The sequence below is a fragment of the Rhinolophus sinicus genome, chromosome 11, assembly GCF_057876585.1.
Source record: "Rhinolophus sinicus isolate RSI-liver-muscle chromosome 11, RSI-T2T, whole genome shotgun sequence".
NCBI classification, from domain to species: domain Eukaryota; kingdom Metazoa; phylum Chordata; class Mammalia; order Chiroptera; family Rhinolophidae; genus Rhinolophus; species Rhinolophus sinicus.
In genome coordinates, this window is record NC_142511.1 from 697,851 (window position 1) to 979,510 (window position 281,660).

Consider the following 281,660-nt stretch of genomic DNA (forward strand, 5'->3'; position numbering starts at 1 on the left):
CGTTACTTGTATTGTCTGGTTTAATCCTCACAACAGCCTTAAGGGTATTTTTTATTGTTTGTACTTTAGAGATGAGAAAATTGATGCAGAGTTAAGTAACTTGCCAAAGACCACAGGCAATGACGAAGCTGGACTCCCGTCTTCAGACCCCGGGCTTCTGGTCACTACCCTGTGGGTCAGTGGACAGTCCTGGGATCACGAGACGGGAGGGTCTTGAACGGAAACCTGCCAGCGTGACCTCCCCGGTGGGGGTGTATCTGCTGACCTGCCGGGGCTGGCGATTCCGCAGTCGCTAAAGCAAATGGGAAGGACAGTCGCACCCAGGAGGGAGAAGGGCTCCTACGTGCCTGAAATGCCCGGTTATGTTAGATCGAATGGCACTTCAGCCATCGCTGGGCTTCGCGCAGACCCGCCACGCGCAACACGACCTCCCACGTCCACGCGGCTTCCCCGGGCCGGGCCGCAGCGCGCGTGCGCACCTGCACACAGGCGACGCGACAGGTGCCGCGGGGCCTCCCGCAGTTCTGGTCGCGGGCCCCGCAGCGGCCCGGGTGCCCTGTCCTGCGCCGCTTCGTGCCGAGGCCGGAGGCCGGGGAGGCGGGGTCCACAGTGGCAGAGCCGAGCGCGGGCTCACTGTCGCCGGCTCAGGTTACAGGATCCCTGTGCTTGCACGTCCTGCACCGCTTCGTGCCTGGTTGTGCAGAAGTCAACGTGCCTGGCCTCCCGCTCTTGGGACCTGAAACACCACGAACCGGACAGTCGGGGCGCTGCTGGGCACCCGGCCGACCGGAGGCGAAGGAGCAGCCGGAGGCCAGCGGGCGCCAGGCTCGCCCGCAGGAATCTGCTCAGAAACGCGCCTCTTCGGCAACCACCGCGCCGGCGGTCCGACATCCGGCCGCGGGGCCGCGACTCACTTCCGGCGAGAGCGCGAGCCCGCGGGCAGCCACCCGGCCCGAGCCCCGCGGAGCCGCGTTGGCGTCGGCGCGGGGGGCGGGGCCTCGGCGCGGGGGCGGGGCCTGCGCGGACGGCCGCCATTGGCCGGAGGAGGCGTGACGCGCAGGCCCCGCCCCTCAGGCCCGGCCGCCCGCGCTCGCGGCGCTGACGTGTCGCCGGGCGCTTCCTCCTCGGCGCCGCGGGCTGTAGCGGCGGCTGAGGGGCGGGCTGGCGGGCGGCGCTCCTCGGCCCGGCCCCCGGCCCAGCCCCCGGCTCCGCCGCCCGGCCCCCGCACCGCGGTATATATGCGGGACGCCGAGCCGGAGCCGGGTGGACGCCGTCGCGCCGAGGTTGGTGAGAGGCCCCCGCGGCCGCCGTCCCGGGGGGTCGGGGCTGAGCCGGGGGAGCGCGCGAGCGGACGCGGGCCCCGTGGCCGGTGGGGGACGTGGGCCGGGCCGGGGCCGCGCTGGGGCGGGTGAGGGCCCGCGGGGAGGAGCGGGCTGAGGCGTGTGCGGGGCGAGGGGTGTGTCACACGGCTGCAGAGGCGCCACGCGTGGATGGGGACGGGCCTGGCGACAGCGACGCCAGCTTGGGGGACCCGCGGGGGCAGGTGGCGCCGGGCTGCTGCGGGACGAGTCGGGGTGACCAGAGGAGGGAGATGCTGTGGGGACGTGGCAGCGGGACAAACCCCACGTGGCCTTGTCCGTGTGGCTCGTAGGGGGAACGGGGAGGGTTGGCGTGTGTGGCTCCCCGCGTGGGCCGAGCGGGACGGTCGCAGCCGGGCACACAGGCGCCGACACACGCTGTCCCGAGAGGGGTGTGCGGACCCCGCTGTGTCTGTGCGCGGGGCTTGGGCGGCCGGCAGGTGACACGCGCGTCCTCGCGTCGCGCTTGTGCTGAAGGACTTTCGGGTGGGATTCGCTGGGTGTGCGCGCAGGGTCCGCAGGAACCGACGGCGGCCCCACGGCCGCGCTGCCCTCGGTGCTGGCGCTCGCGGCGTGGCCCAGCCCCGGGGCTCAGAGCAACTAAGAGGCGCTGCGAACTTGGGGCGCAGAGATGGAGCCAGGAGACCAAAGGGGGGTAGAACCGGCTGCCGTGCAAGTTCTCCCAACGGCGGTGGTTAACGGTGCCCTGCGACCACGTTTGCCGGTGTTTCTGACGCTCGTGTGTCAGGCTGCGGGCGCGACCGCGTTCTGGCGTCATTTCTACAGCAGATCGTCAACCTTCCCAGACTTTGGGGTCAGAACAACAATCGTGGCCTGTTTGCCGTCTCCAGCCCGGCTCACGGGGACACACGTGCCCCTCGTGTCGGAATCAGTGGGGAAACGGCAGTTTCCGCGGCACGGAGGTGGTTACATCTGCCTTAGAAAACCATAGGAATATTACCCACGTCGGACACTCAACTGTGCCTGTCACCCGAGGAAGTTGACACGTTGTGTAATGACCACAGCTGCCCTTGCCAACCGTTGCCGACCACCAGTGGTCTAGGCTCAGGATTAGAGTTTATTTAACCTGCGAGTTGTCTTATTTGCATGGATTTATTTCCTCAAGCATCTGAAGGTACATAAGTGTCTGATGACCTTTTAGGGAAAGTTTGATTTACCGTGTTTCCCAGAAAATAAGACCTAGCCGACCATCAGCTCTGATGCATCTTTTGGAGCAGAAATTAATATAAAACCCGGTCTTTTTAAATATAAGACCAGGTATAATATATAATATATATATTATTAATATATATATTAATACGGGTCTTAATATTAATTTTTGCTCCAAAAGACGCATTAGAGCTGATGGTCCAGGTAGGTCTTATTTTCAGGGAAATGTGGTACATCTTAGAATAATAGTATGTTTTCATATGTGTTTGAGTAGGCAGAGCTATTTGCACTGCCCGCTCTTGTGTGAGGGTGTGTCAGAAAGGTCAGTTGTGTTATCTTCATGAGAAAATGTGCACACAGGGAGCTGAAATTATTTGCACAGGGTCCAACAGTGGGAGGGACCAAGGACTCAGCCTTCCTGCTGTCCAGTTACCTGGCTCCCTGCTGAGCGTCCCACTGTGCTATGCTCCCTTAAACCTGGGCAACACAGTGGTGTAGGTGATACCTTGCGAAAGACCCCGTTCCTTGGAAAACAGATTAATATAAACCTATCTCTCTCAGCTGCCCTTTTTTATATGACGTATTTTTTAAATTAAAAAATAATGGCCTCATAGGTCTTGAGACCTGCATCTACCAGTGGAAATGCCTTGGAACACCCGCGTGAGCCCAGGCTCAGTGTGCCGGCTTCTCTGCTTCTGTGTGTGTCTGTATCCCCCAGATGGTTGCACTGAGTCCATAACTTACATCTGCTGATGGCCTCTGAGCTCTAGACTGCATTTTGCTGTCTCATCAGCATTTCTGTTTGCATGTCTAACACACATGTGAGACTTAACGGGACCAAGAGTGGAGGTTGATTTCCTGCACTCTGCACACACATCCCTAGGTCTGTGCCTGTCCCGCATGTCCCCACCTCAGGACCTGGGACCACCTCTGGGAGTCATCTTTACTGGGCTCCACACTCCATGACCTAACCCTCTAGGTCCACTCTGGGAGCCCAGCTTCTCCGCGCTCTGAGCCACCATGGTCTTCTCTCCTCTGGACTATTTGGCGGCTCCCTAATGGCCTGCTGGCTTCCGCTTTGGCCTTCAGCACACAGCGGCGGAGGGACCCTTGGAAACCTAGATCAGACTGTGACTCTTCCCAGCTCCAAACCCCCCAACCCCAGAGTCCTTACCTTGGTCGGAAGGCCCTACTCATGTGGCCTCTGCTCACTTCTCCAGCCTCATTTCCAGTCACTCTTTGCTTTGGTCACTGGCTCCAGCTGCTCCAACCTTCATGCTGTCCCTCAAGCTCTCCCGGGGACGGCCACGCACCTGCCTGTGCTGGGGTTCCTGCACCGGCAGCCCCTCCCCCGGTGTTAGCGTCACGCAGGTGTGTCTGCAAGTGTCCCACAGGCCGGGCCAGGCCTCCCCCACTGCAGAGCCCGCCGGCCCCCTTTGCTTTTCAGCCCCTCAGCCCACTTTGCTCTTCACAGTGCTTGTCTTGTCACACTGCCCGGCTTTTTCTCTAACCGGCTGTCTCCCCCTCTGCAGTGTCGGCCTGCGTGTTGCTTTGCTCACTGCTGTGTCTCTGTCTCCTAGATAAGCCCCTGGCAGACAGGAGGTGCTCAGTAAATGTTTGTGGCATGAATGCATGGCACATGACAGTTAAACAGTTTTCCATCTTAAATTGTCTCTTCGTGTATCTTTGCCTAGTAAAAGGAGACTTAGCAGTGACCTGCTCACAGTGAGAAGGTGCTGCCATCATCTCTCATTACGCAGAACTGACAACAGCCTCACCCAGCGCCACTTGCCGCCAGCGCTGAATACTGTCCTGCCCCTTAAGCATGTATCACTTGAACCGTTTTTCATGCTGTCCCACTGGCTGCAGCTGAGGAGGGAGGTGCTGTTGGCTTTGATCTGCCATGACCTCGTGCTAGGAGGAGACGCGGCTGCGTCCTTGGCACCGACCTTTCCTGCCCTTCACGTCAGAGCTAAGCAGTTGCAGTGCCCTCCCTGCTGATTCTTCACAGGGACCTCCCTGCATGTATCCTCTACAGCTGATGTGGTGCCGTCCTCATCCTCGGGTTTAGTGCACCTGCAGTTGTCTTTAACGTGTTTTCCTGCTTCTCCTTGCCCCGCCTACAGTCTGTTTAGGCCACTGCTCCTTTCTTTCATCTCTCTGAAGCATGGTGACCGTGGCACTACCTGTTTAGAAACCTCTGTTGGCTTCCTGTTACTGTGCTGGTCTAGATGCCTCTGCCTAGCTCTCAGGTGGTTTAGCCCCACCTGAATCACCTCCGTGTTTCCCATCGTTCTGCACAAAACTTGCACTTCCTCACTGCTCTGAGTCCCACACCTGCCTGCAGGTGGCCACCAGCTGTGCCTGCCTCCTAATCTCATCTGTGTGACCTGCTCAGCCCCGGAGGCATAGCTGTGTGTGCTGCTCTGTGCATTTCACTTCTCTGTACGTGGCAAATAGGTTAAGTATTTCCTCATTCCCTTAGTTTCTGGTACTGTGCACGCTAACATTTGCTGTATTATCACAAATGCTCTTAAAAACACTTTCTCACCCATTGGCTGTGTCTATTGCTTATCCCTTTAGAGCCTAATTCTTAGTAAAGACACTGGACACGTTTTTATCACTTCTCTGCAGAAGTTGCTATTGAAACAAAGTGTATCTTTCATGATTATAGGTGGTCCTATCTTCTCGAGTTCTGTCATAGCCCGAATACAGCAGAGTCACTTCCATCATTAGAGACAAAAGGAGAACAGTTGGAATATTGAGCTGTGAGCTGTTCCCAGTGGGAGCTCAGTGGGCAGGGGATGGCACAGAGGTGACTAAATGTGGCAGCGTATGACTGGACTCAGCCTGCCTGGGCTCAGTCCCAGCACTGCCGACTTGCAGGAATGGCGGTAATCATCCTTATGTCGTCTGGTGGTTGACACTGAATGAGACCGTGTAGGCAAGGCCCCCAGTGCCATTCGTGTTGTCTTCCAGATGCTGCCACGCAAAGGCACAAGTGCCCAGCTTAACACCAAGTTTTTTAATGTACTCAACTTGGAGCAGGAAAATCCACCAGGTTTCCAGGGTGGACTCTGACCTGTTGTTGATTCCTTTTCTCGTGTAGGTTTGTGGCTGCCACCCTGTTTCCTTGAGGCGTGGCTGGCAGGGCACGATGAACGTCGCTGAGCTGCGCAGCAGGCTGTCCCAAGCCGGGCAGGCGCACGTGCTGCAGTTCTGGCCGGAGCTGCAGGAGGCCCAGCAGGTGGAGCTGTACGCAGAGCTGGAGGCCATGGACTTCGAGGAGCTGCACACCTTCTTCCAGAAGGCCACTGCGGAGTCCGGCCGGGCGCAGCGAGCCGGCGTGGACGCGCGCATGGAGCCTGTCCCTCGGGATGTGCTGGGCAGTGCCACCCGGGACCAGGACCAGCTCCAGGCCTGGGAAAGTGAAGGTACTGAGCCTGCGAATGTTTGTCCTCAAGTGTGTGAGGACACGCTGAGTGTGAGTCACTCATCTGGCACGAGTCCCATGCTGCCTTCTACCAGGGGGCCAATCAGAAAGTGACAGTTTAGCCGAGACCTCTGCAGTGTCTCCCACTGCTGGTCCCTCCATTCTCTTTCATCGCTGCCATCTCTGCTGCCTGATTCAAACGTCTTCTCACGCCTGCCTTAAATTGCGTCTAATCTCTTTCCTTTGTCAATTTTCATGCTCCTACTAGATATCTCTTCCTGAAGCACCAGTCCACTGTCTCCACTTATGCTGGAAAGGCTTAGACGGAAGCCTTCCCCCCCCTGGCCCCTGTCTCCATTTCCTACCCCCTGGGTTTCCACTCTCACTGTCCTGCACATGTTAGCCAGGCTGAGGAAGTCCCTTCGCCCTGAGCATTTCACTGTGGCCTTCCTGCCTCTGCTCACGCGTGTCCTAGGCCTGCTTGGGCCTTTGCTCCTCTCTCCCAGGTCACGGGGCCACCTGGTGAGGCCATGACCTGGGGCTGTGCCAGGCAGGTCCCTGCCCTGGGGGCGCTTGCACCCACTCTTTAAGCTGCACCAGCCACACCTGCCATTTGATCCATTACCTTGTCCTCAGTGTCCCAAGTTGGGGTCCTTCATCCGTGCTTTTCTTTCATCCCAACTTATAATAAGAGTTGTTGTGTTTGTCTGCAACGTGGCATCGTAAACTCGTCCAGGGCAGTCTGTGACCTGCTGGCTGCGTGTGTCACATGGCATTTAGAATAGGACTTTGGGTTATAAGTTGGTCGATAAATGTTTGTTGAATTGCCCCAACCCTTCTACTTCTAAAACATGTCATAAAATCTGTCCCCGTCACAAGTACTAGTGAAAGCTTTTGAGAATGGCAGGTAGGTCACCTGTAGCTTCTCTGGGGGAGTGAGGCGCTGTGGCCGTTCTCGTCCACTCCCCTCTGTGAGAAAAGGATGACCGAGTCCCGCGGGCCAGGCCCCTGGCTGCGTCTGTGTGCTCCTCGCAGACCGGGACCTGGGTCCTCGACCGTAGAATGAGAAGCTCTCCTTCCTTTTTAAACGTTACGTTATTGCACAAATAATACCGAACAACAGGACTAGAGAACCTGCCGTGACCTCATCAAATCGTCCTCGTTTGTTCTCGTTGCCACCGAGTACTTGATTAGATACATGTGTGCGTTCATCGTTCATCAATGTGCAGTGATACTGGAGATAGACTCTTAGCGCCTGTATTTGTGCCACACTATGGCTGTGTTCCGTTTGTTTTCCATTCTTTGGCACTCCCTGTTCCCCTCACCCCCCAACAAAGAAAGGTAACCACCATTATCAACTTTCTGTGTACCTCTCCGTCTCTTTCTCTGAGCTTACAGATTTACTGGGCTTCAGACGGTGTTGCAAAGAGCCGTAGGGGTTCCTCTCCCACAGCAACTGTCATGTAGGGAGGGGGAGCAGATTTCAGACAGGTAGGCGTCCAACCCTTCCATCTCCCCACTACAGGAGCAGATCTGCTTGCCTTGGTTTATGTATCTGATCTTTGCATGAGGTTTTATTTAAAAGGGGCTGGGGATTAAAACACATTGAAAATAACCGGGCAATCTTCCAGGAGGCCCCTTCAGCTCTGAAATGCTTGGCAGTGGTGACCCAGCTTCTTCCGTAGAGCAGGGCTCCGCACGACGCTGGAGAGGGTGGCCTCAGGTGGAGCCTTCTGGGTGAGCAGCTCTGGTGGTCCGGTGGCCCCTGCTGACGTTGGATTCATTAATCCTTCCTCCTTCACTGGGTTTCAGAAAGGCTGCTGCTCTAACCCAGACCTGTTCTTATTTTCGAGCATCCCTGCTGCCAGTATTTCTCCTTGCGACTTTATGAGGATGAAATCTTAGCATGAACTCTTACGGAAAGTCAGAGCGTTGACCTTGTGTAGCAGTGGGGACCATGAGCAACCATTAAAGGTTCCTGTAATCCAAGTTTTCCTCATGACCTTTATTAGTTGGTATCTGTGAAACTAGTCTACTTTTATGACTTTCTGTTTAAACTAAAGACTGCAACTACTACCAGCAATAGCACAGGAAGGTACAAAGCAAACATCCTTTTGGCTTACTGTCAAGGGAACAATGTTTGTGGCTTAAACAGCAGGGGTGGAGAGAGAGACTTTGTAACCAACGTTATATCCTTTTCACTCAGCCAGAAACTTCCATGTGTGTGCAAACTCATAACACAGTGAGGTCTTTGCAGTAAGTTATCAAAGGAAGGAGATGCCATTGGGAAGGTTAGGATGCTAGATTTCGGATAGTGGGAAGGTCCTGGTAATTGTATGAAAGTGTAATTATATATAATAACATGGACTAGTTTTAGGAGTTTTTTTAATTTATACACCTACGTGACTACCACTCTAATCAAAATATACAGCATTTCCATCATGTCACAGTTTCCTCGTGTCATTTTGCAGGCAGACCCCCAGCTCATTCGTGGGGTCTCAGAGCCAGGTGTCCTGACTTCCAAGCCTGTGCTGCACAGCTCCCCAGCCGAGGGGTTTTTCTTGACACTTACTGCGTGGTGGCTTGCCTAGACTGTTTGCATGCTTGCTGATTAATTTATTCTTGATTAATTTGTAGGCTGGCGGTAATTTAATAGCATTATCCTGAAGGCCAGATATCTTCTTTTGTCCTTTCTTTCTCCTGAGTCGCCACATCTGATAAGCAGTCAAGTACTTGTAACACATTTGTACCATCTCTTGGTCTTTGCCTGCCAGTATTATCAGAAAGAAAAGTACTTGTTCATTAAAGCGTATTATTCATTGTTTGGTGTTTGGTTGCATTATATAAACTTAATTTTTTGATAATAAAAATGTTTTTATTAACAAGCTAGTCCTCCGTGACTGCATGGGTTCTTTGTTCCTTATGCAGGTAGGGTGACTCTGCCGCTCTGTGTGTGTGTGTGTGTGATCCTAACGTGTAGAATTGTAGAGGTTTTGTGATACATGTGTTTCCTTTTCTAGGATTTTTCCAGATTTCTCAGAACAAAGTGGCAGTTCTTCTCCTAGCTGGTGGGCAGGGGACAAGACTCGGTGTTGCCTATCCCAAGGGCATGTATGATGTTGGTTTGCCATCCCATAAGACACTTTTTCAGATTCAAGCAGAGCGCATCCTGAAGCTGCAGCAGTTGGCTGAAAAATATCACGGCAACAAGTGTGTCATTCCATGGTAAGATATGTCTGTCTCCTTGTGGGGAGTGTCTGCACATATACTGGTTAAGACACCCCGAATGCTGTGTGCTTTATCCATAAGCAGGTGTGTTTCCTGGTGCTGACTTTCTTGGGAGCTGTAATCTACTGTGCATGTGAAAAGTACTAGTGTTACAGCTAGTAGGTGATCGCGCTAGCCTCATGAGCAGTATAGACTCACCTCCTTTTACGTCCCTCCTTGAGGACCTCTGGGAGCTTGTGCGTCTCAGTCTAGGAACTCATGTCCTGAAGTACCAGCTTATCTAGCACCCCCCCGCCCTCCCTCAGCTGAAAGCTCCGCTGGCTTCTGTGCTGTGGGCCAGACCTGGTTGTCAGCCAGCCAGCCTGCCGTGTTCTCAGGGCCGCCTCAGCCGCTCTTCTCTCCGAAGCACAAACAGTTATGGGAAACGCGACTCTGCGTTTTAGTTTTTGATTTCGCTCTTCAATCTCTCCCAGAGCAGCTTTGACCGTTAGCATGTTTGAGGGTGTGAGATCCCCCACGTCCTTGATCTTGTCACGTTAGCCCCAGATGACCAGCAAAGGCTCTACTGGCCTCTGTGTCCTGCCTGGTCCGAGCCCAGACTCCCTATCACTCGCCTGGACCTGGGTCACAAATGTCCCCGGGACGAGGCAGCTGTATATCCTCGGCTCCCCTCTGAAAGGGTCTCACTGTCTCGGATTTTAGTTATAATCCATGTTGCTCTGTAGCTCTGACACTTCTAAAGTGGGCTTTTTGCAATTTCCCAGCTTTCCTAGTGCTTCCCCACACAAGTATTGGCCTACTTGTGAACTACGTTTTTCCATCTTGATTCCTTTGGCGACTTTTGAGGGACATCTGTGTTCTAAGTGGCCAACATTCAACTTGCAGCCCTGGCCTCCCGCTGTCATCTTGGATTTCCTTCTCTCTCCTCACAACTCAGAATTTCTGTTATTTCTTAGGCAGAGAAGTTTAGCCACCTCTTTTGTCATCTTCTAAGTCACGCCAAGCCTTTTGTATCCAAAGTTCAAAATACCCAGGACAGTTTGTTAAGCAGACAGATACCTACTGTGGTGGGAAATTACACCAACTTTCTTCATTTATTCATCCAGCAGCTGCTAATTGTCAGCTTCTAGGTGCTGCCAAATAGATAAAATCCCCTCTTACGTGTAGTTCACAGCCTACGAAGGGCAAAGCTACTGCAGTTACTCATTGTGGTTTCAGATGGAACTCTTTTCTCCTTTGCCACATCGGCACAGAGCATAGTTGTGCTTCGATGATTTGAAGTGAAAGGTGAGCGGAGCCCAGATTCCATTTCAAAATTTTAGTAAAAGCCGTAAGAGACCATTAGAATGTATTGCAGTTACCCTTTTCTCCTTGTTCACTTAGAATGGGAATTTTTCACTTAAAATCTACTTTTTGTGGAGTTCTCAGATGATTACTGAGCTGCCTGTAGGCGCCCTTCAGGAGGCGTGTTCACTATTGCTCTGGAACATACGCAGTGCGTCAGGATGGGTGGAGGTAGTAGAAGGAACCCTCGGGGAGCAGCTACTGCCTGTGGCAGGAAAGGATGAGGGAAGTCAGTTGCTCACGGAGACATCGCCCGCTCGGGAAAAAGGCACGGCTTTTCTTGCCCTAATTCACACAGCGCAGTTGCTTAGGAGATGCACTTTTCTCTTGCCAGGTACATAATGACCAGTGGCAGAACGATGGAATCTACAGAGGAATTCTTCGCCAAGCACAAGTACTTTGGTTTAAGAAAAGAGAATGTAATCTTTTTTCAGCAGGGAATGCTGCCAGCCATGACTTTTGATGGGAAGATTATTCTGGAAGAGAAGCACAAGGTTTCTATGGCTCCAGGTTGGTGACTTGCTCATTGGTGGGGACCAGATATGGTAGTAACGTCAATCATTCAATTTTGATTTTCTTTTTTATGTGGTAATTTGGATATTAAAAAATTGATATTGAATTTTTTTTTTTTGCAATTTAGCGGTGATTTTAAAAAATGGAAACATTCATGGGTGACATGGATTTGCATTTATTGTCTTGTGGATGTGTGGCCTGGAGATAGATTGGAGCGGCATTCATAGTACCTCTTGTCTCTGCCTGGTGTTTTATGTACAGCAGTGTTCGTGGCTGCGTTGTTTATTGCAGTGAGAAAGGGGAAATTGGAGTTCATTTATAGTATTGCTTCTTAACTAGTATTAGAATCGTTGTTTGGAGACATTGGATGGCAGAGAAATCACTTTGGTAGGTTAAGTGAGAGCGCGAGAAGCACAAAGCTGCATGCGCGGTGCCATCAGGACCAGCGATCGGCACAAACCAGCCGTGCGTGTGTGTGTGCATTTGTGCACACGGCCGTGCCTTAGTGGCATCCCTAGAATCGGGCAGCGGACGCCTGTGTGGCCACATATGGTGACCCTGCGTGTGGTCCCAATTCTGAAGATGAGCGTGTTGACAGATTGAGATGTGTCTGAATCACTATTTGGAGGAAAGGCCAAAAGGAAGTGACCCTCAGCACTGACAGTGGTGCTCTCCACGTGCAGGCGTTTAGTTCTTCTTCACTCTTTTTCCTTCTGCTTCTTTCTGTTGAATCAATGGAAGAATTCACTATTCTTAGCTCTGTTTTGTGAAGCTGTCTGATTTTTTTCATTGTTTAAGCTATGGCTGAGGTTATTGATGGAAGTAGCACATTAGGCAGTACTAGAAATAGATGGGGAAAGAAGCAGCTTTTTCTTACGGTTAGTTTAAATCACCATAGGCTTTCATATTAATCTGTTTTTTTTAATAAATTATTGGTACAAATTGCTCATGTATCTTTATAGTTGAGATGGGAGAAACTGTCAGCATTAGGACTGTAATGCAAAGCCAGCTTGAGTCATACAGGTGTTAATAAAACTTGGACTGTCATGAAATAACCACTGCCTGATAAATAATTGTATTATATATTCCATAATATGCTACTGGCTGAATCGTGACAAGGGCTGAGTTCAGAAGGAAAGTCCGGGCTTTGGGGTGGCTTGTCCTGCAGTCCTCAGGGCGTTGTCTGGATTCTTAGGTGCAGTTTCCTCCCGAGTCACACAGTCCGATGTTCTGACACCGGAATCTCCTTCGGGCTGTTCTGTGCCTGTGGCCTGTGCTGACCGGCCTGTGGGTTCGCGCCATGTGGGTCCTGGCGCGCTGCTAAGGGGCTGTTTGATTTGCAGATGGGAACGGTGGTCTGTACCGGGCCCTGGCCGCCCAGAACATTGTGCAGGACATGGAGCGAAGGGGCGTGGGGTGCGTCCACGTCTACTGTGTGGACAACATCCTGGTGCGGGTGGCCGACCCCCGCTTCATCGGCTTCTGCGTTCAGAAAGGAGCGGACTGTGGGGCTAAGGTAAGGCCTTTCCCAGCGGCAGTGCAGCCCCACGTGGGCTTCCTCTGTCAGGACGCGCTCCAGCACACTGGCTGCACTGGGCGACCTGAGTGTTTCAGAACCACTCATCCCTCTAAGGTACTCAACTAACTAGCCCACACCCACTCTTTGCCTTAAATTGCACATTTGATTCTGGAAGGAATGTGTGCTTGTCCATCACAAGTCAGAGTCTAAAATGTGTGAGGGTGACGTGTGAGCCCTTGGGAAAGGTTTGTCCAGCACTAGGCCTGGGTGGGCCTATTCACCTGAGTTGCATTTGACCCGAGTCACCCACTTTCTTCCTCTGACGGAGTCACTGGAGTAGTAAGTACGGGAAATGGGGCGGAAATAGCACATTCAGATGTCAGCAAGGCATTGGGCAGGGTACCCGGGATAGTCTCGGGAGTGAGGTGGAAATAGGCGGACTGGGGATAAGGGTGGGTGAGGAGATTGGTAGTTGCTGGAAGGACCACAGACATACTGCTGTTAATGAAGAAGGAGGGAGGTTTGTGATGCCGTGTGTCCTTGGCATTGTTCTTCCTTTCAGCCGCTTTTTGGTTGTGCAGGTGATGCTAGAGGAGACATGCCTTTTTGGTCGTGAATGACACATCTGGTATATCTAGGACTCTAATAGCAAACATGAAAGACCCTAAACACACGTTGGAAGCCTTTAAAATATTAATGCAAGCATTACTTTCGTGAAAATCTATAAAGGCATCAATTCTGACCAAATCAAAGTATAACACAATCCTGATCAAAGTCCCAAATGAGATTATTTTGGGACATTTGGAGACAACATGATTGTAAAGTTTAGAGTAAACGTGTGACAATGGCCAGGAAAATGTCAAATAAGGAGGGAAGAGGGTTGGCGACAATCTGTCAGATATGAAAATGGAGTGTAAATGAAAAGTAACTAGGCGTGTAGTGCTGAAACCAGAGTGGAGTGATAGACTAATGGGACAGCATAGATTCCTGAGAAACACGTCCGTGTATGTCTAAGACTGTACTGTGTAAAACCACGGTGTTGCAAGTCAGTGGGGGAAGCGAATGAGACAACGAGCTAAAGGTAAAGTAAGATGTCTCTTTGAAATCTCACGCCCAAATCAGTTTCAAATAGATTACAAAGTTAAATATAAAAAAGCCACAGGATGTTAGCAGAAAGTATAGAATAATTTTGTAATATTGACGTGAAGGGAAGACCTTTCTGCCAAAAGCGAAAACCATGTAGGCGTCTGACAAAATGGAAATCCGACTACATATAAATTTGAAATATCTGGATTTAAAAAGAAGACCTGCCCTAAGAGACATCCCATAGCCTTGGTTGGAGATTTTCTATTACAAAAATGTCATTTCCCTCAAAATCTATATATGAATCTACTACAAAGTCATAGACGGAAACTGAAGTCTGAAATTTACCAGTACAAGATTTGAGAGATTCAGCTGTAGACCTACTAAGACTCCCCCTCAGTTGAAAATAGAAGAGTTGGTTTAGTTCGTCTCTTTAAGACCTCTGTGTGTCCCAGTCTCTCAGTTTCTGTCCTGTAAACAGATGCAGTAGAGACATGGATTGGACTGTAAGTAGCTACTAAGCTCTAAAAAACAAACAAAACAGTGTCTTTCTGACTTTGTTCCACTTGGTGTCATACTTTTTTCTAAAACAGAAACTGAAATGTCACTGTTCTGACTTCAGTACCGTTTTAAATTCTGCCTGACCAGAGAATGTTGACCCTGAAGGACCTCGGAAACCATCTGGCCCGCGCCTTTGGTCTCAGAACTGAGCCCCCGCCCCACCCCTCCCCCCTTGTCCTAAATCAGTTTAGGCTTGAGGCCCTTCGTCCCATTAGCCAGCCAGGATTAGAATTCATGTTTCATACTTGTCGTTTTAGTGGCACCACATTATAAAACCAGGCTCTGTGCAGTAACGATGTTTTTGCTGCTAGCTCAGAAACTTTGAATTGGTGTGCCAACTTCTCTGAGTGTACTGGTCGTGCAGAGATGCACGTGTAATCAGGCCCCCTTCTCCACGACCCGCGGGGCCCCCAGGACAAGTCGGCCTGTCTTCCTGCTTGGTTCTGTGTCTGGAATGTAACGCAGTGGTCATTAGTGGGTGAATAAATCACTACTCAGATGGAACCGACATGTGACCAGACTGGTGTGTTAGAACTTCTAGAAGTGTTAGGAACCATCTATATAACCTGTCCTCCCACCCTTTTTATTTTAAGAAATCAAGATATTAAAAAATATTTTTAAATGCTCCTATGTTCGGGAGTGATTCACAGTGTGGTAGTAGAATTCTTTCAGTGCTTTTTAAAATAAGCTCCTGTCTTGGTGAATTAAGTTTTCTAATGGAGTGAGAGCCTTGAGAAAAGACTGATGAGTGCAGTGGTTTGCAAAGGACAAAGCTGAACCGAGCGGGGGCCATGGTGAGTTAAAGATCATTCTGTAAGCCGTTGCAGTCACTTGGGGGGTTTGTGAGCGCAGCTTTCAGGAGCTAGCTTGCGGAACCTAGAGCAGCCCTCTTCCTTTATCCTGTCTTTTCTGAGTCGTATAAACGGACCTCCAAGTCTACGCAGTTTACAGGTGCTTTCTTTTGTCACCTAGACTTTTATAATATGTGGAAGTTAATAGTTGTCACAGAAGTAAACCCTCCCCAGCAGATTGACACTTGGCAGATGTACAATGTGAATACGCTTATTTTTATTTTCCATGACTGACCGGGAGCAGGGCATGTAGAGGTGACTTGAAAGTAAACCTTGTGTATGTTTTTGCTTTTTTGAAAACTTGGGGACGAGAGGAATTGATTGCGAATTCCCTGGTCGTAGACCCACACGGCAGAGTCCGGAGAGAGAGGGGCTGCTGGGCTGCTAGACTAGAACTGCAGAGAGGCCCACAGCTGGTTTAAAGCGTGTGGCTGTGGACTGTTTCCCTCCAGTTTCATCCCTGTCCTTGGGAGAAAGTTTCTTTTCCTTGAGTACTGGGCTCCTGTCTGGGGGCGCACAGTGACACTACACAGCAGCCTTACAGAGGAGCGCTGGCCTGCGGCCTCCTGGGCTGGCCTGTGGCCGTGTCCACGAGGCTCGAGCCGCTGCCACAGCCTGGAAGCCGCTGCTGGCTGTGTTCATTTTAAGCGATCAGTTGCTGAAGAAAGTTTTAACTTGATGGAGACGATTTCACGTAGATTTAAGTAGGCTTTTCACACTGGGCACAGATTTTTCAAAATCTCGGAAGCAGAGCAAACAAAACAATATCTTCAAACACTTACTGTTTGATTCTTCTGTTGGACATGGTCTCATGTGATTCTTGGCCTTCTGTTACTGCACTGCATACGCTCTTTCACTGTTTTCTTCTAAACAGTTGAAGCAAGTTGTGTGAGATTGGGGTGCTGGGGTAGCAGAAGCACCTGTGAGGTCTTTAAAAACTTGAATGCTCTTACGTTTTCCCTCTGCCTTTTTGATTTACACCTTTCTCTCAGCCCCCCGTTAGCCCAGACCCGTTGATAGATGATCAAATCACTGTTTTCCAAACGTTTTTAAAGCACAGGCTCGCTTCCTTCAAACAAAACCTAGCGTGCAAACCAGATAACACGGGTGGGCTTTTCTGTCTGATGGTGGAGTGGGAGCCCGGGGACCCGCCTGCTCTGCTCCCTGGCCACACCGAGTCCCTGCAGAGCCAGAGGTCGCTGTATTCGTGAAGAAAGGGGAGAAACATCCTCTTCAGATGAAATGGTGGTTTGGACAATAGAAAGTGAGAGGCAAATGCCTGATATTTTTGTCTTGTGAATCCCAGAGAAATTTCATTTCCTTTATTCTGAAAGTAGTTGAAGTGTGGTGAAGGATCCATGAAATTATAAAATAGGAGGCGTTGGGGGGATATAGACTCCTCATCTATTAATAATTGCTCCCCGTCCAGGCCATGCCTCTGGGCTCTGTGTCTCATGGACTTTCTACCCCACGGTTCAGTCAGGTGATAAACAGGAAGGAGGCGATTTACCTGATTTCCAGCTGGGAAGTAGTATTTCACAGAGTGTAAAGATGGATGGGTGGTGGCCTAACATTAAAGACTGCTCTTGACTTGAGGCCTTAGAGACGGGCAGGCAGGGCTGTGACTGGCCTTGGCAGTGGCCGATGGCCAGCACAGCGCTCATTGTTCTCACTGTCCTGTGTGTCTGGCGGCAGGTGGTGGAGAAGACGAACCCCACGGAGCCTGTGGGCGTGGTGTGCCGCGTGGACGGCGTGTACCAGGTGGTGGAGTACAGCGAGATCGCCCTGGCCACGGCGCAGAGGCGCGGCCCCGACGGCCGGCTGCAGTTCAGCGCCGGCAACATCGCCAACCACTTCTTCACCGTGCCGTTCCTGAGAGACGTGGTCAAGTACGCGGGGCTGAGGGCGGTTCCTTAGCGTCAGGCAGAGTCAGTCACGCAGCAGGGTTCCCCTTCTGTCCTGGGGGCCACCTTCACCCATGGCAGTGTGTCAGGGGCGGTGTCACCAGGCAGATTCGTGGGGCCCGTCCCCAGTGTGCGGGTTGTGTGGTGTGCCCCCTTTCCCAGCCTCCCCTCCCTGCAGCTGTGCTGGGCCTGCTGAGGCAACGTTCAGCCAGTGAGACACCCTGTTTGCTGCAGCTGGAAACAGGCACAGATGTCTCCACTGCCACACTGAGCCTGAGTTTCTGGGGGTTGATATAAGCCACCGGCAGTTTTAAGGAGCTGCTCCCATGATTTAAAGCAGTGGTTCCCAGACGCATCTCCAGGAAGCAGTGCGTTAGCGTGAAGAGAAGGACCCTGAGGGAGACCTGGATGGAAACCAGCAGGGTAGTGCCCCCGAGGGAAAACGAGCCGTTGTATCCCTCAGATTGTAACCTGGAGGACGTCCTCACGTCCGCTTCTCCACCTGATCGCTGCTAGGCATTCGAGGTGACTGTTTCCAAAGTCACTCAGCTTCACTGTAGAGTAGCAACTCCAGTTCCCAAGTATTTCCTGTCCACGCCGCTGTTTGTAGCTGTGTCCATTCATCCATAGCAGCTAGTAACCCTCATCTTTCCTTCTCAGACGTCATGGGTCTCAGTTGGGAAAGTTGGGCAAAGAGTAAAACGTTCTATAAAAGACATGGGAGTTCTGGGAGAGACACTGGTGTGAGCAGCGTGTGTGGACGTCTTCACTCGATTGTTTAATGAAAGGAACAGGAAAATCTGTCCGTCTGCTGTTAGATTCGAACTGAAACTCGCCGAGTGCTCTTTGCTTTCAGGACGGAGCCCTGAGTCTTGGTGGTGCAGCGTCGGCTCCTGGGGTTTCCGTTTGGAAACTGACTCTCTCGCTCTTGCTCTCGCTCTCGCTCAGGGTGCATGAGCCCCAGTTACTGCACCACGTGGCTCAGAAGAAGATCCCATGTGTGGGTCCCCAGGGGCAGCGGGTCAAGCCAGACAAGCCGAACGGGATAAAGATGGAGAAGTTCGTCTTTGACATCTTCCAGTTTGCCAAGTACGTTTCACCCCATGCAGAGCCTCTGAGGACACTTCCCCGCAGGCCCGTAGCTCACTGGCTCTCCTTAAACTGCTGTCACGTAACTGGGCCGAGAGACTAGAAAGGTTAGGCTGGGCTGGCCCATGCGTGTGCGGTGCCTTACAGACCTGGGAGGATGTGTGTTTGCATCACACCGCTCTCTGTGAGGAGCACACTTGGTGTGGAGACGTGTGTCTCAGAATTTGACCAGCATGGAAACGCAGAAGATAAACCAGCTGTTGAAGATTAATCTTCCCATGTGCATTTCTAAATCATCTTTTTTTTTTTTCAGAACAGATGCTAATGTGGTCTTTTGCATTAAAATTTCTGGTCTTTCTGACTTCAAGTGTGTTAGAGTTGGGGGTGGAAGTGCTCTCTCACCTGCATGGGGGAAGAGCTCGGACCTTCTTTAGCGCAGGCCAAGCATTCCCTCTTTCACGTCCATTTGCAGGGGGGCTGAGGGAGCGAGCCTGCCATTGCAGAGCCAGGCTTAGCTGCGGAGCCAGGACTCATGTGTGGGTGCAGTCTGTTTTGTAACCAGTGTCTGCGGTTCCGCTCTAGGAAGTTTGTGGTGTATGAAGTGTTGCGGGAAGATGAGTTCTCCCCGCTGAAGAACGCGGACAGCCAGAACGGCAAGGACAACCCCACGACCGCCAGGCACGCGCTCATGTCCCTGCATCACTGCTGGGTGCTCAACGCGGGCGGCCACTTCATCGACGAAAACGGCTCGCGTCTGCCAGCCATTCCCCGGTAAGCCCGCAGCTCCCAGTGTGGCCGCTTCCTGGGCTTCTCTTGCTGGCTCCCTCCTCCGCGCTCTGCTGTGCTCCTGGGTGGTTTTCACAGAGGCGGGGCACTGACATGGGCAGCTCCTGACGCGAGCTTGTCACAGCCATGGCCAGGAGAGTGCTGGCTTCACCACCTCGTAAGCAGGAGTCTCTTCGATGCCTCTTGGTTTTCGGCTCCATCTCCTCTGAGTCAGTGAAACGGCTGGTCCTAAGTGATGGTCCAAGGGCCTTCTTTTGGGGTGCCTTGTGGTTTGAGCCCGCCAGCGGCACACTGTGCCACGGGCAGGAGCCGGGGTCACTGCCCATGTGTGTGGCCTCACCGTTAGTGCCGTCTGTGACACCTCAAGTCCCGCTACCCGCACGCTGTCTACCAGACACAGCGTCACTGAGGGAGGTGCCAGGAAGGGACGGGAGTGTCACGTATATCCCCTGATACTCAAGCTTTAGAAATGTTCTGGGATTTTACAGGTTAAAAGAGGGTGGTTATAGCACTTTTAGCCAAACTTTGGATTTTATGATAAAGCCTAGAACTCCCCCATCTAAATCATTTGATGTTTCTGTACATGAGTGAAACCACTCTGCTGAGGGAGAAGACGGCTGACTGGAGAAAATGCACGAAAGCACCAGACTGCCCTGGTGTTGGAGCCAGGCTCTGGGGCTGACTGCTCTGTACTGTTTTTGCAGCAGGAGCGGTGGTGAGCTGACTCACTGTCCAGGGCCACTTTCAGGCTCTGCCGTGTCAGCAAGCTTGCTTGTGGCATGTCACACTGTCCTCATGCTTCATCTTTCGCCACTGAGTTTGTTTGTTTGTTTTGACCGCTTGGATTGCCTTTGCCAGTTTATAATTTACCATAAATACATGCCTTTCCGTCAGATGTATTTTGCAATTCCACATCACTGTTACTGTTTGGTTTGTTTCCATTCCCATTAATGCTTATTTATTCCCACATAGCAGTGCTGCCAATGGACAGTCAGAGAGCATCACAGCGGGTGTCAATTACAAGTAAATATCCCAGCCGCCTGCGGTGCATGGTGACGGCTGTGCTTCTCTGGTACTAACTGGCCCGGTAGCTTAGTGCTCTGCCTGTTGGTGGTGTGGGGGTGGACAGATGAAGCTTTGGTGGGGGTGTACCGCTTACTTGGTGGCAGGTCTCTGTCTGGATGACACTAACTCAGAATCTCAGTGAATGCTGGAGACGGGAGCATGCTTACTAAGAATCTGACCACAGGGCTCTGAGCCTGCAGCGACACTTTGCAAGTGAGACCTAGAGCAGGTCACAGCCAGGAAGCGACTTTGGATCCCAAGTCACCTGTCAGCATAGCTTAATAGGCCAAGGTAGTGTTCTGTAGGTGTGTCTTACTGAGCTGGGTGTGTGCTCTCAGTGGGAAGGCTCGTAATGCGGCGGAAACTGTTCTTTTGATTATTCTCGTGCTCGTGGCTCCCCTGTTGGTCTCTGGGTATTAGTCTAGTCAGCTCTCCTGCTCCTGAAGAAAGTCTCTGTCTGAACGGCAAATCGTTTTTAGTGGGAGCAGCATGTGCCCTCTCCTTTGGGTGTGGACAGAGCCTGCAGAAGCTGCCGACTTGGTGGCGAAGGAGACAGCTCCTGTTCTTGTTCCAGATTAAACATGGTTGGGTGTCGTGTGCGTCCTAAGTGAGATAACGGGACGCGTACGGGGCAAAGGGGCTGGAGGCGGGAGGTGCCACAGGAAGGCCATTTCATCTGTGTGTGTTTTCGTCTCTGCCTGTAGAGACAGGTCCCATGCTGTCACTGGTTCTGGGCTGTGGCCCTGGACGACAGGAAGGGGACTCACATCTGGCTGGCTTCTTCCAGGAGCCACAGACGACTGTCGCCCCTCATGCCATGGGCCCTGGGATGCAGACACATCCTTTGCCATTTTCTGTCCTGTTCATCGTTTTGAATGTGTGGAAGCAAGCTGCTTTTATGATCTAAGAAATAAAATTTGACCCTAAATTTCCTTCTCATTGAACCATCGCTTCTAACGTGAAAAGTGAAAGTTTCTTAATTTACACCCCGAAACAGCCTCCAGCTATGTCAGTTAAAATACAAAACATTTAAACAGTTCTTGCTGAAGTTCTTTTAGTACTTTTCTCCCACTTACTTCATTTTAGCCATTTGCAGAATAATTAAACTGAAATCAAAGTTTGTCCCCAAATGGGGTCATGGACATAGAAACGGTTCCTGCTGAAATCAGGGCGCCCTCAGAGAGTGGAGAAACTACCTAGACGTGAGAAGTGGAAAGGGGGGAGGAGATCGCCTGGGGATATCCTGAAAGAATGGAAACAAGATGCTGAGTTTTGACAAAACGACGTTGTTTTTGTTTTTCACCCACTGAACAGTGTCAGCTGCAGAAGTAAGCAGGCTAACAAACCAGGCCGTGGTGGTGTCAGGCCAGTTTGTCTGTCTTCTGACACTGAACGTCTGGCGATGGGAGCGCCTGTCTTTCCTTCTCCAGGGATCTGGCGTTGTTCCTTAAAGCCGACTTTCCTCATTTCCTGGGGGGTCTTTGTGGTATAGAAGGAAGGATACTCAGGCCAGCTGTGTGTTCCTGGGGTTTAAAACCACATCCTGGTCCTGGCCCCCCAAATCGCTCAGGGCTCCTGGTGGGGCGGGCTCTGTACCATCTTAGCAGTGGGGTGGACTTCATTTTCCCGCTTGGTCTAATAGGACTCTGAGCTTCCCTAGGGGGTCTGACCAGATCTCTTGAGCTCTGCTGATAAAACCTGACACATCTGGGAAGATGTGCACCCCATCTTTTAAGGCACCTTTTTCTCCGCATCGGTCTGTCATACGTTAACTTTCACAGGCCTGCAGGTGCTGCTAGCAGCTTACACAAGATAAAGAAGTCATTTCTTACAGCCTGTTGGGGGGTTCACAGTGCACGTACATGAAAGTCACGTGACCTCATCAGGCAGTGTGTGTGTGTGTGTGTTAAATGTGTGGAATAAGTGATGATGACCCAGGAGGCAGTGGCTTAGCAGGTGTCTGCCACATGTATGATTTTTGTATCGTAAATGAATGAGGGCAGTCAGGATGAACTAGTGGTCACGGGAAGGCTGGGGCTTGGCTAACCCTTAGAGGATGGGTATGATTTGGACAGCCAGAGGGGCCGTAGTGGGGAAGGAGTTGGGATGAACCAGAGAGAGTGTGACTGCCCTGGTGTGAGTGGGAAGCAGCAGGACAAGTCCGTTGGAGCGGGACATGCATAGAGCACCGTGAAGACCGCTAGATGGTTCTGTTTAGAGGAAGGCTGGACATGGCTGAGCTCAGGAACCCCTGGTTTACTGACTCTGCTGTCACTTCCGGCACGGCGAAGGGGAGCTCTGGTTTGAGACTGCAAGAGCCTGGAGGTTAGTGTGCCTGTGTCCTGTTGGTAAACTTGTTGAAATGTGAGAGGCTCAGTGGCCTAAGGACTTCAGATGTGTTTTGAAGACCATTTGTTGGCTTGTGTGTTAGGTCCTTTAGGACCAGATGGCAGGTGGCTGAAACGTTGACCATGAACTGGCGGAAGCCTGGGCATGGGTGCATCTGCCTGAGCTCTTCTTGGGGGAGAGGATAGGAGCCCTTGGGAACACTGAGTAGATCTGCTAATCTAGGAGATTTGAGGTACAGAAAAACATGTCTGGGAAGTAACTGACCTTGAGAACAGCACTGAACTGCCCGGGAGAGCTGTCTGCAGTGAAGGGATGCTTATGTGTGCTGTCCAGTTGGGTGGTCATTAGCTATTTGTGGCTACAGAACACTGGAGATGAGGTTATTCTGACTAAGGAACTGAATTTTAAAATTATAACTCATGTTAAAATGGGAATGAAGTCTAATGCCACACGTGGCCAGTGGCTCCTGTGTTGGGGCTGCAGCAGCACCTCGCTGTCAGGACCAGCCAAGTGTGGAGGGTTCAGGGCACCTCGCCACACGCCTGAGCGTAGTGTATCTTCAGCAGGTGGTCCGTCCTCTATCACGTGGACACTTGGAAAGGACCGCACTGCGATGGCTGTTGGGGTAACTGTGTCAGTGTGGGCGAGGTGCTAACCCCTGGCACCTGCCCCGGACAGTGTCCTTCTGACCATGTCAAGTTCACGGGCACTTAATCCTCAGGGAGTCAGTGATCCAGGGCCGGGGTGTCGGAGCAGGAGCATTCTGTGGTCAGCAAGCTTCTCAGAGGGGAGCGCGCTCTGTGCTGTCGCTCTGGCAAGTGACATGGGAAGCAGAGTCCTTACCACGTTTGGTTTTTCCCTCAGCTTGAAGGACGCCAATGATGTGCCGATCCAGTGTGAGATCTCCCCCCTCGTCTCCTACGCCGGAGAGGTGAGTGCACTTTGTGTTCCCTGCTTTCTAATGGCGGGCTTCTGGTGGTGGTAGTGCTGCGCTTAGAGAAGACGGAGGGCTTCCGGTGGCCCTTCCCCGAGGAGCCCCTCAGGGGGACGAGCCCCTCTGAGGGATGAGCACGGCTGGGGGACGAGCCCCTCTGGGGGATGAGCCCAAAGGGTGCATCCGCCCTGAATCCTTTTCCCTGAGAATTGCTGTTACGGCTTTGCATCTGTCCCAGAAGTGGGTTACGTAGCACAAACAGAATCTTTACTGTTCAGTGCTTTTCACCTATACGTGCAATGCAATGGGCTTTTAAAATAACATGAAACAGCCTTGTTTTTTAGATAAATCATCTGACTCTTTTTAGCGCAATATGATTTTTCCTCTCAGAGAGTCTATTTTGTTCATAGACTTAGTGCTCGTTACACCTTTAAGGCCCGGGAGTGAGGGTCCCCACTCTTCTCATAGGGGATCTATTCTCTGGAGACCGCGCTCAGCGTGCTCAGTTCTGGCAGCAGAGGCCGCGCCCGCGCAGTTAGTTGTGCTGCTGCTGCTGCTGCTGCTGCTGCTGCTGCTGCTGCTGCTGCTGCTGCTGCTGGTTGTAGGGGGAATGAGGGTCATCTGCTGACTTCAGAGTTACAGCATCATCAGAAGAGTTTTACTGCTTTTTAGTGTTTGTTTTGTGCTGTCATAAGTAGGTCATTCAGCCCAGGTTAGAATAAATAGGTTTCTATCGACTTAAATTCTGCGTCTCAGCGCGACTTCTGGCACCCATGCTTTAAATCATTGTTACCGCCACTGAGTCCAGCCGTGCGTGGCTCGTGCTCGCCAGTTTCCTAACGGTGTTTCATTTCACCCCTTCTCGTAGGGAATAGAAAGTTACGTGGCAGGTAAAGAATTCCACGCACCTTTAATCATCGACGAGAATGGAGTCCATGAGCTGGTGAAGAACGGCCTATGAGCCCGGCCCCCAGCTGCGCACCGTCAGGATGGGGTCTGGTTTTCATAGACCCCCTGCGACCCCCAGGCCGCCTCCTGGAGCATCAGGCAGAGCACCCACAGGCTCCGTGTGCTCGTTGACCTTCGTAATGACCGTGGCCCCCAACATCCAAGTGACTGGACTTCAGGAAGCATTTTTACAGTTCTCAGCTCATCGAAGGTCTTATTTATATTTTTCAATTGTATAATTCTTTCCCAAACCAACGAACATTTCCCACAGCGTGGGTAGTCGGGTGTGCGCCACCCCTTTCCTCGGAGCTGCAAGCAGTCGTTCTCAGAGCTGGACATACGCGGTAATCACATGCCGTTGTGCGTGTGGGAAGGTTTCTATGGTACTAGAAGTTTGTTTTATTTTATCAAAAAGTAAACTTTTTCAAGAAAATAATTGGATAGTAAAATAAACTTTTCTTCTTGTCTCTGGAGTGTCATTTGTACCTTGAGGAATTTATTCCATTGGGAAAATATGAAACTTGGGAGAAACTTTGAAATAATGAAAAAAAACCAAATCGACACTTCTGGGAAATTGCAGAGTCGAAGAGATTTGTAATGAATCTTTAACTTTGGACTTTGTTCTCCTATCACTGTATGACAGTGGCTTCTCCACCAGAGATGGATTTGGCCCCCTCTGCACGGCCATGTCTGGAGACTTGCTTGTCACAGCTGAGGGTGTGGTGTGCATGTGGCATCTCGGGACTGGAGAGTAGGGCTGTGGCCCACACCCGCCAGCAGACCGGAAGCCGCCTCAGCAGAGGACTGGCTCTCAGTACGGGCCGGCGGCCTGAGAGACCCCGCTCCATAGCACTGGGGTGTCCTCTTCTGCCCAAATATTTGTGGCACTTAGGGATGCAAAAGAATAGAGTTCCTGCATTTCCCCAGGCAAGTTTATCACTACCATTTTCCAGGTTTGTTTGTTTGTTTTCAGCTAGAAGATTAAAAAAAGAGACTAAGGGGGTTCTTGAAATACGGTCATTAGGTAAGGTTCTCTAGGTCTAAAATATAGTTTACACGAAAATTTGAGCTTTAGACATACATTGTATATAGCATTTAAGTGTTGACCCAAAGCATATAAAATTAGCATCTGGACAAATGAAAATTCTAAAAATTATGGCCAGAGAAGAGATGAATACATTTTATTTTCCACCGACAAGTTGTCGTAAGATGTCATGGGCGGGGCTTTTGTTCTGTAGAAGTAAAGTGTTTAAGGATCCGTGTTTCTTTTAAAGATCGGATGATATTGATGTCTGAATTTATTTTTGTGCTAAAGCCTAAACAATGTATTTAGCGTATTTTCTGTTTTATGTCAGTAACAGCCCAATTTTGCTATTGTTATCCATCCCGTTGCTCAGAAGGACTTGTGAGGTTTGCGTTCTCCGTCTGAAGCAGCTCGCCCGTGTGAGGACAGAGCGCAGCAGTTCACAGCTGAGGGTATGCTTCCTTCCCTGTTTCCTGAGTGTTCGTCTCCTGTCTCCTCCCCGTCACTTTGACGACTCCAGTAATGGCAGGGAAGGGGCGGTGGCAGCTCAGATGGGAGAGGGGCCGAGGTGGGACCCGGTGCCGTCGGCCGTGGAGTGTGGGTGACGACGTTGTGCTCCTCGTGAGCCTTGTGTGAAGTAACTGCTCTGTTCAGAAAACACAGAGTTGGGTAAATGTCTATAAAAATAGGAGTCCGAACGCCCCGGACATGGAGCGGTCATGTGTGTGTGACAGTCAGCAGTCACCTGAGTTTGTCCCCCACCTGTGCTAGTAACTGCTGAGAATCACGGATGCGCTTGCGCTGTCTGAATATTTGACTTCTGGTTCTTCCCGCCTGCTTCTCAAAACGGATCCAGTTTTGACGTCTAAAGAGGAATTATTAGTGACACATACCGGAAGGTGAACCAAGAGCATTGCATTTTTAATTTCTAGCCCTTCTGTTCCTGAAGTTTGGGCGGTGATGGTAACGGGCTTGTCTTTCCGACCCCAGCTACTGTCCCCAGCCTGTACTTGTGATTCTTCATGATACATCCGATCTTAGTTGTCCAGGTAAAAAGAGGCAGGAATCATGCCCAATCCAGGACAGTGACTAAAACACGAATCACTCAGCTGGCCTGGAAATCTGGTTTTCTACTGGCAGAGATGGAAGCTTTTGCAATTCACCACCCTTCTCAGGGCCCCAGTTATGAAAAGCATGCTGGGAAGTGATGAGGGGATGAGTCAGCCAGTACGGGCCGGGTACTTGTCACAGGAACAGCATGACCGGGGAGAGAAACACAACAGTCCTCTCCTTACACAGCTGGCATTCTGGTGAAAGAGAGAATGAACCCACTTAACACAGTGGAAAGAGAACTTAGTACTTGGTGTAAGGAATTCAGTTCAGTGACAGTTACCGGTCGTGAGCTGGCGTTTGGTGTGCCAGGCTCCTCCACAGAGAGCCCCACCGTTTCGAGAGCAGAGCTATTCCCCTCTCAGATTGGGGCTAGGGGCTTATATTCCCACAAGAAAATATGCCTTAGTGCTTCTAACATGTATTAGGAAAAACCAGTGAGGCTTCTGTAATCAGAACCAGGCTTTACCCATAGTAAGCACTCAAATAATTTAACTCTGATTTCTTAGATTTAATTGCCTTAATTCCAAACTTGTATTGTGCTTCAGCAATCAATTATTAGAGGGAGATTCTTCCTCTGGGAGAGGAAGGTGGGGGTCACTTAATTGGGTCAGGTTGCCAGGTGAGGCCAAGTTACAGGGTTAATTAGGAAGGAAGCCTGTGGTTTTCTTCTGTGGTCTCTGACCTGGAAACATGTTAGAAATGCGAATTCTCAGACTTACTGCATTACACGTTTGGGGGTGGGCTCAGAAGTCTGTTGTGGCAAGCCCCCCAGGTCACATGCTCGCTGGAGTTAGAGAGGCACTGCCGCTGGAGAGTGTGGGGGCCGATGGATGGTTTCAGAATGGCACCAAATAGAACAGAAACTCGGGAGAAACAGGCCGTGTTCCTAGAGCAGGACGAGCTTAGCCAGAAAGCAAGTAGATGCATTGTATGTGACCGTTAGTCTTCAAAACACCATGGGAAGGGTACCCATGGTGGTAAAAGAGTGGACACGGAGCTAGTGAGACCTGACTAGGACGAGAAGCTGTGAGAACACGGTTGGTTTCCAGACGCGTCTGAGTCTCTGAGCCACTTGGAGACGTTTAGAAAGTTCTAGGGGTTGTTCCTGTGGTCAGGTGCTCAACAATGCCAGGGCAGTGAGAACTGCGGACGGAGGTGTAGACTTAGTCAGCAACCAGGGCATGGGAAGGAATTCGAATGTGCTCTGGCTTTGAAAATTAGGCAAGAGCCGCAAAGCGTGAAGAGCGTTTCACGTGAGGAGAGCAGCACAGACAGGAGGGAAACAAGCATCCGGACTGACCCCGTCGTACAAACATCTCCGAGAACCACCCTGAATGCAACTCTTTCCAAATTCTGTCCCTCTCTGACTCACCATTTCCTAACACGAGGGTGGGGGTGGTAGGAGAGAAGGAAAAGTTAATGAATAATTTGGTTTAAAAATGTGATGAGTTTCAGGCTGAATGAGAAGTAAAAAGTAAAATGGTGTGTGGATGGCATTACGTGTGGGGTTTTCTATTTCATAAATTTTTGGATGATGCATTTTTAGTAATTTTATGATGAAAAGTTTTACCTTTTATAAAGGCTGAAAGGAAGAATAAAGCAAGGATGTTCACGTGGATAGATCAGATCAGGTAAAGGTGGGAGAGAGCTGGCAGTGGTGAGGTGGCGATGTGAGCGCACCTTCAGTGATGGAATGCACACTGCGCCATCGTGGTGAAGGGCACGGCAGGGGGCACGGCGAGGGGCCACACTGACCTCTGACCTGAGCCTACCTTGGAGCTCCTTCCGTTGTGAAACATGATAGCGCCTCTGCTCGGAGGGCTGTGTGAGCCCTGTGTGCTGGAGGAATTCAAGGTGATTGGCTCTGAGACTGAGCCTTTCTGCGAGACGCCCAAGGAGTCCTCGGAGGGAAGGTGGGGTTCAGGGTTGTGTTACCAGGCTAGTAAACACGAGGCCTCAGAGGCCTGCCAAAGCTCTGCGTCAGCAGTGACACCAAATATACAGACAGTGTTTTCAGGGTTCTGAACACATAACAACAAGTGTGTCATCATCGCTCTGTGAGCCTCTATTACTTAGCTTTGTTGGCTAATCCTGTTTTATTTAATCCCCACCCCTCACTACCCCACTGAATTACTTTAAAATCAATTCTACATGTAATACTTCAGTATATATCTAAGAAACAGAATTCTAGTTTTATTTAGAATTCCAGTTTTCTATTCTATATATAACCACGCCTGAACAAGCTTAATAATAATAATTCCTTGATATCATCTATAGACTGAATGTTTGTGTCCTCCAATATTCGTATGTGAGAATCCTAACCCCCACGTGGAGGTGTCAGAGGCGGGGCCTGTGGAGGCGATGAAGTCGTGAGGGCGGAGCCTCGTGAATGGGATCAGTGTCCTTATAAAGGGACCCCAAGAGGGCTCCCTCCTCCCTTCCACTCCGTGAGGACACAGTGAGGAGAGCTGTCCATGACACAGGAAGCAGGTCTCACCAGACACGGAATCTGCCTTGACCTTGGACAGCCGGCCTCCAGGATGGTGAGAAGTCATGTCTGTAGTTCCTAAGCCACCCGTCTGTGAGGTTTGTGTCATCGCCGCCCACACGGACTAAGATATCAGCTTATCCAGCCAGTGTTCAAAGTTCCCCAAGTGTCTCAGGCATATCTTTTTATATTGGTTTATTTGAATCAGGTTCTAAAGTACTTTTATTGCCTTTGACTGTTATGTGTCTTAAATGATTTTTAATCTTGGGTGGGTCCTCCTCCCTCTTTTTCTTTTCCCCCCAATATTTGTTTGTTGGAAAAAACTGGTTATTTTCCCAGTATAAATTGGTCCATTTTGGATTTTGTTTCCCTGGTGTCTTTTAACATGTTCTTCTATCCCCCATATTTCCTGAAAACTGTGGTTGTATATGAGGTTTGATCAGATTCAGCCCCATTTTACTTGGATAAAATACAGTTCATAGATAGTGCTGCATCCTTCCTACTGAGTCTCATCAGAAAGCACGTAATTCTCTCTTTTTGTGACGTTGAGCGTGATCAGTGTTTTCAGTTGGGTATTATCAGCCTGCTCCCGCCATTATAGAGTTCCTGTCAACCTTTCATTTAATGTCTTAGCAGTTACTGATGATTGTTTTCTAGATCCATTATTTCATTAGGGGCTGGAAAATTGAGTTTTTCTATCATTTCTTTGTACTTCTTAACAAGATGTTTTACAAAGAAAAACTGTCATTGATTGTTTGATTACCTAGTGCAGTAGAAGCGGGATAAATGCTTCCGGAATGAGGACTTAGTCCCTAGCACTCCCCAAAGGTGATGTGGGAAGTGCTCCCTGGTCCTGACAATCACAGTGAGCACCTGAGCCCTAAGGACATGTGTGATGTGTCCCCATCATCATCATCATCACTGGTTCCGGCCAGCGAGCACTGTGAGCTGGCTCTGTGTTCTGACAAGACTCCAGCACTCTTTTGTTGCTTCTTTGCTTTCTGCTATGGTCAGATGTCTCAGAACCAACTGAAACATTTCTAGCCCTACCCTAGACAGGTTTGTTTCTTTTTCTTTTTAAGAATACAGGCTTAGATTTTTTTATATAAAAATGTATTTATGAACTAATTTATTGTGACACATTTACTTTCCGGCTTTATTTAGGAGAAATCCTTGCTATGACTATTTAGGTTTGTAAATCTAAATTTACTTGTGGAATCAAGTCTGCACTCTTGGACCAAAGGAGAGACTCCATTCTAGAAAGATCCAGTCCTCTGTGGGAGGAGAGTGTAGACAGTAACTGTAGTCAGGGGGTGTGCCAGGGGTCAGTTTCCAGGAACCGTGGCACCGCACTGCTATCTGTATGCTCCCAGAATGCAAGTCAAGTCTGGATAATCCTACATGCTTCACTGAGGTCACCTTCAAATGAGCCTTCAAGCCCTTTGAAGAGAGAGGTCCCCAGTGGCGCCCAGCACTGGGAAAGGAGTCCAGCCTGCCAGAGGGAGCCGTTGCTCTGAACAGCCCTGGCTCCTTGTACGGTGGGTAGATGCTGTAATCTGAGCACTAGGAATGGTTATTGCTAGAGGTTCTAGAGCCTTTTAGACGATTGAGCTAGAAAGTGCATTTGGTTTGTTTTGCAAAAGAAATAGGTGACAGGAGTTTATACTGGAAATTCCAATCTAACAAAATCAGGTACTTCTTTGATTTTATGTTTGTGGCCTTTTCTCTTGTGAAAAATCTTGGTTCCTAACTATCAGTGTAATTATTTAATTTCTTTATATTACTGCGACGGTTAATTTTTATGGGTGAACTTGGCCAGGCCATGGTGCCCAGATATTGGATCCAACGTTCAGGATGTTTCTGTGAGGGTGTTTTTAGGTAAGATGAACATTTAGATGGTTAGACTTTGAGTAGAGCAGATTGCCCTTCATCACGGGGTGGGCCTCATTCATCAGTGGAAGGCCTCATGAAACAAAGACTGACTTCTCCCAGCGAGCAGTTCTGCCCAGGGCGCACATGTGCCCTGTGGTGTTGGTCGTCCCGGGCTCTGCAGCCCTCCTGCCTCCCCTGCAGCTTGTGGCCTTGCAGCCCCCACACCTGAATGGGTCAGTTCCTTAGAGTGAATCTCTCCACACATATGCTGTTGGTTTTGATTCTTTGGAGCTTAAGACAGATGTATTGGAACTTCCACTTCTAATGAACAGAGATTGGATTTACCCTCCCACCCGAAACAACTGAAAAAACAGATAAAATAAATGAAACACTGGAACACAAGACATTGCACATCAGGCCACCAAGGCGGGTGGTCTCTGGGAGACAGGACACACATGAAGTGAGCCCCACGAATGTCCCAGTTTGCTGCCTGGAGGATGGGGGACCAGGAGGATGCTGGCCGCCTGCATGAGGTGGGAGGTGTAGCTGAGATTCTGGGGAAGCCCAGGTGGCTGGAGAGCAAGGGAGGAGTCCTGGGGAAGAGCGCTGCGCAGAGGAAACGCTGGAGGTCTGCGAAGGCACCCGAGTGCCCACGGTGTAAAGTGCTCGCGGCCGAGGAGAGGAGGCGGACAGGACGCGGAGGCGCGGCCCCGCGGGGAACCTCGGAGTTCCCAGCGTAGTGCGTGGACAACTAAGAAGGCTCTGGCCAGACTAAATGCAGGTCTTGTCCAGACTGACAAAGCAACACCTGAAAGGATCAGACTGCTTCCACGTAACTTAATGGTGTCCCTAATCATTGTTTATTGCTGCATGACGGCACATGTTTACTTTCTTACAGTTCCTGAGGGTCAGGAACCCAGGTTGTGGCTTAGCCGGTCGCTGTGGCGCAGGCTCTGTCACGGGGCTGCAGTCGGCCTGGCAGCCAAGGTGGCAGTCACCTGAAGGCTTGACTGGGGCTGCAGAACGCGGTGCCAAGCTGTCCCGTGCAGCCCTGGGCAAGAGTTCCCTTTCCTTTGCCACATGGGCTCTCCAGAGGCCAGCTCCCCGCAAGGCCGCCGGCTTTCCTCCGCTGGACTGATCCGGCAGGGGAGAGGGCAGGCGACTCGGCTGCCACAGCGCCGCCTGGAGGCTGAGCTCAGGTGCCAGGCGGCCGCACCTCCACGGTGTTGTGTGGTCTTGCACCACGTGGGAAGAGGGGACTCCAGGTCATGATGCCAGGAGCAGGGCCCCAGGAGCCATCTCAGTGGCTGCCACCCACACAGGTGTAGACGTCCTCTTACGTTTTTACAGCAGACATCTTTTTTCAATTTAAAAAAGTTTTATTTTTCAATTACAGTTGACATACAATATTATGTTAGTTTCAGGTATAAACATAGTGATCAGACATTTACAAAGTGATCCCCCCCATAAGTCTAGTCCCCACCTGACACCATAGATAGTCATACAGTGTTACTGACTATATACCTTACGCTGTAGTTTACACCCTGTGACTGTTTTTGCAACTGCCAATTTGCATTTCTTGATCTCTTCACCTTTTCCATCCATCTCCCTACCCCTCTCCCATCTTGCGACCATCAGTTTGTTCTCTGTATCTATGAGTTTGTTTCTGTTTTGTTTGTTTGTTTATTTTGTTTTTTTTAGATTCCACATTCAAGTGAGATCATATGGTATTTGCCTTTCTCTGTCTGACTTTTGATGGACCTAGAGGGTGTTATACTAGTTGTAGAATTCTTAACAAAATTTTAGCAATTGAATCCAATGATATATAAAATAGATAACAGAACAAAGTGGGGTTTATCCTAAGAATGCACGGTTAGCTTAACATTTGAAATTAATCAACATAATTTACCATTTTAACAGGCTAAAAATTATAGACAAATTATAGGTTCAGAAAACGCATTTCACCCTCTAGATTCATCCATGTTGTCGCAAATGGCAAGATTTGATTCTTTTTTATGGCTGAGTAACACTCCACTGTATATATGTGTCACGTCTTCTTTATTCATTCCTCTTTCACTGGACACTTAGGTGGCTTCCACATCTTAGCTATTGTGAATAACGCTGCAGTGAACATGGGGGTGCAGTCATCTCTTTGAGTTAGTGTTTTTGTTTTCTTTGGGGAAATATCCAGAAGTGGAATTGCTGGGTTCTATGACAAATACACCTATTATGGGGGATCACTTTGTAATGCATATAAATATCGAGTCAGTTTGAGGTACGCCAGAAACTAACAGGAGATTGTATGCCAATAATGTCTTAAAAAATGCATTTCACAAGATTAAGCCCTCTTTCCTGATGAAAAGTCTCACTGCACTGGGATAGAAGGGATAAGTAAACAGATGTCATCATGTAAGTAGATCCTACAGTTTAATATTAACACTTAATGGTGAAAGGCTATGCTGTCGCCCTAAAATCAGGAACAAGGCCGTGTATTTGCCATCGCCACTTCTATTCAGTGTCATGTGGAAGTTCTAGTCATTGCAATAGGGCAGGGAAAAGATACAGAGGCATCCAGCTTGGAAAGGAAGAAGTAAACTAGTCTTTTTGCAGACGTCATGAACATCTACCTAGAAAATCCTATGGGATCTGCATAAATGAAATTAGAACTAATAACTTAGTTTAGCAAGGTTGTAGGATATGAAATCAATATACGAAAATTGTATTTCTATAGCCTAGCAACAATTAGACATCAAAATTTTAAAAATCTATCATTTATAATAATGTTAAAATACATAAAATGATTATGGGTAAATTTGACCAATATATGAAAGATCTGTACACTGAAAATGACAAAACACTGAGTGAAATTACAAAAACAAATAAGATTTAGTGCTGTTAAGATGTCAATTCCCCCCAAATTAATCTGTAGATTCAACTTAATCCCAATCCAGCAGCCATTTTTGTAGAAATTAACAAGAAGATTTTAAAGCCACAGCAACATTGAAAAGGAAGAACACAGTTGGAGAACTTGTAATGCCTGATGTCAAGACTCACTGTAAAGCTTCAGTAATCAGGATAGTGCAGTAGTGACGACAAGGTAACAGGACAGAACAGACTCTAGAAATAGACCCTCACATGTATGGTCAATTGATTTTCAACAAAAGTAGGCGTTTCTCTGCACTTTTGGAGAGAGAATAGTCTTTTAAGTAAATGGTCCTGGAACAATTAGATATCCAAAAGCACAATCCAAAAAAAAAAAAAAAATCAAAACAATAAATCAAACTTTATCAAAATTATGAACTTCTGTTCTTTGACAGACACTTTTAGGAGAATGAAGACAAGCTATAAGTTGTGAGAGAATATTTACAAATCACATATCTGACGAAGGACTTGTATACAGAATACATAAAGAACTCTAAAAATTCAATAAGAAAATCTAATTTTTAAAATGGACAAAAGATTTTAACAGATACTTCAGTGAGGAAGACACTGATGACTGATAAGCACGTGAAAGATGCTGACCATCGTTAGTCATTTGGACATGGAAGGAAAACCATAATGACGAGGTACCATGACTTATTAATTTGAATCGAAAAGACTGACCATGCAAAAAGTCGACAAGGCTGTGGACCTCTCCTATGTTGGTGGTGCTAATATAAAATGGGGCAGCCATGTTGGCAAACAGTGTGGCAGTTTCTTAAAAAGTTAAACAAATTTAGCGTATGGCCTCGCGATGATGTTGGGAGGAAGAAGCCAGACACGAGTACACACTGTACTGGGCCGTTTATATGATGGTCAAGAATTAGCAAAGCTAATCTGTGACGACAAAGGTCAGCATAGTAGTGTCTATGGAAGACGTACCTGTTGAGTTAGGAGGAGAAGGGGCCCTGCTGAGAGCTGGAAATAGGCTGTATTTTGACCAGCTGTGATTACACGTGTGTGTTTTTAAAAATTCATCAAACTGGACACTTAAGATTTGTTAATTTTATTCTTTGACTCTATACCTCAGTTAAAAAGAAAGAAGATATATTACTCTGCATTTCGAAGTTTAAAAATACATTTTAAAATAATTCACTCATCAAAGAGCGTTTAAATAACTTACCTAAATTCCACAACTAGTAGATGGCACAGCAGGGATTAAAATCCAAGTCTATCTGACTCTAAAGCCCATTTAATTATTGTGCTGTGCTGCTGCTTGCCATGCCTTCTAACCCCAACATTCTGAAGAATGGTATATGCACCAGCTAAGCTTTGGGAAGAGTAAAGGAGTGGACTAGTTGTGTGGCCATTCTGAAGCTATCAAGGTCAAGGAGGAATGGGGAAAAAACGAATAACGAAGGAGAACAGTTGTGTTCAGTGAGCCTCAAATCAGCAGTTCAAGTGAAAGGCAACTTGGTAAGAGATCGGTTCCGCCTGCAGTCTCAAAGGAGGAAGTGTCAGAAGTGTCATAGGCACAGCGAGAGAGACCAGATGACGATCAGATGGCTGTCACCAGAGCTACACCCAGGTTTGTGTGAAGTAAGGGGATGGACAAGGTTATGCAACCCCAGCCCCAAGCCAATCACTGTTTGAGCCTACACTCCATTTCTTTTTAATTTATAGGGGAGAGGGAGAGAGCGGAAGGAGGGAGACGGACAGAGAGGGGGGCTGTTTGCAGGGAATAGAGGTGCAGTTCTGGGAATAACTAATCAACGTTTGATAGTAGAACTGGGCTATATTTAGATAATGTAGTTGTTTCAGTGGAAAAGTTTTTCTCATATTCTTTTCCCTCCCTTTAGTATATTCTCAGCACACATCTGTCCACAGCTCATAAGCGGCGCACTGAGGGGCAGTGCATTTGGCAGGCTGAATTTGGCACTGGTCTGACTGCCTCAGCATGGAAAAGGCCCGAAGACACTAAATTCTATTCAGTTTCATTGGTTGAGCTTTTGCGAAATGAGGCAGGAATCTTGATAACTTGCTTCTGGGCAGTGAGAAGAAAATCCACAACCTGCAGTTTGTGCCTTGGGTTGCAGGTGGAAGTCAAAAACTAACGCCCCCCCTTTCCATCCCACTCCCCGCCCCGCCCCATGACGAAGTTGTAAGACTAACTGCTTTGCTTACCTCTTCTCAGTCAGAGATGAGACTATCCAAGTAATGGCCAAACTGAAGGCCCCTAGTATTTTTTCAATTAGCATCTATAAGGAAAGAGCTGTTTTTGCCTCACGCTGGTATCCTGTGTCCCTGTTTCATTGCCCTTCCAGCAGTGACACGTGGATGTTTGTTTCTGCAGCTGTCTGCGCTCCTCTGGAATGTGGCCCCTTGCTCATCCTGCCCTCATCTGGCCTGCTGTCGGGCTGGCATGAGCTGACCTAGAGGGCGAGGATGGGTTCATTTTGCTTTCTCACTCATTTCCTGAGTGTATATGGGCTAGTTCCTCTGCGCCCGCTGCGCCCCGGGGTCTTGTCCTGGCTGCCTCCATTCTCGCGGCCTTGGCTGCCTTCCTGGTAGGTGTTTTCTGGGCACTAGAGGGCAGCAGTTTCAAAAGCTCAGGCATTAGGAGAAAGTGAACCAGAGGTTCTAGAATTGTTGGGCTCCGTGTGTTATCCCAGAATTCCAACACGAATGCTCCACCAGCCCTCTTCTTCCCTCTCCAGATCAGTGTTCCCCAAGGGTCCTACCACAGCTCGGCCCAGGAAAACGTCTCTGTTGTTACCACTCCCATCTGCAGAAGGACTAAGAAATCACTTAGTCTGAGTATTTTGTAGATGAGATACCCGAGGACCAAAGGGGAAGTCACCCCCTCAAAGTTACATGGCTAGTTGGTGACAAAATTCAGACTGGATTCCAGGGCAGCTGGAGTTAGAATATAGGGGCCATCGGTTAACTGAGAGTAATGAAAGGTCTAGGTGTGGATAAAATGGTGGAAACTCTACAGCAGGATCGGGAAGGGTTGGATGGGACCCAGAACTGAGTCTCAGAAATAGTACCAACAGTATGGATTGTAGAAATTAGTGAAATTTTCTTATTTTTATATGCTCTCTTTAGATTTCACTCCAACAAAAGCCCTTTTGAGAAAAGGGTCTGATAAATTCATTTACACTAAAATGTTACTTGAAAATTTTAATTTAATTTGTACTTCTCTTGATGTGTTTAGAAAATTAAATGATAGCAAAAGGGTTGTTTTAAAAATACCAGTTCTCTGCCCCACTCCTACTCAGCCCCCCCAGTCCTGTTTCCTAGAAGTAACCACTTTAAGTTCTTGTAGCATTTTCTTCTCGTATTCACTTCTATATTTCTATGTACATGTATTTATGCATATAGTATGATTTATAAATTTATCAGTTGTAGATGTTAGCATTAGCTTTCTGTTACGGTAGATGAGAGCCTAGCTTTCTAAATACCTTGTTTATCGTCTCCCATTCCTCCTCCCAATATCCTCCCAATATGGTTATCGCACAACATTAGGTCAAATCAACATTAGCATTGACAGTATTATGGTTATAGAAATACCCCCACACTTTCTCCAGGTAGTGTACTATCATTATGCTTTCTTTTATACACAACTTTTTGTTTAATCTAGAGTTAATAATTTCCTTGTTCTTCCATTTGCTTAGCTATTTACCCACTGCTATTTTGTCCAAATGTTTTAAAAGATCTCTCAAATGCAAAGCAATATATCTAAATTTCAGTTTCAAAGCACTGAAACATCAGACATGTCTCTCTCCTCTCCCCTCCCACCTGGACTAGTTATTCTGCAATTCATGGCGTCTGTGCAGGTACTTCCTCTCACTCCTTCTCTATGTTGGACCCGCTGTTTCCACATCTTTTTCACTGGCTTACTCCCTTGCAAGGATGGAGAGCATACTCCAGTACCTTCCCAAGAAATGGTGCATGAAAGGTAAGGTTTTGAGTCTTTGCATGCTTTAAAATATTTTTATTGGGCTGGCCCGGTGGCTCAGGCGGTTAGAGCTCTGTGCTCCTAACTCCGAAGGTTGCCGGTTCGATTCCCACATGGGCCAGTGGGCTCTCAACCACAAGGTTGCCAGTTCAATCCCTCGAGTCCCGCAAGGGATGGTGGGCAGTGCCCCCTGCAACTAAGATTGAACACAGCACCTTGAGCTGAGCTGCCGCTGAGCTCCCGGATGGCTGAGTTGGTTGGAGCGCGTCCTCTCAACCACAAGGTTGCCGGTTCGACTCCCGCAAGGGATGGTGGGCTGTGCCCCCTGCAACTAGCAATGGCAACTGGACCTGGAGCTGAGCTGCACCCTCCACAACTAAGATTGAAAGGACAACAACTTGACTTGGAAAAAAATCCTGGAAGCACACACACAGAATAAAAGTTCTGTTCCCCTTCCCCAATAAAATCTTTTAAAAAAAATATTTTTATTTACTGCCACACTTGATAGACATTTTGGCTGGGCCCAATGTTCTAGGTTGGAGAGATTTTCCTTCAGGTTCAGGAGGCACTGAGTCATTGTCATCGAGCTTCCAGTATTGCTGTTGTGAAATTGGATGCAATACTGATTCCCAGTATGGAGCACTGTTGTGTTGTGTGGTCTCTCTAAGCCTTGGGCATCTTTCTTTTCTATTTTTCTGATTTCATGATAAAATTCCTTGGTGTGAAACATTTTTCATTAACTTTGCTGGCTTCTTGAGGATGCTTTCAACTTGAGATTTATGTCTTTCAGTTCTGGGAAATCTTTTGTATTACATGCCTAGATGGCTTCATTGGTGAATTCTACCAAACATTTCAAGAAGAATTTACATCAATTTTTCTGAAGTTATTTCAAAATATAGGAGAAAAGGAACCATTTTCTAACTCATTTGATGGGGCCAGTATTACCCTGATACTAAAACTAGACAAAGACATCATGGGAAGAAAACTACAGAACACTATCACTTATAAACATCGACACAAAAATCCTCAATAAAATACTAGTAAAACGAATAAGGCAGTATATTGAAAGGATTTTACACATCAACAAATGGCATTTTTACCAAGAGTGAAATAGAAATTCAACATGTAAAAATTATTCCATTTAATACACCACGTTAATAGAATGAAAGGAAAAAACACATGATCATCTAAATTGATGAAGACAAAGCATTTGACAAAATCCAACACTTTTTTATGATGAAAACATTCAACAATCTAGGAAGAGAAGGAAACTGCCTTAATCTGGGTAAGGGCATTTATGAAAATTTACAAATAACATCATATTCAACAATGAAACACTAAAAGCTTTCCTCTTAAGATCAGAAACAAGACAAGGATGTCCACTTTAATTCATAATCACACTGGAGGTCCAGAGCAATTAGACAAGAAAGAGAAAGAAAAAGAATTTAGCTTGGTGTGAAAGGAGAAAAGTATTTCCATACTACATGATCTTGTATATAGAAAATATTATAAAGAAAATACACACATAAATATATTTTAATCCATTCTTCAAATCTCAGCCTTTTGATTGGAAGTTTAACCCACTTACATTTAATGTAATTACTAATGTAGGATTTACACCTGCCATTTTGTCACTGTTTTCTATTCGCCTTATGTCTTTTCTCCCCTCTATTCCTACATTAATACCTCTTTTTTGTGTTAAATAGATATTTTTCTAGTGTGCCACTGCAATTCCCTTGCTTTTTCTTTATATATATGATATATATATGACACATATATATGTCATATATAATATAAATTGTGAATATATACATATATATATATATATATATATATATATATATATATATATAATATGTAATACATGTTATTTTTTAGTGCTTTCCCTGGGATTACAATTAACATGTTAACTTAATCTATTTAAATTAATATCAATTTAATTTTAATAGTATACCAAAGTTAGTATCCAGTATAGCTCCTTGCCCACTCCTTTTTGGTATTATTATTTATATAAATTATATCTTTTTACATTTTAAGACCATCAATACATTTTTATAATTCTTGCTCTATTCAGTTGTCTTCTAAATCAGTTAGGAGGAGAAAAGTGTCAAAAACAAAAATACATTTATACTGTTTTACATATACCTGTGTACTTATTTTTACCAGTGTTTTTATTTCTTCATATGGATTCAAGTTTCCATCTAGAGAACTTTCATTTGAGTCTGAAGGACTCCCTTTAGGATTTCTTGCAGGGAATGTCTATTAGTAATGAATTCTTTCAGTTTTTAAAAAACATGATAATATCTTAATTTCTCCTTCATTTTTGAAGAATAGTTTTACAGGACATGAAATTCTTGGTTGGCATTGTTTTTATTCCAACACTTACAGTAAATATGTTATCCCACTGCCTTCTGACTTCCATGGTATCCAGTGGGTCAGCATTTAATCTTAATTTGGATCTCTTGTTATGATGACTCATTTTTCTCTTGATGCTTTCAAGATTCTCTTTCAGTCTTGGGCATTCAGTAGTTTGACTATAATGGGTCTAGGTATAGACCTTTGACATTTATTCTCCTTGGAGTTTATTGATCTTGGGAGTGTGGATATTTTGTCATCAAATTTAGTGTGTTCTTGGGCGTTATTTGTTCATGTGTTGTTCTTGCCCTTTCTCCTTCCTTTTCTTCCAGAACTCCCGTTATGCATATGTTGGTATGCTTGTCAGTGTCGCACAGGTCCCTGAGAGTTGGTTCCCTTTTATTTGCATTTCTCAGACTGTAATCACTATTGATCTATCTTCAAGGTCACTGATTCTTACTTCTGCCAGCTCAGATCTTCTGTTGAGCCCCTTTAGTGAATATTTGATTTCAGTTATTGTACTTTTCAATTCCAAAATTTCTGCTTAGTTCTTTTTTATAACTTCTGTCTCTATTTATATTATCTATTTGATGAGTCATTGTTCTTATACTGTTAATTCTTTGAGTATGGTTTTCTTTAGTTCTTAGAAAATATTTATAATAGCTGGTTTAAGGGCTTTCACTAGTAAGTTCAGCATCTAGTCTCCCTTGGAAATAGGTTTTATTTATTGTTTTTTCCTCCGTGGGTGAACCATACTTTTCTGATTGTGTGCATGTCATTTTTTTTTTTAATGGACAATTCAAATAATGTAATGTGGCAACCCAGAAATCAGGTTCTCCTCGCTCGTTTGTTTTTGTTTTTTACTGTTGCTCTTTGTTTAGTGACTTTTCTTAACTAATTCCTTAGTCTGTATTCTTTGCATGTGTGGCCACTGGAATCTTTGCTAGATTAACTTAAAGGTCAGTTACTGATTGAACAGAGATTTTCTTAAAAGCTTTGAACCCACAAGTCTCCTTCTCTTTGCTGAGGGGCTCTTCTTGGGACACACAGATGCACAGACCAGCAGCTAGCACTTCTTTCTTAGTTTTCACTTCCTGTTTGCACAGAGCCTCAAGGTTGGCCAGAAGTCAGAATTTAGGCTTTTCTCAGATCTTTCCTGGGCATGCTTACAGACTTATACATGTGTATGCTCTCCTAGGAGTATGTTCAGGCTTTTCAGAGTTCCCTGTGGACGTAGCACACCCAGAGTTTCCTTTCAGGTTTTGTAGCCAGCCTCTTGTTTGCCCTAACTTGTGTTGCCACCTTACATAACTGCAGTGTTAAACCTTTGCCACAATTGGTCTAATTGATTTAATTAATTGATTTAATGGCCATAGTTACTTGTTTTGGACAAATGTCCTAGGGATAGGGATTGAGTCATATCGAGCCTTATAAATGGAGCTTTTCCACAGCTACCAGACAGGTACGATAATGACAGTTTTCTGGAGATGTTGCTTTTTGGGGAGCTACACACTCCTCTGTCCCCACTAGTGGCTACTAGGCTGCTGGTTTTCGCGTCTCTCATGGTTTCGAGGCTCCTGGTTTTAAAGGCTAGTACAGAGCTGGGCAGAAGGGGATGAGAATAGAGCAAGTTAAAACTCCACAAAGCTCAACGATTCTTACCTAATTTTAGCCATTTTTCTTCAATAATGCTCCTCAGATTGTTGCAAGCCTTTGGTTAATTTCCAGAGTTTTGAAATCGTTGATTTTGACATTTTTCCCAGTGTTTTTGTTACTTTTACGGAGGAGGAGATTTTGGGAAGTGCTTACTCCACCGTTCTGGAAATGCTTCTCCTTTTGCTAACATTTGGATGCAAACTGATGTGGAAGGAGGTACAAATGCATGTGAACATGTCATCTCGAAGGGGCTAAATTGATGTTTTAAAAATTGAATCTCCAGGTTACTCCTCCTTATGGGAGACACTGGCCACAACACTTCTCACACAGGCAAATTGTTTCATACTTATGTCCCGAGGTTTGTGAACATGACCCCAAACCTAAAGCTTTAACTTAAAAGAGACCGCATCTTGTGAATGACCCAGTGACTTTGATTTTTGGAAGGAGTACAAATGCATATGATGACGCCTCCATGTGGGTTCTTTTTAAAGGACACCATTTAGAAGATGCAAGCGTTTTTCTCCGTTGACAGTTCCTTTAAACACATACTGGCATTGTCCTTACAGGGTGTTATTTTTATTGGTGGACAAACTGAAGCATTAAATTTCATGATTCAGACCAGAATAATTTATAACTGATGCTTCGCTAAGGGACAGGAGCCTTTGTTTATCTTGACTGATTTAGGTGAATGAACCAAAAGGAGACAGTGAGTGATAGAGCCGGACCCAGAACATTGTTACGCCTTTGTAGGAATGTAAGACAGGAGACCCAGGGACCCCGGTCTCCGCTGTCATAAAAAAACTCCCAAATATGTCTTTTCGTGCTTTTCTATTCTACAGAAGATTTTATATAGGAAAAAGCTGTTGAAATCATGAAACAAAACTGTACCTAGTATTTGCAGATCAACCCTTGACTGAAAACATAATGAAAATATCAATTTTCAGTTGGTAGGCCAAATACAAGTTCTATTTTAGACATTTTTTTTCCCTATTTTTTTCAAGTGTGCAACTGAAATGATGATGGTAGTTTCACATTTCTATGATCTACTTTTTCACATTGGACCTGTTTAGAGCCCCAAACCCAGCACCAATTTTATTTTCACTCGATTCTTCTTTTCTAGGGAAACTGCAAATTAAGTTTCTTTATATTATTCCCCAAACTGCCTTCCTTTCTTTTCTCCATCGCTGGGCTCTCAAATGATTGCTTCTCTGTGAAGAACCGAACAATAACAAACCACTGGTGCTGGTTTAAGTCCTATATTTAACCAGCACATTGTTTAATCAGAAACCTAATTTGACCTATTGGGTATCAGATTTGTTTAATGCATCTGAAAATAACATATCTCCATCCTGACTGAGACACTCATCCAGCTTTCCATAGACAACAGAGACTTCTTAGTACAAAACCGGATACAGAAATCACATCATTTGACAGAGTTTGAAAGTGAAAGATTAGAAGTTCAACCAATATTTTATTTTTATTTTTATCATTCCACAGAAGGTTTTCTGTGTGGTTGCCTGTTCTACTTTTAAATTTTTCTCAGACATTATTCTCAAAAGGCACATTTTGGTATATGATTATTATTATATAATATTGTGTTTCAAATTAGATATTTTGTAGGTTGTTTCTAGTGACACCATCTTTTAAACTAATTTCAAAATAGACATAAACATGCTGGAGAGTTGAGTCTGCAAGATGAGGCCAGTTTGGTACAGATGGCCCTCAGTGGCCTTCGTCCCTTTCCCTGGGGTCTCTCTTATTCTTTGGGTAAATCACTCAGGTTCTGATCAGCCACCGTGTCACCTTTGCCTCGTTTCCAGTGAGATGGTTGCTCTATACTGGATCGGAAATTGGGAGACCTGGTCCTCGCCCTGCCTGTTGTTCACCACGGGCCGAGTTACTCACTCTTTCTGAGCCTCGGGTCCCCGTCTGTAGCGTGCAACCGTGTGTGTATGAGCAGGAGGTGGGCTCGATGGGCTGCAGGCTCGTTTTTCTATGACTCAGAGATAGTCCTGGGTATGCAATGCAAGCCCTGGTCATCTCGTCCTTTTGACGCTTCCTAATTTCCTTGACAGTCATTCTCTTTCTGTACCTTTCCGCATGTATCTTGTTCTGTCTTCTGTATGCTGGCCAGTTAAAATTTACTGAGTGGTCACTCAGAGGCAGCTACTGCTGGAACCGCTCTGTGTTTATTAGCTCACTTATTCTTTACAACGACCGTCTAGGCCACGTACCAGGGAACTGGGGCACAGAGAGGTTAGGTCATCCAGTCAAGGTCATTCTGTTAGCAAGTAGCTGAACCAAGGCTTAAATTCGGGTCTCCAGGGCCCAGAGTCATGTTCTGAGCCTCGCAGCACTCTGCCTCTTTGCAGGAGAACCTGTGTTCCACCTTAAAACAGCGTTGCCGCGCTCTCTTCACTCTTGGCCTGTCAAGGTTAGACCCCAGACTTGCCTGAGAAGATGTGGTACTTTTCTTAGGGTTCCTCCTACGTCTGACACAGCTCGGGTGCAGTCGGGGTGTCTTTGTCCCTTGTTTCTGTCTTCACTCAGCAGTTCTCCCCAGAAGTCTCCTTGGTCTTCACCCCAACAGACTCCTGACAGGGCGGCCCAGTCTCCTCACACAGACCCCACGTCTCTGGCTCAGGCTGAAGTCCTTGTGACACATCATGGACAGATGGCCTCCTGTGGAGGAGAAGCACCTAAAAACCGGTGTCGTTGTGCTGGACACGCTATGCTGGACACGCTATGCTGGACACCTTCTAATTATCGGACTCCGTCCTTTATCAGCTCTGGGCTTGATGAAATGATCACTGTTTTCCGCATTTGACCCGTGGTCGCACCAAATCTGTGAAATGATAGGTCATGCTGTCTTTAATGCGGAGAGGTAACAACTACAGGCCTAGGTGTTTGGGGAGAATTCAAGGACTATTTCTTGCTTTTAAAACTTTTTCTCGAATAATTGTGTGGGGGCAAAGCCCCAGAAAGTAGTTTACAGGCTCTCGGCCTCACGTGGAAGGGTGCTGGCTCGGGTATTAGATGGCCGTCAGCTGTGACTGATTGGCCGTCAGCTGTAACCATTGAGCCATTGGACACTAATATAACTGCTGCGGCTACGGAGGAGAGCGGGGGAGAGCGGAGGAGAGCGGAGGAGAGTCGTCGGTCGGTTGCAGAGAAAATGGATGGCAGGTCCCACGTCCAGTGAACCCAGCCTCCAGTGAGACTATAGTGGTATGACTCCCCTACTTATGGCCCCGTGGGTGTTCCTTTTTGGCCTCACCATATCCTGCGTTCTCTTGTGGGGAGTGGGAGCAGAGACCCCACCGGACGCCCTGCATGACACATGGCGCAGCGAGCAGGGTCTCCCGCACGACAAATTGACATCTGTTGGTGTGTAGGTGTAAGTGTACAGCATGAGGGTTTGATTTACGGACACTGGGAGAGGATGACTGCAGTAAGTTCAGCTCACATCCATTGTCTCATTCGGATACAATGAAAAGAAAAGAAAGAATCAGAATAAAGGAAAAGAATTATCTCCTTGTGATGGGAACTCGTAGGATCGACTCTCTTAACTTTCTCACATATCAGACAGCGGTGGTAGCTGATGTCACCATGGCTCGTCACCGAGGTGTGAGTTACTCCCTCCACCTCATACTCATCTCACAGCTGAAACTTTGTACCTTTGACCCCTCCCTGTAATTCCCCCACAGCCCTCTCCCCTCCGCCCCTGCAACCTCAAGTAGTCGGACCTCCTTTTCTATGAGTTGGGCTTTTTCATGTTTCTTGTTTTTTAAGATTACACATATAAATGAGATCATATAGTATTTCTTTCTCTGTCTGACTTATGTCACTCAGTATAATGCCGTCAAGATCCATCTATGTTGTCACAAGTGGCAGGATTTCCTGTTTTTTTTATGGCTGAGTAATGTTCCGCCGTGTGTATATACATCTTCTTTACCCATTCGCCCACCATCCGCCATCCATGTGACAGAGGACCGTTTCCATAACCAGGTGTCTGCAGGGTCTCAGGCAAGTGCCCAGCTCAGGGCCGATTAATGCGCACTGTGTATGTACTGAGTTGAACTGAACGTCCTGGCCTGTCACCCCTGGACCTGGCTTCAAATTCTGAGTTATTAGAAGTGTCGTCTTAGTCGGTTTATCTCTGCCTGTCTCCTCTCTTGGTAAAATCACCCTAGTTTAGTTTTTTCTCCTTGGTCCTCTTTTCTCCTTCAGCCATCTCAGCGGCTGACCTCTGAGCAGCCTCGTGACCTGCAGGTCCTCTAGCGATGAGGCTCGGGCTTCCTGCTGACAGCTGGGCTCGGGATAATCCCACTGGCAGCTTCCTTGCCCCCCTCTCCTCTTAAGAAGTATCTCCTGCTCCAAACTAGGGAACTGTCCATCCGGTCCCTTCCCACCCTTCCTTTCCTGGCACCCCATCTCCTTTCTCATCGTGGGGGCTGTGCAGCCCAGACAGCCTGTCAGAGTGAGCAGAGACGAGATGGCCATGGCTCAGGAGCCCCAAGGAAGGAAGTGCCCTGACGAGGAGGCCGTGTCTCCAAGGTGGGCTAGGTCTCCTTCACCTCCCTTTGCCACCCGCCTTCCCCCACCATCTCCTCCAGGGCAGCCTGGAGCTCGGGCAGGAATGATCCGGGCTCCGAAGGGTTAAGGCCATGTGCCCAGAAGGATGGAGACGGCGATCAGTTATCATTTAGGGAGCCGAGGAGTCTTCCTCCCGGGGCCTGCTCTCCCCTTTCACATGATCTCTGGCCCTGGCCACGGATAGGAAAAAAAATAAAAAGAGGAAAAAGGAAAGAAAAGACTTTCAAAATAACTTGGGAAGTCCTTGTAAACGCTCGTGTTTCCATTTAGCAGCATGAATCCAGCACAGCAGCAGACCCTTGGAGGCAGCAACCACCTGGGAACTGAGGGGAAATGGGTCTCAGACTCTGCAAGTGTCCAGTGTTCTTGGTGGGGGGCTGTGGGGTCGGACTGACTCAGATCCTCTCAGGGGCGGGCTCAGCTCTGAGCTTTCATGAGTAAAAAACCGAAGACCAACGCCATGTGCGTGACCCAACTGTCCTGGAAGCTTCCATTGGAAGAGGACCCAAACCTTAAGCTGTGCTTGTAGCTTCAGCCCAAGTAAGAAAAATGAGGTGGGGTCGCCGGGTGGGGAAGTGGCGGAAGACGGCTGTGTCTTTAAGACTGTCCTCTGGTTATACGTATTTTTTCTTCTATGAATGGGTTTTGCTGTAAATTATAGCTTTGCCCGTGGTCCCTTGGGTCAAAAGAAATAGTCTCTAAACAGAAAACAGCTCTGATTGGTGACTCTCGTCTTCCCTCCCAACCCCCTTCCTAATTGAAACCAAATGTGCAACATGCTGGATGCCGGGCTCCCTGGCGCGTTCCCAGGAATCCTCAGAATGCAAGGTTTCTCTCAAAGGCGTCTTGCATCAGCCTGTGGGTGAATGCCGCCGCCGGGCTCCTCCACCGGCTCAGGGGAAAAAGAAGTGCCTCACAACAAGCGCTGCTTTGGGGCCGGGGAGCGCAGTGGATTCTCGCTCTTTCTTCTTTCCACAGCTGTGCTCTCCTGGATGAGCGTAAGTTACATGCGTGTGTTTTCTTTTTCCTTCATGATTTTTCTTTTCCGAAAACGAAAGCTCTGACTATACTTCTGGCGCCTCCGGAAAAGTTTACAAAGGAGGCAGAAGGGGGTTTGAAGTGAGGCCACGAAGGGAAGGGGCCGGAGGCCCCCTGGCTTGAGGAGTCCCCGGTCTCGTGTGTCTGGGAGGCCGGATTTGCGTTATGAGGGAAGAGTAAAGAGCTCTAACGACCAAGGAAAATGGGAACCGAACCAAGGCGTCCATCGCAGCCGCATGTCACAGCGGCATCGCTGGAGAAGCCGTTGGCAGACAAGACAGGCCGAGCTCCGAGCGAGCGGGGATGGGCTGGGGTTCCGGGCCGGCCGTGCTGGCGTTCAGGGGCCCTGAGGTTTGGAGGGGCAGCTTTTGTGCTTGTGCTTCTTGAGGGGAGTGGAGATTCGCTGTGAGGAGGGCAGCGTGGGCTGCGGGGCGGCCGGGCCTGGGTGGACGGGAGGGGAACGGGCTGCCCAGGTCGTCCGCCTGCCTCCCTGGCCTGGGCTGCCTTTCCCTTTGTTATCGAAGACGTGGGGCTGTTTGCAGTTGGGGCTACGGAGTCCTGGCTGCAGCTCAGGAGTCCCATCCAAGGGGAAGGAGAGTTTTCCAAGTGGCCGACTCTGTCAGGCCAGCCGCTGGAGGCGGGAGTCCGCCCTGTTGAGCCAGTGGGGCCTCAGCACCATTTTGCCGACGATGGCCTGCACCTCCTCCCCCTGGAGGAGCACAGGGTCCTTAGAGGGGCTTCGCGAGGTCACCTGGCCTCACGGCGCACATGCTGGGGGGCACAGGGGCTGACGTGCGTGTAGTGGGGCCGAGAACCAGCTGAGGGGCTCCTGACTGCGATCCCGGGCTCGTCCCGCTCCGCGTTCATTTCACGGCCGAGCTCAGTTAGCGTCACCACGAGGGCGCCAGCTCGCCACAGAGCTTTGGTGGCGGTTCCATGTTGTGGAGAGAAGGGCCGCCGAGGCCGCGCTCACCCTGCCCCAGGCTGCTGGCCCACGGCGTGCTTCCTGGGGTCGCGTCCCCAGGTCCCCCTGAAAGGCGCTGCTCTGACTTGAAGGATGTTAAGGCTTAGAGAAGCGGAGTGAGTTGCCCAAAGAGAGAGAGGCAGCTAACAAGTTAGAAACTCAGGGGGGTCTGACTCCAAAACTGCGTTCTTTTAATTGTTTGCATTTTATCCTTTTATTATTTTTAGTCGAGGTGTAATTGACCTATCATTATATCCATTTCAGGTGTACAATATAGTGATTCGATATTTGTGTACATTGTGGAATGATCACCAAAAAAGTCCAGTTAACACCCATTCCCTTACTTAGTTGTAAACGTTTTCTTGGGAAGAGAAGTGAAACCTGGGCTGTGAATGGCTGGGTGGCAGCCCTGCCCTTACCCTGTTCAGGCCGGGGGTGTCAGGCCGGGGGTGTCAGGCTGGGGGTGGCATGGGAGGTTCTCTCAGAGGCGCGTCTGTGTGGCGATGGTTTGTCTGGATCTGTGAAGCGGCTGTGATGGGCGTCTGTCGGGCCAGTGTCTGGGTGGGCGCTCGCCTTTGTCAGGAACGAGCCAGGCTTCAGGTTCACGTTCTGGCTCCACCCCCGACTGCTTGGCAGCATCTCTCGCCCTCTGCACCACGGCCTCCGTGTGTGTCATGGCAGCCAAAGTGGTACCTTTTGGGGTTACTGTTTTAAGAGACATTGGACATGGTGTGTTCTGAAGCTGCGAGGGGCTGAGCACGTGGGTGCCACGGGGTGACCACGCAACACCAGGCAGAGATGTGAACGGCCTCTACCACGCGGCCGTGTGCCCACCTCCTTGGAGGGAAGCCACCCTTCCTCCTGTGCAATGATCCTGGGTTGTCTGTGAGCACCTGGGGGCCCCGCTCGGCCATCGTTCCCCACCCAGAGAAAGTAGTGGGGCTGCAGGACAAGATGTCGTCCCCACGTCCCCTGTGGGGTCTTGGCTGCCCTGAGCGAGGACTTAGTCAGGACCAGTCCCCCGGTTTCTCCCCCCTGAGCTTTCATGGACAAAACTCTTACGATGTCGCTTTACACAGGGGTGTTTAAGGCTCTAGCAGGGCCACTTCCAGCTTCTTTTGGAAACTGTTGATATTTGATGTTTGAAAAAAAAAAAGCATGGAAACAGTCCTAATGAAAAGAATGGGAACTTGGTGGCATGTGCTTCTGCGTAATGCCACATGTGAGCAGAGTGCCTGGGGGAGGTGCTGTGACACCGTCAGGCCTGGGAGCCCCCACTTGTTCCTGACTTACTCAGTGCCAGCTCCTCAGGGCTGCTGGGGGAAGTGCTGTGATGCCGGTCCAAACCCCGCCACCACCTGTGACGGGCGAGGGGGCTGCCGAGTTACGCTGCAGATTCAACAACCGGCACTGGGGATGGCCGCCCTGCTGGTCACTTTCTTTTAGTGAGTGAGGGTTCGATGACAGTGTGACCAAGCATGTGGTTTCCCGTCATCAGAACTCAGTGACTCCCACCCCCCACAGCCCCACTTCTTAAGGCCAGTCCCCTCCCCAGTGACAGCCTGCTCACGGGCCATGGGGCCGCCTGCCTCGGTGGCACCAGTCACAGTTTCGGAAGGAGCAGACTCTGCTGCTTACCCCTGGTGACGAGGCAGGACACGCTTTTTCAAGGGAGACAGCACTCAGCTCTCTGAGGAGCCTGGTGTTACAGACCCGAACCAGGCCCAGGCCCATTTCACAGGGAAAATGCCTTCAGCCCCTTAGGATGGCCTATTATTTGGACGTTATTAAAATGTGTGCAAACGTGAACTGCCTTCCTGGACCCACTCCCCACCCCCACCATCCCTCTGGTGTCGAGTGTCTCTGGCTGCGGGAGGCACCTCGTCCACAGCTGTCTCCTTCTGGGCCTTTCCATCGGGGTGTTGGCACACATCTGTCACCTGGAGAGCCCTGTCAGAATGCGACCCAGGCACCCCCGGGCGGGGAAAGAGGAAGTCATCCGTTCCGTGTCCGGGCACCTGTCCCTGTGGCAGCCCCTTGGCAGGTCTGTTGTGAGGGTCCCTCGGGGTGTGTGGCAGGGAGCAGGTGGCTTTTCGTCCAGCCTCGTATCTGGAGGACTTGTTCACTGGTGTCGAGTAACTCAGAGAACGAAGGGAGGGACACCTGTCTGCAGAGAAGGTGGCCTTGGGAGGACATGCCACTGTCAGACCCTTGAAGGTGGAGCTACAGGTTAGAACACCCCTTAAGAGACTCAGCGTGGCCGCTCCTGGAGGTCATTCATGGACAGTGAGGGGCCACAGGAAGGCGTCAGCAAGGAAAGGAATGGAAACCACGGCCCCCAGGACTGGCAGAATCCACCTTCTTTCCTTTTCTAAAACCAAGACTGACTGAGCTGGAGAAGTAGGGTGCCTTCAGGCTCAGAAAGGGGTCACTTTCCCTGGTGTTCAGTCAACATGACGTTTTCTGTTTAAACTCAGTTCTGAGGCCAGGATGGATTTGTTCCTCGGTCAGCACGAGTTTTTGTGTGTAGCACGAAGCTCTTTGAACCGACGAAGGTGTGGTCTGTCCCCTCCCGAGTTATTATCAGAACACCAGTGCACAGGGGATGCCGCTCCATGCATGTCAGGGCTGAGGGCACAGAGAGGTCTGCACCTCAGGGGACAGCTGGAGCGGATGTGGAGTAAGGACGGATAGAGCCGGATGGCGGGAAAGCAGAGCGTGGGCGGTCGGGCTGCTCCTGATGGCTGGCTGGCCGGTGCACTTGGCGGTGAGGACTCGGGCCTGGGTGGTGGGGAATCTGCCCCGGCCTGGAGCACAGCCCTGCTGGACGCGGTCAGTGATGCTGGAGAGGCCGCGTGCTGTGGGGCTGTGGGTATTGCCCCACCTTACAGCAGGCCCAGCGCGGTCATAAGAAGCCTCGATGGTGCAGCACGGAGAGCAGGTTGCAGGGCGGCGGCAGTGGGGGGAGGCGACTCACGAGAAGGCTGCTGTCATCAGCCGTCCAGATGTGGTGTGATGGGGTTTAGACCAGGGCGCAGGAGCGAGCTGCGCCAGTGACCGAAGGACGCTGTGACCCGGCGTCGCGACTCAGGAGGGCCCAGAGCAGACAGAAGCCACATGCCAGCTGCAGGGTGGACCCACTTCCCACAAGAGCCCTTAGGGCCTGGTCCCCTGCACCTGTGAAATCCAGGGACCCGGACGACATGGGAGGAGGGCCGCCTTTCCTTGTCCTGGGTCTTCTGACCCGGAGACGTTCTTGGCCTCCTTGCGACTGGCCCGGGCTCGGGCTCCAGTTCCCTTCCCACCTTCTTCCCAGCGCCTCTCTGCCCCACGCATGCGTCTCTAGCACCGAACTCTCTCTTGACCCAAACTTGTACTTCTCTGCTCCACGCGTGCACCTGTGTCTGTTGTCGGGAGCCACGTTCTTCATGCTCAGAACCGGACTCACGATCTTGCCGTACCCACCAGTTCCTCTTCCGGATTTCCCAGGCTCTGCTGGTAGTGCCGTGCTCCTGGGCACGTGAAGCCGGACACCGTCTTGCCCGTGGCAGCCAGTCCCTGGCCAGTCCTCAGCCCTCTCCGCATTGTTCCCCCTCCCTTCCCGACGTCCTTATTCCTGTCACGCTGCCCTGTCTGTCCTCTAGGGCCCCCCACACGCCAGGTGACCTGACAGAGCCTTGCGGAGCCAGCCACCCCTCCGGGTCACCACACTCAGCCCTTGCCGGCGTCTCTGGCTCAGCCATGTCCCAGCTTTCTCTCCAGTTACCTATGCATCCTCATCCTGCAGCCACCTGTCGTGCACATTCTCAGCCCATAACGTGCCTATTCAAACTGTCCCCTGTCCTGGGACAAATGACAACATTCTCATGATATTTCCAGAGTCAGCTCCAATGATGCCTCCCGGGCCCTTCAGCCCTGTCCTAAGAGGCGATGGGCTGGGCTTCTCCTCTCGCAGCCTCAGTCTCTCCTCTCATCATCCCAACAACTCCAGGACGTGCGTTTACACGCGTTCCATCTCCTCAGAGGCCGGGGGCCATGTTTTCTTTCTTGGTAGCACCTATGGTGCACCTGGTATGTACTAGCGGATAGAAACCTTTGGGTAAATTAATACTAAATTATTAACTTATTATTCAAAACAATGTGCAATGAAACAACCCAGTGATCGTAATAATTAATAGAATCAAGAATTAATGAGATAAACTAATCTACAGATCTAAACCTGATAAAATCTTGGTGTTGGTGTTCTGCTGTCCTTCCTTTGTGTCTGGTCGAGGGGTGACTTCCTGAAGAATTCCGATTTTGGTCATAGTACGGGGCCAGGGGGTCGTTCACTGCAGGCCAGGGCAGTTTGCTTTGCTGTGAGCTGCCGCTGTGTCCTTTCCAGATGGGGCGCCGTGTCATGCGGTTCAGAGGTGGGCTTGGGGCTGGCAGAGCTGGTTGGGATTCTGACCCGTTAGCTGCCAGCCCCGGAGTCTTAAGCACGGGGCCTGTAGTTGTTGTGGGTGCTGCTTCCACTCCTGGGAACTGTTCACAAGGCAGCCTCTTTCCTCATCCTCCCCCGTGCAGTGTTCCAGTTTCTGTGAGCAAATGCAAACCACGCTGGCCTGTGTGGTTTCAGAGGGAGGCTGGGAGGCCGAGATGGGACCAGGGAATGCCGTGCCATCTTCCTGGCCTGGTGAGCGGGAAAGCAGACAGGCGACAAGCATCTCAGGAAATGCTACTTTGCTGGGGGTGCGTCCTCCCCCGTCTTCCCATGTCCCAGGCCCCTCATCTCCAGACTCCCAGGGAGACTAGGCCTCGGTTCCCTGACAAGCCAGCTCAGCCCAGGACACAGGGTCAGTCCCACTACCTGCGTGTAGGACAGTAAAGGGAGGGTGAGGCTTCCTGAGCCTGAGCGCCTACTGTACGTGGGCACGTGGGCACGTGGATGCTTCTTCATGGCTTCAGACACGGGCACGTTATCTCAGGTGAGCCGAAGCTGAGTAGCTCCCAAAGCACATAGCTGGTCAGTCTCGGTGAGGAAGTGAACCCACACGCTCTGCACCAACTTGTGTATTGAAGTCTGCAGTGCGGCCGGGCCGTCTTAGCTGTGTGAGCGGAGGTGTCCTTTAGCCTCTGAGTCGGGGAAACTGTGCACTAACAGTCACTTTGCCACCGCGGTGCACAGGGAGACAGCAGTTTGGGGACCCTTGAGTCAGGACCCTGCTTTCTTCCCCCACCATGATGTGACACTGAGGACAGTGAGTGTTTCAGGAACAAAGAGAGGTTGACGTTTGTAAACATTCCTGTAAAAACAGACACAGAAAGCGTTGGTGCGAGTTTTTCTAGAATAGTCAGGTGTAAAGGGGCAGCAGCATAGCCAAAGTTGGGTGTTTTCTCGGATTTTGAAGACTTCAGCTGCATGTCTCGGTAGGGAACTAGAAGCCGGAGGAAAGCTGTGTACATAAGTGACATCTGTTCTTGCTGTGTGGCCACTTGTCCCCTGCAGTAACGAAACTGGCACCTTCGAGCAGCCTCCCAGCGGCCGAATGGATGCTGAGGGACCAGGGCGGGGAGGGGTCACTGTGGGGGTCCTCTCAGTGGATACGACCAAGCAAGGAAGGGAGTGAGCGAGCTGCTGACACCACACGCAGCTGCCGCGGTACGTGGAGTGGGAGCGCTGAGGTGACATGCACAGCGCGCTGAATACGCGTAGGGTTGTTCTAGACGCCTGCAGGTCACTGGTAACGGCCGCACCTGAAGAAGGGGCTGGGCGTCAGCTGGGAGGGGCACTGGCTTGGTCTGTACGGGGCGGGCGGTGGTCCCGTGTCGGCAGGGGTCCCTGGGCGTCCTGGAGACGCTTTCAGGGGATCCGCAAGGTCAAAACTGTTTTCATAATAACACTAGGGTGTTTTTGCCTTTTTCACTCTTTCTCTCACGAGTGTACGGTGGGGTTTTCCAGAGGTTAAATGACATTTGGTATTGCAGCAAATTGAATCCAGAAGCAGATATGAGAGTCTGTGTTCGATTTAGCCAGATATCAAAGAGATTTTTAAAATGTAAAGCAATGTCACTCTTTTCATTGAGTATTTTTTTAAAAGACTTATTTTTTATAAGAAAATTATTATTTATGTTAACATGCAGTTGTATTGTACTGAATTAATAAATAATGAAGTAACAATCCTCGGTTTTAACTTCTAAATGTGTAAATATCAGGGGTGTAGCTCTGTGAACCCAGTGTCATGAGGCCACGTCACATTCCTTCCATCCCTGGGGCGCTTGGGGGTGTCTGTTTGGCCGTGGTGAGGGGGACTGTCAAGAGGGAAAAGGGCGCATGAAGCAGAAACGTGTACTAAAGTATTGCTTTCCCTTCTTTCCCTCCATAAAGGAAGATCTACAACTGGTGTGGGGTTCAATGTTCTAGAAAGTTCTGGGGCCTGTGGCTTGAAGCAGAGAAACTGTAATCATTGAAGAGAAACGGCCGCTGCTCTGAGAGAATGCCCTGCACCTGGTGATGTGAGTAGGACCCGTCCCTGATGCTCTGTCGCCACATGAGGTTGGGGGTGACGGCAGGAGAACCACCTCGAGCCCTGGCTGTGTCACAGGGGGAGCTGCGCGCTCGGGTTCTGGGCCTGGAGCTGGTGTGAGGTGAGGAGACCTGTGTTTGCCTGAGGAAACCTGGTGTTAATGTCACGTCTTGGTCACACCTCGCTGAACCAGAGTCCCCCCCCCAGACCGCAGGCACTCCTGGGGGTCCTGGCTCTGGGCCCCCGAGAGCTGGGCCTTCCCTGCTGCTACAGGACCCACCGATCCTCTGGGCTCCTGGGTCAGCCTGGGTCCCTGCCAGGGTTACAGTGCTGTTTATTTTTTTTAAATTGCCTTTGTCCAGCAGTCATGTGAGGTGCCTTACAGAAAAGGACGCTTCCAGGACTCCGACCAGCCGGGTCATAGAACCAGAGTCCTGTAGTCGGGTCTGGGGACTGCAGCCCAGGCAACGCCGACCTAGCTCGGGGAATCGGGCGAAAAGACAAGCATGACGCACAGCGGAGCTTCCGCGAGGGTCCAGGACGCACTGGCACGTGTCGCGGGCTCTGCTGCAGGAGTTGGTTTGAGTGGGACTTGGCAGTGTGTGTCGGTTGGCAGGGTCCCCAGGAGTCTGTGACCTCCTCAGCCTGGAGCTCCCGGAGCAGGCAGGAGCCGTGTTCCCTTCCCGTCCGCAGCTCCAGCACTGAGCACAGGGCTGCAAGGCACGTGTGCAGGGAGAGCCCCCAGGTGACAGACTCACCGTGTCCCTGGATGACTGAGTAAATGACGTGGGCTGTGAGCTCTTGTTAGGGCAGGGTGTGGGCAGGCGGGGACAGTAGCATTTTCGCACTGTCCCACTGTTAGATCTCATTGCATTATGTGCCCCTTTGTGTTTGTTGTCTGGGGAACCCCCACCCCCCTGCTCCTTAGGCTCCTTGTCCCCTCTCCCCACCGAGTGCGGTGACATGAATGATTCCTTTCCCGACTGGTGATACCTGAGAGCTGAGAGGCCTTCACTCGAGCCTTCAGGGCATGCATTTCAGGATGAATAATTCACAGTGGTCAGGCTGCACCTAACCACTAAGCAGCAGTTACTGCAGGGCTCCCTCCAACATTATCTATCTGAGTCGTCTGCTTTACTTTGCAGAAACTGTCATGGTGCTCTTCTGTTCCCCTGCCCCCCGATCTTAAGTGACTCTTTCCAGACACGACTGTCTCACTGTCTGCGGCGTGTGCCATGTGCAGCGGTGGCGTGTGCTGCGCATGCCCTGCCCTGGCCGCGGCCTCACCTGGCACCGTCTCAGGCACCCGGCTGCACACCAGGCCCGCGTCCTCTTCTGAGCACCACAAGGCTCAGCCCTCCCGTCTCTTCGGAGACACAATGAGTTGCAGGTCCCCATGTGTCTTCCTGATAAGAGACCAAGGAACTGAGCGCCTGAACTGGACCAAGGACGCACGGCCACCTTCCCATCAGGTGTCACATCCTCAGTGAGCACTGACAGCCTTCGGGAAAAAGTCCCCAGTTCTGTCCAGTTGTCCGTTTGGGGCATAAACTTCACAGGCTGAGTGTTTATAAGCCAGTGGCGCCGTCCCCTCGTGTGTGTTGGAGCTCCCAGGGGACACCGTCAAGATGGCCACCGAGCTGGAGGCTGGCCTTTGGGGCCCAGGGTGCAGACGTCCCCTCTGCCCGCCCCCCGCTCCCTTCTGCTTTGCAGCCTCCACCTGTTCTCGTTTCTCTCTCCGTTTCTTTCTTGTGTCCCTCTCTTTCTGTCTTGCCTTCTCTCCATCTGTCACTCACACTGTCTTCTCTCTCTCTCCCAAAATGGCTCTTTCTCGTGAGGGCAGCTCCCTGGTAGCAGCGCTGCCAGCATTAATTTCTCCTTTAAAGGAAACGCTTCTATTTCCAACTGTGACTGGGTTTTCTTTCAGGAGTGAGAATCTGTCTTTCCCCGGTTGTCTGTTTCTCATGAGTCTGGTGGGAGGTCTGTCTCGTGTGTCCTGGAGGTCATGTTTTCTAGGGTGTTGGCGGCGGGGGTGCTGTGGGGAGGGGTGGGGGGGCTGTGCCAGCCACAAACCTGGGGGTGTCTGCTCGTTGCAGAACGGGGGACGGTCCAGATAAACGCGACAGGTGCTACACAAACCTCGACGTCTGAGATTTCGGAATTGGGCTGTGCCAGGCTGGTTTCAGAGCCACTCTCCTGGGTGTGCCCGCAGAGGAAAGGGCCCTGTAGGGGTGCTGTGACCCGAGGTTGGCTCAGACCGCTGGGGAAACAGGGCTCTGCCACAGACCGACCGCACAAGCTGCGAGCAGACTGGTCACGTGAGGAAGGGCTATTGGGCGAGAGAACAGTGTGCTTGCGCTTGCTCGTGCGGCCCCAACACGTGGGGTGACGTTTTCACTCCCTAAAACAACCACAGTGTGCCTTGTGCGCCTGTGATGTGTGGGGACTCTGCAAGGGACCTGAAGGGGCACAGACATAGACGGGAGGCAGCCCCAGCCGGAGCCGCTCACACCAGTAGGACGAGAAAGGAACAAGGAGAAGTCCGCTCAGGGACGTGAGGCTGGGCCCGGATGCTGGGCTATGGCTGAAGGAGGCAGAGGGCACTTGCGCTGGGTGCCCAGCGGATGACGCCTGGGCTGTGCAGACCTCGGAGGCTCAGCCGGACGGAGTTTCTGTAAAGAGAAAGGTGTGGGTCCATCTCCATGGGTGCGGCGTCCTGCGCAACAGGGATGGCGCTGGCCGTGTGGGAGGTGGGGAAGGAGGACAGAGGGCCTCCGGGGAGAGAGGCTTCGGGTACAGGGCTGGAAGGTCAAGCGGGAAGGTGGGGTGGCTGCCAGGCCAGGACGCCTGGCCGCCGTCTCTGGGCTCCAGCGTGTGCGTCGTGCTCACTCTGGGAGGGGTGGCTGCGCTCTTGCAAATGCTCACTTCTGACACCCCTGCTGAATGAGGGTGCAGCTCTGAACCAGGCCTCAGGTGTCGTGCGGCGAACCCCCAGGGGAGAGACTCAGGCCTCACATGTGCATGAGGTGCTTTGAGTGGCGTTTTCTAAGGCTGCAGCCTCCTGTTTGCCGTGGTGTTTGTTCTCAGCTTGTAGGAGTAGCCACAGACGGCACTGCCCTCCGAGCAGAGGGAGGGCTGCTGGCCAGAACCTCGTTCCACCGTTTCAGTGTTCACTGCCTTGTAGTCCTGTTTGCATTCGCTGTTGTACCTGGGGTGGTGGGCGCAGGAGTGACGCTGAGGGATCCTGGGCCAGCGGTCAGCACTCTGCCCCTGAGCCTGAACCCTCCAGCAGCCCCTGCTCCCAGGCACAGAGCCCTGGCCCTGCCTTCAGATGGAGGAGGGGGTGGGCTGTCCCTTGTAGGCCTGCAGCATGTGTCACCGCTGTCTCACTGTCTTATAAGAGACATTCGTTCAAACTCTATATTGATGAATTTTTTTGTGTGTCTGAGGTTTGTCCCCTTGACAGGTTGTGAGGTCCTGTCTGTGCAGGTCTGAGTCTCCGTCAGGTGATTTTGCTTTTGTGTGACATGTAGCCTATTGTTACACTCACATTGTTCTGTTTGGGGCAGAAGCCCCAGGTGGGTGGTCTGGGCTCCCGGAACCCGCCTGCTGCCATGTCCCACCCCAGTACTGAGTCTCGAAGAGGACGGTCCAAACGGGCCTTTGCAGCTGAAGGACTCTCACCGGCAGCATCACGACCCCCGAGCTTGCCGGCCAGGCAGACTCTTGGCGTCAGACCTCAGAATCTGTCATGGGATCGCCGCTGGGCCACGTTGGTCTCTGACATGCTGTCCCGTCACCTGGGATTACGCTCAGTGTACACACTGACACTGTCCCCGGTTACCTAGGTAACAGCGAGACTGCAGAGCCAGCGGCAGCTTCCTTCCTAAGGGTCTCGCTGGGCCTCATTCCTCCTCAGGCCGACACTCCTGCCCAGAGCAGCAGGCCTGCGGCAGAGGTCGGGCCCGCGGCCTGACCGCTTTGTCAGAACATGGCTCTGCCCACTTCCTCCATGTGGCCTGTGGCATCCTTGGTGCCGTGGTGGTCAGGTGAGTGCTCCCTGCGGACCTGAGAGCAGCAAGCAGACCATCAGGGCCTGTGTGGGGGGGTGGGTGTGGGTGGGAAGCTCTCACCCTGCTGTGAGATACACAGAAGGAAATAGCTGTGACCTTTGGTCCTTGTGGCAAAATTTGCACCTTAATCCATTGTGGAGACGCTGCATCAGAAACCTACTTCCCAGGTGGGCAGTGGAGAGTCCTGAGCCCCAGGGCCATCCAGGTGTCGAGGCCCCGCCCCCCAAACACGTGGTTGTGATTGTGTTGAGTGACTCTTTCCTCCCCAAATTGACTCCTCTAACTGTTCAAAATGAGTTGGACTTTCCTCAGGAATTAGAAAGAGCCAAGAGGAAGTTTTGAGTAGAAATTCTGTGTGGAAATGTTCAGGACCGTGGACACAAGCAGCCTGTGTGTGGGGGACCCGCGTTTACCCCTGAAGCCCCAGCCCCGCCCCAGGCCCTGGGCTCCAGGCCCCGTCCTCTCGCTGGGAGAATCCCACCGCCCATACCTCACCTGCGGTGTTGATGGTGAAACGATGGACCTCGCGGGCCCCAGGCTGGCGGCTTGTGCCCAGGATGTCCAGGGGCCACTGGCAGGGCGTCTGCTCCCAGACGGGCAGCGGGACGTGTGGTGGGCCAGCGGCCAGGCCATCCTGGAAGAAGCTGGTGCAGAGCCAAATTCCAGAGGTGGCGGGTGCAGGAGACTCAGGGTCCTTGTTCCTCACCCAGAGTCCCCTGGGGGCTCGTGGGTCTTCCACACACTGTCTGCTGCTGTTCTAGTTTTACTCGCTTTCTTTCCCTGTCTGCAAAGCCCAGGACACTGAAAGGGTTTCTGAGGCAGTGGGGTGAACAACAGTGGGCGTCTTTGCCTCCATTCTAGACTCTGTCTTACCTCCCACGAATTCTGAGAGACTGTGGGAGCGAGTTTGGGCCCCACGTGTGGTGAACCCGCTGCCCTGTTGCCCGGGGAACCGATAGTAGATCCGATGAGCAAGGCCAAGTGCCCCCATCCTCCCGCCTGTATCTGTCTAGTCCTGAGAGCCTGGGCTGTGGAACCATTACATAGAGAACGTAGACGGGAGGCAGGAGGGTAAGGTCCGGCTGCCACACGCTGTGCGTGATCTGGCATCAGACGAGAAGGACGGCAGAACGGGAAGGAGCAGAGGCTCGGACCCTTGGTGTCCCCACGTGTGCTCTGAGGACAGACTGTGCGACACGGCAGCAGAGCAGAGAGAGGGCACCACAAGGCCGAACTCCCAGATTTGGGGGAACTAGGGGGTTAAGGAGTGGGCACGAGACCCAGGGCTTGGCTAGTAGCGCCCACCTGCCTAGTGCTCGGTCACTCAGAAGTGGGGGGCACAGTGGCCAGTGCCTTGCACATGGTTGGACCTCGTTCCGGGGGTAGCAGACCTGTGGCTCGGGTGTGAGACAGCGGTCAGGGCGTTGGCTTCGCTCCAGCAGGCCCTGGTCTCACTGGTGTGTCAGGTGGGACAGGCCAGCAGGCGCGTGGGGGCCGTGACGGGCGGGTGGGCGTGACGGGTGTGGAGCAGAGCTGGCGGGGCATCAGCCCTGGAGAAGTCCCCTCACCCTGGCAGGAGCCATGGCCAGCCTCCTGTGGCTTTGGATTGAAAGCCAGCGAGTGCATCCAAGGGGAGGTCATGAGAACACGCCGGCTGGCCGTGAGGACCAGGAAAGTGCCGTTAGTCTTCTTGTTGTAAAACTTTGCTTTGCAAAGCGTCGGGCCAGGGCACAGAAGCCTCTGCGTGTGGATGTAGGCCCTTCACTGGAAGCCCAGGATGGAATGTCCCGTGATAAACCGCTGGGAATCTGAGAGGCTGGGAGAGGCAGGCGGGGGTGGTGGCGGCAGCGGGACAGGCTGGGTGTACAGGGTCCGGGGACAGAAGCCATCTGGGGGAGCAGGTGTTAAAGTTCATTAGGCTGTTTTCTCCCTCCAGTCTATTTTATTTTCTCCTGTTAGGAAATATTTGTGTCACTAAAGAAATGCTATTAAAATGGAGAAACTACTTTCATTCAGTAAAAACCTTAGTAATTCTGTCTATATAATGAAACCCCCAGAATTCGTATGAACAACCTTAAAAATGTTCGTACTGTTTGCTGCAGGAATGTCACTTTGTGAATCTGTTCTGAAAGGGACAAAAGTCATGCACAAAGTGGTGCATCAGGTACAGAAGAGAAGCACTCTAAACGGCTAGCACTGACGGTTGGTTACGTACATGGATGGTGAGCCTTAAAAATGATGGTTGTGAGAATTTTAGATAACACAGATAACGTATTTGTGGTTTTCTAGTAACAGAAATCAGGAGTCATATAAAGGTAGTAAGTCAATTGTGTAAAAATGCACAGAAAAAAAACCCTGAAATGAAAATATGGCAAAATATTAACAGTATTCGAGTTTCGGTGCGGAGATTATAGGGACAGTTTTGGTTCTGCATACAGTTGAATGTTCACAAACAAGCGTGCGTGCCTTTTGCATCAGAAAAAAGAAATGTAAAAAGCTGTGTAGTGTTTAAAAGGGGGGACACTATTATAAAGCTCTCTTTGTTGTTCTCAGGGAGAGCTTGTGGAAAGCCTCATGGCCTCCTTCCTTCCCGGGGATTCTGGGGTCATTTCGCTCTCAGGGTCTGTCCTGCTAAATGATCTCTACATGTCAGTCTGCTCCGGGGACAGACAGAGCAAGTTTGCTGTTTGAGCTTTGCTCCGACACGTGCAGTCGTTCTCTGTCACCTACGTGGAAAAGCAGATGCGAACCGCTGTCTGGTGACAGCGTCTTTCCCAGTCACCTCCCTCCTCTTCCCAGCTCACGTCCCATCCGTTCCCTGCATGCGTTTTCCTCTCAATCATCCTCCCTCTCAGACTTGCTATGTCTCGCACGTGTCCCCAGCTTCCCGTTTCTGAACCTCTCCTTGTTCCTGGACAGAGGACCAGGGGCCTCTTTCCACACGACAGGTGGCGAGTGCTGTGTGGCCACCTCTCTGGATCTTGGGTGGCACGCCGGGGCCCTGAGGGAGGGTGACAGGTGGTTGCCAAGGCTCCTTGCAGCTCTGAAGCCTGACGAGCTTGTCCCCTCACTGCCTCAGGTGTGCTGGTTCACCTGTCTGCGCCTGGCCTCAGGTTGGGACCGCTGCCCAAAGCGCCTGCCCCCTCCTCTCCACCTGTCCAGTGGTGCACTCCCTAGGTCATGTTCCTTTTCTGTCATGATGTGTCCCCAGCGGTTCCAATTACCATTTCCCCCCAAATCAGGCCTAGCCGGACAATCAGCTCTAATGCATCTTTTAGAGCAAAAATTAATGTAAGACCCGGTCTGATATATATATTATATTATATTATATTATATTATATTATATTATATTATATTATATTATATTATATTATATTATTATATTACATTACATTACATTATTATATTAAAGACCCGGTCTTATTTTACTATATTAATTTTTATATTAATTTTTGCTCCAAAAGATGCATTAGAGCTGATTGTCCGGCTAGGTCTTATTTTCGGGGAAACACACTAGCGGTGAGTGGGTATCAGCGCCCTGGCACATCCAAGAATAACTAATATTTGGGTAAAACTTCAGCTCCAGGGGGAGAGACCAGAATAAGTGAGCCTCTGAGATGCAGACACACAGCTCTCTAAGCCTTCCATGGTCAGGAGCGCCAGCCTGTGACCCCACGTAAGGGGACAGGGGCCTCTAGGCTGAAAACCCCAGAAAAATCTCACAGAGGCCACGGCGAGCCTGTGTTTCTTTACTTTGAGTCAGAGGAATGTTTTCTTTTCACCCGCATGTAAACGTGAACTTCACAGGAACCGCCAGAGGGTGGTCCCCCTCTACCGGCCGTTGGCTTGACCTTCAGCTCGTGGGTAATTTCTGCCATGACCAGAGCCCTTCTTCTCTCCCTTCAAGTTCCTGCCAACACACTCCTCCCTGCTTTCTTGCCACGACCTCTGTGTCCCCGCTGGACAAAAGTAAGAGGCTGCTTGAGAACATGGAGGACGGGGCCTTGCCAGGTCCCAGCACACAGGGCAGAGGGAGGCGTCTGTGTGTCAGCCTGACAGCGGCGAGGCAGACAGCAGCTCCCAGCTACCTGTGGCTCTGCCCGTGGAGTCTTCTTTTTCCTTCTGTTTTCTTACTAACAGCGCCAGACACGAAACAGCTTAAGGGCAGAAATCCTGCTTGTTCATCTTTGCGGCTCCATCTGGAACCAAGGATGGTGCTAAACATGGTGGGCGTGCAATGAATGAGCAAACAGGACAGACACACTTCAGCGCCAATGGAGGGAGGGTCCAGGGCCCTGCGCAGAGCCCTGCTGGCTCATTGCTCTGCGTGTCGTCAGGGTGGGGGCACACAGTTCTGCCCGCTGCCTGTTAAACGGGGAGGGGAGCCCAGAGGCAGCACACACATCACGTGCTTGCAGGACTTGGGCAGCAGAGCCAGGCCCCGTGCTGCCTAAGCACCTGCAGACTAGTGAAGGGAGTGGGTTGTGTTTCTTGGGGGTTCATGTCTTACAACCTCTGCTGGTGACCTGGGGACAGACAGGCACAGGATCTTCAAAGGTAGCCCTGATTGCAAACGTTCATGGGATAGTGACGGGAAAATAGTTTTGCTACATTTTCTCTTTCTCTCGTGGACCTTTTAATTTTCTCAGCAAAAGCAACTGACTGATTTGTTACTAATATGTCTGAACGTGACACCTGTTAGAGACTTTTCACGTGAATTCACAGACCAGGGGGAAATGTCCTTTGTCAGCCCTGCAGCCTGACTTGCAGTTCGTGCAATGTTCTCTTTCCGCCGTGGAGTCTGCTAGTCAGTGGCAAAGCAGTGAGGGTGTCACCATGTGCGTGTAACTAGGGCAAGATGTCCAGCGACCAAGTCTGTCTGCTCCCGCTTCTCAGACCCCACAGCCCAGCCCCACAGCGTGACGGCCGTGGTCTCTGAGTGACTGTCGTGCACACGTTCCCTGAAAGTGTCGGTGAGACGAGTCGGGTCAGCAGTAACAACATGACTTGTTCTGATTGTTGCATCACTAGAGCCAGTGGATGTATCATTGTTAAGGTAATAGTCGCTAAGTTTGAGCACGTGTGACATGCCAAGCACAGGGGTCGCCGCCTTGTGTGTGTGATTTCATTCACTCGTGCAGCAGTGCTTTCTTTGTTTGCCTGCATTTGGAATGTCTGGCATACCTTTCCTGCTCTCCGCTGGGTTCGCCAGCCCTGAGGTAGCTGCGTCCGTGTGCACAGGGGCCGTTTTGTGTCTGCGTGTGCCATCTCCCATAGGGCGCGAGCCTGGTCACAGGGCTGCCAGCACTGCGTGACCCTCCTTCCAGCACGGAGACCTGCACGGAGCAGCGAACAGGTGCCTGGAAGCTCCTTGTCCTGGGCCGGTGGCGCAGAGGTGACGTGGGGGCTGGTGGGGTGACTGACCCACTTCCCCTCCTGACTTCAGGGCTTAGAGACCCCTGTCCTTGCAGAGGTCTCCTTCATCCTCGGAAAGAGATCTGACCTTTGTTTGAAGACTTCATTTCTGCAGGAGGAATCCTAGTTCCTTATTCCCCAGAGTCTGCACCTGTCAGACACGTCACAGGGTTCAGGCCTGGGAGGCGGGCGTGGGCTCTCCCTGCTGCAATGCTTCTGTGCCGCAGCGTCTCGGCCGCCTGGAGCAGCACTGTTCACTGTCACCGACTGGAGGCACGTGATTCGGCCGCCCTGGGCTGAGCAGCCTGGACACTCAGGGGCCAAGCAGAGAGTCAGGAGCAGAGGACACACATACCCAGAGGCGTATTGCAAGGACTTGGCTTGGGTGCCTTTTGGTGGCCGGGCCTGCAGGAAGGGCCAGCGGAAGCTGCTCTTCACGTAGACGCCCCCCTCAGGGAGGCTCAGCTGTGCCCTCAGGCCTGTCCCCCGAGTGAATCAGGCCAACACGTGGTCCAGGCCCGTGTCCCTCACTTAGGGTCGAGCGGTTGCGGATTTTCGTCGCATCTCCAAAGCACCTTCACAGTGGCAGCTGGGTAGGACTCACAGGGCTGAAGCCTCGTCAGACTGATAGAGCAGGAAGCTGTAACAGTGGTGACAGACGCGGGGCCACCCAGTGTCCTGTGGGCATCAGCAGTGTGGCTGAGGTCGCGCGGGCTGCACCCAGCTTTCTGTGCCTCGGTTGCTTTAACCAACTGCCAGCCCTGAATGGCTCTGTCATCGGTGGACACTCAGAGGTCTGTGCAGTTTGGAGGGAAAGTGGCTTCTGTCTGATTTGCCACAAGCCAGTGGTTCTGGAGCAGTGACTTCAGTCACTTGACTCGGGGATGAGCTGGACGGTGCCAGGGCCTGGAGCCCTTTGGCCAGTTTAAGCCTTGCAGCAGTCCTGAGAAGACACCTTTATCATCATTCCCATTGTATAGATTGGGAAGCTGAGGCAGAGAGAGGCTAACGGGCTTGCCCAAGGTCATAGGGCTCTGAAGTGGCAGAGCCGGGACACGTGCCAGGTGCTCCACTCTGCACCACCGGTGCCAGGAAAGTGACAGCTGAAGGGGAGGGACTGTGTCCTGATCATCGGATGTACAGGGATGACACTGACAGGCGCTCTCCTGTGACCCTGATCTCCGGTGGGGAGGAGGGAAAGCCTGGGACACTGACCTAGAAGCGGTGTCACCTGGTCAGGTAGGGGACAGAACAGGCTCAGCCGTAGGACCTCACCCCCTCAGTGCTGGCTCTGATGCAGTTGCATACCTGACTAGTTAGGGCACAAATACCACTAACGGGGCCCGCAGTGGGTCATCCTGTTGGTGCCCTGGTATATGCTGGTGCAGTCAGAGGACCGAGACGCGATTGTGGTGACATTCGCTGCTGGCACTCGCGGCTTTCTGCAACTGCAGTCCAATCAACTAAACGTTTCCCACTGCCTGTGCAGTGTGAGGGTGACTGGTTGGAAAATGTGAATGACATTGCTTCGGAGACTTCCCTGTATGCAGGGGAAGTGACGGGCCATCGAAAGAACCCGCGTTTCGGCCCATTCTGAGTGACTTTTCCCGGCGGGACGACGGGCTGCTGCCAAGAGCGCACCGAGTGAGACGGCCCCCGTGGACACAGCTCTGTCTGTGCAGGGCGAGACCGCCTCCCGCCTCCCGTCAGCACGTGCACTGGTGTGTGTGTGCGTGCGCCAATCAGAGCCTGCTGTTTCCTGTCGGACACTTCCTGAGTGTTCCCACGGCAACACACTTCCTCTCACGCGGCCGCAGTGGGCGGTAGAGGTCATTGTGACATCTACTGAGAAGGCAACTGAGGCCCTTCCCTGCCAGGCGATGCCACCCGTCCTGTCCTGAGGGATCAGAGGGTGGACAACCTGCGATGTCCCCTCAAAGGCTGTCTCATTGTTTCACTTATTTACGCGTGTGATAGTCTTGGGCTGTAATTTCAGTAGACGGACTTCTGGAAAACATGTGAAGTGTCATTTCAGGGCTTACCAAGGACACAGGAGACAGGCCACTGAGTCCCGTCTTGTCGTTGGTGCTGTGACAGTAACGCCCGCTGTGTGCTGAGCACGCCCTGTGAACACGCTCCTTCCCCATGCGTCCCACTCACGGCTGCTCTGTGAGGGACGCCCATCACCCCCGCTGCACGGCAGGCACAGCAGTCGGGATGTTACGTAACCCGCCAGTCACAGCCCTGAGTGGTGGCGCTGGCATCCGGCTCCGAGTCCCTGCTGTTAATTAGCCAGCAGCCCAGCATGGAAAGGTCACTGTGGTGGGGGTGCACGCGTGCCAGCTCTGCCACAATGTCAGCCTGTGTCGCGCTGGCTGAGGCTCGTCTTTTCTCTGCTTCTCATCCATTCACCAAACGCCTCTTCATAGCTGACCTACTATGTGCCAGGCCTTGTCCGGCCGGGCACAAGCCAGGGAGTGAGAGACCTGGGCCACGCTCCTGCCGAGTTCACAGTGGAAGTTTCTCTTTCCTCATCTGTAGGAGACGGGAATGAACGTATTAAAAACGTTCCCGTCCTTTTGAACACCCGCCCCTTTTCATAAACGTAAACATCCCGCCTTCCGTAATGTTCTTCGAATTTCCAGGATGTGAATACTGAAGCAGTTACAACCCCGCCTGATGTTTGTGGCGGTCACAGAGGCCCTCGTGGCCGCCTGGGAGGTTCTGATCCACTGCCCCCTGCCCTGCCGTCTGGGTCCGAGACCCCGGGACGTGCTGTCCCTGTGATGGCAGAGGGCCACAGGCAGCCTTCAGGCGTAGGGAGCGCTGGCTTGTGGCTGTGCTTGTTCCTCCACCCGCTGTGGCGCTTGGGTTTGGGTGGCAGCGACATTTCCTGAGAAGCCCCCTGCCCCCCGGCAGTGATGTGAATCACAAGCTCTGTCACCCTATGTCCCCTTCCAGTTCATGGAGGGAGCAAAAAGGGACATGCCACTGTGTCTGATGCGGCAGTGGCCCTGTGAGTTAGAGGGGTCCACGCTCTCGGAAGTGTCTCAGCTGTTTGTCCTCTGACAGCTGCGTGGGAAACATGCTCCTCGGACCGGGAACACCCCAGGACGGGGCTCTGGGAGGGCGGGCTCACTGTGACCGGCGGGGAGGGGCCACCGCGACACACTTGCTGGCTGTACTGAAGGAGTTGAGAGCAGGAATCTCTACAAACTTCTTATTTTGGCAGGAGCACGCATGTGAGATCAGTGCCCCCACAGGTGTTAGTGTAGAAAGCGCTGCTGGCGACGGTGGTGACACTGGTGACGGGGTCTCTAGAGCTCGTCTGACTTCACGCGAACGTTACAGCTGCTGATCAGTACCTCCCTGCACCTGGTAACCAGCACGCCAGCCCTTGATGACTGAATGTGACGATTTCAGCTTCCTCACATCGGTGGATCACGTAGTATTTGTCCTTCGGGGTCTGGCCTCTTGCACCCGCACGCTCTCCAGTTGTACTGGGAGAACGATCTCCTGGGGTCTAAAAGGGGTGATAAGTGTTGTGAAAAAAGTGCAGTTTAACTCAGCAGACGTGGGTGCCGGCGCTGTGTTGGTGACAGGAATGTAAGGGAGAGAGAGACTGTGTCTGGTGAGGAGCTGGCAGCATGGCTGGCTCGTGGCGTCGCCCACGTCCCTGGTCTAAAAACTTTCACCGCCGTGGACTGCAGGCTACCCGCACGCTGTCAGTCGGCGTGCAGAGTTCCCAGACGCTGAGCCGTCAGCGCCGTGAGCCCGTGCGAGCCGGTCCTGCACTGCCAGTGGCGCCTCCAGCATTGTCACTGCAGACGGAGCACAGGACACTGCCGCTCTGTGCACTGTGTGTGTCCAGGGAAGAAGACCCACAGGGGACGGTGTCTCTGTGACAGGCACACCCACGGGGGTTCTTCCAAGTCACAGGAAGCACGAGCCACAAGGAAACGAGTGAGGAGGTGAAGTCCCTCCAGGGAAGGATGGCCCTTCTTCGGAAGTCACCTGCGAAAGTGGACGGTACACCAGTCAGAGAGAGCATGTGCCGCCCTCACGGCCGACGGGGGCGTGGGCTCAGGACTCATGAAGACCCTTCACAAGTCAGCAAGAGGGTGACGGGAACAGGGAAAGATACGGGACCAAGAACCCCACAGAGTGGCCGTGGGAAGAGGCGCTCACCCCAGCAGTCAGTCCCTGGGGGGCCGAGGCCACGACATGTCCACCAAAGTGACCACAAGGAAATGGACGTGCACTGCCGAGGGTCGTCGGGGACTCGGAGCAGTGGAAGGTGACGGCTGACAGTGGAAATCGATACAGTCATTTTGGAAACTTTCGGCACTTTATTAAAATGGAACATATGTGTGCTCTGACTCAGCAGCTCCTGTCCTGGGTGTGTCACCCCCCAACAGACACGCGTGTCCACCTGCAAGTACGAACTGGAATGTCCACAGTGGCACCAGCGCCGACAGCTGCCAAGGGGAATCACTGGTGCCACCGAGCTGCTCGTCAGCGGCCGGCAGTGAGGCAGGGGCCATCCCTGCCGGGCCTGACCAGCTATGACAGCGCCTCCCAGGTCCAGGTTTAGGACTCCGCTGGGGCCCCTTCGGGCTCAGAGTACGTGCCCTAGGGGACGACTGCCTTCTTCTCTGGACTCCTTTCCGGCGACTTGGCCGAGCGCTCCGTGCTCCAGTCACACACGGTCTGCTTTCCTCAGGTCCCCTCTGAGCGGCTCCAACCTCTGGGCCCTGCTGTCCCAGGAGCTCCGCCCGCGGCCGCTTCCCACCCCTCCCCTCCCCGCACACTTCAGGCCTGGCTCAGCCCCCAGTGCTCTCGGTGTAGACGGTGGTTATTCTGGGAAGTTTCCCACCCCACGCCTTGGCCAGGTGTCCTCACATCGTGCTTTTACACTGTCCTGTGATCCCGTTATTCTTATGAACCTCCCTCCAAACTCTCAGACGCAGGGGGAGGTACTGGCTCCTGCTTGTCCCATTGCTTGTCACAGCTCCTGACGCTTAGAAATGTCACTGTAAGTACTAAACGAAGGAGGGCCTGATCAGCTCTGTTGTGACAAGAGTCCAGACGCATTTCTATTAGCAACTGATGGGCTATTTTATGATCAAAACAAAATGCTTCCTCTCACAGAGCCAGATCAGCTTTGTGCGTGAGCTCTTGTTCCTGGTAATTTTATGTTCCATAATTTCTCAAACACATAAATGTTATCCTCCAAATTTTAGTATTACCTTATTTCACTCAATTGTATATAAAATTTCAGTGCAGAGAGCTTTCTGTGGAGAAGTGCAGAGATCGAATGTCTCACTCTGGCTGCAGCAGCGTCATTATTGGGGCTGATTTGTACAGTTGAAACTTAATTTCTAGAAAATAACTCTGAGTTAAACTTTATTAGTTTTGTGGCATTTTGGGGATGCTGGGTGGACGCTCTGTCCAATTCGTTACGACCCTTCATATGGAAATGAAACTTTTACTGGGATGAGACAGTGGGAGAGAAAGAGAAAAGAAAAAGCAGAAAAAGGGAGAGTAGCTGTTCTGCTGACAGTTTGTACCTCGGTGACAAGTGACACTACTGATACCTGCCAGGCGTGAGGACTATGAGGGAGCCCGGCGCCTTGAAATGGGCACAGGCTACTGCGCCCACGTCTCTCACCTCGATTCTTCATAATTGTTTGAACACGATTATTTGGAGAAGGATGTGTTTGGGCGTCGGACACTCACAGCTGCTGCCGGGCACTGTAAGTGCTTAGACGACAGCCTCATTTGATTCTGCCAACAGTAGTTGGAGATCCCGACCATCGTGTCCCACTTGACAGAAGAGCCATGAGGCTCCACGCATGTGAGGAATGTGCCCCAGGCTGCACAGGACGGGTCTGAGCTGGACGCCTGCGCCCCCTGGGCTCCCCTACTCAGCAGGCCCTGTTGCCTCCCATGTCAAGAATTAAATCAAGCAGCTTATTCTGGAGGCGAGAGTGTTTCTGTAGGTTGTGTGTTCCTGGGGGCTGTCCACGGCACCGTCCAGCCACTGCCCAGCTCTGGTGACAGAGGACAGCAGTGAGAGCGAGCCCCACACAAACGGGGGTGTCACCCCGAAACCCGTCTTCATCAAGTGAAAGCAGCTCCAACAAGCAGGGTTCCGGGAGCTCTCAGGAGCGTGGTGGGGGGGGTGGCATACGCTGGGCGGAGGGAGCCTCCCTGCTAGGGAAGCTGCGATCCCGGAGACGGGCAGCGGCGGCCCTGTTTCTTGGCAGGGCCCGCGGCCCCCGCTGGCTCTGGGCTGGCGCTCTGGCTAGGGCGTGTTTGTCTGGCTGGGACTCTTCCCTCAGTCCCCTCGCTGGGTGTCCTGTTTCATGAGCTCCAGGCTCTCCCCTGTTTGGGCCGGAGCCTCTGGCGGTTATCCCGGCCTCCTTGGCCAAAGCAGGGCGGGGGCTTGAAAACTGACACTGCCTGGGTGCACATCTGGTGGGCCGCTGGCCGGACAAGCCCCTCACCACGGCCCGCCCCTCCTCCGCCCCCCAGAGCCACTGACAGCTACGCTGTGCCTCCTGGTTGGGGCCCAAACCACAGCCCTGGGAAGGGGCCCCTCTCTCGCTGCCCACCCACACCCTGCCGCCTGCCCAGCCCTCTGCCAAAACCATGTGCCCCAGCGCCTGCTTCCCCAGAAAAGCCCCCACTTGTCTCGCTGGGCGAAGCCTCCCGGGTTTCTGGACCTGGGGTCCCTGTACTCAGTGGGGGCTGCCTCTTCCTGCATTGGCTGAGCCCCCACCCCACTGTGGGTGGGATGGTTTGTGGGGTGCATGCTTGTGGAGTCTGATCATTACTTTAGGGGGAGAGCCCAGTAGAGGAGCGATACCACATTTACGAGCAATGCTTTCTCTGCTACCTGTTTGTTAACTTTCGTAGTGACCGTCACAGAACTCATGGATTGGGGGAGGGGTCAGACCACGGCCCTTGCAGGCATGGAGCTGGAGAAGCAGGGCTGCCCCCCAGGGGCACACAGAGCAGCTGAACCGCTGAGCCAAAGTGGCCCCTGGGTGGGCCCTGCAGGCCAGACCTGAGCACCTGGCAGGGAGAAGGGACACTGTGAGCTTCTCACAGCCGTGTGCTGAAAGCTGCGCGCCCGGTAATGAGTCGGTGGTGAAGTGTGGCCTGAGACCCTGGGGACAGCATTCCAGAAGGGACGGAGCCGACACCTGTGCCGGCCGGGCTGCTTCCTGAGCAGCTGAGGGGGACGGCTGCCCCTCTTGGTGTGTTTGTTTGTGCTGCCAAAGTGCTGAGGTGCCCTGGTTATTTCACGTGGGTGAACCTTACGTGGCATGTGTGAGGGGTGGTCAAAATCCAGTGACCGCGAAACAAGACGAGCCCAGTGGTCACGATAAGAGCCAGGCGCTCTGCTAAGTGTTAACTCACTTACTCCTTAGGCGGGTCCTTCTGGGCTGTCCTGCTGTGAATGCCGCATGTTTCAGACGAGGAAACTGAGGCACGAGTGCTGCGTGATGCACACAACCACACAGCTAGTAAAGGTGTGCGCTGAGTGGACAGCGGCAGCTGGTTCAGAGCCCGCGGCTGACCTCTGCGCTGCCCGCTGGCGGGGCTGTCGGAGAGTTGGCGCAGTAGACGGCCTCGGGTCGTCTCTTTCCAACCCCGAGAATCCAGTCGTATCGGTGATGCAGGTAGCAGCTGCCGGTCAAATCCGTCTTCTCTGAGACCCAACAGAATCTACTAACTAGTTGGAGACCGATATTGGCGGTTTATCGTCTTATCTATGTGCCGTCTTCTTGGAACACTTTGCTGAGTGAAACTGAGCACCAGCATGGCTGACCGAGAGCGAGGGATAGTTGAGAGGGAGGAGAGCAGACGGCGGCAGGGCTGTGAGGTGTCCAGTCCAGCTGGCAGGGGCTCCGCCCCCAGGACCCGGCGGGCTCGCACCTCGCCATGTGCACACTCGAGGTGTCCCAGCTGCTTCCAGGAACCTGCTCCTGTGCCCTTGGGGCCTGGCCAGGTCGGAGAATGCACTTCTTTCATCCACGTCCTCCTTTATCGTCACTGGAGGTGCCATGGTGATTGTTTCCCGGGGGAGGGGGGACTGGTCCCATCTCGAGCGGGCGGAGATCCAGCCCTGTGATTGGGGTCTGGCCCTCCTGCCTCCTACTGTGGGGCCGTGGCTCCTTCGGAGGGAGAAGGACAAGGTTACGAGTGTCCCTCCAGCAGAAGCGGCCGCGGGGAGGCTTGTAGGCGCCTTGCAACACACAGCTCTCCTTCTGAGGGGCTGGTTGGAGGCTCCCTCCCTGACTGCTGCCCTTGCAGCTTTGGAGGGCTTCTCCCTCGAGCTATGGCCTCTTCAGGTGCTCGCTTCCTAAGGCCCGGCCTGGGTTTTCAGAGGACGAGGAGGAGAGAGGCCAGCAGGCTTTCCCAAGCCTGGACTTGCTCCATGTGACCCACAGGGAAGGAGCTTTGCATCCGTAGTCCCCTGGGGGTGTTCTGTGCTGTGAGGGTGTCTGTGGGCCCCCCAGGTCCTTATTGAACCGGAAGTATCTGGGACAGGTGCTCGCGGCAGGATGCGCCTGAGGAGGCGGACAGCACGCTGCCTGGGAGCGCGAGGACGGGGCGGGCGGTTTCCAGAGCCCACGGCGGCGTCTGGGTGTTTCAGAGCCTTGTCGGGACTGTGGGCTGGATCGAGTGGGGACTGCTTTTGTTGGCATATCTGCAAACACTGGCCTCACGGGCCCTGTGATTGGATGGCTGCCTCCCTGGTCCATGTTGCCCCCCCCACATTTGTCTGCACCCCACCATCCCGTCTGCGTTAATCCTGGGCACGTCTCCTGCTTCCCACTATCGCTCGTCCAGGAGATGGCGCTGGCCTTGTCCTGCACCGAAAACCCAGATTTCTGTGGAAAGCGGATGTCGTCGTGGCTCAAACATGGGGCCGCCCACTTCACGAACACCGGGTGTGACGCGTGTGGCCTGTTGCTGGGGACCATGGAATGCTGAGTGTGGTGACGTGATCGGCTCCTGCAAACTGTCCCCTGGGGGTGGGACTCTGTCACGCCGTTCTCAGTTTCTTCTTTGGTTCATTCAAAGCACGAGGAAACAAAGCGTGTGATGTGTCTGCACCTGCAGCTCCTCTCAGGGGCATCTTGTCCCTTTTCTGTGAGAAGCACTGTTTCTGTAGATGCCATCGGTTTCTTCCGCACAACAAGCTAGTTTTAGTTTCATAGCACGATGGCTACAAGGATGAGAGCCAAAGTTCTGCAGTAAAACCCTTAGACACAAATGCCGAGATTTGGGGATTTGCACATGAACGTTAGGTAACACTCAGGAAACTCTGTCCTGAGGAGCGTCTGCTCTCTCCTCCTATCCCGTCAGCTGGTATGTGGCTGAATTGGGTAGAACGTGATGGCCACACAGGCCCCAAACATAATCAAAAGTGTTTTCAAATAAACATCGTCACCCACGAGAGGGAGGGCGCCTTCAGCTACCTGGCCCCAGAGGTGGGTCCAGCGTCTTTGCAGTGGCCGTGACTTTGTTCTGAGCCTCTGTCACCATGCTCCTCGTGTCCAACATTCTAACCTGAGGGTTTGCTCCCGTTTGCAGCCTCAGTTCACCCCACTGTGGGCAAATGTGTGCCCTCTTGTCAGCCTGGGGCCCTGGGACTCCAGGGCTGCGTGGAGAGCGCTGAGCTCTCGGGATTTTATCACATCGTTCCCGCCTTGGGCCCCTGCTATGCTGCGGAGCTGTCCACAGAGGACGCGTTTGCACAGGAGGGTGAGATGCTGGGCTCGGCCACGCTTTTACTGAGTGTATTGCATTAAATATGTACCCTGCGCCTGTTAAAATTCTCTCCAAAATTTTAGATCAGTGGGGCTCCGGGACTTGAATCTGGGGTGGGGGGCCATGGCAAGCCACAGGGTCAGATGTTCTTGGCAGAGATAGCTGTGGGGGCCGGGGGGGGGCAGGTCATTCGCACCTGCAGGGCCTGTGGGGGGAGGGCAGCGTCCACGCTGCCAGCTGCCGCCAGCTGCCATGTCTGTCTCCTACGCGTGTGGGAGTGAAATGAAACAGGAGGAGCCGTGGGCGGTGAGGTTTGTGTGTCAGTGGTGTTCAGGACCCTGATAAATAATTTAGGATTCGGGGAGATCAGGACGTCAGAGGAGGGGCAGAAGACGAGGTGACTCAGTGTGTGGGTACCTAGGACTTGCGACCGACCACGGCAGGTATTCTTTACTGCTGTGAAGTGGCAGTAAAGGGGCTGACCACGCTGTCTTGGCAAAGGGACAGTTTGTCCTCGCTTCTGACAGGAGCTCACCGTTGCGTTCATCACGAGTAAGGGAACACCGATGTGACATGCCACTTCTGCCACCGAGTCTGGGCCAGCAGGCATGTGCATGAAACGGAAGGTGATGTGACCAGCTCTGCGTCAGCACATGACAGTGTCTGTGTGTCTCCAAACCACACTGCTCTTGGGCCAGAGGCTGTCATTATGTGAGGCTTCAAATCTTATGGCATCCAAACTCTCGGGTCCCGGGCACCCCTCTGACCTCTGCGCCAGGCTGGCGTCCGCTCACCCTGTTTCTGTGCTCTGACGTTCGAACAGACACACACGTGGCTGAAACAGGAAGCGAGCAGCCGTGCTGTGGGCAGAGGACGGCCCTTCCCAGGCTCCTGGATCCGAGGTGTTTCAGCCTCTACTTGAACACTTGCGGGAATGGGGAGCTCGCACCCAAACCGGGTGGGTGACTCCAAGGTGGAGGGCGCTGTCCTTTACTCCTGGTTGGAACCGGCCTGCCTGCAGCAAGCGTCCGTAGCCACAATTTTGGAGCTCTGCTCTGCAGGCAGAGTCCCTGGACTTGGGGACAGTGCGTTGCCTATGGGAAGTCCCTGAGCTCCTAGCGGAAACGCCTTTTTCCCAGACGGAACTTTCCAGGCCCTCCAGTGAGTCCTCCTGTAGTTTCTGTGGAAGCACGTCCTCCCTTCTCCCATGGGGGTGGGGGAGGCTCCTGGGAGCTGTGGGGCCTGGAGGTTCTTTGTCCTTGTCACAAAGTCCAGGACGCCCTGTCTGAGGGAAGCCCCTGGTTCTCTGTGGTCACAGCTGCGGTTTCCAGTCCTTCTGTTTCTCCTCAGTGCAGGCTCATCGTGCACAGAGCACCCACTCGGTTCCTTACCTTTGCTTCTTCGCAGCCACCGTCTCTTCCTTGCTTGCTGCTCAGAGTATTCCTTCCATTCTCTTTGTTTAACTTCTCCGGTCAGTGGCACGAAGGCACACAGCCTTCAGGTCCTTTTCTCTGTCCTCCAGCTGTGAAGCCAATTGCAGTCACAGCCCACGGAGCCACTGAGTTCACAGAGCGAGGACAAGCTAAGGCCTCAGCCTCATGCTGTGTGTGTGGATGCCATGTGCGCAGCCGGCGTCACACACGTGGCACCACGTCCCCCTCAGCCGTCACGTGTCTGTCACTCTGGAGTCTCTGAAGCTGCTCTGCATTCAGATGGTCTGCCTCCCGGCTATTCAACCTCGCGAGTTCAGTTCTCCGCTCAGTAGCTGCAGCCCTTCCAGTCGTGGGTATTGATTTTGTTCAGTGAGCACTGCCGCTGCTGTGGTCCAGGGCGGAGGGGACCCCTTCCAGGGGAGGAGGACCTCGGGGTGTCAGGGATCTGGTCGGATGCCGTTTCCGCTGGACCACTCAGCTGGCAGAGAAAGACTCAAAGTGTGTGTGTGCGTGTGTGTTTGGGGGCCCATCTCCTGCCCAAACCAGGCTTGTTTCTGCACACTTGTTTGCTGAGTGCAAGTCCGCCGAAGATTGCACTTCCAGTTGTGGACTCTGACATGAACGTGAGTCAGCAGGAAGGGCCTCTCGCCGTGAGCGCCCTGAGTGAGCACAGCGCCCTGAGGCAGGCAGGGCCTCCTGTGCCCACTGCAGCCCGGCCAGCACACAGGCACCGGCAGCCACACCACACCGCCTGTCGCTGCTCTGCCGGACCCGTCCCTTCTCCTCATCCTCCCACAGCTTCCTGCAGGGCAGGCCTGGCCCTGCTCCCGTGCAGGGGCTGAGACCATCGCTGACTTTCAGGGGGGCAGGCGCTTCCTCTCTGTCCCATCACAGGCTCAGCGTGACCATCCCTGTGGGAAACCTGTGACTTTTCGTCTCTACCTCACACTGTCTCTTGCTTTTGGGTCTGGGAAGATGGACTGTCTGGGGAGATGACCACCTGCCCAGTCAGATGTGTCCTGCTTTGTACACCAGCTTATTCCCGAAAAGCTGAGAATAAACTGGGTTTAGGTACTTGGAGCCAGGCTTTGAATGCACTGGAAGGCTTTGCTACTCCAAGGAACCAGCCCTGGGCCCTTTCGTAAAATGATAACTTGTTCTGTGATAATAAACTTATTCTGTGATAATATTCTGTAATAACTTATTCTGTAATAACTTGTTCTGTAAGTTATTCTGCTTTCCATGTAATCAGAGCGGGGGTGCTGGCGCTGCTTCTCCCCGACATTGCAGGACTTGGCGAGCAGATAGCACACCTTTGCATAGGGAGTGTCACCCTAAGTGTGCTTGTGGAGACTGGCCACTCGCGGCCCAGCACGGCAGGCGTGTGCAGAGCTCCGTAACGTGGACAAACTTTTCAGTTGCGAGTTTGGCAAGTTCAGGCATTTCCTCTAGTTCTGCTTCAGAAAAAAGACGGTTTTTGCTAATATTCAGACTTGCGGGAAAAGAGTCTCCTGTCTATAAGTTCTGGTCACTCCAGAGGGGCTTGGGAGGGGTGGAGGTGCTGGAACTTTCCATTTTGTTAGGGCAGATGCCCCGAGGACGGCCGGGTCCACCTGCTTTCCACGCGATCACAGAGTGGGGGCTGCTGTTTCTCGGCATTGATGCAGCTGCCACAGCTCCACTCAGTAGGGGTTTCTCTTTGTACCCAGATCTCTCTCTTCTCAATATCTATCTATCTGTCTGTCTGTCTGTCTATCTATCTATCTATCTATCTATCTATCTATCTATCTATCTATCTATCTATCTATCTATCTATCTATCATCTCTATCTATCTATCTATCTAACCTGCTCCGGCTCAGTTCCCATACCGATAAAAACCAGCCTCGTTGAGCTCCTGTGAATATTCCCTGAGGCCGTCCTTGGCACGTGTGAGACATTCCCGGTGCAGTCAGAGGGCTCTGGGTCTGTGAGCCGCTGCCCACCCTCATTTTAAGCAGATGAAGCAGAGGTCACCACTGGTTTTGGAGGTTCACAGCTGAAACCAGTACCAGTTTGCGAAAGGAAATCCAGGCAGCAGTTGCTGAGACCTAGTGAGTTGTGCTTAGTCAGGGAAAAGCCGTTTCTGAGCGTCTTCTTTGTAGCAGATGTAAAGTTCTCCCTGGGAGCTCAGAACGAGCCGTTCCGGAGTGAGTGAGGACGCGGATGACTTCACAGCCGTGTACGGAGAGTCTCATGCAGGCAGATGCAGGGTGTGTCTGGGGGAAGGGGACGCGGCGTAGACTTTCCTTGTAGAGGGACCTGCTGGGAAGGCTGTGGGGACGAGAAAGTTCGGGCCAGGAGCCCGAGGAGGGGCCATGAGAGGGGCCTGCGGGGCCCCCGGGAGAGGGTGTGAGCCGAGGCGGCTGCCCGAAGGCTGAGCGGGAGCTGGGCCCTGTGTGGACGGCGTCCTGGACGGCGGTCATGGGCTGGACCACAGCCCAGGCCAGTCTCCGTGGGCCTGCGTGCTCCTCTCCCGGTGTGTGGTCTGCGGGCTCATTCACGGGCACAGGGTGCCTGCCGCCGCCGTGACTGCGCCCAGTGAGGCACACGTTCTGCCGCCTCCCGACCAGCACTGCGAAGCCACGCCACTCACCCTCGTGTGGTCTGTGCAGCGCCTGCCCGGCCCCCCCGCCGTCTTTTGCGTTTGCTAGGGTTGTCTCACCCTTTTCAGGCAGAAACATCTGATTTGATTGTATATGATTTTATACGAATTTTATGAATATATGATTTTATTTTTACCACTTTGAGTGGGTCAGAGTTCTGCTACCTAGAAAACATCACCGAAAGCTTCCGTTTCCTCTAAGAGGTGTCTTAGCGATGCCACCCTCTTACTGCCTCCATCCCCCTGCTGCCGCTGGAACCTTCCCCGTCCTGGACGCACCTGGCCACGTACTGGTTTCTCCATGAAGCCTTCTCTGATCACCCCGGCCCAAAGGGGTTTCGTCTCCGCTTAGAATTTTGTGCTGCGTATTATTTGTAACTGCAGAGCCAATGTTTGGTTGATTATTTGTGTTTCTTAGAAGAAACTTCTTTTTTTTTGAGTAAACTTTTCATTCTAAAACACTTTGCTATTTAGAGAGTCATTGCAAAGACTAGAACATAGGATTCCTGTTTACGCCACGCTCAGGGCCCCCTCACTGCCGTCCCGCATTTATTAGTCTGTACGCTTGTCACAAAGGCCCAGTACTGACAGTTGTTAGTAACCAGCGCCCATACTTGATTCTGGTTTCCCCAGTCTTCACCGACTGTCTTCCTTCTGTCCCAGGACCCACCCAGAGTGGCACGTAGTGGTCACATCTCCTCAGGCTGCCTTCGCTGTGACACTTTCCCAGACTTTCTTGTCTTTGGCGACCGTGGCAGTTCCCAGATGACTCATCAGGCATTTTGTAGACGGTCCCTCAGTTGGGATATGTGATGTTTTTCTCCTGATGAGACTGGGGCATGGGCTCTGGGGACGGAGACCACAGGCGCTAAGTGCCATTGTCATCACAGCCACACTGTCTTGGACTTAGGCAAAGCTCATGTCGACCTTGGCACCTGGCTGCGGTGGCGTGTGTCGGTTCCTGCACCGAAAGTTATTTCCTCCATTTGCGGGCTGTGCGCTTTGGAAGACAGGGTCTGTGTGGCCTTCATACTTCAGGGGTGGGGACTGTCCCAGCTCTTGGGGAGCAGAGTGTCCACACAAATTATTAGACTTGTTCTGCACAGGGAACTTGTCACTTCTCCCCATTTGTTTGTTCAGTCACTATTTATATTAACATGGACTTGTAGATATTTGTTTTACACGTTGGGCTATAACCCAATACTACCTTGTTTTTTTGTTTGTTTGTTTTGTTTTTTCTCAAATTGTTCCACTTTGGCCACTGGGACTCTGTCAGTTGGCTCCCATGTCCCTTTGACGCACCCCCATCATTTTTTTGTGCATATACTTCCCCAATTTCTGGCATGAAAATATTCTGCAGGCTCATCCTGTGTGTTTCCTGACCGGGTCCCAGAAGCAGCCGTTTCTCCAAGGAGCCCAGTTCCTTGGATCGGAGATGGTGATAGAGACCAAGGGCTGGGTACCAGGTGTGCTCGCTGCTGCGAGGTGTCGCTGCTTCTGGCCCCAGGTGATGCAGCGAGGAGACATGTGTGCAGGTCTACCCGTGGGTGTCCACATATCTGTAAACATTCCTAGTGCAGCCACTTGTGTCTCCAGGAAGCTAACGTGAGTTCATACTGACGTCTCAGGTCTGATCCATCACCGCGTGGGTCTCTGTGGGAAACTCAGAGACACAGAGTCCCGGGTACCACTCCTGGCTCGTACCTCAGGGTAAATGCACTGCCCACCTTCTGAGAGGCCAACACATTCACGTCATTGAGTGTTTTTCTTGGTTTCATGTTGCAATCAATATCAAAACTATGAAAACACTGAAATGAGAGTTTTTCTGTGTCACTATTCACAGTTAGGGTAAGTATGAATCTCAGTAAAACTTTGTCACCTGCCTATACTTATACTTTTGCTAATGAGAAATCCATGCATGTGTGCTCTCAGTTTGAACTTTCTCATGTCACGTTGAGTGTCCCGTCAGCCCTCAAAGTCTGTGACTCAAGTCCTAAGTGTGGGCTCAAGCACTGTGACAATGGACGGCAGCGGTGCCTCGTGCCACAAGTGTCGGCCTCACTCACCTGCTTTCCTTCTCTTGTTTCTCGCCCTTGCGGTGGCTGCAGGCTCCAGGTCTGACGCACCTGCTGAGATGCTCCTGCTCCCCGGAGTGGCCCTGCTGCTGCGACTGCTGCTGCCTGCCTTCAGTCCGGCACACGCTCAGGTTAACCCAGGTAACATGGCGCCGCTCAGCCACACACACAGGCCAGCTGAGGTCAAGGCCATTAGAGGTCAAGGCCATTGGAGGTCAAGGCCAGCTGAGGTCAAGGCCGTTGGAGGTCAAGGCCAGCTGAGGTCAAGGCCAGCCAAGGTCAAGGCCATTGGAGGTCAAGGCCATCAGAGGTCAACACTAGCCGAGGTCAAGGTCATCAGGGCTCCTGGGAAACACCCTGCCAGGGGGCACAGTGATCATCTTTTCCTTCCCTTTCACCTCCCTGGGGAAACATGCTGTAGCAGGAACAGAAACAAGTATTCTCCCATACAACATACTGATTCTTGGCAAGTGTCATCTGATCCCAAGTAGGTGGAGGGTGAGTACACTTTTTAAAAACGGGGGTGGGCGAAGCAGCCATTCACTTCCGCCCCTTCTGAAACAGGAGGAGAGAGGTTTCAGACGCCTTGGAGAATGCCTGCACACGGCTTTCCAGTGTTTCTGGCTGGCTCGGGCCTGTATGTTACCTTGTGTCATGTTGGGCTTTGGGGATCCCGGTCTTGTGGGGTCTCAGGCCAACGCTCTTTCCTACAGGGTGCAGCCACGCTCCAAAAGAAATGTGTTAGGAGGAGTGTTTTTTAGTCTCCCCATATTTTTTATGACAGATATTTTTTAGCTTCACAGTGACGTATACAGTTCTACCACTTGATCTATTTCCATAATAAGGCCGCTTGACAACCTGTGCAGAGACGGACACGGTCTGGGCCGTCTCCCCTCGGCTCACCCACACGGCAGCCGGTACCGGCTCAGCAGGGTTGGCCTTGGTTCCGAGGGCGGGCAGCATGGGTGTGCGTTAGTCGGAATTGACAGGTGCGAGGGCACGTGCAGAAACGCGTGTGTGACAAGCCAGTGCTTGAGTCATGTTCGCTGAGGTCTATCACAGGGCCAAGCCCAGAGGCGGAGTGGGAGGGCACAAAGAATTACATGGGGAAAGGTGAAGGATTGAGGTCACGGCATCCATTTTGCCGCCAGTATGAGTACAGGGAAACACAAGAGCGTACATGCTCCGTTGGAGAACCTTACAAACCGAGCGCGTCCATCTGAGCAGTATCCAGCCTGAGAAACAAGTCGCCCAGCTGGCAGAGCCACCCCACACTCACCCCACGGTAGCCGTGCCCGGCTCTCTAACAACACAGAGAGCTCTGGCTGGTTTTCTACACCATGTAAATGGAATCATATGAGTAAGCCCTCCTTTACGTCTGGCTTCTTTCGTTCAAGGTTTAGTTTATGAGGCCACCACCGGGCTGCATGCAGCTGGCGGTGTTCTCCCTGTGGTACCATCTTGCTTTGAGGTTTAATAAACCCAGCGCCCTTACTGTCTTGTGACAGCTCCCATCTGAGCGTGGCGCAGTGTCTGAGTTGCCCTCTGCTCTCCTCTTACTCAGTGAAGTCTGCTTGTGTCCTACTACACTGAGTGTTGTCCCGCTCTGGTCTCAAGGGACAGTCCCTGTGAGTGCGTTTGGGATGGGAGGGGCTGGGTGCTTGGCGCACTCCTGCAGACCGGTGTGACATGAGGACATTTATGTGACTGCACCGAAACAGCTGGCCTCTGTGTTAGAGAGCACTCGCGGCTGGAGCCCCGGAGCCCGAGACGAGCTGTTCGAAGAGAGCGAGCAATTTTCTCCCCCCGCCCCATTCACAGCGGTAACTGTTTCTAATGGCTCATTCTGCCAGCGAAAAAGAAACACAGACCTTGACCTGCACTGATATTTGTAGGAACACTGGACAGTTGAAGTTTGTTGAAGGAATATTGCTTCTCTTTGCCATTTCTTACATTTTACCAAGTTAAGCTAACGACAAGCAGTGGGGCGTTGCCGTCAGTGAGTCCAGTCACAGATCTGGGGGCTCGTGCAGTCTTAGGGCTCGTACTCTGCTGAACACACAGTAGGCATGTGATAGTGCTGGGGATTACAGGCGTGTAATCAGTGTGCGTTTCTACAGCAGGCGTGTAATCAGTGTGCGTTTCTACAGCAGGCGTGTAATCAGTGTGCGTTTCTACAGCAGGTGTGTAATCAGTGTGCGTTTCTACAGCAGGCGTGTAATAAGTGCATGTTGATTTAAGGGTGACTTTTCAGGAGTTTGTATTGGTGTCTACTGTAAGATTTGAAGGTAACAGAATAAATTCTGGGCCAGTTAGTTTTCCTCACAGTTTGGCCACATGGTACAAACAGATGGGATATTGGACTGAAGTCAGAAGAACTGGGTTAAAAACAAATATAGAGCCAGTTGTTCAAAATTTGGGAGGCCAGGAGCCTTGTGGGTTTCTGGATAGAAGGACGTGTAGAGGTCGCCTGATGAGCCCGGTCACCTCGCCCAGGGCTCTGAGCACGCGCCCACCGCGAGATGAGTGACATGTGTGACCAGCGCGGGTAGCTGGCGCCTCCCTGCTGACCTGGCCTGTGGCGACTGCTTGTGCTGGGAAAGGGGGGACACTCGTACCCCCGCAGCCGCCCAGCCGTTTAGGGCCCACAGCACAGAGCCGGCAGGGCTGGGTTACCCGTTTCCATTCTCACCCTCCCACTCCCCCCAGAAGCAGGCAGCTTGTTAGCAGTTCAGAGCCCTGGGGTGGGGGAGGTCCTTCAGTGTCTAGAATGCTGCCCTATGAAAGGAGGGACAGGGACGTTAGGGTGTGGGATTCGGAGCGGAGTTGTTCTCCGACAGCCTGCAGGCGTGTTTCAGGCTCATCAGTGTGGATCATTCGTTCCGGCATCGATCCTCCGTCCCCGTGAGCTCTCAGGGTCTGGGCACCCAGCCCATTCGTGTACAGGGGCCTCAGCGATGGCTAAGGAAGGCCTCGCCCCCATTTTACACATAAAGAAACCGGGTGTCACAGGGGGACTGCTTTTTCTGTGACCACATGTCTAGCTGAGGGGAAAGCAGGGACCCACGCGGCCTGTCATCCCACCTCAGGGAGCAGTTTGAGGAAGCAGCAACCTCTCTGCCAATCACGTAGAGCCTCACGGTTTCCTTTCTGTGACTTCCAGTGTCCGTGTCTGGGCAGGGACAGCTCACTGGGGTTTGAGGGGCAGCCTGGCGCTGAGGAGCAGTGACAATCGGATGGCGGGTCATTTACAGCCAGGCGTGGCCCCTGAGCACTCGGCACTCAGGCTGTGGCCAGAGCCCTCAGGACCCCGTCACCCTCGCACAGAAGCTGCAGCCCTGGAGACGCTCCAGTCCCCTCCCCACCCCATGTCCCACCAAAGCTGGCACATGTCACCACACCTATACACACCTCCAAACTGCAAAACCAATTTTCTTTCCCTGGGTTTTCACCATTCCTGTTCCCAGAGATGTGATGAGAGGGTTTATGTGGCTCAGCTGTTAATGAATGTGTATCAGGGCGTGTGTGTGAGTGTGTGTGCACGTGTGTGCGTGAGTGTGCACGTGTGTGTGAGTGTGCATGTGTGTGTGTGAGTGTGCACATGTGTGCTGTGTATGAGTCTGTGTGTAAGTATGTGTGTATGTGTGTGTGAGTGTGTGTGTGCCATTGGTATGGCCTGTGCAGGGAGGTAAAAGGCTGGGAGAGACCTCCTGGTTGAATTTCTCTTACGTGAGCAATGCTAGACGCTGCCCAGGTTGGCTCTTTCTTGCTTATGTGTTTGTTTGTCGAGTCTGTTCAGAGGGTGGCCTCTGGTGTCCTTCCTGCCAGTAAAAGGATCTCTCTCTGGGGACAACAGAAACTCCTGTGACCCCTGAGCTCCTTGGTTGTGCCAAATAGGGAAGAGGAGACCACACAGTTCAAGGAACAGCACCAGCTAACACTCACGGAGCCCTTCACGCGTTCCTGGGCCATTTGGAGAGGTGTCAGCACATTTAATCTTCAGACTGATCTTACGGCGTCTTATTCCAGCTTCACAGAGGAGATACTGAGGCCCCAAAACATCAGGTGACTCCATGCAGGTCACAGACGCAGCTAAGGGACAGAGCAGGTGTGAGCACCTCTGTGCACTTGGCTGCCTCCTAGGGTCACGAGGTCAAGTCCCAGTGTCGTGCTTGTGGCGATGCTGAAGGCAGGACGGAGCTGGGGATGGAGGGTCAGGGGAGCGGGGGGAAGGAGAACGCTGAGCTTACGAAAAGTCACAGAGGCGCAAATAGGAAAACAAAAGTACAGGGTGCTTGTCAGTGAGGTCACAGACAAAGGGGACCTTAGGATGGCACCAAAACCAGGAACCACACAATTTAGGGTCCTCAGTACGTGACTAGTTCTCTGTGGTCAAAGCTTTGTTTTCACCCTGTGACAGCAAAACGCTAGGCACGTCCTGCCCCCCAGATGCAGGTTCCGGGGTTTTTTTTGGTGTTTTTTTTTTTAGATTCTTTATTTTATTTTGAAATTTTTAATAAATTTATACCCCCTTCAGCCATTTCTCCCATCCCACAACTCCCACCTCCAGCACCCATCAGTCTGTTCTCTGTATCTACAAGTTTGTTTTTCTTTTTTTTCCAGATTCCAATATGAGTGACAGCATATGGTATTTGTCTTTCTCTGACTTTTCACACTCAGCATAATGTCCTGTAGGATCGTCCATGTTGTTGCAAATGGGAAGATTTAAGTCTTTTTTATGGCCAAGTAATACTCCATTGTACAAATGTACCACATCTTCTTTATTCATTCGTCCGTCAGCGGACACTTAGGTTGCTTCCATGTCGTGGCTGTTGTGAATAACACTGCAGTGAACATGGGGGTGCAGATATCTTTTTAAATTAGTGTTTTCATTTTCTTTGGGTAAATACCCAGCAGTGGAATTGCTGGGTCATAAGGTAGTTCTGTATTTAATGTTTTGAGGAACCTCCGTAGTGTTTTCCACAGAGGCTGCACCAATTTACGTCCCCACCAGCAGTGCACAAGGGTTCCCTTTCTCCACACCCTCACCAGCACTTGTCATCTCTTGTCTTTTTGATAATAGCCACTCTGACAGGTGTGAGGCGACATCTCACTGTGGGTTTGCTTTCTGCTTCCCTGATGGCTAGTGACGGTGAGGACCTTTCCTAGTACCTGCTGGCCAGCTGTGTGTCCTCTTCGGAGAAATGTCTGTTCAGATTCCTGGCCCATTTTTAAATCACTTGTTGGTTGTTTTGCTGTTGAGCTGTATGGGTTCTTCAGATATTTGGATATTAGCCCCTTATCAGATAGATGGTTTGCAAACACCTCCCTGTCTGCAGGCTGCCTTTCCATTTTTTGATGGTTTCCTTTGCTGGGCAGAGATTTGTTTGATGTGGCCCCACTTGTTGATTTTTGATTTTGTTGCTTTTGCTTTTGGTGTCAGATCCAGAAAATCATCACCAAGGTTGATGCCAAGGCCCTTACTGCCTGTTTTCTTCCAGTTTTAGCTCTAATCTTCAAGTCTTTCATCCTTTCTGAGTTCTTTTTTGTGGTTGCTGTAAGATAAGAGTCGAGATCCGTCCTCTCGCATTAGCCTGTCCAGTTTTACCAGCACCATTTATTGAAGTGACTGCCCTCTCCTCATTGTAAATTCTTTCTCCTTTATGGTGAGTTAATTGGCTGTGTGTGTGTGTGTATTTCTGGGCTCTCAATTCTGCTCCACTGGTTTGTGTCTATTTTATGCCAATGCCACACTGTTTAGATGCCTACAGATTTGTAATGTGATTTGAAACCAGGGAGCACGGTGCCTCCAGCTTTGTTCTTCTTTCTCAAGATTGCTGTGGCTATTTGGGGTGTTTTTTGTTTTGTTTTTTTGCGGTTCCAAACAAATTTTAGGATTTTTTGCTCTATTTCTTGAAAAATGCCATTGGAGTTCTGTCCGGGATTGTACTGATTCTGTAAATGGCTTTGGGTAGCTGCACATTTAAACAATATTGATTCTCCTAGTCCATGGACACCCAATGTCATCCCATTTATTTGTGTCTTTAATTTCTCTCATCAATGTCTTGTAGTTTTCAATATACAGGTCTTTTACCTCCTTGGTTAAATTTATTTCTGGATAGTTTAATTCTTTTTTGCAATTGTAAACGGGATTGTTTTCTTTATTTCTCTCTCTGATAGTTCATTGTCAGTGTAGAGAAATCAACAGTTCTTGTGTATTGATTTTGTACCGTATAGCCAGGATGCAGGTGCCTTTTGCTGTCATATTTCAACAAATCTGGGGCCAGAACATTCTAAGCAGTAGACAGGCAATAAAGCTCCCTAGGCCTCTGTTCAGATTATTCCCCAACCGGGTTCTTCCCGACCCCGAGGCCTGACTACACGCAGTGTGGAGAGCGTGTGCTGCCAGCAGAGCGTGACGACAGGTGGTACAGTGACCACACGTCAGCATGGACAGAGATCCAGTTCCCGCTCCGTCGCAATGGGCTTTGTGACTTGAGGTAAATCTCTGCACCTCACTTTACTCACTTATAAAATGGGGAGAATAAATCTCCACTTCACGGGGTTCCTGTAGGGGGACCAGCTGAGACAATGAAAGTCAGTGGGCTTTGGAAAGTTATATGCAAATATCGAGGGTTTGGATTTCTTATTTTTGGAGGAGAAGAAAGTTAAAATAACCCAAACACCGTAAAACAATGGTTTCTGTCAAGCAGAGGATGGAGGAGGAAAGAGAAAAAGAGTTCATTCGTGACCATTGTGGTCCCTTGTGGTCTCCGAGAGAGACTCGAATTACCTTTGGGGACTGAGGGCTTCTAACAACCTTGGACTCTGGCCATCCTGACTGCAAGGGGACAGGCCGAGCAGATCTACAGCCGAGTCTTTTTCTGGGGAGAATCGTATGATTGTTGACTTAGCTTTTGGTCTCAGCCAGCAGACCTCTGAGAAGCATGGATGTGGCAAGATAGGCCTCCCAGAAGTTTCTGTGGTTTGGACGCCTACACAGTCAGGTCAAAGTTATGACATTTAAAATAGTGAGGTTTTCAGGGCTTAGTAGGAGGTGGTGGGCTGTTAAAAGTACACGACCTTTGTGTCCTGCTATGACCTCGTCCGTGGCCTCCTATGCTGTGTGGTGACCTCTTGGGCACTCATGGCAACACCTGTTGCTGTGCTCGGCTCACTAGGCAATCGGCAAGTGTGGGAGGAATAAGCAGAAGGCGGGTGCAAGGGTTCAGGAGCTCCTGTTCCCCTGTATTTTCTGTGAAAAAGGGTCAGAATTAGGCCATGGGGGACACGATCTCACCAAGATGGTAGGAAGCTGAGAAGGAACCCCTAAGAATGGCATCCCTTTACATATTGGGGATCCAGGTGCAGAGTGAGAGAACCAGAAGGAGGATGAAGGCAGGTGGGGGGCACCAGCATGCACCCCCTGGCCTCCGACAGCGGCCGCGCAGCGGACTGTGTCCCTTCCTACATTGGGGTCCCCAGGCAGCAGCATGGTAATAAATATGGAAAATGGGCTTATTTCCCCAATTCGCGTAAACCTCTGACTTGGCATTTCAGGGGAGTTCAGATCAGCGTGTGGGTGCTGACCTGCGGCCAAGGCGTGAGGTCTGCCGGCAGGTGTATCGCTAGGCGCAAGCATTGTTGCCCGAGAAATGCTCAGCCTGCAGGGGCGCCGGCCTGTGGGAAGCACCCACCTGGGAGCTGTCGTGCTAAAGGGTCTGCTGGCTGCCGGTGGTTAGACCAGACTTAGGGCTTTTAGAGCTTTTACTACCTGGGAGCTTGTTCGGTGATGGAGACCTCCAGGCCGCTGCTGCCGCAGTGACAGTGACAGCGGCCTACTCGTGACAGCTGGAGCCCCATGTGGGTCTGGTTTCTAGCTGTGTTTCACCCCTGATTTCTCTGATGGGAATGAATCTGCATTGTCCCTTTGAAATGCTAAGAGTAAGAATTTACGCACATTTGGATAAATTTAGGCACATTTCCCCTTATTTAAGCCACTAAAATGCCTGTCTGTAGATGGAACTGCTTGGCTCACTTACCTGGGAAGCTAGTTGGTCTTTTTTAAAAAAGATGTGTTTGGATTTTCGACTTTCCAAAGTGGCTGTGACCCCAAATCCAGACTGGCCGACAGCTACAGCAGTCGCACCTGCCTTTACCTGGCCGAGGAGAATGTCTTCACTCTGGGTTCTTGGTAGGGGGTGAGCTTGGGTTTTTGGTCGTTCGGTGCTTTTTGGAAACCCTGTGTGCTCTGGGGCCTCCCTCCCCAGTGGGCCCTGACTCTCTGTCTCGTCTGGCTCAAACACTCAGCTCAGTTTTCACTGGGCGTCTCCTCAGGTGTTTCTGTTGCCCATCTACACAACCGACGGCTAACAAACGTGCTGTGCTGAGACAGGAGTGCTGTCTCTAGAGGGGAGGTCCGCGTCTCCTGGCCTGGGGACTCTGTCCTGTAGGGACCCTCTGCAAAGCCGGAGTCAGCCTATTGCCTCTGCCCCAAACTGACGAATGGCTGGACGCGGCTCAGAAGTTCTGCCAGCTCTTCCATCCCGCCTGCAAACAGAAGTAAAAGTTGCCTGGTCTTTGTGGCCATGGTAACTCACGCTAAGTGATCATACTTTACTTTTCACTTGGCGGGCGGGACTCAGAGCCCAACCTGAGGCCCATCGCTAGCAGAGCAAATAGAATCAAAGGCAGAATACTTTCAATTTTAACCTTAGCTCCAGCTTGTCTTATTGTCCCCACTTTCTTTCCCCTTAACCCGCTTTCCTTCCTCCCTCCCTTCCCTCCCTCCGTCCCTCCCTCCCTCCCTTCCTTTCTTTTTTTCTTTCTTTCATATACAACTTTGGAAGCCAACTCCGATCTTCTTTGTAGAATGGGTCAGAGTAAGAATAACTACAAAGGAAATAAGACGTCACTTTATTAATGTTGCTGTTACTCTTAAGTATTACAGTTGACATATGTGAACTCGGATTGCCTTAGAGCAGCCCTGTAAACAAGCTGTCACCACTGCACCGAGAGGCTGAAAGCTTGGATAATCTTTCCAAAGCCACGGAGCCTCAGGACTGCTTAGGAGTGAGCGAGTGACACCCCCTTTCCTGGATGTCAGTGACTCAGCCCCATCACACCATGTTAAATCTCTACAACAACCTGCTTACTGAAGATGAGGAAGGTGGGGTTCAGAGAGCTCTGGTGACCTGTCCTGGAGTCCCACCATTTGGGAGTGCTTCAGCACAGAGCTGTGTGGTTCCAGACGTGTCCCTGTCATCTCAGCTCCCAACCTTCACGGCTGCTCAGCCGTCTCCAGCTTCCATCCATGTTGGAAGACAGAACGTAAGGTTTTTAAGGTTTTAGGGGGAGCCTGCCTGGACTTTGTGGGCATGTTGTCGGCCCTCCGCCCCCTCGGGGCCCTGACACCCCTTTTCTGCAGCTCTGCAGTTATTGTCTCTGAGGAGTATTTGGGGCTTGTAGGAAAACTGGAATTCTACAGGGCAGTTCCCAAGGGGATTTCAACTTGGGCAAAAGAGGCTTTGGCCACACAGCCTCTTTGTACCTGGGGGAACCCCCATAACCCTCCTTGGGCCAGCAGGTCCCGTTATGCAGAGATCTCCCTGAGCAGGGAACCAGGGTGACAGCCTGCAAGGGGGGCCTTGTGGGGGTACGGCTCCCAGTTTCAGCTTCTTTCATTGGACCCCCTTGTCCTTTCTGGATTGGGAAGAGCTGGATTCTGGTAGCTGGCATTGGAGAAGGGAGCCAAGACCTGAGTTCCGATACATGAGTCGGCTGTATGTCCTTGGGTAACTCACTCCCCTTTCTCCGCCGCATGGGTTCTGACGTTTAACATGGGCCGCTGCAGGGCTGTGTCTCCTCGTGGCCCTGAGGTCTTAGGAGCGGGTGTTCCCAGACCAGGGACTGTCATGGGTCCCCTCTCACTCAGCCTTGTCTTCCCTGTGCCCAGAGAGCTCAGGTGTCACCCTGCCTCGGGCCTCACATGTTCTCCTGGAAGCTGCCTGTGGGACCCTCGCTGACAGTGTGGCCTGGAGCTGGCAGCCAGGCAGTGAGCTGCATGGGACAAGCAGCGCTTGCAGGCTCTCTACCTTGGCTGCGTCCTGTGAACGCGGCTCTCGGGAAGCTGAGCTGGTGGCAGCTGCTGGTCCCAGGCGCCTGCCAGGCAGAGGCAGCCGGCCCGGTACTTTTCCACTCTGGGAATCTGGAAGCGGGAGTTGGCTGTCTGTCCAGGGGGTTGGTGGGGAGTGGGGGCGTCAGGAAACCACCCAGTTCCCGCAGCGTGTCCTGTGTCCCCAGCTAATCCTGACTTGTCGTGCTTCCTGGTATTTCATGCAGTGGTGTCTGCAGTCAGGCTGATGGCGCTGAGGACAGGTGACGGGGGCTGGGGGGCGAGGTGGCTGGCACACAGGACTTGGCACTGCGCCTTGGCTGTTGGCTGGGATCCCTTCCACAGAAGGAGTTTACCCCAAATAGGCGTGTTCAGGAGGAAAACCACCCTGGCACTGCTCAGAAGTGCCACACTGGGCACCCGGTGCCAAGGCTTGTCCTGGTGCCAAAGACCCACCAGGAGGAAAGGCCATCCAAGATCAGCTCGGCCGCTTCCTGGTGCTCTGCCCCAGGCCCCTGGGGGCTGCTCTGCTGGGTGTCGTTCTCCCTGCCTTATTGCTCCAGCTGGACGTCCCACTATAGTGGTATTTTTCACTGAGGTATAGTTGACATGTATATTAGTTTCATGTGTGCAACATGATGATTCTGTGTCTGTTGTGAAATGGTCATCACAATAAGTCTAACTAACGTCCATCACCATATGTAGTTAGAAAAACATTTTCTTGTGGTGAGAACTTTTAAGATCTATTCTCTTAGCGACTTTCAAATATGCAGGATGGTATTAAGTCTCCGTGCTGCTCATTCCATCCCCAGGACTCGTTCATTTTATAACTAGAAGTTGGGGCCTTCTCACTTCCCGCCCCCGCCCCTTACTCCCATCCCCCAACCCCTGCCTCCGGCAACCACCAACCTGTTCTCTGTATCTATGAGCTTCTTTATTTATTTTTAGATAACCCACATATGTGAGATGATACGGTGTTTGTGTTTCTCAGTCTGACTTACTTCACTTGGCGTAATTCCCTCTAGGTCCATCTATGTTGGTGCAGATGGTAAGACTTCATTCTTTTCTATGGCGAGTAATACTCCACTGTATACATGACCCACATCTTCTTTATCCAGTTGTCTGTTGATGGGCACTTAGGTTGCTTCCATATCTTGGCTATGGCGAATAACGCTGCAGTGAACACGGGGGTGCATATCTTTTTGTTTTCTTTGAATAAATACCCAGAAGTGGAATTGCTGGGTCATAAGGTAGTTCTATTTTTAATGTTTTGAGGCACCTCCATCCTGTTTCTCATAGTGGCTGCACCATTTTACATTCCCACCGACGGGGCATAAGGTTCCCTTTCTCCACGTCCTCGCTAATATTTGTTATTTCTTGTCTTTGTTTTATAACAGCCATTCTAACAGGTGCAAGGTGATGTCCCATTGTGGTTTTGATTTGCATTTCCCGGATGACTCGTGACGTTTAACATTTTTTCATCTGTATGTTTTCTTTGGAAAGAAGTTAGTTGATGTATAGTTGAAATCGCCAACTATAATTGTAGATTTGTCCATTGTCCCTTATAATCATTTGATTTTTTGCTTCGTTGGTTGTGAAGCTCTGTTATTAGGGCATAAATATTTAGGACTGTCATGTGTTCTTAACTAACTTCTTTATCGTTATGAGACACCATTTGTATTCCTTGTCTTGAAATGTTTTGTGTCTGGTATTAATATAACCACTCCATCTTTCTTTTGATTAAGTTTTCATGGATATCCTTTTCTACCCTTTCAGTTGTAACTTATCTGTGTTTTTATATTTAAAGTGTATTTCTTGTAGGTAATATATAGTTTAACTTTTTAAACTATATAGTTTTTAAAATCCAATATGACAATCTCTACTTTGTATTAGGTTGGTGCAAAAGTAATTGCGGTTTAAAAGGTTAAAAAATGCAATTACTTTTGCACCAACCTAATAATTAGGGATTTAGACCATTTATTTATTAATGGGAGTATTTATATGGTTAATTTTAAATCTGTATTCTTGGTATTCATTTTCTGTTTATCCTATGTTCTCTGTTTCCTTTCTTATGCCTTCTTTTCAATTAATTGATTTTCTTTTTATGAATTTGTTTGATCTCTTCTTGACTCATTAGTTATGTCTTTTTAAAAACATTGTTTTACTGCTTGCTTGGGGTTTGTATCATACATCTTTAACTAAACAAAGCCTATGTTGGCGGGTTCTTACATCCCTCCACAGAGGAGAAGAAGCTTTCAGCAGGATAACTTCCGCTTTTCTCCTTTAAGCCTCTGTGCTACTGTTGTCATGCGTTTTACTTTTGTAAGTGTTGTAAACCCCACAATATGTCAGTTTTCTTTAAATAGTCAATTACGACTTAAAGAGATATAAGTAACATGAAAAACCACCTTATCTATTCCCTATGTAATCACCGGTGTGAAGGGGAAGTTAGCTGTCACCTCTATCTCGGCCCTCTCTTCATAATGTGTCCCTTTTCTCTGGCTGGTTTTAAATTTTTCTCTTTGTCACCTATTTTAAGCAATTGAATTATGATATGCTGTAGGATAGTTTTCTTCGTGTTTCTTGTGCTTTAGGTCGTAGAGCTTCTTGGATTTAAAATTTTCATGAAATTTGAAAACATTTCCATCATATTTTATTCAAATAATTTTCTGTCTTCCTTCCACCTCTTCTTCGAGGAATCCGTTTACATATATACCAGGAGGTTTGAAATGATTCCACATCTTACTGATGTTCTATTTTTTGTGTGTTGATTGATTGATTTTCTGTCTTGTTTCATGTATCATACCTCTTTAATAGTTTCTGTTCCTGTCTTTAAGTTCACAAATCTTTCCTTCAGTGTGTAATCTGCCTTTAATCCCATCCAGTGTGTTTTATTTTATCTCTCACATTCTAGTTTCATTTCTGGAAATTTGATTTACATATTTCCTATGTTGTCTATGGCTCTCCTATTTTTGAACACGTGCGATACAGTTATCACTGTTTGAATGTTCTTCTTCTCCAATTCTAGCTTCTATGTTAGCTCTGAATCAGTTTCAACTGACTGATTTTTTTTCTCATTATAGGTTCTATTTCTCTGCTTCCTTACATGCCTGTTTTTTTTTTTAATTGCATGGGACATTATTATGCTAAAAAATATTTATTGTTTATCTGAAATTTAAGTTTAGCTGGGAATCCTGTATTTTATCTGGCAACTCTGTGTCCTGAGAGATCTCATCCCCTTGCCTTTTCCATACTCTCCTCTTTGTCTCCTCAACTCAGGGAATGTTCCCACCTCTGCCTGAGTCCCCACTCATCCTGCTGCAGCCTGGACACCCCAGCAGGACGCTGGTACAGGTGTCGGCCTCATCTGTTTTGTTTCCCTTCTCTGAAGGCCCGTTGTTCTTTGTTGTCTGATATTCATTATATTGAAACCCAATCTTTCATATGCTTTGTTCATTTTTTTTTTTTTGGTTGTTTCACCCAGGAGGGTAAATTTGGTCCTGACTACTCTGCCTTGGGTGGGAGTGGAGGTGCCTTTCCGGAGGTGACTGTTTATAGCCAGGGGCAGAAACGTGGTGCAGATGGGGCCAAAGCTGTATGTTCAACACCTTCGTAGCAGAGCCTGTTGGTTTTGCTCCATAATTTCATGAAATCAGAATGTTCTGGATCACAAGGAGTATCTGGTGATAATCACTGCTGTTGGGAAACTGGTTAGAACAGCACACCTGCCAGTGAGTGAATGGGGACGGCCCATGGGGTTATCACCAAACGGAAGGAAAAATCAACTCCATACGTTATGTCACGGTGCTTGGCAGAGTTTGGACCAAAAGGTAGGTTTGGCTAAGGGTCAGCACTGGGACGGTTGAGTGGTAATAAGTTTGGAGGCGGGGCCAGGAAGAAGAGGCTGAGCGAGGCATGGTGACCAAGCTGGGGCCAGAGAGGGACTTAGGAAGATTTGAGTCGTCTTTTCCATGTCCAGTAATAAATTGCGTTCTTCCTGTGGTTCTCTGGAAATAAAAATAAAGGATTTCCTCTCTTTGGCTTCTCTTGGTCCAGACATATGCCGCTACCCTCTGGGCATGTCAGGAGGCCACATTCCAGATGAGGACATCACAGCTTCCAGTCAGTGGTCAGAATCCACAGCTGCCAAATATGGAAGGTGAGGATGGATGCCCAAGACAGCCTGAGTTCTGCCTGGGACAGATTTCCTGGACACAGACCCTGACTCGGTGCTTGGCGGGGGCTTGGTGGGGGCTGGCACACGAGGGCCTGTCCTGCTCTGTCTGTTCTCAGGGAGCAGGCTCAGGCCTTGGCATCGTGCGCTGCTCAGGCCACCCCTCCTGCCCACAGGCCCCAGAGCCACAGCACAGCCGTGGGTTCTCGGACATGCAGGGGGCCTGCTTTCCCTTCACAGGAGCTGCTGCAGGAAGCTGGGGGGTGGGTGGGGTGGTGAACGTTAGCTAGGACACTGGCAGTTAGAGCCCCATTCCCCTTCTCATGGGGGTCTGTGAGACGTCACCACTCAGGGTGCAAGCTCAGGACCTCAGACACAGCGAGGCCACCAGCAGGCTCTTCCCTCTGTCACGGCACTCACAGAGGGGCCAGCTCTCCACAGCCCGGGGGGTGGGCTTCTTCAGTGCGGTGTGACATCAGGGTCCTGGAAAGCGATAAGCTCCTTTGTCAGAAAGGACTCTGCTCTTAGGGCTAATCCTCCTCCTGGAAGCGAATCCTTTTGGTGCAAAGTACTGCTTTCTGTGAAAATGGAGTCACCCATAAGAAAACCTGTGAAACCTTCTCCATAAATTCTGTCTCAGTGTGTGAAGGATGACAGCGGTGGTTGGGGGGATGGGAGTGAGTAGGTGACATCTGTGAGCAAAGGCTCACTCACTGCAGGACAAGGAACGTGGTGAGACGTTCCCCAAACAAACCTTATACTGAGTTCACAACTCTGCTCACTGGTTGCTCAGCCTGGAGGGAATAATATGAAACCAGATTATTTACTGTTTCTCTGACACACTCTGCTTACCGCTCACTCCCAGCGTGGGTTTCCACAGCTTGCTGCTGGCCGCCATGCCCATCCTTCTGGTTCACATTCCTCTGTGTTACGTAACCCACATGCGAGGCTCACGATCCCTCCCTCCCCCTCCTATTACTTGATATCCACGCGGGAGTGCCCACCTCCTGTGCTGAGACCGACGGAGGGGTGGCAAAGTGATGGCAAAGCGATGCGGTGGGGCGTGGCGGGGGAACAGTCTCAGAGCGCGGGACCTCCCTGAGACCTCTCCACCAGGATGGGCACTCGGGCTCCATGGGCACGGAGGCCTCAGGCTCCCTGGCAGGGGTTGTCTTTCTGGGACTCGTGGCTCCACAGGGAGAGGGGCCTGACCCCAGTGGGTACTGTGGTGGCAGCCAGATGGGGGGTGGACTCCCGAAATCCCTGTGGACTGGATCCCAGCCCACTCCCTCCCCAGGAGAGGGCTGTGGTTTCATGGTTCCTCCCTCTCCCCCAACCCTCCTGTCCCAAGGCTGGACTCGGAGGAAGGGGATGGAGCCTGGTGTCCCAAGATCCCCGTGGAGCCAGGTGACCTGAAGGAGTTCCTGCAGATCGACTTGCACACGCTCCACTTCATCACCCTGGTGGGGACCCAGGGCCGCCACGCGGGAGGCCATGGCATTGAGTTCGCGCCCATGTACAAGATCACGTACAGTCGGGACGGCACGCGCTGGATCTCCTGGCGGAACCGGCACGGGAGACAGGTAGGAGGGCGAGAGGTCTGTGAAGAGGAAACGCACAGGTTGTAGGCCGCTGTGCCCACAGACCTGGCCGCCCGTCAGTGTGTGGCCCAGGCCGGGGAGGGCGGACAGAGAGGAGTGCCAAGGCCGCCGAGAAAGCTGAGTGCTACGTTCAGATACGCTCTGCCCCTTGAGTGGAAAGAGAGGTCCCATCATGCGGGATGACTTGGGGGTGAAGGGGAGTCAGCATAACTTCGTAGCATCGCCCACTCTTTCCCTTCTCTCTCCTCAGGTGCTGGATGGGAACAGTAACCCCTATGACATTTTCCTCAAGGACCTGGAGCCGCCCATCGTGGCCAGATTTGTCCGCTTCATCCCGGTCACCGACCACTCCATGAATGTGTGCATGAGGGTGGAGCTTTACGGCTGCGTCTGGCTGGGTAGGTCTCTAGGGGGAGCTGTGGCCACGGGAAATGAAGGCGGTAAACCAGAGAGGGTGGGGTCGAAGCTTAAGAAAGGACAAGGCTTCCTCCCCGTGGGGCGTGGTGGCCCATGCCTGGGGGTGTGTGCCAGGGCCTCGCTGACTGTCCCTGCGGCCCTCTCCCAGCCGTGCTCCCGTGTGCCCTGACTGAGTCCTGGCGGACACTCTGGGAGCCTGGGCCGGCTTCCTGGGTGGGTGGCCTGAGCAGCAGGTGTGCCTGAGCAAGGCGCTGACCAGCCTGTTTCCTCGGGCAGATGGCCTGGTGTCGTATAGTGCTCCCGCCGGACAGCAGTTTGTGCTCCCCGGGGGCTCCGTCATTTACCTGAACGATTCTGTCTACGATGGAGCTGTTGGGTACAGGTAAGTTCTGCGGAGCGTTGGCCATCAGAATGGGCCAGTGGCCACTAGAAGAGAACCATGTCTTATGAGGGCTTGGGGGCACTGTCGTCAACCAGCCAGCCAGTGTTGTCTGAGACCTGAGCATCGAGAGAGAATTGAGAGGAATAAAACACACAGTCTGTTTGCCAGGAGCGCAGAGCCTGGTTTGGGACGATGGAGCTGTCCCAGGAGAAACAGAGCACGGGCTGAATTTCATGGTGGGACTCTTTAGACGCTTAAAACAGGACATAGGGTCTGACACAAATGGCAGCCAGCTTATGGGGTCACAAAGGGCCACAGGAGTTGAAGTTACGAGTGTAATAAATGTCACAGATCAAGACATTCAGGACGAGTGAGCCCCATGAATGTAAATGCTTTAGAAATTGTGACGAGAAGGAGACTCTTGGGGGACAAGGCGGTTTCCAGGTTGAGCTGGTATTTGGAGCACAGACGCAGGTTCCGAGGACAGTAGAGGGGACAGCAGGGCCAGTGGAGGCGACGGCGCAGCAGTCAGGTCCAGGGGGGTTGGTGGGGGGGAGAGCTGTCCCCGCCTGTCTCACTTTGCTCCAAGCCTTGCCACTCTCCCTCTGCCCGCCATGGACACTCTTCTCTCTCTTAGCTCTGTCTTTGTCTGCAAAGATTGAGCTTGGCAGAGAGGTCAGACCATGGCAAGGCCTGAGAGAGAGGGGAGAGAGAGAGAGAGAGAGAGAGAGAGAGAGAGAGAGAGAGAGAGAGAGAGAGGTTGGTGAGCCTCAGGAAGAGGAGTGTGGCGTTACAGTCCGTCCCCTGGCTCAGGCGTGAAGAACTGCTGCCCCACACGTCACACCTGGCTCAATTCCTGGCAATTCCTTTCTGCTACTTGGTCACTGCTCCTCCCCCAGTCACTTCCGCTGTCTTGGTATCGTTTCACTCAGCCCCATCCGGCACATGCTCAAGGCCCAGAGGAAATCACAGAGTGGTCGAATCCAGTTTAGTTTAATAAATCTTTGCTAGTCAACTGGTATCCTGTGCAAGGGTCGTGGCCAAGCTCACAGTTAGGGATGCGGCTCAAATGGGGTGTGAGTACCACGCATAGGGCATGGTAAGCACACTCTGCTTCAGAGGACAGAGAAAGCGGCAGGAGGCACGCAGAGCGCTGGGAGTCTGGTCACTTGCATTCGCTGTGGGGCTTACATGTTGGGGATGGGAAAGAAAAGCATTTGTGAAGAGCTGTGTACGTGTGAGTTGTTACCTGATTGGAGGACAGAAAAGACGTGATGGAATGGATGTCATCAGAGTGGGCCCCAAAGGCCCACAGATCTCACAGACACAGAATCCTGAAATGGCACTTTAGGCAAACACCATGGCTGGGCGGTCTCAGGGAAAAACCAGCAGCTCAGCTCAGCACGGGCATGTTGCCGTGGCAAAGCCGTAGTGAGAAGCGCCAGGCAGCTGTGTCGTGTTTTGGAGACACTTGAACGTCAGGCCAGGAGGAGGGTTAAGGACTGTGCCCTAATGGGGACCATAGGACAGGGATAGGGATGGACATGCATGTAGGTGGCATTTCCACCTGATGAAACTGTCACCTGATGACAGTCTAGGTGACTGAAACAGTGGGGATGCCATTTATTCACTCAACAGATAAATACTTAATGGTTACTGTGCACCAGGTGCTCTCGGGGACGGTGGAAGCACAGTGGAGTTGACAGGAGTGCAGCCAGGTGCACGAGTGAGGTTAGGAAGCGATGAGGATGGATTTAGCTAGGGATGAGTTTCGGGGACCGACAGCCATTCCGATGGAGAGACGAAGCCCCAGGGGGAAGGCCAAACGTCACCAGAAGTCTAGACCCAATCAGCATCCACTTAATAACGGACGTGAGGAGATGTCTCGCTGGGGTGTGGCTGAGTGGTGGGAGGCGCGTTACCGATTCAGAACCTCAGGAACTAGTCCGAAGAGCAGAAGTGCCTTTTTCTAATTAAACATTTTCTAAAAGTAGAATATGGTTGTTGTGGGAATCCTCAGAGTTCTCAAGTAAACGAAGTGAGCAGGGAAAGTGTCTCTCTTTCTCCCGTCCCCACCTGATTTATCATTGTTTAAGGAGAAACTGGATACGTATTCCTTTGAATCTGTGTTGCTTTCACATGACTTTTAAGAGGTTTTACTTTTCTGGGGACAATGGGAAATACATTTATTGCAAGTAAACTTATGTTCTCCTAGCCTTCTGATCTGTAGAGAGAAGAAACAGATGGCAAAACCTTGGAAGGGGGATCCAGACTCTGGTCACTGTGGAAAAGGCCAGTCAAATTTTATAATTTGCCAAACGTTTATCAATGAACCAGTATATTTAAAAATGTGTCTTTAAGGCTGGCGTAGTCACACTTAACCGTTTCTGTAGCTCACAAACTTGACATCCTGTTGGTGGGGCCCTGACCTCACACATACAGCTGGTGGGTGGACATGCCATCGTCTTCATTTGGGAAACTCCTGACCGATCTCTGGAGCTCGAGTCGGGGAAGCGGCGCCTGATGGTTCTTGCGGGCGCCTCACAAACAGAAGGAAGGTGTCCTCACGCTCCTCCAATAGTCCCGTGAACATAAGTGCACGCACGGCCCATCCTGCAGTCGGCTCCTGGCCCACGCAGCCATTCCCGACGGGCGTCCGCGCAGAAGGGGGAAGGTGCGGGGCGAGAACACGGCCAAAGCCAGTGCCTGGGCCTGTGTGGTCCGCGCGCCTCCCTCCACGAGTCTACAAATTTGACTCAAGTGCCAGGTAATTGGCATAAATTTGGCAGAGGCCATTTTTTCTTTCCCTTCAGTTTGATATCAAATGGGGGTGTTGGCGATGCGGGGCACAGGTGCACGCCGCAGCTCTGGGCCCGCTCACTGCAGGATGGATGACAGCAGGCGCTCAAAGGACTCGAGCGCTTTGCAGGCCCCTCGGGGACCAGGCGGGGCGAGTGCCCTGGCGGGTGCGTTCGTGCATGCGCACGTGCGGGGACTCGTTAACCAAATACGTCTGGGGTTGTTGAGTCATTTTGCAAAGGCGCATGTCAGCGTGTAAGAGCAGGACGCGTGCAATGCGTGACAGACACCTTTCCATCGAAAACGATGGGCTGCTGTTGAGAAGCTTTGCTAGTGAAGGGGTTCGCATCAAATACCCCGTGAACTGCATCTCAGTGAGAGGCTTGCTTCGTGGGGGCAGCACAGATGAGTCAGCACTAAAGTGTGTCGGGTTTTTCATAATCCTTCGGCCTCCAAGATAATCAGCGTTTACGCAGCCCGGGCGGAGAGGCAGCTGAAAGCCCCCCGCGGGTGGATCCTTAACCGCAGGCTCCCTCTCCCTTTCCTTCTGCTGCCCTGGCCCGAGCAGCATGACCGAAGGGCTGGGCCAGCTGACAGATGGGGTGTTCGGCCTGGACGACTTCACCCAGACCCACGAGTACCACGTGTGGCCCGGCTACGACTACGTGGGCTGGAGGAACGAGAGCGCCACCAACGGCTACATCGAGATTCTGTTTGAATTCGACCGAGTCAGGAATTTCACCACCATGAAGGTTAGTGGGGCTCAGGGCGGTGGGACGTCTCCAGGAAGCCAAAATCATGGCGTAGAGAGAAGGTTCTGGAAAGAGCCGGGGTGGGGCCGTCAGGACGGGGTCACGCGCATCCCCTGCTACTCAGTCGCCCGCAGTCCTTCCCCAGTCGCTCCGTCTCGCCGGCTCGCGTGTCCGCGGTAAAGGCGGGGGTTGGGCGCGGCCACTGCCCTCCGTGTTTCTGTCGACATGTCCGTTAGGCACAGCGGGCAGTCTCTAGGGCCCATGAGAAGGTTTTACCTCCTTCAACTGTCAGAAGAAACAAAGTTAACTTTACGGTCAAAAGTTATTCTCATCTTTTTAACGACACAGTTGTAAAATATAATTTTAATATACTTTTACGGAGGGAGGGGCCCACCAAGGCCGCAGTGCCAGGCCCACGGGAGCCACTTGTGGCCCTGCCCACTCCCCAGGGACTGGCACTCCTGCCGGTGAGGGAGGCTCAGGGCAAGTCTGACCCTCAATGGAGAGCGCGGGGCTGTGTGTTCTGAGCCCCCCTGGAGTGCTTCCTCCCCCCACAGCACTGAGAAATCCTGGTAGAAGATTCCACAGCCTTCCGTTCCCAGAGCCCTTATCTGTGTAACAGCCCGTCTGTCGTCATTTATGTGCCGGTGTCTCCCTGGACCTCAAGGTCCTCCAAGGTAGTGACTGACCTGTGTTCCTGGCACGTACGGTGTGCCGGCTCAGTAACTGTGGTTGGATCACAGACTCCTCGCTGCCCACTGTCACCGCTGGCAGTCATAAGCGGCTCTGTGACCTTGGCTACGAGGATGAGGGAGGAGGCCCCTGGTGAGCAGTGTCTGAACTCTACATGGAGCTGACGGAGAGCCGGGGCCGCAGCAGGATTCCAGGCGTCTGGCCAGGCTCAGCCCTTCACTGTGGGGTCTCGGGCAGCTACCGGAGGCTGAGAGCCCAGCTGGCGGCGGGGTGGGGGAGTTTTACCCCGAGTGCCACCACCCTAAGACATGGATTCTTCTGTCGTGTACTCGTGTGCGGCCGCGTACCAGCCGCTGAACGCTGGCCCTTCACTCCCGCGCCCTCCCAGGTTCACTGCAACAACATGTTCGCCAAAGGGGTGAAGATTTTTAAGGGGGTGCAGTGCTACTTCCGCTCTGAGGCCAACGAGTGGGAGCCTAACTCCGTGTCCTTCCCGCTGGTGCTGGACGACGCCAACCCCAGTGCCCGCTTCGTCACCGTGCCCCTCCACCACCGCATGGCCAGTGCCATCAAGTGCCAGTACCACTTCGCTGACTCCTGGATGATGTTCAGTGAGATCACCTTCCAATCAGGTCGGGAGCCCGGGGCCCTGGGCGTGGCAGGCGTGTGGGAGGACGGTTACGGGTGTCCTCTGAGTGCGGACACAGGGTCTTCTGTGTGACTGCTGTGCCGGGGCGGGCAGGGTGCACGGGGTGGGTGGGGGGACAGAGTGTCGCCTGGCTCCACATACTGTGTAGGGACTTGTAAGACGAAGGGTTACAATGAGAGTGCCACGTGTCAAGCGTGATGTGCCTGAAGCCAGTTAAGGGGGAGCCCACCTCGCACGATGAAAGTATTTAAATGAAGATTTCTGAAATACACAAAGCAAGGAGAACAGCGAGCCCCACTGCCATCAGCCTTGCTGAGCTTGGGGATTGAGCCGTGTTTGCTGCTTCTCTTTCCCCCTTTTGCTGTCGTATTTTAAAGCAAATCTGAGACGTTATTTGATTTCATTAGTAACAATTTTAGATGCATCTAAAGACATTAACATCTTTCTAAGCATCGTGCCATCATGCCATCTGACATTTACTCACAGCTACAGTAATTCCTTCGTATCAACTATGTCATAGCCTGTCCCCGCAGGGCCTGATTGTCTGGTGTTGTCTTCCTGCCATGGGCTTGGTCGCGTTAGGACCCCAATGAGGCCCTCTTGGGGTGTCTCCTTTACTCTGTTCCTAAGTGTTTCTTTTAGTCTCACACAGGCCCGTTTCTAAACTCTCTTCTGCTTTGGCTGATGACTTTCCCAGCGCCTCTAACGCTGCCGTTCCTGCACACGGGTGGTAGCCTCAGGCCGGCTTGATCCAAGCTCAGTGTCCACTTTTGTCCCGGGTTTTCACAGCCTGTGCTGTGTGCTACGTCCAGCCTCCTCGTGGGCTGCAGTGTTCCGTTCCCTCACTGTTGGTGATGCTAAGAGCAGCCCCACGGTCGTTCACTCTCGCTTTGCCCTCCCTGGGTGGCCACTGCTCGAATCGTGTCCCCCTAGTCCTTGCTCAGTGGTGGTTTTCTAACCCTTTTCTCCCTCCGCATTTGTTGTCTGCTGCCTTCCTTCCGACTGGACGAACTGCCCCTCCTGCCCTGTTCACGTCAGAGGGCAAGGCACAGGGTCCGTTTTTCCTCTTCACCAACCTTCACAGTGAGGAGCTGGTACCCTCACAACCATCAGCAATGCCAGTGCGTTTGTCTTAGTGTCATCACGCACTCATTGCTTTTTATGAGCTCGATTACAGTGATTCTTCTTGCTGATGCTCAGATTGTCCTACGTTTGACCCGAGCACACACCTTTAACTGCTCTGTGTTCTTTGGATCCGACCCCATAGCCTTTGAGAACCGTCCCGTTTTTAGAAGGAACAAGATGCCCCAAGCTCATTTCGAACATTTATTGCTCCAGCGCTTGAACCACGATTTCCTCGAGCAAATGTGGTTCCTTCCAGTGGGGGGTGGTGTTAGGAGACCACAGACTGGGCAACAGGGACCGTGGCAGGTCTGGGAAAGTTCAAAGGCACTCGGGACATTGCACTGTCACAATTCAGATGGGAGTACAAGCCTGTACAGTGATTTTCAAAAGACGCTCACGTGGTACCAATGACACGTGGTCAGAGGAGAGAAGAGGCCACTAGAGTGGCTGGGAATGGACAGTGGCAAAGGAGGGAGAGCTGCACTGGCCTGGGAGAAACTTCTGCGCAAAAAGTACCTGAGAGCAGGAGACTTTGAATTATCACCTGGGTCATGATTCAAAGATAAACCAGAAGACCCACTTCCTGATTTGACTTTTAAAGGCAGAGAATTTCAAGCTGGTTTGCTCCTTCGGACATACTGACAAGGAGAGAGAGCTGTTTGGAGCAGCAGGTCTGGTGCCTCAGGCCTCCTGTTACAGATTTAATCTAAGAGTAAATGGATGGAATACTTTGTGGGAAGTGTTTATGAAGAGCAGAAATTTGGATGTTCGAAAGCAGTGTCACTTACATTGTGTTAATTGGGCGACAACCGATTGCTGTCCATGGCCAGGGGCTGCGTCTGCAGAGTAATTAATTGGTACCTGATCATATCCCAGCTGGTTACAGCATTGGGCTGCTCTCAGTGCCAGGGATGTCTTGAGCTTTTAATGCAGTTTCGTGATAATATTAGTTTTCACTGGAGCCTGAGGACCCAATTCAGAGACATAATGTAGACGCCAGACATCTCCCTATATAACAATGTGAAGAAGGAAAATTAGGATTTGGGTGGGAATTGTCTCCTAGAAGGGAAATGTGTATTCTAACGCTTCACCTCTTTGGTCAGACAGATCAGAGGAGAACATTAGTTGCCAGCATCAGTCTTGCAGGTACACTTTGGGGTCTGACCTTAGAAGCTGCGACATCGCAGGAAGGACACCCTAATATCCATAAGTATCTATAAGGATAAAGGCTAATTGACAAATTAAGGGGCAGCGACACACAGTGAAACAACAGAGTTTATAAAGCACTTGAGTTTCCTGGAAGGAGGAGCTTCTTGGCAGCTGTCTGCCGCCTGCCCACCTGCCCACTGTGTCTGCTCCATTTGGCTGAATCGCGTCTCCCATCCTGTGCCTCCCTGTGACACCTGCGTCATGGCCCCACATCATTGCTTCTTAAACGTCTTTGCACTACGGCACCCAGGATGCCGTAATTTAAACAAAACTTTTACAAAAGAAGAGTTGCCCTTACTAAACAGATGAAGGGAGATATTTTTTTATTTAATATAATATGTGCTTTGGTGTTAAGAAAGGCTGGTGGCAACCCAGGAAGTTGACGTCACGGCGTGCTGGGGCACAGCCGCCTTCCAAAACCCGCTACTGACGGTCCGCTCTGGCCCCCGTGTTTGCTCACAGATGCTGCCATGTACAACAACTCTGGAGCCCTGCCCCCGCCGCCCGTGGCACCCACCACCTACGGTACGTGTGAGTCCCGTGGGAGGGAGCACGCGCAGGAGCCAAGGGTGGGGTCTGCAAAGGCCCGGCTGTCTGTGTGCGGGGCTCCACAACCGGCCGTGCAGCTCCAAAGCCAACACCCAGACTCCCCCTGTCCACTGTCGGGCGGGTCACATGACCCCCACGGAGGCGGAGCTGAGTCCCACTCGCTCCATGAGAGCATGCGAAGCTAGCAGGAACAGGGGAGGGGACGTTTCTAGGTGAGACCCACAGTGGGGGTCGCAGAGACTGGGGGGGAGTCTGTGAAACACAGTGCCAGTCTCTCTACTTGTAGATAAATATGACAGGTTGCTTCAGGCCCCCACTGGCCACACAAGCCAGCCAGTGTGGGGTCGAGTGTCTCCAAAGAGGCCCTTGGCCCCCATGCTCGTCTCAAGAATGCAGAGTGGGACGTGGTGCACGGGTGTTTCATGAGGTGTGACCGGGGCCAGCAGACCAGGCCGTGGTAATAAAGGAACAAACTTGGGGAAGATGGAAGACCTCTCCTCTACCCGCCATGCTCCCTAGGAGACGTGCAGGGTACAGGAGCAGTGCAGCATGGCCGGGAAGGAGCAGGAGGGCTGTGGGGGCACCTGGGGGGACTGTCCCGGACGGACAGCGTTGCCTCCCTGTCCCTGGTCCAGCCCCTGAGGGGATGCCCTGTCGCCTTTCTCTTCCTGGTCGTAGATCCAATGCTGAAAGTCGACGACAGCAACACTCGGATCCTGATTGGCTGCTTGGTGGCCATCATCTTCATCCTCCTGGCCATCATTGTCATCATCCTGTGGCGGCAGTTCTGGCAGAAGATGCTGGAGAAGGTGAGCGTCCTGTCCCACGCTGCTGTGACCCAGCAGTGGAAGGCAAATTCTGAGCATGTAAATGTGTAAGCGGTGAGCCCACTGGGGTCCGAGGAGCCCAGGGTGGGGGAAGGACAAGCCGAGCCCATGCTCTGGCTTTAGGATGCAGTTTGGAGCCTCCCCAGAAAACTCCCACCATGTGGAATCTCAGTGCAGGTTGCCCTTGCAGTTCTGAGTCACTGGGTGTGTGGCGGGGGGAGGGGTGCAGGCATCCGTGTTTCTCAAAAAAATTAACGCGTGGTTCCGATCCCTAATTGATACCTCCCTAAAATCTCGGACAACAACGTTCCTTCTCTTCTTTTACTGTTTGCTTGTTTGGTGTGTGTGTGTGTGTGTGAAAACATCCAGCCTCATTAACGTCCAGCCAAGTTCATAGTGACTCTAGTCCTGCTGCTTTGTGCCTGGAGGTCGTGACTCCCTGTCTCCGAGTCCCTCCTCAGTCTTTCTGTCCAGGTCAGGTCATCTGAATGTTTCCATTACATGTCTCTTCCACTTTCCATCTACAGACTTTCTCACGTGTGTTATTTTACGTGACCCTCACTGCGCAATGGTGAGTTGGGCACAGTCCTTACATTTAACCGTCTTTGTGATGGGGAGACGTGATGTGCTCAAGGGCACACACCCCATATCCTGTCGTCCATGTGCTTTCCAATTGTCAGGCTTGACGTATGTTGCCTTCTTTTCTTCCAAAACATACATTTCACCAAAGATGGAGTAACTACGACTTTGGTTTCTTAGGACAGATAACAACTTTCTGGACACTGCTGCTAAGTTCTTGGGGTCTTCTGATGATTAAGTGTTTCTCTCTTTGGCCGTGGACGTCTTCCCTGGTCTGTGAGCTCGTGTGGACGTGGACTATGAGAAACCTTGGGCTGGAGGCAGGGGCACGGCCTGACTGGGGCCGTGCTGGGGATGGGCTCGCACAGGGGCCAGTGCCCAGGCGGAGTGGGGACCAGAGAGGGGACAGGCCACTGCGAGGTTGGACTGGAACCTGTGAGCTCCGGATGCAGGACATGAGGGAAGGGCTGAAATCAGAGCAGTTGGGAGGAGGACCAGACGAGCAGCCTGTGATTCCTTCTGGTCTGTCCCACACTCAGTTCTGAGAGGAGTGAGCCTACTTTCAGGGTTTTAGGCAGCGAGGTTTCGCAGAAGAGATGCTCTCCTTGCTTCCCATAAGCACCTGTAAACACTTAGGTACATGAAAGCTTTTGATCCATAAATAGTGACTGGAGACTGAAAGGAAGCATCCAGAGAACTTGCCCACTGGCTCGATGAGGCTGTAGCAGAGCCTTCACCTTTTAGTGCTGGAGCGCACTGGGCACCTGGCTTCCAGGTGAGGGGAGCACAGGTGCTGGGGACGGAAGCTGCAGTGTGTCCTTACGCAACCGTCTATCCTGGCTGAATCTTAGCTGAGGCGGAAGGGCCTGTGTTCTCTATTCCCTGAGCAATTTCTCTTTATTTGAGCCAGAATTTACCCCACTTCTTGGGGCTTTCTTCTGAAACCCAGTGGGATGTATTCATGGGCTGTGAGAGGAATGCTGGATTAGAGACTCCAGGTGAAGGGCAGCAAAACTCTTGCCCTCGAATACTTAACTTTGTTCTTCAAAAAATTCTTTCTGCCCTGTACGTCCTGAGTGAGGAAACTCAAGAGGCTCTCGAGTGACACAGGATTTCTTCCTGGGGACAGAATTCTTTGTGGAAAACATTTCAGCATATACCCGTAGTCCAAGAAACCTTCCTCAATGCAGCGGCAGACTGTGGCATATTTGGGGGTGTCCTCAGCGTTCTTCCTTTGAGAGATTCAGCCATATTTATTGAGTGCCTACTATGTGCTTCGAGTCTAGGGCATGAAGCGGGCATCTGAGTTTCTCCCCTGAGCACCCACAGCGCGTTTGTCGGAGTGGAGCTGGACTGGAGTCACATTGTCATATGTTCCGATTCCAGCGTACTTTTGAAGGAGCAGGCAGGTCACGTCAGCTGGGCTGACCCGAGAATTCGTTGTTTTATTCCTGTATCAGGTGTAATTCACCCAGGTATCCCCAGACACTCAGGGCTTTCCTTTTCCATTTCCTAGCCATTTTATTTTTGCTTAGTAGAAATGTGGGGTCCAGCGGTGTTACCCTGAACTACAGGGCCAGAAAGGCCAGGTGGACGCCTGATTCGTCATCGTGTAGAGGCACATTTGTTGAGTAATGAGCGTGTAAATGTTTGCTTACACACATCGAAATCGGTGGCAGGCCGAGTCAGCAAAGGCCGGTGTTTCCTAGAACACTGAACACACGAGACTGCCACGCTCTCCCGCTGGCGACCAGCAGGTCCTCTCAGGCCGATGACGCTGGAAGCGCATCAGAGAGCGTTGGCGGCCCAGAAATTAGCTCAAATTCCGCCTCCAAGAAGTGGGGTGCTCGTGCGGGGTTCCAGGCAGCGTCCCTCCGGCGGGGCGTCTGCAGCTCGTGTGAGCCGAGCAGGTGTCGGGGACAGACGTCGGGGCGCTGGGGACAGACGTCGGGGCGCCGGGGACAGACGTCGGGGCGCCGGGGACAGACGTCGGGGCATCAGGGACAGACGTCGGGGCGCTGGGGACAGACGTCGGGGCGCTGGGGACAGACGTCGGGGCGCCGGGGACAGACGTCGGGGCATCAGGGACAGACGTCGGGGCGCTGGGGACAGACGTCGGGGCGCTGGGGACAGACGTCGGGGCGCCGGGGACAGACGTCGGGGCATCAGGGACAGACGTCGGGGCGCTGGGGACAGACGTCGGGGCGCTGGGGACAGACGTCGGGGCGCTGGGGACAGACGTCGGGGCATCAGGGACAGACGTCGGGGCGCCGGGGACAGACGGGTGCCAGCTGCCCTTGTCCCTCCCTCCAGGCTTCCCGGAGGATGCTGGATGACGAAATGACAGTCAGTCTGTCCCTGCCCAGCGAGTCCAGCATGTTCAACAACAACCGCTCGTCCTCGCCCAGCGAGCAGGAGTCCAACTCCACCTACGACCGCATCTTCCCGCTCCGGCCGGACTATCAGGAGCCCTCGCGGCTCATCCGCAAACTGCCGGAGTTCGCACCGGGGGAGGAGGAGCCAGGTGGGCGTGGCGGGGGCGTGGCGGGGGCGGGGCCTGGGCCCAGGACGAGCGTGTGCTCAGCCCAACCGGGTGTTAGTCTGGAGACGCCCCGCCCTCTTACTAAGGTGTTTCCACCGGAGGAACCTAAACCGTCCACCGAATCCAACATCCGCATTTTAAAAGGGAGGAAGCGCCGATAAGGCACTTACCCAACGCCACATGTCGTTGGGGTCAATTCAGACTAGAATTTCACCTGGAGAAAAAGAAAGAAATGACGCTTACTCCATCCTGGGCTTCCCACCTGTTTAGCCATCTAGTTCACTGCATCTCGTTTTAGTTGATTTCTCCTTGGTGAAGATTTATTAGAATCACACAAGCTTTTATCATGAGAATAAATATTTCTTGTCTTTTCTCGATAAAAGCCTTGCTTGGTAAAACAGTGCCACTTGGCTCACTTCCCAGAGAATCGCTGCAGATGACACGGGAAGGGGTGCTGGGTGGTCACTGAGGCTCAGAGCAGCTTTTCTGTAAACTCAGCAAATGAAAAGCGACCCAGTCAGTGGACAGGGACGTGTGGTGGCTGAGAGGCAGGGACCCCCTGGGACAGCTCCGGCTTTCCAGGCCTCTTTCTGAAGGAAGAAGGGAAACTGGCACAAACTTGTCACTCAGTGGACAGCAAGCATTGAGGGGGCATTTTACAGGCAGCAAGAAAAAGGATCGAAGCTGAACTGTTTCCTGGGCTGGACTGCAGTCATTTATTTTCTGAAGTCTACCTCCTTTTAATGTTTTTTGTTTAACTTAGGAAGTTTCTTAAACTACATCATATAAGTTTAATCAGATAGTGTCTATATACCTCAACTAGGTTGTGAACAGAGATAAGGAATGTGCTATTAAATGTGGCCCGTCCTGTGGTGGCTTCAGCACACGGCCATCTGAGGAGTCATGGTGGCCCTGTAGTTTGAGGACAAGCGCAGGACGCACACGGGAGGCTGTGTCCTGAAGGCCACAGAAAGAGTGTCTAGAAAACCAGGGACATCAGGAGTAGGCTGGCTGCCCGGGTCGTGCTCCAGAGCAGCCTCTTCAGGCCTCCTTCCCTGAAGAGTCTCTGGAGACGCCCCTGGGATGAGCCCCCGCCCCTGTCCCCGCAGGCTGCAGTGGCGTCGTGAAGCCGGTCCAGCCCAGTGGGCCCGAGGGCGTGCCACACTACGCAGAGGCTGACATCGTGAACCTCCAGGGGGTGACAGGTGGCAACACCTACTCAGTGCCAGCCGTCACCATGGACCTGCTCTCCGGGAAGGACGTGGCCGTGGAAGAGTTCCCCCGGAAACTCTTAACTTTCAAGGAGAAACTGGGAGAAGGCCAGTTTGGGGAGGTGAGTTGAGTCTTTGAGTGGGGCCTCCAGTCTTTGGTTGCTCACAGGTTGTGGCCAAATAAAAATGGCCAGCAGAGCAACATGTCCCCCCAGAGGGGAGTCACACACAGCTGTCTCCTGCCCTTGTCTGTCCTCGCATTGTCCTCAAGAAGACTCAGACACTTTCACCTTGGTCAAACACGGGTGCAGTTCCTGGCTGCTCTGACTCTATGCAGGAGTTTTTGAAGCAGGCAAGTCACCAGACTCTAGATATTGGGAAAAACTCAATATTTCCAAAACTTTTACAATAGGTTTCAGAGGGTGGGGCCCCACAGATGCGGTCATCTCATCTAAACTGTCCAAGGACACCCTGCTACTCGTGAGCCGCCTTGTTTTTCCCTTTTAATGGGAGTTCTGTGTAAAAGGGTCACAAACAGCCTGGCCCTGCCGCTGGCCCCAGGATCGGCCGGGAGGACGGGAATCACCAGTTGCGATGAGGAGGTGCGCACCTCTCGGGGGGCCCTGAGTCCTGCATGGGGATGTGGCTTGTCACTCCTCTGTCGGCCACATGAACCTTCGAGAACTCAAAGCAGTGGTTTCAGTTGCAATGGGGGCTCGGGAGCATGGCGGCCCCCACTCCAAGTGTCGTTCTTGGCTTAACAAGCACGCGCTCCTGGTTTCGGGGTGGTTTGGAGCTGGGGGAGGTGGAAGGGTCCACAGCATCTGTTTCTGGTGTGATGTGTACTCATTGTCCCCTGGGCTCAAAACGCAGGTTCATTATGCCATGGTAACACGTGGGTGGTGCTAATGCTGACGCCATACTGACGGGTCACCGCACAGAGGGACTCGCCTTATGTTGTCTATGATCCAGTGACTCAATGTCGAATCCCAGTTCAAGCATTTATACCGAGTGGCGTTTTATCATAAGCTACGTGGTCACAAAATACTGTTACAGATTCATCCACTCACATATCTAATGTTCCGATCAGTGTGTATTTCCTTTTCAGCACAGTAACATGTTGTTTTTATCAATTATTTTGGATCAAAGATAGTGACACTTACCTTCTCGTTGGTCTTTGATTGTTTTGTTTGAGTTGTACGCGTTAGTTTATCCCCAGGAAGTGCCAGCAAGCACTGAGACGCCCTCGGGAGACCTGACGAGGCTGAGACTAGGTGACTTTTCTCTAGGTTCATCTCTGTGAAGTGGAGGGAATGGAAAAATTCAAAGACAAAGATTTCGCCCCAGACGTCAGTGCCAAGCAGCCTGTGCTCGTGGCCGTGAAGATGCTCCGAGCGGACGCCAACAAGAACGCCAGGTCTGTGGTCTGCATTTTGAATGTTCCGTTGCGTGTTTCCTCTTTAGGCCCAGGCACACTCCTGGAGACATCTCAGCAGCCTTCCCTGTGACCTGGGAGGTCTGGAGCGGCCTCGCGTTTCCGTGGTTGCACCTTCCTTTTCTTGTGGTCCCCAATCCTCCTCTCTGTTCTCCATTTCCCTCAAACACAAACGCACACGTTCCGCTGTATTTGCTCCGTGTTTACCTCCCACCTCTGCACAGAGCTGTGCTACCGACATGGCCGGCAGTCTGCCTGTGCTGCTGCCGGCCCTCCCTCCGCTCGGCAAGCTTCTCAGCACACACACCTCCCTTCCTAAACCTCCCCGTTCTCCTTCCTCCCACATCTCCATTTACTTTCTCTCCCTTTTTTTTCTCTTTCATGCTCCTTTTCTTCTATGTCCAGCAACCCCCCAAAATGAGAAGCTACCTCTACTTGGAAAAGTACCCATGGACCTCAAAGCAAAAGGACCCACAGTCCTTTAGCAGTTTTCCTGCATAAATTGCAGTTTCCAGCCACACTGCGCTGTCCGACAGCCTTTCCGTGACAGTGATGGTGAGTTAAACCTCACCCAGGGAGGCACGCTGCCTGGAAGCTGCTGGGCTGTGTCCCAGGAAGCTCACATCCGAGACATGAGCGCCTTCCCCTTGGCGCTGGCCATTTGTCTCGCTGTTCTCAGAGCAAGAGACAGTTCATTATCCCCAGTCTCCAAGTGACCGTAAATTCCAAAAATGGCAATAGGGTCTCATGAAAAGTCTTGCAGTTGACAGAATATGGAATGAAGAAGAAAGAAGGCGAGGGAGTTGAGCTGTGGAGGTTTGGGAATTTCTGTCTTAGGGACATCAGTCTGAATGACAGGTGACATCATCTGGGTCCCATGGAGAGATGGAGTAGCCCCGTATCCATCTGAGCACAGGCCTGAGAGTGGGAGACGTGCAGCCTCAGGACCTGACCCACTGTTCTGTTGGCCCGTTTGGCGTCCCTCCGCCTGTGTCCACCCTCTCAGCAGTGGTGGACGGCCTGACTCTCGGCCCTGTTTGGGGCTGACGCGGTGCCTGGGGTTCTGGATTCACACTGATGGAGTCCGCCTCCCGGTGCAGGATCCTAGAGAACTTACAGGAGGCACAACCGATCTGCTCCCGCAGGTGTGGGGATGTGGGCTGGTGGCCTCGCTGCCACACACTGCCCTTGGAAAGGCCACAGCCCACTTGGTGACTCCAGGGTGGCTGTCACCAAACAGTGTTAGTCTTGGCCAAGTGAGCACTGTTTTTGAAATGCCCCGACACCACCATAAACTTGAAGCAGCTCTGTTTGGAACGTTGCGACCCTTTGAGGAAAAGCCAGTGTGAGAAGGAAAGAACCGGCAGCTAAAGCAGAGGGGACGGTCACTTTACACAGAGCTTCTTTGCTGTATTAGTAGAGTGACTCTGGCTCTCTAAAAGGACAGATTCTCCCCTTGTCAGGGTGGCTTGGGGACCCCGGTGTTTGGCTCAGCGGACATGGGTCACTCGGTGTGGCAGGCGGTTTGCTGGGTACCGCCGATGCACGCGTGAGTAGGTCACGCTTCCTGCTCTCAGAAAGATGCCAGTGCAGCGAGGCGCGTGGCATCCCAGGGCCAGGGAGTGAGACTGTCCCAGGTGCCCACTCTGTGCGCTCAAAGGTCGCGGGCGGGGAGCGAGGTGGGGAGCGCGGGGCTTCGCCTCCCGCCCCCCCAGCGCTGACGGCGCCCGGCGCCCCGTGTCCCCCGAAGGAACGACTTCCTGAAGGAGATAAAGATCATGGCGCGCCTCAAGGACGCCAACATCATCCGGCTGCTGGCCGTGTGCATCGCCGACGACCCCCTGTGCATGATCACCGAGTACATGGAGAACGGAGACCTCAACCAGTTCCTGTCGCGCCACGAGCCGCCCGGCCCTGCGGGCAGCGCGCCCACCGTCAGGTAGGCGGCCGGGGGGCGGGGCGGGGGTCGAGGCCGCGGGGGGGCGGGGGGGCGGGGGGGGGGGGCTGCGCCTGTCGCGCCCCCGCCCCACGGCCTCTTCTCTCGTGTTCCCTCAGCTACGCCAACCTGAAGTTTATGGCCACGCAGATCGCCTCTGGCATGAAGTACCTTTCTTCTCTCAACTTCGTGCACCGAGACCTGGCCACGCGCAACTGCTTGGTGGGCAAGAACTACACCATCAAGATCGCTGACTTCGGCATGAGCCGCAACCTGTACAGCGGCGACTACTACCGCATCCAGGGCCGGGCGGTGCTGCCCATTCGCTGGATGTCCTGGGAGAGCATCCTGCTGGTGAGTGGGCGGGGCCCGGGGCGGGGCAAGGCCGAGGAGGCGGGGCCCCGGGGCGGGGGCGGGGCAAGGCCGAGAAGGCGGGGCCCCGGGCGGGGGCGGGGCAAGGCCGAGGAGGCGGGGCCCCGGGGCGGGGGCGGGGCAAGGCCGAGGAGGCGGGGCCCCGGGGGGCGGGGCAAGGCCGAGAAGGCGGGGCCCCGGGGCGCGGGGCAGACCAGCCGCCCTAGACCGTGGTGCAGATGCATGGCTGGGGCTGGGGGGGAGTGGGGGGAGTGGGGGGAGCAGCGTGAGACTGCCTGGCAGGCTCAGGCTTTGGTATCTTTTTTGACTGAGATGCACCCGTAATGATACACCCTCTTTTCCACCTACTGAGTGGTCTTAGTTAAGTAAGGGTACTAAAAAGCTCATCATTTAAAGAAATCTTGTGCACACAAGGTATTTTTCCTCTGAATTAATTTCATATTTTTAATTATTTAGACTGATTTCTGTGTTTATTTTGATGATTATCACCATTTACTTCTTAAATTCATCATTCTTTGCTTTGTAATTTTTACTCAACTCCTGCTATTCTGGACCATGCGTGAATAATTTGTTTGCAGATGTCTCTCTTACAGCCATTTCTTCTGACCACACATATATCTGAGATATTTTATTTTTGATCTTATATCACTTGGCTGATTTATATAATTATTAGTATAAACTTTTATTTCCTACAATGTTATATGCTGTAATTTTGTCTTTTGTCATTTACTATTGCAGAAAAAAGTCTGAGCGAAATCTAGTTTTGTTCATTTATAGTTAACATGTTTATTTGGTGTTCATATTCTTAGGACTCATGAATTACTTTTGAAATGAAAAAAATGTAGAGTTATTTCCTCCCTCTCACCCAGACAGCCATTATTATTAATATTTTGGCATATTTCCTTTCAGAATTTTTTCTATACCTGTAGTTCTGTGTGTGAAATCATATATGAAATCATATTACATAATTGGGATGACACTAGCACATACAATTCTCTATTATTGGCATTTCCTATGTCACTAAATATTCTTCAAAAACATGGTTTTAATGACTGCATAACATTCCATTGTGTGGATATATCCTATAACAATAAGTCTCACTTACTTGGTATTGAGGTCCTTTCCAGTTTCCTGCTGCTATGAGGTTGTGATATACACCACTTTACATAAATCCTTATGAAGAGCTTTATTATCTACGAGTGTGAATTGCGTCTTTTACCCATTTCTAATGTGATTGTTAAGCATTGCTCTCTTTAAGTGTCGTATGGTCCCGTAAAAGCCTGTTAGGCTGAGAGTCAGAGGCTCTTGGTCTTATTAACCAGGGGATGGAGGAAGAGCCTTGACTCACTCTTCTGATCTGAAAAATGGGATTCATACTGTCATGTGTGTCACGGTGTCCTAGTTGAGCAGGAAACGTGCATGTATGTGACGCCTGCTAGTTCCATCGAGTGTCACTGCTGTCCCTTGAGTCTGTTCTTCGGGACTGTGACTGTCACTGAACTGGGAGGTAGCGTCCTGGGTTCACCCAGGACTGCCCCTGGCGCTTAAACTGCATTCCTCCGTCTCTAACGTGAGAATGGTTGATTCCCGCTCTGGTTCTGCCTTTACCGCTACCACCCCAGAGCCGGGGTCAGTGGGAGTCAGAGGCGTGGCTCCATCCCTTTCTGCCTCCCACCTGCCGTCATCCCCAAGAGAAGCAGCCCTCACTGAGAGTGTGAGGATGGTGTCAGCAGCTTCACGCTGCCCTTTCTAAACCTCTGCGCGTGTCTGGGCAGTTTCAGCATTCTGTGCCCTCAGTATGGAAACCCAACTTGCTCTTGTGTGGGTTCTTCTGATTTTCTCTGCTTTTCCTTATTTGCACAGGGCAAGTTCACTACCGCGAGTGATGTGTGGGCCTTTGGGGTGACCCTGTGGGAGACTTTCACCTTCTGCCAAGAGCAACCCTATTCCCAGCTGTCAGATGAGCAGGTCATCGAGAATACCGGAGAGTTCTTCCGAGACCAAGGGAGGCAGGTGAGAGCTGGCGGGGGTGCGGGGGTGGGGGGGGGCAGACATGCACTTGGGACTCTTGAAGGAAAGTCAGGCCTGGGATGGAAGAGGCAGTCGTTGGCCACTGAGCATCCAGACATGTGAAAGCGCGAGGTCCTCCCCAGGCATCCATCCATACACTCTGCTTTATCCATGTGTCACCCAGGGTCCCTGGAGGGCATGAGGGCGTCACGTCAGGCACTTCTCCAACTCAGATACCAGGAAATAAAATCCCATCGCTCATGTTTGATCTACTTCTTGATCTAGACTGTGAGGTTTGTCTTCCTGGTGGAAAAGTATAAGCTTGAAAATGACTAAGTGATTTATTTGCATTCATTGAAAATGTGGTTGAACTGTCCAGCCATGTCTCTGGACGTACATGGGCAGAGACAGTCATGCGGCTGGACACGCGGCTCTGGGCAGGTGCCTCTGCGTCCAGCTGCTGGGACCTCTCAGGACTCAGGAAACGCGGGGTTTCCAAGCTCACACGGGTCCCCGTTCCTGCCCAACATACTCTCAGATTTCTTTGGCTGGCTCAGTTTTTAAATTCCCTCTGTGGTGGCTAGAGCTCTGAGTGTCCCCAAAGTGACCTGGCTGCAGCACACCTGTGGGGTGTGGCATCTCCAGCCAGAAAGTGATAACAGGTGGGCGAGGGAGAAGGCAACGGCAGAAAAAGGGAAGTGGGTCCTGTGTGGTTTCAGCAGAGCCGAGCAAGCAGAAGATCAGGGGATGACGGGACAATGCAACAGCAGAACATGCAACAGCAGAACCTGGTCCCGGTCCCTAGAGGTTGGGTTTCAGGGTCTGCGTTACCCATGTTGGTTACCAGGCAGTTGCTTTCCTCCCTCTGCAAAGGGCAGATTTCCCTGGGGGCACGAGGGAAGTGAGTGAACCCAGGGAAAATGTTTTTTCTCCTGGCCTAAGACATCCCGACCAGGAGGCTGACCTCTTGGAAGTCCCGTGGCCAATCATCTTATTTATCAAGTGAGAAAATTCATCTTATTTATCATAACACATTATAATTTGAGCATGTCCTGGAGTGACAGGCAAAGGGACGAATATTGTAAAGCTTGCGGGCTCCCTTTGGTCACCATTAGGACTGAAATCCCGTAGGCAAAACTGGACCAGCGGATACTGAGAGAGGAGGGCACGCTTGTCCCTGTGTGTACTGCCTGCTTTGCATGTGGACCACTCTTGATCCTGGACAGCTTTTGACTTAGCACTAAAAAGGCACACATGAATCTTTCAAATGCTACGCTACTCAGTTTCACAAGAAAATACTGTTTTATCATTTAACGAAGTTTTCATGTCTAATAATCTCTGGGATTTCACTTTTCTTATTTTTATTTTTATTTTATTTATTTTTAAATATTCAGTTTAAAAACGTCCACCATTTTCACCTTAAATACTAGTGGCGAACCAAATATATTCTGAGCAAGTACTAAACGACTGAGTAGTGAAGCCAAATATTTGGCTACAGCCCAGGCCGAGGCAGGAAAGTCTCAGGATGTGCTGAGCGACCTTCTGGCCTCTAAGCTTCCATTGAAATTTTCGCTAAAAATGTACTGAATTTAATGTGTGAGCTAACTCAACATGACTTCCTAACTTTACATTTTATTACCATTGACATATTAGTGCATTCTACATTATGTTATATAAATTTATTATAATTTGCCTTTTATTAATTACTTTAACTGTTATTAAATTTTCAGTGTTCAGATTTTGAAACGTTGACATTGGCGTGTAGGGCAGTAGTTTGTCAACGCTGTCAGCTGCCGGGTGGCTCTGTGGTCACCAGACTGCACGTGTGTCGTCTAATTCTGTTTTAAATGGCCCAGTTCATGTCACCAACTTACTGAACGTAGCAGATAAAATGCAGAAGAAAACGTTCCAGTAACATGAGTTCTAGGAGGAATTGTGTACCTCGGGTTCATAGCTTAGGCTGAAATCCTCTGTGTTCAGCTGAAAGCGCTCGGAAGTCTACAACAAGGACATCAGTAATTAAAAGATGTACTTGACACTTTTGTTTTCAATTTATCTTTACAAATTGTGATGAATCCCAAGGTAGTACTTTTCCTGAAAGCTCAAGGTCTAAATGGAATGAAATACAGTTTTAAAAGTTTATTTTGTTTACTGTTATGAAAAGCAATACAATTATACAAACATAATAAGAATTATCATGAAATATAACTTCCATTATTTGTCAAGTTTATATAATTTTGAAAAAGGGAAACCCTGATAATTTAAACTATTATTTCAATTTTATTGGCATCTGTTGGCTCAAAACATATAATAATATTTTTTCTGAAGTTACCTAGTGAACACCAACTGGTAGGAAAGGAGAGTGCCTGTCACCCATATCCTCACCTGTTAGTAATATTTCCTTCTAAATGAAATATTATTAAATGAAAACTATTTCCTCGCCATAGTCATTTGTGACACACTGATTTGAGACTTGTCAGAGCTCATCTGCTATCCCAGCAGAAGTCAGTTACTTGCCTTTTTTCTTGTTAATGGAGAGTTGAAGATGGAAAGCTCCCTGACATTGGCCTGTGTGCTGATTTTCTGGTTTTGACACCAAATGCAGACAACAAAAGCAAAAATCAACAAGTGAGACTGCATCAAACTAAACATCTTTGCACAGCAAAGGAAACCATCAACAAAATGAAAAGACAACCTACCAAATGACAGAAGGTGGTTGTAAATCATCTCTCTGATAAGGGGCTAATATCCAAAATATATAAAGAACTCATATAATTCAGTAGAAAAAAATAATCCAATTAAAAATGGGCAGTGGATCTGAACAGACATTTCTCCAAAGAGGACACACAGCTGGCCAGCAGGTACAGGAAAGGTCCTCACCGTCACTGGTCATCAGGGAAACAGAAAGCAAACCCACAGTGAGATGTCGCCTCACTCCTGTCAGAGTGGCTATTATCAAAAAGACAAGAGATGACAAGTGCTGGTGAGGGTGTGGAGAAAGGAAACCCTTGTGCACTGCTGGTGGGGACGTAAACAGTATGGCGGTTCCTTAGAACATTACAGACAGAACTGCCCAGTGATCCCGCGCTGATGCTCTCCCCTGCCTGCGGCGGGGGTGTAGAGGCAAGGCAGGGGGTGGGGCTAATGCTGAGCCGGGGGCGGGGCTAACGCTGAGCCGGGGCGGGGCTAATGCTGAGCCAGGGGCGGGGCTAATGCTGAGCCAGGGGTGGGGTTAATGCTGAGCCAGCTGCCGGTTCAGGGAGCTTGAGGCACCTAGGTCCATGCAGGAATATGTCAATTCAAACACATGGAGGGGAGATGACAGCAGCAGACTGCAGGCAAGCAGGTGACCTGGGCGGAGCAGAGTGAGCCTTGCGGGTGGTAATTAGGTCAGTGCCCGGTGCACGGAGTAATGTCGAGAAGGAACCCAGTCTCCGTCTGAGACGTCTTTTTGCTCCTGTCGCATCTTTTGCATGATGGTAGGGACCCCATGCGCATCAGGAAACCCTGCTCCGGAACCATGGAAAAGACAAGTGGGGTGGCAGGGGTGCCTGGCACTAGAACTCGTGATGGGAAGCAGGGACACCACCCCCATTTCAGTTTCAAGTTCAAGGAAGTGGGAAGTGGGCAAATGAAGCGATGAGGAAACAACTGTGCTTTCCCTCTCTTCTTAACATTCTTTGTTTGTTTGTTGTGTTCCCAAAGACTTACCTGCCCCAGCCGGCGATTTGCCCCGACTCTGTGTATAAGCTGATGCTGAGCTGCTGGAGGAGAGACACCAAGCACCGGCCCTCTTTCCAGGAAATCCACCTTCTGCTCCTGCAACAGGGGGACGAGTGACGCGGTCCACGCCGGAGGCCCCGCCCTCCTCTCCAGGCCGCCGCTCACTCACGCCTAAGCCACTCTCTGGACGTTGAATGAGCTGAGGGACACAGGCTCGTTTGCTTCTCTCTGTCTGTCCCTCGTTTCCCTTCACTCCACTCCCCACTCTCTACCCCCGACCCATATATACATTTTTTTACATTAAAGAACTAAAAAAGAAAAAAAAGAAAAGCCTAGGGCAGATATGATCTAGTAAAGATGTCTTACTTGACACCCCAAAGTGCTGGCTAGCAGAGGCTAGATGATTTAGATAATTTATAAAGGTTAAATACGCTTGTGTTTATACATGTGCAGATGCTACAATATTTTTTCCATGTCACCGTTAAAAAAGTAGTTTCAGAAAGAAAAACTTGAAGAATACTAACGTCTTAGGAAACATGCAATTAGGCTTGGGGAAAACAACACTTGGCAAGTGTGGAGACGGAGGAGATGGTTTCCTAACTGATCACAGATGCTCTCGTTTCCTGACGTGGCCTCTGGACTCGTCCCATAGTCTGCATTTGCCTTCCCTCTCAAAGGAGATGACACAGCTCCTCGGAGTGGGTGTTTTCTTCGTTCGCAGCAGGGTTGGGCTTGAGGTCTGTGTGCCTAGGATATACAGAGATGTGCGGAGGGAAAGATGTCTGCTGCAAAGTTGTAGGAAGGAAGTGGTCATTTGCAAAACAAAACAACAAAACAAAACAGAACAGAAATGTACCGGGCGCAGGGAAGGCTTCTTAGATGGAGTGTGGCCACAGGCAGTGGCCTGTGGGCGGGTAACGGGTGCTTCTCATTTCTGCAGAGGCCCCGCTCTGTAGAGCCTGAGTTTGAAGCAGTGCTGGCGGGTGTTCCATAGCCTGATCCTAGGCCCTCTGGTTCTTCGAATCTTTGGCTCTTTTAGTGGATAAGTCCCCTTGGGGACCTGTGGACTGGGGCTGAATCTCTCAGGCAAGCACAACAGCGACTGATCTGAGTGTTCCCACAGGGTTGACGGGACCAGTACAGGAGGGGGAGTCACAGGGAGATGGATTTCCTCTCCTTGTTAGAGAAGATTGTACAAGACGAGGGCTGTGTCTGGAGGTGGGGTCCCTTGTCACTGAAGAGGCTCAGATTCAGGCAGAAGAATTGGGGAAGGGAGACGTAGGCTCTGAGATGCAGAAGTGGTGGTGTGAGATGGGCCGGACGTCCTTCTGCACAGGTCCAGGCCGACAGAGAAGTCGCCCAGACAACACACTCGTCCTCGGAGGGGCTCTGATCAGCGGAGAAGAAAGCGGAGGCTGTGGCACTGACGCACTGCCAGCTCAGAGTCCCCTCAGAACAGGCTCTGAGCCTTTTCACTCCACGAATCCTGACTCAGTGGGAAGCAGGAAAGGGAGTCCTTGGTTCCCGCTGGGGAGGAACAAGGCAAGATTGCGGAGTGAGCCCCCAAGTCAGAGGAAGAGTCTTGACCCCTCATGGCCCGTCACAGCCTCTCGGGAACTTGTGTGTTCCTTGTTCAGCTCCAGCGTGCTCCCGGCCACAGCAGGAGCCCAAACCCCACAGCCCAAGGTCACTTTTCAGGTCAGCGTCCTCCCCTATGAGTGCCCAGCCCATCGTATCCTGTGACTCTGGACTAACCTTGGTGACATCACTGGTGGCAATCAGGACAGCATTGCTTTGGGACCTTGATCCCAGTTTGGTTTCAAGCCAAGTGTGTCCCCTTGGACAAGTCACCGTGCCTTCCGGATGTCACTGTGTTCGTCGGTAACGTGAGAAGGACATGGCGGTAGATGGCCGGGAAGTCTCCTCCGGTTCTGGTACGTTCTGTGCTCGCTGGGTAATGGATCTACAGCTGACGCGGACTCAGTGACCTGCTTGTCTCCAGCTCTGAGAATTGTGGTTGGTGAAGAGGTTGGCAGGAAGTCACCACGACAGTGACGGTGACCAGCCATGTGTGCAGTGCTTCCAATCCCTCGCCCCATTGGATGTGTGTAGGGCCAGACATGTGCTCTTACACCTGGGACCTGCCACACCCCGCTTTCAAGGTCAGTGTTAACTTCAGGTGTCAGCGCTCTCCAGAGAACAGAGCCGATAGGTGGACACAAGGAGTTGGCGCACATCCTCAGTGACGGCTGAGCAGCAGACACGGGGCTGCTGCTGGTGTTGCGTGAGAGCCGGGGGTCAGCGGGGATGTCAGCACCCCTGTCTGCCAGAATGAACCCCCTTCCTCCTGTTCTTCCATCTGGACTGGATGCTGCCCGCCCACACTGGGCAGGGCCTTCTGCCTCCCTCAGCCTACCGGTCCCAAAACTCATCTCGTCTGCAGACACCTCCAGACACTCCAGGAATGATGTTTAATCTGGGCATCACGTGTCCCAGTCAAGTGGACACATGAAGTTAACCATCACATCTCACTAGAATTAAAGGGGCCCCGCCTTTAATTCTCCTGTATCCACATGCCTCTGGCAGGGCCACGTCCAGACCACGCCATCACTGCTTATGTGGCAGGAGAAAATACTCTGATTGCCCCTTGATTGCTCTAGCACCTCCTCTCACTTCTTCTGACAGTTCTGCCTCAATACACTGCACATCTCGATCCCACAGACAATAATCCTCTTTAACGTGAACTGAGTGTATCTGGAGTTTCCTGGCCTCGACTCAGAGGTAATCTGTTTCAGGTGGCCAGCAAAAATGTACTGTCACGCACAGTTACCGTTTTCTGGCAGGAGGGAGGCTCCATCTTCTGGCTCGCAGACGTTGTGTTACAGACGTGGGTTGACCTCCAGCCTGGTCATGCTCACTGAGTCTACGGCACAAACCTAAGAGCCCCAGCAGGGGGCATGGTCTAAAGTGTAGAACTTAAAAGTGGCTCGAATCCAAATGAGAAGAATGAAGCTAAGAATCTATTTAGAAAAGTAGGTAGGAAAGGGATGAGAAACTAGGGGCCTTGTTCCCTTTGTGGTAAGCTGTGCTCTCCATGATGGACGTGAAGTACCTCCTGTTCAGATTGTGGTTTGGGATAGTCAGGTTTAAGTTCCGACGCCTGCTGGCTAAGGTGCTGAGAGCCAGGCCTGAAACTTGACGTGCCGTCCAGACGTGTGTGCTCAGAAAAGGTCTGAGTGGAAAGAGGCCCGAAGGGAAGGTGCTTTGGGTGTTGTGGCGAGATCACGTGTGAGGGCGTGAGGCCGTGACGGCACTGCATGGGAGTAGAGTAACAGATGAGAGAGGAACGGCTGTGGGGCGCACACAGGAAGGCCTGGGGCGTCGGGGAGGCAAGACAGAAGGGGTGCTGTGCAGAGTCCATTCTGAAGGCTGACCTGCGACAGGGCAGGGAAAAGTAAGTGTCTTGAAGGTAAAAGATGAATCTGTGTGGAGAAAAAAGAAATCCTGGATGATGGAAATTAAAAAGTATTTGTTCAAATGAGAAGCCTGGGGCAGGGTCGGAAAGAGGGGAGCTTTGCAGAGTTTCAGAAAGGGGGAGCTCATCGTGAATGTCAAGTGCACGAGCACCCACGGGGAGGGAGGAAGTGGGAGACCGGGGAGTCTGAACGCCTGTGTCCTGGACCACTGGGCTCTGAGGAGGAATCGAGTCTGCCCGCACGGGGCTTGGAAACGAAGCCCTGGATACAGGGACCCACGGTGGTTCACGAAACACATGTCCCGCTCTCTCGCTTCTGTGAATGAATCAGTGCTGTGCCCAGGAGGCCACAGGGCACGGGAAGCTGTGGGCTTGGCCAGGCTGACCACACCTTGTCTGAGGCCCACAGGGGTATGATCCTGCTGGGACCAGCCAGGCTTCCCACAGGAAGCCGGGAGTGGGGCTCAGCCACATGCTCTGAGTGAAGGAGAAAGAGCAGGGGAGTGTCAGGAGGGGAGACTGCGGAAGACGTTCCAAGGATATTGTCTAAAACAGAATGGCACCTGGCTTGCCCCAAACTCTAAAAAAAATGAAGAAAATGACAGTTAAGGCTTAGGTCACTCCCAAAACGTGGCTGTTAAGTCTTTGATCCTAGGTTGAATTGACAGGCCTCTTCTTCGCCTTCTCAGGAGGACCACTGACCTCTGGCCTGCATGCGGCAGGTCCTTGGATGTTTCTGGAAGTTGCGGATCCTGGTCCGCACTGGGAAATTCGTCTGCATTGAAACTTAACATTTTATAGAAACAGAGGAATGTCTTTTCCACTTAGTAAATGTCTTGGAGTGCTGAACTGACATGGGGAGAGGCCGGGATGGGTAGCGGGGACTGGATTTGTGGCATTTTGGGTTTTCTGCCCCAGCGCTTCCTGGCAGACACAGCGGGGAATCGTTGCATTGTGAGTTGTGCATCCGTTTGTAAACTTGTTACTTTGAAATACTTTGAGATTCACAAGGAGGTAGCCTTCTCCTAACACTAGGCCTACAGGGAGGATTTGCAGAGACCAGAGAGAAGGTGGGATAAGGTAACTGCTTTGGGTGAAGGCTCTTTTCTAAAAAGAGGCTTGGAACTAGCGCCCCTGGGGAGGACGCCTGCAGACACACTGAGAGTTTGTCATCTGGCTGCTGACTGTATGCCCGTTGCTGTGCGTGGAACCTGCTCTTCTCCCGCTGACTTTGTGCGAACATCATGGAGCTGGCTCCTGGGCTCTGCTCTGCAGGCTTCCACCAGGATGTGTCTTGTCAGGGGGTAAAGAGCAAACTGATTTCATTCCTGCTTAAAACTATCACAGTCATTCCAAAATAGAATACGTAAAATTTCTCTGTATTAGGAAAAGAAACGAGATACCAATTGTATATTTTCTTCTCTTTATTTATTCTCTGTAAGTCTGTCAGATGATAAATTGTAAATAACAACGATTAAAGAAATATGCTACTGATGGGTCCTCCTTTCTGGGCAAATGGCACCAGCTCTGGGCTTTGTAACCCTTACTCCTTGCACGCTGCATCCTTTTTGGAGAAGTGAGGGGGCATGGGGTGGAGCTGAGGGTGTGGGACGCCTGTTGGGGGTGCTGGGGGTGGGGTGGGTGTGCAGCAGGGCTGTTCACACAGGCCTCTCACGGTAGCTGCCTGTTTACCGGAAGAAATGCGTTTGGGGCGCTGGCATATCCAAACGGACCAGACTGGTCCTTTATGGTGTCACATCAGTCCAGTTCTGGGGACTCCAGTCCAGAATTAATTGGGGATCCTTTATGGTTGTCACAAAGCTGATTTCGATACACAGGAATCTCTCCTAAGTGCAAACATGGTCGCTTACGCCCGCCCGGTGCACGGAAGGCACCGAAAGCTGCGAACGACAGAACAGACGCAGACGCCCCAAGAGCCGGAGGGTGGAGCCGCCCAGAGCACCGCGCTTCTCCCCCGGCCCCGAGCACTGTGTTCACACTTTTAGTTTTCTGAGCAATGCGAACGTGTTTGTTCAGCGATGGCCAGGACAGAAGGGAACGGAGGTCATCGGAGGCGGCCACGGTGCAGACCCAGGCGGGGCTGGGAAGTTCTGGGATCCTGGGCTTGCGCGCCGTCCAGTCCGCGTTTTGGAAACCGGTGACTCTCGCACGATTCTGCATAAAACTCCTCATAAAGTCACTGTCCCAAAGGTGACTGTTTAGAGGAGGCGGTCTGGGCGCAGCAGCGGCTGCAAAGGGGCACAGTGCTGGGTCCGCTCGTGTAGAGGGGACACCTCGAGGGAGGACGGTCCCCAAGCTTCAGCTCCGCGTCCCGAAACTCGCCTGTGCTGCAAACGCCCCGAGGCCTTCGTGCACCGACTGTCAATCTGAGCGGCCGGAGCACAGAGCCCGCGCGTGCCCACGACCCCGGACCCGAGCGCGGCCGGGGAGCTCGCCCAGCTGGGCGGCCGGAGTCCCGGGCGGGCACCTGTGCAGCGGCGGCGGCGGAGCCGGGATTGGCTCGCGGCTCCGGGCCCCGCGGCTCCGCCCCTCGGCCTATCTCACCCCACCAGGAAGCGCTGCGTTCCGGGCCCCGATTGGAGGGACGGGAGGGGGCGTGGCCGTACTCCTCCTGGACCCTGATTGGAGTGCGTGGCGGGGCCGTGCGAAAGCTCCCAGCTCTGATTGGATGGCAGAGCGGGGAGGCGGGGCCGGGTGATCTGGTTTTCGTCTCCGAGAGCCGCGCGGGTCTTTCGCCGCGGAGAGTCGGTGCAGCGCGATGGGGAAGGTGGTGCTGGTCACCGGTGCGAGCAGGTGAGGCCTCCTGGGCGGTGGCGGCGGCGGGTCGGGGTCCGAGGAGGTGCCTGGGCGCCCCCTGCACCTCTGTCCGCCCCCTGCACCTCTGTCCGCCTGCGCTCGGGGCGGGGGGAACGTGCCGTCGGGCACCGGCTCGGGTAACGCAGGTCCGTGTCTGACCCCGCCAGTGGCGTCGGCCGAGCGCTGTGCCAGCGGCTGCTGCAGGAGGACGACGGGCTGCACCTGTGCTTGGCCTGCAGGCACCCGGGCCGGGCGGAGGCAGCCCGCGCCGCGCTGCTGGCCGCCCGCCCCTGCGCCCAGGTCACCGTGGTGCAGGTGGACGTCGGCGACCTGCGCTCCGTGCTGCGGGCCGCCCGGGAGCTGCGGCACAGGTGGGTCCCCGCCGGCGGGCTTTCCCCGCGACTGGGCCACACGGCGCGGAGCAAACCAGGAAGGGCCGGAGGCCCGGGCAGGGGCGGCGCGGAGTGCGGTGCTCACGCTCCGGGGGTCTCTCTCCCTCCCGGCGTGACCTTGGTGGTTTCGTGGACACTAACGCGGGAGTGAGCGCCGCTCCTGTGCGGCAGGTCGATGCCTCACGTTGCTGTGACTCCTTTGCCACCTGAGTGCGTTTTGCATCTTTCCCATCAGGCAGTAGGCGGGGCGGGTGCTGATATTCAAAACCGAAGTGACTCCGACCTGGGTTCCAGCACCTCTGGAAACCAGGTCTCCTCGCTGTGTCTTCAGGGAACACATTTAGTTATGACACATTAGTTATTTGGTATTTAATAATATTTAGTGACTTAGCAAGGCTGTGGGGTAGAAGGAAGCACCGAGGAAATCAGCGAATGGTCCCAGCTGAGGTCAGTGTTACTGCAGCGCTGAGTTATTTATTTTACCCTCTGACCAGCTCGCTTTGAGATGGGTGGTGGTATCCAGATTTAGGAAATGATGGTTGTGGTGACACTCACAGATTCAGGAATACGGGACAGTGTCCGGACACATCTCTTGCTCGTGTCAAATGTGCCCTGCACGTGATGGCCCAAATGGGCATCTTGGGTTACAGACTGGAAGTGGTCAGAGCCCAGGAGAGCGTGAGAGAGCCGGGGTCCCCTTAGCTGACGCTGCACAGTTGCTGACACCCCGACTCCCCTGTGGACTCTGGTCAGTGAGTTCTGGGCAGATGGAAACTGAGAAGCACGGTGGTGCTTCTGGCTCATGCAGGACAGGGCCGTGACGTCAGTCATTTAGTCGAGAGGTAAGGGCGCCATTCTCCTGAAGCCAGACTTTCATTTGCTGTCCTGGTGCAGTGTCCACTCTGCGCTGAGCGTTTCCTCTCCATTCCCCGCAAAAAAATTTTTTTTAAAATTAAAGTTTATTGAGGTGACAATTGTTAGTGAAGTTACATAGGTTTCAGGTGCACAATTCTGTATTACATCATCTATAAATCCCATTTGTGTGGTCACCACCCAGAGTCAGTTCTCCTTTCATCACCATATATTTGTTCCCTAGCAAAATTTGTTAACACACTCAGATGAAATTTGCAAATTACATTGTGGGACAGCTGACAATAGATGGTGCTGCCTTTTGACCTGATGGTGTCACTATTTTAAGCATTTTAACACTCAGTTTAATAATTAGAGTCACTGGGCTACCCATTACTTAGAAGATGAAGAAACGTTTGTGGGTGATCTGTATCGTAGCTCCTATGTGTCAAGGTCCCAGCTTTAGTCACTGTGGCCCCGTCCTGTCCTGGGCTGGACAGAGGACAGGGGACAGTGTGCTGCACAGAATTCCAGGAGAGACTCTGACTAGCCATAGTGTCAGCACAGGCTCTACTTGTCTTGAATCTAGTTCAAAAGAAATACACTGAGATTCAGGCGTATGTGGGTTTAATAGTGAACAAGCTTTCTCAGTCAGCATTTCACAGTTCCCCCCACGGCGAGTGTGCTGGAGGGAGCCTGCTGGCAGCACATTACGCTTCCAGCATCTGTGGTCCTCTTGCATTCCTGGGAGCCTCGTCATTTCTGAGGCTGCAGAGCACCTGGCAGGAAAGGTGTCCTCACGGTTCTCGGCGCTAGTAGGTGTCTCGGCGTTCAGGTTCCAGCGTGGGTGGGTCAGATTAGGTGAGTGTGTATGTCAGTATTATACAAATTTTACTTTTCGGCTGTGGAAGATGTGAATCTTAAAAACAAACAAACAAAAAACCCCAGAAAACTTCCTTAGACCAGAAGAAGGGGGCATTGATAGACGGAGGGCTGCCGCGGCCCAACTGGGGGTTGAGGCTGGAAGCAGGAGGCCTGGCCTCAGCGCCCAGTGCAGCGCCGTCCTGTTTGCAGCCACCATCAACATCGAACCCTCACAGACTGACATGACTCTCTTGTCTCGGTGTCTTTCTTGCAGGTTTCAGAGGCTAGACTGTGTGTATCTGAACGCTGGGATCATGCCTAACCCACACCTAAATCTCAGAGCACTTTTCTGTGGCATCTTCTCAAGGTAATTTCCACTCTCCAGATAATCTGGTTGGCAGGAAGGTGATGACTCTTCTGCCCGGTTTTGCCCAGCTGGGTCTGTCTCTTCAGTATCTTCAGTCGAGGAGGCTTTTACGAGTCATGCAATTGTCTTCTGCTGTTTCAGAAAAGTGATTCATATGTTCTCCACAGCTGAGGGGCTGCTGACTCAGGAGGACAGGGTCACGGCTGATGGGCTCCAGGAGGTGTTTGCGACCAATGTCTTTGGCCACTTTATCCTGGTAAAGTGTCACCAAGCCAACACTTGGCACTGGGGTCCTGGGGACTTGCGCAGGCCCTCCACCCTGCTGCTCGGGGACGCGCATTAGTGTGTGGCTGCGCTTTCAACCGGACGTTCCCTCTCTCCTCTGAAAACATTGCTGATATACATGTACATATGGAGAGTATTTGACACGACTCTGGAGACTGAGAGACAGTGACGAGACACACACGTGCCTTTGGAAACAGTACACAGCTGAGAGCAGGTGCCCCTGCCCGGCTCTGGGCTGGGCTTGGCCTCCGAGAGGAGGGTGTAATAGTAACTCCTGGCCCACCTTCTACTGTGATGTCTGATTTCTTGAGCCTCCGTCCTTGCGTGCTACAATTCCAGGTGCACACATGACATGAAGCGGCAGATGTAGGGCTTGTCCAGCGTGTGCCGTGTTCCAGCCCCAGGTCTGTCGCGTCTCCTAGGACGACATAACTGTCCAGGTCGAGTCAGCCAGCTGCTGTCATTGGAGGAACTGCTCCTGACCTGGGCTCTGACACTTTTATCCTCTCGGTCACATTTCTTCTTCCCCTGGAGCCTGTTTTCCCTCAAAATTAGTCCTTGTGTGGACTAGCTTATGTTTGTTATAAGTTAAGACATCCTCAAACATCAGGAGATCATGAAACCATTAAATGAGATAAATTTTGCACCAGTGTGGGACAGCCTCCGGTGTTTTAAGGAGAAACGGCAGGGTGCAGGGTTTTTTGTTTTTATTTAACCTTTACGGATTAACACACGTCTATAATGTCCCAGACAAATGGGGACATTGGCTGTCTTTGATGACCAGGCGCTGGGGTGCCGGCATGAATGGGACAGGCACGTTCCATTCTGTCTCCTTCAGCACTTTTTTTTTTTTAGCACTATTTTTTTTAATGATATCATTTGTTCCATCAAAAGATAATTAAAATATAAAGTCAGGATGGGATTGAATTCTTATCCAGCCTTTTGAAAAATTAGAAATTATTATCTAATATTTCCTTTATCTTTTTATAGATATTATTTGATATTTTCCTTTATCTTTTTATCCTAGCTTCTTTCTTTGTCCTGTTTTGAATTATTAAGCTAATTGGTAATGATAAAGGATAATTAATGTATTACTATTAATATGCGTAGCCTGTTAACTTTACTTCTCATTCAGATTCAGGAGTTGGAACCTCTCCTCACTCACAGTGACACCCCGTCTCGGCTCATCTGGACGTCCTCTCGCAACGCGAGGAGGTCTAATTTCAGCCTGGAGGACTTTCAGCACAGCAGGGGCCAGGAGCCCTACAGCTCTTCCAAATACGCCCTTGACCTTCTGAGTGTGGCTTTGAACCAGCACTTCAGCCAGCGGGTGAGGCCTGTGAGGGTGCTGTGACACGTGGAGCAGCGCTGTCTGACCACTCATTTCCTAGTCACGTGGCTTTCTGGTGACCATCGTGGCTCAGAAGATGCACTGCTGTCCGCGAGCAGGGTTGCCGTGAAGACGTGGTTAGACGGTGACATTGATAGTGGGTGTTCACGAAGCGTTCGGGGCAGAGGTGGCCAGCCCCTGAGCTCTCAGGTACGGGCTCCATGCCCCGGCCTGTTGCTCTTCCAGAGCTGTAGTCTCAGACCAGTAGCTGCTGTGAAGTGTCTCAGGTGCTGTGCTCTTTACCTGTGTGTGTCATTTAACCCCTTCCCTGTGTCACAATGACACAGGGCTGAGTATTCCCACCTTCATAGGAGAGACTAAGGCATCTCCCCAGAGGCCACACGGCTAGTAAATGATGGAGCCCAGGGTAGCGCCTGGCGCTGTCTGACCCTGGAGACTGGGCTTCTGCACTAACCCATCTGCCCCCAGGTGCCCCCATGTTTAGGGCCCTGGGCCAGGCTTGGGGTCGAGATGGAGACGTCCCTTGCAGCTTGTGTGACTGGACCCCTGCGGGGGCTCCTCCACCTGTTAGCGACCCTTCCAGTCACCTTCCTCTTGTTATGGGGGCTCTGTCTTCAGGACGGGTCTTTGTAAAGGGGCGAGTCCCAGGCTGAGGCCCTGGTTGGAGACCTTTGGTGGGAGAAGGTCTTCGGGAGACCCCTCCATCCTCTGTGACGCTAGGAGCTCCCACCTTCACCTGGAGGTCAGGGCAGGGGTGTGCGTTTTCTGCACCTGCGAGGACACGCACAGGAGGTTTGCGGTCTGCACCCACTAGAGCAGAAGCTCGGGGGCCGAGACTGCAGTGTGTTTCCTTATGGTACGTGCTTGCTGTGGCTGGTGACGTGGACCCCCAGGGGAGCAGCCCACGTGTCTTCTCCGGCCTCAGCCTGGCCCCTCTGTGTCCTGTAAGCTCCTCGCATGGCACTGCGTGTCACTGATGTGGCATCCCGAGCATCTCACACAGCTCTCAGTCCCCGATTCTTGGCTGACATGGTTGGCCCTGCGTCCCGCCCTGGCTGCTGGCTCGCTTGTCGCGTCGCTGGTGGGTGAGCATAGCGCTGGCCCGAGTCACACACCGACCTCTGTCCCCAGGGCCTGTACTCCAGTGTGGCGTGCCCAGGGACCATGCTGACCAACTTGACCTACGGGATTCTGCCGCCCTTTCTCTGGACCCTGATGATGCCCGTCATATGGCTGGTAAGCGTTGAACGTGTCTGACTTCACTTCAGCTGCTCCACTTGGGACCGAAAAGATGTGTCTGAGGTTGGGAAGCGATCTGAGAAGCTGAGCTCAGAGGTGGCTGGGTCCCGTGCCCCTGGAGGTTTTGAAGTCACTTAGAACGTGGCCTCTGCTTCCTGCTGCCGCTGCCCCATGTGCCACGGCTGAGCGCCCACTTCTCATGTGGGCGTTTCCGTGACTGCATGTGGGGCACCTGTGCTAAGCGGTGCTAACCAGACTGAGCTTCAGTGCGGCCTGTGCATTAGAAGTTCCCAGGGACGCGGCCTGTGTGCTTGCTTCTCTGTTCTGTGTTTTCAGTGTCTGGCAGGGCGCTGTTCCTCCGGCACACACAGAAAACAACCCCTAGGAACCGCCCTTCGCTTGCAGAGCTCAGGAAACTGTCCCCGCAGGGCAGGCATCGGAGGGAGACGAGAGGGAATAGGCCTTCGTGTTAAAAGGCTTCGCTGGGAGCGGTGGACATCCAGTGCTGTCCCTAGTTTAGATTCCTTCAGGCTTCTGATGCTTAAAAAATGTTCAGTAATAAGAAATGCAGGTTATGTTTTTAAGTTTGTGAACGAGTGAGGCTTTTGTAGCTCTAGTCCAAGCTCCCCAAAGTGACCACTGTCTTCTTTTTCTCAGATCCGCTTTTTCGCAAATGCCTTCACTCTGACGCCGTACAATGGGGCCGAAGCGCTGGTATGTGCTCGTGGGGGTCACTTCTGCGGCCGCTTCGCGCATGTGCACGTGAGTTGCCCGGCAGAACGAGACACACATGGACACCCCTTCCTTTCCAGGTGTGGCTCTTCCACCAAAATCCTGAGTCTCTGAACCCTCTGAGCAAGTACCTGAGCGCCACCACGGGCTTTGGAAGCAATTATGTAACGACCCAGAAGGTAAAGGTGTTTGCACCATTACATGGAGAGGTTTACACAAGGCCGCTGGACGGCTGCCCAGAGAACCTTCCCTGGGATTCGCTGTCCCCTGGCATCACATGGGCTGCCTCCATTTCCATCTGCTCTCTCCTGCCTCTGGGCCTTTGCATATCTTGTCTCCACCCAAACTGCTTTCACCCTCCTTCTTTCCACTGATTGGTTTCTGCTATTTATCCTTAAAATCTCAGCTTGTGCCCCACCCCAGCCCCCGGGACCCTTCAGCCGGTCCGGTGCCTCCAGTACAGGCTGTCCCGACAGCTCCTTCCTGTGCCGTGCTCGTTCAGCATGGGCTCCCCTGTGTGAATGTGAGCCCTGCGACGAGGCTGAGACCCCTTCCCAGCAGCTGGCAGGCGCTCAGTAAGCGCACCGCGAGTTGGACGGAATAGAAAATCTCTGTCTGCATGGAGTTGACTTCCCCTCAGGTGTTCAGTTCTGCTTTTGACGATTATTAGCTTTAGTACATCGATGCTGTGAGGAGGCAACAGATGGAGGATGGAACAAACCAGTGCTGTGTGTTTTGGACCCTGTCTCATCTTCTAAAAAGAAATCACACACAGAGTTACCTGTTAGGAAATGAGAAAGTATATTTTGAACCTACAAAAACTGTTTTTGTTGTGTTTTTGTCATGAGTGAGGTTTTTTTCCTCCTTCCCCCCATTTTTCACTGCCCAGCTTATGGGGGCATTGGCGTAAAGACAACAACAAGGAGGCGAATCCGTCGTGAGCTCAGTCACGGGGTTGGGGCGTTCGTGTCTGATGTGAGTAGCGTGAGTTCCGGGGGCCGTGCTGCCCACAGTGCCCGTCTCTGAAAAGGAACCTGTGAAGCTCCAGCGTTTTCCCAAATCAGCTCTGTGGGGCCCTGGCTCCTTGACAAGAGTTGCAAAAAAAAAAAAACCGCATTGGGCGAGTAAGGCTGAGAAATGCTTCCTGTCGGTCCCTTGCAGGGACCTGCTCGCCCAGTGACGGCTGTGAGAGGTGACGCGGGTGTGTGACAGGTTTAAAACGGGGTTTTCCAAATGTCGTTGACGTGTGACTTTCCTTCCTCAGATGTTACACGACACTTACTGACACCCCCAGAGCATTCCTGGGAGCTCGGTTGCAAAGGGATAAGCTGGAGGCCCTCAGAGCTGGTTTGGGCCGCCTCCCTGTTAACCCGGAGGGCGGGCAGTTCACGAGGGGAGAACACGGTGCTTCTGTCAGCCTCTGGAAAGGCCTAGGAGAGCGTTTCACCTCGATCAGCGCGGGGAGGTCGCCTTCTCTGTTGGAAGGTGGGGTTGAGCTGGCGAGATCCTCAGACCCCTTGCAGTGTGGAGAAGCTAACGTTGAATGAATGGATGAAAGTGCTATTTTCAGAATGTTACAAAGGTTTGTTTTTTAAAATTTCAGGCGCTGTGAAGAAAGGCTTAGTTTCTGAGGTTTAGGGTCTGTGTTGACTTGGACCAGTCACTGCTTTATTTTCTAGTGGCTGAAAGGTTGCTTTTACACCGTGGGTATCGGTGAGAATCAGATTTTTCTTCATGAAACGCCAGTGGGTTAAGCAGGATGGAAGCTGAGATTTTGCGCGTGGACGAGCACGTGGAGAAGGTGGCCTTCAGCTGGCATGGCCGCTCCCCAGACGGCAGGCGCCAAGGACGCCTGGGGGGCACCGCACAGCCGTCCACTCTCGTATCATCGGCCAGAGCTTGGGCACACGCTGCCCACCAGCTGGGCAGGGGCTGGAGTGGCGTCCTTGGGGGCAGAGAGCTGCCCGCACCAGGGCTCTTTGACTGAAGAAGGTGGATGGTAGGAGGTGGTTGGAGTTAAAAAGCAAATGTCTCGACTGTTTCATTGGGCCTTTGGCCCACGTTGGTTGCTGTGTTCTGTGACTGGGACACAGGACTCTGGGGACAGCGGGCTGGACCCTGCAGTCCTGCTGTTCAGGGAGAGTCAGTGGTTTGCTGTGTGTCAGGGCTGGATGGAGAGTTGGTGCCTTCGGGATCTCGGGGTTCAGATGCCGCGGCCCCGCGTCCTTCCCCAGTTCTCTTACGAACGTAGGAGGCCTTCCTGTTGCACAAACGGCGTTCATGGCGTTTCCTTCCCGTCATCCTGATCTTTGATTCTTTTCCAGATGGACATAGATGGAGACACTGCTGAAAAATTTTACCAAAAGTTGCTGGAACTGGAGAAGCACGTTAAAGGCACGATTCAGGACACAGACACGCAGAGCTGACGGGGACATGGAGCGCCCTGTGTGTCCTGGGGTGTGGGGTGCTGTCATCTGTGGGTGGTGAGCTGTGACAGGCCCTCGCCTGCCTTTAGTGTCACCTCTGGGACTCCGTGTGCTCGTGAGAGACGTTCATAGAGTAAAACATCCGTTAGAGCCTCCATAACAGGGTCACAGCCCGAGTCCTAAACGCCTGGATCTCCCGACAGCACCTGCTCACCTCATCCTGCCCCTGGGAGCCCGAGCCACCCCGTGGGACAAGCACGCACCTCACAGGGGCCGTGCCCACTTGGGTGCAGGCTCAGCCGTTGCCCTTTCAGCGTCTGACCTTATTTCTTCCCCACATGCTGCTGCTAACAGTCCCGAGGTTTTTGGTCCTGACCGTCCGAGTACAGGCGCCGTGTGGCCAGTCACAGGACGTGAGGTGTGTGTGCTGCTTCAGCTGCTTGTCACCTAAGAGCGTCTTTAAGCCGAACCGCGGAGCTGCATTTGTGTCGGGCCTGGTTTCTCTCACTGTCGACAACTCTGTACTTTACTGACCAGTGCGTTTTTGTGATCGTGTTCGAATGGATGTGAACTTGCGACCGAACAGTGATCTGCTCACAGTGTCCCAGTAAAATCTTCCAGCTGCATCGTTGCTGGGGGCAGCTGCTGGCTTCCCGGGGGTGGAATTGGCCAGGACTGGTTCCCATGTGTGAAGACAAAACACTAAAATGCAGGATGGTTTTATGCTAAGTAACCAACAGGAATGCAGTGAAGGGAGTGACAAATGAGTTAGTGAAAGTGAAAAGTATGTATAAATGTGATTTCCATACACTTTGAAGTGTGAACTTTCGTTACAATGTCTCTAATTGTGTTGCTCACGGAGTTGGTAATAAAGTTACACGTTGTGCCCAGAACCCGAGGTCGTCGCTATCCAGTGTGAGCCCAGCACTCGCCCCTCCCGCCCTCACGTGTGTTTGGGGAAGCAGCTTGTGACTGACCAGTCCCTCGCGTGTGACGTGGGCACTTGTCTGCCCGCTTCCTCCGTCCGTGGCCATAGGGTGGACATTGAATTCAGGAACACATGTCAGGGAATGAAGCATGTTGTTGAGAATGATGGCAGAGTTCCCGTAAGAGACCAGGGAGTCGGAATGTCACTGCTCGAAGCCACAGTGGCGTGACTGCATGGCTCTGGCACTGCACGAATGTCACCGGGAACAGAGTGTGAAATACTGCAGATCAGGGGCTGCCAGATGCAGGCACGGGTGTGCAGAGCGTTTATTTCTCAAGGTCACAGACAGGTGTACCTGGAGAAGGTTAATCCAGTGGGACAGGCCTGGGCTGTGGCCACGGTGATGGCCCTGTCCTCCGGGTGTGGCTCCCAGAGCAAGACCTGCTTGGTCTTTCTTCACAACTCACATGAGTCAGATGGGAGTGGGCAGAGGAGGAGGGCGGGCCGGGCTGTGGCGTGTGCTGCGGGCTGGCCCAGCCTCACGGTGCCAGTACCTCAGTGGCCATGAATCCCCTTTGTGGCCCTGGCCTGCCTCCCCGTGGCTGTGGTCCTTGGAAGGAGAGGTGAGAGAGCACAGGTTGGAAGTGTTCGTTGTTAGGGTGCAAAAGGTTTGATGTGAGCAGGCTGGGCGTGGGAATGAGAAGATGGAAGTGCAGCGGCCTGGAAGTGGCGACGGCAGCTCAGGCCCTGGCAGGACGGTGGGTTCATTCCTGGACCGCGTTTTCCATGAGTTCCTGCTGTGACCACCGGATGTGAACTGAAACGGGAGCTGTGCGTGTGGCTAGCAGGTGACTCACCGCAGAAACGGGGAGCAGGAACTTGAAATTTTTCCTTCCGGGAAAAGTCAGCTGTCAGTGTCGACTCATATCCTGGTGACATTAGCAACACGAGTGCATCACTTAAAACGTCTCCCCTCATTTCCGTGGGCAGCATTGCTCATTCAGTGAAAGGTTATGTTCCGTCAAAAGGAAAAACGGTTTAAAATGAAATGTGCGTGTGTGTGGCCGACCGCTCACGGCAGCCACCCGAGCGGTGAATGTCACTGAGGCCACACCAGGTGCGGAGACAGGAGGTGGCTTGGGCGGCCGCCCTGCTCCCCTCCCTCCCTGCTCTGGGGCACAGGCCCCCTGGTCCCGAATATCTCCCCAATGCTGAGCAGCCTCTCAGACTTGGGGGGCTCCCTGTGCCGCAGGTAGTGGGCCTGCCCGGCCTTTGCAAACAGCTCCAGGTGGGTGGCCGCTGAGGACGCACCCTTGAGGGTTTCTGCACATCCTGGGGGATTTGGGGACATTTGTTCCCCTGCGCTGTGGTCTGGCTGCAGGCTGGCATCTCCTGATCTGGCCTCGTCACTGTGTGCCACTCCACTGTCACCCACTTGGCTGGCCCCGGGGCCTGGGTCTGCGGTGCCAGCTGGGATGTCTTGACCCTGGCAGAGCAGAGATGACCCCGCTGGCGTGACTCCCTTCGCTGGCCTTGTAGACGCTTTCTCTCGGGCTGGTGGCTTGTCTTCTCTGCAACGGGAAGTTCTGTGATTTTGAGATAGCGACTGTTCTTTGCTTATTGTGGCGTCCCTGGGGCCAGTGTGACGGGAAGGCCTCTGGGACTTGGTCCTGTGTGTTTCTTGGACCATATTGGTGGCTGGTGCTCTAGGAAAGGAGAAGAAGGATCTCTGAAAACCCATGAAGAAGCTGATATTTTGAATTTTCAGTTGTCAGCGTACGGCCCCTTTGTGTGGTATCGGCTGGGGTGACGATGGTTGACGGGGGTGAAGGGTGAGACCGATGTGGGAAGCGTCTGAGCTTAAGGAGGGGCCGTGTTTGCTCAGGGAGGGGACGTGCAGAGACCTGGGAAGAGGCCTGAGTTAGGGCCCGAGTCTCACCTGACTTGACCAGCCCGCCGAGCTCCGTGCATCCACTCTCCCCGTGGTGGGGACACAGGGATGCCTTCCAGTCTCCTCTGAATTCCATTCCCGAAATAAGAGGAGCGCTTTTTCCTGACGATATCTGCTTTGAGTTAATTAAAAAGTTGAGTTACCGGTTGAATTGCGTCTCCCTGAAATGTCGCATGTGGAAGTCTGAACCCCAGGACCTCAGCATGTGACCCTTGTTTGGAGAGAGAGCATTTATAGACGGAATCATGTCCAGATGGGCCATTAGGTGGGCGCTCATCCAGCATGACTGGTGTCCTGTGACAAAGGGAAATGAGAACACACACACACAGGGAAGACGAGAGGGCACAGGAGAAGACGGCTTCTGCAGCCGAGGACGCAGGCTGGGACACATCCTCCCTCAGCCCCAGGGCCAGCCCTGCCCACACCTTGGTCTTGGACTCCGGTCCTCCAGACTGAGACCGGAAGTCCTGTCGCTTAAGCCCCACTTTGTGGCACTTTGTTATGGCCGCCCTGAAAAATCTCCTACTGTGAGAGAAGAAGGAAATGGGCGGAGAAGCAGGGTGGGACTTGTCCTGGATGACACTGCCCCGTGGGCTGCCCTGGCTGATGGAAGCAAGCTGAAACACTGCGCAGGTCCCCAGGGGCTTTCCAGAACATGCTGGCAAGGACTAGAAGACACACCCAGACCGACGTTTGAGCTGGCCGGCCCGGGGTGGCTGTGCGAGTGTTTATCTGGCAAACACGGTGTTTTCAAAACAAGATAAATGACTGGTGTGCACGGTACCCACGGACGGTGCCATTTCATTCACCTCAGTCATGGGGCCTCGGCCGTGGTCCTTTGTCCTCCACTCTGCAGCTCGTGGCCGCTGCATAGGGCCCCACTGGTTCCCAGACGCCACCAGGTGGTCACTTGGGGCAACCGTCTTGCATGAGAGCTGCTCTAAGGCACTGAGTTCCCTACGGCCATGGCCGCTCGTAGGCACCATGGGTGACATGACTGGACCGGCCCAGAATTCACTCAGACTCCTAAAACCCTTCCATCTGATTGCGTCTTTGGTAGGTAGGCAAGAGGAGAGGGTCGTGTGTGTGTGTGTGTGTGTGTGTGTGTGTGTGTGTGTGTGTGTGCTCTGTGGGAGACCTACACCTGTCCCCTGCACACTGAGACTTGGAATGTCACCTCCCAGCCAGGTCACGTCTGCATTTAGACCTGCAGGGCCAGCAGGCTCAGAAAGGGACATGGCTTGTGTCTGACACTTGACCTTTCTCCAGTGGCCCATCAGGGGAGGCATGGCACCTGCCTGTATCGAGTTACCCGATTTAACATGTTTCCACGCCCGCTTTGTGCCGGGCATTTTCTGCATATCTCAGGATGTTCACTTCCGCTGGCCAGAGCACTGCCTTAGGCCTTCAAACCCCGGCCGGAAGTCTGGCCGGAACGCTGGGGTCTGCCCTTGGGCCTGCCTTAACTATGGCAGCCAGTGACCCTTCGAACAAAGAGCACGTGAACTCTCCCCCCGCACCCCCCAAACCCTGGAGAGTGGAATCTAAGCTCTTGCAAAAGCTACGAGCTGCTGGCACTTGGGGACACGCCCGCCCTGCTGACTGACGCCACCTGCTGCTCCTGGCCTGTAGACCCCGCAGGACGAGCTCTGTGTGACCACGTCAGGCTGGGCTGCGTCTGGGCTGGCCCTGCGGCCAGGTGGCCTCATGCCTTGTGCTTGTGCCTCTGCCCACTCGTCCCTGCCCACTCCACCTACGCCGATGTGCCCCGCCTGCCTTGGTGGTCTGACCTGAGGCCTTTGGGACAAGAAACCTGCAAAGCACTGAGACTCCGCACATACTGTTTTCTTCCTTTTCCCTAAATTTACTGTCAAAGCGTCAAGGCTCCCAGAGGGTTAGACTTTCCAGAACCCACACACACAAATGTTTTCTGCTTGTTCCACACCACCTGCTGCTGAGGTCAGGTCCATGCAGCGAGGGCAGCACCGTGGGCCCTGCCGTGGCACAACCCCTGGAAGTGGGAATGCTGGAGGCGCAGACAAAAGGTGAAACCAAAGGAACCCAGATGCAGCGAGGGAAAGCAGGATGAGAAACAAAGCAGGTAGAGAGCGGAGGGTTCAGGCGCGAGAAGCTGACAGCAAGACTGAGGAGACTGAGAAGAGTTCACGCAGGAGTATGCGGGCGTGGCCACGTGACGGGACGTGTGACGGGACCGGGGACCAGGGTGGGAGCAGGCGCTGCCTGGGCGCCCGGGGTGTGCGTGGAGGGTCCCTGCTGTGCCCTGGGCTCACCGTCCCGCAGCCGCTGCAGCTGTGTCTGGAGCTGCCTCTGCTCGCGGGCCAGCAGTGCCAGATGGCGCAGGCGGGTCTCCTCCAGCCTCTGCAGACACTGGCTGAGCCGGGCCTCAGCCTGTTTGGCCGCCTTCTGCTCCGCGTCCCAGCGCTTGTACAGCTGGGCCCTGACGGTGCGGCTGCTCATCCTCGTGGCCAGACAGTCACACAAGCTTCTCCCAGGCACCCCGACGGCCGGAACCTGAGCCCTGAGTTGGTCTGACGTCAGTGTTTGAATCGTGTGTATTGAATCCATGGCTGCCTGTCACCTGACTCACACGATGGGAAGTCGGCCTTAAAGAAAACGGGCCCCGAGAGACACAGGATTGGGGGTGAAGCTGGTCCCTGAGCCACAGTCTCTTTGCTGTGAAATAGTTACAGATGACAGGCTCCCTGGATGGCTCCCCACCCCAGAGCTGTAACGATCAAGTGCAAAGTATACCAACAACTCTGAGAAAACAGGAAGCCGTTACATATATGAGGCATTTCCACCCGATCAGAGAAGTCCCTTCTGGTCTCCCTGAAAGCTGCTCAGAGGTCTGGAGAGGGTTTGAGGACCCCGGGCCCCCTCAGTTCAGCTGCCACTTGCGGGTCCGTGTGGCTTGTCACCCGGGCAGGTGCCAGGCCCTCTGCTGACAGCGGCCGGTCACGGCTCCTGCTTTCAGGTTTGTGACTCTGGAGCCAAATCTGAGCAGTGTGGAGTGGAACCTACTGGCCACAAAATAGCACAGGCAGCCCATCTGGGCAGCCCTGGGCCTGGAGCTGGACTGGCCCCTTGGCCCTGAGGACCAAGCCCATGCCAGCGTCCCCCCCTCCGCCCTCGCCACACTCAGCTAGGAGCACGAAAGGACTTGGGTGACAGCAATCGGGCACAGGCCTGGTGTTGGGAGGGAGGCTCAGGCCAGGACACAGGACAGAGGCGGTAACAGCTCGTTTGGAGTTGGGGGTGGAGGCAAAGCTTGTGTGAGGGCTGGGGGTGGCGCTTACCTACACGCCCAGCTTCTCGCCGCCAGTGCTGCTGGTTTCCTGCGTGTCTCTGAGCCTGCGCTAGTGAGCTTGTTTCTGTTCAGCAAACTCTGAGTGTGGGGTTGGGGCTGTGGGAGGGGAGGGGCCGTCGAGAACACTGAGTGTGCTTGAAAGCCTCTTGTTGTCCGACACCTCCCTGGTCTGGAATGCTGGCTCTCCGGGCACCGGTCCCAGTGCGGGCGCCCCCTCCCGCCCGCGTCCCACTTCCCCAGAGACCCCCCTCCTGGGCTGTGTCCTTGGGAACCAAGCACAGAGGGGACGCCTGTGCCTCGTGCCCCCACCTGTGCCATTGTCCCTCCCCCGTCTCCACTTCTTGGAAACCAGGTCAGGCCCCAAAAGCAAGCCCCCTGTTTTGTTCTTGGCCCTGCACATGTTGTGCAGCGGAGGAGTTAATCGCGTGTAATCGGTGCATAATCGGTGTACTTGGCGTTGCCGCACGCCGTCTGGCCTCTCCCAGGCCTGCACGTGGTTCCTGTGCTTCGGTGCCTATTAAGATTTGTCAAGTTGTAGCCACAGAACACGGCAAAGTGAAGTGTCATCAGCTTTTGTGATCGTATCTGGCACAGCTGTCGCAGGCAGCCTGTGAGGTGCTGGTTACAGAACAAGGACAAAGGGGGGTTTCCTGTCGCCTTGGAGAGGCTCTGTGTCCCGCTGGGGCTTGCGACCCCAGAACTCACTGAGAGGCAGCTAAACAGTTACCTCAGCCGCCCCCTAGCACCATAAACAAGGTTACAAAAGGGCGGGCGGGCTCATTCTCTCCCCGGGAGGTGACTCCTTTCTCTCCCTTCCACAAGGTAGTTCTCTCTCCTCCAGAACTTAAGGAGTGGGGTGCGGTCCACTTGCAGGAGCGTCTGAGACAACGGGCACCTCGTCCCCAGTGGGGGACATGGGGTGACAGGACCACACCGCAGCCCCCACTGCCACCTTCTGTTGCTACCAGAGCTGGTGACAGTGAGGGGCTTCTCAGAAGAGCTTGTTTGTCTCACGTCCTCTTGAGAGTGAGCTGAAAGGGGTGAGGGGGAGTTTGCAGAAATGACCCCAGTGTGAAGGGTGGGCCTGGGCGGGAAGGGGGCCACACCCATCCCTCTTCCCCTGGCCCCTGAGTCTGAGAGGGGTTTCCCGGCTCCTGTGAAGGGGCACGGGTCTCACGGGGAAGCAGCAAGCGTGCCATTGCCCTTGGAGCAGTCTAGTCACATAGGGTCCCACTCACCCAGGGCGGCCTGAGCCACGGACACGACCGCAGGCATCTGATGGCACGAGAGCTTCCTCATGGGGACGACAGGCGTCCGAGCAGAGGACAGCAGCCACGTGGGGCGCGCAGGGCAAGACCTGGACGGCCTCAGTGCCAGCAGCGCAGCCGTCACCAGGAAGGGCCTGCCTCTACCCGTCCCTTGTCCCCAACCTCAGAGGGGCTGAGCGCTGAGAAGACGAGGAAGGGGAGGACGCAAATGCTGGTTCCCCACTCAGCCCCGAGGGCTGACCACCGCCGTCCCCTCTGCGTCCCTTGCATTCCCGTGAGGAAGCATTTGAATGTACACGAGCTCGGAACGTCAAAGTGGAGGGGCCTGTCTTATAACCAAAGTGGCCAGAAATGTGTCAAAAAGGTGTGTCAGCTACAAAATCCTCAGCAGAAATAAGATAAATAGTGTCGTGCACAACCGTCTGCGTATGTGGGCATAGATGGCACAAAATGTTAATTACTGAAGCTGGCTTATGGGCACAGACCGGGTTATTAGATGATCCTTTCTAATTTTGAAAATGTTTTAAATTTTCCATAATAAGTAGTTAAACTTTTTTTTTTCTGAGGCAGCCAGAACGAGGGGGAACTTATTATATTCACAGGAGTGACAATTACACTTCCAGCCGAATTTTAGACAGAAATAATGGAAACCAGAGAACAGTGGATTATCTTCTCCAATATCCTGAAAGAAAATAGGTGTCAACCTAAAATTTGACACACGGTAAAATGAGGACGTCCTCAGACATATAATCAGAAAATAGAGTTTGTTCTGCAGGATGTACTTAGGGCAGAAAGAAATGTTCCCAGACGTAGGACTGAGATGCGAGGCGGAACAGAGGGTAAGAATTGAAATAAAAAAGCAATGACTCTGAAAAGGCAGAGAGAAAGATGGGGAAACGGAAAGTGCAGAATGGAACGAAGTCTAAGCCCAATTACATCTGTAATTACCGTGTTTCTCTGAAAATAAGACCGGGTCTTATAGTAATTTTTGCTCCAAAAGACGCATTAGGGCTTATGTTCAGGGGATGTCCTCCTGAAAAATCATTCTAGGGCTTATTTTCCGGTTAGCTTATTTTTGGGGACACTTGGTATGTATTACAGACGACTGAATGGTTTACTAAATATCAAGAATTGTCAGGCTGATGTTAAAGGAATGCTCCCCAACGCCAAACTGGTTATCAGCACAAATGCAAATGGAAACAATGAAATCGGGGACATTGCTCAGTTAAATGATGGTTAAATCTTTGGAGATGATGCAAACATTTCGATATTGCCCCCAAAACACGGACTTGAAACAAACAAGGAGAAATGACTATAGCAAACAACCGACACCCACAATCACAGGATCATTCACGAGGATCAGCAATTAAGAAGTTCCCTGAAGAGCCAGTCAGCACGTGGGATATTCGGACAACTCGATGGCAAGTGGACAGTCACCTTGCTTGGAAGGAAGGTTCCGGAAGCTGCGGCAAGATGCTTCTGCTGGCAATGCACTGACTTGGACTTCTCCAGAGACCACAGCCAGCCCCACGGGACAGCTGGGGCCTGTGTGCCCGTCAGCCGCGGGGGCTCCATTACTTTGGGAGAAGGACGGGCCTAGTAGGGGAGACGCGGCACAGAGACAGGGCTGGGTATGTTGGCAGGAGCGCAGTCTCGTCATGTGGCCGCACCCACAGAGGGGGCTCATGGAGCTGGTCGGGATCTGCTGGCAGGAATGTTCTCAGGTTCTGCCTGCGAGGAGGCACCACCCACGCGGTCACATACTCGGAGAATCACAGTGCTGCTCTGTGTCGGACCAGTGTGAGCACAGCCCAGAGTGCAGCTCACACAGATGTCAGCATCGGGCCCTGCGTCGTCTTGGAGGTTATGCTCCTGTCCCCTGTGCCTCCTGAGTGGCTCCGGAGATGGCCTGGAGGGCCAGAGACCTGACAGAGACGGACTCACGCTGTGCTCTCCCGGCCTGTTGCCTGAAGGACCAGGTCTGAGCCGAGGGCCGGGCGGGCAGCTCCCCCAGAGGCAGAGGCAGGCGTTTCCTCTGCTGCCTTAGTACGTGACGCACAGTGGGCTTTTCACGGCTCACGTCCTTGTTAGCTTTCCTCCAGCAGCAGCCGTCATCACAGGCGGCTTTCGGGAGCCTCGGTTCTTACTCTTCAGCTGTTCCACTGCTTCTGCCAATGACGTGCAAACTGCTCGGGGAAGGCCTGACACCTTCAGCCTGTCACCTCACCTGCTCATGTTAAGTGCCTAATAAATGTTTGCTGAATGCAGGACTGGTTAGAAAAAAGCAAGTTCAATACTCGCTCCAGAGAACACAGCAACTCAAACTTTCAATTTTCCTGTTAAATGAGTAACCAACGGCACTTAGCGCTTCTCTGATCAGACCGAGAAGGTGCGAGTGTTTTTAATTCTGTGCCAATGCTCTGCTCCTGTCGTGGGGGGCCCATGGCTTGCAATTGGGCTCATGTGCCGTGGGTGACTCACTGCCCTCTGCTCCCCGCCGGCCCATCCCTGATTCCGAGATCAGTTTCTTGTCCTTTGTGTTTCTGTTTTATGCGGGAATAAACATTCAGTGAGCTGTCAGGTCTCTGGAAACCAGCTGAGGTGCCCAGGACGAGCTTCTCCAGGAGACGCCTGGATGGGAAGGCAGCTCAGCCTTCAGGGCACAGCCATCAGTGACTCCGGAAAGGTACGCTCAGCCACGGAGCCCACATGCTCCTGACCTCCCAGGGGGCTACTGCGCCGTGGCACGGGATGCGGCCTCCAGAGGGACCCGGTCGGTCCTCTGTCCTCCCACCTGTGAAGCTGGACGCCTGCCTGTCCCCCGCCCCGAGCGCTGCGTCACTGTGCCGGGTGGCGTGACCCAGACCACAGGCCTGTGCTTTAAACACCTCAGGCTCATTTGCTCAGAGGTTGGGATGCAGACGCCAGAGGCCGGGGCTGTGCGGGGAACTTGTCGCGTCCCCCACACTCCTTGGCTGTGGCAGTGTCACTCGGGCCTCTGCAGCTGTTTCTGTGTCCCTCCCGTCTCACAAGGACAGCATTGTACTGGCGCAGGGCCCAGTCTGAGTGAGTCCGACCTCATCTGAAGCCGATCCCATCTGCAAAGACCTTGCTTCTAGACGAGGTCACATTTGCAGCTGCCAGGGGTCAGGCCTCACCCGTGACCAGGCTTGTGAGGACCTTGGAGCCCTTCCTTTTGGGTCAGTGCTGCCTGCCCGAGGTTTATCTGCATTTTGTACAAATAGGTGATTTGTGTATTTTTTAATGAAAAATTGCTGTTGTCATAATGTCGACTGTATGCAGTCCTGGGAGCGACTGTTTAACGCAAAACCCCATGCTAACCTATGGTCCAACCCCAGGAAGGAGACAGGTATCCAAATGTGCCGTGTTTGCCATTTGATTTGCTTGTTTCTGTTGCCAATGCTCTGATTTTTCCAGCTCCTGCGACTTGTCACCGTCGCTGATTCCTCGTTTTCTGACCTGCTTCCCCATTACGGAGCCCTCTGACCCCCGCCTCCTGAGCGTCAGGATTCCGTTTCTGCCTCAGCAGCACTGACCCAGGGTGACCGCCTCTTACCTGATTCCTGGCCTTGGGCCTCTGGGCCTTGTGAGAACGTGCAGTTTCTGAGCCTGACACACGGGGGCGCCCCTGAACCACGAACTCGGCTCTGGGGCCTGGGAGCTGAGCACAGGGCTGGAGAACTAAGGGTAATGGTGTGGGCGAGGGTGGCAGAGGCAGGGCCCAGCCCAGGAGCCCGGGCTCTCGGACGTGCTGTCCTGGCCGCCCTGCAGGGTCTGGGGTGGGAGGAGCAGGAGGGCTTCCCAGGAAAGGGGACCAGCTGTGCTAGTCATGGAAGCAAGAGAACATGGGTCTTCACGGAGGCCCCGTTAGGTGTGGGGACAGAGCCGGCACGTGAGGGACCAGGGACCCGCAGGACGTCTCAGGACGTCGGTTGGCCTAATCCTGGTTTACGCATCAGGCTGACTTCAGATGGGGTCCCGGACCCATCCCTGGGGAGGGAGGCACGGTGCCATCAGCAGAGGGGCAGCATTTCCCCCGAGCCCCACCACCACCTGCCGTCAGCCCTTTTGCTGGCACACACGGCTGCTACAGGCTCGTGAACAAAGGGCTGTGGAGGTGACCACCGCTCTCCCCACGACCCACGACCACGGTGGCCCCAGAGCAGCCTCCTCTTATCTCAGGCCTGGCTGTCTGTACATGTGACAGCAGGTGGCTTTCTGCTCAGGGTCCTGGACGTGCTGGTGTCCCTGCTGTGCTCCTGCTGTAAACCCCGTTTCTGTCCCTGGCAGATGGCGTGTGTGGACGTGCGCCTGCCAGGAGGATGTGGGGGCCAGGTGGCTCTGCTCCTGGCCCAGAGCCTGCGTCCTGCCAGCCGCCTGTGCCTGTGTCCACGTCCTCACACTCTCCCCGTCCCCAAGGGAGGGGCGTCTCCAGTCCCAAGCAGATGTTCCCTGAGTGTGTGATTTTCAGCCCAAGACGGGCAGCTGGCGAGGCTGTCGGTCACAAGCAGGTCTGGTGCTGTGGCCTCTGAGGGGCGTCCAGCACCCAGAGGGCTGCCCCGGTCAGCTGGCATCTGGAGGGGAGCTCAGCGAAGCATGTAGCTGCCTGCGCGGGCCTGGCCCTCGGGAGGCGGAGCGGTGGGGGGGGCTTTGCGGGAGGTTCATGCCGCTGTCCTGAGTCTGGGACACTTCTCTGCCCCCCCAGCTCTGACCCCCACCAGCTCTGACCCCCCCAGCTCTGACTCCCCACCTTTGTCCCCCCACTTTTGCCCCCCTCACCTCTGACCCCCCACCTCTGACCCCCTACCTCTGACTCCCCACCTCTGACCCCAGGGCACAAAGACCGAAGCTGGGACTCCAGGTCTGCCCCTGGTCTCTGCCTCCCTGTCGGTGACCCTGCTGCTGCTGTTGGGTCGTCCCCACAGTCTTGGAGCCGGTCCACCTGCCATGGTTCCTAGGTTTCTGACCCTAAAATGATGATGTAGGGTGAGTGGCTGGAAGGAGAGTTAAACATGAGTGAGACAGTTACAGCATCGTGCACGGCTACAAAGTATCACTTTTTAAAACTAACGGTTGCTTAGTACTTGTTGATTTTATGTGGTTCGATAAGTATTTTTATTTTTAAAAAAGGACTAGCAAATTCATGGTCAGATGCTTGCTGTATTCGAGCACAGGGACCCAGTAAGTAAGGACGTGTCGTTTGCTGCGTGGCCAGAACACAGCGCAGCCCCTCACCCCCTACCCAGGGCGGCCTGGAAACCCAACTTGTGTCCATGTTTAAAAAGCAAGTAACTCCTTCAAAATTTGCTCTTTAAAACGACAGTGGCACAGGGAACCATCAGGGACCCGTGGGGAGAGAGCAGCCCAGAATCCGTCCCAGGGACATGGAGGTGACAGGAGGCGGGATCCCGGGGGCCAAGGTCCCACTGTCCTGTCAGACCCCACTGGCAGAGCGCACATTCTTAGACGGCGTTGTGAGGACTGTCAACGTGGAACCACAGAGCACGAGGCCCACGTGTGGCCCTTCTGAGTGTCGGGCCTGTGTGATGTCACCCACCACGTGCCCACAAATCCAGCGTGGCAGTGGCTGGCCCTGGGACAAGTCATAAGGCTGGCGTCCCCCCTCTGGCAGAACAGGTAAGACCCGCCCTGTCGGGCCTGGGAAGCGTGTGTTGGCGCTGGACGGGCTGATGTCCAGTACAAGGCCCCCGGCCGGGCTCAGCCACTGGCCGTTCCTGGGTGGACTCTGTAGGTGGGGGGACGCCGAGCGGCGGTCTCTGATGTCACACGGCGCGAGCTGGGTGCTTTACGTGCACACTAGGGCCGTATCGTGAGGTGTGGACTTGGGACGCCATCGTCTCACTCCAAGGACGTAACATGGGCTCTGCTGGTTGCCTCTGACCTCGTTTCACCCTTTTACGCATTATCCACGAGAGGAAAGGCAGGGTCAGCATGACGTTGGCGACACTGCACGAGCCACTCCACCTGAGAACCCGTTTCCTCAATTCTCCTCCTTGCAGGTTGAAATGTTACTTCTATTTTCATTTTTGAAGAGCAGAAAAGTAAGTTTATGAGCCTGCGTTCTTCTCTTGGGGGCCCCGTAAGCCTTGGGCTCCAGAGGGGACGGTGCTGTGTGTCGACTGCAGCGGCAGTCCTGTCCTACTTCCAAAGGTTTTCCTTATGGTTCCTGTCCTAGCTGGGGGCCACCCCAGCGCTCCCACTGCCCCCATGGTCACTGTTCTGCAGCCAGGGAGTGGGGGACGCTGTGGCCGGACAAGAAGCCACTGTGTCCTCGCCAGTCTGCGTTGACTGACCACAGCAAATGTAGCTGCTTTCTCCAAGTCCGAAATTCAGGCAGTTCTGCCTGCTTCATGCTTAATTACAAGTGTTTTTAATGAGATGAATTCCATTAATGGCCACTTAAGTTTCAATTTCGAGGTCACATGCAAGCACCAGCCGCTGCGCTCTGCCCGGTGCCGGGTCTGGGCTTCCGTCTGTTTCGTGTCACTTTGCCCATTAAGGGGCATCACTTTGCCCATTAAGGGACCGTAATGCGTCCCTAATTGTTTGCTGTGGGAGAGGAGCCAAGCGCCCCTGCCCTCCGCAGCCTGCTGTCAGTAACCCAGGCAGGGCTGGGCGGAGGGGGGGAGGGAGCCCGAGGGACGACGTCTGCAGGGGGGCTGTGGCTTGAGGACTCTTCTCAGGCAGCACCTGGAGGGTGGTTTGCTGCCGTTAGCATCGCCGAGGGGCAGCCCAGAGGCCCGGGGCCCTCCTGCTGCTTTAGTCTCAAATCGCTGTAACTGGAGGAAAACTGGGTGGTCCGTGAGTAGCGTGTACTTGCGTGGGACAGACACGCGGCCTGAACCGTTCCACTGTCAGTGTTACAGACTGGGACACAGTAGTTCCATTTTACAGAAGAAGACACCAAGGCACAGAGGGTAAGCGCTCCCTGGGAGAGCAGACGAGGGTGGGACACTGTGCCAGCATCTCCCACCTGCCCCCCGTGGCCTGGCGACCACACAGCTCGCCCCAATGCAGTACCAGGCCGACTCAAAGAATAACTAAGTCTTTTCATCTGAAGTGGCAGGTGTCTGTATCTCCCTGGTAGAATCCAAAAAGCCGACGGGGTGTGTATTTCAAGCAGTGAAGTCACATGGTCACCACCAAACTTCAACACAAAGGTAGTAAATACTGTCAAGTGGCGGAGGAAAGGGGACAAAGGGACACAAAGGGACCAGGACACAGGCTTGCCTAAACCTCTGCGATGGAGAAAAGATTACGAAAATGTACGTCACCGTTAAATCACAGTGGGGTGGTTATTGAAGAGGGGATTTCAAAGCACCGTGGATCTCCCCTCCTTTCTGTCGCCGCCATCACCTCCACGCAGGCTCTGCCCTCTGCCCGGGCTGTTGCACCCACGCTCACTCCGTTCTGTCCCCTGCTGTCCTGGGAGGTCCTGGGAGGCGTGAGACCCCGTCAGCCCACGGTCCCAGTCTTCACTTCGCAGCAACTGGCAAGAGGCGGAATTCTGTCTCATTTTACTGCCCATGAAGGGAGGAGGGTGCTTGTGAAATGAGGGTGCAGAGGGGGGATGTGGGCAAAAGGAGGGGCCCAGGTTTTGGAGGAAATGACATGTCCTCACAGGTAGAAGTTCGGGTGAAAAGGTCAATGTAGTGTGATGTGAGCAGGCAAGGACTTATCCCGTGTGCTAGGAGCCCTTGCTGTGTAAACCTGCTTATTTATACGTTATAAGCAAAACAGTCACCAATGCACAGGCTGCCATTTCAAGGACCCTCAGGTATTAGAATCACGGACAATCAAAGGCTAACGTTCCTAGAAGTTGTACTTCAACCTTTCAAATTTGCAGCTGAAGAAACCGAGGCCCAGAGAGGAAGAGTGACTGGCCTGGAGTGTGAAGGTGGCACGTGACAGAGGACGAGCCAATTTCCAGGCCTTAGGACCCACAGGCCCCTGTCCTCCCTTGTCACATTCCTGAACCATGTCTGCCGTCTTCCTACGGAGAGGAAAGAAATCTCACTTTTCTCCCTTGTCTCTTTCTTGGGGATTGGGGATTTATTTAACAATGTCACTATCAGCATAAAGAATAAAGCCTCACTTCCTCGCCGTCCTCTGGTACCACCTGTAGCTAATTTAAATTTCCAGGCGTACCCTGTGGAAAACTCACCCTAAATTGCGAACACCTGATGCTAAGCCTCTTAAGACGGCGTGTTGATGGGCGGAGGGAAAGCGCAGTGCAGCGGCAGAGGGACGGGAACAGGGCCGGAGAGCAGAGAGGCAGACGGCAACCCCAGGCCTCCGCCCAGAGCGGCAGGTCAGCGGTAGGTCCCACTCTGGTTGCTGGACCAGACTCGCCTTGTTCTTAACTGCGTAACTGATAGTTGATGGAGATGTGAGCTTGTTTAGGTAGGTAGTTATATTTAAGTGTTTGAATTTTTTAAATAAGATCTCAGTGTCCTCTATGTAGCCGCTGTGCTGCTGGCCTGTGCTGGGAATACGTTATCATGGGAATAAGTTTGGTACCGAGTCATCAGCTCTCCTCCTCTTCCCTTTTGTTTCCCCGGTGAGGCTGGCGGTGCTGACTGGCCTCTCCCAGCGGGAGCTCCTCCCAGGAGTAAGTGCCTGGAGGCTCGGGGCCCAGGCCTCACCCACCCCTCCCTGCTGGTCTCGGCTGATCTTAAGAACAGAGAGACAAACCTCTGGACAAACAGCCGCTCCTTGAATGAGACGCCAATCTTAGGCTGTCACTTGGAGCCAGACCAAAGTGTGGGCCACCGGCGTTCCCCAAATGCACGAGGACAAATGATAGCCGGCAGTGACCCCACAAACATCTCTTCTGGTTTTCTTCCGCCCCTCTGCTCCTCTCCTCCGGACTGGCCTTGTGGGTCTCACGTTTGTCTCCATCTGAACTTACGCTTCCCATGCAGGAGACAGAAGCGGCGATGACCCAATGTCTCTGCGGCACAAGAACCCCAAAATGATGGGCCCTTGTCCCGCCTGAGCACGAGCCCTTTGGGAAGGGAAGGCAGTCACTTCCAGCTTTGGAGTCTGGGTCTGCAGGCGTCCGTGGGAATCTGGGGTGAAAGTTTGTTTTCTCAGGGTTGGAGCAGCCGGAGACTTGAGATCCTCAGGGCTTCTTTTTTAATTAGTCCCGGACGTTCCTTCTGTTCACACAGCGTTTCAAGGCAGTCACGGGGTGTAAACAGTCCCTACCAGTTAATTATGTGGCACCTGGTGGCAGAAGTAGAAATTGGTTTTACTTATCAGAAGGGTCACTTGAAAATACTGGTAACGGGCAAATCTTTGATTCATTAATTTCGTCGTTATTGACCCATTTCCAAATTGTTGCAGTAGTTCTCAGGGTACTGATTCCAGGTGATATAATAATACAGATAGCCCTGTAAGAGTATGTTTCTGAAGCCTATATATCTATAATGATACAGAGCCAAAATCCAATAGTTGATAAAAAAATCAGGAGTCAAATCTATTATGATGTATCATCCTGATTTTATAAAATTAAGTTGGTGCCTAAAATAAACAGACAAAATACTAGCGGGGATTGTCTGACTGCTGGGCTTACTGCCGACTTTTTTTTCTTCCTTAAAGCTCTTCTGTACTTTCTAAGTTTTCCGCCATTGAAGGTGTATTGTTGTTTAAACTAGAAGCTGTTATGTGGAAACAGGAAGTTGAAGGGCATCTGGCACTTTCTGATTTAATGAAATGCAAGAGATTTGGGGAATCTTTTTTAAAAATCACCCTTTTCTTCCGGTGGAAAATAAAATTGGCGTTACAGATAGTTTAATGATGTAAGCATAAAAATAGCTCTTAAGATTCCCGAAAGTGAACTGGTTGATACACTGAAGGTCTTAGAATAAGCAAAGACATGAAACGAGAGCGAAAAGCTAAAAGTTACATGGAAAATGTTTGAACTTTTAAAAAATTTGGCAAAAAGATATGCCTCAAATAATGTTAAAAGTCAAACCACAGAGAAGAAAATATTTTTGTAGCACACGTGACGGCAACTAATATTCTTAATTCACAAAGAGACCATCTAAATCGTTAAGGAAAGAAGAGATAACTTATGCATTAGACAACGGGATTTCTGCCTCAAGTAATGGCGGACTATGTACTTCAGACCTCGTACGTTGCTTTATTGCTTTATTGAGAAAATCTGTCTGAAGGTGGCAGGAAAGCTTTCAAAGCACCGAGTAACTAAGGGTGAGATCGGGGAGGACACAGAGCTGTAGAGGCCGAGCCCGCGTCCCCAGGGGCGACGGGCTGTCGGGACGGCAGCGGAGAGGCTGAGGGTCCGATCAGGGTACTTGACGGGAATGTCTGGGGGGGCCTGGTCCAGAAAGGTTTGGGGGGAATGAGTTTTAAAGACTGTGGAACAGGTGACCTTCAGTTTCTTTAATGTCTTGGACAGACAGAATGAAAGGCCGAGGGGAACTGGTCACACACAGAGTAAATTATGAAGGACAAAAATTCTTTGTCACAGAAAGAGCCGAGAATGAGGCCCAGTGCCTCACTGTCAGGGTAGCGAGTTAGACAAAGTCAGGATGAAGCCGAGCCCACATGTGTCCGGCCAGCGTCCTGCCCGCAAGTGGCGCCTGCTGGTGTGACTGTGGACAGTTACTGAATAATAGTGGAGCTAATTTGTCCAAGGCCAAATACAAGCCCGACACTGACCATGCATAGCTCTCATAATCCTTCCTTGGAAATCTGGGAAAACAGAGACTTAGGGAGGACTAAGAATTGTACCCAAAGTTTCAGAGCCAGGAGGTGGGAGAGTTGGGATTGCAGCCCAGATGGACCTGTCCCCCAAAGCCACCCGTATTGTCTCATTGAACACCCAGCCCAGACTCTGCAGTTGTAACCCGTGAACAGTCACTGTCCCCTCATGCAACCTGGGGACGGTGACATGACCCTGTGAAGGTGGTTTGTCATTGACAGGGTGCCATGCCACTGACAGCAGCTGACATTTACTGGGCACGTGCCGTACTGCAGGCTAAGACCACTGTCAGCGCCGGCCACGCTACAGCTGTGCATCGTTACACACATTGGACAGCTGAGGGAGCTGAGGTCCTGAAAGGTGTGGCTTCAGAGCGTCGCGGTGACAGTGACGGTCCCGGCTCTGTCCTCCGGCACCTGGGTCGTCAGCACAGAGCCTGAGGGGACGTCCCGCATTGCACCTGCAGCTGTGTTAGGTGCCGGCCTTATTCCTGAAGCTGTGGGCTTGTCATTTCCTAGGGCTGCGGTGACAAAGTGCTTCAAGCCTAACAAGGGTGGCTTCACCGACAGACGTCTATTCTCAGTGTCCTGCATTGGCGTCCAGTCAGGGAGTCGCCAGCACTGGCTCCTGAGGCTGTGGGGACCTGTTAGCGCCCCTGCCCTGGCGGCGGCTGCTTTGCTGACAGTTTTCGGGTTCCTTGGCTTGTACAAGCATCGCCCATCTCTGCTTCATCTTCATGTGCTGTTCTCCGTGTGTGCCTGTGTCCTAATGTCCCCTTTTTATAAAGATATTGGTCACATTGGGTTAGGACCCATCTGACTCCATCACATCTTAATAACATCTGCAACAGCTGTTTCCAGATAAAGTCACATTCTGGGGTGCAGGGGGCCCGACTGCAATGTGTCAGATTTGGGGGGTCACAGTCCATAAAAGGCTCATCAGCAGAAAAATGTCAGCATAACCTTTTCTGTTCTTTTGTCACCTGTGCAGCGAGAAGAAGCTTTGCTGGTGGTGGTGGCGCTGGTGACACAAGTGCCTCCTTTTCGTGCTGTCAGACGCGCAGGGGCGGCTTGGGTGCCCACACCCGGAGTGTCCGACTCCCGGAGGCCCGGTGAGTGGGGCTGGTGGCGGGGGCTGTGCCCGCATCGCGTGCTCTGAGGGACCAAGGTGAGGACGTGTTTTCAGCCATTTCTGCTTTCTTGCTGTTTGTGCTGGTTAATGCCGTCGTCTGCCCGGAGCTTTCTCTTTACGTAATGTCTCCTCCTGCACAGTCAGACAAAGCCTCTGGAAGGGATTTCAGCCCCTTGGCAGGGCCCGTGGTTGGAGGGACTGGGGGCCATGGTCTGAGCTCAGGGTCCTCCTCCCGCCACCTCCCCGGGGGTGGGGGTGGGGTGCCCTTCCCCTTCCTCCTCAGTCCTGCTCCCTCCATCGCCCAGCAGCCTGGCACGTCTGCAAAACACCGGGTGCTTCCTCATGCCCGGTAGTAACAAGGAGACAGTCACCTCCATCTGTCTGACTTGGACTCGCCTTCTCGGCGAGGAGGTCCTGAGGCCACATGTTCCAGCTGTGGCCTGAGGTTGTAACTTGCGCCAGCCCTCAGCCCAGGGGAAAGGCGTGACGTCAGGGACGCTCAGTATTGTCACCATGTTGCCAACAGGTCCCACCTGCTTCTGGCGGCTACAGGTGATGCCCGAGCCCTGAATCTTGCCCCTGTCACCTCTGCTGACCGGCTCTCAGGCTCATTTAACCCCATGGAATGAGGCGTCTCCAGCGTGTCTCTAACTTTGGGGGCCCAGCTGCCTCACTGTTACTCGCATGGCCACAGGCTGCAGACCTGCACCATCTGTGCGTCCCCTGGGGCTCAGTCTCTGCTCCGGGGGTCCCCGGTCACTGTCCCCTCGCTTACTGCCAGGTGCTTCCCATGCCAGCAACAGCCCTCGTGCCCTCCTGCCACTGAGGAGGCACCAGCACCTCTGCTTGTCCCCTTCTCTCTCGTTTGAGGACCACCCTTCCTGTCTGGTCCCTGGGGGAGACCATGGCAGCCACAGCTCAGCTGTCTAGCGGGACTGGAAATGCTCGTGCTGGGGTGACGAGGTGCATTCTGATTTGTCCTGTTCTAGTTTGCCCACCAGGTGACAATGGTGATAACGCTGCTGGCATCGCCCCTTTGTGTCGTACAGTTTGCACTTTCGCGTATTTGAGATGCGTTCAGCTGAACACCTGGGCAGTGGGCGTGGGACTGTCCACACAGGAACAGGGGTGGACGGGCGGATTCGAGGGGAGCGGGGCAGCTGCTGCTGGGCAGGGGGTGCAAACGAAGTGCCAGGAAGCCTTACGGGCGGGCAGAGGACAAAGCCACGTCACGGCGAGACCAAACGCAGTAAGAAACGAGTGACGGAGAGACTTTGGACCATGGTTTTCAGATGCTGCCATTATTTCCTTGAACCAGGAAGGGAATTTAACTTTAAATTCTGATTTAAATTCTCATTTCTGTGTGGGAACTTAACCATGGGGGATGTTCGTGTTTTAGGGGGCATTGGACGGTATCCTCGGGGGGCGGTGTGTAGACTCAGGCCCCTGAAGCCAGAGTGCCCGCGTTCCAATCCTCGCTGTCACACTGGTAAGCCATGCTGTGTGGACAAGTGACAGTTTCTGTGCTTGGTTTACGCTCCTGTACGTGGGGTGGTAACAGCTGCCTCACACGGCACTGGGACAAACACACTGCATGCCTGTCATTGTCACTGGCCTGTGTCACTGCGTGTGACTGTCACTCTGGAGTCGGTAATGGAGGAGGCACAGGTTTTGTGGGGAGAAAGGAAGAGGCTTTGTTCAGGCCTCTTGACAACACTCTCCAACCTGCATTGGACCAGATGGGTTTGTGGGTTTTTGCCAGGCTGTTGCCTGACGCGGGACTCAGTTCCGTGTGTCTATGCCACACATGGCTGTGGCACACGGGCCAGTGGCCACCAAGACCCCAGCACGGCCCTCGAGGGCTCTGTGGGCTTTTCTGTCTGACCCTTCACATCCTCCGAGGTAACCCCCGCTTCCTGCCCCAAACATGGCTCACTGGCAGCCACTCTCTTACACAAGCTTCACCCACTGGACATACGTCTTGGATTTTTTTCTTGTTCTCTTTGAGCAAAGGACGCTCCCCAAAGCCGTTTTCCTTACACTAGATCTAAAGCAGGTAGAGTTTCTGTGATCACAGCCGTGAAAACCTGGGTTCCCAGAATGGATGGACCAGACACATGGTGCCTTGTAAAACCAAGCTGGGCTGAGGGTCTACCCACAGGGGACCAATGTCACACTTGCACTGCGTTGTCCCCTCTGCAGGCCTTCCATGCGTTGGCATCTCTGTTCAGCAAGAGTTGTGGCCACGCCGCCTGGCCTGTCCTGGGAACTCAGCACATGTCAGAACGAGGCAGGCTCGGGTCGGGGCACAGCGTCGTGTGGCGCTTACGCAGGGGTGGCGTTTACCCTGTCTGCCATTCACACGGAGCTGCTCATGAATGATGTTCTCGGGTTTGGGGGTCCCACCAGCTCTGGAGTGGGGGGTCGACCCTGCTGTGATGCAGAATAAGAAATTTATATTTGGTCTCTGGCACAGAGCTCCGGAGGAATTTCCTAAGTGGGGAGAACAATGCAGATGTCATTTGTTGTGTTGATGAATGGCCTATGCAAACTCCTAAGTAACCTAACTGTGGGTGCGGGTGGGGGGGCACCAACCTTAATTAGAGGGTTAGACCTTTCCGTCCCACCCCCTGACCTCTGCGGAGGGGAGAGGAGCTGGAGGTTGAACCAATCACCGATGGCCAATGAGTAATCAATAGTGCCATGTAATGAAGCCTCCATGGGTTCTAAGAGCTTTCAGGTGGTGAGCAAGTGGAGCGTGCAGATTCCAGGAGCGTGGCCCCCCTGGAGCCGGCTGGAGCCCCGAGCCCCTCACACACCTGGCCCATGCATCTCTTCCCCTGGCTGTTCCTGGGTTATGTCTTTCTACAATAAACCGGTGAGCCAGTGAGTAAAATGTTTCTCTGGGGGAACGTGGCCATGTGGTCAGAAGTGCCGCACAGCGGACAGCCGGGCTTGTGGCTGGCGTCTGGGGGGGGGGGGGCAGTCTGGTGGGACTGAACCCTTCACCTGTGGAATCTGGCGCTGTCTCCAGGTAGATGGTGTCAGCACTGCCTGAAATTGAGTTGCAGTGTAGGACACCCAGAATCGCTTGTTGGATGTGTGGGCTCCCTCCCCCGACACACACATACAATACATGTTGCAAATTGAGTCTCGGCACAAAAGACTAGCTAATCTTGTACCTTTTGTAACAAGTGCTGTTTGCTGATTAAATCTGAGCTCCAGCACTTTCTGGTGTCGAATCTCCAATCTCTCACTTTTCTCATATGGACGAACCAGTTGTTTTCTCAATACGGGGCTAGGAATTTATTTGTAACCTGTGTTCCCTGCCAGCCTGTTCCTAGAGCTGCCTCCCCTGAATTAGCCACCTGCTAACGGACCCTAGATGTATGCACAGCAGCACTTACCACTTCAATTTCCATGAAGGTGTGTTTTTCTAATTCTGTTGCTGGCAGCACATTCAGCGTGGAAGCTCTGATCAGTCTCCCGTTTTAACTCGAATCTGTCGCATCAGCTGCGTAGACTTTGAGTATCACACCTGCACGCAGTGACGGGCCATTGTTCTCTTCGGAGAGAAGCAGCTTAGTCGCTTGCATCTCGGGACCCCTCCTCATCCCCGGGACTTGTGGGTCTGTGCAGCTCGCGTTATTTTCATCTGTTTGTCCCCGTGAGGGGGTGTCTCCCTGCGCACAGAGCCACATCTTTCATCTTGTGCTCCTATGGCCCTCGCTGGGGCCCCTGCACAACACGCGGTAATGATTGTGTCTTTTTTGTTCATTGTGGGATCTCCAGAAACCTGGAAAAATGCCTGGCCCAAATATCTGTTGAATGAGTAAATTGGGGGAGCTTGTAACTGGGACGCTAGCAAAGAAATTCTGATGAATAAGAGATTTGTGTAAAAGGCCAGACAGGTAGTAGACCCCTGCGCTATCAGAATTAGAGCCTGTGAGTTACCCTGAATACGATGAAGTATTTAGAAGATGCAGGTGAATCATTCATACTTAGTCCTGGAAACCCCTTCAGTGTTCTTCCTGCATGTGTCCCATCACGGGAGCCCATTTGTCTGATCATTTCTAAGTCATGGAGTGAGACCTTTGCGAAGTGCTCTCCACCCCCGCTCAACCCCTCGTGAAGTTGTCCTCGGGCGGCGAGGGTGTGGGGGGCCGAGGCTGTGTAGCACTTTCAGAGTGTACGATCCTTTCACCTGCACAAGGTCCAGCTCACTGTGCACTGCAGTGCAAAATGAAGACGCAGGGCCCCTTGTGAGAAAATCATCAAGAATTTCAAGAGGGCAACAGGCAAGTGTTAAACCAAGCACAGGCCCTTGAGTGTGGCCCTTCACACGTCCGTGAAGCCAGCCCAGGCTCCTTGTGACGTCTGCAATCCAGTGGGTGAGTCTAAGTTAGTCTGTGGAGGAAGCGTCACTGGAGGGAGAAACTGCTTTTCATGTTCCCATAGGTTCTAACGTGGGCAGCGGTCATGGGTTCTTTACGTTGGAGCTGAGGCAGCTGAGGCCACAGGCAGTGTCTTGCTCAGGGCTTGTGTCCCGGGCATGTCACCTGTGCAGTCACACAGGGCCCCCTGCTCAGAGGGACCCTCTCCTTGTCACACACTGCTGTCACAGTCTTGAAATTTTTGTAATTTGAAAACTAAGATCCTGACTTTCCATTTCGTGTTGGGCTGACACCTTCTGTAGCCCCGTCTCTTCTCATTGACCCTCGTGTCACCAGAGCCAGCTTGGTTGACAGTGTAAGAAAACCACAAAAGAGCGAATGAGTGAGCCAAGACCCATCCCCTCCCGAGAGCCTATTGTGTGAGCCCACTGTCTGCAGGGGTCACACGACTGTGCCACTGAAATGTCTGCACGACTCAGGGCAGCTATCGCTGGGGGCCTGGGGGTGCTACGCGAGCAGAGTGGAGGTGGGAAGTACAGTGTTAGGAGAGCGGGCGAACGAGTTAGTTGGGTTCAGTGGGGAGAGAAGGCATTTGGGGAAGCTGTGAGTGGGCAGGAGGGCAGGGGCGGCTGTGGAGGGAGAGCTGAGGGAGCAACGCCCGGGAGCCTTATCCAGCCCAACCCTCCTTTTACAGGGGACAAAACGGGGGTGCAGAGACAGGCCACATGTGGGGACTCAGCCACGGCACCTTGCGTTGCGTTCTGAATTCTCATTTCCGGCTTTGTTGGTGTCCGACGACTTTCTTTCCGTGACTGATCTGACCGTGCTCTCAGAATCGCCTTGGAAATAGTAGAGATGTGAGCCCCTGGGTCCCCCACATGTGGTGTGTGTTCATTCCCTTCTTCTTTTCTCTGCCATAATGGAATCCAGAACAGGCCAGACAAGCGCTAGATATTCCAGCTGTGCCGTGTCAGCAATTTACAGCTGCGCCTCTCCAAACATGCCAGAGAGCAAACATCTAAATGGAGATCAGAGTCATTTTTCTTTCCTGGTGGCTGGTAGATAAGTAAACAGAGGGGGGAAAATAGCAAGAGAAAAAACTAGAAGGAGAAAAAAAACACTGCCATTTGCTTGGAGCTGCTTTCAGAAGGTTGCTCTGGTGACGATCGTACAGGAGATTAGAGCTTAGGCGAGGGAGTTTGGTGCAAAGTACAGGGTTTTTGTTGTTGTTTTTCCGTTTGTTTGTTTGTTTGTTTTTTTAATGAGGAACAGGTTTCATTTCTGACCTGGGTAGGTTGCATGCAGCTCCTTTAGCAAATGTAATCCAACAAATTCAAACCACCAAAACGTGTTTGACTACTTACCATGCTTGAGGCCTGGTGCTGGCGGTTGGGGATATGGTAGTGACAGAGGTGCATTTCCTGTCTGTGGGGAAGGCAGAGGCAGAACCGTAATTACAATAATTACAGTGCAAGTGCTGTGACAACACGACGTAGTGTCACAGTGCAGAGGAAGACCACGGGCCTCGCACTGCAGATCTGGGAAGTCTTCCTGGAGGCGGTGATGACTGTGTGATGTGGGGAAGGAAGGTGTTTCTGACACAGGCAGAGACGTGCAGGTGTGGAGGCCCTGCTCCTCCCGCCTGAGGAGCCAGAGAAACTCAATGTGTTTCCATCCGTTATTTCCTGTGCTCAAACAGAGAGACTCCCACCCCTTGATCCTGTCAACTTTGAAGGATTGAGTGGAATGTGCTAGAAGACTGCACTACTGAAAATACAGAGTCAGAGGAAAATGCAAGACCAGGAGTGGTGTGATCTGGTTGCCGGCCTGACTTCGGCTGTCATCGTTTGTGCGCTCGATCGTGGGCAGTCGCTAATCTCTCAAGGCTTAGTGTTCTCACCTGCTAAGAGGAGATCATAGTGCCTGCCTGTGTCCCAGACTCCCGTGCTCGTGGAGGCTAGTAAACGGCAGTGCTGGGGACACAATAAACGACGCGTGGGCACACACACACACACGCACAGTTAGTCCACCAAACGGTAAACAGACTATAATATCCTCATGACCCAAATGTTTTTCTAACGATCTGAGGGTAGCCGACCCCCACATTGCGACCTTTGGACGGCGCAGGCCTCTGCCCGTCCACCTCTGCCCCCGATATGCCCTCATGGCCCCACTCACTCCAACTGCTGCCCCGACACATTTCACTCTCCGCCTGCGCTAGCCACCGTTCTGAGGTCCACAGGCCGTCTCTAACCCCCGAAGCCCCTGCGGTTATCAGGACCGTCTCACACGCTCCCTTGTAACCTGTGAAAGCCTGAACACGCACTGACCAACAGGAGGGTGGGCAGCCTCTAAGCTCCTCTCTCTGCCCCTGCGTCAAAATCCTCCATGTCACCAGCGGTGCAAGTTTTAGATGTGTTTGCTATTGAGGCTGGTCTTATAATTATAAAACATGCAGTTTACTTTTGCATTTTAAAACTTTGTCTATTTGATACCAAATATTAGTGTCTGAATGCAGTGCTCAAAAAACCCACTGAACAGCCCAGCCAAGTATGACCAGCAGTAGTTTCCAGATATCATCCCTACTGTACAGTCACATTTTTAGTGAAACTCATGCGTCTAAAGGGCTAACTAAAATACCAGTGTTTTCACCCATTAAAAACTCTGTTCCAACTTGCAGGGGGCTGGACAAAGGCTACCGGGCTTCGCGTTCATTTCACCTCCGCGGTCTCACCTGGCCGCCCATCAGCTCTTTATGGCAGCAGTTATTTATTTTTTTTAATTAAAGTTTATTGGGGTGACAATTGTTAGTCAAGTTACATAGATTTCAGGTGTACAATTCTGTATTACATCATCTATAAATCCCATTGTGTGTTCACCACCCAGAGTCAGTTCTCCTTCCATCACCATATATTTGATCCCCCTTACCCTCATCTCCCACCCCCCCACCCCCCGCTCCCCTTACCCTCTGGTAACCACTAAACTATTGTCTGTGTCTATGAGTTTCTGTTTCTCATTTGTTTGTCTTGTTCTTTTGCTGTTTTTGGTTCATATACCACATATCAGTGAAATCACATGGTTCTCTGCTTTTTCTGTCTGCCTTGTTTCACTCAGCATTACTCTCTCAAGATCCATCCATGTTGTCACAAATGTTCCTATATCATCTTTTCTTACCGCCGAATAGTATTCCATTGTGTATATATACCACAACTTCTTTATCCATTCATCTATCGAAGGACATTTTGGTTGTTTCCATGTCTTGGCCACCGTAAACAAAGCTGTAGTGAACATTGGAGCACACGTGTCTTTATGTATAAATGGTTTCAGATTTTTTGGGTAGATACCCAGGAGAGGGATTGCTGGGTCATATGGAAATTCTATTCGTAATTTTTTGAGGAACCTCCACACTGCCTTCCATAACGGCTGCACCAGTCTGCATTCCCACCAACAGTGTATGAGGGTTCCTTTGTCTCCACAGCCTCTCCAACATTTGTTACTATTTGTCTTGTTGATGATAACCATTCTGACTGGGGTGAGGTGATATCTCATTGTGGTTTTGATTTGCATTTCTCTGATGATTAGTGATATTGAGCAGTTTTTTTGTATGTCTATTTGCCATTTGTACATCCTCTTTGGAGAAATGTCTCTTCAGGTCCTCTGCCCATTTTTCAATTGAGTTGTTTTTTTCTTGTTGTTGAGTTGTATGAGTTCCTTGTATATTTTGGATGTTAGCCCCTTATCGGAGGCACTGTTTGCAAAAATCTTCTCCCATTCAGTTGGTTGCCTCTGTAGAAGCTTTTAAGTTTGATATTGTCCCATTCATTTATTTTAGCTTTTACTTCCGTTGCCTTTGGAGTCAAATTTGTAAAATGCTCTTTGAACCCAAGGTCCATAAGTTTAGTACCTATGTTTTCTTCTATGCAGTTTATTGTGTCAGGTCTTATGCTTAAGTCTTTGATCCATTTTGAATTAACTTTGGTACATGGTGACAATAGCAGTCCAGTTTCATTCCTTTGCACGTGGCTATCCAATTTTCCCAGCACCATTTATTGAAGAGGCCGTCTTTTCTCCATTGTATGTTTTTTGCTTCTTTGTCAGAAGTTATCTGTCCATATTTATGTGGTTTTATTTCTGGGTTCTCAATTCTATTCCATTGGTCTATGTGTCTGTTTTTCTGCCAATACCATGCTGTTTTGATTATTGTAGCCCTGTAGTACAAGCTAAAGTCAGGGAGTGTGATACCTCCAGTATTGTTCTTTTTTCTTAAGATTGCTTTGGCTATTCGGGGTCTTTGTGGTTCCAAACAAATCTGATGATTTTTTGTTCTATTTCTTTAAAAAATGCCATTGGGATTTTGATGGGATTGCATTGAATCTGTATATTGCTTTGGGTAATATGGCAATTTTAACTATGTTGATTCTTCCAATCCATGGGCATGGAATGTCTTTCCATTTCTTTGTGTCTTCTTCAATTTCTTTTAAAAACGTCTTATAGTTTTCAGCATATAGGTCTCTCACATCCTTGGTTAAGTTTATTCCTAGGTATTTTATTCTTTTTGTGGCAATTGCACAAATAATTTTTTTTTTATTTCTTTTTCTGAGATTTCATTGTTAGTATATAGGAATGCAATGGACTTTTGTACGTTGATTTTGTAGCCAGCAACATTACTGTATTCGTTGATTGTTTCTAATAGCTTTTTGGTGGAGTCTTTAGGGTTTTCTATATATAGCATCATGTCATCTGCAAAGAGTGATAATTTAACTTCTTCATTCCCAATTTGGATGCCTTTTATTCCTTTCTCTTGCCTGATTGCTCTGGCAAGGACTTCCAACACTATGTTGAAAAGCAGAGGTGATAGGGGACATCCCTGTCGTGTTCCTGAACGTAGAGCAAAGGGCTTCAGTTTTTCTCCATTAATTATGAGATTAGCAGAGGGTTTGTCATATATGGCCTTTATTATGTTGAGGTATTTTCCTTCTATACCCATTTTATTAAGTGTTTTAATCATAAATGGATGTTGTATCTTGTCAAATGCTTTTTCTGCATCAATTGATATAATCATATGATTTTTGTCCTTTATTTTGTTTATGTGATGTATCACATTGATGGATTTGCGTATGTTGAACCATCCTTGTGCCCCGGGGATGAACCCCACTTGGTCGTGATGAATAATCTTTTTAATGCATTGTTGTATTCGATTTGCTAGAATTTTATTTAGGATTATTTAGGATTTTTGCATCGGTATTCATCAGAGATATTGGTCTGTAGTTTTCTTTTTTTGTGCTGTCCTTACCAGGTTTTGGTATCAGGGTAATGTTGGCCTCATAAAATGAGTTAGGGAGTAGTGTCTCTTCTTCAATTTTTTGGAAGAGTTTGAGCAGGATTGGTATTAGATCCTCTTTGAAGGTTTGGTAGAATTCACTAGTGAAGCCATCTTGTCCTGGACTTTTGCTTTTGGGAAGGTTTTGGATGACTGATTCAGTTTCGTTACTGGTGATCGGTCTGTTTAGATTTTCCAGTTCTTCATGGTTCAGCCTTGGAAGGCTATATGTTTCTAAGAACTTGTCCATTTCTTCTAGGTTGTTGAATTTGGTGGCATATAGTCCTTCATAGTTTTCTTGGATGATCCTTTGTATTTCTGTGGTGTCCGTGATAACGTCCCCTTTTACGTTTCTGATTTTGTTAATCAGTGTCTTCTCTCTTTTTATCTTAGTAAGTCTAGCCAAGGGTTTGTCAATTTTGTTAATCTTTTCAAAGAACCAGCTCTTTGTCACATTAATTTTTTCTATTGTCTTTTTGTTCTCTATTTCATTTAGTTCTGCTCTGATTTTTGTTATTTCCTTTCTTCTGCTGACCTTGGGCTTCATTTGTTCTTCTTTTTTTAGTTCTTTAAGGTGTAATGTGAGGTTATTTATTTGGGATTTTTCTTATTTCTTGAGATAGGCCTGTAATGATATAAATTTCCCTCCAGTTTTTATTTTTAAATGAAAAAGTATATTCTGAATTTTGAACAGTATAGTTAAATAGCCTTGGGAACACAGCCTGCTAGGAAGTCAGAGACGGCTTGTTCTTTCTTTCTGTTTCTTCTCAACCCAGTTTCCAGTTAGGGAGGTTTAAGGCAGAGGAGGCTGTGAGGGCTGTGTAATGACAGACACAGAATGTGAGTCACACTCGGACAGCAGAGTGAACTGGAGAGCCAGGCTGTCAGGAACAGATGACACCTGAACTGGAGTGTGAGAAGTGACAGGCCCGTGGCCCCTGCCGCTCAGCCTGGTCTCTGAAAGTCGTGTCTCTGGCAGTCGTGTGACACAAACGGGACAAGTGAGCGGCTCCCTGGAGAGGCATTAGAATCCGGGAAGCCTGGACTGCAGTCCTACTTCGGTCCCTACTAGTCACACAGCCCTAACCTTGTAGGAAAGCCACTTAACCTGTATGAGTTCCAGTTTCCTTACCTTCACCATGAAGGTGCTAAAATCTATCTCATGGGATTTTTTGATGAGTCAGGCATTCCTTCATTCAACAAGTATTTTTTGAGCACCTACTGTGTGCCAGGAGGAATGCTGGGAGTCAGCAGAGGTGAATGTGGAGTAAAACGGACCAGAATGCGAGAGGCTTCTGAGGACGCCCTTGTCCTACAGACCCCGGGGCGTCACCCGGCACCACCGGCTGAGGCCACCAGGAATCAGACTGGAAATGAGCGATGGCACGACCTGCTCAGGGAACCCTCGCTTGGCACTGAGGAGGCAAATCCTGACGACGCTGGTGGCTCAGGGCTCAGACAGGCCTGGACTTTTATAGCAGAAGCAACACCGAGGAAATGCCAGGGGTCTGTTTCTGTATTTAGAAATGCTCCAGAAAGTAAGTTCTGGGACGGAATTCCTGAGGGGAATTTTTATGAATGGCCTGGCTGTGGTTCCCTAGCTGTTGCTGGAGAGTTTAGAAGTGGAGCGGAAGGAATAAGATGTCGAAAGAGGGAAGAGACAAGACTAGATTCTCCCTCCTCCCTCCCTCTTCCTTCCTTCCTTCCTCCCTCCCTCCCTCCCTTCTTTCCTTCTTTCTCCTCCTCCTATTTCTCTCAACAGGGGTAGGCAGGACCCACAGCCTTTCCAATGCATGGAAAGACCAGTTATGATCATGGGTGAGCCCGAGAAAAGGCAAACGACAAAAAGAAAAATTGATTCAGTGAAACACTGGGTTCAAAAAGGGAGAAGGAAGAACAGAGTTTGAGGCACCGAGAGAGGAAATAACAGATGAACATGAAGGTGAAAGTTGAGGTGTTGGGTTTCATGCTTCTGACCTTGGGGTCTGCGCATGGTCTTGGGCGGGGCTGCGGCGTGGGGGAGAGGTGACGTCCTTGAGATGCTCGCTGGTGTATGAATTCTGGGTGACGGCTAGGACTTTGGGAGTGGAAACCCCAAGTTTCAGTCACGCCCCCTCCTAGGTTGGGGCACCCCAGGACCCCAGCGGTGCCTGTGCCCTTGACTCGCACTCAGGAGTGTGTGTTGAAATCAAATTTTGTCGGTCTTGCCCCTCAGCCTTCCACCCTGAGCCCAAAGTTAGCAACGATTGCAAAGGAAAAGGTGGCTGTGGAAGCCGGGCTTTCCTTCTCTGGGATGTCATTGGTCTGGCTGATGTGACAGCTCGTCCAGGATTTACAAAGTTAAAAAAGTTTGTTCTGTTTGTTCTCTCGCTACCTTACCTTACGTCACATTACGTGGTTGCATGATCCTCCAGCACAGCCGGGCAGGAAGTCTTACAGGTGAGGACGAGGAGGACGGCCTCACTGAAAGGCCTGGGGCTTCTTCTCCTAGGAGGTGTTTGCCGTAATTGTCAACAAAACACTACACATTAGACCAATGCCATGTGATTTAGTTTCTTTTTTTTTTCTTTCTTGTTTTTACATTTGTTGGTTTTAATAGGGCAGGAAATCCAGAGGAAACAGATCAGACTCCTGCTGTTTAGCAAGAGGCAGTGTCTTTAGCTGGGGGAGCCCTCGGCATCAGGTCTCAAGTTCACAGCGCAAACGACCAAACGCAGTTCTGCATATAGATACTGTTTTGTGTAAGAATATTTGGAGTCTTAAATTTGAGTCCATATCCATTCCTTACCCACAGGCCTTTCAACTGATTAGATGTGACCCATGCAGATTGTAACCCTTTTGCCTCGTAGGCGCTGCAGCCCCAGGACGTCCAGCAGCGGTGGGCGGGTGGGGGACCCGTCCTGCCTCCCAGAGGAGGGGAAGGCACAGAAAGCCTACATGTGCCGTCATGTACATCCCAGTTTTCAGTTATGGTTGAGGGGGAAACTGAGACACGCTGATACCCCTCCCTCCCACCACCTCATTTCCCAGTTCGAGGTTTCATGTCACATGACCTTAACCATCACCGGTGCTAGTGAACAAAGCGCTTTCGTGTACCTTATCACTTCCGAAGGTCAGGAACCAAGGAGACGTGTTCCTGCCCTCAGCAGACAGAAGCAGACCACCGGCCGCAGGGCAGTTTCACACTTGTTCCCACGCGGTTTACAGAGTGCTCTGGAGACATAGACAAGGACCAGCTGGGAACCCGGGGACCAAAAGGGGGTGAGACAAGCCATTTACCATCGCACTGGGATTTTATACCCATTATTCACTGAATTCTCACAGCCGTGAGGGGGGAGGCTGGAGTCCCATTTTACAAGGGTAGAAACAGAAGTAGGAATGGCCCGGTAACTTCCCCACTGTGTCACCTCTCAGCAGGGGCTCAGCTGGAACCAGAAACGATTCTGATGTCAGAACGCACACCCTGTGCCGTGGATGTGGTGACAAGAGCTGTCCTGTATTGTTAACTTTCAAATGCCAGTTAAGGGAGTGCCCATGTGTGACTGACACGCCTCAGATGCTAACAGAATTGAGACAAATGGAATTGAATTGGACTGGGAGGAAATGCACGGAGCTCTCACGGGGGTGGGGTGGGGGGGTGGCTGGTTCTAGAGGACGGTGGGGATGGGGCTGTCACCCTAATTTCCTGGAGACGCTGGTGTTCTCTGCCTGGATGTGTGCCTTTGGCACAGGGAGCATTTGCAGATGCTGTAGCAATTTATTTCCGCTCCTGAAGGCTGTTTTCCTGTGATTCAGCTTACCTGAGGTCACACAACTGGAAGATGATATTACAGTGAAATATTTTGCCTTGACTTTTGTTATAAAAATGTCCTACATGGAGCTGGAGATGAAAAGGCAGCAAAACAAAGGAAACGAGGCAAAACGCCGCAAGGGCAAGAGTGAGTAAATACACGTTTTTCAGGTCATTACTGCCTCCTGGCCAAAGTAACACGATAATAAGGACGCAATGAGCTGCACTTTAGTTTTCAACGGATATTGATTTCAAATGTTCCTGTTCCCAGTTGTTTGGGCCGTTGCTGTTGTTGAGTGTCCCAGTTGACCTCCTTTGCTCCTGCCCCCAAAAGTCTTGAATGAAGGGGCCGTGTGAGTGCTCTGCTGCCAGCTGGTGACTAACGGGTGGAGTGAGCCCTTGTTGTAACCTTTTCCTCTGATTGAAGGAGGTGCTCAAAGGCCCGAGAACAAAAGTAATTGCTTCAGGCTTTGGGCACAGACTGTCACCACACGGGAACAGCAGTGGTGCCTGCTGTCCTGGGTACTCGCCTCCTGGAATCTGCCATCCTGGCCTCTTTAGATGTTCCTTCAGGAGTCACACCGACCAAGCGGTCCCTAAGTCCCCGTTTCTGAGCTGATGTCCCTTGGTGCTGTCCCCTGTCACCACATTTTCTACTCTGTGCCCTGAGTCCTCATTCCAGGAGGTGCTCGTGTTATCTCAGCCGGAGGAATTTTCACACGGCTGGTGTGCCAAGTAATCTGAGCGAGCAAAGAGACTGTGTTGCATACTGGTGACCAGTGTGGCCCGGAAGTTCCCTTGGTGTTCTTTCTAGCTCCTTCCGGAAGCTTCTGGGGGCCACCTGTGCCCTGCCTGCCTGATTCCCTTCCTTTACTCTGCTCCCCGCCGCACAGGAAGACCTTTTGGCCGCCTTATCCAGCTCCCTTGTCATGGCTTCTGATTCCAGGGCAGGAGGTTGGGGGTGGGGTGGGGAGAAAGTCCGGGGCAGTGCTCTGAGCCCTTCCCAGGTCGTATTCCTGCACTGCAGGCAGCTTCCCGTCTTCTCTTAGTCACACTGCCCCTGCGCTCCGGTGGCCGGGCCTCCCCTTGCCCTCCCAGGCCCAGGAAGGGGAGTGGCCTCCCACCTATCTTCCCTTGGCCACACTTTTGTATTGTGTCCCTTTGTTACACTTCTTAAAGCACCTTCTGAGGACACTGCCTCTTTCTGCTGAGACCCGGCCTGATAAACACACACACACACACACACACACACACACACACACACACACATAGGAGGGGACGTGCCACCCAGCGTGTGGGCCCCAGACTTCCCAACCTGCTCGCTCTCTCTGCTCCAGCCACATCCCTCTTGGCCAGGCTTGTTGTTAGGGGTGTGAGGGAGGGAGCAGGGCCAGCTGTGGGGTCTGCCACCTGAGGGCCCCCACAGCGCCTGCCCTGGCTCCCAAGGGCTCTGCTCTTGCTGGTTTGAAATTCTTACTTTTGAGCAAGAGCCCCTGCATTTCCACTTTGCACAGGGCTCTGCAAGGAGCAGCCAGTCCAGGGTGTGGACGTGGAGTGGAGGGGAGGACAGGTGTCAGTCACGCTCCTCACCTGAAGGAAAGTGGGGGAAGTGGTCCCAGTGCCTTCCAGTCCTCGCCCAGAGGAGGGCGGCTTCCCGCTCCTGGGCTCTGGCTGCAGTCGCTCGTTTCTCTTGGCAATAAGCACCGTGAGGTCAGGCCGTGACTTTCCTCCCTGCTTTTCTTCCTACACCCCCTCAACCCCCCACAACTCCCCCGCAGCTGTTGAACCAGGAGGGACCAGTGAGGCTGGAAAAAATCCCAGAGGCGAGGCGTCCTGGACGCCCCGTGGAGAATGCGTGCAAAGGAGGGGGCTGTTCAGGGGTGTGGAAATCTGCAAACAGTCCAGGTGAAGACAGAGTCATCATTAGATTCAGAAACACAGATGTTCTGATATCTTGATGAGAATTGCCACGCAGGGTGGCGAGAAAGCCCTTTAGAGCGGCTCAGAGAGGACGTGGGGGCCAGAGGCACAGCCGTGTTGGCAAGGGGAGCATAGGACAGGACCAAGGACGTTTCCCTCTTTCCTAAGGATCGGAAACAGCACGTTTGTGTGTCAATGGTGTGACTGGGAGGTCATGTCCTCGCTGATGGTCTCTGCTCTCCTGACGCTGCCACTCGGACCCCCTCCCACTCAGGCGTCCCTGTCCGCCTCTGTCTCAGGCTGGCCGTCCTGGAGTAAGTCCCATGCTGACATCCCCACCGCTCGAGCAGCCCTGTGAAAACACGAGGGTCCTTGGGTGCATGGAGACCCCTTCCCGCAGGTCATAAAGACCAGAGGTAGAACCAGCGTCTCAGGTGAGGGTCGGGAAGACGTTTTCCATGTTACTGGCCCACCCGCCCTCACAGTTCTGCCGTGAGTAAACCAGGCCTTGGTCCTCAGCAGGGTGGGCACAGCAGGCTCCTTTGTCAGAGCCCCTGCAACGGGACAGGGAGGGCTTCTGCCTGTCCGTGGAAATGTTGTTTCCAAATGCAGTTCGTGGCTTGTTATTTTGACTGGCCAGCCCTTCTTCCACTGTGGACGGGACGACCGGCTGACTGCTTGGGACCTTTAAATCCACCTGGCTGAGTAGCAAGAAGCCAGGACCCAGCGGTCACAGCAGAGGCTCTTCAGACCCAGGACATCTGGGGTCCTGGGAAAGTCTAACTCAGGCCTCCTGCTTGGGCATTTGAATTATCATGGATCCTTGGGGCCCTCTGTCACCCAGCCGCGGTCCTGCAACGCCTGTGGCCCAGGGGGAGGGCACGGGAGGGCCACGGCTGCTGCAGGAAACGTCCAGGAGGCTGAGAATAAGGTGGTCTTTCCGTCCGGCTGTGGTGAGTGGCGGTCCAGGCGCAGTTATTTCACAGTATTTCTAGCTGGGGAATTGGGCAGTTGTTGGCATCGATTTATCTTCAGAAATAGAAATTCTCGTGCTGCTTTCCGTCTTCGCTGAATTCCTTCACGCAGGAAGCCGCAGCCAGGTCGTGCGACAGGAGCCCCGGGCATGGGCAGGGGACCCGGGTGTGAGCGCGAATTCTGCCTCTGTGTTAATGAGTAATGTTGAACAAATTATGGAAATGCTACGAACATCTGTCTCCTCTTCTTTAAATGACGATGGATACGCCTGCCAGCTGCCAAGATTTATTCCGAGGGTGGAATGCTTCCTGCCAGGGGCTGCAGGGCCTTTCCTGGGGGCATCACTGTGCCGTCTAATGAATAGCGAGTCACCCCCAGGGAGGCCGCCCAAGGGACAAATTCATGTCTCCAAACAGCGTATCCTTCTGCTTCCCACCCACTCACGCGTGTATGAAGGTGGAGTGAGTCAGACATTGACAGCCCCACAAATCTATTCTCTGTCCTCGGAGTAGGACACACAGCATGGTTTTGTTCTTTAAAAGATGCTTGGACTTGAGGACCTGCGAGAGGGAGAGACACAAAGAGCTGAGTCCCCGGTGGGACAGCACAGTGAGCCTGGGCCGAGCGCGAGGCCGTCACAGGGATGATAGCGCACACGCCTGTGACCTTGGCAAGTTACTGCACCTGTCTGAGCATTGATCTCTCCTTGAACAATTCAGATATTCATATATTACAGTCAGAGTTATCGCGTGTTTAGAGAAGATAATGTCGATAAGGTGCTTGATAAGAGCATGTGATAAAAACGTAAATACCACTTGCGAATAAGTAAAATAAAGAACGTAAAATAAAGTATTAAATGGGTGAACCCATTGATGGGAGCCCTTGTCATGGGCATCAGATGCTCCCTTAAGTGGCCCGAGCTGGTGACAGTCTGCAGGCTGAGGGTATGTGGTGCCTGGGCGATCAGCTTAGGTTCTGGAACAGGGAAGACTGAGGGGAGCCGTGCCCTCGTGGGCAGGGTACCCCCGCCAGACCTAAGGCCACAAGACAGAGGGTCCGTTCTGGGGACAGGCCCTGCACGGCAGCTGGACGTGTGAGCTGGGGTGGCCTGCGGGCCGGCCGGACCCGAGAGCCGCTGGGGGGCTTCGGTGGAGGACGGAGAGGTGCTGTCTGCCTCACTGAGCACCATGGCGCCCTCTTCTCGGGAGGAGCCACGTGGGCCCAATGGGAAAGAGAGGCTGCGCACAGGGAGGTGTGTGGCCGGCAAGAAGGACCAGAGTGAAAGGCTGTGTCCTGAGCCAGGTGGGAGGGAGCGAGGGAGGGAGGGAGGGAGGGAGGGACGAGGTGGGCTTGGCTGGAGGGCAGGGTGTGTCTTGGGGGAGGAGTCTGGGTTTTATCACTTGGAGTAATTATCGAGCAAAGAGGAAGAGGGATGATGCAAAGTCAGGCTTGACGGGACTTTGAATGACCACGAGGGGGACAGATCAGAGGTGCGGGGACGATGAGCAAACAAGGGCTGTGGTGGGGGATCAGGGGACACGTTGCCACCGGTTATGGGCATCAGGATATGAAGTGAGGCGCTTGGAACCCCTGCTCTGCCTACCTGGTACCTGTTCCATTCAGTTAACCTCACGCAGAACAGAGGCTTCCGGACAGGCAGACGTGGACCGGACAGTGCAGAGTGGGGGTCCCCGGGCCCTTGGTTCCGCTGGTCACTGTGGCCCCAGAGCAGGGCGGCCTGCGCCCTTCACATCTGGCAGGCAGGGCCTCTTAACCAGCACCTCTGTTTGGCAGAGAATGCAGTGGGACAGGGGGGCCACGGGATCTGCAAAGAGCCCCTTTCAGCCCAAATCAGACGGCGCAGATTGGAAATACACCTGGAGCCGGGACCCCAAGGACCGCAGCCTCCCTCAGGTCAGAGGCACCTTTGGAAGTTCTGACGTGCTGCCAAACGCCACCCGTCACTCCGTGTTTCTCCCGGACGTGGGCGGCTGAAACGGCATTCAGGAGGGTCTTCACCGCCTCACTAGATGGACAGGTCTGTTGAAGCAGCACCTGGGCCAGTGTCAGGTTCCCAGTGAAGGGAGCTGGTGGAATCGGAAAGACAGACCTGAGTCCAGTGTCACAAATGCGGGGACCTTGGTCACCTCACACGCACCCTCAGAACACCGGCCTTTCTTAAACCTGTCAAATCATGTTGGAAAACCTCTTCTAATTTTAACATGCTATAATTCCGAAATCTACAATACTGAAGAAGGAAAAATACAATGGGTCCGTATTTTCAACACAAAAATGGGCGCATTTGCCTTGTTTTAATGAAAAAAAGAGGTTTGAGACTCATCATGAGTCAATTTTATCCATTGAATGAAAGAAACGGGGGCCATGTCTGTTCCTCGGCGCATGGGAACTATTTGGGGCTCAGAGCAAAAATGCACCGTATACACAGATGATTGGGTTTTTTATTCTCTGTTCTTTTAGGAGAAATATCTTGATTCAAGCAGATTCCAAACTATTCCAGGCGTCTCATTTGAGTCTTAAGTGGCCATGGATTTCCGTTGAATTATTTCCAAGTTCATTCCTCTTCCTCTTAGCTGCTATGATCCAAGTTCAAGCTACAGGCCTTGTTGTTACCATGGCAACGATGAATGACGTCACTGACTCCCCCACCAACTAAGTATGTGCTGGAAATCACTCCAAGATGTGGGCTTTGGGGCTAAGCTCTGGAAGATAATCCCACACCATTTTCTACTTTAAAATGAAATATATTAACCCTATTGCCATTCCATCTTTCTCTAAGCAACACGAAGTGTTTTACAGAAAGGCAGCCTTGAATCTTGCCCTTTTTGGAGAAAAGCTGACCCTGATTTTTTTTTTTTTTTTAAGAGAAATAAACTCTGTGATTCTGTGTGCTCAGTGTCAGCCAGAATCGTGCACCGGACCTGATATGGGTTATCACAATCCTTACCACAGCCCCCGAAGACAGGCACTCGTTTTTAAGAAATCATTCCCATGTTACAGATAAAAGTACTGAAGTATAGAGATTTCAGGGAACACGCCCAAGGTCACACTTGGTAGCTGGGGGGACTGGGATTAGAAACCTACTGTCTGGAGGTTTCTAATGTGCCAACCCGCCATCGGCACCACCTGCGGAAGGGGGCCATCTGACACCTGGTGTTCGGTTCAGCTGTGACTCACCAGGAACCCACAGTCCTTGGCACCGCTCACTGTGCTATATGGAATAAGGGCGACTTGGCAGTGGGGCACGTATTTTTCATGGACTAAGGAGCCCTTTGAAGACGACCAAGAGCCAATAATTTGTGTTCTATGTGTGACTTCATTCCTTTCCTGGTCACCTTCTCAGGACAGGAAGTAGGCGGCCAGCTGTCTGCTGATGTGTGTATATGTTGCAGGAGCCGTTGGGACCATGGCAAGGGAAGAGGCAGTGGGGCTCTCGGGGATTGAATGCCAGTCACATTTACAGGGTCCCAGGTTGTGCATCTCTTCCCCAGGGGTGCCCAGGACGGAGCCTGTGGGGTGCGTTTGCAGAGAGAGACGCCTCAGCCCACCCCCCCGCCAGGCCTTAATCTGTGTGCATCTCTGAGGCTACTTCTCTGTCCCTCTTTGCACCTCGCTGAGTGGAGCACGTCTCCACGTGTGTCACCTGGACCCGTTTCCTCGTCTGTGAAGTGGGAACACAAGTACCCACATTCCATGATGGTTGTAACTTTGCAGGGATGGAATATGTCGTTCCTGGCGGAGCTGACTTCAGAGTTCCTCGCAGAGCCCGGGAGCTCACTGCTTAAGAAGCTATTGGGATGGGGAGGTTGGCGACCAGGCGTCTGCGTCTAATTTGCTCGGGGAAGAGTGAGACGAGGGCCGCTAAGCCTTACTTAGGAAATGAAGAGGAACTGGAAGTCGCCGGAGTGGAGAGCCGTCATCTATGTCTACTGTCTGTCACCACAAGGAAAGAGTGGACCGAGCTCATCGAGTGAAAGGTTGGTGGCAACCCCGTGACGCACAGGTTGAGCTGACCACACCTGAGCGCAGAAGTTCATGGCAACGCCCCAGGTGGGTTCCAGACGCACCACCTCCCATTGTGATGCTGTCAGATGAACACAGCCTTAGGTAGGAAGCAATCCTGCCCCCTCAGAACAAGCCAGAATCTGATCTTTCCTCTGGACCTGCCGATACAGAGGCTAAAGGACCATGTTAACACCACCGAGAAGCAATTAGCAAGATTCAGACAGTGGGAACTCTGTGGGACAAATGACCCACGTATTCAATAAAGAAATGTCAAGAAAAACAGCAAGAGGGAGAGGTACTCTCAAAACTAACAGAGGCTTAAGAAACACTACAGACAAAAGTAACATGTGGACTTTTTAGCTCTTGATGGGCACAAGCCGATGTCACAGAAAAGTATAGCCGGGGAAATTGGGGAAGCAATTGGATATTTGGTGCAGTGATGAATTATGTCATTACCATGGACGTTCCAGCCATTTTACTTAAATGTTAAAAGCGGAGACGTTGGCAAGCCGGGGCCTCCCCTGGGTCGTGGACCCCACTAGAGGGAAGGCAGAGCCCGGAGATGCCTCTTTTTGTGGGAGTTTTTTTTTTTTTTTTTTTTTCATTGAGGTAACATTGGTTTATGACACATATAAGTTTCCGATACAGTATTATCATTTGGTATCTGTATACACCAGAGTATTCCCTTCACCAAAAGTGTCGTCTGCTCCAGCACCACACATTTGACCCCTTAGCCATATCGCCCCACCCCCAGCGCCCCTCCCCTCTTCAGTTTTCTGTATCTGTCAGGCTGTTCTCATTTTGTTTTGCTAGTCTGGGTTTTTTGGTTTGTTTTATCTCCCACATAGGAGTGAAATCATAGGGCTTTTCACCTTTTCCATCTGACTATTTCACTTAGTGTAATACGCTCAAGACCCATCCCTGTTGTCACAAATGGCAGTGTTTTGTCTTTTCTATGGCTGAGTAATATTCCACGGCGTCAGTGATGTACCACTTCTCCTCGATCCATTCATACGTCACTGGACACTCGGGTGGCCTCCACATCTTGGCTCTTGTAAATACTGCTGCAGTGAACGTAGGGGTGCAGCTATCTTTTCAAATTGGTTTTGGATTGCTTCGGCTAAAAACCCAGAAGCTGAATTGCTGGGTCATGTGGCAGTTCTGTCTTCAATTTTTGAGGAACCTCCACGCTGTTTTCCATCGTGGCTGCACCAGTTTCCATTCCCACGGACAGTGCCCGAGGGTCCCCCTTTCTCCACGTCCTCACCAGCACTTGCTGTTGGTTGAGTGCTTGATGGCGCCATTCTGACAGGTGTGAGGTGACATCTCACAGGCCGGTGGAGCGGTTCCTGGGCAGCAACATGTGCACATTTGAGGTTGGAAGGGACAGTGCCTGGGGTGGCATAGGCCTAGGGACAAGGCCGGAGAGTCTTGGCTACAGAGAAGTCCCGGTGACACTGGCAACACTGTCACCTTGGAGACCTGGGGTTTTGTTCCGATTCCACTATGGTTGTCAGCAAGGCCTTGGGACAGTCACTGCTTCCAGGACTGAGGCGTCTTATCTGTAAAGTTAGGTCTTGCCCAGACCCGTGTGAAAATAGGTGCCCTGGGGGCCCTGCTGAAATGTGGATGTAGTTCGTGAGTCGGGCGGGGCTGTGTCTCCTCTCCCACCCCCTCCCCCCCTGCTGCTGGTGCACTTTGAATAAAGGGCACAGAGCCAGGTGGTGCCCGGGGCCACGCTTCTGCCCCGGATTCTGATCCCCTTGGTTTTCTGCACTCTGTGCCTGCGAGCACCTCTCCCCCGCCTCCTCGGAAACATTTCATCAGGTCGAGGTGCCTGTGGAGTTTCCAGTGTTGGTCGGATGTTTGTCCATCACGTGAACAACCCAGCTACACCCCCTGACCAGACGCAGACGTGGGGCTCCCAGCCCGACATGCACCTGAGTTTGTGTCTGGTGAGAGGTGCAAGATTAGTTCTGGGAAGAGAATTCAAGTCCAAAACAGTGATGGAAAAATTGTCCTTCAGCAAATCAGCTCAGTAGCACAGCACCGGATGTGGCAAAGTCCACCCCCTGCCCCCAGCAATTCTCAGGGAGTGACTTGTGACACACATTTGTTAACACAGCTTAATGCAGACTTCGGGGAGTATATCTATGGCAGCAGAGAGCTGCCCTTTCAGATGACAGCAATTATTCCATTTCCAGGAACTCCTTTCTCCGTTCCCATAGCAACTCAGATCCCCTGAGCTTCACCCACACTGGGCGGGTGGGGCGGGGGGAGGCGGAGACCATCCTCACTTCAGTGAGGTGACGCCTCAGTCTGTGGCGTCACCCCGACGTTACCCAGCGTGGAGGAAATGTGTTAGAATTTGTGGGGGTCAAAGTGCCGCTTTCTCATTCAGGCCATATGTGTTCTGGTTTTATAAAATGTCCATCTCTTATTCCACGGTTAGTGAGACACGCATGTGAAGGGTCCTGACTCAGGGGCATGGGTCCACCTTCCTTCATGCCCGTCAGAGTAGGTGCTGGAAAGGAAGGGGTCGTGCCCACTGCATGGAGCGTGTGGTGAGCAGGCCCCACAGGTACCGCCCCCCGCAGAGGGGGCCACACCTGCAGGCACGGCCGGGGGGTGGGGGGGCCTGGGGGGGGCAGCGGAGACGGACCAGCTGGTCAGGGGGCTTTAGGGCGCAAGGGCTGTGCTGGTGCAGACGGAGCCCGGATATCTCTGCACTCGGGCACTTAGCGAACGCCCTGTTTTATCTCATTTCTTTGGAACTGGGGGGGATGTGCTGGCCTGTGGGAGTCCCCGTTCCCGGTCCAGTCCAGGGGACGCACCTGGAGAGACAGGAGCTGCATGAGTGACAGCTCCGAGCTGGAGTCGAGGGCCGTTCTAACTTGGGGTTCTGACGGTGGCTGCGTGATCTTTGTGGAGTGACCCCTTTCTAGGGCTCCCGCAACACGGAAAGACAAGCACAGGTCTTGCCCGGGACCTCCTTACAGGAGTAATGTCCCTTAGCTGTGACGGCCAGTGTGAGTATTGTGACGGCGAGTCGCAGGATTTGTTTTTAAGGGTTCAGGGAGGTCCAAGACGCACCCGCTCCTGCGTCTCCCTCCAGCTTCTGTCCCCCTCTTTCTCCAATCACTTCTCCCTCCCCTCCCAGTCTCACAGCAGAAGCTCCCCATCTGCCCGCAGGAGCCACTTAGCCCAGAGGGAATTTGGGGAGAGGGGTGACTAAGGGGGGTACCCTGTTAAAGGGCTCCGTTGCACTGAGATGTTTGGAAAATCAATCCCTCAGATTAAGTGTGTCCGGGGGACACTGAGTGGTGGGGTGTAGGCTGCAGACCCCTCCTTGGGCTTCTTTGATCAGTACGTTTCCTGCGTTGTTATTCCTGGCTTGGCGTGGATCCACGCGGAGCTGGTTACCGTTCCCCCCAATTTTCAATGGGTTCGTGCGTCCTCTGGAATTGTTTTCACTGTTACCTGTGTTTGGGGGTCTGTGAGTTAAAACTGACCTGAGTCAGACACCTGCTGAGAAGGAGTTGGGCGGGTGGAGTGATGGCCGCTCCCTGAGGCGTCAGAACAGTGAGGGCATCCGCGTCTGTGCATGGTCCTCATGCTCGTGTGGGTGCCCCTGGGTGCTGGGGACACGGCGTGGGCCCTTGCCTGCCGTCCTGCTCACCAGCAGGGAGCCCAGGGGCTGTGGAGGACGTTTCATTTCCTCATCGGGTCCCCACTGCAGCCTTTCAAGCCTGTGTTCTTTTCAGCCTCAAGGAAGTTCAGGGTACTCAAAAATCTAGGTCGCAAATTGCTTCCATCTGAGAAGGTGGTAAATGACCCTCTGTTCTCTGTACGCCTCTTACCTGGCGGCAGCAGTGGCCATGTGCTGCTCCAGGGAAGTGATTATGAACGTGTGGAAATTGGATTCAGAGCCAGTGACATTAGTCAGAAACCCTTCCCCAGAGCCGCAGCTGTGGCCCACCTGTAGCCAGGCCTGCAGGGCTGCAAACTGCACGGGTGATGGCACTGAATCACAGTCAGCCTGTGAGTCACAGGCACACCAGCCGCTGCACCTGCAGCCATCAGCTACCTGCTGCCTGACTCGGCGCCCTCTCCAGCAGCCAGGGCCTCCGGGTCCTGAAAGGATGCTTCCTGCATGGGGACGTGAGCGCCAGCTGGGAACCATTTCCAAGGGCAGAGGGCCTTTCTTGCTGAGTCAGAGACTCGGGTCCTCTTTGCAGGTGTTTTCCAAACGCACTCAGGTTTGGGAGCATAGCCTTGCTGCATTTGCGCTCTCAGTGCTGGAGTACGGAATTCTGCCATTGAGGCCTTCAGAGCAGGGCCAGGGGGAGTCATTTAAATGATGGGCGCAGTTTAGAGAGACAAAGAAGAGGACTGTTCAGTAGATAAACCCACAGGCCAATAGATAAATAAGCCTCCAACACTTTTAACAAAACCCACCCCTGTCGTGAGCAGTCCTGTCTCCTGGGGGCGGGGGGTGGAGAGAAGCAGAGACTCCAACACACCTTCAGGGAGATAAACCAGGGAGCATTTACAGACTCCCATAGTCCTCCGGTCCTTACTTCTCCAGATGCAGTGGAAATTTCCTGGCTATGGCCTTAATCCTTCTTTGGAATAAAATCGAATGCATCCAGGCCGTGGACTGTCCAGGGCCGTCCCTTCTCCGGGGAGTGGGGGTGGAGCGGAGGCAGGGGCTGTGTCCATGTGAGAGCCCGTGCACGTGGCGTGGTGTCAGCAGCAGGTCTGCAAAGAAAATCAGTATTTCATAGAAACGCAAACCTGTTTCCTCCCGGGATTAATCAAGACAAAAGCAGTCCAAATCCCGTGAAGACACGTCCTGCCCGTCCTCCCCTCCGGTCCTCTGACCCTGGGAGGATGGGTGGTCTCCGTCCGTCTCCATCACCCCCCGCCCCCCGTGTGCCCACTCCAGGCCTTCATCTCTTCATTAGGGAAACTAATCCTCAAGACGTCAGGCGTTGCCGGCCATACAGTCACTCGGTGACCTTGGTGAGAGCTGCAGTGAGACTGGTGAAGGAAAGGATCATAGATGAAATCCCGTGACCATTCCACATTTTCCAGGGATGACTCATTGTCTATTTTTGTTTTCAAGGAGTCCTCTACGATGATTAACCTCGTAACATAAACCCCTGTCTTTTTTCTTGGACAAATCTGATTCGAATTAATATAGCACTTTCTATGTCCAAGACATTGTCTAGGATCTATGGAGAACGTGAAGTTTAAATACCTAAGAGAGGACCATGCCCCTAAGAAGATTACCCTATAATACGCGTGGGGAACTGTAAACATGCTAACCATAAACAGGCCAGACGCAGCAAGTACTAAGCAGAAGTAGGAAGAAATAGTACTGGAGCAAAGAGAAACCAATGCCTTAGAATACTGGGAAAATTCAAGGAAGGCTTCCTGGAAGAGGTGGCATGTGAGCTGGGGAAATAAAAATGGAGGATGAGAAGAGGGGAGAAAGGCATTTCAACAGAGGAAACCGCGTGGAGAAGTCACAATGTCACGGAAACCTGAAGCATATTTGGGGAAAGTGAGCGGTGTGACAGGGTGACACGTTGGGTGGATAGAAAGAAGGGGGTGAGGCTGGAGTACAGCTGGACTCAGACTGGGGAGCACCGTGAACGCTGTGGGTCTGTACTAAACGGGGGGCAACAGTGTGTACTCAACTCTTACAATTTGCTCATGAGACTATAAATACAGTTTGTATGTGTTTGCACCGAAATGCAGAGGTTGGGCCCTAGAACTATATGGTTTTACAAAGTTCCTCTTAGTCCTTGCACCCGATTTCATTCGCTCTCTAATAACTGCTATCTGTTCTCCCCACCGGTGGGGAAGCTTCGGGGTGGGGCGTCTGTTTATCTTCTTTTCCTTTTGCTGCAGGCTCTCTGCCCCTTTGTGCTTCTCAACTCACTTCAGGGAAACAAATTGGTTCCCAACTGTTGCAAAACAAGAACTGTGATTCCTAGAAATGTAGCCATTAAAACACAATGTCATCACATGGAGCTTGAGCCGAGTCTGAGTTTCCTCCTCGCTTCTGTGACCTGCCTCTGCTGCCTCCAGAGTCAGGTCCCCATGTGACTTCCTCCCTCGCGTGCAGTCTCGTTGCGAAGCCCCAGAGAGCGCACAACCTCATGCGGTTTTCAGAAGATCGGTCACTGTCTGTCCCCTCTTGGGTCCGTGCCTTCTTGGTCGTCACACAAGCACAGCCATCCCCTGCAGGCTGAGCGGTGGGGCCCAGGGGTGCCCCTGACAACCCCCTGGGCAGGGGCAGTAACTGCACATGGCGGGCGGAGGGGTCGTCTGAACCTGCTGCAGAGTCTGCACTGTGTGTGGACCCGGTTCTGGGTGGATCTGACGGGAGGCCCGGGAGTCAGGGGGGTGTGAGCAAATGTGAATGGAGGTCAGTTCCTCGGGGGCAGGTCAGGACGTACAGGAGGTCGTCTGGTGACTTGGGGCAGTCATGGGGGTGCTGGTGGTGCGTACGTGTGACAAGTGTCCGTGAGTGGCTGTGTGGTAACCAGAGCTGGAAGTTCCAAGGGTGGAAGAGAACGATTTCAGGAGTTTCCTGAGCAACAGTGCAGAGTAGTGGCCGAGGCTTCAGGGAAGCTCCTAAAGAGTGATCCTCACACTCGGCCGGGCCCTGGACTTTGGGGACGCTTCCAAGCTGGGTGCCACTGCCCACCGGAGGTGCATGTGTAGGTGGGGCAGCCACACACGTGCCTCTGCTCAGATTCCGCCATCGCACCCTGGGCGCGTGCTCCCTAGGAACACACGGCGTTTACCAGAAGACGTGCACGGGCGTGGTGAGAGCAAAGTGGTGGTCAAAACTCAGACCACCAGTGCCCGTTGCCATGACACCAGCAGCAGCGGGCGTGGCTGGAAATGATGGACAGGTATGGTGACTCGGCACTCATGATGCTGAGGGACAGAAGCAGACACATAAAGCACTGTGTGTTGTGTGAGTCTGCTCAGAGGGCAAAGTGGGCACGCCTGGGCTGTGCTGCTGGGGTCGGGTGGTGGTTGTCCTGGGAAGGCTTAGGAACCTAGGAGCTTCGGGGTGCTGGTCACGCAGTCCCTTGATTTGGGAGCTGACTGTGCAGTGTTATACCTTCATGAGGTTCCCCGGAGGTGGACCCCAGTGCACTCAGTAACGCCAGATCTCCACGGGGAGCTGTCCTCGGGGGGTTGACGACAGTCACCGAGACGTGTATAAGGAAATGCTGCAGGGTGGGTGTGTGTCATAGAGCAGAGCCGTCCTTCAAAGGCTGCCAGAAACACGGAAATGTAAAGAGGGCAGTGTTGCCGTGTTGCCTCATGGTCTCCGATTGCAGGCACAAGCCACGGGCTCTCCTTGGACCATCAGCGACCCCCACGCTGCATGATTTCTTTTCTCTTTGTTTAGGAACTTCAAGAGATGTTAGCCAGTCAATAGAAATGGAATCATTCTTTCTAGTTTAAATCCTGCTAATAATACATGTTTTGCGCTGGCATATTTTCATAAATATTCAAATTTGAAACTCTCCAAGTAAATGCATGCATTTCCATTTTGGGAAAGCCAACACCCAAGAAAAGTTCCCACGCATAAGAATCAAAAAAGGAAGAGAGAAAAGGGTAGGTTTCAGTGCGGTGTGCATGGGGAGCTTTGCGTGGCTGTTGAGTGGCAGGCAGCCAGCTCCTAATGTTCTGTTTTAAAGAGGGTGGAAGTCATAATTCCAAACAGATACTTCACATTTCGCTAAGGAGAAGATTTGTCATCGGCAGCTCACAAAATGTGTTATTCTGAGATTTTGGAAACCCACACCATTTGCAGCAGCACCACAGCACGAGGAAGCTGCCTGGCTCCTCTCTCCCGTTCTGTGGCCACCGTGGCCTGCCACACAGTTGACAGCCTCCAGCGGCTGTCCCGTCACCATGGGTCCCCAGCTCACTCAGTAGTGACGACTGCACACAGGCCACTGCGAGGGTGCCACCGTAGTTGTTTGTGGCACACTCCTGACTGCCTTCCCAATGTCGTTCTCCTGTTGTCCTTATTCGCAGGGTTTCGTTTTTATTTGGGGCAGCTCTGTGCCCAAGACAAATCTGTACACCTCACTCTTCTTCCAAGACAGTTTGGCTGTGGGTGGAGCTTCAGGAACACGGTTCAGAGGAGGACGCTCTCTGGCCCTGCCTCTTCCCCTCCACCTTTGTTCATTCTGCCTGGGATTGAGATGTGGCAGCTGGAGCAGAAGCCACCATGACGGACACGAGGCAACTCCCTAAAGATGACAGATCAGCTCATGGGGGGGACCTGAGTGCTTGGGTCCAGCTCTGGGCTACCATGTCCACAGCTCTCTTACACGAGGGGAAAATTAAAGTCTATCTTGCTTCAGTCTCTGTTATTTCATTAAATAAGCAGCTGCAGTGAATTCTAACATAGACCTCCATAAATATGGGTGTCTTTTCAGATTTTCAGACAATTTTACAGGGAGAACTTTAGCACTTAAATTACCAGCCATCGTATGAAAGGTAGTGGGATACATGTTTTTTTCATTTAGAGCTCACGAGGTTCCACAGAGACGCCATTACTATTTTGCTTTGCAGAGAAGGAGGTCACAGCTGAGGCACCAAATGTCATGAACAAGGACGGCTGAGGAGCAGATCAAAGCTGGGTGTGCCTGGTCCCAAGTCTGTCCTGTTCCTGGTGAGGACTCTTTCCCTGGTGAGCGAATGTCTGTTCAGGACATTTGATGTCTTCTTGCGTCTCTGACAGGGAGCATGGCTTGTAGAGCAGAGTTCACCCCAGACCTGGCTGAGTCGAAAGCCAGCACAAGGGCCTTTCTTGTGACTGAAAAGACATTCAATGTGGCAGTAAAAGAAAAGGGAGTAAAAGTTACACCCCCAAACTGACATGCCCCATAGGAGAAGCTGCGTGGACCCCACAGCAGCCCCTTGGGGGTGAGAGGGCCACACTGCACCCCGGCTCTGCCTCTTGCCAGCTGAGGGACCGCGGAGAAGTCACGCAACCTGAGCGAACCTCTTCCTTCCTATAAAGAGACTTTATTCCCCATCCCACAAGGTCCTTGGGAACAGAAATCGTCAAGGCTGAATGAGGTGGTGGGAAAAAAATCCACCAGAAGGAAAGTAGAGCTGAGTCGCTTCTTTAATCACCTGCTAAATTCTTAGAGCAGAAACCACGCCCACTCCTGGCAGCTGTGACATGTGGAGAGAACAAGAGTTTCCTCCAGTTCGTGTCCCAGTATTTCCCCGGAGGACTGGACGCCCCACTGTGTTAATGTGCGGGACGCGGAGGAAACAATCCCACAAAGCGCCTTGACCAAAAGAGTTCAGCATCCCTCGTGGAGACGTGAGCAGTCTCTCTTCCTTCTCTCTAAACAGACTTCTCAGCACCCTGAGAGGGAGACAACACAGGCATCTCCACGTCTTACTTGACTGTGGATGCTTTTTTCATGGAACACCTCCCAGGCCTGTTTCATAGAACACGGGCTGCGGACGTCTTCTTTCCAGGAAGACTTAGCTGTAAATTCTAGCAACTCAGATATTTCCCCCACACGCCTGGTGAAGGTTCTGACGGTCGAAGCCTCCTGCACCTGGACTGAGAAAGGGCAGCGAGGCTTTGCCCTCGGAGAAGTGCTTCATGGGCTCCTTGAAGGGCGAGGAGACATTTGCCCAGTGGACAAGGAGAGACCATTGGTATTTATTGTGATAAATTAATGTGAGACAATGTTCCATCCACAGAAATTTCACAGTGACAATCGGTGGAAATTATACGGCCCATTCAATCCAATAAACACTGACTGCCTTCCAACTCACTGGGAAAAACAGAAATCAAGAAAACGCAGTTACTGTCGAACAGAAGTTGATCGTCTAAGGATGAGACGGGCAGGTGAAAACAACTCTTACAAAGAGAAGTGTCTGGAATGCACTGCCAGCAGGAGTCGGGGTGCGGAGGCCACGGGGATTGCTCAGGGGAAGGGCTCAGAGCGTCACACCTTACAGAAGAGTTTACAGTTGCTTTGTAGTCCAGCCCCGTTTCGGGTTAGCTCCCGTAATGGGTCCTTACATTTTGACAGTGTTTTAAGCTGTTCAAATTAGTTTGGGTTATTCAGTAAAAACGTATTGCCCCATATCTTGCAGGTTAGGGACAAAACGGAGTCCCAAAGTGTTGACACCACCTGGAATCTAGTGTGACGCTCTCAGCTTACAGACAGAGAACTGCAGCTCAGAGAGAAAAGTGATTCGCTGAAGAGAACTGTCTTTAGACCCAGGGAAGACCCAGGAGAGACCCCTGTGCTTCAAGCCCCCCCCACACACACTCCTCGCTGGCCCCAGGGTGAGGGCTCCACAGGCAGCGGGCTCTCCCCCCGGGAACCTGAGCCCCATCACTTTCTGGCCTGAAGCCTGGTACCTGTGACCCTGCACCTCCTCCCAGGTGGCCCAGAGCCCGGCTCAGGGCCTCTGTGGGTCTCTGCAGAGCGTCCCCTTCAAGAGCGGACCTGGCTGTAATGTGCGTACCCCGGGGCCCAAAGTGCACAAAGGACAGCTGTTTGCAGCTTGGACGTGCGCCCCAAGAGCCTTCCTGCACACCTGGAGGCCCCTGAGGTGCCTGGAGAAGAAAAGCGGGGCCGGCTTCAGACGGGGAATGAGGACGGCTCCCTACATGCTCGCGGCAGGGCAGTTTTCTGAGGCGTGGAGGAAGTCTCGACGTAACCCTCCTCCTCCAGGAAGGAGCTAGGACACATCTTACTCCGCAGCTTGTGCGCGTGGTTTCCAAACGCAAACTTAAGCCAGTGATTCTCAAAGTCGTCGTCCTCAGAACCCCTTTACCGTCTTAAAGACCCCGAAGGTTTGTGTAAAGTGGATTGTGTCTATTCCTGTGGATCGCTTTCGAAGTTAAAGCTAAAAACCTTTAAAAATATTTGTTTTTAAATAACAATTAAAAACCCGTTACCATTCGTGGAAATAACATTTTAAATGAAAACTGCTGTATTTTTCAAGACACATCGTTAGGGAGAAGAGTGGTATTGCACATTCTTACAAACCCCTCTATTGTTTGATTGAACAGAACACCTGGATTCTCCCGGCCGCTTCAGGGCGCAGTGTCTCCCCTCCTGAATCCAGAGGCCTCAGCTCCGCACGACTGGTAATTTGGACAAAATAATTCTACATGGGGGCTGCTTGTGGACGCTGCCGGGGGGACTGGCAGTTTCCCCGGCCTCATCCTCTGCCCCGAGTCGCGACCACCACAGTGGCTCCAGACTTGGCCACATGTCCCCTGGAGGACAAACCCACCCTGGCTGAGAGTCAGTGGTCTGAATGGATGGAGACAGTGGTTAGAAAGCCAGACGGCAGAGGAAGCAGGGAGGGCCCGAACCTCATCTGTGACGCTCCCCACACGGGGCAGCCGGGCACAAGGCAGGACAGAGACCAGGGCTCGGGCAGCCCGACCTCGCGTCCCAGCTCTGCCACCTACTCGTGATTCTGGGACTTGTTTTAACCTCCGTGAGTTTCTCTAACCTCAGTTTCTCATCTGGATTATTGAGAGGATGGACCAACAGGGAAAACGTCCAAAGGGCTTGACAGAAGGCCGGCACGTAGGGCGCTGTCAGCACAAGTCAGTTGCTTTCTTCTTTTCCATGGTGTTGGGAGTGGATGCAACAGACAGGAAGTGGGGGGGCCTGTGAGCCTGCCTGGCACCGTTGTCCTGGGGAAGAGACGCAGTTCACACGGATGACAGTGCTTCTGGGCGGAGGGGGTCGGGTGGCGAGGACGGCAGTGCCCGACTGGTGGGCAGGGCTGCCAGGCATTGGAAACAGAAGCCAAAGCGTCTGGGAGCCTTGGGGGGTGTGTGTGAAGTGACAACTGAGTCAGCGTGTGTGGGGGGACGATGAACAGCAACATCGACATGCGTTTAAATTTAATTCGACAGGATGAGAGCAAGGCACGCGTGAAGCTGTTCCCGTCGCAGGCACGCGCCCTCTGACGGGCTGGAGGCCTGAGCATGCCTTGCAGTCCCGCAGACTCACCTGTCACATGTGTACTTGGTGGGTGCCGTTTGCGAAGGGGGTTTGGGGCAGGTGCTACTCAAGGATCCGGCCTCCATCACACCCACACCCCACAAGCGAGTGCACACCCTCCCCCAGGGGAGCCCTGCTGTCCTAGGCAGGGCCCCAGAGCCCGAGACACAACAATAGGCCGGTAATCACTGGAAAATGCCTGCCAGGAGGAGCAGAGCGCAGACTCCCTGCTCCACTTACCTAATTACTCTGCCCTTGAGGTATTTTTGTTGAAAGCTACTGCAATGAGGGCGGCGTTGCCATAGCGACCTGCTGTGAGATGCTGTGTGGTATCTCCAAGCAGATTCAGGCGCCCCCGGTTCCCATCCGCACGCAGTGCCCTAGTGGCATAATTTCCAGCCGCGGTGCTTTCCCACCTGCGCTCTGGGAAGTGGAACAGGAACCGGGTGGCCGAGGTCACAAGGACCCTGCCATCTCTCCGGGGGTCTGTGCCCAGCCTTCTCGGAGGCCCCACTTCAGGGAGCAGCTGTGAGCTGTGCAGAGGGCTGGACCCCAGTCTCAGCAGTAATTACTTATTAGTGACGACTTGCTATTAACTACCTGCAGTAACGTCCTAAGGTGACCTCTGTGAACGGCATTTTCCTTTCCAGAAAACCAGGCTCCCCATTGCTTTCCTTCCCCCTGCACCCCACTGGCCAGCTGGTGGGGCTGCCTGGAGACCTTGTTGGAAGCCCCAGGCTCTAGGCGGGGTCAGGATTGGGAGGCTGGTTGTCAGCTTTTGCAAAAGCCATTTGTTCCTTTGCCGTTATTCAGCAGGAGGTCTTCTGATCGGGACAGTAAAATTTCATGCAGAGTGAGACCTCCCAGGATGCTTTCTGGCATGAAGACTCAAAGAGCAATGAGGTCCTTGCCAAAGATTTCCAAACGCAAGCTCATCTCTGTTTTCTCCAAAGGGAAAAATATAACACACATTTCCTTGATCCAAATGTGAAATGATTTTGGAAACTGAAAAAACACAGTTAACACGTAGGTGGCTATTGCCACTGGTCTCTTAACACAGCACTTCCTTTGTCCATAGGTCAAGGGCTAGAATACAGCAGGTGCTCAGCAAATGCCGATTCCGGGGGTGGGTAGCGGTGACGGGGGGCAGAGGAGGTGAGGTAGGGGCCGAGTGTAGCTGGAAGGAACTGAGTGCTCCAGTGAAAGTGGAGTCTCTAAAACGGGGGCAGGGATGTCGCTCCCCGGTCATCACTGTTCCTTAAACGCCACCTTTTACTCAGCACGATGGGTCAGAAAGACACAGCAGAAACAATAAAAACAAGAGGGGATTAATAACTCCTACCTCCAGGGACACTCAGGACGGCACCAGTGTGGGTGGTGAGACGCAGACGCGGGTTGTCAGGGCCTCACTCCTTTCCCGCCCTCCCTGCCTGTCATGGTTTCTGTGTCCGTTTTGGAGACTAGAAACCCTCTTTTCCTTGTCTTTCCAGCACACTCGACACCTCGCACTGCACTTTACACTTAGAATTAGGCCAGAAGTACCGGAATAGCTGGTAATAAGCGTGGCCTCATTGTCCAATTACCTGAAACTGAGACTGAAAAACATCGTAACATCAAGACCTATTACCCCAAATCCTTCTAAAGTGCATTAGTCCACTTCCTGCCTTCAGGGAAAGCTGTGAAGGGTGTGCTTGAAAATCTGGTGGCTGGGCAGGGACGTGGGCGTGGACCTTAATTACCATTTGTGGGTGCAGTGGGGCCCCGGGTCTGGGGGAAGGGCCCCGATAGGGCTGGGCATGGACATTATTCTGATTTGTGGGGGCCTGGGGGCTGGGCGAGGGCTCCAGGGTAGGGCCAGGATCTGAGACCCTACTCTGGAAGCTTGTAGAAGGTGATCCCCGATGTAAATGTTCTCGCAGAACCAGGCTTAACCTCCTACAAGTCGAATACTGCTCCTTGGGGCCACGGCAGATGGATGTGTGTGGACTCCAGCCAGTCAGGTTTTATCTGCCCTCCGTCCCCGAGTCCAGGAAGTACAGCCATTCCTCTGGTGCCCACGTCACACGGTCTTGACCCCACACCGTGACGCCCGCTGAGACCAAACCCACATGGCACGTCCTGGACACTGTCTGCCATCCTGTTTGTCCTACACCTTCCAGGACGCCAGCTGACTTTCCTATAACACAGGCCTCCATGCTGCCCACGCTGTTTCTTGTGACGAGGACAATGCTTCCGAGCAGGTGAGCAGCCGTCCTCTCGCCCCCCCCCCCAACATCCCCAAGCCCAGCCCTTTGAAAAGCCGTCTGTCCTGGACCCTGTGGCACTCAGGCATCTCTGAGGCCAAACCAGACACCTGGTGCTCCCTCTGCCGAGGTCGGGGGGCACGGAGGTTCTGGGGGGTGCACGTGGACAAGAGGAAGAGCCCGCACGGCTGAGGACATCAGCCAGGGGACCGACCGGAAGGGGACTTCTGTGCAGCAGCGGCTGTGAATCTGCTTACGACTGAACGAATTTTCCATCATTTTTGCTTGCTTTTCTGTGGATGTTTAAATGTGGCACCAGTGGGACCCTGGGATGAATTCAAGTCATGCTGCGGGGCTTGAAATCCTCATCGTTCCTCCAGATTTACCCCAACGGCACATTCTGTGGAATCCTTCCTGCTTTGCGAAGTCGGCAGGCTCTCGCTGGCTCTTCCGCCTCCCGTGAGCCCCCGCGGCGTTCTGTCCCTGTGCTGTGACACTCATCTGACAGTTTTGTCCTGTGTCCTGTTAGTCTCCACTTTTAATCTCTTCCTGCTGTACGACTCGAAGGTTCCCCAGAGGACAGATGGCAGTTTCTCATGTATCGTCTGCTCTGTAAAAACACGGAACTGGATGAGTTAGAACGAGCAGAGGCAGGTTCTGTGTGATGTGAGGCTCTTTTGCAGACGCTCTGGGTCCCGCCTCATGTTCTCTCAGGAAATGGCACCTCCGACCATCCTGCTGCCCAAGTTGGGAAGAAGAATACGTTTTTGATGCCTTTTCTCCCCTTTCATCCCCTAAATCCAATCAATAAAACATTTGTATTGATTTCACCTCTAAAATATTTCTTTGGTCCAACTCATCTGCGTGCTGTGAGCGCCCCTGGCCTTTTACTCCCAAGTGCTGTGCGTCTGTAGCTGCGCTGTCCTCGCTGCCTCGATGTCCTGCCTCATTTTGACTTCGGGGAGGAGCCAGAAGGCGCACGGTGTCAGATCCGGTGCATAAGGTGATGAGGACACACCACACTGTTTTTGTTTGACAGAAATTGCCACAGACCGGATGCGATGTGTGACACGGAGCCTTGTCATGATGGAGGATGAAGTGAACACACTCACGGAAGAGGACGTCCAGAGCCGCTTCAGGAAGTGGCAGGAGCGATGGGATGAGTGTGTTTGAGGTAAGGGGGGTAGTTTGAGGGGGATTGATGGCAACGTGGCTTTTACTGTAATAATTTTTTTATTTAAACGTTCGCCGTGTCTTTTGACCACCCCTCGTATACACAGTAGGTAAACATTCAGGTTTGTGGTAGAAACTGCTCAATGCCGTGATAGGTAGTGAGGAAGGTACTTTGGGAAATTGAAGGAAGAAGATCCTGTTGGTCCTTTTTGGCTACGAGCTCAAGACGTTCTTCGCGCAGGGCTATCGAGTTGGGAGGCTGGGTGGCTGAGAGCAAATGGCTTTTCCTGGACAAAAGCAACCTGGTGGTAGGACGATGGGCCACGTGGACAGGAAAACAGGCATTTCAGTTTGTTCGTGAAAGGATTGGAAATTAATGCAGAAAACGTACTTGGAAGTTTTGGGGAAACGCAGTAAAGCAGGGTGAGCGGTGAGGCCTGAAAGCAGATGCTGAGCCAAGTGGTGTATCTGTCCCCTGAGTGGGCGGATGTGACAATTGCCTTTGACTGGACAGCCCGGGCCACGCTGACGGAAGGAGCTGCCCCAGCCGGGCAGGTCCGGCTTTGGAAGCTGGGAGGCGGGGGTGGGGGGCAGGTAGAAAAGCCCCTCCTCCAGGGGCCCTGCTCAAGTCTCTTCTCCTCCACCCCCCTTCCCTGTGTCTGGTCCTATTACTGCCCCTCCCTGGCCTGGATGAGTGTCCTGCTCCCTGCCCTCTGTCACCAGCTTCTCCCCACACCCTGGGACGTCCCTGAGCAGCTGCTGTGCTTGGACCTTCATTGGCATTTTCCTGCTGGTTGATCCCTCCCTCAAGTCGTGAGACACAGATGCTGAGGGGCCCACGGGGCACTGAGAGAGGTTATTGGGGGGGGGGGTCATCCCGCCCGACAGAAGCTGCACCAAACGCGAGTGACCTCCATGAGGACCCCACGCTTCTCTCCCCTGTTCTCCGAGCCCCAGGTTACCTCTGCTTTGGAATGTGGACATTGGGCTGAAATGAACAGTTTAATGGCTTTCTCTGCCACCAGAACCCAAGCTCTGTGGTGTTGGGGATGAGGGTTTATTCACTTCTCTGGGCGGCGGGGGCAACACCATTGCTTCTCTAGACAATGTCTGTAGTTTCCTACACGACTTCTCAGCCCCTTGCTGTCTCTCTCCCATAAAACAGCCAGAAAAGCTTGATGTGAAAGTCATGAAGTAGACGTGCTGCTTCCTCCCCTCGTAGGGGAGGTGAAGCTCAGCCCCTCGCCTGGCCTCCCCCAAACCCCGTGACCTCGCCTCTCGCCGTCCCCGCTAAGCTCTGGCTCCCGCCTCTGCACTCAGGCCTGTGCACTCGCTTCCTTCTACTCGGACGCCCCGTTATTTGCACAAACAGCGCTTTTCCCATCGTTCAGGTCTTAGCGCAAACGTTGCCTCTTCAGAGAAGCCTTTACTCTCCATCCCACATAACGTGGGAGTCTTACCTGTTACCTCTCCAGTCATGTCTGGTTCTGTTCTCTTCCTTAAAAGCACTGAGCACACATTATAATCATTTTATTGATTAGCCTGTATACTTGGTTTCTGTTATCTCCCCAGCAGATGGTAGAGCAGAGTGCGGGATCTGGCTGGGTGCACGCCGCTCGGGGGCCCCGTGTGTGAGTGTGTGAGTGTGTGTGTGTGTGTGTGTGTGTGTTAGACTGATGTGGCCACCAGAGTGGGCACGTCCTCAGACTCATAGACGATGCTCAACATAAGTGTTCACGATAACTTACTGGCCAGGAGACACGGTCAGGTGTAAGGAGTTACACGCTGAGCGTGCAGGGGTGGCCGCTGATTAGAGTTGGGGGCAGAGGAAGGGTGTCCGACAGGACGTTCCAGGTTGGTGGCAGAGCAGCAGTCTCGGCCGGAGCGGAGAAGACACACATCCCGCGTGGGACGCCCTGGGGCCGGGCGCAGGTGGTGGGGCGAGGACGGACAGAGGGAGGGAGGGCGGAGGTTGTGAGGTGGTCACGTTACAGGGCCCTGGAGAGTCTTCTAAGGAGCTCACATTTCCCTCAGAGGGCGAGTGGGCCCCACGGTTGATTTTTAAAGGGATAAGTAATGATCATGACGCCACTCGATATGAAATGCAATATATTCCTAATGGTGGTCGTTGTAAGTTCTGAGTTTCCCCAGAGTTCCTGATGACTGTTGGATACAGTGTATCGTAGCATCTGCCATAAGTTAGTGTCATCCCATTTTACACACGAAGCAGCTGAGGTCAGGAGGATTATGGGGGCTTGCAAGGCACCAGCGGGTCTGAGCAGCTGGAGTTAGGATCCAGGTGCGTCTGCTGTGAGGCCCTGTCTTCAGAAGCGCAGGGTAAACGAACTTCTAGGAAACTATTGATTCTGTCTTGAGCTGAGCTCTGCACAAGAGGCTACAGCTGTGGGATCAGGCTATTGTGGGGCTTCCCTTGCTTCTTGGGAAAGAAAGAGCCCGCTTCCTCCCGTCAAGTGTGATGCCATCTACGGGAAGTGGAGCATCTGTCACCGTCTGTCACCAGCCAGGCCAGGCGCAGGCTGAGGACTCTGCTGTGCCCCGGACGCTGCGAGTGACACACTCCCCACAGTGCTGGGAAGTCCGTGTCCTCCAGCCAGGCGTGTTTATTTGCTTTTCAGACAAAACCAGTAACTGTGAACTCTCACTGCCAACCAAGCAATTGCGGTGGCCAATCCACGGGGACAGAGTCCGCTAACATCTGAGAGGAAACTGTCACCTGAGCCGGTGTGAATGTGCCCGAGGCTGAGTCCCCACAGCTCTCCTGCCAGGAGAGAGCCGGGTTATGACCTGCAGGCACAGTTAGGGCTTGAGCTACGTTTTCTTTGTTCTGCCTGAGTTAGCCTCTGACCTGCAGACCACACCCAGTGGCTTAATGTCCCCCAGCAGGAAACAGTAGTTCTGTGGCCTTTGTGTCAACATCTGACAGTGTGACAGCTGAGTCTCACAACAGTCGTCGTGGTTGCAGACACTGCTTTTCTCATCACCTTTCACGTGGACCATGGCAGCAGCCTCCCAACTTTTGCGTCTCTGCCGCGCATTCTCTTCCCCATCACGCCTCCCAACTCCTGCTTCTAGAGCACTGACAGGATTCGCTTAAAGTCCATGGGCGAGCTGGTCTTCAGGGTGACGAGACGCACCCTTTGGGCTTCAGAGTACCCGCCATTGCTCTCCCTCTGCCCTAAACCTATGGTCGCACTCAAATTCTCCACGTCTCCAAACAGGGCACTGAGATCCCTCACGGTCGTGACAGCACAGAGGTCAGTGGCAGAGACCCTGCCCTGTGTGCGCCGGACTCGGTCACCCCACTTAATGGGCCATCAGGTCAGTGCCTTCCACCCTGCATGGGCCCCACTGTCGGCCCTCCTTTCAGGACGACGTGTGAGCAATAAGTGAGTTATTCGGATAAAGTGTTGACAGAGTGCTCTGCACAATTAGCGCCCAGTGAAACCAGCTTCGCCTCCTTACACAGCCACTGCCTCCCCACTCAGCCCTCAGCAGTCTCCTTCATGGACACAGAGCTCCAAATTGGAAAGGCTGTGTTTATTCCATGTCCTCTGTGCTTTCCTCGAATTTTGTATAAACAGGTTTATACGAACGGGGCTCACCCCAGTGTTTTCCAGTTATTTCACGTCTTCCCCATGAAGGCATGAGCTCCTGAAAAGCACAGGCCGTCTCTGATTCATGTTTAGGTCAGCAGAGCCAGTGGGACGTCTCGTACATGGCACTTAATAAGTATTTGTGGTAAACATCCGCTGTGCCACGTGGGGACGCGCGAGCCAGGGTGTGCAGTGCTGGTGCTGTGCCCTGGTCCCCACCTGCTGCCCTAACTGGTGTTGTTCCTAAAGCCACATATTTGCATGATGGCTCTCTCGGGTGACTTCCCTCCTTTACTTCCTTGCTCCTCGTTGGTGCCCGTTCTGGCCGGCTCTATCCTTCCTCAGCTTGGTGGCCTCGTACTTCTGTATCTCACTGTAGTTCCTTCTGCACCGAGGGTGCTGCCAGCTTCACAGCCAGTGTCCTCAGCTGTACATCAAGGATACTTGTCCCGAAACTAACCCAACAGATTTTTTCTGTCTCCTTGGGAGAAGGCCAGAGACTTTTTCCTGTAATTTCAAGGCATTTCTGAGAGATGGCGGCCCCTGCAACCCTTTTCTGTCCGTCGGCCATCTCTTTGCTGTGCTCAGCGGACGGGCAAAGCGGAGGGTCGTGTGGGTGTTTGGGGTCACAGACGTGTGGGGATGTTGCTCTTACCACTTTCCCTTCTGCATTCTCGGGCACCTTCGCACGTCACTGGCACCCATCTGCTTTATTGTCTCCACCTGGTCACCTGATGCCTCGCCTCTTAGACGTAAAGTACAGCCCCCTGCGTCTCCTTCCGAAACGCACGCTGCTCAGGTCCAACCTAGAAACCGGTTTCCTCCCTCCGCTCTCAGCTGTGCTGCGTGGAGAGGATCCCTTTGACTCTGATGACCGTGGAGACGGCGGCGTGATTGGTTGACGCAGCCAGTCACTCATCTTGTGTGTAAAAGACACTGACGCCCAGGTACCCAGAAGCACCTGCAGGGTCAAACGGTCTTACGCTCACGCTGAAGGCTGGGCCGTGCAAGGAAACTGCATGTTTTCCTCCTCTGTGCTTCTCGTTCCCTCTCTCCATGTTTTGAAATACCGGCTTGGAGACCGAGAATTACACAAGACATAATAAGACGTAAGTCACGTGCAGATAAGTAAGGGCCCCTATACGTGTGTGCTCACTTCCGCCATCCTCTGGGCCTCAGGCTGACGTGCTGCAGCTTCTTGTGGGAGGCAGGCACATGCAGCAGACATTGCTGGTGCTGGCTGCGCTGTTCTGAGTGCGAGTTCTGGAAAAGCATCCGCAGTGGGCTGAGGACGAGGCAGAGAATCTGTCCCCTTGGGCTGGTGTTCAGTGCTGTGGGGCAGGTGACCGTGGGCCTTCCCGCTGCCCCGCCCCCTCCTGCGTGGACGTGACCACCCACAGGCCACTCCTGCAGGCCCGGCTGGGAACCGTGGTGCTGCCCACTCCCCTTTGAAAACAGTGACGACGGCACCTTGCACCGTGCCGTGCTCTTTCTAACCCCAGAAAAAGAAATGCCTTGGGAGTCAGCCCCGGCATAAGCCCGGGAGCTCCTGCTAACACCTGTCCTTCCAGGAGGCCACTTCCCCTTTCCCTGTTTTTACAGAAAAATGAATAAACCCCGTGCTTTGTAGTCTTGTAAACCCCTTTCTCTCTCTTTTCTAGAAATTCAAAACCCCAGATATCGGTAGAGACATGGAGCCAATTCTGTCTGCTTTGCAGGAGGATTTCCCGTGGGCGCACTCTGAGCTGTGGGTGCCTGGGCCCTGCTTCCTTGCCTCCCCCACAGGCAGGCGAGGCTGAGAGCAGCTGGTGGGGCAGGGCCGCTGCTGATTGGCTGCCCGGTGCTGGCTGGGCTTTAAAAGGGGCCGGTGGGGAGGGAGCGCCCAGTCCTGCCAGCATCTTCCTCGGAAAAGCCAGCGCCTCTGCACGCCCCTGCCGCCCTCCTCCCGCGAGCCCGGACCCCCTACACGATGTGCAAAGGACTCGCTGGGCTGCCGGCGTCCTGCTTGAGGAGGTAAGAGGACCTCAGTCTCTCGCCGCCCGCCTGCCCCGGGGCTGGACTGGGGGAGAGGCTCCTTAGTTATTACCTGCTCCCTAACCTCGTTCTCAGGAATGAGTGTGGGCAGGGCAGCACCCACTTCCTAGCTTTCCTCCCAGACTAGTTAGAAATTGTGACTGGAGGAGTGCGTTCTCCCCCGTCTGGTGTTGCGTTTGACCTTGGTTTGGGGAGTGTTCTGCCCCTCGGACAAGCCAGCTCTCAGTGAGAAGGGACCTGAGGTTTTGGACAATATAACGTGGTCTGTCATTCCTGCTGCTGTTTGAGCATCGCTGGGGACAAAGAGCTATGCACTGGGCTCCCGATGGCAGACTAGGTGTTGCTGAGGGGACGGTCCCCCAGAATGAGGTTTGGCCACCTCCCGGGAAAGGCGCAATGCTCCTGTGTGGTGCTGCAGTGTCCCTCTCCCTCTGTGTTCTTATAAGGAGCGAGCTTGTGATCCGACTTGAGTTTCCAAACCCCTCATCTCTGCCCCTCCCTCTCGTTCTCCAAATGTCTCAGGTGAGTGGTGGTTGGTTGAGAAATGCTGATGGTAACGCGTCTTTTAGGGGTTCTGAGGATGGTCTCCTCCCAAACACATTGTTTTATCATGTACTGTGTCTTGATGAAAGAAAACTTCAGGCTATGCAGCCACTCATGTGTCTTTGGCTTTTTATAAAAAGCTATATAAGTGCTTTTGGGGAATGCTTCTGTGTCAGGCAGTTGACATAACATACAAAACGAGGGTGTGTATGTGATGTGACGTGACAGTGGAGGTGACAATCTGTAGGCGCTCCAGGCCTTCTTTCCCTGTGAGTAGAAACCGCCTTCAGTTCTAGTTTGGAGAGACAGCCGTCTGCTGTGTACTCACTCCTAGCACCTTACCTTCGCCGTGCTCTCACTGAGGGGAGGAAGGCTATTCCCTGTCCCTATTCTTCCGTGGCTGGGAGGGTCTGGCACAGAGCACCTGTGAAGTAAGTGGCCTCCACTAGCAGCGTCCGGAACCCAAACAGCAAATACCCCACACTCAGCCAACCTACATAGGGGATGAGTCGTGCAAAACGCAGGGTGTCAGGAGCCGGTGCCGTGCAGGCAGAGGGACCACTGCATGGCTGCCGGCCCTGCCCTCCGCTGAGCCGCAAACTGCCTGGTCCCCCTTCCTGCCGGTGTCCGCGCCTGAGGCTCTGCTGTGGGTCACATACATAGGTGCTGGGGGGCAGAGTCACGTGAAGTCCAGGACCCCTGGAGTCCTTTCTGTGTTTATCGTTGTGGTTGTTTTGTGTTATGAGGACGAGTGTCATGTGCTCCCTCAGCAAACTGCCAACTGTGCTAACGGCTGCTTTGGCAGTAACTGCCGGGCTCAGTGGGAACGTGAAGTGACCGGTGTTTCCCCCGAGTCACGGCGCATGTAGACCCTCCCCGTGGAACCACCTGGGCCTTCAGGACGATGTCTGGCCATCATTAAGGAGGGTTTTGCAGCCCCTGGGCACCTGGGGAAGCAGATTGGTGAGGGAGAGAAAGCAGTGTTTCAAGGGGCAGCCCCAGAAATCCGAGCTTTCTGGAGCCCTGCACAGTCGCGCCCCTGACGTTTCACAGTCCCCCTCATGTAAGGTCCTCGGACGTGGGGCTTTGTTTGATCTGCGTCGGATCCTGTCATCATTAATTTCTTTTAAAATGACATTTTTCCCTTAAAATGATGTCTGGACTTTTATAATAAAATAGATCCACGCAAAAGAGGAATTAACAGAGAGTGAGAAAGCTGAGCTCACAGCAGGTTGAGGTGCTGTCTGTAAGTCTCGTGCCCTGCGGTTCCCTGTCTGCCCTGGAAGAGCCGCAGGCGGGGGAGACGCTGCTCTGACAACACCGTCAGAGCCTCAGGGAGGACTCCCCCGCTTCTCCTGATTGTTTTGAAGCCTCAACTGTCCTTTACAGAGTAACCGTCCTCCCAGAGCCAAGGTCACAAATGAAAGCAGCTGCAGCAGCGTCCCCAGAGGCCAGCCTGGAGCTGGGGGACCGCTGTCATTTTCCACCCCCTCTGCGGCAGCCGCACACCTGGGCATATCCCAGGGCCCACCTCCTCCAGGGCCCCTCTGCCAGCGGCCAGACGGTGGCAGTAGCCACCGCCCTTGAGGGGGTGACATACCATAGGAAGCTGTCCCCTTTCAGTCACTGCTTGCTTCCCAGTCCCTACAAATTGCCCAAAGATCAGTCGTTTTCCAAGTGCTTCTGTTGACGGTACCATGACATTGCATTGGTGAAAATGACAGGTTTGCAGAAGAGCTGCTGGGGGAACAGGAGGGTCACCGCCCTGGCTGGCACCGAGTCACAGGCAGACACAGAGTGGAGGCTCGTTTTCCTGGGCGTTCGTGCCAAGTGCAGCCTGCCCTTCCCTGGTCACGGACCCCAGAGCGGGGGCGTCTTTCAGACGGAGCTGGTCCCCCTCACTGTGTCCTCCTCTCTCTGCAGCGCCAAAGATGTGAAGCACCGGCTGGGCTCCCTGCTGCACAAGTCACACTCCTGTGAACACAACGCCGTCCACAGCAAGAAGGACAAAGGGCTCGTCTGTCAGAGGTGAGAGCCAAGCCTGCAGGGCCACCGAGGTGTGGCTGACGGGCCCACAGGTCCTGTCACAGCTGAGCGGGGCGCGGGTCGACACGGCCTCCATTTTCACGGGTCTGTTGCTTCCTCTGCAATGTACGGTGCTCGTGAGCCGCAGGCCTCGTCATAACCACGGAAAATCAAATGTCCGCATTTTATTCAGGATGTTTCATTTCTTGCCCCAATTTTGGATCGTGGCGTTTAAATAATTTGTTTCCTCCATGTCTCTAGGGTGAGTCAAGAGGAGGTCAAAAAATGGGCTGAATCACTGGAAAACCTGATCAGCCATGAATGTAAGTGAGCGCCCCCCCTCGCACCCCCCCAGCTAACTCACACTCCACTTGTGCCGCAGGCACGGCACCGGGCTGGGGTGTCTTCTGACTCCCACACTCAGGAGAACCAGTCTGTTAGACACTTAGCCCTCAAGCTTTGTGACCTGTGCTGGGAAGGTCATGCAGAAACCCCAGGAAAGCCATCCCTGTCACCACATGGGGAAAGTGGAGAGGGGACAATTCCAAACACTGAGATTTCTTGCAGAACCAACCTCAGGGGCCCTTTCCCAAACCCATTGGCAACTGACGGCTGCACAGGCATTTCGGAAACAGGACACCTTCTTGCAAGAGACTCTCAGCCTTGGGCAGGAGACACAGGATAGTACTGGGATGCGAGACGCCAGACACACATGAGGGATTTCCCGACTCCACGTGGGCCCCAAAGGCACTGGGCTTTATCTGGGACACAAGGTCCAGGAGGCCAGCCAGTGTGACGCATTGGTGCTTCTTCCTCCTGTCACAGGTGGGCTGGCTGCTTTCAGAGCTTTCTTGAAGTCTGAATACAGTGAGGAGAACATTGACTTCTGGGTCAGCTGTGAACAGTACAAGAAAACCAAGTCACCCTCGAAACTGACTCCCAAGGCCCAGAAGATCTACAACGAGTTCATCTCTGTGCAGGCAGCCAAGGAGGTAGGTCTGTGTGGGTTCCCTCCAGGTGCAGTCGGCGCGGTCGTAGGTCGTGTGAGTCCAAGGGAGAGGCCTGGCCGTGGAGGAGGTCACTGTAACCTGGGCGATGCCCTTGAGCCAGCCAAGGACAGAGCTCTGTCAGCCAGGGGACCTAGGAAACCTCCCTGAGTGAATGATGCCGCTGCATCTCCCCAGTTTGTGACAAAGAATCGAGGAGACGGCCCTGCCCACCGTCTCGCGCGTTCCAGGGTGGAGCCCAGCGCCCGTCCTCGTCCCTGGGGCAGAGAGGGTCCCCCGTCCTCCACGGGCACCGTGTCTCACGGCCTGGCCTCCGCCCGCAGGTGAACCTGGATTCCTGCACCCGGGAGCAGACGAGCCGCAACGTGCTGCAGCCCACCGCCAGCTGCTTTGACGAGGCCCAGAAGAAGGTTTTCCAGCTGATGGAGAAGGATTCTTACCGCCGCTTTCTCAAGTCCCGCTTCTACCTGGACTTGGCGGGCCCTTCCGGCTGTGGGTCGGAGAAGCAGAGTGCAGCCAAGAGCTCTGCGGACTGTCCCTCCCTGGTCCCCCAGTACGCCTAACGGTCACTCCACAGTGAGGGGCTGACGTGCCGAGACTCTGCCTGGACAGCCTGAAGCCAAACCCCGCCGTGTGTGGAGCTCGCGCTTTGCCCACACGTAGCCTAGTTTTCGTGCCGCCTGCCGCCTGCCAGTCCTTCTAGATGTAGTTTTGCTGTTTCGATGTTCGTCAGCGCAGGGCCTCCGTCCAGCCCAGTCTCCCCTGGAGTTTTCAGGGTCACGCAAGTTCCAGAAAGCAGTGTGATAGGTCGGGGTGTTCAGAGATGGGTGGCAGTTGGAGCTCAGGTCGGTCACACTTCATGTGACATCCATAGGGACATGGGTTCCGTTAGCCAGCACTTTCTCCAAAGTCTAGACACTTAGAGGAGGTGGCTCTATCTCGTGGATGTGTGTGTGCGTGTTTATACACACGCATACGGATTTCTGTGCGAACAGGCAGGAAAGACCCCGGGAGCTCAGGGCTAGTGCACTTACATATCACACGCATGTTCTCATTCCTGGGCGTCCACCCTGCGATGAATGGGCGGGTAGGACTGGCTCCTCACTGGCTAAGAAGGGGACGCTGACCTGTGCAAGGCGGAGGGAAGGCTCCGGTCTTGCTGGAGAAGCTCCAGGACGCCGTGGTTGGTGTAACCGCGTGGCCGCCAGGACGAGTGCTCTGGCAAGCAGTACACACCCAGAGTCTGGTGCTTGCCCGACGCCGTGCTCTCTTGGGCGGGCGATTGCTGGTGGCCCGTTGAGTCCTGAGCTGCTGGCCTCCCCTTCTTTGCCCGGGTGCTGGTGCACGGTCGTCAGCAGCGGGGTGGGCAGGGAGATGGCAGGCGGAGGCCAGGTGAGAGGGAGGACGCGGGCTCCACCTGCTATACGACGCCGGCTGAGCGAGGGCACGGCACAGAGCGCGGGCGTCTGACCCGCTTCTCTCTTCCTCTCCTGACCAAGGTGCTCTGTCTCCTCATTTTGTTTTGTCCTGAGACCGTTAGCTGTCACGCGAGGCTCCTTGCTTCACGGTGGCTGTCTGTCTGTGTCCCCGGGATGGCTCTGGGCTGTCCGCCTACCCTCTGATCCAGCACCAGGGAAGGGAAAGGTGGTGCTGTGTGCAGGAGGCGTCTCCACAGACTGGAAGCCCCACGTGGCTCTCGCTGGCAGGTGGCACCGTGTTCACGCCGCCCTGCACACAGGGCTGCCCGAGGCTGAGGCACTTCTTTCCAGGCTCGAGACTGAATGAGAGGGAGAGAAAAAGAGACATCGCTTGTTAGAACTACTGTTGTTACCGTAGCAGTAGAATTGTTGGAAAAGTTTGCAACTTTTCAAGGCATGTGAACTACTTGAAGATTTCTCATTTGTTATTTATGATGCCATTTTGTACAATGTTTTTATTATTGTATCGTGTCCTAAGCGGAGGTGCAGGCCAGCCCTGAGTGGTTCCTGAATGGTCAGGAAGTCAGTCTGCCCTCATCCTCCTGACACCCCTGCCTGTGAGGGGCACACACGCCGACCCCCCAGCATCGATGAACACGGGAGCACCTTGTGCTTTTAGGCCGAGAGACGGCTGCAAAGTGAAGACGCCCGAGTGTGTGTGTACGAGTCACACTGTGTGAAGGACTCAGTTTCCCGATTGTACCTTCTTGTCTCGCGCGGTCTTGTGTTCATGTCCCCGGAGCTCTTACCAGCATGCCTGTGTCCCTCGGTGTTGTCTCCAGATGACCCCAGGGGCCACACCTGTCACTCGGTGGGTCTTGCCCTGTTGTGGCCTCTGTGACTTCCCGGGTGTGCCTGTCCTCACAGTGGGTCTGCAAGGTCGTTGGGAATGAGAAGTAAATTATTTTATGTAACACGTCTCCCAGTGTGCTTTTCAGTTGGTTGTTCCTGTCATTTCATCTGCGTCTGATGCTGAGCTCTCCCTGCTCCTGGCCCAGGGGCCAAGAGCCCCTTCCGTGTGCGTGCCCACAAGGTGTGTGCTTCCAGTGACACACACACAGCTCAACAATAAGGGTAAATAAATGCGTCACACTAAGCCATCTGCTTAGAAACCCATTAACGGCCCAGAGACATGTTCAGAGAAGCAGCAGTCTGTGGGCAGAAGGTGACTCAGGGCCCGTCTTCCATCTCCCCCAGGCCACCTCTGGGGACAGAGCAGAAAAGGACTGTTGCGTCTTCTTCACTTCCTGCCACTGCTCTGCTACTTCTAGTCACAGGACCGAGGCCATCTTGGCCCCAGAGACTCAGCTAAACAGACGTGGTGGTTCCCTGCAGGGTTGGGGTTCACCTTCCCAAGCAGCGTTTCTCCAACCTCCGGTCACCTGCCCGGTTGAGACATGTCTGACCAGTGTGGGAGGGAGCGGTCGGGGCTTGAGGGCCAGACCCCAGACTGTTCAGAAGCCTTCCCTGGAGAAGGGTGCACAGGACGTCCACCCTCAGGGTCACAGTACGATGCGTTACGTCACGAGCCCTCCCTTTCCTGTCCTAAGACTCATGCTGCCAAGTGTTAGGGACATAGGATCTTAAACTACTTAGAATAACAGATCCTTTTAAGGATCTGATGAAAGTATGGGCCGTCTCTGGAGAAAAAGACACAGACTTCTCATAAATACTTAGAGGAAACTTATACAAACCTACCTGAAAACACGTGAGGTTCTCACGCCTGCGTCACACTGCAGGGAGTCAGGCTTTTGCAAAGAGGCGCTGCCACTCCTTGTAGATGACACCGTGTCCCCAGAGTGAGCGGTTTCCCTCCAGTCTCTGCCTCGCCCACACTTTCCTTCCTCTCGAAGGTCGGCTATGAATAAACAACAAAAATGTGCTGACTGCCCTGAAGGGTCAAGGATGACACTTTGAAAACCCCTTCTCGCCGCTTGCCAGGCTTGTGCAGACGTTGTCCTAAGCGCTTTATATAAATAACACATTTACTTCTCACACCAACCCCATGATGCCAATTGTGGGCATCGCCTCTGCAAAACACCTGCTAATGTTTATGGACGAGGAAACTGAGGCACAGCAGGTAAGGAGCTGGCCAATGTCACAGCGGCATCACGTAGCAAAGCTGCAATTTGAACGGAGGCGGCTTTGCCTCCAGAAACCCCAGCAGCGACACGCAGCTCTCCCCAGGATTCCCCAGGCCGCTGGGCGAGCAGCAGAGTCCGAGACCAGCGAGTGGACTGGAGGGAGTGCTTTCCCCGCTCGCCCTTCTCCGTCTGGGGCAACCTTGGAGAGTCTGCGTTCCAGATCGGGCAGCCAGAGACAGAGGACCTGTTGCCTCATTCTGAATAGAATGTGAATGACACATCACCGCAGGGAGTCGAGTGTCCCTGAGGCTGTTGGTCCCTGCAGCACAGCCTGGCAAACCCTGAGAAATGCAGACGGGACGCTCTTCCCCACAGGGCTGCATGGTGGTCGTTTATGCCGGGGAGGGACAGACACGGGAGGGTGGGCTCAGCGGACACATCATGTTCACAGCCGTCTGCAAACAGAAACGGGACTTTGGGAAAACCACCCAAGCTGCCTCAGGCTGTGTTCTGGCACTTCACGTTAATGGATCTTAAAGTTAGAAATGAGATGAAACAGGAGAAAAGAGGCAAGAGAAGCAAAAAAGAACTACCTCCAAGGGAAAACCCACTATCCATCAGCCCAGGCCAAACATACAGGCGAAAATACCATCGGAGCAACGTCAGTCAGACAAGTTGGCTCACATGACTGCCAGACTCAACAATAGCACAGTCTGAAAACTGAATAGTTCCATTCATTTAATTCAGAGATGAATTCAAATCCTGTGTCTGCTTGGCCATTAAACTACAGGCTGGTTGTTTGTCATTAACTCCGTTTGGTTCCACACGCATTGCTTTGTCTAACATCTTGACGTCACCCACAAATAGGACATGAGAAAGGACAACACGGCTCACTCCTTTGCGTGACAGAGAATAGAGGTAAAAATGGAATGACTCAGGAAGGGCTCCCCTGACAAGAGCCTAGTTTTTCAGATGTTACGTGCAAAGGGACCGTGTGGGAGCCGGGGTGGGGGACCCTCGTTTCTCAGGCGCTTCGATGGAGGTAAATGATGGCTGGGGAGAGAGCTGGGCTTCCAAAGGAGACCTAAACGTCAATAGCAGCGTCTCACGCTGACGGCATGTGAATTAACTGCCACGTTTGCGCTGCGTGTCTTAATCACCGTATGTAACCAACCCTGAGAGCAAAACTCAGAAGTCCATACTCTTAGTATCGGTCCCTGACGGTGGGGAAAATGTCATGCACAAAAGTTCAGAAACCTACCCATGTGACGGAGCACAGGTCAAACCCAGAAATCTGGCTCCAGAGTCCGCACGTTAATTACTCCCTTCAAGGAGAAAGGGTAAGAGGGACCAGAAGGCAGAAGGGAATCCCAGCAACAAGGAAGGAACAACAGGAAGAAATAGAGAGAAGAGGTAAGGAGATAGAAAGGGCAGAGAAAGGACGCAGAGAAGGGAAAGAATGTGAAAGAGGAACATGAAAGAAAAGGAAATAAAGACGCTATTGGGAGGAAGACGCAGCCAGGCTCTCCAGGGTCCTCGTGTCTGGCCGGCCACCCGTCCCGGGCACCGTCCTGCTCCTTCTGGGGCAGGTGGACCGTCCCTCTGCAACCAGAGAAAACTGCGCCTGGGCAGCAAGGGATGTCTACCGGGCCTGGGCCTCGCTAAGCACCCCTCTTCCGTTTCCTTTCCTTTCTTTCTCTAAGTTTGCAAGATCCTGAATCATTCTCCATTTTTAAAAAAATGTTTCCCTCCTAAAGGAAGAAGGCCACAATAAAATAATAGCTCAGCTCTCCTTTGGTTCCAGTTCCCACTGCAGTGAGGTGACAACACACCAGGAAGCCAAGACCTTCGGCCACTGCAGGAGCCACGCACGGGCAGGGACCCAGATGGAAACAGGCACTTGGCACACGTCCTGGTCACACAGCTCCGGCTGTGGAAGCCAGCGGTGACCCCAGGGCCGGGGTTAAAGGGAATGGTCCCCCACACGGGTCTGGTCCAGGCAGGAGCCTGTGCGAGTCACCAGGGAGTTAGGCCGTGGGAAGTACTGAGCGGTGACCTTCCACTTCCTGAGAATGACATTCCAGGGTGGCCTTCGGGGCACTGCTTCTGAAGAATGTAAAACAGGAGCTTTGTTGATTTCTTTCCAAAGTGTGGTCTGTCAAATTCCCAGATTGTTCCAGCAATCCGTGCTGCCTCTCTGGATCCGTCTTCTCCCAGGACCCACACCCCTGAGACGTCTCGGCAGCATCTGCAAGTCCTGGGAAACAGTCCTAGTGACGTGGCGTCAGCAACAAGGCAGCTGGGCTCTCCTGCCCCCAGCCCCCCACCGTGCCCCGGGCGCTGCCTTTGTCCTCATTTCTCCTCAGAAAGGACCTGCTCTTTCTGCTGCCCTTGCCTGTTCCTAATGATTCATGCCTTGGGGGTGTTATAAAGAACAATGTGGGTTGCAAATTCCAGATCCATTTTTCTTCTGATTCCTGTCTTATCTGACTGACCTGGAGCCCCTCCCACTAGAGATTCCAGAACCTTTGTCACTCACTCCACACACCCAGTGGGCACCCAGCTCTGCAGAATTCCTTGGGGTGACACTTCTTGAAGTCCGCCCCAGCTTCTCCATCGCAGGCCCTTCATCCATGGCCTGGTTTATCGCCTGGCCTTTTAGTCTTTCCGTCTCTCGTCTGCTATCCTCTAATTCACTCCAAACCATGGCCAGTCTGCTCTAAGATGCACATTTGATCTCTCACTCTTCTGCTGAAAATTTGCGATGCTCCCAACTCATGAGGCTGGTATTCAACTCTATGATTTTGAACTCTGCTGAGTGTTCTGGCCTCACGGCCTATAAGCCCCCCTTCAATCCAGCTGTGAGGACACTCCAGGAAGTGGCGCTGTCACTGCCTGTCACTGTCCAGCTCAGACCCCATCTGAGGGTCCCTTACCCAGTTACCTCTTACTCTTTATTCTAAACTCAGCTCAAGCCCTACCCACATGGGGAAGCCTTCTCCTATTTCTGATATGATTTAAATGTTGCTCCGTGGGGCTCCCTCCAGACTCTGTCCTGTTTTCCTTGCTACAAGCACATCGTCCTGTGACCACTGATGTACGAGGGTGTCCCCCAAACTACACTGCAACCCCTCTAGCTCACTGACCAGGCCCCTGCGATCGCATAACGCCTGCACCAAGTAACGGGCCTAACACTGGGGAGGGGACTCTTGGTGACTGAGTGACGGAGCAGCGCTACCTGCTCCTGGGTGCACAAGGAAGCCACCCCCCAGCCCCTCCGGGATCTGAGTGCTTACTCTGGACCGACTGTCATGTGGCCTGACCCTCTCGGGTCCCCTGTAGTCTTGCCCTCCTGCTCTTGGGGAGGCATGGACATTTCGCCCAGCCTCAGGCTGGGGGCTGGGAGCGAAATACCCCGAGTCAGGAAGAGCTGGTTGGAACCACTTTACAGAGAAAAGCAGATTTTAAAACGGAAGTTACAAGCGTGCAAACAGTGTGTTCCTCTGTTGGTTTCATACATGTATTAAAACGTATAATTATATATAATTAAAATCCGTATTCTCCTTTATTTCCACAGCATAAAACAGCTAACACGTATTGTTTACGCTCTGCTAATACCTCTCCCTGTGGATGGACTTAACGCGTGTCACAGCCGCGTGATGAAGGGACACTAACATTTACCACCTCCCGTTACAGGCGACGAACCGACTCTCACAAGGGCCCCTGATGCCCGAGGTCGCACAGCTCACAGCAGAGGTGGCAGGTCCCGTCCTCGGCTGCACCGCCTGCCGGGGAGCCTGGCGCTCTGTCTACCTGGTGAGCTCACAGCAGTGGCTGCCTGACCGCTCTCCTCCACAGGGGCTTCCCTGCCAGGTCCTCTGCGACCCTCACACCGCGCTCCTTCCTCGCTGCGCTCCCGTCTACCTGCCTCCTCTGGTCCTTGTCAAGTTCTACAGCTTCTGACAGTCGCTGCTGACACTCCACGTTTCCCTCAAACCCTCTCCCCTGACCCACACGAGAGTCTCCTGTCGTCACAGCGACAGAGAGGATCTCCTGAGACACAGACCCGATGCGTGTTCCGTGGCCTCGTCCTCACCTGGCTCAGTCCTGGGGTGGCTACGGGGGCCGTGCGCACACTGGCCTGCAGTCCTGCTCCGTCAATCTCGGCTGGCCTGCGCCCTGATAATTCAGAAATAAGCCGGGCGTCCTGTGACCTTGGCATTGAAAACAGGCCCCGCAGTCCGTGCCGTCCAGGGTGACATTACAGGGAATTTAGTCTCGTCAGTAACCTTACACATAAGCGGAGAGACGGGCCCAATGCAAAGGCAACAATGAAAACAAACGGGCGAGTACCTAGTGGTCAGTGTGCCGTCCATCCACAGTCTCACAGTGGTGACGTTTCCCCTCACCGCGGCCCACGCCATCCCGTCAGTCCCCCCAGCACCCTGCTCTGCGGGGAGCGAGGCACCTCGGAGTGGTGTCAGGTGACTTGTTTGCCTGAGATCGCAGGACCAGCAAACAGGTCGGGGGTAAAGGAAGGTCTGTTTGCCTCCTGAGCAATTAGGTCTTAGTGACTGTCTCCCAACTTATGCTGCTGCCAATACTCACCCAAAACGGCTCCCATCCTGGGGTGCCAGCTGTAAGGGTGATTTATGTGCGCTTATACTCGGCCCCAGACTACGGGTCGGAACAAATAACACTGCTGTGTGACACAGGCGTGGGGAAGCTTCACATAAATGACAGGGCCCCAGGGTCCAAATGCACAGAGTTGGTGTTTTGGGGACGGGAACTGTTAAAAAAAAATCTATGCTTAACAATCCCTTGAAATAATCAGTTTGTAAACCCCTCGTGTAGGGGAGCCCACCAGAACGGGGAATCTGAGGTTGTTTCCTTCAGACACTCTGGTGTGTTGTCCCAGTGGACAAAGGACCTCAGCAGCAGTCGCGCGTGGGGCCCAGACGGACGACAGGCAGGGCGAGCGGCTGCCCGGGGCTCCGACAGGCCAGCGGGAAGTCCCTCTGCCCGGCGCCCACGCTGTCCACACCACCGTGACTGTGGAGCAGAGCGGGCAGCGCCAGCCACACCAGCTCACGTGAGACTGAGGGGCTTCTCAGAGCTCATCCAGCGAAGCCTCGTCCTTCTAGAAATACCCCCGAGCCCGTCCGCAGTGACTCACCTCCATCCCGAGCGTGCTCAGCGTCAAGAAAAGTCGGTTCTGTACCGCCTGTGGGTCGACTGTCTTCCGAATTCCTGTTGATTTGCTCTAACAAGAAGAGTAAGACCTTTGGAGGCAGACCCCACGCGGAAGGTCTCTCTTCTGTACCCTGTCCGTCAGGTAGGACGGGTGCCTCAAGGTCGGGCTGTCCTTCCTGCTCTTGCTGACGGCTAAAAGGTAGTCCAGTGTTTGGCAGGGGCAGCTGCTACTCCAGGAGATTTGTATATAAGCAACAGCTGAGCCTCCTTCCCCAGACAGAGATGTACATGTGAGCCGTGCGTCTCCTTCACTTGCTGCAAGTAAATAAAACCACCGTAACCACTATGCGGCACACCTGAAGCTAATATAATGCTGTATGTTGAGTGTAACTGAAAAATACATGTTAAAAAAGGAGAAACGAGAACAGTACACGTATTCATTGGGGAAGACTCGGTGTGTACGCGGAGCTGGGCGGTTCAAACCTGTTGTTCAGCGTCAGCTGTACAGGAAAGGCGGGCGTGTCAGGAGGGCACGTTTACATCAGAAACACGATGTGTGTGGCAACTGTTCGGTGCTCAGATGGACACACTGACCGCGCCGTGAGTTACATTAACATTAAACCCAGTTCTATCAAGAGGGGTTGCCCGAGAGCCTGCTTTGCTGGAGAAGCTGAGCCGGTCAGCTGAATTCCACGGTCACACGTCGCCAGGAGGAAAGCTGGTCCGATGGCACCAATAAAGCCTATGGACGCTGGCGTACAAGACGGTACATGTAGCCATCGTTCACTTGGCTCAGCCCCTCCCGGGGACGGGGCCACTCCAAGTCCTCTTCGGGCACCTGGCAGCGACATGGGTGACAGGTTTTCCTAGAATCAGTTCCTTTCCTCAGTGAAGTTTGCTGACACTAACGTGGGGAGACACCCACTCGGGTTTCTATCAGCAAAAACCTGCGGCTCTTTCATTCTGATGCTTTGCCACCCCCATCAGCAGGTGACAATTCTAAAGCCGGTGTTTCCACAGAGACTGGGCGCATCTCACCCAGGTGGTTCTAGTTAAGACCTCGAGGCTGTAAAATGAAGCTTCGTTCCATCCCACTCGCGTTCAAGATGAAATGAGACAGAAACGAGGGGAGGGGGGAAGGGAGCTGGTGGCCTTACAAACTGAAACCGGAGCTGTGCTCCACTGAGTGTCTTCTGTTGCTTAGAGTTTGTCTGTTTTGGTTTGGGACGGGGTGGGGGCCGTGATGGCGGAAGGCACAGACCCTGTTTACTGTCCAACAAGCCCTGTTTATGAAAAGTGCCCCCCAGCTGGTCATCTGGCGGTGACCAAGTTACTGCTGCTCCCTTTTGGCTGGTAGACAGTCCACATCACGTTCTTCTCTCGGAGGTGGCAGACGTGCACAACGGCAAGCCTTCCTACAGACACGTCATGTCTTTCCGAACATGTCAGCCTGTAATGTTGGCCAAAATGTCACACGGCCAAGCCAGGCCAGGGAGCCGTGCAGGGCAGTGAACTCTGCTTCTGGTGGAACGGAGAGGACTTATTACCTGTTTGCTGTAAAATAATCTAAATGATCACACGCCATCTTTCATTCATACTTTAATGTCCTTCCTCACGTGAGATAGACTCACCCCCTCCTAAGACCCCCAACGGTCTCACTCAACGCCAGCCTCAAGCCTGGAGTTCAGAGTCCCTCCCTCCACGTCATGTTTAGGTGAGGTTCATCTTACTGCACCGACCTATAAACGTGCAAGACAATTAATCTGCCTTCCACACATTCAATACACACAGGGATGTGGACAGAACAGAAGGGCCAGTGTGACGGGGGCGATGGCAGGACAGTTGGCGTGAGGCCAGAGTGGTGGCCAGGGACAAGGTCACAACCCCAGGGCGTGGAAAGGCCATCATGCTCTATCGGGACTGGAAATCGGACTCAATATGTTCACCTCCCTCGGCCCAGCAGCGTTGCCTTTTCTTCCCTGCACAGCAGTTTGTCCGTGTCCATGGTGTCAGGCCAGCCTGGCAGGGCACAAGGTGTCATGGCCTCGTCTGCTTCCTTCCCCTGAGTTCTTCTCGCCTCTTCAGGGAACTAAAAGGGTCTCCCCTCCACAGACTATCAGTTCATTTTTCTTAGGCCAGGCCAATTTTTCGTCACTCAGTAGAGATGTAGAGAGAGAGAAAAGTAGAGGAAACAAACTTGCAAAAAATTAAAGGAAGACGTTAATGTCCCCCTCTGGGCTCACAGCTGCCACTTCACAAGAGAACAGCTTTGGCAAATATTTGTAGCATGAGAGAAAAGTGATTTATCAGCCACTCTGCTTAAGTCAACAGGCTTTCTGAGCGGACTCAGCTGTGTCCCCGCCTTCCCGCCCTGCTGGGCCCCTCAAGAGCCATTCTTCTGCTTGTGCTGTTCCAGCCGCCCAGCAAACTTTTTGAAATTTTCACTTTTTAAATAATTAAGTGCCACCGTCTCTGTGAAGCCTCGTCTGACTCTCCAGGACAGAGTCGGTTAACTCTTCTCTAAGTTCTTCGAGCATATTTCCTTCTTTGCATCTTCACTGAAACAAGAAGTTCTCCTGTCCCGCCCGCCAGGCTGTGAGCTCCTCACAAGTTTGTACGTCTTCTGGTGTATTTCCTCATCATTCAGTCCAGTGCCTGACAAAAATGCTGACAAAGGAAGGAAGGAGGCAGGAGGGGGGAGGGAAGGAGGGAAAAAGGGAGGGAGGGAGGCCACAGGGTGGGGAGAGGGAGAGGGACGGGGAGGAAACATTTATGTCCTTTGTTGCCTGCCTCTCAAACCTGTTTTCGAAAGAGGCAGAATATATGAAACTTAAGAAAACATAAAACGCTTAGAAAACTATAAACACAAGTGGGCATTTGGGTGAGGATGATAAGCCAGGATTCTTGGTGGAAATGTAGAATATTCTAGACAGGAGTCACATTCCGTCTGAGAGGTAGTGTTTGTTTTGGAAAATCCTAACCTTCTGAGCTCACTCTGCCCAGCCTGATGCTGAATTCCCAAAGATGGAAACGCGCAGCAGCTCTGCATGTTTTCTTTATGACAAGCAGAATTTTTTACTTTTCCTTCTTCGAATAAAACATGATCTGAGGGACCTGATTTTTGTGTTGAAAAACTGAGTCCTGGTTTTATCTCGTCATTTCACATTCTGGCAAATGAGTTGAACAATTTCCGCTGAAGTCGAGTGTTCTTTTCCCCGGGTTGTTTTGGCGGCTGTGAGCTTTATTCCAAGTCAACTGAATGGCAGATCTGAAGCGGGTCAGACCCAGCCCGATATTAACACTAGGCCCCCTCCCCCTTCACAGGCTTCTCTCTGGACGGTTAATCATCCCCAGCATCACCTTCCCTGTGTTTAGAAAAGAGGAAACAGCTGCTTTGTCTAATCTGTGTAGTCAGACAAGTGACTACATTGTATTCAAGCGCAGTGGCCCCGGGGCATTTAGGGAGCACCACTGAGCATCTCAAGTTTCCTGTGAGTTTAATTTATGGTTTTCTAGTAATGATACTTCATTTTACACCTAGTCGATTTCCAGCACCACCTTCCATTGCTTCCTAGGCATTAGTCAGGGTTCAAGCTGGCAGGACAGAGCCTGCTTCAGTCAGACTTTACGAGACAAGACAGCAGGGGACCGGAGAAGGCCGCCTGGTCCGGTGGCCGCCATTTTGGAAATGGAGACGGCTCAGAGAGAGGGGGAGATGTAAGCTGGGGGTTTGATAATATAAGACACAGGGCAGGTTTCCAGGAAAGAATGAGCACATGTGAAAAGGTTCCCTACGGTGCCATTCATCACGGCAAATTCAACGTGTTTTAAGTAGCTTAACCCCCCTCCCCCCATAGTATTTATTAGGTTGGTGCAAGAGACATTGAGGTTTAAAAACAACTGCAAAAACCACAATTACTTTTGCACCAACCTAACAGAAACAAAGACGTTACTATAACTAGCGCCCCCTCCTGGCGAGCTTCCAGGCCTCGTGGGGGCTGAGTGCTTGACCTGGGCGCGAGTCACTGTGGGGACTGAGGGCTGAGCTGCCCGTCGTGCAGCGGGGGCCCCGGACCCCAACCACAGCGTCAGGTGGGCACGGCAGCGCTACCTCAAGCGGCAGTGACACAGGAGACCAGGCTCACGGGCACGCGCATCCCTGGCTGGAGAGCAGGGGTGGGTGTGGGCCCTTTCCTGTCCCCAGAGGCCCTGGTCCCCAGGACTCAGTGTGGCTGCAAGGAGAGCTGTGGCGTGTCCAGACAAAGCGTCCGAGCCGACAAGGGGAAGCCACTGTGTTGGCTGCTGGGGCTGCCCCGGGCGTCACAGGCAGATGGGCCACAGGATCAGGGCAGGACCTCTGTGCTCCTCCCACCAGGCCCCTGTGTCCTCAGAGAACACGTCGCAGGCGGTATGTGACTTGTCCCATTGAGCCCTCGGGGCCTGGAAAACTCAGCCGCTTGTCCTTTAAAGCTTAGGAATGGCTGTTTCTACAGTGGCTGACTTAACATTGTGAAGGTTACACAGCCTGGTCTGTCTGGGCGAATCGCAGCTGGGCGACAGGAAATGTGTTTCCCAAACCCCAAAGCAGAGAACATCGTCTGACAAGTGTACCTTTGGGGAAACAGGATAGGAAATTAGAAATGGCAACTGTCCTGGAAAAACCTCTGTGACCTCTGGACTGTTAGCAAAGCCTATCGCTTCCTGTGCTTTCAGGATATGTGGCTTCCTCGGGCACCCAGCAGTGGGTGGCAGCTGTGATTGCAGGCGGGAACTGGAGGGGTGGGATCCCGTGGGGTCTGTGGACGAGACGCAGTGGAAAGTCATCAAAGAAGACAGAAAACGAAGGAACTCAGAAAAAGGCAGGAAGGAAATTAACCCCAAGAAGAAATGATATCATCTTACCACAAGCAGATTGCACACCCCAGAGACAGGGGAGCTGCAAAAACTCCGAGGGCTGAGGAACTGCAAATGGGCAACAAATGCACCACACGTGCGGACATGATTCAAGAATTCAACGGAAGCCCCCAGGGGTCACAAGTCATTAGATGAGACAGCAAAATAAGCAGGAATAGAATGAGCCAACATCAGCTTTCCCAAACAGATGTAAACCTGTAGCCTCGGGTGTCAGTCAAGAGTTCCAGATCTTGGGGAAACGTGACCCCCGACCCAGCTGAGGCTGCCATCTGAGGTCAAACACCTTTTTAAATGAAAGAACCAGACAGACGAGTTGTAATGAGCCTGGTCACAGATGAAGACCGTCTTCACGCATGCCCTCTTGCGTCCTTCTGTGTTTTTAGCACTTAAACTGTGACTCTATTAGCGTGAAGTCCAGTGAGAAGGATTTTTTCAATTCTGTTTTTCTACACACACATCAGACACACTCAGGAAGAAGCTGTGCAAACAGCAGTTATTATCAGGCCACTGAACAGACTTGATACTCAAGGGACACAGTATCTCAGAAAGACAGCGGCTGTGCTTCTGTGTCAGTTGGCTGGACTCTGTTTTAGACTCAGGACACAGAGATTCTAAGGAGTGGCCCCAGTCTGGGGGGGGAAGGGACAAGGGGACGCAAGTAAAGCATAGTATTGCTCTCTCTCCTGGTGACACTGAAGAAGAGCTTATTTCTCTGATCCTGTCCCTTCACATCAGCAAGGCAGCTGGAAGCAATGGGCCTGGATTAGGCTCTGGGGACAAAAGCCATGTTTCGTAGGTTATGAAATCTTTCACGGATATAATGTCAATAACTTCCCTCCTACCCTTCCCTCCCCCCACTGCACAGAGTTCTATGTGATAGAAACTCTGAGTAGCCCCATTTTTGCAGCTGAGCCAACAGAGTCTCAGGGAGCCTGTGACATCACCCAGAGGAGGTGGAGGAAGACCCTCACCTCACCCACGACTCAACTCTGTGACCCTGAGTACTGAGTACTGAGTACTGAGCCCAAGTACCGAGCCAACGAGAGGGAAATGACGGTCGTAACTGGAAAAGCCATTTCCAGCCCCAAAGGCTAATATTATCTACGCGTGATTTTCTGAAGTCTGCACTGACAGTTCAAAAAGACATTTAGTTTTTATCACAATATTCCATCTGTAGCTTTGAAATCTCTTGTACATCTGTTGTGCATCTTGAGGAGCTAAGATCTGAGTAAATGCTTCCATCTGGATTTCAAAAGCCTTTATCTTCACGATGCAGACACGCTATAGGCACCTGATAAATAAAAGGTTGGCCTATTCTTAGTCATTCTAGAAGGACAGGGTTGGGAAGATTCGTAAAATAAGAACATGCAACCCCCAAATGCCATGAAACGTTTCTGGAGGAGTCAGGTGCCGTTTCGAAGGGGTAAGGTCAGCCCCCATCCCTGCTGACCTCCTAACGTGAAATAGAAATAGTTCTAAAATGAAAAGGCACAACCGCTACCTGCCAAGAAATAATCACCAGTACTTTATTTCCTTTCTCTGCTTTCTTTTTAACGGGTAGCAAATTGCCTGGGGATGCCCAGGGACAGAGAACTGAGTGAGGTCTGACTCATTTACACAGGGGAGGAGCCCAGCCACCGGGTGGAGGAAACTGTCACAGAGCTACCTGGGAGGTGGCTCTCTGCCTGCAGGGGTCTGGGCTGAGGTCCCAGCAGCCCACTCACCTTGCTGCCAGCCTCCCCTCCTCTCTGCGTTGCTGTCTGTGGTGTGATGTTTCCTGAGGGCACAGTTAAAAGCCACCATCATTTAAATTTTCTTAGTGGCCTATCCTAGGAACTTGGGGGGTGAGGGGTGTTTGGAAGTTTTCACATCCAGACTTTTTCAGAAGTGAAAATGCCAGACCCATGCTTTTCCAAACGCTTAAAAGGCGAGAATTCCTGACTCTCCTCCTTGACTACCCACCCAGGTGGAAGGGCCACGTCTCGTGTGGGAGCGTTTCAAGCTCATGGGACGTCACCTGCTTAGTTAGATGGGGTCTGAGGGTAGGAAGGAAATCTCCCTGGAGAAGGTGGTATCTGTGCGCTCATTCTTCAGAAAGCTGTGTTAGCAGGTGAGGGAAAGGGAACAGAGTGACAAGAACTGCCCTGGGTGAGGCCTGGGGCAGGGAGACGTGTGCCTTTGGGAGCTGGGCACCACGTGGGCAGACCACGGAGACAAGTGCACTTAGAGAACTCTGTGTATGAGGCTCAGGACTCAGCTGAAGAGAATCTCGGCAGAGGGCAGGGCTGGACCGCTGTCCTGGGCGCCCGGGAACATCGCGCTGTCTGTTCCAGCCCTGCTTTGCCTGAATCCGAATTTTTCCTTTATCACCTCTCTGCTCCTCGTCAGTAGAATTGTTAAAGTCAAGTAGATTTGGAAGGCGTGGTTTTCGTTGCTGTGTTAAAAAGCAGTCAAAATAAACGTTCAGTTACAAGGAACGCGGGCACAGCAATCTTTTCGTCCTATTCATTAGAGCGTCTGGGTACTGTTCCCTTTAAGTGTCTTTTACGTTTTCCAGGAATTCTGCTCGGAAGCAAGGTTGTTTCGGGCACGTAGCAGCACTCAGGCGGGCGTGTGTTTCTCACAGGTGACAGTTCCTTCCCCAGCAGTCACAGGACACCACTTTTCAGACGTCACTAAGACTTCCAGTCACCTGCTGCCCGCCCGTATGCCCGCCGCCCGAGAAGGGTGACCTGGAACCGTGAGCTCATTCCCAGGGACCCAGCAGCCTGGCCAAGAGGCCAAAGGGGGCGCAAAGCCGCCTCCTCACAAGCTTTGCTCTCCACTAAGATTCCCACCCACATTTTTTATTATTTCTAACTTCTTAGAACATTGAGACGGCAGGGTTGGACCGAAGGTGGAAAGGCACGGGCAGTGGGCTGGGTCTGCAGGGGGGGCACCTCACATGCAGAAAGCTCTGGAGGCTCTGGGGGGCCTACTGAAGAGTTAGGGCGTCTGGAGAGTGATGTGTGGGCAAAATAATTTTCCCAGGTGCTGCTGACTTAGAAAACGCGACATTAGCAAGATGAGCTCTGGGGATGGCCCGGCTTGGAGGACGTGGCTGACACCCCGCGTGCTTCTCTTGGCCAGTGGGAGCCCCAATACCTCATGCTTTGGGGGTTCGCACATGGCCTGGTGCCCGGGGACCACAGCAGTCTGCGGGGTGAGTCTGAACTCTCGGCTTCGATTTGTGTGATGACTTTGAGAGCATACTTCTCTGTGGGCGAGAAGAGAAGTGTCAGGGATCTTTGCTCTGACGACATTTCTGATGGAAACGCTCCGAAGCGCATCCAAGGTAACTAAAGAGAAGTGGTGTTGAGGAGAGTGGCAGGAGCCATACCTGCATTCAACAGAGCAGGGCCTCACGGGAACTGGGACTGAGCCCAGGAAGTTGCCGGAGCAGGACAGGCACTGCAGCCTGTGTCCACCCCCCCCTCTGCACACGGGTCTCTGCCTGGGGTCTCCCTGTCCGGCTGCTCCCCTCCGAGCTCCTCTCTCCACGCCCCCGCCCGCCAGGTGTATGATTGTAGCTGTTTGTTACCTGGTCTATCAGAGCGCCAGCCCACAGCCATGGACCTGAGCTGCAGCTTGCAGGGCACCTGCTTTCTGACCTTCCCCCAGTGGGCGTGGAGAGAAAGGGACCGCGTTGCTCAGTGAACAGTGCGGGTTCCAGGTGACAACATGTGTCGGTCCCCCTAACAGTGAACAGTTGGGTCCCCTGAATCCACGGGGAAGTCCAGAGAGTGTATGCAGACGGGGCACAGGTAGCTCCCTGAGCCTGCACGTCAGGCCACATGACAGGTGACGCTTCTTAGGACAGGACCATCCCAGGCGACCAAGGGCTCACCTGGCGAGGAGCACAGTGAACGAACAAGGCCGTCGTCTGTCATAGAGCAGGCGAGAGTCAGGAAAGATTGCACGAGGCGGCTCTGAGCACACATTTAATGTAATATGCGTGACCGCGGTTACAGGTACACACTTGGGGCTTTATTTGTCAAGAAGTGAGTCACATAGTACACGGCGTATTGGATACAGAGCCAGAAGAGAAACACAGCTGTTCTCCCACGAAAAACATATGGGATAAATGCTGACAATCAGATTTGCAAACCTTTCACTTCTATCCCCTCTCTGGGCCCCGTCTCCGGAAGACGAGGTGCGGGCTGCAGCATTTGGAAAACATTCAGTTCCCTGAATCCTGATACCATGTATGAAGAACTTTGGGCCCAAATTATCCAGATGACTTCTCTACATGACAACTCTGTCAGCAATTCCTGCTGCCCTGGCTACGCAGCAGCTTGTGTGTTTTCTTAAATAGGAGGCTAAATGCTTCCAGATTACATAATTGCTAAATGTTTGCTCCTGCAGGGGGAGGGGAGGACGGGGGACCCACGGTGTGAGGTGGGGGGCTATCTCAGGTGAGAAAATAAGTAACTTGCATGGGGTTTATTAACCTGATATGAATGATATGATATGAAGCTTGACGTTATGAATGTTCAGAGTTTGATGTGTAGCTTCTCTACTAGAAAAAGAAGGTAAGGAGGTTATTACTAAGGGTGAGGTGAGCATGTGACATAGGTGTCTTGGTTGGTTTTTGTTTTTCGCCCTTCACTCTCTGCCCTGAGTTTCCATTCAAAGCCACGAACGTGTCCTCAGCTGGAGGATTTGAAGTGCCCCGTCCCCACAGGGACGCCCGACGCTGGGAAAGCCTTCCCTTGGGCGCCTGGTGCTCTTTGGGGTGAAAGCATGAGTCGCACGAGCCGCAGCTGCTACCTAAGAGCCTCGTCCCTGCAAGTGTTCCATACACGCTTGTCTGATAGGCTGGGGACACTGGGTGACCAGACAAGTTAATGACAAGTCAGGCAGGACGTGTGGGGACGCACTGAGACCTCACGTCCAGACTCTGCAGACGTGCCGGCCCTTGGGTTTGGATACTTGGCTGTCAGAAACCAAGTTCCCCACGCTCTGCTTTCCGGGCGTGCAAACCGAATGGGGACGTGGGTTCTCCATGGCCACTCTTCTCTGACCAGGCGCCCCAGGATTTTAATGGGAGTCAAGAAGTGCCTCCCTGCCGCGTCGATGCTGAAGGGGAGGCAGCCGGCTTCTCAGTCACACAAAGCTGCTCTCACCGGCGCCTGGGGGTGGACCCACCCGCAGGCCTGGGCCCTCTCTTCTCTACCACTTTCCTCCTCTCCTTCCTCCCACAAATCTGCTCAATTCCCAGGAAACAGGGACAATGGCCCCGAGATGCAGTGACTTCAGGGGTAAAAGTAGTTTCCTTGACAGCCTTGAAAACAGCCTTTTCAAGATTGCTCAGATGACCAAATCTGTGACGGGACAGACAGCTTGACAAGTCCCGCCTAGGGTGCTATTAGCTGATTAATTGATTGGCTGATGGTCAAGTTTTTATTGAAACTTCCGGCCAGCTATTATTCTCTGGGAAATCATTAAGTCCATCCTGTTGAAAGGGAGGTTATACAGAGAACACATCCGCCGAGCAAAGCCACGGCTTTGTGGAGGGTACAAACAAAACACAGTTTCCTTCACCAAGTTCGTCTCTTTCTGCACTAAAACCTGAAACCGACTTAGAGCGGGATTTACACAGCAGCGAACAGGGTGCACGGGGCTTGGGAGTGAGTGGGACAGGACGTGCCCACGTGTGTGTGATCCCCTCGGTTTAAAAGGACTCTGAGTGCCCTAGATTTCAGGGTGTCCATCTGAGAGAAAGAAAATGTGTGTGAGGGTGTGTGTGTGTTTACAGGAAAACACACTGCTTTAATAGATAAACGAGGGACACAGACTCCTAATTTACTACTACGAGTCCACAGTCTGTCTCTCTTCTGGTCCAGTGTAGACCCTAATCTGAGCCAACCCCCAAACCGTCAACCCCAGGCGGACGGGTGCAGCGATGGGCCTGGCCTACCCTTAGCTTTCTCTCCAGAACAAGCATTCACCCCACTCCCACTGACCACGCGTTGGTCTCACCGCCTCCCTACATCCCGGGTCCACTTACGACTGTAGTTACATTTTCACCCCACGCACCACTTTCCCAGGCGATTTACTCAGGGGACAGGAGGAGGAGGAACAGGAGGAGGGAGGGATAGCGGCTGCACAGTTTCTCTCCTGAAGATCATCCCAGTTTTTCTAATTTCCCAGAATTAAAAGAATGTATTTCCTTTGTGTTACCACGGAAACTTCTAGTAACACAGTTTTTTCTTTTTCTCTAAGTTTAGAAACACTTTCAAAAGATTTCAAACACTTTTCCGGGGCAATTTTGATGTGCTTGCTTTCTCATTTGGGGCTGTGATATTTGCATTCCTTTTAATCGTATTACTTCCTATGTTAGGAGAGTTTCGAGAGTGTGTGTGTGTGTGTGTGTGTGTGTGTGTGTGTGTACTGCCTTCAATTTAAAATCACATACGTGTACGCATACACGTCTCATGTGGCCGTGTGTCTGGAAGGCATCCCTTCCCTCAGCAGCCATCACCGCTGCCCTTGCTTGGGTGCTTTGCCTGCCTCCGCCTCCTGGGCTGAGCTTAGGCCAGAGGAAAGGCCTCTTACAGTCACTGACAACCCTGCTCACTGCAGGGTGTGCTGTCATCCTGTGAACACAGCCCGTGTGGTCACGGCAACACCACCCTCTGCGTGAGCTCGGTCACGGCTCTTTGGGCATTTTCAAACGTTTAGCTATTTTAAATAATGTGAATAAAATATTTGAATTTTTAATTAAGTTAAATCTTTTCTTAAGAACGTTTTGGCATTCAGGAAAAAGTAACTCACCTACATTCTTGGGGTCTAAGCTTTCTGGCTGCGTCAGAAAGTGAAGGGCTGGCGATTTCACGCTGCCTGGGGGCCGTGTGGACAGATGCTGGGGGAGGCGGGGCCAGGAGTTTCTGATGTGAGTTGCCTGTCACTGGGACACAAATGCGGAGAGAACGGCCTCAGGATGGCAACGCTGACCTGGCCCAGCTGTGCCGGCTCGGGACGTGGTGATGGGGCTTCTTTGAGGCGAGTGGGCCCGACAAATAGGAAGCACTCACACCTCACTAGCGGCTGCTGGCCATGGACCCAGTCACTCCAACCCATTCGCGGGATGTGAAACGGGAAGTGTTCACATCATCCTTTGAAACGACAAAAATGACAAAAAGGGGAAAAACCCAACCAAGACACCCAGTGTGTCCCAGAAGAACACAGGAACACAGCTGCTTCGCTTTCCATGTTTGTAAGAAATAACTGAATATACAGGCTACAAACTTGTGAAACTAGGAGGGTGTGAATGAACCAGGGAAAGGAGGAAATGCAAGACTACACCATGTGATCTACTGAACCGTCTCCGAGCTTTATTACTCTTGAAAATACTTTTCTGATTCACTGAGTGTCCTCAGGGTGGTTACCCTCTAGCACAGTTCACTTTGATTCTCCTTGTCACTGAATCATGTAAATTATGACTTAATCAAACCTACTGAAGATGAGGAAAAAATTCTAGCAAGACTTGTAATAGTGAAATACAGAATGAAAAGTTTAAACCTACTGAAAAAGCCGTGGGCTCTCTGCGAGCTGTGCGAGGCGGGCTGGGTGTCAGTGAGAACCTGGGTGAGGAGTATAATCCACTAACACAGGGCGGGGACGGGGGTGCTTTAGGCTGACGTCAGTCTGCAAAACGTAGGGGACTTTAAAACTCCACCACATAGAAAGCTGCTACAAGGAGTCAAGTTCATTTTTCCAAAGGTAATTTGGTGTTTCTAAGATAGTCATCATTTGCTGAACAGATGGCATCGGGATCACTAACCACTTCCAGTTGACAGAATCCCCCATTCTAGCGCACAGCCCTCTGGATTTTGACGGGCGCGACCACTGCAATGAACAACAACTGTTTTACGGGACCAGAGCTAACATTTTAGAACTGAGATGGGTTGAAAATAATTTGAAAACTGAAACTCTGGGCCTGCATACCGGAGGCAGAGACACATTAAAAAATAATCCATTGTGGACCTTAGTGCACTGATTTAATACAGAATTTAGAACTTTATGGGGGGGATGAGGGAGGTGTAAAGAGGAATCAGTGTTGTGTTGGGAGAGACTAACACACTCGTGCTATGTGTCTTGTTTGTATTCTCCAGCTGATGTGACGACGCTGTAGGGGAAAAACAGTATTTTAAATAATGTATTTGTGTAAACAGCCAGAGAGTGGCTGCCTCCTAAAATTCCTACGACCTTTTACTACCCAAGGTCAGAAGTACTTAGAGGGGTGATCCCGGGTCAGAATTACAGCAACGAACGCCATCAGGTACTCGCACTTGAAACTGGCCGTCCCAGAGACATCTTTCTATCTGGATGGGATGATGCCCGATTAACACATTATTAAATAAAGCCAATTAGATCTTAAAAAAAAAAAAAAAAGAAATCGGCCGTCCCTCATGGGCGCTCGTTTTCAGAGCGATTTGGGTCAGTGGTGTCATTGGTTCGTCCCTATGTTCTCAGGCAGCGTTTCCCTGGGAGTCGGACCGGGTCCAACAGACTGAGTGTGGCTTAGTTAACACAGGGGTGGGAAGAAGACTGGAAGGAAGGCATTCAGACAGGAAGCTTCCAGGAGGACGCAGGGACGGCGAAGCGAGCGCGGGGTTCCCTGTGTGGGCGGCTGAGCAAAGCCCCAGCGACCGGACGGTCCTCGTTGGCTGGGGACGCGGGGGTCACTGCGCAGTAACTCACACGCGAGCGCAGTGGCCACGGCTGCTACAGGACCAGCGCCTGGTACCAGGGGGAGCGCAGGAAGCGCGGCAGACAGTCCTTCTGCATCAGAGCGTGGACTCTCTTCTGCGCCAGATCGAAGCTGCTCCGGGAGGGCTCCGCCAGGTTCCTCAGCGTGATGTCCTTGGTGACGTGATCGATATTCACCTGTCGGCCCAGAAGCAGGGGCGTGAGTCCACGGGGGCGCGGGAGGGGGAGAAGTGGGATTTTTCGGCGATAACACCACGAGGGGAAGAGTCATAAAGGTGAGAAGGATCATTTCTACTTACAGGCCTCGGTGAGGCCACTGCTGCGCTAAGTGCCTGCGGGACAGACCCTCCCCTGGCGCTCACTTGTCTCATTTGGTCCCGCGACCTAAGAACCAGGCTTTCCTTTCCTGGGGGAGGGGGAAATGTGTGCCTACAGGTCCGAGGTGCAGTGGCGTCGCAGGGTCACAGAGCCAGGAATTGCGTTTGAAAGCAGACAGGCAGATTTTGAACGCAGGTGTCCTAACCCCAGTCTTCCTTCCACAGCCCTTGGTTTCACGCTTCCTGGCGGAGAGTGAAGGGGACAGGGATTCTGACCAGCCCAGGCCACAAGACCCCCACACGACCTCAGAAGGGCAAGGAAGAGGTCTTTCCAGAAACCACCAGGAGACCGCCGAGCGGCAATAAAAACAGTGGATCACGTGGGTGGGGTGCGGTCTGCGCAGGCACTGCCAACGGCGGGCGTCACCGCACAGCTCCACAAGGCGGATATACACCCACATTTTACAGTGGGGGACAGAGCTGTTACATGTTGGCCCACGGTCCTGAGCGGCAGACGCCAGCAGTGCAGCTTTTAACCCGCACGCTGCAGTGTGAGAGCTGCTGTGGCTGCTGTGTCCCGAGCTCAGAGGCCATACACCGCACAGCTGTGGGGCACCATTCCGGCTGGAGTCCCCGTGACTGGTCCCCTGAAGGGATGCCTGCCTGAGCATGACTGGAGGGGACACTGTACACCACGTTGAGGGCTTTAATGACCCTAGGGATCTGAGTGCAAAAGAGAAAGAAATGGAACGGAAGCCAGCCAGGGGTTCTGAGGTGGAACACTACAAAATACCTCCGGTCTCTCCTGGGTGCTAGAGGTCCTGGACGCTGAGAGAAAGCATTTGGGTTCAGAGAGCTATGGACCGGCTGTAGGTGGACGTAGCGACAAAGGCAAGGAGGGGGCCTGCCAGGCCAGGCCAGGCCAGGCAGGGGGAGTGAGCTGAGCCCCAAGGCCCGGAGTGGGGGAAGCTGAGGCTACACTGAGACTCCCCGCAGGTGGGAGGGGCCGGCGTGCTTTCCTTTCTGCAGGCTGTGGAGACAGCCCCGCAGGTGCTGGTGACAGTGACTAGCCCAGTGCCTGCCTTTACCCACAAAGACTCCTCGCCCCAAGAGGTCAAGCTGCAGGCTCGCAAACAGCGTGGGACAGACGTGCTGCCACCGTGTAGATTTCTGTTCGCAGTGGCTTCTCTTCCCGCCATGCTTACGCAATGCTTCTCCCTTCTAGGACCTCAAGTATTCACCAGCTAGGTCGGCCGTCTTACTCAAAATGGTTAAATGTCTAAAACGTGTAAAACTCTCTCCTGATCTTATGTTTTCAAAGAAGCAATGCATTTAAAACTCTCTGACACATCACGTCCGTCCACCAGCAGATAACAGCTACTTATTACTTTTATGTGCATAGGCCCCTCTAACGAAGCATTCTGCTACATATTCATCTGTTTACTGAGCCAGGAAAGTGCTATTGCATTCGTTTTAAAATACGGCCAAATGACAGTTGGCAACACGCAAATGACCCCCTTATTGAACCACGTGCAACCACTTCTCCTCTTTCAATCAGTCAGATTCTTTCCCTTGGTCTCTGTTAGTTCCTGACATTGAAGACCTGTGGTGAATATTCAGGGACAAAACTGACATTGCTATTTGCCTGGGTAAATTTGTTATATACGGCAATCCACTACTCATCAAAATGAAATATTAGGTTGGTTAAAAAGTAATTGCAGCTTTTGCAATTGTTTTTAACCTTTTAAACCACAATTACTTTTGCATAAACCTAATAGTAAGTGTGTAGGTCAATGTACAAGATCTGGACAATTTTTAAAGTAATTAGTACCTACAATTTATCAAACGTATTCTGGGTACACACACCTATATATGACATGTTCACAATTAAGGGCATTAGAGAGCTTCAGGCAGAGCCTTGCCCTTGGGTCTGCAAGGTCTGGGGTTGGGATACCTGCATGCATTCGTCTCGCAGGTGTTAACAGAATGCTGCCAGGACCAGGCATCATATCCTTTCCGATAAGCAGCTCAGAGAAGGGGGCGAGGCTACTTAATTCGAGTCCACAGCCCCTTACAGTGGGGCACCATTTGTTTGCTCTAGTGACTCAGCCAGGGTTTTATCTGCTCTGAAACTCCCTTTTTAATGTCTCATATTTTCATGATTACACCAATGTTTGCATAAGGAGCCTTGAGAACCATGTTTTCCTAGAGTTCAAAGCAACTAGCTGTAGTCTGGGTAGTCTGAATGCGTCACTTGCCGTTAGCAGATATTGCAACAAATCCCAGAATGCCGTGAATAGGAACGAGATTGGCAGGAAGGTGGGCTGGAATTGGGGAACCCTGGTGAAGCTGGGAAACGTCTGTCAAATTTAATACAAAATTCATCTCCTTGATAACATTGTAAACAGACAGACGAAAGGACAACCTAGCACTGATGGAATGAGAAGTGGGGCTAATGGGGTGGGAGGCTGAGGGACGGAAGAGGAGATCTGGAGCGGATCCCCAAATTAATTTGCACAGCAAGACTGAACCCAGTTCTCCTCCAGGACTCTCTCATTTTCTCCACCATGACCCACGGTACCCAAAATGCTCCTGCCCCTGACCTCCACCTCCTGTGTCATGGAGGGAGCTCAACTGTCGGTTATATTAAGGCGTATAATTAGTCCATCCATTCAAACATATTCACCCTTAGGGGTGATGGTGACGAGTAATTCATACCCAAAGGAATAAATATCAGAGGGTGGAATTCCAAGGTCTAGAGCACCCGTGGGAGAAAAGGGATCTTGGGGGTGGGGGTTGCCCTCTCATATCGTCTTAGGTAGATGACTCCTCCCTACAGGGCTTCTGAGATCACTCCTGGGCTGGATTCCAAATCTTGATGAAGTATTTACTGTCCAGATTGGAGGAAGGGTACAACACGGAATGAAGGGTGGTCCGATCAAAACATCAACAACAGTTCTGGCGGTGGCCACCCTGAATGCTACAAAAGGCTTTTGAATTCAGTTTCCGTAAGTAGCAAAGAGCATATGAAGCACCCAGAGCGCCTCTGAAACCAACACGCATCTTGTCTTTAGCGGTCAAGTAACGGTCTTCTGCCTTCCAGGGTCTCTAGTGCTGTCCTGTAACGATCTGGTTTTCATGAGGAGGTACCCTGTTGTCCCAGCTGGACAAACAAAGGGGTGGAGGGAAGTAGAGGGAAAAACGGAGTTTTCTTGAAGTAGAAAGGGAAGGGAAAAAGGGGGAGGGGAAGAGAGAAAAGACAAGTGGTAGGAACGCTCGTTGGGCACGAATGAGCTCAGACACAGACATGGATGTTTCCACAGCCACTGGTCCCTTCCAGCCCCACAGCCCTGCAGAACGGTCTTCACTGTCCCGTTTTCACAAAGATCCTAAGTTCAGAGAGGACTCCCTTATTCCTCCCAGATCACACAACTCGTAAGTTGCTGCTGACGTATGCTAGACCGTGGTCTGCACTGGGTTCAGGCTCCTATCTGCTTGGTCTGGCTCCCAGGTGGTGCCTGAGAGGGGCGGCCGGTCCCCAATCCAAGCAGCCTTTGGCTGCAAACCGTCATGATGTCAGCCCTTCCTGGGAGGTTGCCGAGCTCACTCTCACGGGCCACACTCACCCCCGGCCCTCAGGGCCTACCTCTTTAGGAGCCTCCGTCTGGATGAATTCGTCATAGATTTTCTTTGCCTTCTCAGCCATCTTGGCAGGGGACTTGGTCTTCTTGTAGTCCTCACAGGCGATCCAGAACTCAAGGTTTTCCTCACTGAATTCAGACTTCAGGAAACTTCGGAAGCTGGCAAGTCCATCTAGCAAGGAAAAAGGTCGGCTGAGGAAATTTACCCATCAATCATCTGTCTGTCCATCCATCCATCCACACTGTGTCCTGATGCATAGCCTAGGCTTGCTTATTGCACACTTCTGTCACTTATGTAAGAGCCTTACAAACATTAACTCATTTACTTCTCATTACAAACCTAAGATGCAGGTGCTGTTAGTATCCTATTTTACAAATGAGGTCAGAGAGGTCAAGTAACTTGCCCTTAGTTAACCAGCTAGTAAGTGGCAGAGTCGGGTTGAAATCCAGGCAGTCTGCACTTGGATGGCAAAGGTCTACTTCTATGGGGACATCAAGGAATACTGTGAACTCTGGGGACTGATTAATGACCAAAAAGGAAACAGTACATTTAAAACTTGGTTTGCCAGCGGAAGTAATATTAATGTTGGTTATCATGTATAAATGACTTGCAATCCTTGTTTTCCTTTCTACAGACGATTTTTGAGCAAATCAGGCACTATGGTAAGTCACATAATAAGGAAAACAGACATGGTTCTGCCCTGATGGAGCTTGTGGATTCTGGGGGAAGCACATAGAAAGAAAATGAAGAAGAAATAAGTGATGGAAAGACAGAGGAGGAGAGAGTCAGACGCGGAACAGGAATGCAGCAGAGGGGGAGGGGCTGTCCCACTGGCTGAAGGTGTCACCTCCCCCAGGATGCCACTGTCCTTTGCTTCTCTGAGGTCTCTGTGTCCAGACCAGAAGCTCTTTTCACTCCAGCTAGCTTGAATGGATAGACACCCTTTTAAGGAAAGCATTTTGACTATAGGAGTTATCGAATGCTTTCCCATTTATTGCTTGTGGAAAATTACTGGCCCAAGTTTTAAACATACGAGTTACTTAAGAGGATAATTATGTGAAATTCAAGATTATAGACGCACACACTATATATTCACAGACACATATTACATAGTACACACATATACACATATACATTATATAAAATTGAATAAAATATTTTTTAATATTCTACATATTTGCACAAACACACACACACAGGCATATATTAATATAACTTCCTCTCTGAGAAGTAGGAAATATTACTGCAAAGTCTCCGGCCTCAAGTTCACACCTGTTTGCGGACTGGAAGATCTGAACAGCTCAGCAAATGATAAGTATGAACACTAACTGCCTAACTTCTACCTTGCCTTTCTTATGCCGATAGCTTCTGGCCCTAAGAGCCAGAAACATAAGAGCATATGGTCCTCAGCAGTGGTCGGGGCTGAAAAGGATTGCATACGGGCACGTAAGTGTGGATCCGTCTCCTTAATGGCTTTAAAAACATGGAAATATTAAGAGTTGCGCTAGTTCTCAGGTGCCCTGACAATAGCAATAGACACCTGGACCCAGGGTACTTAGCACTCACAGTGCAGCAATGTGTCACCTGTCAGGTTGCCACTGGCCCCAAACTCACGGTGGAAGACAATGAATAAGCCAATTGAGAACCATGTGTTTCTCTAAGTTGACTTCACGGAATTTTGGGTCCAAAAAGCAACAAGAATTCATTCATGACCCATTACGTCAGTAAACATTTACTGGACACTTTGTATGTGTCAGGGCAGGGTACTCTGCTTAGCACAAAAAAACAAAAAGAGAATCCAAATTGGGTAAGACTGAGAAAGCTCTGAATCAGAGGCCATGGTGTTCTGCCCCCGAGTATGAGCTATGGGTCCTGTCGCTGGTGAGCAGAAGCTTGCCCACGAAAACAAGCCATGCGAATGTTCACACACCATCCAACACACATTCTTTGTTATACCTTCTGTGCCTCTCAATCACAATCGTCCTGTGAGAAATATTTTTAAATCCTTATTTTTGGGAAGTATCTACCAAAGTTTCCTATTTTATTCTTGTGGTGAAGATGAAGAGGTATGGGTTGGGTATCTTACATTGAGTCATTCTTAGAGTGAACTATTCAACACATATTTATTCTCCCCACACTGTGCACTTCCTGTTATGAAATTATCCAGATTAAAAAGACATAGCCCTGGCTGTCAATGAGTTTAGACTCCATCACAGGAGGGAGAGAGTATGATGAGAGTACAAAGGAGCAAGTATTAAGTGGCATAAAAGATGTGCAGACGAATGTCTCTGGAAGCTCAGAGGAAGGAGAAATGATTCCGGATGGTCCAGGAAGACCAAGCGTTCAGTTTGTAGATTAGCTTTGATCGGGGATGGAGAATTTCAACAGACAGAGATACGAATGCGAAGCATTCCAGCCAAAGGGATCACGTGTAGAAACCCTGCAGGGAACGGATGACGGCAGACCAGCCATCCAGTTCTCACGGAGCAGCTGCACCATTGGAAACGGGAAGCTGATACTGCAGGCTTGGGAATCAGTAAGGACTGCGGATGAGGGAAGGCAGGTAGTGCTCAGGTGTGCTGGCCTCAGCCTGGAAAGGAGTTCCCTCTGGTGCTTTTGCCCCGTCTTGAATAAAGACATACAAGCATGCTGCCAGACGAGGAAACCGAGGCTGGGGACATCACAACCCAGGTCAGGTCACAAAAGCAATCAATGGCAGTTTGAACTAGGACAGACTCCCCACCCCTGCCTCGTGGCCCAATGGTCTTTACACTGCTGTTCAGTCCTTGTCAAGGAGGCTAAGCTAAAAAAGGCAGCGTCTCTACGTTACTGATGAAAATATGAGGGGCACGCAGAGCAAGTCAGGCGCTCACACAAGTCCGCAGGATAGGGGGGCACACGCTGCAGGCACGAGTCCTCAGGGCACCCCATTTCTACCCTCTCCACCTCCGCCCTCTGCACCTTCCCTTGTTGAAATTGCTTTGGAAAACTGAAGACACGTCAGGATGGGGCACGGACTCGGGCAGCACAGGGTGCCCACGCCTCTGCCCCTCCACTGGCCTTTGTAAGCAGCAGCTCAGACTTACAGTTGTTCTGCAGGAGCTTGTCCAGGGAGTCACGCCACTGCAGCGCCTCTTCCAGCGACGGCCTAAACCGGGAAATGACAGGACAAGGCGACGGCTGTGAGAGGGAGCCAGACACAGACACCCACAGCCACCTGTATGGACCTGCTTTTAGAAACGACACGGCCGAGAACCCATTCTCAGGAGAAGTGACAATTATTTTCTTTCTAACTATTGGGTTTGCTTTCAGACATCTATTTGATACGTTTTCATCTCTTTTTGAATGATTTGGTTAGGTCTGTCCCTTTTGAGATGTAAAGTCTACTTGTCGTGAAGCTGTGTCTTGATATTCTTGTGTATGTCACGACACTGGCTCCATGTGGGGTCTTTTGCCAGATGAAATCCAGCTGAGGTTGATGAGACAGTTTCTAATTCTACTTTTTATTTTGCCGTCCCAGGCTCAGATTCAGCCTTTATTTATGTAGGGAGTCCAAGAGGGCAGCACATTTTTTGGGTAAAGTGCTGTGAATAATTCCTTCACTTCTCTCTCCCTCACTGTAGAACACATATGGGTTGGGAGTCTTAATTCTATTATTTTTTTTTTACACAGTTTTATGTTTTTACCATTTGAACGTGAAACATGCTAAAAATGAGAGTAACCAACCTGGAGAAATCATCTTTTCTCCTGGATAGAAGCATAAAAACCTCAACACTGATTCCTTGGAAATTTATTTTTACTAGAGAACTACCTTCCCTTCCCTGTTTTCTTCTGGCCGGTACAAAGGAGCACAGGAAGGAGAAAGGCCGTGAAGAAGGAATGTCCCTTTATTTTTCTGCCTCTTTATTGCTGGCCAGGAAAGGATCTGTTTTCTGCCTCTCCTGTATTACTTCCCCCTGAGAACTTTTCCAACGTGTAATTATCTTGCACCTACATTTTACACATCTGCGTTTCCTCAGACAGTGTTTTGCATGTAGGAGATGCCCCCAAGTCTCTACTGACTGTTCACTGAAACAGGATGTTACAGTGTTGGGCAGAATTTGGAACAGGCCTGCTTTACTCTCGGAATCGCTTTCTGATTTTATAAATATTCTCATGAGGCCTGTCACCCTCCGTCTGCCTTCTCCTCTGGTTGGGACAGAGGAAGGAGAAATGACAGGAGCAGGTGCATCCACCCAAAGCATGTTCCCAGGTCCAACTTGTCCCCGCTGGTCTTGTGAGAACCAGGCTAATGGTCGCTCTGGGCAGCACATCACAGGCAAGATTAAATCCCTGAAAAGAACATGTGCAAAGCCGGCTTGGGGGCTAAATTCGTCCAGATGGACCCGAGGACACAGTTAGCGAGACGCATCCCGCAGCAGGAAGCCCACTGTTGTGACCACCAGCCTGGGAGGCTGTGCAGGGTCGTCCTGTCCTGATTCTCAGAATTTGCCCGGTCTCATTAAGTCCGACTTCTTTGGAAACAAGATGGATGCAGATCTAAATGACCACTAAGTGCCCTGGTTTGCAAGCTCGTAGCTGACCACAGCGAGTGGGCATGGAATGCCTGTGTGTGGGTGTGGGGCACGGGGAGGAAGCCGGTTCTAAGGAAAGGCAAAGTAAACACTGCAGAGATGATTCACTGGGGGTTGCATAATGCCCAGTGTAAACGCCGCTCATCCAGGAAGTGACCTCTGCCTCTCCCTGTGTTGTGCTCCCTGAGTCCCTCACACGGCAAGGATGCTATAGGTGCAGCTACAGCTAGTCCACCAGCGAGACCTCCTCCCACCCATGGCACAGCCCTTCGGCAGGAATCCACACTGCGTAAGGGCGTGTCGAATTAATGCATACATGAATGACGGTTCATTGTGCCCAGAATGAGTCTGATTGATGAAAGCCACAAATAACCCAAAACTTAGATTAAAACAATTTTAACCTCATGAAGCATCACTACAGCTACTGGCAACTCTGACGCGTACGTATTAGGCTGTAACCATGGGAGAGTATTTTCATCTAAGCACCTGTGGCCCTTCCGTCTCCTCCCTCCCCTCCCTTCTTTCTCCTCCTGTCTTTTAACCCACAGTCCCTGGCACACACCCTGTTTCCCCCCAAATAAGACCTGGCGAGACAATCAGCTCTAATGTGTCTTTTGGAGCAAAAATTAATATAAGACCCGGTCTCATTTTACTATAATATAAGACCGGATATAATGTAATATAATACAATAAACATAACATAATATAATACCGGGTCTTATGTTAATTTTTGCTCCAAAAGACGCATTAGAGCTGATTGTCCGGCTAGGTCTTATTTTTGGGGAAACACAGTAGGTACCATTTATGTGTGGATGTCATTCTAAACTTGCAAAGTGGTAAAACAAGAAGCAATGGAGCTGAAAACCAATGACAATGGCAGGGAGAAAAGGAACATCTAGAACACAAACTGTAAGAATATTTATGTCAGCTCCTGAGCACTTTGCAATTGAGGATAAGCCATGATAAGGGTTATTGCAAACTAGGTTTATGTGGATATTAATTTGCTTGCTGTTTATTACGAGGACCTTCAGCAGAGTCTGAGGGAAAGCTCACAGGCAGAGGGTGGGAAACGTGGGGGTCCTCAGAGAAAGAGAAGGTGGGAGGAAACAGGGATAGCCGGCCAGGAAGACAGTGTCACGGAGACCACGGCTCAGCACAGTCAAATCCTGGGGCAAGTCAAGGCTGAGGCCTTAGCGAGGACAGTGTCCTGGGGTCGCAAGGCTCAAACCTGGTAAGGAGCAGTTAAAGCAGATGCTGGAAGGGTGAGTGTCCCTGTCTACAGGTACCCAGTGAAGCAAGAGAAGGGACAGGAATAGAATGGGCCCGGGGTGGGAGAACGTTTTCCAGAGTGGAACGTGGGTCCGTGTTTCTTTCGGTGGCAGAGGGTCCAGATGCAAAGGAGCGACTAGCGGTTCTGAAATGAGCCAGAAGCCGCCGGGAGGTGGGGAGCCAGGCAACTGCTTTCTGTTTTTCTCAATGGTTCAACGTTTTTTTCCCTTCTAATGAGAATAATAAAAATATATTTAAAACATAGAAAATGCTTTTTAAAAAAGGGATTGGTGTTTTTTTGTGTTTTTTAAAGAGAGGGGATAAAAATACATTCTGTCCGGAGAAGGTTTATTTTATCCTCCGAGGTTTGTTTTCATCTGAGAGAAGAACATGGGTTAAAAAAAAAATAGAGACATTTTTAAGTGGGGAGAAGAGAGGTCACGGAACGTCTCGGACTCCCGGGGGCGCCCAGGTGGGGAACTTGCCAAGGAAGGTGGTGGGCGGGGCTTGGGGAGGTGGGCGGGGCTTGGGGTGGGAGGTGGGCGGGGATTGGGTGGGGCGGGCGGGGCTTGGTGGGAGGTGGGCGGGGCAGCTCTGCAGTGCCCCCTGGCGTTCCCCCCAACCCACCCCCCACACACACAGCCTCCAGGCACATGAAGGATGTTTCAAAAACAATTGCCACTTGTGGAAGGGATGAAAAGCAAAAGAAGAATATAATCCAACAAATGGCAGCCTCAGGTTTTCTTTCCAAATTGCTTCCCCCAAACCCCTGTCCACCCAAATAGTAGCTCAAGTGTCTGTGTGGGATATTAAAGAGAATCAAAGCAGGAAATGGGGTCCTATGTTTAGTTTTTAAAATTGATTCCAGCAGAGCAGTCAGCACCACACCGTTTACTTCAAAACAGACTCTCTGATCCACGGCTGCCAGGAGACGCGGTTCTCCCCTCCCTTAGTGCCTGGGGCCCAACTGCATATTGAACTAGTTTCTTCTTTCCAAATGCGGAAAAATCAATTATGCCTCGCTTCCGGTTGGGGAACACTTTGAAGTAATAAAAGAAGGAGAATGGAAATACCCACGTAGGCCGATGGAAACAGATCAAAAAAGAATGACCCATCTGTCTATCTCCCAGCCCATCCAGCTATATTAAGTTGAAGGTCATTTAGACAAAAACTGGCCAATTTAGAAACATGTGAAGTTCAGAAGGCAATGGAGGTTAAAAGGGATTCCTGTATTTTTACCAAGCCTCTGTGATCTCCTCAAAGCTTTGAGGCAGAAGAGCGATGGAATCTGAATACACTTGGCTTTTCTCCTTCCCGCGTTACTTTGCTGATGCTCATGGGCTCCTCTGTCATAAAGGGGGGACGGCCTGTTGTTGCCCAGGCAACACAGGCTGTGCAGCCAGGGGACAGAAGGTAAATGGTGTGGATGCTGTGGGGCCGGGTTTACTGCCACCACAGGGGTGCGGTCTCCTTCCTAAACTGTCGGAAACGTGTGTGGGCAGCTGGGCAGGAGGGAGGGCGGCAGAGTCCAGACAGAAAGCCTCATTTATGGGTCGGGGGCACGTGTGGCACGTGCACGAAACCGGAAGAGCTGCTCCAGTACTCACGCCCCGCCAAGGGCCCGTCTTCTGTCCCTCTATGGGACCTGGAAGGGATCGTATCTCGGAGAAGAAACTACGGGCTTACACTGTGTGCCTGATCTCGGTATCTTCCTGAGGGAAGGGCTCCCCGCCACCTCCCTGCTGGGGAAGCGGCCCTGGAGATGGCCCAGAAGGGTGCACCCTGGTCACCAGTAATCAGATCAGGACTAGTGACCCGGCCGCAGGCCAGCAAGAGATGAGGTGGCTGGTGCCATTTTATAAGGTGTGGTCTGTCCCTGCAGCAGGTCCTGCCAGGGCACAGGATTCCGCTCCACACACAGGGGAGTCAGGGAAGATGCCTGTTTATAACCGACTCAATGGGGCACCTATGACCTCCAGGGATGGGGGGAGGAGTAGTGCTGTGCCCTCTGCAGGGAGGGGGCTGGACTCCACACTCACGACTCACTTCTGGGTCTTGGCTGGTTTCTCCGGCTTCTCATTGTATGGAATGACAAGGTCAACAGCCGAGTCTGGCTTCTGGAGGAGAGTTCCCAATTTGATCTTAATCTCCTTGGCCCTGAAAGAAGAGACGTAAGGGGGGCGAGAAGACCACGTGAGCACACAGGTCTGAAAACGTCAGAAGCAAACATGAACAAAAGCCCACTTCACTGTTGCGGCAGGAAGGACACCAGTGCAGAAATGGGGGCACCAGTGCTAACAGTGGACATTCAGCAAACTCGTCCGTCCCTGGTTAATCTGCATTGTCTTGTCCTAATCTTAACTATGTTTATATGTATTCTTTCACCTTATATATGGCAGGTATTGTAAGCATGATTCCCACTTTACAGAAGAAATTGAATGACAGTTTAAGCAACTTACTTAAAAGACCCCAGCCAGTCCGGCTGGAGGTGGGCAAGCTCAAGCCGTCCAACCCCGGGCTCACAGATGGAACGCTCCCTGCACTGCCTACCTGGCTCCGGAGGGTCTGGTTCTGGCTCTGCCATTAATTAGATGACATCTGAAAGAACCTTCAGTTTTTACTGCCAGACCTCAGTTCTCTGATCGGTAATGTGACAGTAACCCAGGTGTTTTCTCCAGCCGTTTCCAGCTGCAAACTTAAGTCACTCTGCTTCATGATTAATGTTTCTATGAAGCATTCTTCATCTACACGGATTGGTTTTTCCCAGCCCCTGCCCATCGTTCCATAATGGCCTCCGGGGTAGCTTCCGCACAGGGAGCCTCCGATGGACAGACACCAAGTGCCAGTGGCTGACTTCAGCTGTGTCACAGTCCTTTCCACCCACAACACACTCGTGATTGGTGCTCAGAGCTCTGGGCTCGCCTCCGTCATATGGTGCCGCTGTTTTCATGCCCAGCCTCAAAACTAAGCTTCTGAGTTGTCCATTATTGTATCGTAAGTCTAAACCTGCAAAGCACCAAGCAAATCATAAATGTGCATCCATAAGACAAGCTGTGTATATGGGAGAGCCAAACTGCTGTCCGTCACAGTCACCTTGGCACTACATATATGCTTTTAAGATGAGTGTCAAACTGCATGATGGTTATTGATTTACGTGTCTGTTTTCCAAGCTGGATATGAGAACCCTGCAGGCGGAACTGCATCTTAAATACCTCTTAACTCCTGTGTGTAGCACAGCGCCTGGCAACACAGTCAACATTTCAAAAATATTTGCCAAAGTGAACTAAAAATATCTGGGTTTTGTTCCTCACAGACCTGCTAACATGTATCTCCCGGGCCAGGCTGATCACAACCAAAGCCTTAAAGAGCCGTGATGAGGTCAGAGCTGGGCCCACGAAGGTTCTGCTACTATAAAAACACTTTCCTTATCTGTTCACATGCAGACGTGATGATTTCAGTAGATAAAATGTATACGATTAGCAATCATGGATGTCAGGAAGAAAAAGTTAAGAAAACCTACTGTGTAACTTGCCAAAAACATAATACTGAATCATACCATAGTTTCCGTTAGTATTGTAAATATGACTTTAAAACTGTGATTCAGAATTAGTCACCTCCACACTATCCTTTCCTTTTCGTTTCTTTCTGTGTCCCTTCTTTCCCTAGGACTCTCTCTGTGGCTGAAGCCAACTGGGGTCCACGCCAGAGCTGAGTCAGCTCAGCCGAGCACAGCCTGGGCCTGAAACTGGGGGGCTCTGCTGCTGGGGCGTATATAAAGCTGAGAGTAAAAGGTCTCACTTTGCCTCAGGCTCGGCAGGTTGCTTGCATTATCCTTTAGGTTTCTTTGCCCAGAATTGGGGGCAGACAAAGCAGGGCGTCCTGACAAGTCTCCCTGACAGCGGCCTGTGCTAATCCATGGGGCTCACTGAGCCCAGCCCAAACTCAACTGTGTTCCCTCGCTTCAAGCACCAAGTCAAAGCATCCAAAAAACGACCCACAGGTTCCTAAGAATTACACCCACCATCTCCCACATTCTACCTCTGGAGACAAGAGCCACCACACGTCCTCTTTCTGAGGTGTGAAGGGGACACGTGCTACCCGTTCTGGCTGTGCGTGGTGCCACTGCCAGGAACGGTCCCAGTCTCCACCCCAGAACGTCATCCAGCAGCACTCCTCAAGGCTCCAGACACCCATGTCCCCCACATGGAGACTGCACGTGGGGTGGCACCTGTCTTCAGACCCAGCCCTCACCCAGCGGTTTTGTCAGCAACACTTGGAGAGCGATTATCTGCGGACATTTCCCAGGCGCTCAGCCTTGAGTGTGGCTGGTTCTCTGGGGGGTGGTTTTGCTGTTTTCCCTCCACTTCTGTTTCTTTCTCTTCTCCCTTTTGCTCCGTTTGAGCCACTCTGTGAAGAGGGCCGCACTGTCCTACAAACTCAGCCTGCTTCTGACCCCTGTGGCCACCGCGGGATGCACTGCCCCACAGAAACATGGTCTGCAAATGGTGGCTCCATCCCCAGACGTGCCCCAAAGCCTTTCAGACCAGAGTGGGCCAGTGCGGTTTTCTGCCTCGCTGTGTGTAGGTGCCGTGGGGGTGATGCAGGAATCGCTGCCGTCCAGAGCGTCGCCCGTGGAAAGCCGTCTCCTTCCTCAGAGCAGACGTCAGATGGCTGTTGCCCCAGGTTTGCCCCGGGGTGTAAGCGAGAAAGGAAATGCAGCGCCTTGGAAGTACCTCTTTCCATGGCTTCACCTCCTGGCTGACCCAGGTTCAAACACAGGACATTAAACCGTCAGTGTATGTGGGCCAGAGGTCTGCTTGGTTTCACTAGGGTTTGGAGTACAGACCATGACTAACAGTGTCACATCTCTTCTCACAAGACAGTGCAAGTTAAAAGGCTGAAGAGCTGACAGATGCTGAAGCTGAAACCACTTGAAACATTTTCCTCTTTTTACAAAAGCATCGGTGTTGCCACATTTGTTTCTCTCAAGCTCGTTCCTGGAATACGATTTCCTCCCACTTTCCGCCCCCACAACCACCACCACACTTAAAATGTAGGAAAGAAACGCACCAAATGAAGAATCACACTAAACACAGGCTCAGACCTACCACTTCACTTTCCTCTTTAAGATAAACTTGAATGTGTCTGACGTTATTGAATGTCAAAAACAAGCCCTTCCAGAGAAGAAAACTTCCTAATGTGTTGACGATTTTAACTCAGTCTCTGGCTCTACTTGACCACACACTGGGAGTTTTTCTGGCTGTGTTACGTTAATGCTTGTTAACAACTTCTGCCTCCTCTCACCGCCTCCCCCCCACCCCTTGTTATCCGTTGTTTTACAAAGATTTTTGGAAATAAAATCAGTTGGAAATGGCTGGGTGAAATTTTAATGAAAGGTTCAGAGGAAGGTAACGCTTTCTCTAAATGGCTCACATGACTGGTTTCAAACTGACAAGGGTTTGAATAATTGTAGGGTTGTGCAGTTTTAGAGCCGTGCCCTGTGTGGGCGCGCAGGCCAGGAAACCCAATTTCAAAAGGCCCTGGCCACCTCGCTCATTCCTGCTAAGGGGCGAACTGAGTGAAAGTCATAAGGTGCACAAACGTGGGAAACAGGACAGGCGATCGCTAAAATCAGAACCATAGCTGAATTGTGGGAACACAGTTATATTCAAGTAAAATGTATCAATAACCAAGTAACAGGTCCTGTGTGTGGAGAGTCAAGGGTTCCAAGGAGGTTCCTTGCCTCAGCGACTCGGAACCGCTGAGCACAGCAGCACACGCGTGACCCGTGTGCAAGGCGTGTCCTGGGCATTTGTACAAGTGGACGGCGTGTGCTGATATGAACAGAGGCCCTGCCCTCAAGGAGCTCAAACGTGTCCTCGTGTGCTAGCGTGGAGCCCATGCACGGAGACGGGCTGTCCCAGCCGTGCCCCCCACATCTCAGAGCCTCTTCTGCCCTTTCCTTCACCGCCGTCTTCCACCTGCACTTCTGTCTCTGCCTGTTTCCTTGGGCACCGCCGGTCTCTGCTGTTAGACTGGCTGCCCCCCCCCCGGGCAGAGTCCATTCCAGCCTCAGCACTGACCCAGGGCTCGGCACTTAACAACTGCTCCATAAAGATTTACTCTATAAACTGATGACTCGATCAACGAATGACTCTGGTAAATGGGTTATTCATGTTATCAGATGTAGGTTTGCAGACTTTCTCTGAACAGCCATGGTTAGCGCGAAAACCGCTGCTCTCGCGATATGGCGGTGACCATGTTTGTTTACCTTGAGTACCCCTCTCGCGACATGGTGGCAGCCATATTTATCGCGAGAACACCCCTCTTGTGCGTGGCAGCCATGTTTGTTTACTTCGATTAACCTCTCGTGCCATAATGGCGGCCATGTTTATCGCGAGAACACCCCTTGCGCGACATGGCGGTAGCCATATTTGTTTACTTCGATTAACCTCTCGGGCCATGGTGGCGGCCATGTTTATCGCGAGAACACCCCTTGTGCGACATGGCGGAAGCCATATTTGTTTACTTCGATTAACCTCTCGTGCCATGGTGGCGGCCATGTTTATCGCGAGAACACCCCTGTCGCGCGCGGCAGCCATGTTTGTTTACTTCAATTAACCTCTCGTGCCATAATGGCGGCCATGTTTATCGCGAGAACACCCCTTGCGCGACATGGCGGTAGCCATATTTGTTTACTTCGATTAACCTCTCGGGCCATGGTGGCAGCCATATTTATCGCGAGAACACCCCTCTTGTGCGTGGCAGCCATGTTTGTTTACTTCGATTAACCTCTCGTGCCACAGTGGCGGCCATGTTTATCGCGAGAACACCCCTTGCGCGACATGGCGGTAGCCATATTTGTTTACTTCGATTAACCTCTCGGGCCATGGTGGCGGCCATGTTTATCGCGAGAACACCCCTCTTGCGCGCGACATGGGCACCCACCATGTTTGTTTATCGCAAACACTCCTCTCGCGTCATGGTGGCAGCCATGTTTGTCGCGATAATACCCCCCTCGCGACATGGTGGATCCCATTACATCCTGATCCATGAACCAATCCCATCAACTTCTACTTTCAGAACTTCTGATTAGACTGAAAATGATACAACAAAAGCCAACTCAAATATGCCTCAAAAATGAATTAATGTTTGTGTGACGGCGCCACAATAACTTTAAAGAGATTTCTCTTTTTTTAAAACCAATTTTACTAACATTCACTTCAAACTGGCTTTCTGCCCGGCAGGTAACGGCAGCAGCGGGTAAAGGCTTGGGCACGAGGGGCGGACACTGGCCTGATCCGTCCTGTTCCCTCTCCAGGCCCCAAACCAACTCCCCGCCTCCTGGGGACCAGGCACCGGGCTGCGGCCGCCCTGGCGGGCGGAGGACTTGCCGTGCAACCGGCGACAGAGGCCGCGCAGGCCGCCTGCACCGCGCCCCGGCCCTTCTCCCGCTTGGCGCTGCGGGCGCCCCGAAGACGAGCCGGGAAGGCGCCGGGAGGCCCGGGGAGCAGGGAGCGGGACGGGCGGGTGACATCAGGCGGGACGACGTCACCGCCCCGTCGTCAGGGGCTCAGCAGGGAGGCGAGCGGGGCCCACGCACACGGTCCAGGCCCAGGCAGGAGTGGGGTTCGGGGTGATGGGGAGAAACCCACCGGAGTGGGGTTGGGGGCACAGGACAGGGAATTTATGACACGTGTCCAAGACAGGTCTCCCAACCGTCCCCCGGCGGGGACCAGCCAGTTAAACCCGACTTGAGCCTGTGCTGAGACGCCCCTGCGGCTGGGGGCGGCGGGCGCATCAGTGAGGCAGCAACGAGAGCAGACGGTTCCAGGCTTGTTTCCGCAGCAGCAAGAAGGCCTCTCCTGCCTCCTCAGAATGTAACACACACCCAGGAAGGATAAATGGGAGTTTCTAAAGCACTTGTTGGACACCAGTCTCCAAGCTGGACAGTACGTGTCAGCAGACCCGAGACGCGAAGGAAGAAAAGAGCTGCTGTGCGTTCTTGTGGCAGATTTGAGTCACAGAGACAGAACCGGAGCAGAGGGTGACAGGAGAAGCGAGCCAGGGTATGCTCACCGCTGGACCCACCTAGAGACATTCATTCCGTTGGAGGCTGCACACAGCCTCTCTCTAGCTGCTCAGCTAAAACTTGACGTCAGCAGGGGTTGTTACTCATGGCTCACAAGACACAGGGATTCATAACTGACCTGGAAACCCTGCGAGCAGTATGAGGAAATGTCCGTGGAAAACCAGTCCATGTTGGAACTGAAGGCCCAACACCCCAGGCTCTTCTGAACATGGCCCTTTGAAGTCAAGGTCGAGTCTCAGGTGCAGGGACGAGGCAGAGCGGGGTCATTTTGGTGGAGAGAGTGTATCAGTTTGGCATCTAACATTTTCCTGAATTCACCTACTTCAATTTGAACTTTACCTGCTGTAAAGTTTGTGAGGAGTGCGTGAGATGATGCATGTAAAGGTGACACAGTGCCTGGTGCATACATAGCATGTAAAACATGGTAGCCACCACCACCACCATCACCACCATAACCACCACCACCATCACCACCACCACCATCACCACCATAACCACCACCACCACCACCATCACCACCATCACCATCACCACCACCATCACCACCATCACCACCATCACCACCATCACCACCACCACCACCACCATCACCACCACCACCACCACCACCACCACCATCACCATCACCACCATCACCACCATCACCACCACCACCATCACCACCACCACCACCACCATCACCACCATCACCACCATCACCACCATCACCACCACCACCATCACCATCACCACCATCACCACCATCACCACCATCACCACCACCATCACCACCACCTCTACTTGTGTACTACCCATCTTATACCACCTAGTCTTAGTTTGCACCAGTTTCCCTTAACTTCTGGGATATTAATATTTAATTGCATTAATCATTTTCTCTTGGTTAGATGAATGAAGTCCATGCCTTAAACATTACTTTTTTTGGCAAAATAACAAAGATACTGAAGTGAGGGAATCAGGAAAAGTCAGAAGAAATTTCTGGCAGCTCGACACTGGGGAAGGTAGGAGGAGAGCCAGGGGTTACAAGCCAGGAAGGTCCTGGACCGTATCGCTGTGATTCAGAAGGAAAGTGAGCCGTGACTCCTGCAAGACCACGTGGAAAGCCATCTTTTGGTGCCCTTGCTTTCTCTCTGTTGGTGAAATGCAGACCGGATGTGGACAGGTAGATAGAGTCTGGCCTTCCTTCAGGATGTGTCCTCTTTCTCTGTCACCTGGGGGACAGACCACTGGTACGTCCATGAGGTTACTGGACTTTCACTTTAATCATGTGACCCCTGAATCTAGGTGCAAGGACTCCACCCACAGTCAAGAGGTCACCCCTGCTCACAGCTCACAGGCAGGAAACAGGTGGTCTGGAGCAGCTCTTAAAGATGGTAACTCAGATAAAACATACATTTACTGAGGTGTTCATTCACGTTTTCCTCTCTATATAGTTTTTCCCCTTACTTTCGAGATATATGGAGGCCTTGCGCTATTTAAAATGAGAACTTTTAGAAGCATTGTTTTTTCCAAGCATGGCCACACCCTACGCAAGGATTGCCATGGAAATTGAGATGTGTCCCATGCTTCTGTGGCCTGTCTCTGACACACTCATCACTCAGGGGGGGTTACTGGGGGTGCTGAAGGGACCAGACAGGACAGAGGCAGTTTCCTTCCCTTTGACCTTCAATTCCCTGTCTTATTCCAAATATTGTTGGCAGGAGTTCTGGATTTTGGTAATTCACTTTGGAAGCCAGATGATGGATAGTGGGAAAATGGTCCTCAAGCTGAGGAAAACAGAAATTTATGGCTTATTCTGAGCTTCAGAGGTGGAGGGTCAGGAGGCATTCCCACGAGGGCCTCTCTGAGCATGGGTGGGACCCAGTCTTTGAGTGTCTCCAAGTTACTCTGCTTTAAATCACAAAGACAGACTTTCTACTCATGCTTTCTAGTTGTTCATGACCCTACTTCGTTTAACTTGCTCTATGTATTACAGAAGAAGCAAATAGAAGTGGCACTAAGGGCCCTGGAGAAGGAGGGAGGGAAGACGAGTGAGGAAAATTCACCCAGACCTAAACTGACATTGACATGTGTCACGTCACTTAAGAAAACTACTGCTCAGGGACACAGTGTGTCCTCCACGTGAACTTATGGAGCAGATGCAAACTCATGTTCCCAAGTACTCAGAACACTCGGCCAATATTTATCACTGCCAAATTATTAAAAGGGTTTGTGGAGCAAGATGACTGTTTCTTGTTGGAAGGACAGAATTAGATGTCAAACCATTTCTTTTCTCCTGTCCCCAACATCTTGTCACGGCACCTCATTATTCTTGAGATTTCTATTTTCAAGAACGGTCTATGCGTTGGTTCGTGCATTCAGTTCTCTATGCATTCGCTTACCAGACTCTAACAGAGAAACCGCTGTGTCAGGCACTGTACTGGAGACTCGGGGAGTGTTTTACAAAATCAATTACAGAGTGTCCCTGACCTCGAGTAGCTTCCACCTTATCAAGAAGGTCTGTATACTTCACTTCATTGGGACACAGCCACGAGGGACGTGGTGGAACGAACCCTCGGCCAGAAGGCAGTGCACGGAGCTCGGCACACGGAGTGCACTGTCCGGCCCTGGGCCAGATGCGTGACGTATGCGCTTCTTCACTGGAAAAGCAGTGATGCTGATACCGTCTGCCTTGCAGGGTTAAGATGAGAATGAAATCAGATCGTATCAAACACCCACCAAAGTTGAATCTGAGGAAGGCAGGGTAAGACGGGATATGAGCCACAAGAAGATGGCAGCGTTCTGTGGGGGCTCAGGGGAGCGTTAGCTTCTCCCAGGGGAGAACCAGAGAGAGCGCCCCAGGGTGGGTACCTGGGGGTGAGTGATTGGGCTGCAGCTCTGAGTAACAGGGGAGGAGGAGACACTGCTTTGGACCCAACGCAGGTGCTCTGGTCCCGTCTTTCCCCAGCTTCCCAGGGGTCCTTCCTGAAGTCTAACATGGAAGCCCACCTCTTCCTAAATCTGTACTAAAAATTCCCAAAGGTTTCCCGGTCCATGAATATGTCACAGGGTCACCGTCCTGGAGACTTCTCCCCAGCATTCTCAGAACATCCCCTCGTTTCCTCCCAACGAGCAATGCCATTGGCCGTCACGTGGAGAGCTGAGGGACGCAGGCCCCCCAAATTGTGTCGTTCCTGGGATAGGACTTACTGAGTTAGAGGTCTGGGCTCAGGGTGGGGACGAGGTCCAGGGAGCAAGCACACGGTCTCCCAGCAGCAGCAAGAGGGGGCAGAGCAGGTCAGTGTGGTGGGCGCCACCCCCCAGGGCAGAACGCAGACTCAAGCAGCCTTAGACCAGTGCAAGTCACAGCTGGAAGGAGACCGGCAGAGGTAAAACACAAGCGGGGAAAAGACCTGAGGACTTGGGGAGCAGAACCAGAGAGGGTACTAGGGATACCCCAGGACAAAGAAGGGAAGAACAGTGCCTTCTGCGGGAACAGTGTCCACGTAATGCCTGAGATGCAGCCTGCAACCTGAGAAGTTTTCACTAACGGTGACAGAAGGACAGTCTGCAAGGCACAGAGACAGAAACAGAAGAAGGGGGAGCAGGTGGCGTGGCGGAAGTTAGATTCCCACATCTCCCTTGGGGGAAAGCTAAACAGCCTGCCCCCCACCCCCAAAGATGTCAGACATGGTGGCCCTGTGTGGCACACGGCACTTTTCAGAGCTGATAACGTTAAGGCTCTTGAGATGGGGAGATGCCTCTGGATTATCTGGGTGGGCCCAAGGCCACCACCAGGTGCCTGATTTATGAGAGAGAGGCAAGAAGGTCAGAGTCCAGAAGTGAAGTGACACGGAAGCAGAGCGAGGAAGACGCCACACCACTGGGCTGCAGGAGGATGGGTCCCCACGTGAGAAAATCCAGGAAACGGCCCCTCCCTGGAGCCTCCAGAAGGAACGGGTCCCCTCCTGAACCTATGAGAATGCATTTGTGTTGTTTTCGGCCGCTAAGCTTGTAGCAATTGTTACAGCAGCTACGGGAACCTATCCCGCCCTCTCAGCTTTTAGTTTTCAGACTTAGTTAACCATAGAAAATAGACTGAAAGGGGTCGCTGTCCTCTCATTTTGATTCTATCATTCCATTTTCAATTAACAGGTACTTTTAATTCTTTTAACCTTTACTGACTGGTCTGCTCTTGAGCATTTGGCTGCCTAATTGCCCTGGGTGGACTAGTTATGTTTTCTAATCTTGCTCCTTCCCTCCTCGCCCCCAGAACTCAGACCAGCGTTTATAAGCACAGACCTATAGCGTCCTGCAGGCTTCGTGTTTACACACATACATGTGGGACATACATTGTGCATACAAACAGGCGTTATGCTTACGGCATACGCTGTCTGACTTATTCCCTGGGTCCTGCATATGGCAGTTATAGTTGTTTTTTAAATCGAGTTAATTGAGTGACTATAAAACTGTCCAGGAAGGTACGGATGGGCAAGAGGTTCTGACTTGACATCGTCTAAGAATAAACTCATCTCTTCCTCCTAAAAAGATTTTCCCCTCCAGGCACCCAGATTCTGCCGATCGTCCATTTGTCTAGTCACCGCAAGCTCAGTGGGTGACCTGGGATCCCCCTCCCTTTCTGCCCCGTCGTCCCGTCATCTCGTTTACTTTCTAAGGTCCCTTGAAAGGGCCATTCCATGTGAGTCCATTCCCCAGCCCCTCCTTAGCTGTGTGGGCAGAGGGAGATGGCCGGATGCTTTCCACTTCACTGTTCTGGCCCCTTCCGGAGACTTGGCAGCACAGTCTCCCAACACGCAGATAGTGAAGAAAAACCACACACACAGAGAAAGCACTGGTTCTCCAGCCACCTAAGTGGTTTACTCAACACTCACAGATGCATAACCATTTTAGAGCTGCCGACAGTCGGATGAGGGAGGTGTCAATGTCATCCCCAACTGGCAGATGAGAAAACGGAGGCACCGAGAGCTCAGGCAATTTGACCAAATCACCCAGCAATTGGAGTCCAACCCAATCTCATTTCAGCGCCTGGGCTCTTAGTTATCCTACAGTATCGCCTGTCATGATTTTCTTTTCTGTCCGAGAAGGAACTGGGCTGGGACCCTGCTCCTGCTCTCCGTCTGTGACTCTAAGCTGCTCATATTAGAGAAAAGAAGAAGCCGCATCTCAAGGAGCAGATTTGGTCAGTTAGGGTCGTTAGACTTTCATTCTGTGCCTATGTGTGACCAAAATGGCACAATGCGCTCATTTCTAAACATCCCAAGTGTCAGCTATCTCTGCTATTCTTGTCATCTTCACGCTTAAGCCAATATCCATTAAGAACAAAAAAAATGTGGTCTGTAAGTGGCTAAGGAAAGTGGCGTGCTCCTTTCCCCACCATGGTCCAGCCATCTGCCCTCGGATTCCTGCATAATTAAAAACATCAGGACCCTGTCTGGACCAGGAAGGAGACAGAGGTCACACTATTCTTAGTGGGTCTGGAGGATAAATGTTAGAGGGCAATTTATAAAAAAGCTTTAAAGGCTTGTTGAGCTCACAGATGAGACTTTTGAGAACATCCTACCCTGCGGTGAGTGTCTTCCCTGGATGTTGCAGCTAAAGGGAAAAGCGTAAGGTTCAAAACATGAAGGTGGGAGGCACGATCCGCCTAAAAAGGAAAACAGCCCTGCCCACCTACCTACACTCATCGGAGTGAAAGAAAACGGCTTCACTTTCCACGTGTCCACATGGATCTCGGTCCATCTTTTATCTAAGTCATAAACACAATCAGGTGTGCCTGTGCACACGCATGCGTGTGTGTGTTCATGTGACAGGGATTCAGGCACACAGTCTGGGCCCGGCAGGCCCAGCATCAGACGCAGGGGACCGGCTCCCCTGAGAAAGTCAGTCCCGCACTCCTGCCGAGCCAGGTATCTCTTGTAAACAGAAGCTGCCAAAATACAGCAAAGCGCATTGTTAACGGGACAGCTTGATTCTTCCTGAACTTCCTGAATCCCCACGGACAAGTGTCTCATCAAGACCCAGGTGTCCTGCACAAGTAAATGTCAGAAAGTAGTAGCTCAACCAAGCGGCCCACACGCTGCCCTCCTGGTAACAAGCACTTCGGGAATAGACCACGTCACAGTCTTCAAGCACTTCACATCGCGTGGCATCTCTGCCTCTGACTCTGGTATGAGCATTCCAACATCTTTCTAGAACAGGCTGTTATAAGGATCTACGATGGGCGGGGTGTTGCTTTGAGGGGTGTCTGGGAAGCAGTTGGGAAGGAGAAAGGAAACCGTGTATGACGTGGGATAATGCTGGTGGCCTCATTTCCTGTGCACGAAGCCAACGTGATTTTCAGCTAACTACCGTCCAAAGCATTCAAAGACTGCTTGGCTGTGTCTTTTCAACCCTGAAAATTTCAGGCTGTGTTCTTTGATCTTGATATGGCACTTGCAGAGCAGGCCTTGTAAGGACACCCGTGTCTGGCCTTCCCGGGAGCACTGCATTCGGGCAAGGCATCCAGAGTCACATAGCCTTGGCTGTGCTCGTGCCGCACGCTCCTTGGACGAGGCTGAGCGCCCGACAGGCCTTCCAAGGAAGAGCCCATTTCCCCGGCCCGGTCAGCTGTGTAACGGCTGACCCGACTGCCCTCATTCGAGCCTCAGGATGGAAGGCTCACTGTCAAGGCGGACACCCACCCTCCTGGCAGCATTCAGAAGTGTGCGAGTGGCCCAGGGGACACCGGGTGTCACCACCCCCAAGGTCAGGCGTGGCTCTGTCCTGGCTTCACTTTTTCCTCTCACCCACAAGCACTCACACTCTTAAGGGGGAGGTCAGTCAGCTGTAAACGAGGTATAAGAATCACAGACTGTCAGAATCCGTCATCTCTGAACTCATCAAAATTTACAGGAAACCGAGACCGTCTTTTCTTTCACGGAATTCACCAGAATGAAGCCACACCGCACTGCATGTACGAATCTATTTTCATGAGCTGGGAGTTTATTCTGAATTTGTCACAAGCATTTTTTAAAGAAATATGGGGTTCCTAATTTAGTCCATTGAGATCCAAAGTGGCTGGAAGAGTAATGTGTGTTTTTAATTGATTGCTGCTTTCAACCTACACCCAGAAGTTAGTTCCCTGGCCTTCCTGTAGGAAGTGGGGTGAGATGCAAAATTAGAAGAAAAATGCCTTCTTTCCTCAAAATACATGGCGTCTACAATAGAACAATAGCTGGGGATGCTGGGCCTGTGCAGACAATCATGGACTCGGCACCTTTTCCAAATTCCACGGTGAGGCCTGTGGACGCAACGGCCCCGACTCCCCTCAGCTGGTGAGGGGCCCAGGTACCTACTCAGGACAGGACGCCTGGTGCCACCCAGCGCCTTCCCCCGGGTCTCCTGCCCTTCCTACTTGTATCTAAAAAGGCTGTGTTCTACACCTACACACAAGAGAAAATAAATACAAGACAGAAAGCCTACAATTAGGGGCATTTAAGAGACTCAGCCGATGTCAGTGTGAGCCCCGGGGTTTGTGTGGCATCGGCACCTGGGTGGGGACCTGGGGACACCTTTTCAGTTTGGGAGTGGGGTGACTGCCCATGAACTAGCTCAGCAGGCCCTCAGGGAAGAGGACTGGGCCCCTCAGTGCCCGGAAGGGAGAGCAGAGGGATTGTGCTCCGGCCGCAGAGGGAGCTTAGCAACGTGACCAGTGGGGAAGGTGGGGCTTCATGAGGGACCCTCCGCCGTCCGTGAGGGGGCTGACGGGTGGGTACCAGGGCACCGGAAACAAACCCCCCAGGTCACGCGGTTTGTGACAGCGGATGCCTCCCACCCCCACTCTACCAAACTGCTCCAAATCCAGGTGGCGACTGTCCCCGTCTCTAGGGGTCCTAAGTGTATTTGCATGAAGTGCTTTCGCGTAACTGGAGCCCAGCTGACGGTAGAAAGAACACTAGTCCTCGGCTGGTGTGTATCGACCTAATAATGACAAAATTCAGTCACAGTAAAGGGATGTACGACCCTCCTTTGGTCCTGATTCAGACACTAATGTCTACTAATATCAAAGAATCGTTCGTCCTTTTAAGTCCGATCATGGTCTTCAATGCCTTCTAAAGAGTTGGCATATTTTTAAAAAGAGAGATCTGCTGAAAGGATCATGGATGGATTGGTAAAAATACTGTCCTACAAATTCACCTTTATTATTTTTTTAAGAGACGAGGTGATGACAAGGAAGGATGAAAAGAAATGTTTCATCGAAGGCTTTGCACACAAGTGAGATTTCTCCGACATTGTCCTGACTACGTGTAAAGAGGAAAAGGAGGGAAGGAAATGAATTATTTCGTAGGGGTCCACCTGCTAAACACCAGCCACCTATGTACATGATTTCATTTATTTCTTTGAGCATCTCTCCCACCAAGATAAATATCCTCATTTTCAGGCGAGGAAATGAAGCTCAGAGAGGTTCTGTACTTCCCCAGGTTCACACAGCAAGGAAGTAACAGTGGCCAACTTAGAACCTCCACGTCCCTCCAAGTCCCTTTCTCTCCTGGGCTGAGGGCAAAGCAGAGGACAGGCTTGGAACTCAGTCCTTCCTGCTCTGGGTTTCCTGAACATTCCTACACCCTGTCATCGTAGGAGTCGTGTTCTCAGGCAGCCAGAACCCTTCCGGCTTTCAGTGTCTTTGTCCTCTGGGTGACGCAGCCTTTAACACACAGTGCAGGCCATTTACAGGAGGAAAGAGATAGGACGCTGGTATCTGTAGCCTCCAGCCATGCTCTGGTTCCTGCTACTAATGATGGATCCTGACCGAACTGATTCAAGTTTAGTTCCTTTGTGTCCGGCCAGCAGGACAGACAAGCCATCAGCTCTGTCCCTAGATATCACCTGTCCCATAATAGGGACAAGTCCTTGCTAAAGAAAGAAAAACGAGTTAGACAACCTTTCAGGGGTCATTCCAGACGTCAGAGTCTGGGGTCTGAGCTGCCACCTGGTGACTCAGAGGAGAGCAGGGAGAGGCAGCTCGTTGGAACGCAGGGTGTCATTTGCTGCACTGTGACAGGAGCCACATGAGAGCGACCGGAGGGTTTCATCTGGTGATGTGAGCCACCGGCGAAAGGCCTAAATGGACTCCCCTCTGCCAAGGCTTTCCTGAGGGGATCACAGAAGCGCCGGCTTCTCCCCGGCTCCTGACCCCATGCGCATCCCCCTTAAGAGGCAGGAAGCCCTCTTTATTTTGCAATTCGCACTGTTTCCCACTATGGCCTAAACACCGCTGCTCTCTGTCTGTCCTGCTTCCCAAGGCGCTTGGCAGCGCGCCCGTCTCCACTTGCCAAGTTCCCTTGTGCATTCCTTCCACAGGTATCGCCAATGAGTGCTTACTAGTGCAGAGTTCACACTGCCTTTTTGGTAACTGACTTCTTTAGGCAAAGGGGATAAAAATCTTCCCCCAGCAAACCTCTTTGGTCTTCAGAGTCGGGAGAGGATGGGCTATGACAGTTCCAAGGAAAAGCTACGCAGGGCGTGAGGCTCGGAGGGCGGCTGTGGTTGCGAAGTCCCAGCTCCCTCCTTGCCCGCCTGGGAGAGCACACATGGGCTGTGCAAAGACGTCGCCACGCCAGCCAGGCATGCTGGGCCAGCGCCTCTCATGCGTCTGGACCTGCCACCCTGGCCTGGACTGCGTCCCCGCTGTCCCTTGCAGCCTGGACCTGGCCGTGCCGCTGCCTGCGCAGGCTGAGTGGCTACGCCTTGGTGCGGCGACGACCCTGTGCTTCTCGCAAAGTTCTCCCTGAGCCCCCCACACTGTCCCTGCTGCTCCCACTGTGCTTTCTTGTCAGCTGTGCGTTTGTCCCTTCCCAGGGCATCTTCACACGGGGGGAGGGGGGCTAATTTCTTCTACTTTGTCTCCCTAACTGGGCTGATGTTCCCTTGAGAAGGTTTCGGTCCTTATTCTTCCTAAGACAAGTCTAAAGGTCTGGAAGGCAATCCAGAGAAAAATCAACATTGTCTCCTCAGTGAGAACTGAAACCAAGCTTCCTTGGTGACTTCCCAAGCTGTGTGAAGCAGCTCATGCATTGCAGAAGTGTTTGCTACTGTAGCATAAGAGTCTCCTTAGCTAGAGCAAGCTTCAAATTCACACTCACGCACAGAAAGCTGGGTCCTAAACACAACTAGAGCCCCTGCCACACGTCTTCAGGTCCCCAGGCATCTCGTACCCATCCTATCACCTCATCGGGTTCAATGCCAGTCTTTAATTCCCTCGGTGCTTATCTTTTCTCTACACTTGACCCAAGGATGTACTCAGGGCTCGAGAAAAAGCGTATCCACCCACTTACTCCTGCAGACCCAGGCCCTTGGCCCACTGTGTGTGGTGCGTCCACGTGGCTTCGCGACATTGAAAGAAGCTTCGTTGGTTAGTGGCCCTGCTCATTAGGTACCTTTCTGCCCTAAATGGTCCACACTGAGACCCACAGAAACCAGAGAAGGAGGGGGGAAGTTGAACGTTTAGTCAAATGACAGTAAAGACACAAACATCACCTTCCCCGTTTACTCTCTGCAGGTCCTGAGAAGGCCAGCACGGCCACGCAGGCGCGGGGCCAGCAGCCCCCATAAAGTGTGGGTTAAACACCCCCCACTCGCAGCCCTCATCATCCTCAGCAGGGATGTGACATGAGCCGGACACCTAGGCCCTGACGGGCCTGTGACCCGTCATCAGCATCCCCGGGCGATGCTCCGGCAGCAGCTCAGTTTTCTTACCCCTCACGCCCCTTTCACTGCAGTAGAGACGGAACTCGGTGTCAGGACTCGTCAACACTGACGGACGAAAATAATAACGGTCACACCGGTCGCTTTATATTATGGTGACAACTTTTTGGAAGTCGTAACAGTAACACTTCACTTGAGAAGACGCACGTCTTTTTCCAAAGAGCACTGTTTACTTGTAAAAGAAATTAAACTTGTTCAGAGAAATTCAAGAGACTCTGAAAATACATTTTCACAAGAAGCCTAAAATTCAAAGTTGAAAATCACTGGTAAAAGTAAGAACTTCAAATGGCTCGAGGGTCCTTTCCACTGGCAGGTCCCCGCCCACACAGCACAGGTGACAGTGCAGTACGTCACAGGCACACACGGCGGGCTCACACGTTTGGACTATTATTAGTCTCTTTAAATATAAAAACATGTTAGGCCAACCTGAAGGTTTAGAAAGTCATGGTCTTAAAGAGCTAAATAAATACGTAACTAGAGCTTCTGCAAAGACATCAACGCTGACTCTGGCTTAAGGCTTCTCCATGCATTGGGACAGGCTATTTTCTAGCATCATCACTCCCCTTACACCAAGTAAATCTGCTTTCTTGTAAATCTCATTAGAAGCACTGCTTCTGCCAAGGCTTCGAGTTTAGCACAGAGTTGGGGGTTCTTGATGATTTTTTATGAATCCACTCTTTTCTGCTCCCAACCTTTTAGAGAGACATCAGGAAAAGTTTCCTTTTAATTGCGTCTCTTGCTAGTCACTGAAACCGGATGTGTCTCCCTTTATTTAAACAACGTTAGAATTGCCTTAGAATTGGGAGGGATATTAGAGAACAGCCTAGGAAAGTGAGTTGCTCATGGGAACAAATTTAGATCATGACAAAGCGTCTGCTCCTTGGTCTTTACCAGCAAGCTTCCCGCTCTGACAAATGACAACATGTTGGTCAGACTTCTGCAGCTGAATTCTATTTCAAATGCACCAGAGAAGTTGCAGTTTAACTTTTCAATGGCACTTTCCGTTAAAAACAGATTGTTCTGTAATGCATGTATGTTGTCCGAATTTCTTTGATGTGGAGATTTAAATGTCTTTATCTAAGCCTTGAGGCACACCCCTGCTCCTTTGTAGCTTGGGGAGAAGACATGGAAAGTGGGGAGTCTGTGGGGATGGGGGGGGAGAGGCAGCGAGCAGAGCTGGGGGAGGCAGGCTGGGAATGCTTCTTCCCGTAGGACAGAGCGTCTGATTCTTCCCAGGAGCGCATGCTAACAGCTCCCCAGCTGCCAAATGCCCCCAGGAAGGATTGCAATTGGAAATAAGACTCTATTTGCAACAGTAACAGATGGTGAGAAAGTGTGTAATCGGACACAGTAATTGCAGGGTTCAAACACATGCCCATAAATGAAAAGGGGTCCAGGCAGTCTGCAAAAAAGCTGTTCCTCTGCCCCCCCTATTATATTCTACGTAAACACTGTCACATCCCGGAGCACGAGAATCGACTGTGCATGAAAAGATACAGAAAGTGACTCAATACTAATGCTGCTAGTGAATCAGATAGGAAACAGTAAGAGGAATCCACGAGACGAATGTCCCATCCACGTGCCTCAGTCAACAGCAGGCGTGTTGACAAGAACACATGCGGGGACATTACGAACAACGACATACTTTTAACAAACATTCGTGGAGTATTCGTTGAATGCCAGGCAGTGTGTCATAGCATCACAAAGTGCCTGCAGGACAATTTGAGAGTCAATCGTTCCCTAATTAATAAGGCCAGATTGGAGATTTACCCACTGCCCGAAAGCACAGAACAATTTGAAGAGACAGTGGGCTAAAGGCACCCACTGAGGTTGTTGTGAAAGGTAAACTATACTTCTCAGAGTTGCAAAAACGGAAAAGGAACCAACTGTGCATTATCTCATTTTCAGGGAACGCCGGGTCCTCGGCTTCCTAGGGAGTGGGACAGGCTGAGAGCAGGAAGTCCCCACACAGCACCTGCTCTCTCCTCCAGGTCCAGGGCCCATGTCACCCCGCCAGTGACAGCCTCACTACAGTGACGTGTATCTTTACAGACACTCTGTGCTTTTGACAACAGGGAGTGAGGGTAGGTTTTATTTTCAGTCACTGCACAGTTCTGTTGCAGACAAATCCCTTTGCTAGAATGCTGCCTCTGTAACCATCATTTGGAGGTTATTTCTAGGGTGAGAGTTGCCCAAAAGACCTGCGGTTGTCAGCTACAGGAGTCACAGGTGCCCATTGGAGAGCTCTGCCTTCTTAAGCAGACGCAGCCAGTGCCTTGGGGCAGGGAAGGCAAGGGGGGCTCAGCGTGCAGAGGGCCACCGTCACCTCCTTTCAGGAGTGAGGGCTCACCCCAAATGTCATCAAATCCAGTCTTAAGAAAGAAGAGGAGAAACAGCCCACCTCTTTGCATCAGGTAGGATTGTTAGAGTAAGTTTTCTAACAGCCCGACGTGGGTTCTTCTAATTACGCAGCCCAGGCACTTCGGATCCCCTCCAGAATACTGCCCAGTTTGAGGGTGACCAGGCAGCTTCAGACCTGTTTCTGCACGTCTCTAAAAGAAAACACCTAGTGCCAAGCCCCGCGTCCCCACGGCTTTCCTCTGCCTGGCAGGCAGTCCGGCTGCTTCTGCCTGATGGGTGACAATAGAATACACAAAGAGGAAGGCCCTGGGCTCCACGCAAACCGGCCTCCCCACGTGAGCTCACTGACACCATTAACATGGTACCGTCTCTGCGGGTTCTGGGCGGGCTGTGCCGTCACTCATTCAGTCCTCAAAGCCAGCCCGTGAGGCTGGCACTGAGTAGGTGCACCTTACAGATAGGGAACAGAGATGCAGACACCCAACGCTCAGCAGTCAGACGTGGGGACCAGGCTCCTGACCGCACTGACTGCACAGCACTTGGAGGACAGTCACCTGCTCAGAGGGAAACATGGACACCCCGGTGTCCTGGCCGGGAACTTCCACAGGACACAGCTCCCAGCCTGCAGTCAGGCACCCCTCAGCCACCTGTCCCCACTACGAGGGCCCTCGGTTGCAGCTGGGTAACCTCCCCCGAGTAAAGACCCCCCATTCTTCCATCTCTTCAGCCAAAAGAACTGGTCTCACCTTTCCAGGCATGACTGGGGTAAAGCTGCAAGTCCTTTGCACATTTTCGCAGGTGGCCCTCGGCTTTGAGCTCAAATTCTTAACCGTGGAGTGAACAGGTCTTCGCAAACCTCAGATGTGCCTGGGCTGGTCCCTCTCATGGTTATATAGAGGTGCTTCCCGGCCGGCTGGGCTCGGACCAATCCGGAGGCTCAGGAAGCGTCTGGCTGGGAGCGGCCTCTGCAAGGGGGTGCGTCCCTCTCCGGTGGCCCCACTGGGCTCGCAGCTGCTCCCACCAGAGCACTGGCTGCTCATATGCTGGGCAGGGTCTGTCTGTTCTCACTGGAAATCTGGAGCCTGTCACAGGCTCCAGGGCAGCAACGGCCCCTGGAGACCACTGAGCGAGACTGTTTCTCAGGACACTTGTAGGGATGAATCGTAAAATGTTTAGACGAAATAACACATCAACACTCATGGAATGTTTTATAATATTCATTACAGCGTCCTCCTGACCCACGATTACTGCAATGTGGGGATTTTGTTTTTGTATTTTACTTTCAAAAAGTATAATTTTTCATGTAACACTGCGTTGTGGACGTGTGATTTAATTGCATCACAGCCAAGATAATGGGGTCTGGAAATTTTAATTCTGTTGAAATGTGTCGATTCGTTTTTGGCAAATAGTCCTTATGTGCTTGGGAAAATGTAGATGTGCTTTTTCTTAGCTAAAGACGAGGGGCTTCACAGCTCTACCTATTGCAATTACGCATAAAACCCGAATCTTCTGCACACTTACTTTTGATGTTTATCGGTTCCTGAGATCTTTTCATGTTCCCAATGTGACAGATTTTTCATTTTCTTCTAGTAACTGAGACAGTATTTTCCCTGTACATTATGAAGCGGTAGTTAGACGCCTACAAGGTCATGGTCATTTTAATCACGTGACATATATATATATATATATATATATATTTATCTGCCATTGTCTCTTTCAATGATGTTTGCTCTACAGTCAGTATTGTCCGACGTTAACATTCCTACCTCACCTTTGTTTTGATTAGTCGTTGCTTATGTTCATCATTTCTGGGTCTTTTTTAAATAATAAAAAAAAAAATCTCTGTATTTCAAATCCAATGGTCTGTGTCCCTTAATAACTGGTGAGTATAACTGCTTTCCATGTGTTGTGCTCAATAATACACGTGGCTGTATTTTTACAACCCTATTTTGTGTGAACATTTTCCTTTTTTTAAACAGAGTTTGTTTATTCCTTTCTATTATGCTTTACTCATTGGATAGTTATACATTTTATTGTTTTCATGGTTACCCATAGATTTTTACTGTGTAGGTTAAATTAATTTTAACAGACTCCACATTACTTAGTGTGTCTCTCCTGCCCCCAGCAAAACAAAACCCCCACAAAACAGTAAGCCATGGTCTCTTTTCTAATTCCTCCAGTCACTAGAAAGCTATCCTCCTGTAACAGAGTTTTTTGCCCACTGTTGTTTTTGGTCTCAGACGTTTCCACTTGTTTCTACAAGGAGCTGGGGGAGTGGACTTTACAAATCCCTGTATTTCTGAAAAAGCGTTAGGCTGGTTGTGGAACTGTTGTAGTACCATTTCATTCCTTTTTACTGAGCGTTTTGAAGGCATCTATCTATTTCCCTTCCCCACTTCCCGGCATCTGTCGCTGCAGGTGTCGCTGCGCTGGCCCTGTTCTGAGCGTCTCCCTGGGAGCCTCAGGCTTTCCTCCGTTTCCCGTGTGAGGGGCACACAGAGCTGTGCCTTCTCTCTGCCCGGCGTGGAGGACTTCCCGACACGAGAGCCCACGTCTGTCCTCGGCTTTAGAAATTCTCGGCAAGTTGCCTCATTGCTACGTTGTCTCTACACGTTCTTGGAGCTTCCAGTAGACAAGGTTGGGTATCACTTTCTATCCTCCATTTCTTCCCTTCATTCTCACACTTTCATCTCTTGAAGTTTCTGAGTGGCATTCGGAAGGATTTTCTCAGGGTTACCTCCAGCGTGCTGATTCTGGATTCAGCTGTGCAATTCTACTGTTTACTCTTAGCATGAGGCGTTTTCTTTTTAAAATGTTAATGGCCACCAATTTAATTTCTAAGATTTCTGCATGACCCATTTGAATAAAGATCCTTGTTCTACTTTTATAACTATAATGTGCTGCTTTAGTGCCTTAAATGTTTTAAAAACACTTGCCTGCATTTTAAGGGATGTCAACGGCCTTTCAGGAGGGCAGTGTGACCCGCGGTTTCGAGCACAAACTGGAGGGAGAACATGCCCCATTGAAACGGTAGCTCCACCACTGACTGACTGGGATACAGACAAATGACTGTAAAGGAGAGACTGACCGAGAAGTGCTTGTACGAGGGCCGTACAGGAAGCACTCACTGAAGACTCACTCTGAAAACTAACTCCTGTTGTTTTTCATTTGTTTTCCATGACCCTGAATGTCCTGGTGGTTTTTAGTTCCAGCCTGAGATTTTACATTTTGTCGAATGACCTCCTGGGCGTTTTTCTCCCCAGAGTGTCCCGGGTGTCACAGACAGCGTGATGCCCAGGTTTCTGATTTGCACCAGGTTTGTGTCCTGGCTGGAGCTTGGGGGTGCGGTGGGGTGGGGGGATGAACAGCGTAAATCTGGGCCGTGCACGTGGAAGAGCCACGTGACAAGCACTGGGCGACGTTCTGAAATGAGGAAGACGCTGGAGGGAGAGTCGTGGAGTTGGCTCCGGGTCCCGCCCCAACTGCTTGATGGGGAGATCGACCTGCAGATAACAATTTCTGAGGAGCTGTGGGTGCAGAACTCCAAGTGTAAGAAATCTGCTGGTGAGTGGGAGTTGAGCAAGTGGAAGCAGTGAGTCAAGACGTTTCTTTCAAGAAGTCTGGGGCGGGGGGTGATTGGAAGGGGACACACGACATGGTAACTTGAGCAGATAACGTTGAAAGTTATTTTTAAAGGATGGGTGGGATGTGAGCATGTCTGCAGGATGAAGACAGTGGGCAGGCTGAGGTTTCATTTACCTTCCACCAGAGACAAAGGGAATTTACAGAGACAGGAACGGAAGATGAGGCCCCAATCTTCTCAGCTGAGGAGATGGAGGCATAAAAGCTTTGGGAATATCCTCACTCACTCTTTCCATTCGGTTCATGGAAGAATTGCAACTGCAATCCCCATGTTTTGTTAAACTGCTAAATATTCTGACAGATGGAACTCTCCCGTAGGGATGGCCTCACTGCCCCTAAACTCCATTCAGCTGCAGAACAAGATGGCGCCCATGGAAATTCCAGGAGCCTCTCGTTGTGTGTATTAAGTCAGAAGTTGGGTGGAGTTGGGCTTTTTGCTTCTAGAAGACACTGAAAACAAAGAGCCCCCCATCTCTGAACGGGACAGGCAGTCCACATAGTTCTGAGAGAGCTGCTTTTCTGGAAGAATCACCCTAACGGAGTGTTTGTCCTCCAGGTCAGTAGTGGCTGTTAAAAAAGCTGTCCGTCTCCCAGGAGACCAGCATCCTCCCCCGATAAATAAATTCTGTTGAAAGAACATTCTGTAAGTCCATGTTCTAACTACAAATGTCATCCAACTTAGCACTGGAGGACATTTAGAAAACAAACCGTTTCTTGATCTCTCTGATCCCAAGTATCTTGGACTTAATTCTCTCTCCATGAACCAAGCAGGACCTCGTGGATGCAGGGTTAGTCTTTCCATCCTTGTGCTCTGTCTTCCTCATGAGCATTTTTCAGCTTTGGTTCCCACATCTGAATGAGGGATTGGACAGATGACCTCAAGGTCCCCTTCCATGTCTAACATGCTGGGCTCTTTGGCTCTGGGTGACCACCGTGATTTCTGCCTTACGTCCACAGTGTAGTCTAAGCTTCTTGAGACCACATAGGGGCACATTTTGTCTGTGGGTCCCCAAAGCACGTGGAATGGAGGGCTTGTATCAGTAACTCTCTTTACTGACAATATAAATGAGTTCAGTAAATAAACGGCAGAACCTCCAAATATTGTAGCGTTACTCAAGGACACCATCTTGAGAATTAGAGAAGAGGCCATTCCAAGCAGACCAAACACTTATCTGCACTTATCGGCTTAATTGTCACCCCCCCTCCTTTCTTGGTCACAGGCTCTTGTGCAGATTACAAACTCCACGGCTCACTGGGTGGTCCTGCGCATGTCATTTTACCTCCCAGGAAGCCTCAGGAGTGGGCTCCCCCACAGCTGCAAGTGACCTGAGGGGACAGCGGTCCCGGGGACCACCATGACACTAACGTAGACCAGACCACAAACACACACACTGTCCTCTGAGATTCTACAGGGGATCGGCACCGCCATGGCTGCTGTCCCCCCGCCTCAGGCACCAGAAACAAAGCCTCCTGCTCAGCAACCACTGAGCTCAGAGCGTCCCCACCCTCCCCTCCTTCCCTCACCTCCCTGGCCTTTCTGTCGGCTCTTCAGTAATTAGCTTCCCTTCCTTATCTGTAGCTTCTCTTATCGTTCCCACTAATTCCTGGGCTTCACTGACATTGAACTGTTCCTCAAATTAGACGGGTTTTTTTGTTTGTTTTTGTTTTTTGCTATTTTTGTTGCGTTTTGTTTCCTCATACCCTGAGACTTTCAGGATCGGGAGGCCATTTAGTTTCCTCCCTTGCTACACGTGGTCACGTCGCGGTTAGCGAGCCTCCACGCTCTCGCAAAAAATGGCTCATCCTCTAAGCTGTGCATCCCCCGGAAGGAGCACAGGGCAGACTCCGCTGTGCGTTACTCACTCTTGTCCTTTGCAAATAGAAAACTGATTTTGTATGGAGCAATACATGCCCAGCTTTTTATAAAATTAAAAGTAAACTTCCCTTGCAGCTAAGATTAGCCAGTCACATGACTATCGAATGTGGTGGAGGCAGAAATCTCCGGACAGACCTGCAGGAGCTCGCCTGTAAAGCAGGCAGACTCAGCGGGCTCTCTGCTTTTGTCCCCCTTCCCTTCTTCCCGACTGTAACGACAGCTTGAGGCTGTGTGGCGTTAGGTGGGCATTGCAGCGTGGTAACCTTGAGGCAACAAGTGTGAGGGCAGAAGCCACAGGCTAGAGGTGGGTTAGAGAAAAGAAAGGAGCCTGTGGAGGGCGTCTGGCCAGACTTCCCGTCATGTAAGAAAAATACAGACGGCCTCGTTTATCTCGCCCATGTTGGAAGCGAAGTAAAACCTCCAGCTTCTCCGGATTCTCCTCCTGACTCTCCAAGGACGTGGTGGCATCACGGTCCTTCTCCCAGCCTTGGTTCTTCCCACGATTCACGTCAGTTTGTTTTGCCTAAGCAACACTTCCATCCACAGACTTCTAAAAACTCCTTTCTAATTCACTTTGTGTCACTCCACTGAGGACTCACTCAGGATTTTGTCGTAACCAGAACCTGCACCACCTCCCAAATCGCAAATCCAAGTCTTTTGTTTTCTGACACCATCTCCTGTTCCTCAAGATTAACGATTAAGTGGCCTCATGCAAATAACCTCTTACCCTCATCGGACCACCAACCCATGGGACGCCTCCACTCATCGCCAGCCTTGAAATCCTTCCTCTGTTTACTCCCCTACTCGCCAGGTGAGACCCCAGGAAACGTGGAAGTAAGAAAAGTCTAAACACTCACATGCTCATGAGCCGCAATCAAAAACTGCAAACCTGTTGTCTTACTTTTTCAGATTCTTCCATGTTTTGTTTTAAACAAGCAAATTGTTATGGATAAAGTAGAAACTCCCTTTGTTGTCTACCCTGGACATAGTCCCATGCGTCACCAAGAACCCAGGCCGGTGCATTTCGTTTGCATCCAAGCCGTTATTTACACTGTGCTGCATAGAAATACATCTTTTTCTTTCACACATTTAACTACATATAAGGGTGTGTGTGTGTGTGTCCCAAACAAGATTAGTCTAGTTTTGTGTAGAAACACTTTGTTTTAATACTTTAAAGGTATCTATACACAGTTATGTGTTTTAACTTACTTTTTCCACTCCTAAATCTCTCACTCCAGATTTCTACTGACAGAATTCAGTGCCCTCGATTTCCTGGGAAATTTCCAAAGAGATTTATGACTCTGTCTTCCACGTTTTAGAGAAAAAACAGAGTCACAAACAATTAATGACCCAGTACATGCCAGGAAGTGATGGGGACAGAGGAAATTAGCATTTATGACAGCACCGACCAACAACAGAGGACACACACATCTCTTTTCTGTTTCAGAAAAAGACTAGGAATACGGAGGTCGGAGATCTGTCCGTTCTCAGATTCAGTACAGATTTACTGAGTCCACACTGCGTGCCTTCCCCTCCCCTCAAATGCTTCAAGCTTTAGGAGGCAGAAAAAGACTTGCACAGCAGTTTAATGTCTGCTTGCAATCGGTGTTTCCAAAAGGGTGTTCAGCTTTTTAAAAAAAATGCCGCTGCTCTCTAAGCAGTCACGTTAGCTGTCAAAAAGAAGACTACGCGATCACAAACTATTTCACAGACCTGCAAACGTAATTACTAACTACAGCTTCATCATGAAACAGCCATCTGTGCCAGGAGCCCTGCCAGGTACCAGGCAAACAACTTTAATTAAAACAAGTACAGTCCTTACAGGTGGGAATCAGGTACAATCAGATAATCCTCCTTAAACAAAACAAAACAAAACAAAACACCCCAAAAAACAAAGCTCCCTGATATTTTGTTGTAAATGTAAAGAATAAATGTAACATCTGGACCGTATTCTGTCAACACTTTCACTGACTTTCGTAAACCATCACACGTACAAGGTGAGGCCTGAAGTATACAAGTCCCACCAAGCTCACATTTGTCACTTATTCATTTAAACTGGAGTTACATCTTTGCATCTTTCTTTTCACTGCCTGCTAACTGAAATGTAGCATTTCCTTTCAGTATTAATGCAGACCAAACCAACCAACCCACCCACTGCTGGATCTGTGACTCTACCTGTCACCAATAGAATTCACAGGTATTTTCATGTCACATTATGGTTTTTACAGGTGTCTCAAAATATCAATTCATGTTAGACCCACTGCTAGATATTGAATTAATTCTAAATATCTTAAATATTAGTTTTCATGAATAAACCTGTACTATCAGAAATGTTTTTAATATTTTCACAACTGTATTTCAATCTAATTTGCCCTTTATTTTATGCACTTAAAACATTCTTGTGTGTCTGTAAACTTCACCCCAGTTCCAAAGGGGTGTGAGACATAAAAACATTGAGAAGGTGGACCCAGCATTAACTCAGTGACAGAGGAGATGGGGAGACTGGGGCCTTAGGGAAGGATGTGGTCAGAGGCAGACCCTGCCTCGGGCAACTCCCTGACAAGGGGTCTCCCCCACAAAAGCGACAGTGGTCTTTACTGTGAAGAAGGCTCTGGGCAATGGAGGGGGACCCAGAGACACATTATGGCCGCGTTTCCACAGCCAGAACTGTTGTTGACAATCCTCTCAAGCTGAGGTCCTCACAGGGGAGCCAGAGGAGGGTGGACGTGAGCAGCTTGCGGCTGGCAGCCTGGGGTCCTCAGACTCCGAGACTGACCCGGGCGGGTGGGACCCATGGCTCCGAGCGGGAGCCAGCAGAGCAGCAGCTCACTGTGTTTCACCGCTTTGTCGGCTTGTTTTACTCTCCACTGATGTGGACTATGTGTGCAGAAAGGAGTCACAAGGATGCAGACCTGTAAGTTCTCACAAACCGAATGCACGTGTACAGCCAGCACCCAAGTTCAGAACTGGACCGTTCAGAGCACCCCAGGAGGCCCCCTTGCGCCCCTTCCAGCCACATTCCCTGTTCCGACTGCTGAAAGCTCAGTGTGGTTTCGCCTGTTCCTGTACTTTCCATAATAATGAGGGCACACAGTCTGTACATTTTCGTGTCAGCCTTCATTACGTTTGGGAAATGAATCTGTGTTTTTGCACGTTGTAGTTCGTTCAATTCCATTGCTGTGTAAGCAGATCAAGGTGTGATGTAGGGACTCCTGGGGTCCCAGGGACCTTTTCAGGGTGTCCACAGGTCTCAACATTTTCCTAGTGGGACTAAGGTGTCACTTGCCTTGTCACTTTCTTTCTCTCCTGGGAACACAGTGGGATTCCCTAGAGGTTATGTGACATGTGACAGGACCCACGTGTTCCTGTTTTTAAACATCTGTTTTAATTTCAGATGTGATAAATATTAATATGTTAATAAATATTAATAAACAGAAGCTCGGTCCACCCTAGTAAACACCCACAACATGTTGGTCCCAGAATGTTCTGTGACTCGATTCTGCCCGTGACACAAATGGCAATCGTGTGCCTTGTCCTGTGGACAATACAGACGTGGTGACAAGAGGGCTGAGTGTTACGTGGGGTGTGAGTCTGTGACGATGACTGCTGTCACATCCGCTGAAAACAGGGTTCCAAGCAATGAAACCTAGGGTGTTATTGTCACCTGCGGATGCTCAGTAAACTGCTCACTAACTCATACCTGCCCTTCCCGGACCAAAGTCGTTTTGCTTTCCTAATCCACTTAAGTTTCTTAAAAATCAATCAACACTGGGCATTTATTTAAGTGACATGCGTGACAACACAGCCGGATAACCTGAACTCACTACCCCTCTCCCCTCCACTGCTGCAGCCCGGCCCAAGCCACCAGCATCTGTCACCTGATTAGTGACTTAGCTTCCCAAAGCTTCTCCATGTCACTTGCAGTGTCCCTTTCAATCTGCTCTAACAGCGCCACCAGAGTGACGGTGCCCTGTTAAGAGCTGGGTCACAGTGCTGTCACTTCCGTGCTCAGAACATCCCAACACCTCCCCAGTAAGAGGCAGAGGCAGGGCCATGGCCTTGACCCTCCAGCCCCGCCCAGGCACCGCCCCCTTCTGACCTCACCTGCACCTCTTCTCCCTCCCTCACCTGTCCTGGCCACACCAGACTCCCTGCATGTCGCCCCCAAGGCCAGGGGTGCTGGTACCTCACAGCGCCCGACCCAGCAGGTTCCTCGCCTGGTCCCTGTCCCCAGATAGCTGTTCAGTTTTCCTCCACAACCTCTCAGAGCGTCACTCCAAGGTCATCGTCTCTCAGTGAGACTTTCTCTGTGACTGGAATTACATTTCAGCGCCCACACGAACATGCTGCCCTCACCCCCTTCCTGCTCGGTCGTCTGATTGCTCCCCCAGCATCTGAGCTCCTTTGTCAGTTACCGACATCTCTTTCACCGACAAAATTAAGTCAGGAAGCGTTTTCTGGCCGACAGAGCAGGTGGAGGTGCTGAGAGATGCTGCATAGGTGTCGGGCGGCGACTGACCATGTGGACAGACCACAGTGCGCAGACACCACTTAGCGACATCCTCTCTCTCTCTCTCTCTCTCTCTCTCTCTCTCTCTCTCTCTCAATACCGAATCAGAACTGCCAGCATTGAGAAGCTTCACCTCTCGGGGACCCTGACAGCCGTGAGGAGCCTGTGTGTCTGCAGTGTTGACATCTGTACAACGTCTTCATGTACGTGTATGTGTAAGTAACTAGGGCTGCACGAGGCCTGGGCAGGCCTGGCGCCGTGTCATCGCATTCCTGCTGTACCGGTGAGAAGTCAGGTGTGGGGACAAGGGGTGGCTTGCTGCAGTGTGTGGGTGACAGGATTCAGGGCCCAAGTTCAGTGCCAGGGACTCGGAGGAAGGAGGTTTCTCAGAGGAACTGCGGGACAACCCAGCGTCCGCGCCGCTCGGGAAAAACCCCTTTGCCCGGAGCATTGAACAACAGTAAAGGAACAGCACTGGGGAATGGCCGTGGGGCTATTTTTAGTCAGTGGAATGCATGAGGCCACGGCACGCCTGCAGGAATGCGTCCGTGTGAGGACGAGCACGCTGCCCTTATTTGGGCCTGTCTCCTGTCACCCACACCCTCGCCCTGCAGTCCCGAAGGTCCCACCTGCTTCTCAGTGCCCTGCTGCCTGTGCCCTCGGGGGATGCAAATGGTAAAGTCCGACCAAGGCTAAACGGGAAATTCTCTTCTCATCGGGGTTCTAACGGGCTCCTTTAAGCCCTTGGAGAACATCAGGACGTCGTCCCTTCCTGCCACCACTGCAGGTGCAGAGGTAGAATACTGTCACAGCTGACACGTGTGGCTGTGACCTGACAGGCGTGCTCTTCAGACGTAAGGGTGACATCGAAGAGGGCAACGTACAGAGAAAATAATAAGTCACAAGGCCTGGATTCTAGACCCACCTTTGCCACTAATTGTGCACCCGAGTGACTCAGTCACTCCTTGAGGCCTCCGTTCTTGTTGTTTAGCTCAGTTCTCCTGGAAAATGGGGTTGGGGGCGGCTGGTTGGATTTAAGATATGTCTCCATCATTCTTTGACACGTTGCTTTGTGGGAAAACGATGGGTGGAGACTGGTCAACTCGCCTGACATTTAAAGTAGGAGCAAATCCGAGTCCTGTGTTTGCGACGAGCAGAGACGTACGCGGGGGTCGCCCTGGTTCACTGCGCACAGTCCGTGAAAGCTTCCTGAGCCTCCTGAGGAAAGCGGGAAGGTCTGCGCATTTCTGGTACTGCCGTCCCCAGGCTCTGACAGACCAGTGCCAACGGCTTGGGGACCTAGCTCTATGCTGTCAGTCTGGGCGCGTGGACACTGGGGTCTGCACGTGGTCCTCTTGTCACTGTAGACGCGGGCGACGTCTCTGAGAGATTGGGGGTCAGCGGCCCCAGGGGAGTCCCCCTGAACGGCATTCCTGCACTTACCCCAGAGGCTACGTGACTTTCTTTACCTTGTGTTATTTTTCTTCCAGAATGCCTGACATGCATCATCTGTTAATTTATTGAGACTGTTTATTTTCTTCTCGGGCTAGAATGTAAGTTCAGCAATGGCAGGGGTTTTGTTATTATTCATCACTCTGTCTCCAGAACTTAAAACGGTGCGTGGTATAGAACAGGCCCTCGGCGAGTACTTGCTGAAGGAATGAACGAGTGAATGAATGAATGATGCCTCCGAGGCTTTACCTGGAAACACACGATCTGGTCTGCACACTGCCAGGGCACTCTCCCGTCCCATCGCTCTAAGACCTCCTCCTGCAAGCGGCATCTCTTCTCTCTACACATGCCCCCTCCAGAGCTCGACTTGAACTGTTTTCTTGTGATAAAGGTGTCCTTCCAGCCCAAGCTTCAGACTCTGCTTCGCTGGTTTGCTGTGCTTTCCAGGCAGGTGTGGGCCACACATTCACAGCTCAAGACCATGGCACCTCTTCTCTCCTGACCTGAATCCCAGTTCAGCTTGAATTCGTGTAATTAAAGTGAGCAAACTGATCGGGCTGACCAGGTTTGGCAGGGCCATTCAATTCCTGTATGTTTAGTGCAGGATGGAAAACACTGACACAGACAGACATTGTGTATAAAAATACGTTTAAAATACTTGAAATAGAAAAGGACCCAATATTTTCACTGGTGATGGAGGGCTGGCCAGGGGCTGTCATTGATGGAGAACTTGGGGCGACCTCCTGGGGGCACGATTAATCACGATTAGGGAAACAAATGACCACAAAGTCCAGCACCGGTTGAAGGATTGCAGACTCGAGATTAAAGCAGATGAATTGACCACCAAGTATTAATCTCAGCGCCTCCGGCTACTTCCCATTTCAGAGCCAGCTCTGGGACCGGGAAAGTGGACCACTGACTCAAACCTCCTCGTTACGTAGAAAGATCCTTCTTGGAAAATGATAACTTGTCCCTGAAATGTTTGAGTCCTGCTTTATAGATGAGTTCTATAAAAGTTCTGACCCAAACATTGAGGTTAGTGGCTCCATGAAGACAGACAGATAATAGATCAAACATGGCATATTGTTTAAAGAAATCAGAAAAGATTTACATTTTAATCATTTCGCGGCACAAGTCCATTCTACGCACATTTAAATGAAACAGAGTAGTGGAGAGCATTAGGGAATATGTGACTCCACTGAACAGCCCTCTCCTGAGCCTGTGTTAAGCGTTAGCCAAGACAGAACACGTACAGAATGAACCACATGCTGCCCCGTGAGCGAAAGGAACTCGGTGGGACGGGGTTGAGAGAGGGGTCAGAGCCAGACTTTCAAACACACCGAAATCCATCGTGGTGAACAATCAGACAGTGCAAAGGCAGATGCTGTCTTACGTGATTTCATCTGAGTCCTGGGAGTTGTTTTAGGACAGGAAGGGAATGTCATCATCAAGACAAGACGTGCACAGCGGGAAACTGCATGTGTGTCAGTGGGATGGTAGGAGCCATTATGATGGGGACTCAGGTGGAGGGAAGAGATGAGATGAGATGTCAGGCTGGAAAGTTAGGCAGAGGGAAGCTGGTGGCGGGCTGAGGGGAGAACCACTGACGTTCTCTGAGGGCAGCAGTGACATGGCCAGATCTGGGCAATAAAAGTACCTCCGTAGAGGTGTGCTGGATGGACGACGGGGAGGAGAGAACAAAGGCCGTCTCCATGGTCAGCTCACCACCAAGGACGGTGATTGTTTCCTCTTGTTACCAGATATTCTGTACTCGGAAGAGCAGATCCATTAGTATGGGTGTCTTTACTCACAGGAGGAGGCACACACACAATCATTCACACACACATTCACATTGGTCTGGCCGAGTCAGCAGGTCTAAGAAGTAGACCATTACAATGGTTAAGGACACCGGTGTGAGAGTCAGACAGGCCAGGCTTCCTCACTGGCTGGATAACTTTGCTTACGATACTTAAACTCTGAGTATAAACGGAGTTACAAACACTTACTTTACAATTTTGTTAAGCAGTAAATATAGTAACGTCTGTGAAGGGTTTGTTGTACCTCAGGTCTGTTGTAAGTACATAATAGCTGGGACCAATGCTACTAAAAGTGCCATTGTCACGATTACTGCCGATTTGAGATGGACCCCACCGTCATGAGTACACCAATGACACCATTTAGCAGAAGCAGCCTGAGGTTTACAGGATCGGGAGGGTGGAGCCCTATGTCCCCATGATGGCGCTTTTTCAGTTTTAACACCAGAAGAGCCACACACAGAACACAGAAGCCTCCAGGTCTGTTCCAAGTGTCACTCCCCCAAATCACCCCAGTGAGTAAACACTCCATCGGCCTAGCAGCTCTGTCTGTACCCACTAACTCATCGCTCTTGCTCAGGAACGACCCTCAAAGCCTCTGACACAGCCCAGGTTGTCATACTGTTCCCAGCCCCGGAAGTTCAGCCGACAACAGCCTCTCTGTCAGAGAAGCTACAAGGACTAGTGATGATTTTACTTTTTAAAACCAGAATTAAAAAACAACTTTAGCAGGAACAATAACATTTATAACAAATGAAAACAAAGCAAATTGAAGGACTTGGAAAAGACAACATGGGTAATTTGTCCTCGACTCTGGCTGGCGACTCGCTGCACGCCTGGTGCCACACGGAGAATAAACAACCAGCACACTCGCTGAGAACAGTAATCCATGAGAGCGAGGCAGAAGAGGGGGACGCGTCCCAGACCCCGTGTAACAGCCGTCAGAGGGCACGAGCCCCAGAACTTTCCTTGTAACAGCCCGTCTGCTTCACCAGTGACAGGGACACACAAGAGCACTGTCCCAAGCCCTGGGCTCACTGGGAAAGCCCAGTAAAGGCACAGAAATCTTGGGTTCACCCCCTTTTCTCAGACCCCGTATTATCCAGGGAAATGGGGGTGGGGGGCCTGGAGAGAGACGACCTGAGAACAAGAACTCAGATGCCGTTACTGACTGTGCTCGACTGAAAAGCTGTCCTCTAAACAGCCACAGTGCAAAGGATTTTTATCCACTGACAAATCCTCATATACATCAGAAACCCCACAGCTGCAGATGCCTTCCGGTATTCGTCTCAGGAAATCACGTGTGGCCCCGCTGTTACCCAGCCCCACCTTGCTGGCCTTACGCTCTCTGATGGCCCCTCACGTACCATGACCTTGGCTCGCCCACTGACATCCAGGCACAGCTGACGTACCTGTTCAGTGCCCGGGCCCAGAGTTTGCTTTCTCCCCACGAGACCGTGTACCAATAATTCTTTGGAAGTTCCACAAACCTCCCTGTAGTCAAGGAGCCTTCCCACTTGCCTCCTTTTCTTTTCCAACTCTGCTGTTAAGACTTCGCTTCGAATGTGCCGGCACTGAGTCACTTACTTTCATAAATACCCGATTCCCACGCACAGTATAAGGTCAGGAACCAGGGCTGGCACGTTGGCGCATCTCCCGAAATGCGGGGTGTACTGTTCATTGCATCAAGAACGCAAGAGTCACGAACGCAAAATCTCTGTGGAAATTTAGGAATCCCTACTGTTTTACGTCCTGGGAACTCTGACTCTTCACCTGTGAAAATGAGACTAATAGCAGCAATTTCACAGGACTGTTGTGTGGCTCAACTATGCTAGTGTGTGGAAAGCACTTACATGGCCTTGACCGAGTGTGAGGGGGTAAGTGCTATGTGCTCGCACCAGCTCCTGTGCTCTGTGCAGCTGAGGCGGCATCAGGACTGTCTCTGTCACATAACTCAGCCAGGTTGTGCCCTCAGTGGGGTCTGCAATTAAACACGGAACAGCGCTTGGAGGAGACCCACGCCCTCAGTGACGACTCTGAACCACAGGGACGGCAGCTCTTCTCAAGGTCCTGCACTTTGACGAGACCCGCGTGTCTCTGCGAGCTGGTTATGCTACAAAGAGTCCACTGGTACCTGCTGGTTCCTGTGCGATTTACTGCAACGATAAGCTTTCCCCAAATTGGAAAGTCTTTCCAAGATGCATGAAGGTCATCAGAATGATGTAAAGAAAACGTTGATGGTAAACGACCAGTTTTGTTCTCCACGTGACGTGGTGAGCTGTCAGCCCTGCGGCAGCCGCCACTCCCAGGCCACGTGTCCCGAGCCGTTACCTGGGACGTGGGAGAACCCTATTTCAGATCAATTGAGAATGGAATGTAACCAGTAACTATTACCAGGCCAACGAATTGAATTAAATTGCATTTGACTCTCCTAAAGCATTTTTAAATCACCTGTATCCCTCATTGGTTACAGAAAGTACGTGTGACTGGGCTGAAGCTGATTAATTGTGTATATGCATCGCCTCGCCCCGAGTGGTCCCCCACAAACGCTCTGACGACACCACCGATGCTTATGGCTCCTGGGGGTGGGCAGCGACTAATATTTGTTTATCTTTTACCCGCACACTTAGAGCCCACACAATGCTGGCCCAGGGGAGGCCGTCAATGGATGTTCTTCAATCAATCAGTTTTCCCAGTTTTTCCCACCCCGTCATTGACTTGTTCTTGGACTGAGCATATCATAAATATCTCCACTTCTTCCACAGAAAAGGAAGGATCTGAAACTCTGAAATGATGCAATTTTATGAAAACAAAGAAACAGAATGAAAAGAGACGTGAGATGCAGTGGGCTTGTCTCTTGGGCCCACAGGGACTGGGCAGGACCATCCCGCTGCCCATTCCTGGTCTCTTTCCTCCCGTCCACATTATGTCCCCCAGTATAGACAGTGGCAGTGTCCCTAAGAGCAGAGATAAAGCCACCTACTTTATTAGATCTGGGCGAGGCCAACAGGCCCCAAACGTGCAGAGAGGCAGCTCTGCCGTGGCCCTAATGTGGTTAGAGGGGGACCCCGCCCCCTGGGTTTGTGGTGGACTGACTGCCAGGCCCAGGGATCAAAGACTCCTGTTGTGTATTTCTAGCTGTTCCTTTAATGACTTCTGACACCCCATCAGGTGTCCTGGAGCCCTGACGGGGAGGTCTGATTGCCTCCAAGACGAGATGACAGCAAACTTACCAGGCCCTAGAATGTCCTACTGGAAAACAGCATTGCCCTGGTTTAAAATCAGCTCTCCCTGCTCCTTGTTTTAGACGAGGAACCTCAGATTCAGAGACACTGGTTCCTTGTCTGGGGACTGGTCAAGCCGGGAAGCAGTGTGTCCTCAAAATATGAGAAGTGAGCATTTCTAGAAAAACACTGCTCGCGAACAGGAACCTTTTCATTCCGTCCCCACCAGCGTTTCTCTTGGAATCTCAAGGGCGAATAGCCTTTTGTTTCCTTCCGATGCTAGAAGGTTTACAGGGAGAAAAGCGAAAAGAATCAGTAAAACCCAAAATACAGAGCTTCCTGGTGACGCCGGATTTGAGATTGTGGCTGGGATCCTGGGCCAACCTGGGACCCTCGGAACGTGTCCCCCTGAATGAGGACCCTGGCTTCAGTGGGCAGAGTAGGGTCCGCTTAACTCATCCAAAGGGAAAGTGGCCCACCTTCACGAGTGGGGACATCCGCCCTGTTTGCTCAGTGACGAGAGGGAGAGCTCTGTCCCTCTTCTAAAACAAGGACAGAAAGTGCAGGAGGGAAGAAGCATGAGAAACATGCTCATACTGACACTCAATTTAATAAACATGCACCCACCGGGCAGGAGGCTCTCAGATGTCAGCCATCCAGCCGGGCTCCCCGAGCTGGAACTAAGTGGGGGGACAGACAGCAAGTCCAGACTCCATTGCTTTGCTTTGTGGGGAGAGCAAGGTGTCTCTTCTATGGAAATGGAAGGAAGGTCAACTCCTCCTTCTGGAAGCTTCTAGCCCAGGCCTTCCTTTCTCACTGGGACTAAGGCAATATGCTTCCTACTTAGCACATTTGTCATTGTTCTAATTTGTGATTTTTACAACACGGAGGAAGAGCTCCACTTCAGAAGATTAAATCATGCCGCCAACTTTCTACCAAACTCTCAGTGTTTCCTCGAGAGAGTCACCCACTCTTTCCGTCCCTCTGTTTCCTCCTGTAAAATGGGGAAACATGGTACCTGCCGTGCAAGGTTTTCGTGAAGCTGGAATGGGTTAGTATCGTAAAGCACGACCGAGTGCTGGCAGCTCGCCTCATTAGATGTGCCCTCCGCTGCCTTCCCTCAGCTGCCCCGGCCCAGCTCATAGCATCCCCACCGGCCCTGGAGTAACCCGGCTTGAGGTTGGAGGTACTCAGCCACGAACACTACCTAACAGACCTCGCTGAGCCAGGATGCAAGGCGCCACAGGTGACCCCTGGGCCTTCCAGCTGACTCCTAGGTCATCTGCAAACGCGGTTTAGGCTACGGTGTGGCCAGGGGAGAACCGCAGTGGAGAGGGGAACCACACACACAGCTGCAGATTGAATCTTGTAGAAACAATCACAGCAGCAGTCCCGAAATTGTCACCAGTGAGTGCAAATCAATCAGAAAGGCAAAGACACATATGGGAAGGGCATCGCTACAGGGCCGTCTGTGTGTCGTGAACACCGTCCACCATCTCGTGTCCTCGGCAGACGCAGGAGGTGGTGCTCTGGCGTTACAACGGAGTCTCTACAGCTTCAAGATGGCACGCCTTGTCCAAGGTCACACAGCTGGGCAGTTTCATGGGCACACACACAGCCCAGGGTCCCTGCACCTCTGCTCAAGGAAGCCTGCTGTGGGGTGGGGATGGACGGGGGGACCTCACTGGCCGCTGCAAGGGCGAGCTCGAGATTTGGTCTTCGGACAGGAAATGCCTTTTCCTGCCCACCTCGCTACTTCTAAGCTCTTGGCAAAGAAGGCCCCGAAGAAACAGAAGATGTCCTTAGCGTTAGAAAAATGCCAATTTCAGCTAAGCTCGGTGGAGTCAGAAATTCAACATTAAAGGGTTGGTGGAGTGAAAATGAACAGCTTCTAAGGTCTGCCGAGCCTCTGAAATTATGACCCGTAAAAGTCCAGCCAGAAAGGGAAAGAAACGTGGGTGTAAAAGTGACAGATGGGTGCTGTGTCACTAGCAAGGGGGTTTCTCATAAATGTAAGGTTTGGGGTGTTCCTGGGTTTCTAACAGACCTAAATGTTGCTAATATTATGGGCGCTTACTAAGGGGAAGGCACCGTGCTAAGGATTAGGCAAATACTGCCCTCCCCTTTGACGCAGCGTCCAGAGGACGGCAAGTGCAACCCAGAAAGTTGTCTAGATGTTTTCCTTTTTCTTCAAGTTACTTGTATGTGGACAATGAAACGTCTCCCAGTTGTGCTCAGCCGTCCACCGTGCCCGTCAGACAAGCTGGCTAACGGACTCCCTGAGTGCCCAGCTCTGTCTCTGTGAAGGACAGTGGTTTCCCAGTGCAGTTGGGGTTCTTATCAGAAAGGGCCCTGGAGCAACAATGGTTGGTTTGCTCCACCTTCAGGGAGTACACAGATGTATCGCAGCTGTATCTGAACTGCACTTTGTTCCTTTTTAAAGTCGTGAGACTACAACGAGGACAATAAGGGGGAAAAATCACCCCACACCCCACCACTCTAACACCCTTCTGGCCATATCTTCTTGGTTTCTTTCCCTGCTCCCTCCTTTTATCACAAATGCTTAGCATATCCGGACCCGGGGCTTGTCCCAGGACTGTTCATCTTTTCTGTCTCCACTTGCCCGAATCTCCCGGCTTTAAGCGCCATCCGTATGCTGATGACTCCAGCCTAGATACCCAGCTGCCCCTTTACCACCAACCAGCCCCCTCCTCAGCCTCCAGCAACCACTGACATGTTCTCCAACTCCCAAATCTGGTCATTTTGAGAATTTCATGTAAACGGAATCATATTGTATGTAATCTTTTGAGATCAGCTCTTTTCACTCAGCATAATTTCCTTGCCATCCAAGCTGCTGGGCTTACAAAGTGCACTCACTTCCATCCACGTATGTAGCCCTGTTCATTTAAACAGTAACTTGTGGAATGAAGTCTGAATTGTTTGGCTATTATAGATGAAGGTCCTGTAAGCATTCACAGGCATGTTTTATGCGGACATACATTTTAATTTTTGGGGGGATAAATGCCCAGAAATGTGATTGTGGGTTCTATGGTAGGTGTATATTTACTTTTCTAAGAAACAGCCAAATTATTTTCCAGCCACGGCACCATTTTATGTCCCCCATCAGCTATGGATAAGAGATTAACGTCCTCCACATCCTGTCAACGCCGGGTGTTGTCTGTCTCTGATCAAAGCCGTTCTTGTGCGTGTGCAGTGGTGTCTCGACGTGGGTTAATCTCCATCTCCAAACGAAGTGGCACATTTATTCAGGTGCTCACCTGCTAGCTGTGCATTTCTCTCGATTACATGGTTTTCATGTCTTTTGCCCCACCTAGGCCGGACAACCAAAGAAAGTCACAAAATAGTGTGATGTGCTTTTTTTTGGAGGTCTGCACTGGGGCTACTGAAAGCAAATGGAAGAGGCTCATTTCTGCCTGGGCCAGTGCCCATGGGAAGCAGATTTGTGGTTTGGGGAGGTAAGATGAGAAAGGGCTTCTCAGAGGATTATTTAAATCTAGACTTCCCCTTGGGGATCTCACAGCACCGGATTTGTTCTGAGATAGTTGGCGTGGGGGTCGGAGGAGGGTTCTCAGGCTCCCACGTGCCCTCAAAGGGCACAGTGTCCCCTCTTTCTATTTCACTGTTCTTACCTTCTACACATTCAAAACCAATCTCGTTTTCTGTTCTCTTGTGTCTCCTCTGCTTCTTAGCCAGGCAACTTTCTTGGGAACAGCACGGGAATTCTAGCATGGGAAAGTATCTGACAGACGTGACTGGAAGTGAGGAAACTGAGGCCCAGGAAAAGATGGCGACACACATGCGGGAATATTCTAACACGGTCGGACTGAGCTTCTAACCCAGTTTTCTTTGCATCCCCCCTTTTCCCATCCTGCTTTTTTTTCTTTTTTTTAATACTTACAACCTCCCTAGGGTGCTAGTTAATACTAGCGTATTCTGGCTCTTTTCTTTTTTGCATAATTTTCCCATGAAGATTTTGTTGTTTCCTCTTTCACACATGACCCGAGCACCGCAGGCTGGCCTCATTAGTTGAGCCCTGTGGCGGCTTAGACCTCCTCCCTGGGGACACGTCAGGCGAGGGAGGCTGGTCTCAGGACCACGTGCCCACCAACCTGGCCCTGCAGTCCCGTTGGGGGAAATGAGTGCATGAGCCATCTGACTTCTTCCAATCCCATCCTCAACCTCTGTGGTTTGAATCTGCTCATAGCAGAACTAATGGATGGGTTTGAATGTCATTAGAGTAAGAAACCCTACTCGTTTCTCAGGATATCCCCTGGGAAGTTTTCAGCTGCAGGAAGACCGCTTTTCAGATGGTCTCAAGCAAATAACTTACCAAAATAATACCCTTTACAGAGTTTAGTTGTGGGAGGGTGGGGATGGGAGTAAATGTAAAGAGAGAGGGCTGAATGGCAGCGACAAAGCCCTCTCCTCTGTGTGTGTGTCTTTCTACAGTGACTTACTCAGAACCCCAGAGCCAAAGCCTTCATGACACAGGGGAGGGACAATATGGCTGCATTGACATGTGATTGGCGGAAGCCAAACACCTTCCCCCGACTCAGATTTTCTCTCTCCACTGACCTCCCTCAGGCTTGACCTGGTAAGTTTCTTTTAGAGACGCACACCTTGAGTTATCTGACCCAAACTCACAGCCCTACCGTCAGAAGGAGAATACTAACATGTACATTTTACCACGTGTGACATCGCCAGCATGATGCCAGGCGGAGCCAAGGTGTGTCTAGTGATTTCAGTGGAGGGAACCGTGAGTGTGCGGGGACATGGGTACAGCTGCACACAGGGACAGGGCGTGTGACATCACGTAGTCCTAAGGGCCAGTAGGAGTTTCTGGGAGCTGCAGAAACTCACTCACACACAGAATTAGATAGTTTTCAGCCATCTGTTGGAAACCCACACACACCTGATTAAAAAGAGGGCCGTTTTGGAAAGCAGAGTCCCAGGGGCTGGAAATGGGGAGAGAACATGCCGTCAGCAAGTCCAGAGTAGCAGGTGGGGCAGAGGCCAGTCTGGGAGTGCACTCAGGGGACAGACTGACTACACCCTCTGCCATGAAGGGGAGACACCGAGAGAAGTCGGGATGGACCCCCTGTGTTAGTAACTGTCATTTACTCACTGCTTACATTATGTTTGCATCACAACGTTATCTTAACTATTTTACAGCTTTCATTCGCTAACTCGGTCGTCCCAACAACTGCCCAGTGAGGCTGGAATTACTAACCTCCTTTTATGCATAAAAACACCGGCGCTCAGAAAGGTTAAGAGTGAAGCAACTTGCCTGCGGTAAGAGAACCAAAAGGTCGGAAACAGGAATCCAGGCCGAAAGCCTGTGCTTTCGTTCACGACACCGACACTTTGCAAACTTTGGAATCAGACGTATTTGGAGTTAAAGAAATGAAAATGAATTTTGTTCTTGTCCTGTGCGATTTTTCTTTCCAATTCCCTTTCCTTACTTTATTAGTGAGGCCTTTGGCTGGTGTGTCTTAGTTACGAGTCCCACGTAAACCTCTGTGTCTCTCATGTGCCTGTTCTGGCTTTCTGGAGGAAACGCTCTGGGTTGATGAAGTTACTGCCCGTGCATCAGAGCACGAGTCCCGTCAGTTCATCACCATCTTCACTGAGCAAATGTCGTGTCTTCCAAGTCAGTGAGCACTCTTGCCGGACCCATAACCTCATGCACCTTCCCCACCCAACACATTGGGTTGACTTCCCGGGCGTGGTGTCCATCTCCTCGTGACATTGGGCTCCACAAACACGTCTCCCCAGGAACTAAGTGTGTCTACAGGGGTGTGCGGTAAATGACTGCGTGACCATTAGTTACTGAAGGCAGGGACGCAGGAGATGAGTTTTGGTGTGATACGTGTCTCTGGTTGGGGACTCAAGACATAAATGCGAGAAGTCACGGAACAGCACAGTGGCAGTTTAGCTAATGTGAAGCCTCACACTCAGGTGTACTAGACGTGTACCTGCAGCTGGGTCGGTGTAAATTCCAGGCGTGGCTTCATGGGCTTCTGCACAGGTGACACCGTGTGGGGCCTGTGGTTTGTTCCTTTAACGCTCAGTTGAATTTTGTTCTTTAAGAGAGGAATTATTTCTTCTTCAGTTTCCTGCCTTAACAGTTACGGTGAGTCAAACAGGAGAAGTAAATGATCATAATGTCTAAAAATAGGGACTGTGATTATTACTGTCAGAAAGGTTGGTGTTTTAGAAACATTTCGGTTAACTAATTATCAGTACTCTTACCTCGGAGAGAAAATGAAACTCATTAGAGAGGGGTGAACAGGCAGGCCCGAGCCATCCAGCTTCTTAGGTGTTTTTAAGTTGCGTGCTCTGTCCCGACCCTTCACCTGGCATTTTCATCCAGCTGTGAGTGAGTCAAGTTGAATGTCAGGAATGTCTGCAGGGGCAGCTCTTCTCCTGAGGGCCTCGTAACTGATGCCTGTACACAAGCCTTCCGCATACTAATGGCTCCTCACTTCATTTCAGTATCCTTTGTTTGCACTAAGGCATTACATCTGTGAGTCCCCCTGTGGAATGAGGCTCTAAGTAGTGCATGTTATGTCTGCTAAGACAGCATGATATCCTGAGTCAGAAAACGTGGGCCGGAGTTTCAGCTTTGTCACTTACTGGCTGAGTGATTTTTTTTTTTTTCAAGTCTAACTTGACCTGTAACATAAGACTAGTAGTCATGTCTGTGTCACAGGCTGTGAAGACTAAGTAATACAACATCTGTGAGTAACCTTTGTAAACAGACTCAGAGGTGAAGAAAAGCTCACCTGTGCATTGTCTGCGCTGCATTACACCCCACACCTCCCATCAGTGCACATTCTCGTAAGGCTCACATCTTCATCTTTACCCCAGCTCCTGCCAGGATCACCTACGCGGCATCGTGCATACGGACACCCATCCAACAACCGGATCTGAAACGCCTTCACCCCAAAGGACTTCTTCCATCGCAACCACATGCTGACCCTGGACCTTGGAATACCCTGATCTTGGAATGGTAACTCCCAATATCCCAAGATCTATCATCTCCTATCCTTGTAGACATTTTCTTCCTCTCTCTCTTTCTCTCTCTACCCCCCACCCGCCTCGATGTGAGATCACAGAGAAAAAGGGGCCACCTGTAAGCCAGGGAGACAGCTCTCACCCAAAAATGAATCAGCCAGCACCTCGATATTGGTCTTCCAGCCTCCAGAACAGACAGAAATAAACGTTTGTTGTTTAAGCCACCCAGTCTGTGGTGTTTGTTACCGCAGCCCGAACTGGCTAATACATAGCCCTATAGTTAATTTAGTCTGTGGGAGCTTCAGAAAGTGACTTTACCTGTTGAGAAGAGAGATTATTGGGCAAATAAACAGAACTGTGAGCAATTTGTCCTGAAAAAACATTTAAAAAATATTCTACAGTTTTCATCATTAATGAAATTCATGCATCTGTGATTTGGATGTTTCCTGAGGACAACAGGAAAGTCAAAAGTCCTCCAGGGAATTAAGCATTAAATTTCCCATAAACTTTTACTGCTGAAAGCACAGCTGAGTAAGTCAGACGATGAGAAAGAAAGTCACTGTGCAACTCAGCCTCTGTCTAAATATACAAATCCAGATTTGACCAGACCTTGATCTTTGCCATTCCTCATGTTTTTTTAAGTCTTTATTAAAATAGCTTTACTGAAGTATCATTTAAATACTACAAAAATCACCTGCTCTAAAAATGCAATTCAATGATTTTTAGTAAATTTATAGTTTCACAACATTCAACACTAACAGGCTTTTGAACTTTATTCACTGCTGCGCCCTCCCCCGTCCCCATTTTCCCAGACAACCACTGCTTTCTCTCTACAAGTTTGCCTTTTTTGGCCATTTCATATAAATGGGGCCACAGAATATGTGGTCTTTCGTGTGTGGCTCCTTCCACATATCATAGTATGTTTAAGGTTGACTCACACTGTAGTATGCATCTGACGTTGTTCTTTTCGCCGCTGAGTGTACCCCGTGTGGACACACTGCCCTTGGCCATTCACCTGTGCTAGACGGACATCTGGATTGTTTCCAGTTAGGTCATGATGCTTCTATGAACATGTGCACGTGGGGCTGTAGTGGGCGTGTGCTTTCATGCCTTGTAGGTAATAGATTCCTAACAGAAAAATTGCTAGGTCCTACGGTAAATGTATGTTTAATGTTTTAAAGTAACTACCAAACTGCTCTCTAAATTGGCCATACACTTCATGTTCCCAGCAGCCACGTGTGGGCGTCCGTTTGCTCCGTTTCCTTACCAGTGTCTCGTGGCGTCTACCTTTTTTATTATAGCCATTCTCATGGGTGTGTGATGGTATCTTGCTGTGGTTTTGTCATTTCCCCAATAACTAATGATGTTGATCACCTTTTCTTTTGTGTCTTTCTTGGTGAAATGTCTATTTCTGCTTTTTTCCCACTTTCTCCATTTTAAAATTGGATTATTTACTTTCTTGAGTTATAAGAGTGCATGTGCTGGAAACAAGTACTTTATTACATATGTAATTTGCAAATATTTTCTCCCAGTTTGAGGCTTATCCTTTGGTTGTCATAATGGTGTCTTTTGAAACATGCAAGTTTTTAAATTTTGAATCAAATTTATCATTTTTTTCTTTTATAACTTGTGCCTTTATTGTCTTATCTAAGAGCTATTTGGGTAACCTGAGGTCATGAAGGTTTTCTCCTATATTTTCTTCTAGATTTTATAGTTTTAGCCTTTATATTTAGGTTTATGATCTATTTTGACTTAATTTTTGCATAGGGCATGAGGTAGGCATCTAAGCTTACTTATTTTTATTTATGTTTTGTATATGGACATTCAATTGTTCCATCACCATTTACTGAAAAAACTATCCTTTCCCCTTTGAACTGTCTTGGCACTATTGTGGAAAATCAACTGACCCTAGTTTGATTTATTTCTGGGTGTATTTCTGGGTTGTTAATTCCATCCCACTGGTCCAGGTACCTGTCCTATGCCGGCACCATGTTGTTTGGATCATTACAGCTTTGATAAGTGTTGGAATGGAGTAGTGTGACGCCCCAACTTTTTCTTTTTTACACATTGTTTTGACTGTTCTAGGCCCTTTGCATTTCCACATACATTTTAGGGTTCACTGGAAATTTATCAGAAAAATGCCTGTTGGTATTTTGTGAGGGATTGTGTTAAATCTATAGATCAATTTAGGGAGAACTGCTGTGTTAACAATATTGAGTTTTCAGTCCTTGAAGACAGAATGTTTCTCTACTTTATGGTCAGTAATATTTTGTAGTTTCAGTGTACAAATATTGCTCTTCTTTTTGTTAAATTTATTCTTAAGAAGTTCATTGTTCCTAATGAAATTGTAAATTGACTTGTTTTTAAAATTCAGTTTCTGATTATTTGCTCATATATAGAAATATAACTGATTTTTTAAACATTAAATATTAGTTCTAGGTGTGTGTGTGTGCGTATTTCTTAGGATTTTGCACATGACAGTAACACGTGAATGGTGAGGAAGACAGTTTCCACCGCTCCCTTCTCATCCTGGCATCTGGATGTCCCCTCCCCCTTTTCTGCCTTTTTGCCTGGACAGAACGTCTACCGCAATTGTGAAAAGTGGTGACAATTGACATCCTTGCTTTGCTCCCTGTCTTGGTGGAAAGCATTAAGTTCAAACTAACAGAAAAGTACAGCTAAGGTAGGAAACAAAATCCTGTATCCCACAACCCACAAATAATCAAAGTTACCATTAGTGGAACGTCATCCCATGTGTAGCTTCAGTGGAGACAAACCAATAGCTGTGTAGGTAGATAGATCATTCAGTCCATCCATTACAATGAAGAAAATAAACTGATATCAAGGGGCCCTAGTATTCATGTTATTTTAAAATAATAAATAATTAAAGTGACTTTTGTTTGAATGAAAAGTAGAAAAGAAACTGAAATAACCCAAAACTTGTTAAGCCACTGATAAATATTTATCAAACAAGTTCTTAATCTTTAAATATCCCTATCAGTTTAAGAGAAAACATCATGACGCATATCAAGGTGAGTTTAATTTTTTTAACAATCCCAGAGTCCAATTTGTGAGGACACGTACTGACTGAGCACTAGGAAGGGCGTGTGACTAGCAGGAAAAAGCCTCCGACAGAAGGAACACAGTGCAGGCCCGAGATGGCGGTCGCTGACCTCGCCCCCCCCACGAGCAAACGCAAGTGTACGCGGCTGTGGGAAGCGATTGCTCCGGGGAGACAACCGGGCACAGGATGAACAGCTTCCGACAACAAACAGGAGACAGAGACCAAACAGAGAGGCTGGAGCGGCGGGAGCCAGCAGCGAGCGCCAGGGTCCCCTCCCCTCCCCGCTGACTCGGTGGCTGGGAGGCCTCCTGGGGGCTTGGGCTTCCTTGCAAGGGTCGTCCAGCGCTACGTGGCCCCGAGGGCTCTTCCACATGGTACCACGTTCTGACAACCAAGGGAAGAGACTGTAGGGGAGACTGGGGAGCCCAGGGAACTCTCCAGGGTCAAAGGGGCCGGTGAGCCCCCCATCAAACTAAAGAATGATTTGGAACCATCAACAAAATGGAAAGACCATCCACCCAATGGGAGAAGATATTCGCAAATGATACATCTGATAGAGGGTTAATATTCAAAAATATAAAGAACTCATAGAACTTAACACCAAACAAACAAACAAGCCAATTAAAAAATGAGCAGTGGACCTGAATAGACACTTCTCCAAAGAGGACGTACAGATGGGGCAACACACATATGAAAAGATGCTCAACATCACTAACCAGGGAAATGCAAATGAACCACAGTGAGAGACCCACTTACATCTGTCAGAACGGCATCATCAATAAATCAACAAACAAGTGTTGATGAGGATGTGGAGAAAAGGGAACCCTTGTACGCTGTTGGTGGGGTTGAAAATTGGTTGCAACCATGATGAAAAACAATATGGAGGTTCCTCAGAAACTTAAAAATAGAACTACATTATGACCTAGCAATTCAGGCTCTGGGTATTTACCCGAAACAAAAACCCTAATAGAAAAATATATGCATCCACATGTTCACTGCAGCACTAGTCACTATTGCCAAGATAGGAAAGCAGCCTTGGTGTCCATCAATAGACAAATGGGTAAAGAAGATGTATCCACATATACAATGAAATATTATTCTGCAAAAAAAAAAAAAAAGAATGAAATCTTGCCGTTTGCAACAACATGGACGGACCTAGAGGGCACTATGTAAGTAAGTCCGAGAAAGACAGACATCGTATTTAATGAAGGTGGACGCCTCACACATACCGCCCTAATCTGACTCTATTCTGCCCAGTAGACTTATGATCCTATTACGGCCACTTCTCCCCTCCCGGGCTTTCCCAGGCCAGGAGCCCCAGGCTCTGTCATTCCTTCTATCAGAGCCTCCTGCTGGGACACTCTCAGGCTCTCCAGCTAAGCTGGAACTTTCACCTCGCTCAGTGGGGCCCTAGGTAGCTTAGAAATGCCTACTTCCTCTGAATAGTCACCCAAAACACTCAAGCTCTTCCCAGGGCTCCTGTTCCAACCTTGTGACAGTTCCGTCAGGAAGGAAATTAGCTTTATTGGCTATTGAGGGAAGCAGTTGAAAACAGATATTTGGCACAAATATCCCAGATATTGGCTTTTTGCTTCTTCCTGTTTGTTTGTTTCAGTTCAGATCGGTTGCTGCTCTTTCCTTTGAAAGATTTATTTCTTTATAAAGAGAAAAACGAGTCTGTTGCAAGGAAGCGTCTACCTACTGAAAACATCGTCACCTGTCACAATGAAATAAGACTCTGGAGGTTGAAGGGGAACAAGAAGTGAGGAAAAACATAATTCGCTTAAGAACTGGCGTATGGTGAGCACCTACTTGTTCCAGGCACCTCGGTGCTGACTCAGAGCCTCCCAACAGAACTAGGGCAGTGTTTGCTCCTTTAATAGGTGAGGAATTGGCCCCCAGAGCCAGGAAATGACTTCAGGTCACGTAGCGGGATGCATGGCAACTCAGAAGGTTTTCATACCGGAACCTGTACCACAATTCCTCCCCACTTAGTACATGTGTTAAAAACCTGTGTTTGCTCTCGTGAACAAACCAGTACGAGTGGCCATGTTTTCTTGGAGGTGATGGTTTGGGGAGACGCTTCCCACTCTCCCTGTCTCTGATATGCAGCGTCATCCGGACCCAAACCTTTCAAGCATCCAGTCAAATGATGTCACCCATTCAGCCTCCCAGCCTCCACGCCCCATCTCTGCAGCCAGGTTCCCATGGTGTGGGACCTCACGCTTCCAGTCTCTTCTGCCCTCATTTCCCCTCACACACCACGCAGGGTCTAGCCAGACTGGGCGACTAGCTAGCTTCTTCCTCTGCTCTCCCACCCCCAAGTCTCTGCTGAAGCCAGTTCCTCGCCCGGAATTCCGTGTCCCTCTCCTCCCAACTCACAGGCCCTAGTCCTGCCATCTTGTCAGCCCAGCTCAGACGGCTCCTTTGCTTCTCAAGGCTGGAAGCAATCTCTTCCTCTATGGACTTTTACTGCGTTCTCTCTGCGTATTTCCTGTAAACCCTTCACTTTCCACTCTGCAATATGGTGATTTATTTTTGAGTCTCACTTGACCAGACTGCAGGATCTGTGCCTGAGTCACTGTTTTGTCTTCGACAGAGTCTAGCTTTTAATAGTAAGGAAGCCAGATTTAGGGGGGAAAAATGTTTTTAAAGGACGCATAGTTAAATTTGATCTTCAAATGAAGAATTATTTTAAGTATAATATTTGAATATGCAAAATATTCAAATATTACATGGAATACACTTTTTTAAAAAAAAAGTCTTCGTCCTTTATCTGAAATCCAAATTTAACGAGGTGTGCTGCATTTTATCTGTGAACCTGACTCACAGATACTCACCAAACAATGTTTAAAGGAATGAATTTCATCTACGTGAAATCTGACGATGGGGTCATTAGCACCGACTGAATTCTTCTCAAATAAAGCATAGGTGGGGTCAGAGGGATAATGGAGTCCAACGTTCCAGCCTTAGGATTATTTTGAAAAGCGGGATCTCTCCGAGACTTGCTCCAAAGCGCACAGCCAACCCGCGATTTAGTGTACAATTTTCCGTTTTATCTTTGTGTCTTCACTAAGCACACAGCTTTAGAATTCACAGACACTGTCAGTCCTGGTAAATTAGGATAATCCTCTGTGATCTGTTGAATGAAACTTTACTTTTCTCCATGACAGAAACCCAA

The 281,660-nt window shown here is 51.8% G+C and overlaps 6 protein-coding genes across 17 annotated transcripts; 4 read left to right on the forward strand and 2 right to left on the reverse strand.

The window, feature by feature from the left end:
* The first annotated feature begins 1,088 nt into the window (after window positions 1–1,088).
* On the forward strand, window positions 1,089–24,608 carry UAP1 (UDP-N-acetylglucosamine pyrophosphorylase 1). 3 transcript variants are annotated; one of them, XM_074322061.2, is made up of 11 exons: window positions 1,089–1,283; window positions 5,638–5,962; window positions 8,982–9,186; window positions 10,868–11,043; window positions 12,390–12,562; window positions 16,756–16,949; window positions 17,913–18,053; window positions 18,636–18,824; window positions 19,812–19,862; window positions 23,118–23,184; window positions 24,056–24,608. In XM_074322061.2, the coding sequence occupies exons 1-11, from the start codon at window positions 1,239–1,241 to the stop codon at window positions 24,146–24,148; spliced, it is 1,659 nt and encodes a 552-aa protein (XP_074178162.2). In that variant the 5' UTR covers window positions 1,089–1,238; the 3' UTR covers window positions 24,149–24,608. The 3 variants fall into 3 exon arrangements, with proteins under 3 accessions (XP_074178162.2, XP_074178163.2, XP_074178164.2); XM_074322062.2 differs by having other exon boundaries at window positions 19,815–19,862; XM_074322063.2 differs by lacking the exon at window positions 19,812–19,862.
* Window positions 24,609–24,760: 152 nt separating this feature from the next.
* Window positions 24,761–124,122, forward strand: DDR2 (discoidin domain receptor tyrosine kinase 2). Of its 4 annotated transcripts, XM_088801539.1 has the most exons (19): window positions 24,761–25,062; window positions 25,533–25,611; window positions 54,489–54,616; window positions 80,088–80,195; window positions 94,225–94,327; window positions 95,694–95,925; window positions 96,194–96,341; window positions 96,637–96,742; window positions 100,110–100,293; window positions 101,375–101,618; window positions 104,432–104,494; window positions 105,197–105,327; window positions 108,238–108,448; window positions 109,576–109,799; window positions 110,967–111,094; window positions 112,863–113,051; window positions 113,168–113,402; window positions 115,284–115,433; window positions 119,136–124,122. In XM_088801539.1, the coding sequence occupies exons 4-19, from the start codon at window positions 80,114–80,116 to the stop codon at window positions 119,268–119,270; spliced, it is 2,565 nt and encodes an 854-aa protein (XP_088657665.1). In that variant the 5' UTR covers window positions 24,761–25,062; window positions 25,533–25,611; window positions 54,489–54,616; window positions 80,088–80,113; the 3' UTR covers window positions 119,271–124,122. The 4 variants fall into 4 exon arrangements, with proteins under 4 accessions (XP_088657665.1, XP_074178156.2, XP_074178157.2 ...); XM_074322056.2 differs by lacking the exons at window positions 24,761–25,062; window positions 25,533–25,611 and adding an exon at window positions 46,857–47,117 and having other exon boundaries at window positions 54,489–54,748; XM_074322057.2 differs by lacking the exons at window positions 24,761–25,062; window positions 25,533–25,611 and adding an exon at window positions 46,857–47,117.
* Window positions 124,123–125,316: 1,194 nt separating this feature from the next.
* Window positions 125,317–134,843, forward strand: HSD17B7 (hydroxysteroid 17-beta dehydrogenase 7). Of its 5 annotated transcripts, none has more exons than XR_016022689.1 (10): window positions 125,317–125,442; window positions 125,613–125,816; window positions 127,825–127,917; window positions 128,059–128,173; window positions 129,338–129,532; window positions 130,685–130,789; window positions 131,450–131,506; window positions 131,605–131,703; window positions 132,083–133,106; window positions 133,849–134,843. XR_016022689.1 is itself a non-coding variant. In XM_019747359.3 (9 exons), exons 1-9 carry the CDS (start codon window positions 125,408–125,410, stop codon window positions 133,948–133,950), a joined length of 1,005 nt encoding a protein of 334 aa, XP_019602918.2. In that variant the 5' UTR covers window positions 125,317–125,407; the 3' UTR covers window positions 133,951–134,843. The 5 variants fall into 5 exon arrangements, 2 of the variants coding, with proteins under 2 accessions (XP_019602918.2, XP_088657666.1); XR_016022690.1 differs by having other exon boundaries at window positions 132,086–133,106; XR_012492835.2 differs by having other exon boundaries at window positions 132,789–133,106.
* A 56-nt stretch (window positions 134,844–134,899) lies between these two features.
* On the reverse strand, window positions 134,900–139,415 carry CCDC190 (coiled-coil domain containing 190). The gene is made up of 3 exons (XM_019747357.3): window positions 139,121–139,415; window positions 136,818–136,941; window positions 134,900–136,584 (listed from the first exon to the last, which is right to left on the reverse strand). The coding sequence occupies exons 1-3, from the start codon at window positions 139,413–139,415 to the stop codon at window positions 135,978–135,980; spliced, it is 1,026 nt and encodes a 341-aa protein (XP_019602916.3). The 3' UTR covers window positions 134,900–135,977.
* Window positions 139,416–194,685: 55,270 nt separating this feature from the next.
* Window positions 194,686–200,839, forward strand: RGS4 (regulator of G protein signaling 4). 2 transcript variants are annotated; one of them, XM_019747363.3, is made up of 5 exons: window positions 194,686–194,845; window positions 197,333–197,437; window positions 197,696–197,757; window positions 198,260–198,426; window positions 198,765–200,839. In XM_019747363.3, the coding sequence occupies exons 1-5, from the start codon at window positions 194,802–194,804 to the stop codon at window positions 199,002–199,004; spliced, it is 618 nt and encodes a 205-aa protein (XP_019602922.3). In that variant the 5' UTR covers window positions 194,686–194,801; the 3' UTR covers window positions 199,005–200,839. The 2 variants fall into 2 exon arrangements, with proteins under 2 accessions (XP_019602922.3, XP_074178215.2); XM_074322114.2 differs by lacking the exon at window positions 198,260–198,426 and having other exon boundaries at window positions 198,765–198,977.
* A 15,238-nt stretch (window positions 200,840–216,077) lies between these two features.
* On the reverse strand, window positions 216,078–252,915 carry RGS5 (regulator of G protein signaling 5). Of its 2 annotated transcripts, XM_019747354.3 has the most exons (6): window positions 252,606–252,761; window positions 232,713–232,823; window positions 227,910–227,971; window positions 224,828–224,994; window positions 220,856–221,041; window positions 216,078–220,280 (listed from the first exon to the last, which is right to left on the reverse strand). In XM_019747354.3, the coding sequence occupies exons 1-5, from the start codon at window positions 252,647–252,649 to the stop codon at window positions 220,880–220,882; spliced, it is 546 nt and encodes a 181-aa protein (XP_019602913.2). In that variant the 5' UTR covers window positions 252,650–252,761; the 3' UTR covers window positions 216,078–220,280; window positions 220,856–220,879. The 2 variants fall into 2 exon arrangements, with proteins under 2 accessions (XP_019602913.2, XP_019602912.2); XM_019747353.3 differs by having other exon boundaries at window positions 216,078–221,041; window positions 252,606–252,915.
* Window positions 252,916–281,660: the final 28,745 nt, after the last annotated feature.

Bases quoted from the DNA above. Each gene is read 5' to 3' on its own strand.
- HSD17B7 (XM_019747359.3), top strand. From the start codon at position 125,408: ATGGGGAAGGTGGTGCTGGTCACCGGTGCGAGCAG. The intron at 129,533-130,684 runs GTGAGGCCTGTG...CTCTGTCCCCAG, and splicing joins ACCAGCACTTCAGCCAGCGG to GGCCTGTACTCCAGTGTGGC. The intron at 131,507-131,604 runs GTATGTGCTCGT...CTTCCTTTCCAG, and splicing joins ACAATGGGGCCGAAGCGCTG to GTGTGGCTCTTCCACCAAAA.
- CCDC190 (XM_019747357.3), bottom strand. From the start codon at position 139,415: ATGGATTCAATACACACGATTCAAACACTGACGTCAGACCAACTCAGG. The intron at 136,942-139,120 runs GTGAGCCCAGGG...AACTCAAAGCAG, and splicing joins GCTGCAGCGGCTGCGGGACG to ATATCGTCAGGAAAAAGCGC. The intron at 136,585-136,817 runs GTGAGACTCGGG...CTCCTTTCCTAG, and splicing joins CGGCGGGCTGGTCAAGTCAG to AGCACCAGCCACCAATATGG.
- RGS5 (XM_019747353.3), bottom strand. From the start codon at position 252,649: ATGTGCAAAGGACTTGCAGCTTTACCCCAGTCATGCCTGGAAAG. The intron at 224,995-227,909 runs GTAAGTCTGAGC...TTTCCTTGCTAG, and splicing joins CAAGCTCCTGCAGAACAACT to ATGGACTTGCCAGCTTCCGA. The intron at 221,042-224,827 runs GTAGGCCCTGAG...CTGGGCCGACAG, and splicing joins AGACGGAGGCTCCTAAAGAG to GTGAATATCGATCACGTCAC.
- DDR2 (XM_088801539.1), top strand. From the start codon at position 80,114: ATGCTCCTGCTCCCCGGAGTGGCCCTGCTGCTGCGACTGCTGCTGCCT. The intron at 95,926-96,193 runs GTAGGAGGGCGA...CTCTCTCCTCAG, and splicing joins GGAACCGGCACGGGAGACAG to GTGCTGGATGGGAACAGTAA. The intron at 111,095-112,862 runs GTCTGTGGTCTG...TGTCCCCCGAAG, and splicing joins GACGCCAACAAGAACGCCAG to GAACGACTTCCTGAAGGAGA.
- UAP1 (XM_074322061.2), top strand. From the start codon at position 1,239: ATGCGGGACGCCGAGCCGGAGCCGGGTGGACGCCGTCGCGCCGAG. The intron at 11,044-12,389 runs GTTGGTGACTTG...TTTGATTTGCAG, and splicing joins CAAGGTTTCTATGGCTCCAG to ATGGGAACGGTGGTCTGTAC. The intron at 18,825-19,811 runs GTAAGCCCGCAG...ATTCCCACATAG, and splicing joins CGTCTGCCAGCCATTCCCCG to CAGTGCTGCCAATGGACAGT.
- RGS4 (XM_019747363.3), top strand. From the start codon at position 194,802: ATGTGCAAAGGACTCGCTGGGCTGCCGGCGTCCTGCTTGAGGAG. The intron at 194,846-197,332 runs GTAAGAGGACCT...CTCTCTCTGCAG, and splicing joins CCGGCGTCCTGCTTGAGGAG to CGCCAAAGATGTGAAGCACC. The intron at 197,438-197,695 runs GTGAGAGCCAAG...CCATGTCTCTAG, and splicing joins AAAGGGCTCGTCTGTCAGAG to GGTGAGTCAAGAGGAGGTCA.